Genomic DNA, 288358 nt, shown 5'->3' with positions numbered 1-288358 from the left:
TAAAAATAAAACTACTGAGTGAAAGGGTATGCAGATTTTATGATTTTGAATACATACTACTAAGTTTTCTTCCAGAAAAACTCTTCTCCTAATGAGCATGCCCTGCTTCCTTTTCTCTCCCTCCCTCCCTCCCTTTTGCTCTCTCCCCTACCTCCCTCCAGTGCTGTATATTTTCTTATTTGCCAACTGGATAAGTAAAATGGTATACCGTTCTCATTTGCATCTTGAATTACTAGTGAATTGGAATTTTCATATTTATTGGCTCTTTGTATCTTTACTTAAACTGCTGTATGGGATTTGCTTGTCCACAGGTTTTCCAGTCAGTCCAGGTGGTGCCGAGGTAACTCTGGTTTTGAGTGCCTGGACAGAGCTGGCGTTGCCTCGCGCCCGGCAGTAAACTGGGCCGACCGGGAGGTGGACGGAGGAGCAGCGGGGTCTGCGGACAGCCCAGCGGCCGCGCTCTCTGTTGGCATGTGTGTCCTGGCCCCCAGGATCCTCCCCTCGGCGCAGGCTGCTGCCAGCAGTGCCCTGGCGCTGCAGACGCCACGCCCGTGCATCTGGTGCGAGGAGACCGCTGCGGGTGGGTGGGGCGCAGCAGGCCTTTCTCCGGGTGGCGGGCCCGTGGGCCAGTTGGGAGCTGCCTGGACACGGTTTGACTCACCTGTGCGTTGGCCACACCCTTTGGGATTCCGGTTTTGTTCGATCTGTGCGTGACTGCGTTTAAACAGGTTTGGTGACTTGGTTTGGGAGTTGCATCTCGAGGAGACCCTTACCAGGGGCCTGAGGGGGTCTGCTCTGTCGACGCTGCTGGCTGCCGTGGGCTCTGTGGCCTGCGAGCCTGCCCAAGTGGCTCCCCCACTAGCCGAGGGTCCGGCTCCCCTTTTGGGAGCCATGGCATGCCTGGTATTGGCTATTTAGGGGCATTCGCTACTCGTATCTTTACAAATAGCCAACTCCCCTGGTGTAGGTCTTTGGCGGAAACTCACTCCTTCAAGATCCCAGAAGCTCTCACTTTTGACTCACATCTGGAACCAGAGAAAGAGGAAGAGGCATGCTGGCCCTTCGAGAGGCGAAAGGGGGCAGTGGCAGCAGGAGCTAGAGGGGCCTGGCCGGGAGGCTGCGCTCTGTCCAGCTGCCCACACTTGCCCAGCCCATGGAGGGCTAGCTCTGCCGTATTGTGAGCCTGGGGCATCATGGGAGGTGCTGTTCCCCTCTTTAGCCCCTCAGTTTCTCCCCACATCACTCCTCAGGGGACATGGTCCAGGAGGCTGCTGGGTAGGAGTGCATTAGTCTGGACTATTTCTTAAAGTTTACTTAAGTGCCTCCAAAACTACATCTGTACATATATGTGCTGGACACTGTTCTTAATACATTGCAGTTGCAAAGGATTGGGTTTTTTTGTGTTTTTTTTTAAAGATTTATTTATTTATTTTCTCTCCCCTTCCACCCCCCCCACCCCAGTTGTCTGTTCTCTGTGTCTCTTTGCTGCGTCTTCTTTGTCCCCTTCTGTTGTCGTCAGCGGCACGAGAATCCGTGTTTCTTTTTGTTGCGCCATCTTGTTGTGTCAACTCTCCGTGTGTGCGGCGCCATTCCTGGGCAGGCTGCACTTTCTTTCGCGCTGGGCGGCTCTCCTTACCGGGTGCACTCCTTGCGCGTGAGGCTCCCCTACGCGGGGACACCCCTGCAGGGCAGGGCGCTCCTTGCCCGCATCAGCACTGCGCATGGGCCAGCTCCACATGGGTCAAGGAGGCCCAGGGTTTGAACCACGGACCTCCCATGTGGTAGACGGACACCCTAACCACTGGGCCAAGTCCGCCGCCAAGGATTGTTTATCAATCCCTGACACCACCCTATAAGATGGGTCTATTGTAACTCCCACTATGCAAAAGTGGAAACTGAGTCACGGTGAGGTTAACTGGCCTGCCTAAGGCCACAACCCTGGTGCAGGGATTTGAAACCCAGCACTGTGGCTCCAGAGTCCCCATCTCTTCCTCTAATTTGCCTGTGGCTGTTGGTGGAGGAGGAGCCAGATGCAGGGGTTCCCACGCCGGCTGTGGGTGAGGGGCTCCAGCTGCATCCCCGCAGGAGGTCCTGCTGGTGGCTGGGGCCAGCTTACGCAGTGGCCCTTCTTAGGAGCCTGAATCCGCCCCCTCGTCCATGTGCTCATTCCCTTGTGCGTCCACTTTTAGCTATTCCTAGGGGCCAGGGTTGCCAGGGGCACCCCCACCGTAAGAGCTCACACGGGCCCAGTCAAACCAAGGGGACACTTTGCCGGGACAGGGGAGAGGAGACGTCCTTTGTCCCGAGATCAGAGCTCCCAGCAAGTCCACAGGTTCACCTCTGGAGCCAGTCGCATCCTGGAGGAGCAGTTCCACACCGTGATGTGTGGCGCGGAGGTGCCGCGGTGTCCCAGGGGACGGCTGGGCCTTCCTGGTCCCCGCTGGTGCAGAGAGCCTCTGTTGGAAGTGCTGAGGCAAGCCAGGGCCCCGTCCCTGCCTGCGAGGGCAGCCAGCACCCTGAGCTGCTGTTTGGGGAAGTCGGGGACGGGACGGGGAAGAGAAGGTGAGCCAGACAGAGTAGAGAAACTTTGAGAATCAAAGGGAATTTACTTAAAATCCACAAGCTGTTTCTGCTGTTGTCGTGCCCCTGAGCTCCAGGCTGAGCTCTGAGGGCCTTGGGCTGGCCCCCTCCTCCTGGGGCGCGGAACCCCCCGAGCCCAGGTTTCCCCCGTCCTGCAGGCGGGACCACCACTGTGCCCCCTCCCAAGGCTGCAGCCTGGCAGGACCCTCTCCTCCCTTCCCCGACTCAGGACCTTGGGGCTCTGGTTCCCACAGACCTTGCTGGCAGGGGCCCAGGGCCTGGGGCTTGCGTGCCACCCCCCTCCCCCAGCGCATGTCTGCCCAATACGGGGAGTAAGGGTAGCGTTTCTTTTGAAAATTAAAAAAAAAAAAAAGGTTTTTGCAGCTTCAAGAGCTTGAGAAACACCAAACTGCAGTAATGTTTTCAGCCTCACACTCGAGACCCTCTTGCATCCTCATTTGTGCTCCCCCACTCTTACCACCCCTGTGGTATTCGTCCCCAGTTCTTGTCTACGGAAATTCAGCCACACCTCAAGGCTCAAATAGCCTTTCCACGAAACTATCCCAGACCCCCTCAACCTGACGGGAGCCCCCCACCTGACATGCAGCGTGTGTGTTACACACCTGTACACACGTTAATGTTTGCAGTTTTTATAAAGTTTTCTTGAAGTATGCGACATGATTGAGGATGCCCGTCTTAAGTGTACAGCTTGATGGACATGTATCCTGTGCCTACCTGGTGGCCATTAGCAGGGTCAAGGGACAGGACACTCTAGCATCCAGTTCTCCTTCCTCCCACTAATTCCTCTCCCTGGTCCTGAGCTGGGCACGCGGTGCCGTCTGCCCCCACTCAGCCTTCTCTTGTCTACACGGCAGCTCTGGGATTTGTGTAGTTGAGCATATCTGCAGTTCTCATTTTCATTTTTACTGGCCTTGTTTCCACCACGTGGGAGGATCCATTCTCCCGGGATGACTCTTTGGGGCTCGGTGAACAACGTGGCCACGAAGGTTCCTGCACAGTCCTTTCCTTCTCTTTAGCGCATTATGTACTTGTAGTTCTGACCAGTCTACAGGAACCTGATGGTCCATGACGTTTAGCAATTTGTGATTCTGCTGTTCTATGAGTTTAAAGTACAACCAGAAAATGGAGGTCATCTTGGCAAGTTAATCTTACTTGCAGCTCAGCATTCTCAACTTAGTAGGTTTTGTTCTGTATTCATTGTAGAATGCACAGAAACCCTTGAGACGCGAGCTTGGCTGGATTTGGGGTGGGGGTTGCTGTTGTGGCGTTTGAGGATCTGGGAGTCTTGAAGGTCTTGAGCCGCAGCTTATTGAGTTTCTGTAGAAACATATACAACTCAGATTTCCTATTTTAAGCACTTTCAAGTGTACAATTCAGAAATTACATTCACAGTATTGTACTATCATCACCAACATCCATTAGCTCTGTACCCATTAGGCAATAGCTCCCCTGTCCCATGTCAGTGATTTTTTTTTTGAATACTGGGTCCAGGGGTTGAACCTGGACCTCTTTTGTGGGAAGCTGGTGCTCAACCACTGAGTCACATCAGCTCCCCAATGAGTCTTTATTCTTTGCAGAGTTTAAGGTTCCCCCTTACTGATGTTTCCAGGAAGGGACTTCATTTAATTCTGTGTTTCAAGTTGCTGCTTTGTGTGCATTTCTGGTACTGGCCATCTGGAGTGGCAGCTTGAGCACTGGGCACTGCTCAACCAGCCTCTGCTCTTCTCTGTGTGGAGTGTAAAGAGGGGGTAGAAAGCCTCCTCTCCAGGAAAGCACGAGCTCCGCTGGGGGACCCACACTGCACGTGTGCGGCTGCTTCACCCCCCTCCCCCCGCCACTGGAGGGGTCGGCCCAGCACGGTCTCTCCACGCACTTGAGGATGTCGACGAGGCCCCCCGACTGGAGGGGAGCCCCAAAAAGGCCTGCCTAGTGGCTGGGTGTGCTGGCTCGCTGTCTGCCCACACCAGTAGGTACGGCCAAAGTCGGGTTGTAAATGGCCGGTTCTGCGATGGCAAAATCCCCTTTGAGGCCTCAGCGTCGGAGACGGGGCCAATGGGCTAATTCTCAGGTCCAGAAGCTCCGGCCTCAGGAGGCCTGTTCTGGGGACGTGGCGGGAGCCTCAGAGGTCCCTGATCAAGTACAAGAAAGAGAAACACCAGTGCTGCCGCGCCGCCGTTTTGCACACCAAGCCGATCTGGGTGAGTTTGGAGCCCGAGCCCCTGACCTCACTTCTCCGGCTGGTCTGCAGTATGGGGGTGTTGCTGGACAGCGGACAGCCTCTCGGGTAGGGCAGGAGGCGGGAGGGCCCTCTGCCCCAGCCTGCCCTGCCGCCGCGAGCACAGGAATGTTCTGTGTTCAACCAGCTGGGAGCGTTCTGGCTGGATCCCTGCTCGCAGCGCCCCTTTTGCCTCTGTGCACACCCTGCGCCTGTCGCCCACGCTGAGCCCCCGCCCTGTTGACTTGGGCAGCATCAGGCGGTGCTCTAGTCTCTGGCCGGGCTGTCGGGATCGGGTCTCAGCTGGCGAGGGCCAGCCCTGGTGTGCAGAGAGGCTGCTCCTGGCTGCGCCTGTCCTGTTCCCACGGGAGTTGCTGGAGGCTGCAGTCTTTGGCCTGGGGAGAGGCCGGCCCTGTGGGAGAGAGCAGGCCGTGTGGCTCCTCGCCAGGTTCCGTGGAGCAAGGGACGACAGCTTCCTCCCGGGCGTCCACGGTGGCTCCTGGCGCGGAGGTGTCTGTGGGACCTCGTGACTCTGAGGCAGACGGCATGGCAGTAGGGGGCCCGGGCGCAGAGAGGGCGCGGCAGGTCTCAAGCTGCGCCTTCAGCCGCCTCTCCTCCAGACGCATCGTCCTGCGATTCCACCACCTTGGAAAATAAACATACTCCACCTGCTCTGGACGTCCTGTGTCGTCACCTTCCCATGGCACCTCTGCTCCTACCGTGGACACACATGCGGGGCGGGGACTTGGGCTGGGGTGCGGGGCGAGCAGGGCACCTTGGCCAGGGTGCTCCTGTGACCTCAGGGCTCCCGGCAGGTGGGAAGTGGCCCCTGCGGAGGTGCGTGGCACCTGAGAGGGTGGTGGGTGGGCTCTTGGGGCATCAGGAGGCCTGAGGGTGGACTGGCGTCGGCACCCGGTCCTGCAGCAGCACAACGTTTCTCCCCTGTAGTTACACAAAGCCTGTTTTGCTGTGGAAAACGGCCGCGGACGATGAAAGGGACTAAGATGGCAGTGCTCTGCCCCGAATGGAAGTGGGGTGGCCTGGATGGGGAGTCGCCGCAGCCCCTGCCGACTCTGCCCTTTACAGCCCCCACAAGGCTCTGCTTTTAGACGGGTGCACGGGGCACTCTCGCTGCACGCTAAAGGGCCGAGCTCCGGGGGAGGGCGGCCGGGGGTCTTCTCCTGCCACTGCCTGGTCAAGACGAACGTGGGGCCTCGCTCATCCAGTGGACCCTTTGCTGGGTTCAGCACGCATGTGTGTTCTTACTCACGTCTCACATAGGTCCAATGAGGAATACATTCTTATTCCTGTTTCACAAAGAATGAAATGGGCTTAGAGAAGTTGAATAAACTGTCCTGAGTTGGGCCAGCAGGCCTGTTGGACTGCAGAGCTTTTCTTCTAAAGTCTTGGCTCCTCTGCCTTATGATCCGAGGACAAACGCTCCTGTGGCCTCTCCTCATGGGCAGCGCTCGGATGCAGCTCCCAGCTCTGCACGCAGCTTCATGCGCCTCTGCACGTGGGGGGCTCTGGTGGGGAGTGTGAGCTCCTTCCCTCTGCAGGCCACGCCCCAGGCTTCCACCAAGGCCGGGGACAGGCCACAGCCCAGCGGTCAGCCCCAGCTCGCCGCCCAGGCCGCGCGCCCTTGGCCTCCAGTGCCCACTGAGCCTCCCTGCCTGTGCCACTCGCAGCACGCCGGCCCTCCTGTCCAGCTCTGTCAGCTGGAGCTGGGCCCCTTCCCTTCCGAGCCCCCGGGGCCCCCCACCCCCAGCGGAGCTCATCAGGCTCTGTCTAAATCCCCTTCACTTCCCGAGACCCAGCAGGTGGTTGCATCATCTGGGCTGCTGTCAGGGTGGAGAGCACGAAGCTACCTAGAGGACAGGGCCACAACAGAGCGCAGGGGCCACATGTACGGAGGGCAGGGGCCACATATATGGGGGGCAGAGGCCACGTGTATGGAGGGCAGAGGCCACGTGTATGGAGGGCAAGGGCCACGTGTATGGAGGGCAGGGGCCACATGACAGAGGGCAGAGGCCACGTGTATGGAGGGCAGGGGCCACATGCAGAGGGCAGGGGTCACATGACAGAGGGCAGGGGCCACATGGCAGAGGGCAGGGGTCACGTGTACAGAGGGCAGGGGCCATGTGTATGGAGGGCAGAGGCCACGTGTATGGAGGGCAGGGGCCACATGACAGAGGGCAGGGGTCACATGACAGGGCAGGGGCCACATGGCAGAGGGCAGGGGTCACATGACAGAGGGCAGGGGCCGCATGGCAGAGGGCAGGGGTCACGTGTACGGCGGGCAGGGGCCACATGTACAGAGGGCAGGGGCCAAATGACAGAGGGCAGGGGCCACGTTATGGACAGCAGGGGCCACGTGTATGGACCACTGTGTCCCGCCCCTCCCGAGCCCAGGCTGGTCCCTGCCCCCGTTGCCCAGCAGGTGCCGGCGATCTCGTGCAGGGCCGGGGGCTTGGCAGAGTGGCTTGGCAGGTGCACGGCTGGGACCGCAGCCCACCCCCTGCCTCACGAGGGCCCTGAGACATGGCCCGGAGGCCGCCACATGATGCAGCTGCAGAGCTGCCCCTCTTCCGATAACAGGAGAGGACGGAGGCTGGTTTCTCCTTAGCCCCGTGGCTGGTGGACGTGGCTGTGGTGTTCGCTCCTCGGCTCTGCCCACGGGTGCTCGTGCAGGTGCCTGTTCGCGCAGCTTCTTTGGTGGCATCTCGCCGGGTACGGCTGGTGGCCCAGCACCAACCCTCTTCCTGACAGACCCTGACCCCTGCTGTGGCTCTGAGGGTCTGGGGTCCCCGCTTCTTCCTCTCAATTCCGCCGAGGGCCAGGGACCACCAAGGGGCTGCCTCCTGGCGCATCCGTGTGCCTTCTTTCCTGACGGCGTCCTGGCCCTCGCAGACAGCAGGCCCCTGAGAGTGCAGGGGTGCACCGCTGCCCTCTGCACCCGCGCCCCTTCCCACTTCCTGTCCTGCACCCCTCACCGCTTGCAGCTGCGGTTTGCTCCATGACGACAGTTTAACATCGGCCCCCGGAGGCGGGGACCGAGTTCTGCTCACACCAGCCTGGGGCCGGACCCACAGGGCCTTTGCCAAATTCCGTTGACGGAGCGGCTCCTGAGCCTCGCCCACAGCTGCCACCCCGGCCCTTACGGGGTGCTGCCCGCAGCGTGTGCCTGCGCCTCTGGGTCTGGGTGGGCCGCTCTCCAGGCGCTGCGGGTGTGGCTGGACCTGGTACCAGCTGCGCCGGGCTCCTTCGCAGGCCGCTGGGGGCCAGTGTGGAACCCACAGCTCGCAGATGAGGTGCCAAGTTCAAGTTCACATCAGTACTTGGCGCCCCCTTCCCACCTGTGTTGTCAGGCTTCCTCGAGTCACTTTCCCCCTTGTTAAAACGTCACCTGGGCCATACGTGTATAATACTAATAAAGGGTGTTAATCAGGTGGTTTGGGGGACGAATACACCAAATGTAAGATATGTGCTATAGTCAATAGTAATTTTTTTTTCTCCCCTTCCACCCCCCAGTTGTCTGCTCTCTGTGTCCATTCTCTGTGTTCTTCTGTGACCGTTTCTATCCTTATCAGCGGCACTGGGAACCTGTGTCTCTTTTTGTTGCATCATCTTGTTGCGTCAGCTCTCCGTGTGTGCGGCACCATTCTTGGGCAGGCTGCACTTTCTTCCACACTGGGTGGCTCTCCTTACGGGTGCACTCCTTGCTCATGGGGCTCCCCTTTGCAGGGGACACCCCTACGTGGCATGGCACTCCTTGCGCGCATCAGCACTGCGTATAGGCCAGCTGCACACGGTCAAGGAGGCCCGGGGTTTGAACCATGGACCTCCCATGTGGTAGACAGACGCCCTGTCCACTGGGCCAGGTCCGCTTCCCAATAGTAATATTTTGATGATGCTATTTCATAGTTTGTAACAAATGCTTTACAACAATGGTAGGTGTTGGTGGTGGGGTGATGTATGGGAGCCCTGTAAGAAATGCATGTTTGTTTTCTAAGTTCACAACATTTGCAATGCACTTATTGCTTATGTATATTCATGTATGAAGGATATACTTCAATAAAATTTTATTTTAAAAAAGAAAACATCACCTGGGCAGGCTTCCTGCAGTTTGACCTGGGAACGTGTATTCACCTGTTGGACGTGCTTCTGTTCTGTCCTGTCTGTGAGGAACCCTGTCACTGTGATTCCTTGCCGTGCTCAGGGCATATGCAGTTGGACGGCCCCTGCATGAGCCCACCCAGGGCCCAGGCCGGCCTGCTGGGCAGGCACTGGCCAGTCCTCATCCACCTACCCAAGCAAATGGAATATGTTTTAGTTTTAAAACTTGCATGCGAAGTCATCTTTTCCTCCGTTGTAAGGGACCACTTCTTGTGTAAAGGACATGCTCCTGGAAGGCCCCTCAGGAGTATCTTTTATCCAAGATAAGCAGGTGCTGTTGTGAAATGGCCCAAGGGACCTGGTCTGGACAGGTAGCGCATCCGCTGGCGCAGCCCGTGGAGGGGCATCACGGGGGGCTAGCCGGAGCTCCTGTGCAGAACGTTCATGCTTCGAGACAGCAGCTCCAGGAGGACCCCGGGGACTTCCCAAGAGGACGCTGTTATGCCAGCGGTTACTAGATTACTCTGTTCTGGTGCGTGGCTTTACCTGCCTTGCCGGGTACCTGGAGCTCAGGGAGCTTGAGTAACGTGACCCACCCAGAGCGGGGAGCAGGCAGTGGGTCCTCACCAGGCGCCTCCCCTCTCTCGGCCCCTGCGCAGCGCCCTTCCCCTGCAGCGCCCGTCCCCTGCGGACGTGCGCCAGCAGTCAGGCCCCGGCCCGAGGCACTCCCAGGCCCGCCCAGGCCCGCCCGGCTCCGAGGCGCTGGACCAGAGCTGGGGCTGGCGCTCAGAGTGCAGTGGAAGGCGGCACCGCTTCGGGCCCACCTGCCGGGGCGGACCTTCCTGTCCCAGGCTGCTGTCCCCCTCGGCCTGCCCGGCTCAGACGCAGCCCGTGCCGTGCAGACAGTTTACCTCCTGCTTTAAGCAGGGACGGGTGAAAAGAGGAGCAAGCACTGCCCTGTCACTGGAATCAGTGTGAGCGAGACCCAGAGCCCTTGGCCGGAGCTGCAGGGGCTGGCGGCCGTGAGAGCGCTCGGCCGGGCCCTGGCTTGGGAGGCTGGTGGTGGAGGCAGGGGCACAACCCCGTGCCAGATCCCTGCAGAGTACGGCCTCCCAGCCGCCGCTTCCCAGCTTCCCAGCGTGAGCTCCAGCCCCTCTTCCAGCCCTTCCCACCTCCATTACTCCGTTCTCCTTTCGCCATCGCACTCACCCTCTTCTGACACATGTGTAACTTTCTTGTTTATTATTTTCCGTGTCTGTCTTCCCCACTGGAATGTACGCTTCGGGAAAACAGGCAGTTTCCTGTTTTGTTGAGTCACATTCTGCAGTGTTTAGAGAGAACCTGGTACAGACGCTCGTCAATGTCCATTGAACGGATGGAAGCAGGGCCCTGCCTGTGCATCCCCTCTTCCTTCGCTCCGTGCCTCAGTCATTGTCTTCTGAGTGTCTCCTGGATGACGGGCCCGTGGGGTTGGGTTGAGTCCACCTTCTATATTCTACCAAGTACAGAGCACAGCACAGAAAAATACCAGTTCAAGGACTGTGTTCCTTCTCAAATACGGAAAACGAGGTGTTGCCTCCGGCACGCTTGGCACAGGTGCCCTGGTGGGCGCGAAGGCCCTGGCGCCTGGACTGTGCGTGGGCCCGCTCCATGCTTCCCTTTCTGGGTCGTTCTGCTGGATGGCAGGTGGACGGCAGGGGGAAGCAGCCACTCACCTGCCCGGAGGTGAGAATGCCCTTGGCGGTGTGGGCCCCACGAGCGCTTCAAGGCACCCAAGGCCTGCGGCAGCTGCTGGCGGGCAGCAGAGGCCTGTCGGCTCGGCGTCTTTAAAACTGGCCCCTCACGTGGCTGCAGATGTGCTGCCAGTTTAAAGACGCCCCACGTGGAGTTGCTTCCGCACTCGTGCAGGTGTGTCTAGGAGCCCGCCCCTTCCTGCTGTCAGGGCGTCTTTGTCCACAAGCTCTCTGCAGGCTGGCGTGTGGCTCAGGCGGACGCAGGCAGAGTGGGTCGGGGCAAGCAAGGCCACTGGGCAGACCTTCCCGCAGGGAAACAGAACGTTTCACGGCTCGTCTTCCTTTCGGGTTCTGTTTCCTGTTTGTGATAATCGGTTGATGTCAACTTAATTAAAATTCTGTAGTTTTGTTTTAAATTGGGTTGCCATTGGTTTAATTCGTTAATTCAACTACCGAGTGCCTGCACTATGCTGTGCTGAACCGACTCGGCCCTGCCCTTGCGATCAGCTCTAGTCACTCTAGACAGACTGATCAAGAACAAGAGCTGCTTCACCTCCTTGAGTTTTAATTTCCTGGCTCTATAAAGGGATGACATGTCTCTCCCAAGTGGCTCTGAAAATTAAAAATAATCTATGTGTGGACTGTGGTTACCAGGACAAATATGAGAACGTTCTCTCATGAAGGATAACAAGTGTGTAATTCTGATACAAGTTGTTAATAATTGGGTGGCTTGGGGGGAAATACACAAAATGTAAGATATGGACTATAGTTAGTAGCAATATTTTGACTATGCTCTTTCATAGTTTGTAACAAAAGTTTCACAACAATGCAAAGTGTTGGAGGTGGGAGATGTATGGGAGTCTCGTAGGACGATAGGCATGTTTGTTTTACAAGTTCATAACTTTTGCTCTACACATGGTTTATGTATTTTCATGTATGAGTGATACACTTCAATAACATTTTATTAAAAACAAACAAATAAAAAGTAATCGATGTACATCTCCTGCCCCAAAGTCGCTATTAAAGCACAATGTGCACAATCCCTTCACCTTCACCACCTTTCTCTGAGGCAAGTCCCACTCCGCAGGGTCCCGAGGACCCTCCCAGCTAGAAATGCCAAGTGGAAGGAAACGGGTGGGGAGAGGCTGGCGCGTCCTCCCCGCCCCGCTGAGTCCTTCGCAAAGGATCCGCAGACCTGGGCCCCCAAGCCTCTTCCGCGCGGGGTGGGCTTGGGGTGGTGCGCTGTTCCTTGGGGCTGCTGAGCCGGGCTGCACCTTCATCAGCAGTTGTGCCATTGTGGAGACTGGAAGTAAATGGTAGCTGAAGATGAAACCTGGTACCATTTTTTAAGCTGTAAAACGAAAGAACTGCTCAGGTGGCTTACGGTGGAGGAGGTTTGGTGTTGCAGGAGAAGCTGTGGGCCAGGAGAGGGGCAGGGGGCCACTCCTGGCCTGTAAGTAAACAGCTCTGTGGTGGGGCCGGGTCGCCCCACCTCTGTGCACCTTAGCAGTGTGGGAGGGGCTGGAGGGACACTTCCCCTGGGAAGCCGCTGAGGTCACTGTGGCCCCACGGGCGGCACACCCCAAAGGCGTCCTGGGAGGAGAGAAGCCTCCCACCACGAGGAGATTTGCCCTGAACTTCCTGAATCAGGGTGCCATAGGCTGGCTAGAGGCATCTGGATTTCTGCCTCTTCTAGACAAAGGGCTTGGTACCTTCTAGAGCTATTCATGCTCTGAATTAAATATGTTTCTACACAGATGGACTTGTTTAAGTGTATGGGAATGTTTAGATAGACTCCCATAAGTATTGCTAAAAAGGTAATTTTTCATTTTAAATCTTTGATTAACCTGTAAAATAAGATATAATCTTAAAAAGGCTTAAGATGATGAATTGTCCTTGAGGTCGTATTTAGGGCATAGACAGTGAATGATGGAAATAGCTTTAGATTGCCAGAGCCCTGACTCCTGAAATATCGCTCATATTTTTAGTTTCTGAGTTGGAGGAGGGGAGCTGGGTGCTTCAGTGGCTGGAGCTCCTCGGCGTGGGGTCAGGCAGAGCAGGGCGTGTGAGGCGTGTGCAGGGCCTACCTGCTGCCGTCCGCACCAGCTCCAGCTGGAAGAGCTGGCCCTACCAGCCGGGTTGGTCTGAGCGCCGTATCCTGTGTCCCCTGCGAGGCCTGCAGTACTGGGCCAGGCCTCCCCCCAGCCTTGACCAATTCGTAAATTGACTGCCTGCTCCCAGCAGATGGCCAGAGGCCCCTGGTCCCTTGGTTTCCTGTTTGCCTGAAGCAAAAGCAGGGCCTCCGTTTAGCACCTGCCCAAGCCCATCTTCCATGGAATTCCAGGTTTCTGAACACAGCTTCCAATCAGCCTTCAACAAACTGTTTTGAAATACTTACTCTTTGAGGTGAACTCTGTTTTTTGTTTTTCAGCAATTGCCCTGGGGATTAGAATTAACGTCTTAATTTAAAACAATCTAGTTTAGATTAAAACCAGCTTAATTTCAGTAATATACAAAAACTTTGCCTCCATATAGCTCTGTTCCCATCCCTTCCTTTATGATATTATTGTCAAATTAATTTTTATGTATTTGTCAAAACATTTTTTTCTTTTAGGTACCTTGGGCTGGAGACTGAACCTGGGACCTTGTATGTGGGAAGCCGGTGCTTAACAACTGAGCCACGTTGGCTTCCTTGAGTTGTTTCTGTTTTTTGTTTTTTGTTTTCATTTATTTTGCTTGCTGTTCATTTTTGTTTTTTTCAGGAGGCACTGGGAACCAAACCTAGGACCTCCTGTGTGGGAGGCAGGAGCTCAACTGCTTGAGCTACATCTGCTTTATGTATTTGTCTTTTCAATCAAATAGAAGAAATGCATTACAAACAAAAATACATTTATATTGCCATTTATATTTACCTATGTAGTTATTTATCAGTGCATCTTATTTCTGTGCATGGATTCAAGTTAATGTGTCATGTCCTTTCATTTCAACCTTACTGACTCTCTTTAGTATCTCTTATAAGGCTGGTCTGCTAGTGGTGAATTCTCTCAATTTTTGTTTTTCTAGGAATGTCTTAATTTCTCCTCTATTTTTGAAGGTTAGTTTTGCTGAACATAATGTTTTTGGTTGACATTCTTTTTCCCTACCCATTCGAATATGTCATCCCATTGTCTTTTGCCCTCCATGGCTTCTGGTGGGAAGTCTGCTGTTACTTTTAGTAGGATCCCTTGTATGAGATAAATTTTTTCTCTTACTGCTTTCAAGATTTCCTTTGTCTTCGGGTTTTGAATGACGTAGGTATGTGTTTTAGTTTCCTAGTTGCTAAAACAAATACAATGCAATGGGTTGGTTTAACAACAGAAACTTACTGGTCACAGTTTTGAGGCGAGAAGTTCAAGTCAAGAGGTCAGCAATGTGATGCTTTCTCCATGAAGACTATAGGTAGGGATGGCTGATCGTGATTTTTGGTTCTTGGCTTTTGCGTCACGTGGCAATGCACACAGTGGCATCTTCTCCTTTCTCTTCTGGGTTCTGTTGCCTTCCAGCTTCTGACTGCTCCCCATGGCTTTCTTTCTCTCTGTCTGAATTTTATTTTGCTTATAATGGACTCCAGTAATATGGATTAAAGCCCAACTTGATTCAGTTGGGTTACATCTTAACCGAAGTAACATCTTGAAGATCATACATATAATGAGTCTACACCCACCAGAATGCAGACCAAGACAAAGAATATGTCCAAACTGGAGTACACAATTCACTCCATCACACTTTGGGTATATGAGTTTATTTTACTTGGATTTGTTGAGCTTTTTGGATATATAAGGTTTTTCATCAAATTTGGGAAGTTTTTTGCCGTTAGTTATTCAAATATTCTTTCTGCATCTTTCTCTGTCCTCTCCTTCTGGGACTTCCATTATGTGATAGAATGCTTGATGGTATCCTATGGGTCTCCAAGGCTTTGTTCATTTTTCTTTATTTTTTTTTTCTTTCTGTTCTTCAGATTGGATAATATCATTTGACCTATGTTCAAGTTCACTGATTCTTTTTTTAAAAGATTAATCAATTTATTTATTATCTTCCCTTCTTCTCCTCCCACCCTGCTGTTTTTGCTGTCTGTGTTGTCTTCGCTTCTCATTTTCTCTCCTCTAGGATTCACCAGGATTCAATCCTGGAGACCTCTGATGGGGAGAGAGGGTCCCTGTCAATTGTGCCACCTCAGTTCCTGGTTTCTGCTGTGCTTCACCTTGACTCTCCTCTTGTCTCTTTTGATGCATCATCATCTTGCTGTATAACTCACTTGCGCAGGGCACTAGCTTACCACGTGGGCACTCATTCAGGCACTGGCTCACCACATGGGCATGCTTTCTCTTCTTCTTCTTCACCAGGAGGGCCCAGGGATCAAACCCAGGTCCTCCCATATGGTAGGCAGAAGCTCTATCACTTGAGCCACATCCACATCCCTGATTCTTTCTTTTGCCACCCTGAAACTGCTGTTGAGCCCCCACTAGTGAAATTTTTATTACAGTTATTGTACTTTTCAACTCTAGAATTTCTACTTGGTTCACTTAAAATTATTTCTGTCTCTTTTTTTGATATTCTTTATTTGGTGAGACATTGTTCTCATACTTTCCTTTAGTTCTTTATCTTTTTTAAAAGATTTATTTATTTAATTTCCCCTTTCCCCTCCCCCTGCTCTGCTGTTCTTGCTGTCTGTGTCCATTTGCTGTGTGATCTTCCATATCTGTTTCTCTTTTTGTCTTCTCTTCTCATTTTTTCTCCTCTAGGATTCACCAGGATTCAATCTTGTTGACCCCTGATGTGGAGAGAAGTTCCCTGTCAGTTGCGCCACCTCAGTTCCCGGTTTCTGCTGCGCTTCACTTTGACTCCCTTTTGCCTCTCTTCTGTCACATCATCATCTTGCTGCATGACTCACTTGCGCAGGCACTGGCTCACTATGCGGGCACTCGGCTTGCTGCGCGGGCACTGGCTCACCATGTGGGCACTCAGAGGACACTGGTTCACCACATGGGCATGCTTTCTCCTCCTCTTTTTCACCAGAAGGCCCCAGGGATCAAACCTGGTCCTCCCATGTGGTTGGTGGAAGCCCTGTCACTTGAGCCACACCCACTTCCCAGTCCTTTAGTTCTTTAGACATAGTTTCTTCTAGTTCTTTGAACATATTTATAATGCTGATTATAGGTGCAATATCAGGGACAATTTCCATTGACTGTTTTATTTCCCTTTGCATGGATCATTCTTTTCTGTTTCTGGTGTATCTCATACTTCTGTTAAAAACTGGACACTTTAATTAATATAATGTGGCAACTCTGGAAATCATATCCTCCCTACTCCATATGTTTTGTTGCTGCTGCTGTTTGTTTAGTGACCTGCATGGACTAAGTCTGTAAAGTCTGCACTCTTTGTCATGTGTGGCCCCTGAAGTCTCTGGTTGGTCAACCAAGGATTGGACAGAGATTTCCTTAAATGCCTTGAACCAGGAAGTTTCCCAGCCTTTGCTGAGAGTTTCTGTATATTGGGACATGCCTTTAATAGTCCATCACTTTGCAACTCTACTTTAGTCTTCACTTCCTGATTGCAGAAAACCTCAAAGTCACTCAGATTTGAGTGATTAGAGCCTTTTCAGGTCTTTCCTGGTCATGGAAACAGCCCTACATATGTGTGTGGCCTTTGAGATCCCCAGAAACATATTGGAGCTTTTCAAAGCCTTCTCTAGATACCTCATTTCTCAGTATTTCTTTAATTTTCTGGCTAGTGTCTTATTTGCTCCAATTGGTAACACTACCTCAGGTACTTTTATAGAGATCCTTATACCCTAAGGCAGTGGTCTTCAAATGTAACACATCTCCTAAGGGAATTTTGAAAACTACCACTATAAAGGGCATAAAAATGTTTTAAGGTAGTATATAATTTTTCTTTTAATAAATATAGATAGTTGCAAAGGATATCATTTGCAGTGTGTTGTTAAAATTTCATTTAAAAATAAAATTTATATCATTATATCTTTAAACCTTAAACAGTGCTGCTGATTGTTCCTGACACAAACCCTGGGGAAGGTCTTTTCCCATTGAACAGCTCTGACTCAGGTCAAATAAGGTCAAATTAAGACAAGTCCCATGAATAGAGATTTTCAAGGGAGCTGTAGGACAGGTCTAATAATGAAAATTCTGGGAATGGGGCTTTTGGGGTACTCTAAACAGGTTCTGCCTTCTCGGGCTGTTAGATGGTTGGTTGTCAAGGCTACACAAAGCAGAGGGAGGGAGTTGGGAAGTTAAAACACCACAAAACTTTCTGTAACTACTGAGATTCAGCTGTTTTTCTGGAATAAACACTGGATTGTTACAAGCCTTTGATTAATTTCTAGAGTTACGGAAAAGTTGATTTTAACAGTTTTTGCTAGTGTTCTTTTGCTTTTATTGGGGGAGAATTTTCACAGATCTTTACTCCACCATCCCAGAAGTGCTTCAAGGTTAACTTTTAAAACAGCGACCCCCAGACGTGCTCCCCAAGCTGTTGGCTAGCTTGGGTTTCCACCACTCTTTTTCCTTGCTTCTAGATCAAGAACCTTGTAATACAGTTTACTCAGTGTTCACTACTTTTGTAGCAGCCGGGTTCTAGGCATTATTCACTCAACAAGCCCTTGTCAGAGCTTTCCCTTCTGCCTGAAGGGAAAGAGAATTGAAACTATGGCAAGAAATTGTTTTTAATTTTTTTAATTTTTTTAAAGATTTAATTTATTTCTCTCCCCCTTCCTCCCACCCCCCCCACCCCAGTTGTCTGTTTTCTGTGTCCATTTGCTGCATGTTCTTCTTTTTGTCCACTTCTGTTGTTGTCAGCGGCATGGGAATCTGTGTTTCTTTTTGTTGCGTCATCTTGCTACGTCACCTCTCCGTGTGTGCGGCACCATTCCCGGGCAGGCTGCACTTTCTTTTGCGCTGGGCGGCTCTCCTTACGAGGCACACTCCTTGCGCGTGGGGTTCCCCTACGCGGGGTTACCCCTGCGTGGCACGGCACTCCTTGCACGCATCAGCACTGCGCATGGGCCAGCTCCACATGGGTCAAGGAGGCCCGGGGTTTGAACCACGGACCTCCCATGTGGTAGATGGACGCCCTGTCCACTGGGCCAAGTCCACTGCCCCTAATTTTTTTTGAAAAGCTTACTTTGTTTTCTAAGGATCATGTTATTATTTATTTAGTATTTTTAAAGGGAATAAGATTAATTTTCATTTAGAGGCTGATAGACGATTTTCCTCATTGACCTCAGTCTTCTATATTTAAGATCATTTTCAAGAATTTTAAAAGGTGAACTCCATCCCACCTCCAATTTCTATTATCCAATTGTCAGAATAACAGGGTCAGCTATGAAATCAAATAAATATTCCTCTAAAAATAATAATGGAATGACAGTTCATTTAGCTGGAAGGTTTGGAACATAAGGAGTTGCTCATCTGTGAATATCTAGATAACAAATGATCTTTTTTAAAAAATGCTTGACTCTTTCCCTTTATTTGTCAGTTTTCAGTATAATACATTGGTTCCTTAGCATCCTCCAAAAGGTGATGAATATGTTTATTGTTGTCATTATAAGCAAATGTATTTATATGCACTGGGTGTGTTCCAATCCATAACCGTAAATATCCTTATTGATGGTCAAACACAAATGACTCCATCTTTGGCTAGTGGGAGAGCATTTGACCTTGCTCCTGAGTCTTTTTGATATGACTCAGTAGTGTTTGAAAACTTTGTTGTCAAAGGATGAGATACACAGGCTTATGTATATTTCTTGGCCCATACTTAGAATTAGCCATTTAGCCCAGGAGCCCTGGATCCTTTTCGGGGAAATGCTAGAAATCATAATCAGGGTGATGGGAGTGGGAAGGTAAACTTTAAAAATAAATATTTTTGGATGTTTTTCAAATTACAACACTAATACATGCTCATTATAAAAGGAGAAATAGCCTAGTACAAGGCTGTATAAGACAAAGCCAGTCATCTCTCTTTGCTCCTCCCTGTCCCCGTCAGAAAGCAGTGCCAACCACGTGATTCCCTTGTACCCTCTTCTTGTTCATGCATAACACTTCGGGGGAATATATTTACACGAGGGTGGGTGGAATGTTCGGATGGTTTTAAATGGAAGTCATAGTGCACACATTCTCTACAGTCCCATCTACTGCAAGAGCCTGCAACTTGCTCTTTTACACTTGACAGGATATTGAGATAACCATTTATGTCAGTATCCATAGATTTAAATATTATTCTTTTTTTATAGAGATGAGAGTCACACAATATAAAATTAATCATTTAAAAGTGAACAATTCAGTGGCAGTAAATACATTCATAATGTTGTGCAGCCACTAGCTCTATCTAGTTCCAAATGTTTTCATTACCCCAAACAGAAGTCCCATATCTATTAAGCAGTTGCTCCCCCTTTTCTCCATACCTCCAGCCCCTGGCAGCCTCCAATATGTGTCCTATTTCTATGGATTTACCTATTTATTTCTTCATATAAGTGTTTGGACTTTTGTGTCTGGCTTCTTTCACCAGCATGCTGTTTTCTTTTTTTTCTTTTTTGTTTTTTAACATTCCTTTTTTTTTAAAAGATTTATTTTTTTATTTATTTCTTACCCCTTTCCCTCCCCCCCCAACCCCCCCCCAGTTGTCTGCTCTCTGTGTCCATTTGCTGTGTGTTGTTCTGTGACCACTTCTGTCCTTATCTGTAGCACCAGGAATCTGTGATTCATTTTTTGTTGCATCATCTTGTTGCGTCAGCTCTCTGTGTGTGCAGCACCATTCCTGCACAGGCTGCACTTTCTTTCGTGCTGGGCAGCTCTCCTTACAGGGTGCACTCCTTGCACGTGGGGCTCCCCTACACAGGGGGACACCCCTGAGTGGCACCGCATTCCTTGCGCACATCAGCACTGTGTGTGGGCCAGCTCCACACGGGTCAAGGAGGCCCGGGGTTTGAACCGTGGACCTCCCATGTGGTAGGTGGACGCCCTATTCAATGGGCCAAGTCCGCTTCCCGAGCATGCTGTTTTCAAGGCTCTCCCATGCTGTCTCAGAACTTCATCCCTGTTCCATAATATTCCATAGCATGGAGAGACCATATTTTCTCTATCCCTCCATCTGTGGATGGGCATTTGGCCTGTTTCTACCTTCTAGCTGTTGTCAGTCGTGCTGCAGGGAACATTCATGTATGCGTATTTGTCTGAAGACCTGTTTTCAATTCTTTTGGGTATGTACCTAGGAGCAGAGTTGCTGAGTCAAATGGTAACTCTATGTGTAACTTTTTGAGGAACTATCAAACTGTCTTCCACAGCAGCTGCACATTTTACAATCTCATCAGCAGTGTATGAGGGTTCCGATTTCCCCGTATCATAGCCAGGCCGTATTATTTTCCATTTTTCTGGTAGCAGCCTTCCTAGCGGGTATGAAGCGGTACTTCATGGCTTTAGTCTGCATTTCCCTAATAACTAACAATGTTGAGCATCATTTCATGTGCTTGTTGGCATTTGCATATCTTCTTTGGATAAATTTCTATTCAAGTTATTTGTCCATTTTTAAGTTTGGTTGCCAGTCTTTTCGTTAAGTTCTAAGAATTATTTATATATTCTGCATACTAGACCCTTATCAGATATATGGTTTACAGATATCTTCTCCCATCCCATAGGTTTTTCCATTTTCTTGACAATGTCATTTGATGCACAAAAGCTTTTTGATACTGTTGTCTATTAACTTGTCTTTTTATGACTGAGGCTAGGCATAGCAGTGTAAGCTTTCCCTAATGCTTTTTTTAAGAAGTATTGAGTTTCACTTGAAATTAGTAACTGGTTTGGAGTAACAAGATGACCTCCCAGAAAAGGAAACTCCACCTGAGGCCTTTTCCCAGTTGAAGCTCAGATGTTGAAACAGTTACCCCTGCAGTAAGTCCTGCTACATGAAAAACATCCACAGAGGAGACAATGAAAACATTAGGGAGTGGAGGGTCTCTTTTGCTGATCTCCAATGTTGATCCAGGCACATTCATATTCTAATATTCCTATATTTTAATAAATGTACTTCCTAAATTTTTTTAAACTACCTCTATGAAGGACATAATGAATTTTTAAGGTGGCATCATTTTTTTTAATAATAAATATAGGTAGCTGCAAAAGATATATTTCCAGCCTGGTGTAAACATTTCATTTAAAAATAAAGCTTTTATCATATGATCTTTCAAAAATAGCCAATGAAATCTGAATTCCATGGTGATTTGATACTACCATCAGCCATTTAAAAATAGGATGGATGAGCTTTTTTTTAGTGAATGGAAATTTTACATGTTTCCTTTTCTCTTTAATCTTTTGTTCCCATTACACACTCCCAAGATAATTTTATTTTAGTATTTTATCATAATAACTTATGCTTGATTACCCTATCACTCTTCTCTGCAACAAAAAGATGAATATAAATTAAAGATAATTTTTTCTTTGTGGCCATAGGTTCTATTTGTTAAATTATTTCTAGATTGAGTCATTACAATGAATTTAATCAAAATTGATTAAAGTAGGGAAGCAGATGTGGCTCAACCAATTGGGTTCCCGTCTACCATATGGGAGGCCCTGGGTTCGCATCCCAGGGCCTCCTTGTAAAGGCAAGCTGGCCCACATCCATGGAGAGCTGACGACCCGCGCCCGCAGAGAGCAAACACAGCAAGATGACGCAACAAAGGGAGGCAAGCAGACACAGAAGAACATGCAGCGAATGGACACAGAGAGCAGACAGCAAGCAAGTGGTGGGGGGAGGGGGAGGATAAATAAATAAATCTTTTTTAAAAATTGATCAAAGTATAGTTATAAATTTTGATAATTAATAGCCATCCAAAGTAAACATTTTAAAAATCCTTCACTTTGTGAAAATTGAAGGTTAGCTTCAATTTTTTTGCTGTTTTCGTTGTTCTAGGTAACAATACTGGAAACTCTACAAAAACCAGCGGTTGGGGAGGGAAGGGCTCTCTGCCAACACAGGTCTGAGTGCTCTGACCTCTCATATCCATGAGACCTTCTAACACTGAAAAATCATTTTTAATAATCTACTAGCTGACTACTCAGGATGACTTTCAGGTTTGTTGAAAGCAAAGAACTGGAAACCTCTAGACTTAACCTAGCCCGTTGCCCAGTTGGTTTCCTTGGCTGCTCAAAGCAGATACCATTAAATGGGTTGGCTTAAACAACGGGAATTTATTGGCTTACAGTTTGAGGCCAAGAAAATGTCCAAATTCAGGCGTGATCAAGGCTGTGCTTTCTTCCCGAGGACCAGCTGCAGGAAATCTTTGGCCCCTCTGCCACATGGCAGGGCACCCGGTGGCGTCTGCTGGCCTCTCCATCTCCTGGGTTTCCTTGCGCTCAGCTTTTGCTTCCATGGGCCATATAACCGGTTGGCAAAGCCAGCCTCGTTATCACTCACAAATCAGACTTGTTTTCTGTCAGGAGAAGACTGAATTTGTTGTTCAGTTCAAATCAACATGGTAATACACATTCTGAGAAGCTGAGATGCATCGTAATTAGCTGCTAAACGTTAAGACTAGAGCAGTGTGGTGGGACTGTACCTAAGGCTGTTTAGCGATTGGTCGCACGGGGTGAGACCATGAGAAGGTTGGTCCTTAAATGAGTGTGACAGCCCGGAGCTTGGGTTCACTGTGGGGAATGCTGAAATAAGAATTATATATAAAATCAGAAATGCTCTTATCAGTTTTGTTGGACTTTGAGACTGAACTCGTATGGATTCGGTGAAAGGAAGGGCACGCACTGCCACAGATTAGTTTGGAAGTTGACGTGGATTAGGTAGGTGAGACAGGACGAGGTAAACAGTTCACGACTGGACTGGATAACGAATCAGACAGAAATCGCCGCTGTCTGTGTGGACCCCCCTGTGTGCTGAGGCGCGTGGTCAGAGGCAGCCCCGTGGTGGACCGTCGGCCTCGCCTGCCCCGCCGCACTGGCAAAGCCAAATGCAAATGTTGAGAAGAAGAATTGCTTCTCTTTAAATACGGCGCAGGGTGCCTTTTTAGGGTCTGATTTTAGCCTTTGCTCGCACAGGCGTCTCCCTCGAAGGGGAAGCCCCTCCGACAACGGCACAGGATGCGCTGGTGGTCCTCCCAGGGCCCCATTCTGGTCTGGGCTGCCTCGGGTGATTCTAGAGGGTGCCATCTGCTCGTCCCACGAGCCCCACTAGCTGCACGTCGGTGCCATCCAGGGGTCACTGGGCTGAGAGCAGCACCCACACTTGCCCTGGGTTGCGAGGTCTCCTTTTAATAGCTTCCTCCACTCTTTCCACTTGCTTGCAGTTGGGATCGTTTTGAGGGGCCACCATTCTATCCTTTTAAAATCCTTTTGAATTGCAGGACTTCTGCTGCCTAGGGGGAAATTTTTTCCCTGGCCTCTCTTCCTCTTCTGCCTTTTCTGGGGTTTTCGGGGCCTGGCCACCCGCTGGCTGGTGTGGGAGGCTGCCGCACACTGCAGCCGTGTCACGGCGCTCCCCATCTCTGCGGTTAACTGTGCAGTCTCTCTTCTCTGCAATCGGGCTGTCCTGACCTCAGGGTTCGCCCGATCTTCAGGACCTCTGCGCATACAGAGGCACAGGTCCCCTGCTGAGAGCTTCCGGTTTCCTCGTCCTGTGCACCCCACAGCACCGTCACCTCCTGGAGACCCTTTCTACCCCCTCCCCCCCCCACCACCACACACACACGTCAACACATCACCTTCCACTTCCTACAGCTCCTCCCTGCCTGGGAGTCCTCGGAGCCAAGGCTGCGCACGAGGCACAGCCTTCTCTGCTGTGCTACAGGCTCCCCTCAGCTTCCCAAGGCGCTGGCAGGAGCAGGCCTGCGGGAGCCTGTGCTGCCCTGTGCTGCCCTGTGGTGGCCTGTGGTGGCCTGTGGTGGCCTGTGGTGGCCTGTGCTGCCCTGTGGTGGCCTGTGGTGGCCTGTGCTGCCCTGTGCTGCCCTGTGGTGGCCTGTGGTGGCCTGTGGTGGCCTGTGCTACCCTGTGCTGGCCTGTGCTGCCCTGTGCTGCCCTGTCCTGTCCTGTCCTGTGGTGGCCTGTGCTGCCCTGTGCTGCCCTGTGTTGCCCTGTGTGCTGGAGCCTGTGCTGGCCTGTGCTGGCCTGTGGTGCCCTGTGCTGCCCTGTGTGCTGGAGCCTGTGCTGCCGTGCTGCCCTGTGGCGGCCGGCACACCCACCTCGGCAACCTCACATGGCGTCGGCCTGCTCCTGGCTCCTCTGGCTGTGCCCACGTTCCTTCTGCTCGTGTGGACTCCAGCTTTCATGGACGCAGGCCTGGCCCCAACTCAAACCCTCCTCAGGAGCCCCGTACAGAACGTGTGCCCACTCAGAGGACCAGGGCGAGGACCTGGACGCGCTGTCGGGACTGCTTCCCCCGCAGCACGCACGTGCTCCGCGGTAGCGGGAGGCAAGTGGGCCTCGCCCCGCGCGGGGTCCTTTCCTGCTGCTCAGTCGCCCTCGTCTCTTTCCTTGTAGTTTGGGGCCGAGTTCCGGAGGTTCTCCCTGGACCGCCACAAGCCGGGGAAGTTCGAGGACTTCTACAAGCTGGTGCTGCACACCCACCACATCTCCAGTGCTGAGGTGACCATTGGCTACGCCGACGTGCACGGCGACCTGCTGCCCATCAACAACGATGACAACTTCTCCAAGGCCGTGTCCAGCGCCAGCCCCCTGCTCCGCGTCTTCATCCAGAAGCGAGGTACCCAGCTGCCGCGCGCGGGTTGTCTCGCAGTCATTTGAAACATAAGTACAGTTTTAATTTTGTCTGTCGTTACAGAGCCATGCAATTCTGTGTGTTCGTTTGTGGTGGGAGGTTATTAAGAAATTAACATTTGTTTGGTTTGCATTAATTTATTAGGAAGGTCTGAAAATATTTAAACTGCATTTTCCACCTTAAACAGCCTTGACTTCTGCCTTTTACATACTGAGGAAAAAATAATATTGATACTTTCAGAATTTTAACTGGAAGCAAATAAACTCAATAATGAGAAAGCATCATTGTATAATCTAAGAATTGCTGTTTACGGTTATGGTTGTGTTTTCTACCATCTTTTTAGGATTGGAAAATTTGCTTTAATTTTTTTGGCTAATTTTTAGTTCTAAAGGCCTAGTTTCACTATGAATAATTATAATACCATTTATTTGAAAATAAGTTATTAACATTGGTTAATGGTTAAAGGGGAGAGGTGGTCCTGCTGTGACTCATTTCGGGACCCCCTATTCACGCTCAGAACTGCATTCTAGAATATTCTTCTCCTCATTAAACTGGAGAGTGCCTTAATACTCCAAAAGCCAAAGGTTGGCTCGATGTTTGGAAATGATGTTTTTGTAACTGACTTGACAGTGACGTCTCTTCCTTGGTGGAACTGCCTAGAGGGTTTGGAGCCGGGAACGCAGGCGCTCAGCGATGGTTGTGTGCGCGCCCCTGCGCGCCGGGGCGCGCGTGCAGGGATCGAGACACCGCTGCGCGCCTGCTCCTGGGGACTCGGTGCACAGCCCGGGAGGAGGGTCGGCTGTGTCCGGTGTGGCTGGGGCCGGCCACCAGGAGCAGCGGCCGTGCGTGCGCTGGCGGAAGGGCTGGGGCGGGGACCCTCGGCGGCCGGCGGGGCGCTGCTCGAGGGCAGGGCGCGGGGCTGGCTGCCGGGTCCGGGCGCGGAGGTGCCACGGGGGGCGCAGGAACGCAGCCGTCGGGCCGGCACGAGGAGGGAAGCAGCGCACTGCGGTCGCGCCCTGGAAATACTGGCTGTCCTTGTCGCTGGGGAGGCGGCCGCGCCGGGATGCATCGGCGGCCCTTCCTGCGGAGTAGGGGCCCCGCGCGCTGTGGCCCGGCCCTCTGGCTCCCTCCGCCTCCCCCGCGACCCCGCAGCTGTCCCGGTCAGTCCCGAGCTGCGGCCTCCTCCCGGCCCTTCGCGGGCGCTCCAGGGCCAGGCCTGGGCCTGCCCAAAACGCACCTCCTCGGCGGAGCGTCTGCTCCCGTGCCCTCCCCAGGCAGGCGGGGCTGCTTCCCGGGCCCCGGCCCCTTCCCCTTCCCCTTCCGCGCACCCCACCCTGGCCAGTCATCTGTCCCGGGCGAGATCCTGAGGCCCACGATGGTCGGCTCGGCCCCGCTGTCCCCAGGCGTGCGCCCTGCGCCGGGGTGAGGACCCGAGAGGAAGCCCCTCCCCGTGCCCTGTGGGGAAGCTGCTTCTCCCAACCTTGGGGCGAGGAGGCAGTGGGAAGGGGACGCCTGGGCCCCCAGCGGGCAGCCTGCGGGCCCTGGCTGCGCCGGCTCTCCTCCGCCACCTGCTGCCTCGGCCGCAGCACCGGCTCCCTGAGGCCGCTTGCCTTGAGCCTCGCTGAACCCGCGTGTCCTGGTCTGTAAAGTGGACGTAACCCACCTCTTGGGTGGCTGTGGGGTTAAACAGGAACGTGGGCCGTGGCCCTGCTGTCCTGGGTGCAGCGCCAGGGCCACAGAGTCCCCTCCCTGGGACGTCTGTCTTCTCACCGTCCACAAGGTGCTCCTGGCTGTGAAGGGCAGAGCGGGAGAGGGAGGGGAGAGGCTGGCGCTTCTGCGAACACTCGGGGACGCCGTCCCGGTGCGCCAGTGCCCGGGCTGGGGACAGGCAGGCTGGCCAGTCAGCGGGGGTGGACCAACCTGCACCCTGGGCTTCCTCTGGCCGGTGTCCGCAGGTGGTCAGGGCATGACCGAGGCTCCCAGGCAGGAGCTAGCGCCCAGCCCACGCCCTTCCCGCGACGCCAGGGTTTACAGGCCCCAGACGTTGTCGTGACCGTTTTCATGATGTGTAGTGCAACCCTCCCACTCTGTCGTTTTACGTAATAGCTTTCTATGAATTGACACGTCTTATTTAAATATATTTTAACAGGAAACTTTATTTGCTATCACAGATGAAGTCAGCATTCTAAATATGCTAAAATAAACCCACAACTATGCTAAAAAAATTTAATGTTTGCCACTTAAAGTGATCTCTTCCCCAAAACCAAACAAGGGCCTCACTATAAAACTAGAGATCTGTATCCCTTATGAATGCAGATGTAAAATCTCCCAACAAAACTTGTACATGGATGTTCATAGCAGCATTATTCACAACAGCCAAAAAATGGAAACAACCCGAGCAAACAAAATGTGGATAAACCAACCAATTTGTTAAAAATAAGATGTGGGGCATACATACATACAATGGCATATTATTCAGACATGGTAAAAATAGTTTACTATCCAGAGTTTATAAAGAACTCCTACAACTCAGCATCGGTTCTTCTGGGCCTGTGCTATCTCCAAACGCGGTGGGGCTTTCCTTGAGTGAGTGAAGCTGGCCTCAGGCTTCCCTTAGGCCGTGCCCACTTCGGTGCAAAGTCCAGTGGCGACCGCAGGACGAGTTGGGGGGGGGCGGGTTTGGAAGGCGAGTCAGGAGTGCCCGAGGGCTGGCGCCGCCCTCCCCGCACTGCCTCCCAGGGCTGTAGTGACATTTCGAAGCTGACCAGAGAGCAGGACCAGGAGCAGTCATGCAGAAAGATACCTGAGCATCTCTTTCTGTCCTAAACAGAGTAAACAGGAAGCAGGAACATAACCTCTCACCACCGGCCATCCACTGAACCCGCCCACCGCAGCCTGCGCCCTGCAGAGGCAGCCTCTGCCGGCCCGCCTTGCAGACCCTCTGCCCCTCATGGCCCAGCTCCTTCAGAAGACACTTCCCAGGGGTCTTCCCCCAGGGCATGAGGGAGGCTCGCTCAGAGGGAGTCATTCCAGCACAGTGACAGCCGTTTTTAAAATAAGTAAACATGAATATTGTTCCTTTGCATTATCTGTTAACCGTTCTCCACGATTCTGGCATTCCTTTGGACAAGGAGGACACATTTGTAGACTTTCTGGTCTGTCACAAGTTACAGCTTATTTCTGGACATTTTATTCAACTTGATGGAATTTGCTTCTGATTCCACTCAAGTGAATTGCTACAAAAAGTAACTAAAGGACATTCTCCAAAGTAGAGCATGTATAAGGGCTGGGAGTTTGGTTCTGGACACCGGTAGGCTTTTTCAGCGCCAGGCATGTAAACTGCTTCTCTTTGATCCCTAATGACGCCCCTGAGGTGTGTTTGTTGTTTAAACTGAGGGTGGTGGGAGAGCTGGAGCCGGCCCCTTCGCTGCGCGAGGTGTGTCCCCCGTGCTGACAGGCAGCCCCGTGGGTGCTTCCAGGCTGCGGTGCGTTTCTTCTCTGCTCCCTGTTTATAGTCTTGTGTCAGGCACTGCCTGGGTTTTGAGGTGGGGGTGTCTGGGGCAGGGGCAAGGTATGTTTTGCTGAGTTCGTCTCACATGCATCCCCTAGGCGGCTAGGGACAGACGTGAACTTGGGGTTAGTACCCTCATGAGACTCACTTGCTTCTTTACTTGCCACAGATTCCTGAAAGTTTTTACGTTTGAGGGAGTTCCTTTTTTTTTCTTCTTTTAATTAAAGAAAAGGCAAAACATCTCCCACTGCTCAAACGTGGGAACCAAAGCCTGCGTGTGGGAGGAGAGAATGCGCTGACGGAGCTCATTACAAAGATGGCAAAGCCAGCGCCTCCCACCAGCCGGAAGAGCCCAGGGTCTGTCCTCTGGGGGCGCCTGTGCAAGGGCGTGGCCGGGGCCGTCCTCCCGGTCCCCCTCCTGGGAAAGCCCAGAGCACCTGGGGATGGAGGGCAAACAGAGATGACGATCCTTTAAATTTTCTGGTAGTCCAACCAAACACCTTGTGTAGAAATGGTGGGAGATGACCTGGATTGACTTGATTATATTCTTAAGGTTTTTTATAGTCATATATACTTTTGCATATTAAAGTCCATAGTCTATTTATAATTGGGGTCTTGTTTTTTAAAAAACCAAACATCATAAATGTCCAATGAATCATTCAACTCTGTAAAAGTTTGCATTTGTAAAAAATCTTTTCTGTTTGTTTGTAAAAGAAAATTCAACCAGTATAGCAATAAATTTTTTAAAAATCACACTGTCCTGATATGACCACTATCAACACTTCAGTGAAAATCTTCCAGACCTCTTGGTATATATACAATTAGTTGGAAAAAGTTTTACATAAACATGCTATAGGGATTATTTTAACCTAGCACTATATTTTTGGTCTCTTTGTTATATATCTAGGTACATGTCAATCTTTTATAATGGATATATAAACTGTGTAAATGTAATAAAATTTAGCCAATCCCTCATCAGCTGATATTTAAGTTGTGCCAACATTTTGTTGTTATAGCCTGTGTTGTGCATTTTGCTGTGTTTGTCAGGCTCTCTTGTGTGAACTGGTAGCACTGTTCTTGATGGGTTAAAGGCTTATTTTGAATAAGGTACCTATTGCCAGACGGACTTCCCTCTAGCAGCAGCACTGCAGAGTAACATTTGAATCAGTTCTTTTTCACTTGGAAAAAAATCTTTGAAGACTGTCATTGTGTGGCTTGGAAAGCCATGAACTTCAGATGCACCCTGCGGGTGCAACAGTGCGGGTCCGAGGCGTCGCTGGTCCAGGAGGAGCCCGGCCCCAGGCAAGCGGGGCCTGCTCAGCCCCCGGTCACCTTGAATGGCGAACCCCAGGGCTGTGCTGGAGCTCACTCCTGGCTGGAGGTTTGTGTCCTGGGATCAGGGAGACGCAGCCCAAGGGGCCTCCTGGCAGTGGACTGCGGAATCCGGGCTCCTGCTGCAATGGAGTTGGGAAGTTTCTACCTTAGCGTGCTGCTGTACTCCCCCTCAGCCAGTGTTGTGTGGCTGAAAATTTATTTTATGGTTTCTTTTCTGTCATGCCAAAGTGACACCAGTTGCATGACGATTAACACATTTTTTAAGCCAGTTTTCAATGGGGACAGTCAGATCAGAGATTGTACAATTTGACGGGGAGATGAGGACAAGGCATGGGGCTACGGTTTGGCTTTTTCTTTTCTTGTTTAACTGATAATCCTAGGCCAAAGTGATGAGTTCTCAGGCTGCCTGGGCTAAAAGTATTTCCCTTAGCAGCACCATTTTTAAACAGCAGGAGAGCAGACTCTCTGGATGACGCAACGACTGCGTTTCTGCTTGGGGTGTGTGAGGGGTTGCCTGTGCTTGCCCGTAGGTGGAAGGTTTTCTGCCTTCCAGGGAACCTCAGTCGTCTGGAATGGCCTTGCTTGGCGGCCGCTGTGGGGGGGCTGGCAGGCTCCCCGTCTGGGAGCAGTGGGGTGCCCTGAGGCCTTGCGGGTGTGCGCAGCACCTGGCTCAGCTGTCCAGGTGTGCAGGCCAAGCCTTCATGCCTGTTCCCCAGACGGGCCCTGGGCCCTCCCCAAGCCTGCGTGCGGAAAGCCCCGGGACGGTCCTGCCCTCTCTGTGCTGGCTGCTCCCGAGGGAGCTTGCCGCGCAAATGAGAAAGAACAGTGCGATTCCAAGAGGCAGGAGGCTCTGGGGAAAACAGGATGACCAGGGGGTGCTCGAGGAGGCCCAGGGGAGACAAATGGGGTGAAATATGGGAGAAGAGCGGCCGCTGCAAGGAGAGGGCCGCTTCTGAGTAAGGAAGGAGGCCGGGGCGTCCAAGAAAGGGCCTGGGGTGCAGGAGGTGAAGGCCCGGGCGCCGCAGGTGACAGCCTGGGTGTCTGCGGGGGCATCTGAGGAGGGGGTCCCGGGGGTCTGTGGTGGTCGTTGGTGTTGTAGGGGAAGACCCGGGGGTGTCTGAGATGAAGGCCGTGGGGTGTCTGGGGGGAAGCCTGGGGTGTCTGGGGGAAGGCCTGGGGTGTCTGGGGAGAGGCCTGGGGTGTCTGGGGGGAGGCCTGGGGTGTCTGGGGGGAGGCCTGGGGTGTCTGGAGTGAAGGCTGTGGGGTGTCTGGGGGGAGGCCTGGGGTGTCTGGGGTGTCTGGGGGAAGGCCTGAGGTATCTGGGGTATCTGGGGGAGGCCTGGGGTGTCTGGAGTGAAGGCTGTGGGGTGTCTGGGGGGAAGCCTGGGGTGTCTGGGGGAAGGCCTGGGGTGTCTGGGGGGAGGCCTGGGGTGTCTGGGGGGAGGCCTGGGGTGTCTGGGGTGTCTAGGGGAAGGCCTGGGGAATCTGGGGTGTCTGGGGGAGGCCTGGGGTGTCTGGGGGAAGCCCTGGCTTGCCTGAGGCGACGTCCTGGGGTGACTGAGGTGAAGAACTTGGTGTTTGGTGCTGAAGGCCCTGGGGTGTCGGAAGTGAATGTATGAAAATTGCCGTGTTGAGACATTTTTCAGCATGTTTATGAGGTGCCAGCTGAAGCGGCGTTTGTGCAGGTGAGAAATAGTTCATGGGTGCTGATCTTGAGCATGTGCATTCGTGGTGTCTCTGCTAGCAGAAAGCCCCAGGGTGCTCAGAAGTCCAGTCCCTCACCCAGAGCAGCCCGTTCCATCTGCACCTAAACTGCGCCCTCAGCTCTGGGGACAGCTTGTGAGGCAGCTACAGTGCTGCCACTGGTAGTTTGATTCCACTTCAGTGCTGTCCTGTTGGAAGGACACCCGCCTGGGAGCCGGTGGGCCTGCCGGGTGGGTGGGTGTGGCTGGCCTGGAGGAGGCACCTGGCGTCCTCCTGCTGCTCTTCGGCTTCAGCACAGACGCACCTCAGGCTGTGTCCCACAGGCCTGGGTCCCCTGCCGGGAGGAGTGTGCACACACAGGACATGGGCATCAGCCTGGCCCGCCTGCTCGGCGAGGCCGAGAGTGGCCCTCGGGCGGGCAGCTTGCAGGCTTCTGCTGTGTGGTGTTCACTGTCTAACCAGCACTGTGCCTGCTGCCTCCCCGGGCCGGCCTTCCCTCCGGGGCTCTGGCAGCTCCCGCTCGCTGGCCTCATCCCCTCCTCCTCTCTGCCCTGGCCCAAGCACAGCCGAGAGGCTGGCCCAGCCCCCTGCGCAGGTTCTCGTCCGCTGGCCGCGCTTGCTCTGCCAGTCAATCAATGAGTCTCAGTCGAGTCTGTTTCCATCACTGCCTGGCTCGTTCACACCCTCCCCTTTCCTCCTCACTCCCACTACTTCTAAAAGTCCCCTGTTCCCGCCTCTCTGACAGGAATCCTTAGACGTCGTTCCTGGGGGCCTGGGGACCACCTGCACCAGGCGGACTTGCCCAGTGGAGCTCAGCCTGACCGCGGAACCAGCTCTCTGCGGTGACCCTGGGAGCACAGCCAGCGCCTCGCCAGTGTGGACGTGGGCCGGCGCCTGGGAGCATATGTTATACATTCCTTTCTACTCTCAAAAACAAATACAGCTACTATTCTAAATACAGCTTTCAAGCTGCTGGGAATGAATGTAAAGCGCCCACTGGCGAGGACCCCCTCTGCCCCTTTCAGAGGATGCAAAGGTGCAGCACCAAACAGCTCACGCTCCCTCTTTACTTACAGGAGCCCGGAGCAAAAGTGATCTTGTTACCTTAAGATCACATCATTGTTCTTAGAGTGCAGTAAACATTAGTAATCCATTACTGTAAAATAGTTCATTGTAGAAAGGATTTACCTGTATCAACTCAGAGTCCAGAGATTTAAAAATTTCCACCATGAACTTCTGCATTTTCCAGAAACGTAAGCAAGATATGGATTTCCTCTTGCATAGCAGTCACTTTTCCTGTTTTTACCCTGCTCACTTTAGTTTCCACCCTCTCCTGTTGGAAAATGATTCACGGGAGGTCATAAAACTCCACTGCACCATCTGTGGCGCATTCCATCTGCATCCTGGGGGTCCTTGTAAACCCCAGGCCATTCGTAGCACTTAAATGCAGATGAAAATAAGGGCTGAGAAGTACAGTTGAATTTGGAGTTATTTGCGACTAAGTCGTTTTTATGTTTTTTTGGTGAGTTGAAATAAAAATTCCCAAAAAAGTAGCTCTGTACCTACAGGTTCCTATACAATATCCACGGGCATGTTTATGACTGATATGCACATGGTCTTGTTAGAAATTTCACATCGAAGGGTAAGGAATTACAGTTTTCCAGAAAGCCTCCTCCCTCCTTCCTTGACCTGCCTCCTCCTCCCCTCCTTCAGGCTTCTCTTGGGTGGCCCAGTTGAGAAAGCAAAGAGTAAGGGACCTTTGCGGAGTTTAAAACGGGAATTCTAAGCACAGTGTGAGTGGGCCGTGTGCTGCCCGCCCCTGCCCCCCCACGTGTCACAATGACCAGGCCGGCTTCCTCCGGGGTGACGCCCCACCCCGGCCCTGAGAGCCTTCCTCCGGGGTGACGGCCCACCCCGGCCCTGAGAGCCTTCCTCCGGGGTGACGGCCCACCCCGGCCCTGAGAGCCTTCCTCTGGGGTGACGCCCACCCCAGCCCTGAGAGCCTTCCTCTGGGGTGACGCCCACCCCGGCCCTGAGAGCCCTCTCGGCGGCTTTGGGCCTTGGTGCTCTCTGCCCCTGCCTGGCACACGCTGGGCAGCGCTTCAGGGATTGGCTTGCTGTTTGCTTGGGGCCTCGCTTCGGGGCTCCCACACTGATTCACCCCAAATGGCAGCTAGAACGTAAGTCCCCTCCACCTTGAGGCTGAGGCCAGATGGGCGCCTCCCTCCTCGTGAAGGTCACGTTTGAAGGCCGAGGGGTGATTGCTGCTGCTCCTCTTCCAGGACACGGGGTCTGAGCCAAGGCGGACGTTCTAGTGGTGAGCCTTCCCTGAGAATCACGGAACCGGCCTTTGACCCTAGTTAATGCCTCTCCGTGACGTGTAGGCATTCCTTAACCGTCTAACAGAAACCATGTGCATGCGGACGCTGACCTTCTGGCCCACTGGAAACATCACGTGCACTTTCGATGTCCCCGGTGGAATTAGATACCGTTGACCAATTTTTAGAGTCTTGGGTTGAGGAAACTGGCTTTGTCGGCATTAGGAAACAAAATCCCAATCTTGGAGCAGTTTCTTACTTAAACCACTTCTTCCACCAGTGGTTCTTCTGGGTTGGCCTCATTATCAAGGGTATGTGTCTAAGCAAATTTGGTTAATATATATCGAGTCTCCTGCTATGTCAAAACCATACGAATTTGACATTGAAGTCATTTGGAAGGGCACCTGTTCAAGGAGACCAAGGGGGTCCCGGCCGACGTGCTGGTGGAGCTTCTCTGCGTGGTTTCTTGGACACTATTTTCCTGAGCTCAGCATTTTCATAAAGCGCTCCAGCAAGTTTGTGTTTGGATAAAAGAGCCCGGGGAGTCCCCGACCTGAACTGCCTGCAGCCTCTGTCCTGTGGTTCCTCTGAGTGCTGCGGAGAAGCCAAGGGCTCGGATCCGCTCCTGCTGCTGTTGGCACTCGGTGTGTTTTGAGAAACAGCTCCCTTCCCATCTCCCCACATCCCACATCCGCACGCGGCCTTGCTCTAGCCTGAGACCGAGGGGAGGAAAAACGAAAGGTGAAAGCTTGGACGAGTCCTTGACAGCACTTTGAAGTCCGCAGCAGATACAGATCCTGATGTTGGCTTGGGGGGCTCCTCCGGTCCTCAGAGGAGGGCGCCTCTCCCGGTTCTCAGGGGGTTCTGAGACAGGAACAGAGGGGAGTTTTGGAAAGGCGGCCCGGAGGACTCAGGGAAAGTGCTTTCAGTAGCACTGCTAGGCAAAGGGCCATTTTGCGGTCCAAGCTCATCAGTGTTCGTTAAGAGAAGTTTGGTGCCTGTGCTTGTCAAGAAGTGAACATGGCTGTGTTACAACTCTGCACATGTGTGGTGTGTGTGCTGCTTGTGAACATGCACGCATGCACCATGTATGATTGTGTGTTGTTGCACGTGATTGTGTGTGCTCATGTGTGCACCGTGTGTCACCATGTGTGCTCACGTGTGCACTGTGTGTCATGCGTGATTGCATGTGCTTCTGTGTGTGCGCTGTGTGGTTGTGTCACCATGTGTGATTGTCACTGTGTGTGATTACATGTGCTCATGTGTGCACTGTGTGTCACCATGTGTGATTGTCACTGTGTGACTGCATGTGCTTCTGCGTGTGCACTGTGTGGTTGTGTCACCATGTGTGATTGTCACTGTGTGTGATTACATGTGCTCACGTGTGCACTGTGTGTTACCATGTGTAATTGTCACTGTGTGATTGCATGTGCTTCTGTGTGGTTGTGTCACCATGTGTGATTGTCACTGTGTGTGATTACATGTGCTCATGTGTGCACTGTGTGTCACCATGTGTGATTGTCACTGTGTGATTGCATGTGCTTCTGTGTGTGCACTGTGTGGTTGTGTCACCATGTGTGATTGTCACTGTGTGTGATTACATGTGCTCACGTGTGCACTGTGTGTCACCATGTGTGATTGTCACTGTGTGATTGCATGTGCTTCTGTGTGTGCACTGTGTGGTTGTGTCACCATGTGTGATTGTCACTGTGTGTGATTACATGTGCTCATGTGTGCACTGTGTGTCACCATGTGTGATTGTCACTGTGTGATTGCATGTGCTTCTGCGTGTGCACTGTGTGGTTGTGTCACCATGTGTGATTGTCACTGTGTGATTGCATGTGCTTCTGTGTGTGCACTGTGTGGTTGTGTGTCACTATGTGTGATTGCATGTGCTCATGTGTGCACTGTTGCTGTGTGTAATTGTGTGTGCTCGTGTGTGTGTGCACCGTGTGATCGTGTGTCACCGTGAGTGATTGTGTATGTGTTGTGTGCTTGTGTGTCCTAGAGGGAGGTGAAAGGCGCTAGTTCTCCGCTCTCACTGGTGTTTGCAGTGAGACGACTCCGGAGGCTTCCCAGTTCCTGCTCCACCCGCCGCCTCACTGGCCACGTGACCCAGGAGCTCCTTGAGAACAGCAGAAAGGGGTCTCTGGGGGTCTTCAGGAATAGTGAGTGGAAGCCCCGGGGGGGTGTCCTCCAGGTTCGCGCTGGCTGCGTCAGCTCACGCAGGCCCCTGAAGGACCTGGGGCTGCGGCCTGGCACATGGGCAGGAGCGCGGTGAGCCGCCCCGCTCTGGGGTGAGCGTCCTGTTCTCACGCACTCTCGCCGGCTGCGCCTGCTCCGCGGCCAGGGGCCTCAAGGAGCCCTTCGCAGCGTGTCGTCTCCTCGGGGATGCCCAGGAGGGCGTGCTCTGGGCCCGGGGCGCCGGGGGCCAGCGGCAGGGCTGCCCAGGCCACGGTGCCGGAGTCCGGCTGGAGGAGTCGGGGCCCGGCTTGAGCCCCTCCTGTGTGCGGGCCGCGGTCTGCCGGACCGGACCCCACGTGCATGGGTTTTTTTCTTTTTTCTGTTTCTTTTACTTTTAAAAAAGATCAAATGAATAAAAGTGAAGCACAATTTAAGTTACCTTTAGAGAACCTTACAGTCAGCTTTACGGTACAGTGTTCACTTCCCGTTTCAACTCTGGCACGAGCCCACTTTGGGACGATGCTTCTCTGTCCTGGCGGGGCCCGTGAGGCCCCCGGAAGCTCCCACTCCAGGGCCCCCTTCCGGGTGTTCTAGGGTGGGCGCCTGGACCTGTGATGGCCAAAGTCGCTGCGAGACGCAGGCCGAGCCCTGAACCAAGACAGCCGTCCACACTTGGGGACCGTCGGAGCCTGGCCAAAGGGTCCCCTGGGCAAGGGGAAGTCGGGGCAGGGAGGGGCCGGGCGGGGGCACGTTCGGGACAGGCTCTGCCGTTTACAGGCCGGTGTCCTCAGTTCACCCGTGAGCCAAGATGGGCAGAGCGAGGCGCCCAAGGTTGCAGTGGTCGAGAACGAGGGGCCCTAGTGGGTTGTTGGGGTTGACACTGTGGCCGTGTTATCAGTGATTGGGCTGCAGACTGGGCAGTTTGGGCTGATGCCAGAGGGGGGAGGTTTTAGGGTGCCCCGGGGCTAGGGTGAGAGGCCAGTGCGGGGCTGAGCCTCATCCAAAGTGAACTTGACTTGGTCTGGCCCCTCCCAGGCCTGGCCCGGTTCACAGCCTGGGCACTGAGCTCAGGGAGTGGGGGGAGCCCTCTGGCTGGTCGGTTTTGGGGTTTGTGTCCTGTCACCACTCCCAAAGCAGGCGGCAAATGAGGAGGCTTTTGCCTCTCGGGGTTCTCAGGAAATGACTTGGCCGCAGACCCTGAGAGCTGGGGCTGTCGTGGACCGACGCCGGCACAGCAGCTTCTTCCCTCTTCCCTAGACCTTTTTCTCTAAAGTCTGTTTATTCTGCCTTAAAACCAAATCCAGCTTGAACCAGAACCACAGCATCTGGTTTTCCAGACGACTGCGGTAGTCTGGTCTTCTTTAGCCACACCAGAGCTCACACGGGACATCCACAGCAGCCTAGAGGAGGCCACCCGCATGTCCAGCTGCTGGCGAGGGTGCAGGGAAGGTGGTCTCCGCAGTGGACGCCGTTCAGCCATAAAAAGGAAACATGCGGGGACTGGGCGCAACGTGGACGAGTCTTGAAAGAGCCGCTTATCGTGGGGTCCCATTTACAGGACTGTCTGGAATAGACAGGAAGTGGACCCCTGGTTGCGGGGCCAGGGGCGGCGTGGAAAGGGGGGGCTGCTGATGGCACAGGGAGTGGAAATGCCCTAAAACAAGGGTGTGGTGAGGATCACCCCTGTGGTCCCCAAAACAGCCGCACTCTATGGTACGTAAGTTACGCCTCCACCAGCGGCTCAAAGGCTCTCCCATTCCATTTGGCTTCGTGCCTCTGTCCAGCCACAGGAAGCTGATGGGCCCATGCCCTCCCTGGAAGCAGAGGTCTGCTCTGGAGAGGTGGTCCCCAGGGCTGAGAGGGGCCGGGGGTTGACCACCGACCACGGGGCAGTCGGGGTTTAGGACGCAGTACGTGCGGCTGGTCGTGGCCTAGAGGCAACAAGGCAGCCTGGGGGACGGCGCAGCGGGCAGTCCTCTCCGTGTTGGAGAGCAGGCGAGCTGAAGGGGACGCTCGCTCGGCGCAGCAGACCGGAGGAGTGGTGAGTGGGCCTGGAGACCGGGGTGCACACTGTTGGGGCAGCGGGTGGGCTCTCCTGACTCCTTCTGGCCTCTTCAGGGGGCTTCTGCAAGCTCTTTGGCAAGAAAGAATTGGTGTTGGTTTGGCATGTTGGCAAGGCCTGGGCCGCTGAGTCGGCTGTGGGAGCTGCAGGGGGAGGTCTGCCCTAAATACGGGTTTTTCTGCCAACAGTTATTTTCGGTTGTTTCGATTGCAGTTGTCCGGTCTGGTAACTACTGCAATGTCACATAAATGCAGCTGAATCACAGCTCTGGGCAGCCGGAGCCGGCGGGGGCGCACACTGCGAGGGGGCCTGGACAGGCCTCCGCCACGCGGCCGGGCTTGGCGTGGGGAGCGCAGCGTGGATGGCCGGCAGTGGTCAGGCTCAGGGCACAGCCGGAGGGAGCCGGGCCCCCAGGCAACAGCTGTGTTCCCATCCACAGCTTCCTGTCATAAGGGGATTTGCGTGTGAGAAGGCCATGGGAGACCTGGAGGCGGCGAGGGGCCGAGAATGCCAGCGCCTCAGCCCTCGGGCCCCTGCGGCTGCCCTAGCACAGGCCGGGACTTCGGTCACTTACTCTCTCAGGTCTGGAGGCCAAAGTGCAAAAGCGAGGTGTGGGCAGGCCCAGGGAGGCTCCGTCCCCAGCCTGGCCTCCTACGGGTGGTCCTGTGCACCCCGTCCAGGTCTCCCTTCCTGTAGGGCCCCCAGGCCTATGGGTCAGGCCCGGCCGCTCATCCAGCCTCATCTGGACTGAAGCATCTCCCGAAGTCCTCATCAGGCGACACCACTCCACCCCCACCCTGGGCTTAGCCGGCCACCTCCCCAGACATGCTCACATGTGCACACACATGGCCGGGCACACATGCACACACACGGCAGACACACGTGCACACACAAGGCCGGTCACACATGCACACACACAGCCGTGTACACACACGGCAGGCATACATGCACACACACAGCCGGGCACATGTGCACACACACAGCAGGCACACATGCACACACATGGCGGGGTACATGTGCACACACACAGACGGGCACATGCGCACACACAAGGCCGTGTACACACATGGCAGGCATACATGTGCACACACAGCCGGCACACACGCAGACACACAGCCGGGCACATGTGCACACGGCAGACACACGTGCACACACGTGCACACACAAGGCCAGTCACACATGCACACACACAGCCGTGTACACAAACGGCAGGCATACATGCACACACACAGCCAGCACACGCGCAGACACACAGCCGGGCACATGTGCACACGCAAGGCAGGCACACATGCACACACATGGCCGGGCACATGTGCACACGCGCAGGCATGCTCTCACGCCCACCGCTGCGCTCGGTTCCATCCCCTTCGTCATGTGCCCAAGTGGAAGGGCCATGGCAGGAGCCTGGCTGGGGCGCCCGGCTGGCATCTTCCTGAAGACGGCGCAAGGTGAGCAGCTGCTGCTCGTGACGCATACTCAAGGGACTGAGGGTACCACAGACGTCACTTTTAAATAGCGGGAGGAGAACCAGCTAAGATAAGCCCTCGGCGCATTTTGCTGTGTGGCCAAGTTGCTGGCCCCACGCGCCAGCTCATCTCCCGCATGGCAGCACCTGTCCCCTGCGCTTGGAAACGGAGGGTATGACCCGACGCAGGGCAGAGGAAGGGTGTGCTGGCGAGGGCGGAAACTTTTCAGGTTTTAATTCATTATCGTTGATTTTAGTCTAATTTGGGGAAGGAGGGTAGATTAAACTAGGGAAGTCTCTTTCTTACAGGTAATTCTAAGATTGTAACAACTAGAAAAGCACAGTAAGGGGCTCCGTGAGGTCTAACGTTCCCTTTTTTCCTTGCAAAGCTGGAAGGAACCATCTTATTTCTTTTTTTGTAAACAGCTTAATTGAATGTAATTCACATGCCATATAATTTACCCTTTTAAAGTGTACTGTCTGTGGTTTTTCGTATATTTGCAGGGTTGTGCAACCATCACCACAATCCGTTTGAAAGATTTCATCATCCCAGAAAGAAAGCCCACACCCATGAGCAGTGGCTCCTTTGCCCCTCGCCCAGCACCTGGCATCACTTATCTGCCCTCTGTATCTTGACTTGTCTCTTCTGGATCATTCATATAAATGGAATCATACAATACGTGGAATGTTATGACCAGCTTATTTTACTCAGCATAAAGTTTTCAAAGTTCATCTATATTGTAGCTTGAATCAATATTATTCCTTTTTGTTGCTGCAAAGTATTCCATTGTGTGGATATACCACAATTTATTTATCTATACATCAGTTGGTGAACATTTGGGTTATTTCCACTTTTTGGCTATTATGAATAATGCTGCTATGAACATTTGTGTACAAATTTTGTATGGAATGTACTTTCATTTCTCTTAGGTACATTTCTAAGAGTAGAATTGCTATGTCTTATGGTAACTCTATGTATAAACTTTTGAATAATTACTAGAGTCTTCTCTGAAATGTTTGCCCTACTTTACATTCCCACCAGCAATGAATGGATCTCCAATTCTCCACATTTTCACCAACACTCATTATTACCATCTTTTTTATTACAGCCATCCTAGAGAGTATGGAATGGTATTTCCACATGGTTTTCATTTGGATTTCCTTAATGACTAATGATGTTGAGCATCTTTTCATGTGTTTAGAGGCTGTTTATATATCTTCTTTGGAGAAATGTCTATTTAAACCCTTTCTGATTTTTAAATTGGATTATTGTCTTTGTATTGAGTTGTAAGAGATCTTTATATATTCTAGATAGAAATTCTTATCAGATTAATTTTTTCCAAATCTTTTCTCCCTGTATATTATCCTCACTTTCTTGGTGCCTTTTTTTTTTTATGTTGTCCTTCTATGCACAAAAGTTTGTTGTTGTTTTAAGATTCATTTATTCATTTCTCCCCACCCCCCACCGTTTGTCTGCTCTCTCTGTCCATTTGCTGTGTTCTTCTGTGTCCGCTTGTCTTCTGTTTAGATAGCACCAGGAACCGATCCTGGGACCTTCCGGAGTGTAAGAGAGGTGCTCAATCTCTTGTGCTACTTCAGCTCCCTGGTCTGCTGTGTCTTATTGTCTCTCCTCTGTATCTCTTTTTGTTGCTTCATCTTACTGTGCTAGCTCTCTGCGGGGGCCAGCTTGCTGCGGGGCCAGCACTCCTGCGCGGGGCAGCACTCCTGAGTGGGGCACCTCGCCTTCACCAGGAGGCCCTGGGCATTGAACCCTAGACCTCCTATATGGCAATTACTTGAGCCACATCTGTTTCCTTATTTATTTGGTTTTTTTTTTTTAATTTTGATGATATGCAATTTATCGCTTTTTCCTTTGGTTTCGTGTGCTTTTTATGTCATATCTTAGAAATCATTGCCATTATAATCCAAGGTCATCATGAAGATTTACCTGTATGTTTTAATCTAAGAGCCTTATAATTTTAACTCATATTTTGGTGTATCCATTTTGAGTTAATTTTTATATGTGGTGTGAGGTAGAGGTCCAACCTCATTCAGTTCCATATGAATATCCAGTTGTTCCGGCATCATTTGTTGAAAAGATTATTCTTTCTCCCACTGAATTGTCAAAAATAAATTGACTGTAATGTGAAGACTCAATGCTATTACATTGGCTTTTATGTCTAGCCTTATGCCAGTTCCATATTGTCTTGATTACTGTAGCTTGGTAGTAATTTTTTTAAATCAGGAAGTGTGAGACCTCCAACGTTGTACATCCTTTCAAAATGGTTTTGGCTCTTCTTGTTCCTTTGCATTTCCATAGGAATTCAATGATAAGCTTGTCAATTCTGCAAAAAAGGCCAACTGAGATTTTTTAAAAATTTATTTATTTTAATTGTGAGAAAATATACATGACATAAAAACCATTCTTAAGCAGACGATTCTGTGACCTTAAGTACCTTGACAGTACTGTGTAACTTTAACCATTAAATATTTCCAGGTGCTAGTCATCATCCCAAATCAAACCTCACACTCATTTTGCAATAACTCATCACTTCCCCTCACCTCTGAAAAAAAAATATTCTGCTTATGTCTCTATGAATTTGCTTCTTCTAAGTATTTCATATAAGAGAAATCATACAGTATTTCTCCTTTTGTGTCTGGTTTATCTCATTCAAAATGATGTGTTCAAGGTTTATCAAGGTTGTAGCACTTCACTTCTTTTTATGGCAGAATAATATTACACAGTATATATACATACAACATTTTGTTTATCCATTCATTGGTTGAAGGACATTTGGGTCGCTTCCATCTTTTGACAGTTGTGAATAATGCTGCTATGAACATCAGTGTGTTCAAGTCCCTGCTTTCAATTCTTTTAGGTTATATACCTAGTAGTGGGCTTGCCAAGTCATATGTTAATTCTGTTCTTACCTTTCTGAGGAACCATCACTGTATCTTCCACAGTGGCTGCACCATTGTACATAGCCATCAGCAATGAATGAGTGTTTCTATTTCTCTGTACCCTCTCCAACACTTGTGATTTTCCATTTTTTTAACTACAGCCATTCTAATGGGTGTGAAATGCTATCTCATTGTGGTTTTGATTTGCATTTCCCCGATGGCTAATGATGTTGAGCATCTTTCACGTGCTTTCTGTCTGTTTGTATGCCTTCCTTGGAGAGATGTCTATTCAAGTCTTTGGCCCATCTTTTCATTGGATTGTTTGCCTGTTGTTGTTAAATTGAAAGATTTTTTTATATAGTCTAGGTATTAAACCTTTCCAGATATGTGCTTTCCAAATATTTTCTCCCTTTGTGTAGTTTGTCATTTCACTTTCATGATAAAGTCTTTTGAGGTTCAAGAATTTTAAATTTTGATGAGGTCCGGTATATCTATTTTTTCCTTTATTGCTTGTGCTTTGGGTGTGAAGTATAAGAAATCATTACCCAACACAAGATCTTGAAGATGCTTCCCTACATAATCTGCTAGGGTTTTATAGTATTGGCAAGATCTTATATTTAGGTCTTTGATCCATTTTAAGTTGATATTGTATAAGGTGTAAGATTTGGGTCCTCTTTTTTTCTTTTTTTGCAAATTGTGATCCATTTTTCCCAGCACCATTTGTTGAGTAGACTATTCTTTCCCAATTGAGTGGTCTTTGTCCCCTTGTGAAAAATCAATGGGCCGTAAATGTGAGAGTTGGTTTCTGAGCTCTCAGTTCTATCCCATTCATATAAATGTCTGTCCCTGTGCCACTACCATGCTCTTTGGATTACTGTAGCTTTGTAGTAAGATTTAAGATTGGGAAATGTGAATCTTCTGACTTCATTCTCCTTTTTCAAAATGGCCTTGGCTATTTGGGGCCCCTTACCCTTCCATATAAATTTGACGATTGGCTTTTCCATACCTGCCAAGAAGGTTGTTGGAATTTTGATTTGGAATCCAGTGAAGCTATAGATTGCTTTGGGTATGATTGACATCTTAACAATATTTATTCTTCCACTCCATGAAAACAGAATGTCCTTCCATTTATTTAGGTCCTCTTTGATTCCTTTTAGTAATGTTTTGTAGTTTTTGGTGTACAAGTCCTTTGCATCATTGGTTAGATATTTTCTTAGATATTTGATTCTTTTAGTTGCTATTATAAATGGAAATTTTTTCTTGATTTCTTCTTCCAATTGTTCATTGTTTGTATATAGAAACATTACTTATTTCTGTGTGTTTATATTGTACCCTGACACTTTGCTGAATTCATTAATTAGCTCTAGGAGTTTTGCTGTGAATTTTTCAGGATTTTCTGTATGTAGAATCCTGCCGTCTGCAAATAGGGCAAGTTTTACCTCTCACATTCCAATTTGGATGCCTTTTATTTCTTTATCTTGCCAAATTTTGCTGGCTAAGACTTCTAGTACAATGTTGAATAACAGTGGTAACAGTGGGCATTCTTGTCTTATTCCTGATCTTAGAGGAAAATCTTTCAGTCTTTCACCATTAGGTAGGATATTAGCTGTGGATTTTTTCATATATGCCCTTTATTATGTTGAGGAAGTTTCTTTCTAATCATAGTGTTCCAAGTGTTTTTATCAAGAAGGGCTGATGGATTTTGTCAAATGCCTTTTCTGCATCACTTGAGATGATCATGGGTTTTTTCCCCCTTCATTCTGCTAATGTGGTGTTTTACATTAATTGAATTTATTATGTTGAGCCACCCGTGCATACCAGGGATAAATCCCACTTGATCATAGTGTATAATTATTTTAATGTGCTGTTATATTCAGTTTGCTAGTATTTTGTCGATTTTTACTTCTATATTCATAAGACATATTGGTCTGTCAGTTTTCTTATGATATCTTTAGCTAGCTTTGGTATGAGGATGATAGCCTCGTAGAATGAATGAGGGAATGTTCCCTACTCTTCAACTTTTTGGAAGAGTTTGAGCAGAATTATAGTTACGTCTTCATGGAATGCTTGGTAGGATTCTCCTGTGAAGCCATCTGCTCTTGTGCTTTTTTTGGGGGGGGGCGAGGTCGGAGGTTTTAATTACTGATTCAGTTCTTTAGTAGTATTTAATTTGTTGAGATCTTCTATTTCTTCTTGATTCAGTGTAGGTAGTTTATGTATCACTAATAATTTGTCCATTTCATCCACGTTACCTAATTTATTGGCATACAGTTTTTCATAGTATCCTCTTATAGTCCTTTTTCTTTCAGTGATATTGGTAATAACGCCCTCCTTTTTATTTCTGATTTTCATTATTTGTATCCTCTCTTTTTTTGTCAGTCTAGCTAAAGGTTTGTCAATGTTATTGGTCTTTTTAAAGAACTTTCGGTTTTGTCGATTTTCTCTGTAGTTTTTGTTGTTGTTGTTCAAGATTTCATTTATCTCTGCTTTAATCTTTGTTTTTCCCTTCCTTCCTTCTTCTTGCTTTGGAATTAGTTTACTCTTCATTGTGTAGTCTTTACAGTTTTGATGTTTGTTCTCTGATTAGAAGTCTTTTTTCTTTTTTTAATGTAAGTATTTAGAGCTATAAATTAGACTCTCAGCACTGTTTTTGCTGCATCCCTTAAGTTTTGTTATGTTGTATTTTCATTTTCATTTGCCCCAAGATATTTCCTAATTTCCCTTGTCATTTCTTTAACCCATTGGTTGTTTAATAGTATATGGTTTAATTTCCATATACTTGTGAATTTTACATTTCTCCCTCTGTTACTTATTGCTGGCTTCATTCCATAGTCAAAGAAGACATGTATGATGTCAATATTTTTAAATTTATTCATACTTAATTCTTTACCTAGCATATGGTCTATTCTGGAGAATGATCCATGTGCACTGGAAAAGAATGTGTTTTCTGTTATTGTTGGGTGAAGTATTCTATACATGTCTCTTAGGTCTGGTTGGTTTAGAGTATTGTTCAAGTCTTATATTTCCTTATTGATCTTCTGATTAGGTGTTTTATCCATTATTGAAAGTGGCATATTAAAGCCTCCTACTTTAGGAGGACCGTCACTTTCATCCTTCAAATCTGTCAGTATTTGCTTCATATATTTGGGGTTCTGCTGTTAGATGCATATATATTTATAATTGTTATATCTCCTTATTGAATTGACCCCTTTCTCCTTTACAATGACTATTTTTGTCCCTCATCACTATTTTTGACTTGAAGTTTATTTTATCTGATATTAGTATAGCTACCTCCGGCTCTCTTTTGGTTACTAATTGGATGGTATATATTTTTTCCTTCCTTTCACTTTCGATCTACTTGTATCTTTGAATTTCAGGTGTGTGTTTTGCCAACAGCATATATTTGGGTCAAGCTTTTTTATCCTTTCTGCCAATCTCTGCCTTTTGACTGGAGAGTTTAATCCATTTACATTTGAAGTCACTACTGATAGTGCAGGTCTATGTTCTGCCATTTTGCTATTTACCTTTTGTAAGTCTTGTACCCTTTTGCCCCTCAATTCTTTTTTTAATAACTACTTCAATCTTTATTTAATATTTTTGTATTGTATCATATTGAGAGCCTTCTTTATTCTATCTGGATATATTTTTCATCCATTTTCCTTATAGTTACTATAGGGTTAAAATTTACTATAAAAATCATATTTGCTTCTATACCAACGTGACTTCAATAGCATGCACATATATTTTTCCCTTACCCTTCCATCTCCCACCTTTTGTGTACTTGTTAGTACTTATATCTTTGTACATTGATACACTGTATGTCCAAAACCATAGATTTATCATACCTTTTTATGCATTTGTACTTTAGTCTGGTAGGAAGTAAGAAGTGGAGTTACATACTCAATTAATGCAAAACAATAATACTGGAATTTATGTTTACCCAATGGTTACCTTTACCAAAGTTCTTTATTTCTTTATGCCACTTTGAATCACTGTCTAGTGTCCTTTCTTTTCAATTTGAAGAACTCCCTTAAGCATTGCTTAGAAGGCAGGTGTAGTGGTGATGAACTCCCTTAGCTTTTGTTTATCTGGGAATGTCTTCATCTCTTCCTCATTTTTTTGATAGAAATTTTTTCTGGATATAAAATGTTTGATTGGCAGTTATTTTCTTTCAACACTCTAAGTATTTCAACCCACTGCCGCCTTGCCTCCATGGTTTCTGATGAGAAATGGGCACTCAATCTAATTGGGACTCCCTTGGACATAACATATTGCTTTTTCTCTTACAACTTTAAGAATTCTCGTTTTGTCCTTTGCATTCACTAGTGAGATCAATATGTGACAAGTGTCTTTTTCTTCATGTTTATCCTGTGTGATGTTCTCTGGGCTTCTTGGATGTACATATTCACATCTTTTGCTAAGTTTGGGGAGTTCTCTTTCATTATTTCTTTGAATATTCCTTTTTCCCCTTTCTTTCATCTTCTTCTGGATCTCCCATATTGGTTTGCTTGATGCTGTCCCAGAGATGTCTTAAGCTATTTCTGCTTTTTTATAATTCTTTTTGTTACTCAGCCTGAACTCTTTGAGTTCACTTATTGTTTTTTCTGCCAGCTCTAATCTGAAGTTGAAACCCTCATGGGTTTCAGTTATTGTGGTCTTCAACTCTAATAGTTCTGTTTGGTTCCTTCTTAAAATTTCTCTTTACTAAGATTCTTATATTGCTCATTCGTATCCTTCAATTCTTCCTCTATATTTTCCTTCATCTCCCTGAGCACTTTTAAGATGATTTTTAAGGTCTTTGGTATGTCCACATTCTGGTCTTCTTCATTGGTATTTTCTTGAGTTTTATCCTCTTCCTTTGTATTGTCCATCATTTCCCGTTTCTTTGTCCTGTACTCTTTTGTTGCATACTGTACATTTTAACATTTTAAAATATTAACTCTGGGATTTATTCCCTGAAAATTCTGTTTCTTGATTTTGTAATGAGCTGGTGATAAGACAGAGATTTTTTTAAGCTTCAATCTCTTATCAGGAAGGTCTGCCCAAGGCAAATGCAGCATGCAGGCTTCTCCCTATCTTTTCTGGGTCTGTGTCTTGTCCTGGACTTGTGCTTGTTAGCTGCTTTGGAGTTTCCCTGTTTACAGGTGTTTGAATGCCCCCTCTGTTTCCCATGAGACAGACCTCCCTCTCCTGAGTGTTTAAAGCAGGCAAGCTTTTGCCCCAGATTGTCTGCCACTGTAGTTTCCTGCAGTTCTTTCTTTGTCTCAAGCAGCTTTCACCTGGAAGGCAAGTTCTGGGAGGGCGCATACTGGAGAGGAGTGTCCCTGGTCAGTCCTTCCCGGCCGAAACAGGGCCAGGGACCCATGAGGCAGGCACAGACAAGATCCAAAGTTCCCTGGGGAGGTGTCAGGAAAGGTGTCAAAAGCTCCTCTGGCTCCCCAAAGCTGGGTTTCCATGGCCTGCAGTTAATACAGCCCTTCAAGTAGCTATCCCCTGCATCCCTGAGAAAGTATAGTGTTTTTAAATCTCCTCTGTCACTGATTTTGTCCAAGGCTGTTAGGAATAATGGCCGCCTCAGAGCTGGGCTCCCAGTGATCTGAAGGTGCTAATCAGAAACCATGATCAACAATCAAGCATGCCCATCCCTGGTTTGGGGAAGAGAATTTTTATGTCCCTTTCTGTCACCAGTGACCTGGTCAGGAGATGGACCCTGGTAACAGCCATATGGAGAGCAAGTCACTGGTCTTTACCGTAGTTTACCAGCTTCATCTTCCCATGCCTCCCTGAATGCTGTACAGTGTTCTACTGGTCTCCAGTGTTTCAAAATAGTTGTTTCAGACAATTCGTGCCTCTTTAATAATTGTTCTGGTGGAAGGACTGAATCTTGGAGCTTCCTACTCTGCCATCTTCCCACAATCCTTCATTCTTCTCTTTTAATGTAGACTTTTAGAGCTACAAATTTCCCTCTGAGCACTGTCTTCAGTGCATTCCCATACATTTTGGTATGTTGTGTTTTCATTTTTGTTTGTCTCGAGATGTTTCCTAATTTCTCTTTATTTCTTCTTTGACCCATTGGTTGTTTAAGAACATATTTTACTTTTAATGTGTTTGTAAAATTTCCGGTTTTCCTTCTGTTATTGATTTCTAGCTTTGTTCTATTGTGGTCTGAGAAGATACTTTGCATTATTTCAATATTTTAAAATTTATTTATTTATGATTTGTGGCCTAACATATGATGTATTCTGGAAAATCTTCTATGTGCACATAAGAAGAATATGTTTTCTGCTATTGTTGGGTGGAGTGTTCTGTACATGTCTGTCTATTAGTTCTAACTGGTCAATAGTGTTGTTCAAGTCCTATTTCCTTACTGATCTTCTGTTTAGATGTTCTATCAATTATTGAAAATGACGTGTTGAAGTCTCAACTAATATTGTAGAACAATTATTTTTTGCTTCATATATTTTGTGACTCTTTTGTGAGTTGCATATATGTTTATAATCAAATCTTTTTGCTGGATCAAAACTTTTATCAATATATAGTATCCTTCCTTGTCTCTTATAATCTTTTTCCATTTTGTCTGACAATAACGTAGCCACTCCAGCTCTTTTTTTTTTCTAATATATACTTTTTATTAGAGAAGTGGTGAACCTGCAACACAATCATGTATCGTGTGTAGAATTCCTGTACATCACCCCTCCACCAACACCTTGCATTTTGTGGAACATTTTTTATAGATTATGAAAGAACATTATCAGACTATTACCTTTAACTATGTTCATAGCTTATATTTGGTGTGTTTTTTCCATGTACCCCCTATTATTAACACTTATATTACTATTGCATATTTTTTATAGTTCATGAGAGAACACTCTCATATTTGTACTGTTTGTTAACCACAGTCTATCTTCACCTAGGTATTCCACATAGTTCACTGGGTTAAACAGTCCCATGCCTTGTAGAATCTATCCCAAATGTACACTCAATGGCTCTCACTTTCATCACAGAGTTGTGCAGTCTTTGCCTCAGTAAATTTTTGAACATTTTCCTTCATCCAAAAGAAAAAAACCCATACTACTATTGACCTGTAGAGTTGATATAGTACCTTCTTTGACAATGATGCAAGAATATTACAATATTGCTGTTAACTACAGTCCATAAGTTACATTGATTGTATTTTTCCCATGCATCACCATATTCTTATCACTGTGTAATAGTAATGTACATTTGTTCTAGCTCATAGAAGTACATTTTTGTATTTGTACTATTAACCATAATCCTCATCAACCTCCAGGTTGTGTTATTCTAGCTTTCTTTCAATTGACATTTACATTCTTAAACTACCCATTTTCAGCCACAATCACATTTATAAAACAGTTGCATCTCTTTTCATTACTATTTACATGGAATATCTTTTACTATCCTTTTACTTTCAACCTCTTTGCTTATTTGTATCTAAAGTAAGTCTTTTGTGGGCAGCATATAGATGGATCATGGTTTTTCATTCTATCCACCAATCTCTGTCTTTTAGTAAGGAATTTAATCCATTGACATTTAAGGTAATAATTGAGAAGGAAGGATTTATTTGTGCCATTTAGCTTTATTTTTTCTGTATTCTTATATATTATTTGTTCTTCAATTACTCCATTGCTATCTATTTTTTTTTAATTTGGTTGCTTTTATGTTGTGTACCATTTTGATTCCTTTCTTTTTTCCCCTTTTTCTGTATTTTTCTAGTTATTTTCTTAATAATTGCCTTTGTAATTACAATTAACGTCTTAAACTAATAATCTAGATCAACTAGTACCAACCAGTTTTCATGTATATAAACTCTTTAGTCCTATATATATGTCCCTCCACCTTTATTTTGTTGTCTCAGATTACATCTTAATACATTGTATACCTAGTAACATAGATTTATAATGTTATTTTACACATTTTCTGTTAACTCTAATGGGGGAAAACATTTACAAACCAAAAGTAGAATAATCCAAGGTTTTATATTTACCTAAATAGTTACCTTTACCAATGTTCCTTATTTCTGCTTATGGCTTCATGTTACTGTCTTCTGTCCTTTTATTTCAGCATGAAGAACCCCCTTTAGAGAATCTTATAGGGCAGGTCTTCTGGCAATGAACTCTTTCAACTTTTGTTTATCTATAAATGTTTAATTTCTCTTCCATTTTGGAAAGATAATTTTGCCAGATATGGAGTTCTTGCCTGACAGGTTTTCTTTTCCTTTAAGGTTTTAAAATATGCTATCCCACTGTCTTCTGACCTTTATGGTTTCTGATGAGAAAACTACTATTAATTTTATTAGGAAATCTTTGTATGTCACAAGTCATTTCTTTTTGCCACTTTCAAAATCCTTTCTTTGATTTACGATTTTGACAATTTCACTATAATGTATATTGGTGTAGATATTTTAGAATCTATCTTGCTTTGCTCTGGATGTGTATATTCATGTCTTTTATATTTGGGAAGGTTTTGGCCATTATTTCTTCAGATATTTTTCTCTTCCTTTTGCTCGCTTGTCCTTTTGGGGCTCCAGTGATATGTTTAGGGTACTTGGTGGTGACCTACAGGCCCCTCAGGCTCTGTTTATTTTTCTGCCTTATTTTTTCTTTCTGCTCCTTCACTGGATAATTTCAGCTGTCTTGGTTTCAAGTTTGCTGAATTTTTCTTCTGTCCATGCTGCTGAATCTGTTTAATGAGATTGTCATTTGAGTTATTGTGATTTACAGCTCCAAAATTTGTTCGGTTCCTTTTTTTTATTTCCTTCTCTTTATTTTGTTCAGAAAATGTTTTGCTAATTTCCTTTAGTTCTTTGTATATGAATACCTTAGTTCATTGATTGACTAATAGTCCCAATGTATCAACTTCCTCAAGGACGTTTTCTGGCAAATTCTTCTTTTATTTTTAGGGATACCAGAGATTGAACCCAGGACCTCATATATGAGAAGCAGGCACTCAACCATTTGAGCTACATCTGCTCCCCTGGAAAATTCTTTTTTTTTTCCCTGTGAAAAGAACTGTACTTTACTGTTTCTTTGTGTTTTGTAATTTTTGTTAAGAAGTTGACATTCTGAGCATTGTGTTCTTATAACTCTAGAACTGTAGTTCTCCCACTCCTCTACATTGCTAGGTTTTTGTTGTTGTTTTTGTTGAGGGCTGGAATGGAAATAGAAGAGACAAAAAAAATTGGTCTCTTTAAGACTTCTCTGCTGCTTTTGCCTGAGGGGAGTTGGAACAATGGCCGCCTCCTGAGTCAGCCCCCAGCTGTCTGAAGTAATGAGTCAAAAGCAGTGATTGGAGATCAGACCACACCCACCTGGATTTTGGGGGACAGGTCCTTAAAGCCCGCCTGGTGATGTCAAGCCGGCCCAGGAGCCCAGGCTGCTGTCCCCCCTGCTGCCCGCCACAGGGCTTGGGGATAGGGGATGGAGGCCAGAGCTGGAGGCTGAAATTCACTGATGTTTACCCCGGTGTTTACCCGCTCTTCCCTGGACGTCCCTCAGACTCCAGAGTTTCAAAACTGTTGATTCAGACAGTTCCTGACAGTCCAGGAGCTCTTTGGGTGGAGGGACAGATTCCGGAGCTTCCTATTCCACCATCTTCCCACAGTCCTCCTCCCAGCTGATATTTTGATAAAAATGTTGTTGAATCTGTCGGCCAATTTGGCAAGTCTCGCCATCCTTACAATACTATGTTTTCCTATCCATGTACATGGAGTATCTTTCCATTTATTTAGATCTTTTATTTCTTTCAATGATATCTTTAGTTTTCACTTTACGAGTCTTATAATTCTTTCATTAAAATTTTTCCTAGGTACTTTATTTGATGCTTTTATAAATGAAATTGTTTTCTTAATTTCTTTTCATAATGTTCATTGCGTGTGTATAGGCATACATTTGATTTTTGCATATTGATCCTATGTCTTGCAACCTTGCTGAACTTGTGTATTAATTCTGATAATGTTTAGTGGATTCCTTAGGATATTTTATAAACAAGATCATGTCATCTTCAAATAGAGATATTTTTACTTCCTCCTTTCTAACCAGGATTATCTCTTTCTCTTTCCTGACTGCCTTGGCTTGGACCTCCAGTATAATGTGAGCACAACCGATGAGAGCTGGGTCCTTGTCTTATTTCTGATGTTAGAGGGAAGCTTTCACTCACTATTAAGTATAATGGGTTTTTGCAGGTATCCTTTACCAGGTCAATGACCAACTACTACTTTTTCATGTCAGGGGTAAATGCTTCTGGAGATGGGTTGTTAATTTCATACTGTTAGTGGAATAAAAATGACCAAGTTAAACAGAGCAATATTACCGTCAACATATTTAAGAAAGAAAGTCCACAAGAGTTAAAGCACTTTTAGCTGTGTCAGCATCCGTTGCACACATGCTACTGGAATTATAATTGCAGTTTGTGTCCGTGTGTGTGGTTTCATTGTGTGCCATGTGTTCCAAGCTCAGACCGGGACTTCTGACTTAGCGAATTTAAACTTTACACCACAGCTTTATTTAGAGTATTTTATTTTACTGTACTTTCCGTTCTTTTTATTTAAAGGTTTTATAAAATGCCATGCAGTCTCATTTTGATATAGAAAGATCACTGTGCCTGGTTTTGCTAAACTTATACCTTCATGGTCTGGAGAATGGTGAGTGTGGAAGCCAGAGGAATTTCTGTGGAAACAAATGATGGGTCTCTCAGCTTCCCTGGCGAGTACTTGTCATTCACAGCACATCAGTCAGGACAAAAGATGCAACAGTTCGTACCCAGATGGTATTTGGAGAAGAAAGTTTCCTTACGTTGCACTGCTGCTTCGGGTTTATGTGAATAGGCAGCAAGCACTTGCTTTACTCGAGTCGTGGGGCCGGTCACATTTCCTCTGCCACTGCACCCCGCGAGCACGGAGCTGTAGCTCACCCTCCATGTCCTTTTTCAGGATCGAAAGTTAGAAGCAAAAAATCTCTTTGCTGCCTTTTTTTAATCACAAACATAATCTCGTGCTCAGAAAGCCGGAGACGCCTTGTGGTCAGGGGGGGACCCCGTTTTGTTTACCTCCCGCAGGACTCAAGACTCCCCGGTTTTCATTCCAGTTGCTTTCCTGCCCCAGCCCCTCCAGCTCTGGCAGGACCTCCTTGCACTGCTCTCAGCGGCCCCTGTCCCCCTGGCGGATGAAGCTTGGGAGCTGGGGTCTGTTCCTGTCACCAGCAGCCCTCTTGCCTCTCCCCTGCCCCTCCCCGTGTCCTGTCAGCGCCTGTGTCCTCCTTGCCCTCCAGTCCTGCACATGCTGCTCCCTCGACCCCTGGACCCCACCACCACTCCTTACTCTCCTGCGCTGCCGGGTCAGGGGGGCTGGAGGTGGGACACAGCCCTCAGTCAAGGGCAGAGAGCACTGGGGGTGCTGGGAATTCTCTTCAGGGCTGGGGGCCAGGGGCAGGCTGGGGGCCAGGGGCAGGGGCAGAGGCAGGCTGGGGGCCAGGGGCAGGCTGGGGGCTAGGGGCAGGGCAGAGGCAGGCTGGGGGCCAGGGGCAGGGGCAGAGGCAGGCTGGGGGCCAGGGGCAGGCTGGGGGGCAGGGGCAGAGGCAGGCTGGGGGCCAGGGGCAGGCTGGGAGCAGGGGCAGGCTGGGGGCCAGGGGCAGGGGCAGAGGCAGGCTGGGGGCCAGGGGCAGGCTGGGGGGCAGGGGCAGGCTGGGGGCTAGGGGCAGGGGCAGAGGCAGGCTGGGGGCTAGGGGCAGGGGCAGAGGCAGGCTGGGGGCCAGGGGCAGGCTGGGGTCTAGGGGCAGGGGCAGAGGCAGGCTGGGGGCCAGGGGCAGGCTGGGAGCAGGGGCAGGCTGGGGGCCAGGGGCAGGGGCAGAGGCAGGCTGGGGGCCAGGGGCAGGCTGGGGGGCAGGGGCAGGCTGGGGGCTAGGGGCAGGGGCAGAGGCAGGCTGGGGGCTAGGGGCAGGGGCAGAGGCAGGCTGGGGGCCAGGGGCAGGCTGGGGGCCAGGGGCAGGGGCAGAGGCAGGCTGGGGGCCAGGGGCAGGCTGGGGGCTAGGGGCAGGGGCAGAGGCAGGCTGGGGGCCAGGGGCAGGGGCAGAGGCAGGCTGGGGGCCAGGGGCAGGCTGGGGGGCAGGGCAGAGGCAGGCTGGGGGGCAGGGGCAGGGGCAGGCTGGGGCCAGGGGCAGGCTGGGGGGCAGGGGCAGAGGCAGGCTGGGGGCAGGGGCAGGGGCAGAGGCAGGCTGGGGGCTAGGGGCAGGGGCAGAGGCAGGCTGGGAGCCAGGGGCAGGCTGGGGGCCAGGGGCAGGGGCAGAGGCAGGCTGGGGGCCAGGGGCAGGGGCAGAGGCAGGCTGGGGGCCAGGGGCAGGCTGGGGGGCAGGGGCAGAGGCAGGCTGGGGGGCAGGGGCAGGGGCAGGCTGGGGCCAGGGGCAGGCTGGGGGGCAGGGGCAGAGGCAGGCTGGGGGCAGGGGCAGGGGCAGAGGCAGGCTGGGGGCTAGGGGCAGGGGCAGAGGCAGGCTGGGGGCCAGGGGCAGGGGCAAAGGCAGGCTGGGGGCCAGGGGCAGGCTGGGGGGCAGGGGCAGAGGCAGGCTGGGGGGCAGGGGCAGGGGCAGGCTGGGGCCAGGGGCAGGCTGGGGGGCAGGGGCAGAGGCAGGCTGGGGGCAGGGGCAGAGGCAGGCTGGGGGCCAGGGGCAGGGGCAGAGGCAGGCTGGGGGCCAGGGGCAGGCTGGGGGGCAGGGGCAGAGGCAGGCTGGGGGCCAGGGGCAGGAGCAGGCTGGGGGTCAGGGGCAGCCTGGGGGGCAAGCTAGGGGCAGGCTGGGAGGCAGGCTAGGGGCAGGGGCAGGCTGGGGCCAGGGGCAGGCTGGGGGGCAGGGGCAGGCTGGGGGCTAGGGGCAGGGGCAGAGGCAGGCTGGGGGCTAGGGGCAGGGGCAGAGGCAGGCTGGGGGCCAGGGGCAGGCTGGGGGCTAGGGGCAGGGGCAGAGGCAGGCTGGGGGGCAGGGGCAGGGGCAGAGGCAGGCTGGGGGCCAGGGGCAGGCTGGGGGCTAGGGGCAGGGGCAGAGGCAGGCTGGGGGCCAGGGGCAGGCTGGGGGCTAGGGGCAGGGGCAGAGGCAGGCTGGGGGGCAGGGGCAGGGGCAGAGGCAGGCTGGGGGCCAGGGGCAGGGGCAGAGGCAGGCTGGGGGCCAGGGGCAGGCTGGGGGCTAGGGGCAGGGGCAGAGGCAGGCTGGGGGCCAGGGGCAGGCTGGGGGCTAGGGGCAGGGGCAGAGGCAGGCTGGGGGGCAGGGGCAGGGGCAGAGGCAGGCTGGGGGCCAGGGGCAGGCTGGGGGCTAGGGGCAGGGGCAGAGGCAGGCTGGGGGCCAGGGGCAGGGGCAGAGGCAGGCTGGGGGCCAGGGGCAGGGGCAGAGGCAGGCTGGGGGCCAGGGGCAGGCTGGGGGCTAGGGGCAGGGGCAGAGGCAGGCTGGGGGCCAGGGGCAGGCTGGGGGCCAGGGGCAGGCTGGGGGCTAGGGGCAGGGGCAGGGGCAGGCTGGGGGCTAGGGGCAGGGGCAGAGGCAGGCTGGGGGCCAGGGGCAGGCTGGGGGCTAGGGGCAGGGGCAGAGGCAGGCTGGGGGCCAGGGGCAGGGGCAGAGGCAGGCTGGGGGCTAGGGGCAGGGGCAGAGGCAGGCTGGGGGCCAGGGGCAGGCTGGGGGCTAGGGGCAGGGGCAGAGGCAGGCTGGGGGCCAGGGGCAGGCTGGGGGCTAGGGGCAGGGGCAGAGGCAGCTGGGGGCCAGGGGCAGGGGCAGAGGCAGGCTGGGGGCCAGGGGCATGCTGGGGGCTAGGGGCAGGTGCAGAGGCAGGCTGGGGGCCAGGGGCAGGCTGGGGGCCAGGGGCAGGCTGGGGGCTAGGGGCAGGGGCAGGGGCAGAGGCAGGCTGGGGGCCAGGGGCAGGCTGGGGGCTAGGGGCAGAGGCAGGCTGGGGGCCAGGGGCAGGGGCAGAGGCAGGCTGGGGGCCAGGGGCAGGGGCAGAGGCAGGCTGGGGGCCAGGGGCAGGCTGGGGGCCAGGGGCAGGGGCAGAGGCAGGCTGGGGGCCAGGGGCAGGGGCAGAGGCAGGCTGGGGGCCAGGGGCAGGGGCAGAGGCAGGCTGGGGGCCAGGGGCAGGGGCAGAGGCAGGCTGGGGGCCAGGGGCAGGAGCAGGCTGGGGGTAAGGGGCAGCCTGGGGGGCAAGCTAGGGGCAGGCTGGGAGGCAGGCTAGGGGCAGGGGCAGGCTGGGGCCAGGGGCAGGCTGGGGGGCAGGGGCAGAGGCAGGCTGGGGGCAGGGGCAGGGGCAGAGGCAGGCTGGGGGGCAGGGGCAGGCTGGGGAGCAGGGGCAGTCTGGGGGGCAGGGGCAGGAGCAGCCTGGGGGGCAAGCTAGGGGCAGTCTGGGGGGCAAGCTAGGGGCAGGCTGGGGGGCAGGGGCAGTCTGGGGGCAGGGGCAGGAGCAGCCTGGGGGGCAAGCTAGGGGCAGGCTGGGGGGCAGGGGCAGTCTGGGGACCAGGGGCAGGAGCAGCCTGGGGGGCAAGCTAGGGGCAGGCTGGGGGCAGGCTGGGGGGCAGGCTGTGTGGCCTCAGGGTCTGTGGAGGGGTCCCTGCCCCTTTTGGGGGACCAGTGGGGTAGCAGGAGGGTCCACTCTCAGGTTCCGGCGGTCCTCCCCACTGAACGTTGTCAGGCAGCACCCCTAGCCTCTGCCCACTGACCAGTGGAACCCCCCGTTGTGACCACAGAAGTGAGTCCAGACATTGTCCAGTGTCTCCTGGGGGCAGCTGGGACCCAGGAGGAAGTTCTGCTGTGACCTGCGATGTGGCAAGGACGGGGCTTACACAGAGGGCCGGGCTGGTCTCCCCTTCCTGCCCATTGCCGTGAGGCCCGGGAGCACCCAGACTCCATCCTCACAGGCAGGACGTGGCGTGGACGGCGTGACTGCGGCCGGAGAAGCGGGAGAGCGGCTTCAGCACCCGCCCATCCTTGCACACAAAGCTGGGGTTCACATACCGTCTCCGCTGCTGCTCTGAGCCCCTCGCTCTCATCTGTGATGTGATGGAGATGAGCTTAGAAGATACTGGTCCTGGACACACTGGGCATCAGTGACAGTCCCTGCCGGACAGCACACTGCTGGCCCCAGGAGCTTTAAAGGAGTGAAAGTGCTGGGCCCCGAGGCCACCCCGAGGCAGGGGCGGCCCCAGGGACACCAGTGGGCAGCTAGGCTGAGACCCGTGGCGTGGGGGTCCCAGCCCCAGCGTAGCTCGGAGCTGCTCTGAGGCCGTGGTCCCTCCACCCCCAGGATGAAAGGGCAGTGCCTCCAATCACACATATCCAGCGGCCGAGCCTCTCCCTGGTCACGTGCCCCCGTGTGCCCCACTTGCCCTGCGCCCAGCTGCCACCCCCGCCTCTGTGGTCCCCAGGCTGCTGCGATTAGGTCACCAGGAGGTGACCTCATCCTGGGCCACGGCTGCGGAAGGAAACCCCTGTGCCCCGTGTTGGGGTGGGACTCCACCCTTCCGCGGAGGATGGGCTTACCTTTCGGGGTGCTCCCAGAAAGGGCAGGGACAGCCCATTGGACAGCAACTCTGGGAGGCCAGGGAGGGCTCGGGGCAGCCCATGCCCCATGCAATCCTCGGAGCAGCTTTGGCAATAAAGGGTCCTCCGCCATCAGAGCTGCCCAGCTGCAGCCACATGCCAGCCACATGCACACAGCTCCCAGGTTCCTAAGGGCAGGTCCTCCCGCGTGCCCAGCCGCATACCAGCCGGTAGACATAGGCAGGTGGTCCTGCATGCGCAGCTGCATGCCCAGCCGCATACCAGCTGCACGCACACAGCTCCCGGGTTCCTAAGGGCAGGTCCTCCCGCGTGCCCAGCCGCATACCAGCCGGTACACATAGGCAGGTGGTCCTACATGCCCAGCTGCATGCCCAGCCGCATACCAGCTGCATGCACACAGCTCCCGGGTTCCTAAGGGCAGGTCCTCCCGCATGCCAGCTGCATGCCTGCCGCATGCACACAGGCAGGTCGTCCCGGGCAGCCGGCTGCACTCGCTCCTTGATGCCTCACGGCCCGTGGCCTTGGCCTTGCTCTGTGCGCTCAGCGGACAGGAGACCCTGCCCGGGAGCTGAGGTCCCTGCCCAGGCCACCGGCCACCGGGAAGGCAGGGCCTGGCAGAGTCCCTGCCCAGGCCACCCTGCTGGCATCCCTCCTCCTTCCACTGAGCTCGGGCAGGACGGACCGCTGGCTGGTCTCGCGCAGGCCCAGGGAGGGACCTGAAGCTCCTCTGTGGAGGCGCAGGAGAGAGGTCAGCAGGCCTGGCCTGGCAAGGGAAGGAAGGTCCTCCCGCAGCGAGCTGGTGGGGGCGAGCGGCGGTGGGTGCGCGGGGCGGTGCAGGCTGTGCCGTCCTTCCAGGCCTGCTCGGAGTCTGAGGCTGGTCTCCTGGGCACCTTGAGAGAGCCAGCTCCGTGAAAACGTTCCCCTCCAGCTAAATGTCACCACAGACAGCTCCCGGCCCCTCCTAAGCACCACGGGGCGGCGGCCTCATGGGTGGTGACCCCTTGGTGCTCCCTGGGCCAGCAGACCCTGGGGGTCGGCAGGAAGTCCCAAGGACCCATGGCGGAAACGGCTTTGAATAGGTGCTTCGTAGCCGACCCCATGCTGCTCAGTCGCGACCAGGCCCCGTCCTTGGGCTGTGACCAGCCCCGTCCTCCTCAGCTGTGACCAGGCCCGTCCTCCTCAGCTGTGACCAGCCCCATCCTCCTCAGCTGTGACCAGCTCTGTCCTCCTCAGCTGTGACCAGCCCCGTCCTCCTCAGGTTGTGACCAGGCCCCGTCCTGCTCAGCTGTGACCAGGCCCCGTCCTCCTCAGCTATGACCAGGCCCGTCCTCCTCAGCTGTGACCAGCTCTGTCCTCCTCAGGTTGTGACCAGGCCCCGTCCTCCTCAGCTGTGACCAGCCCCGTCCTCCTCAGCTGTGACCAGCCCCGTCCTCCTCAGGTTGTGACCAGGCCCCGTCCTCTTCAGCTGTGACCAGCCCCGTCCTTGGGCTGTGACCAGCCCCGTCCTCCTCAGCTGTGACCAGGCCCCGTCCTCCTCAGGTTGTGACCAGCCCCGTCCTCCTCAGGTTGTGACCAGCCCCGTCCTCCTCAGTTGTGACCAGGCCCCGTCCTCCTCAGCTGTGACCAGGCCCCGTCCTGCTCAGCTGTGACCAGCTCTGTCCTCCTCAGCTGTGGCCAGGCCCCGTCCTCCTCAGCCGCTGCAGGCTGCGTGGAGTGGGAGTGAGCACTGGGTTGTCTCAGGACGTGCCGTGTGGACTCTTCTCTGGCCAAGAGGAGCCCCTCCAGGTGGTCTCTCTCTCCCTGAGTTTCCTTCCCACATAAAGGAGCAAATGGCAGGAAACCTCAGTCCTTTGGGGCTGGCGTGATCGGACCCATGGGCCTGGGGAGGGGCGGGGGCCAGCCTCACCCTGGCAGGGTTGGTGGGAAGAGCCTCGAGGACGTCACGCGAGGCCTGGGATGGCCAGGGCGGCAGCTCTGGCTTCTGGTTTAAACCCACGTCCTTTTTGAGCAGTCCTGCAGCCTCCCGGCAGCCCTATGCCCAGGACACACCTGCCCCTCTGCCCTTCCACTACCGAGATTTCATTCACTTTTGCTTTCTGTCGCATGTATTGTGAACGTAAACGTTTCCGTTTTCCAAGAGTTGTCCTAGCAGTGCTGTGTTGCTGCGTCCTCAGGCTCTGCGAGTGGCCCCTGCCCCGTCCGGAGCGAGCCCCTGCCCGAGGCCAGCAGCAGGGGTGAGGAGGGCGGAGGGTCCGGCTGGAAGCCCCCGTGTGCCCACGGAAGGTGCTCGGGCGAGCTGGCCTGCTGCCCGTGGGCATTCTCCAGGACACGCCCTCCCCCTGGGGCCTTGACACTGGCTTATCTAAGGTTTCTCCCCAGAGGACAGAAGACTCCCGGAACTTCTCCTTCCTGAAAGGAGGGTGCTGTGGTGGTGCTGCCCGTGCTAGGCAGAGGGCAGGCGAGCGTGCGGCTGGGCAGGCGCCCCCAGGCCCTCTCTGCAGGACGCTCCCAGTAAAGGCCTGGCCGGAGCACTGTCGGCCTGGGGCCTGTGCGTGGCCCGGGGTCTCCTGCTGGACCCCTGGTCAGGGCTGCGGCCACCTGCTATCTTGTAGAGCCCCATGCGGTCGTGAGGTGGCAGAGCAGAGCCGCCCACCCGCCCTGGCTAGTCTCCTTGTGGCCCCGGCGGGTGCTGGGTGCTCACGGGGAGCCTTGGTGTGCTGATTCGCTGAGCGGGACTTCCTGCCTGTCCCTTCAGGTTGGTGAGGGGTTATTTACCTAAATGACTTCCTGTGCCCCGTGCCCCGCACCTGCCAGCCCTCGCCACTGTTTAATCGTCCCTCCTCTAGAGCCCAGGGTGTGGCTGGCGGCCAGGGGACTGCGCCGGGCAGGGTGGAAGGTGGCATTAACGCAAGTGCTGCTTCCCTTATAATTGTTCCTTCCCTTTTTCTTTAGTGAGTAGAATGAATTGGATTAATTTTTTTTTTTTTTGGATGGGGAGGAAATTATAATAGAAAACCAGAAATAAAACAAGGTGGTTCTTAAATGCATCCAGCGAAAATTTAAGTGTGCTCTCCCAACTCTTCCCTGTCCCTCCCCTGAGAGCCCTGTGTGAGCGAGAGGCAAGTGGCCACCTGCCGTCCACGGCAGAGGCTTGGCTTGCTTGTGCAGTGCTGCCCATCAGAGCAGCCACCGAGGGGTCAGCTCCCAGGGACACTGCACAGCGCCAGATGTCCCAGTTCCTGCCCCACAAGGCAGGGGCAGATTGGAGAACACGGGTGGGAGCTGGACGGCAGCGGCAGCAGCCCCTGCCCTGTGCTGCCCAGGAGCACCTGCCGTCCAGCCCCCAGGGCTTGGCCAACCACGTGCACCGGTCAGAAGGTGCCCGGAGCACATGTAATGGCCAGGGCAAGGCCTTCTGGGCTACACCTACTCTTTGGACAGCTCTATTGCCCGCAGTGAAGAAGCCAAAGGGGGCGGCAGGAGGGGGGCACCCAGGGCGCGTGTGGCCGCGGAGCGCTGAACTGTGCATCCTCACAGATGCACGCGCCCAGAGCCGACCCTGCCGTCCCAGGAGGGCCGTGGGGCCACCACAAAGTGGGGCCACCACCACTACTGCCCAAGTAGACCCCTGGGCAGCTCGGGGCCTGGCCCGGCCTGGGCACCCCCTCCCCAGAGAGTGTAGGGATGGGGCGGGCAGGTGGTCCTGGCCCAAACGCTGTGCCCTGGTCAGACAGAGCCTGATGCCCTTGGCGGAGCCCAGGGTTCCAGCCCCGGCAGGCACCGGCATCCGGTGGCCCTGGGCCGAGGGCGCCACCCTCCCTGCCCGTGACACTCTGGGCCAGGGTTGTCCTTTGGGGCAGGGTTTTCCATGAAGAAGGCAGTGAGTGGCGCGTGGCTTTTTGGGCGGTGCAGGCCTCTGGGGCACGACTGAGGGCCAGGTGCTCCAGGTGTGCCAGATGCTGCAGGTGCTGCAGGTGCTCCACTCCACAACCTCATCCTCCAGACTGGTCTGCTGCCCACCGCCTCACCCGAGGCTTCAGGCCCAGAGCCTGTCTCTGGCCTGAGGACTCGGCCCGTGCTCGCGGTTCTGCGCTGACGCCCCCGTGCCCCCTTCACCCACCAAGAGGTCATTTGTCCTTTGCCCAAACCACATCTGCACTTTTAAAAACCCTCCTTAGGACTCAGTCCGCTTTTCTACTCTGAGCACCTCCCGGCACAAGGCCGCCCCCCCACCCCGGCCAGGGCACGGTCTGCCTGCCCCGTCCCTTATGCAAGGGGCCGGTGAGGGGTTTTGTGTGTGTTGTTTTCAGTTTCTGTGTCTAGCGTGGATAACCTGGGACTTAGGGGAGCACGCCCCCCACATATCGCGGTGGGGGCTGACATGGGAGCCATACCCCTCCCTGAGTTGCAGGCACAGTGGGGGCTGCAGCCCCCAGGAGGGACGAGCATGCGGGCGCGGGGTGCTCTCACCCTTTCCTCCGGCCGCACCAGAGGCGCAGCGTCAGCCATGAGAACTTAAAGCAAGCCCAAAAGCCTCTACGCCGTGTGCTTGCCACGTTCTGAGTTTGGTGGAAAATATGTGTGTTTCAGAAAGACAAGCAATCAAGAAAAACACTTGGATAGTGCAGGGGTCTGTGAAGGACATTGTGTGGACGGGTCTACAGAGCAGCTAGAAGGGCCTGAGCCGGGGAAGGCTGCAAGTGTGTCCTCCGCACACCCCGGGGGGTGAGCCTGCCACGCCGTGCCCCCTCCCCCCGGCTCTCCGCATGTCCCTTCCTCTCCCCGTGTCCCCTCCTTTCCCTATGCCCCCTCCCCTCCATGTGCCCCCTCCTCTCTCTGTGCCCCCTCCTCTCTCTGTGCCCCCTCCTCTCCCCGTGCAGAGAGCACGGCTGATGCGCCTGCAGGCAGCAGAGAGCACGTCTGATGCCACAGGCAGTGGCCTGGCCGCGGAGAGCTCGGCTGATGCCACAGGCCATAGAGAGCACAGCTGACGCTACAGGCAGCGGAGAGCACAGGTGATGTACCCGCAGGCAGCGGAGAGCATGGCTGATGCACCCGCAGGCAGCGGAGAGCATGGCTGATGCACCCGCAGGCAGTGGAGAGCACAGCTGACGCTACAGGCAGTGGAGAGCACAGGTGATGTACCTGCAGGCAGCGGAGAGCACAGGTGATGCACCCGCAGGCAGTGGAGAGCACGGCTGACGCCAGAAGCAGGGGAGAGCACGGCTGACGCGCCCACAAGCAGTGGAGAGCATGGCTGATGCGCCTGCAGGCAGCAGAGAGCACGACCGATGCGCCCGTAGGCAGCAGAGAGCATGGCCGACACTGCAGGCAGCAGAGAGCAAAGCTGACGCTGTGGTCCAGGCTGTGGCTGCCCTGCCCCAGAGCTCTTGGCGTCTTTAGCTGTAACTCTGCGTTCCTGCAAGAGCTGTTCCTACCAGAAGAGCCTGATACCTGCAGTCCCATCCACCTCATTCTGCATTTTCTGCAGCGGTCATGCTGCAAAAATACCTGTTGCCATGGCCCTGCTGGGTGCCTGCCTCTTGACAGCGATGGCGCGGCAAGCGCCCAGGAGCACAGCGGAGAGGAGCAGCCCCAGCACAGGGACAAGCCGCGCTCCCCTGGAGAAGACGGCTTACATGAGCGGACGTGCAGTGGGGAAACAGACAATTTTGTCTTGTTACCATTTTGAGCACTCTATGGGGTTGGGGGAATTGAGAGAAAAATAGAAAATAGACTAAAAGACAGTCTGAGTCTTAAGATTTCAAGACAAATTTGGAGAAAAAGATAACAGCCGGTAGGTTTTTTGATTCGTTTTTAATTTGTGACACATTTTGTTTTTCAACTTATGTGGTAGACTTAAAAATGTTGCCATTTCTGGTATCTAACGATGAAGTCTTGTTCTAACCTGTTTTTTGACCAAGGGGTGTAGTTCTTCCTGAATGTTTTTCATATGTGTCCGCATGTTTGTTTAATTAGGAGGAGGGAAGCAATTTGGTCTCTATCTTGAATAGCTGAGACTGGAGGAGGCGTTTTAACATGGCTGTGTGGAATGTTTCATGTCATTTGGACTTCGTGGAAGGGAATAAAAGCTACTTCCGCCCTGCTCCCTCCTTGTGGTCGTTCCCGCCTTCCGCACCAAGGCCAGCAGCGCCCAGAGGCCCGTGCACACCCCTTCCGCGGGGTCTGCCCAGGGCCTTCCAGATGGCCAGGTCAATCACACGGCTCCGCTGGTGCCCCGGAAGTCAGCTAGTTGATCCCCATGATCTCAGGAGGGAAGAGCCTTCTCTCACTTCACACAGTGAAAAATTGAATCGGCAGCAGTAGAGAAACTGGTTTAAAAGCAAAGAATCCTGAGTCAGAGAGCGATGAGGCTGTTGGCGGGGAGGGGGCAGGGGGCAGGGGCAGGGCAGGGGTCTCCCGCACGAGGAAGCCCCGAGGAGCCTGGCGTGGCCCTGAGCACCGTGTTCCTCCATCTGTCCAGTCCTGCCCGAACTGGGCTGTCCTGAGACCTGAGGAGCCACTCGTTCAGGCCGCGGCTGCGCAGGTGAGGCGGTAGGTTCGGGACCCGGGCCTGCGTCCTCCGGGGACTGGCAGCGCTGGGGGCGTGGGGGCAGGGGCTGTGACCTGCGGTGGGGCCACTCACGTGGGGACCGAGGCGCCCGGCCTTGCTGGTCACTCACAGCCAGCGGGGTCCTGACATCCCTTTCCCCAAGCCCTGGCTTGACGATGCCTCCCCGGCTGGGCCGCCTCCAAGCCGGGCTTGCCTGCAGACACAAGGTCATTCTTTTAACTGCAAGTTAAATCAGTTTTCTCAAATCTGTATTTGTTTTTTTATTATAACGTGAAGAGTTGAATAAAAATGAGCAGAAGTAGGGCTGCCTACATCAATGATTTCACAACATTCACTGCAGGCCTGGGCCACGCTCGCCCTCTGACCTGGCACATGAAGGAATTTATCAGGTTGGTGCAAAAGGAATTACAATTTTGGACTGTGAATTTTAAATCATTATAACTAGGCTCAAACACATCTTTATTAATCAAATAAACCATTACAATCAACACATTTTTGCCAATGAGTAGTAAGTCTGCTTAATTCTTTAGCATAAGAATCAATGTTTCAGGATTTAATGAACTCTTGGAAAGCATTTTCTGCACCCTACTGGTTGTAGAAACGTTTTCCACACAAAAAGTTATTGAGATGCTTGAAGAATTGGTAGTCGGTTGGCGAGAGGTCCGGTGAATATAGTGGATGAGGCAAAGCTTCGTAGTCCGATTCGTTCAGCTTCTGAAGCGTTGGTTGTGCGACGTGTGGTCCGGCCTTGCGTGGAGAAGAAGCGGGCCCTTTCTGTTGACGGTTGCCGGCTGCAGGCGTTGCAGTTTTTGGTGCATCTATCAGTTTGCTGAGTGTACTTCTCAGGTGTAATGGTTTCGCCGGGATTCAGAAAGCCGTAGTGGAGCAGACCGGCCGCAGACCACCGCACAGGGACCACGACCTTCCTGGTACAAGTTTGCCTTTGGGAAGAGCTTTGGAGCGTCTTCTCAGTCCCGCCACTGGGCTGGTTATCGCTGGATGTTGTATAAAATCCACTTTTCGTGGCATGTAACAATCCAATCAAGAAATGGTTTGTTGTTGATGTGTAGAATAAGAGAAGATGACACTTCAAAAGAATGATTTTTTTTTTATTTTCAGTCAGCTCATGAGGTGAGCACTTACCGAGCTTTTTCAATTTTCCAATTTGCTTCAAATGCCGAATGACCATAGAATGGTCGATGTTGAGTTTTTCAGCAACTTCTCATGTAGTTTAAGAGAATCAGCTTCGATGATTCTCTCAGTTGGCCGTTGTCAACTTCCCATGGCCAGCCAGTACACTCCTCATCTTCAAGGCTCTCCTCTCCTTTGCAAAACTTCTAGAACCACCACTGCACTGTACATTTGTTAACACTTCCCAGCTAAATACACTGATGATGTTACAAGTTGTTTCCGCTGCTTTACAATAAGAAAATTGCTCACATTTGGTTTTCGTCTAACATCATTTCCATAGTCTAAAATAAATAGCAAGTATTAAGTCATTAGCAAAAATAAAGTGAGAAATGCACCTTAAAATGATGTATAACATAATCACATTTAAGAATGTGTGCCAATATCAAACAGCAAATTTCAACAACATGAAACAGCAATTACTTTTGCACCAATCTGGTACCTTAAGGACACAATCAGAGACATACCCAGGTTGTCGACACAGGGGCTGTGAAGCCATCATTATTCACAAGAGCAAAGGTGATACCAACCTGAATAGCCAAAATACCTGAAAGAAAGAATGAAGTTGGAGGACTTTCGCTTGCTGACTTTAAAGCACATTTCTTAGCTTGTTGTAAAAACAGCATGGTACTGGAATAAAGGTAGACATATAGAACAATGGAACTGAATTAAGAGTTCAGAAATAGACCTTTACATCTATGGTCAAGTGAGTTTTGACAGAGCTGTCAGGTCTGCACAGCGAGGTCAGAACAGTCTATTCAACAAATGGTCCTGGGATAACTGGCTACCTATATCTGAAAGAAAGAAGACTCCCCATCTCATACCTTATACAAAAATTATCTCAAAATGGATCAAGGACCTAAATATAAAAGCTAGATCCAAACAAATCTTAGAAGAAAATGTAGGGAAACATCTTCGAGATCTTGTCGTAGGTGGTGGTTTCTTAAACTTTACACTTAAAAGCACAAGCAATGAGAGAAAAAAATGGATAAATAGGGCCTCTTCAAAATTAAACATACTTGTGCTTCAAATGGCTGTCAAGAAGGTGAAAAGGGGAAGCAGATGTAGCTCAAGCTGTTGTGGGTGCCTGCCTACCACATGGGAGGTCCCAGGTTTGGTTCCTGGGGCCTCCTAAAGAAGATGAGCCAGACAGCAAGCTGACAACAAGATGGTGCAATGAAAAGAAACACAATGAGAAGCACAACAAGTGGGAGCAGAGGTGGCCCAAGCCGTTAGGCACCACCCTCCCACGTGGGAGGTCCCGGTTTGGCCCGGTACCTTCTAAAAAAAAAAGATGAGCACACAATGAACAAACACAGGGAGCAGGCTGTGAGCGCAAACAAGGGGAGGGAGAGAGAAATAAATTACATCTTAAAAAAAAAAAAAGAAACTGTAAAGGTAGCCCACTCAATGGGTGAACATATCTGGAACTACATATCAGAAAAGGGTTTTATTTCCATGTTATATAAAGTGGTCATAAAACTCAAAGTTAAGACAAACGAAAAATAAACATGAGCAGAAGACTTAGCATTTTTCTAAAGAGGAAATACAGATGGTCAAAAAGCACGTGAAAAGATATTCAACATCACTAGCTATTAGGGAAATGCAAATCAATACTACAGTAAGATATCTCACACCATATAGAATGGCTGTTATTAAAAAAAAAAAAACAGAACACAACAAGTGCTGGAGAGAATGTGGAGAAATAGAAACACTCCTTCACTGTTGGTGGGAATGTAGAATGGAGTGGCCTCTGTAGAAGACAGTTTGGTGGCTCCTCAGGAAGCTAAATATAGAACTGCTGTGGTCCAGCAGCCCTGCTACCAGGAATATACCCAGAAGAACTGAAAGCAGGCTGTGAGTTGACATTTGCACCCTAATGTTCACAGCAGCATTATTCACAGTAGCCCAAAGGTGGAAGCAACCCAAGTGTCCATCACCCAGTGAGTGCATAAACAAGACGTGGTGTATGCATATGCTGGAATACGATGCTGCTGTAGAGAAAGCTCAGCCAGCGGAGGAGAGCAAGAGGACACTGGTCACCTGAGGACGCCGCAGGTGTTTCCTATCCCCTGCCACTTTTTCCTGGGCTCAGATAGTATGTTTCATAAAAACAGTGGAATTGTGTCAAATGTCCCATTTTGTGCTGGCCCTTCCAGTAACTCCCGAGCATGCCAGGCATGACCCCAAGGCCCAGGGGACCCCTGCCCACCGTCGTGGGCACCGTGGGTCTCTGTACATGAAGTGAAGGCAGATGGCGTTGGGAGTGGTGGGCACAGCACCCTAAGCATCGCACACGCTGCGCCAGGTCAGCTGGTGAGGACCCTTCCTCTGCCCGGCGGGTTAGCACGGCGACCTGCACGGGCCACATTCGGCTCTGTGCCCGGGTGGCACCTCACGCCTTGTTCCCTGTTTTCATTCGTGCTCCCGATTCTCAGAAACACGGAGACAAACGTGCTGGTCAGGAGGCCCAGGAAGCGCTGCTTTCCCAGGATGGGCCCCGAGAGTGATGGATCCCCCTGCCTCCAGCTGCACCGGGGCAGAGGCGCAGCTCAGACTTGCCCCGGGGCCTTTCCCACTGGACTCCTGGTGGTGGGTGAGAGCTGGCGTCCGTGGTACCGGGGGCACTGAGGGACGAGGGCCTGTGTCCACGATGAGAAGGTTGGTCGGGCAGCTCACAGCCCACTCCAGAAGTGTCCTTTGAAGCAGAAATACCCTGTGGGGACAGCCTTCGGGCAGGGACGCAGCCAAAGGACGGTGGAGGAGGACAGGCATCTGTGACTCTGGGGCGAGTGGTCAGATCCTGGGCTTTCCCTCCGGCGCGTGCAGCCAGATCTGGGGACAGGGCAGTTTCCCGATGGCCTCAGCGCCAACCGTGTGTGCTCCGTCACCCAGTCAGGCCGAGGGCATCCCCTCGGTGCAGTTGTGCAATTGTTACTTCAAGTGTGACTTTCCCACTTAGCCTCAACCCCTTCCCCACCCTCCTCCTTCCTCAACCCCTGCTCTGAACATCTTTTCTTCCCCAAATCTACCATTGCTGTACCTGAGCTCCTAAACAGCACGAATGTGTCCCGGACTTCATATAGCTCGAGTGCACAGTCCACCAGTCCTGCTTCCATTGGCTGTTTTGCAAAAGACAAAATTTAGGTTCCCTTCCCTTTGACCCATTTCTGAAATTGGCTTTTTGAAGAGAAATACCCACTTATGCTGAGCAACGGAGATGTTGGAATTTCTTTTCTCTCTCCAGCTGCTCTTTCAAAAACATCCCCACTGGAATGAGATTATCTGATTTGCAAATAGTCGAGGAAATGGCTGGTCCCAGCATAAAAGAGACCAGAGGATTAAGAATAGAAGAGAAACTCTTTTGGATTTGAAATGATGTGTTGGCAAGCTGTTTTCCGGTTTCTTCTGGTTTGCCTCTGCAGGTGAAGTCAAGAGCACCCCAGAGCTGCTCCTGCTCCTGAGAGCACCAGGGCTTGTGTGTTTACAAGAGGAAATGGATGGAATTCTGAGTTCCCAGCAGATGCTGCTGGGAAACAGTGCTGCCTTTTCCTGTTGAAATAACCCGTCCCTGTTTGTGGTTCCCACATGCTGTGTTTATCTGGTTGATGTCTGATTTTCCTGCTTTGTGAATTGCTCAGTGTTTTAGTTTCCTGGGCTGCTCAAGCAAATACCATGAAATGGATTGGGTTAAACAATGGGAATTTATTTGCTTAACGTTTTGAGGCAAAAAGAAAGTCTAAATCAAAGTATCATCAAGGTATGCTTTCTCCCCAAAGACTGGCATTTGGGGCTGGGTGCTGGCGATTCTCGGTCCTTAGCTTGCACATGGCGACCTCTCCATTCTTCTCCAGCTCCATTGAATTTCAGTCCTTGTTTCTGTGGCTTTTTTCTCTGTGTGTCTGAATTTCATTCCACTTATAAAGGAGTCCAGTAATAGGATTGAGACCCATCCTGAATGAGGTGGGCCGTACCTTTACTGCAGTAGCCTCAACGAAAGGTCATGCTTGCAATGGGTTCACATCCATAGGAATGGATTAGATTTAAAAACATGTTTCTCTGGGGTCCACACAGCCCAAAACGTCCCACTCAGGATGGAATCCAGCAACAGTTCAAGGCTTTTCATGCTCACTTTGGTTTACTTTGCAGCTATGCTAATGGGAAAGAAGTCTTGGTTTCTACACATGTGAAGGTTCTGCAGATGGAGCTAGTCGGTGGAGGGAGCCAGGCTCTCCTGCTTTCCTCGCTGGCCTCACAGGGAAGGCTGCCTTCATGGGGCAGCCCTTGCTCCTGTGGTTCTGAGACAGGAGTTGGGCAGGAAAAAGCTTTAATACTGAACTTACTGGAGTTTGGAAACTTCAGCAGGCTTCCCACCTGAGAAGGGAAGGTTATAGTTGCAAAATTAAGAATCCTGGTAGATAATTTCTATCTTAAGGTGAGTACATAAAATTAAAAAGCATCTTATGGGAAGTGAATGTGGCCCAAGTGATAGAGCTTCCACCTACCATATGGGAGGACCTGGATTTTTTCCCTGGGGCATCCTGGTGAAAAAGAAAAGAAAGGATGTCTGCTGTGAGCCAGTACCTGCACGAGGGCCCACCTGGTGAGCTGGTGAGCGCAAGTGCCTGCATGGTGAGCCAGTGCCCACGCAAATGAGTCACACAGCAAGATGGTGACACAACAAAAGAGAGACAAGGGGAGAGTCAAGCTGAAGCACAGCAGAGGCCAGGAACTGAGGCGACGCAGTTGATAGGGAACCTCTCTCCATATCAGGAGTCTCCAGGATCGAATCCCAGTGAATCCTAGAGGAAAGAAAATGAGAAGGGAAGACAGGGAAAAAAAACAGCAGGGCAGGAGGAGAGGAAGGGGAAAAATAAATAAATAAATCTTTTTTAAAAAGCATCTTATAAATTTTTAAAATATGTTAAAAATCATAAAGCACATACACTGAAATAGGAATGATACAGATTAGCACAGCCCCTGCACAAGGATGGCACACAAACTCATAAAGCTTCCTATATTTTTGTGAATTTCAGCATTATACATTCCGAGTCAATATCACAAAATATCTATGAAGCATAAATTGCTAGTAGACCTCTGTAGCAGTTCATATTGTTTATGAGTTCCAAAAATAGCTATTGGATTCAGAGGTTTCACTTTTACTTGATTAAGTAATGACTAAATAAGGATGCCGAGTCCCTGCCCCTTGGTGGTCAGGCTCGCACAGAAGCCGCAGCACAGAGAGGGAAGGTGGGAGTTTTGGTCCTGGAGCCCGGGAAGTGAACACACAGGAGAAGAACACAGAGGACTAGAGACGGCTCCTTAGATGGCAGCAGAGGCCCCAGAAGGGAGCCGAGCCGTTCGCCTGACGGTCCACAGCTGGCAGAGCAGCTGAGCCCGGAGGGAAGCGAGCCCGGGAAGAGAGGAGCCCTGGCAGACGTCGGCAGCGCGCGGTGACAGACGGTGGTGACGGAGGCAACTTAGGCTTTAGGGCCTGGAAACCGAAGCTTCTACCCCAAATAAACACCCTTCATAGAAGCCAGCAGACTTCTGGTATCTGCACCAGCGCCCCCGGCTGACTCCCACAGCCTCTCTCCTGCTTTCTGGTGACTGGTCATCTGCTTAGAGAAAGTGACCTCAGGGCGGCGCTGGCTGGAGCAGGAAGGGTGGGCCCTGGTCCTGTCGCGCTCTTCGCTCATGGTTCTCAGGAAAGGGGCACCACCGACGCTGGCGCCTAGGTCTGAGCTGCTTGGACAGGACACCACCAGGGCCGGTGTAGATGCTGCTCCTCGCCGTGGGGTTCGGGCCCTTGCCTGGCCAAGCGATGCCAACACTGTTGCAAATCGTGTCCAGCCGCCCCTCCCTGCTGGGCCGTCTTTTCAGAAAGAGGTGGAACCATGAGGCCGTGCAAACTTCCAAATGAGGCTCCTGGTTGGCAGGATGGCTGCGATCACCCGGGGGGCCCCTGGGGAGCAGCTTCTAAGGCTGCTTTCCTGAAGCCTCTCGCCTGTGGAAGAAGATGTGTGTTCCTTTTCTAATGAAGCCTTGGAGTTGCTTTGGCACTAACCGCTGATCATTTTCTGCTGACGAGGACAGGGATAAAAGCGGCCGTGACTTTTCCAGCCACACATGATGCCTTCCCTGGCGGTTGAGGCCCCAGGGCCTCCGACGTATGGCTCCGTGGCATCCCCCGCCCTGGGCATGCAAGGGCTCGGGGCTCCAAGGTGAGAAGCTGTGCTGGGCTGTCTGGATCATCATCCAGCAGGAGAGCTCGTACACAACTGCAACCCAGAGGGAGAATTCCTGTCACCAGAGCCCTTTTCTGTGGGGAGTTGTTCCCAAAAGCCTGACAGGGAAGAGCCGCTTCCCGTGGACAATGGGACAGGGGAGGGAGGGGGCAGAGAGGCAGGACGCGCGGGCAGGGCCTGGAGCCGAGAGGTGAGGTGGCAGGGCCTGGAGAGCCAGCAGGACCTGGATGTAGCTCAAACTTTTTATTGTTTAGCTTTTTATTTTGAAATACTTTCAAACTTACAGTACAGTTACACAAATAGTATAAACCCAAGCCGAGAACCCCAGCATACCCCATGCCCCGGATAGCTAGATCATGAATTTTAATATTTTGCCACACTTGCTATATCATTCTATCATCCATCAATCATCTATGTCTCCATTTTCTGAATACCTAGTACTGCCATATATATTTCCTGAGAACAAGGATATTCACTTATGTAATCACCTTAAGTGCAGTTATCCGCTTCAGGAAGTTTAAGATTGATATAAAGCTTACAGTCTATATTCTAATTTTTTCATACATCCCAATAATTTCTCTTTGACCCTTTTCTCCTTCCTTGCTAGATCCCATCCAGGAGCAAGTATTGCATTTAATTGTCATTGTCTTTTTAGTCGCTCTTGTATGTGTAGGGGAGTATCTGTACATTAATACAACATAAACGTCCCATGTCAGCCATGCCCAAGCACCCCTCGGGGACTCATCCCCTCACAGCACTGTGCCCTCACCACCTTCCCTTTCTAAAACCTTCCCATCTGCCCAGACACCCTACGAAGGCAGGTGTAGTCTATACCCATTTCAGATTCCCTCCCCGTTTGCCCTGCCCCCTGCCCTGTATTCTAATTTCTGTCTCAGGGAGCTTTCATATTCTCCGATATTTTTTTTGTAGTTTTAAGCCATAGGGCTTAAATTTAACATCCTAAATCTATTACAATTTTCTTTGCTTTAATTTCAGCCTAACTTCAATAATACACATACAATGTGTTCCTATACCCTCCACACCCTCACCTTAATGAAGTTGTTGTCACAGGTTACATGGTTTTTTTTAATTACATATTTATACCTTTTGAGTCCTACACCAGTGCTTTATCGTTACATTTTGCATTTACCTTTTAGATCCTGTAGGAATTAAAAGTGTAGTTACAAACCAAAAATACAATAGTACTGGCATTTGTATTTATTTACCCATGTCATTACTCATTCCAGATATCTTTGTTTCGTCAGGCAGCTTCAATCTATCTATCATCCTTTTTCTTTAATCCTGGAGAACTGTCTTTAGCATCTCTTGTAGGATAGATTTAGTGGTGATGAGCTATCAGACTTTTCTTTTTTTTCTGGGAATGTCTTAATCACTCCCTAATTTTTAAAAATGTATGTTTAATTATGGCGAAATATGTGTAACATAAAAATCATTTCAACCATTTTAAGTGGAGAATTCTTTGACATTAAGTGCATTAATAATACTATGTAACTTTTACCGTTATATATTTTCAAGCTATTTATACCAATCTAAACCAAAAAGTCATACTCATTTAGCAATAACTTTGTAATCCTGCCTCCTGCCACTGCCTGGTAAGCACTATTCTACTTTCTGTCTCTATGATTTTGATTTTTCTAAGTATTTCATAGGAATCATACAACATTTATCCTTTCATATCTGGCTTATTTCACTCAACACAATGTTTTCAAGGTCCATCCATGTTGTGAGATGTGCCAGCACCTCACTTCTTTTTATAACTGAGTAGTATTCCATTATATGGAATACATTTTCTTTATCCATTCATTTATTTGGACACTTGAGTTGTTTCCACCTTTTGGCTATTGTGAATAATGCAGTGATGAACACAGTGTACAAATATCTGTCCAAGTCTCTGCTTTCAGTTCTTTTGGCTATATACCTAGGAGTGGAGTTGTGGGTTATATGGTAATTCTGCTTAATTTTATGAGGAATTGCCAAACTCTTTCCCACAGCAGCTGCACTGTTTTACATTCCCACAACATTGCATGAGGCTTCCTATTTCTCCAAATCCTTGCTGACACTTGTTTTCAGGTTTTTAAAAAATAGGAGCCATTCTAGTGGGTTTAAAGTGGTATCTCAGTAGTTTTAATGTGCATTTCTCTATTGGCTCATTTACTTATTGATCATTTGAATATAATCTTGGAGAACTGTCTATTCAAATCCTTGACTCATTTTTTAATTAACTTGTGCTTTTGTTGAGTTGTAGAGTTTCTTGATGTATCTTTTATTAGATAAATGGTTTCCAAATATTTTCTCCCATTCTATAGATTTTCTTTTCACTTTTTGGATAATCTTTGGGAAATAGTTCAGTCTTTCACCCATTGAGTATTATATTAGCTATGGGTTTTTCAGAAACACCCTTTATCATGTTGAGAAAGTTCCCTTTTCCAGTTTACTGAGTGTTTTTATCATGAAAAGTTATTGGATTTTGTGTGGCAGTTTGAGATTATTTTATGAATCTCAAAAAAAAAAGGATTATGTTTGTAAACTATTCCTCTGGATACGATACCCTTTGATTGCATTAAATTCAGTTAAAGTGGCTTTGATTGGATTACTTGATAAGATCAATTTGGAGCTTTTGATTGAACTATGTCAATGACATATGACTCAGGTTGAGTCTCTGCTCCTTTCTGGGTCTGATATAAATGGACCCAGAGAGAGACTCACTTGGACAGATACAGGAAAAGGAAGCCACCATGCTTGATCCTTCCAAGTAGGAGAGAGGACTACAGGATCACTTCAGCATGAAGCCCAAGACGCTGGGCCCACAGAGCAGCTCAAGAGGAGATGGTGAATCCAGAGGGAAGGCTGAAACATCGGCAGAGATCAGCCACCATCTTGCTTCACCACGTGGCAACAGGCTAGCATCAATAGTAGCTGACTTTGGTGAGAAAGCCTTTCTGATGGTGCTTCGGTTTGGACTTTTCACTGCTTTAAGCTTTTACTCCAAAGAAATCCCCTTTAAAAAAGTCATCCCATCTCTGGTACCTTGTATCAGCTCCCCTTTGGCAAACTAAAACAGTTTCCTTTTGTTCATCAATTGAGATAATCATGTGCTTTTTTCCCCCTTTGTTCAATAATGTGGTGTGTTACATGGATTCATTTTTTTTATGTTGAATCATCCTTGCATTCCTGGAATAAATCCCACTTGGTCATGGTGTATATTAATATATACTATTGGATTCAGTTTTCCAGTATTTTTTGACAATTTTTGCAGTTATATTTATATGATCTATTGGTCTGTAATTTTCTTTTCTTGTTCTATCTTTATCTGACTTTGGTTTCAGGGTAATGCCAACCTAGAATGAATAGATGTGGCTCAAGCAGTTGAGCACTTTCTTCCCATATGGGATGTCCCAGGTTCGGTCCCCAGTGCCTTCCAAAAAAAACAAGCAAACTAATGAAAAAAACAACTTAAGGTAGCCACGGTGGTTCAGTGTCCCAGTACCTAAAAAAAAAGAGTTAGGAAATAATCCCTCCTAATTTTGGGGAGATGATTGATGTTAAATCTTTATTTGGTAAAATTCAGCCATAAAAACATGTGGCCTTAGGCTTTTCTTTGTTGGGAGGTTTCTGCTTGCTCATTCGATCTCTTGTTATAGGTCTGTTAAGACTTTCCAAGTTGATAGTCAACAGTAACTGGAGGAGGAGAAGAACCCAGGGTAGGCTGCCATGTGTTTTGCCATGTAACAGAAAAGCCAAGGGCCAAGGACCAGCAGCAACCAGCCCCAGAACATCACAGTCTGCCAGGAAAAAAGCATCACCTTGATGTCTCCTTGATTTTGGACTTCTCCTTGCCTCAGAACCAAGAACCAATGAATTCCCACTGTTACAGCCAACTTATTGTATGGTAATTGCTTTAGTAGCCAGGAGACTAAAACAGTTTTGGGTACTGGAAAGTGGGGTGCTTCCACTACAAATATCTAAAATGTGGAAACAGCTTTGGAATTGAGTAATAGGTAGATGCTGAAAAAATCATGAGGTGCTTGGTAGAAAAAGCCTAGATTGTTTTGAAGAAACTGTTGGTAGAAATATGTGTCTAAAGTCCTGTCAGTGAGGCTGTCTTACTTTGCCAAAGGGCTGCCAATGCAAAGTATCAGAAATGGGTTGGCTGTTATAATGGGAAATTTATTTGGGGAAAAGTTTACAGTTCTAAGACCATGAAACGTCCAAATCAAGGCAACATCAGAGATGCTTTCTCACCAAACTCAGCTGCCACATGGTGAAGCAAGATGGCGGGTGGTCTCTGCTGCGGTCTCTGCCTTCGCCTCCAAGATCACCATCTCTCAGAGCCCAGCTCCTGGAGCTCAGCTGTGAGCAACCAGGCATAGGGCTTGTTTCCTTATGACCTCCTTTCCCAGTATTAGCTACTCTGCTTTCTTCGAGTTCAGCTGTGAGTGAGCAGGCATATGACAGGGCTCATCTCCTGAGCCTTGAGCTGCTCTCTGGGCCCAGCCCCTCAGGAGCTTCTTTCCATGCCTCCGGGCTCATCTGACTTAGAGTCTGGGACCTTTCTCGGCCCTCCAGGTTTCTCTGTTTATCTGCAGTTCTCTCTCACATGGCAGGATCAATATGGCAGCTTCCTTTCTCTGTGTGTCTTTCTCTCTGTATGTCTCCATTTATATCAGCCCCATTAAGAGCGTAGAGACTTAACCTGAGTCACACTTCACTGACACAGTCCGATCAAAAGGGTCTCACACCCTCAGGAATGGATTAGTTCAAAATCATAATCCTTCTCTTTTTGAGATTCATATAAGAACTTGAAACTGTCACAGAGGCCTTAGAAGGAAATGATGACTGTTATTGGAAGCTGGAGGAAATGTGGTCCTTGTTTTAAAGTAGCAGAGAACTTGGGAAATTGAGTTCTGATGTGAGATGGAAGACAGAACTTGAAAGTAATGAACTTGTATATTTAGCTGAGGAGATTTATAGGCTATATTTTGAAGGTACAGCCTGGTTTCTCCTTGTACCTAATAGTGAAAGGAGAGAGGAAAGGGAGATTCTGAGAACTGAACTCCTAAGCATAAAGAAACCAGAAATTGATGGTTTGGAATATTTTGAGCCTATCCAGATAGTGTGGTCTGAGACAAGGGCCAGACACAGCTCTATCAGGGACCTCCCTGAGATTCCAGAAAGCAAGTCCCCAGAGAACAGGGCTCCATGTACAGGTTTAACTGGTCATGGAACCAGCCAGCCATTTTGGTAGAAGTCAAGATTGGAATTTCACTTATGTAGGAAGGATCTGTGGAAAGTTCTATTGTCTAATGGTTTGGACCTCTGTGAACTGCATACATAGCCTACAAGGTTTTTGTGAAATTTTAATGAGCAGAACCACTGCCAGCCTAGACTGAAAGGGACAGAGAAGGGACACATTAAGAAAGAATGACTTCAAGGGCAAAACCGTGGAATCCAAGGTCTGAACCAAAGAGATCTCCTTGGGCCAAGAGAGTAGGCCCACCCATGTGTTTGGAAAGGGTAGGTTCATCCTTGCATTTCAATGAGCCAGGTCATATGCCCCTGCTCTTGGAGGGGGGCAGGCCTTGCACCTCCATATACAGGGAGAGTGCTACCACCTTAATGCTTGGAGATGGTGGGGTCTGTGCCCCGGCATTCACAGATTTGTTTGGGGCCCAAGACCCTTGTTTTCTGTCTAATTTCTCCTTTCTGGGATGGGAATATCTATCCTGTGCCTGTCCTTCCATTGTATATTAGAAGCATGTAACTTAAATCTCTAGGTTTCGCAGGTCCACAGACTGAGGGGAATTGTGCCCCAGGACAGAACACACCATAAGTGATTTTGGTGAGATGTTTTCTTTAGCATTTTTACTGAAATGACTTAAGGCTTTTGGGATGTTACAAAGGAATGGAAATATTTTGCATATGGAAAGAGCATGTCTTTTTGGTGTCCAGAGGGTTTGGAGCTATCTTTTGAGGAGGTTACTTCAGTTAAGGTGTGGCCCAACTGAAGAAGGATGGGTCTTAATCCAGTTACTGGAGTCCTTTATAAGCAGAATGAAATTCAGACACGTGGAGAAAAAGCCATGGAGTGAACAATCAGAAGCTGAAAGTCAGCAAAACCCAGAAAAAAGGGAGAAGTCAGGAACAGCCACAGTGTGCAGTGCCATGTAACAGAAAAGCCAAGAACCGAGCGTCGCCAGCATCCAGCCTCAGAACACCACAGTTCTTCTAGGAGAAATTATTACCTTGATGACATCTTGATTTTGGACTTCTCCTAGCCTCAAAACCATGAGCAAATTAATTCCTGTTATTTAAGCCCGCCCATTTGCTTTACCAACCAGGAAACTAAAGCAAACATACTTAAGATAGTTGATTTAAAGACTTCAATAAGTAAAATGTATGATGAACTTCCTCTGGGATGATTTCTGGAAAATTCTTTTTTTCCTGTGACTGGTCCATACCTTCCCATTTCTTTGTGTGATTTGCAATTTTTTTGTGAGAACTGGACATTCTGAATATTCTGTTGTAACTCTGAGATCTAGGTCTCCCACTTCTCTGGGTTATCAAGTTTTTGTGGTAGTGGTGGTGGTTGTTCACGATGATGGCTGGAACCATCAATTTGTGAATTTAAATTATTTTAGTTTCCAAATGGGGAATGCAAAGTATCAGTAGGAGAAAAAGAAATATGTACTGCCTCTTTAATTATCCTCTGCTACTTTTTCCCTATGTGTTGGGGGAGAGTGGAGCAACGGCTGCCCTCCCATCTCGTCCCCCAAGTGATCTGAAGTAGTAGATCCAAACAGTGATTATCAATCAGACCACATCCCCACCCCCCATATTTCAGAGGACTAAGTTCTTATATCCCACCCTGGCACCAGGAAGCTGTACCAGGAGCTTGGGCTGCAGTTCTCACTGCTGCCTGCCACATGGCCAGCAGATGGAAGATGTAGCTGCTTTAGGCAAGGGCGTGTGTGTGAAATTCACTTGTATTTATTGTGGTTTGCCAGTCTCCTTCTCCTGCTCTTCCCTATATGCTACACAGTGTTCCCCTAGACTCCAACTTCCAAACTGGTTGATTCAGACAGTTCCTGCCAGTGTAATAGCTGTTTTCATGGAAGGACTGACTCCTGTAGCTCTGCCATCTTCTCACAATCCTACCTGATCTCTCCTTCATTTTGAAAAACAGTTTTGCCAGATATGGAATTCTCGTTTGGAAATTTTTTTATTTCAGCACTTTAAATATGTCATGTCATTGCCTTCTTGCTTCCATCATTTCTGATGAGAAACCTGCACTTAATCTTAATTGAGGCTCCCTTGTATGTGACACATTTCTTCTGTCTTGTGGCTTTCAGAATTCTCTATCGTTGACATTCAACAGTTTGATTATAACATGATGTGATGTAAGTCTCTTTGGGCTTATCTGGTTTGGAGTTCATCGAGTACCTTGGATATGTATGTTCATGTCTTTCATCAAATTTGGGAAGTTGTTAGCCATGATTTCTTCATATAGTTTCCCTGCTCCTGTCTCTCTCTCTTCTTCTGGGACTCCCACAATGTGTATATAGGTACGCTTGATGGTGTCCCACGTTCCTCAGGCTCTGTTCACTTTTCTTCATTCTTTCTTCTTTCTCCTTCTCAAACTGGATGATTTCAATTGCCACTGATTCTTTCTTCTGCCAGTTCCAATCTGCTACTGAACCTCTCTAAGGATTTTTACATTTCTGCTACTAGGATCTTCAATTCTATTTGGTTCCTTTTTGTAATTTCCATCTCTGTATTGACAGTCTCTTTGTGTTTATGTTATTCTGATTTCCTTTTTTTTTTTTTTTAAGATTTATTGTCTATTTATTTCTCTCCCCTTCCCCCCCCCCCCCCCAGTTGTCTGCTTTCTGTGTCCACTTGCTGTGTGTTCTTCTGTGACCGCTTCTATCCTTATCAGCGGCACTGGGAATCTGTGTTTCTTTTTGTTGCGTCATCTTGTGTCAGCTCTCTGTGTGTGCAGCACCATTCCTGGGCAGGCTGCACTTTCTTTCACGCTGGGTGGCTCTCCCTATGGGGTTCGCTCCTTGCGCGTGGGGCTCCCCTACGCAAGGGACACCCCTGCGTGGCAGAGCACTCCTTGGGTGCATCAGCACTGCACAAGGACCGGCTGCACACGGGTCAAGGAGGCCCGGGGTTTGAACCGCGGACCTCACATGTGGTGGCAGACACCCTATCCATTGGGCCAAGTCCGCTTCTCCTGATTTCCTTTAGTTCTTTGTCCATGTTTTCCTTTTATTCTTTGAGCATATTTAGGACCACTTTTTAAAGTCTTGGTCTGGTATGTCCCAGGTCTGTTCCTCCTCATTGGTGGTTTCTAATGTTTTATTCTTCTCTTTACCCTAAGCCATTGTTTCTTGTTTCTTTGTATGCTTTGTGTTCTTTTGTTGAAGCCTGCATATTTTGATATTTTAATGCATTTTGGTGGGATTTAGATTTTGAGATATCTGTTTCTTAAGATTCTATCCAGTCCAGCTAGTGTTATGACAGAACTTTCCTTGAATGCCAGGAGGGAGGGAGGGAGGAAGGGAGGGAAAAAAGGGAGGGAAGGAAGGAAGGACCTTTCATAGTCTTTGCAGATTGCCCTGTGTGAGTGCACCCCACCAGGCCTTACCATGCAACGAGCCTGGAGAACAGCTCCTGCACAAAGCCTGGGGGCCTCCCGGGTTCTTTCTATGCATGCTTCATGTCTTGAGCATGTGCATGTGCCCCCAGGAAGTCCCCACTTTACACGGATAAGAGTGTTCCCTCTTCCCTAGGAAACGTTTGCTCATGGTCTCAGGTGCTGTGCTGTATACCCCACTGCCAGCAGACACTTACCCCAGAGAGCCGCTAGCCTGCTCTTCCACAGCGTCCGGTAAGAGAGCTCTGTGAGCCGTCTTCTACACACAGGGCAGCTGTGGGATGGCGAGTCCCCATGTCACCACCAGGGAGACTGGGCCAGACATAGACACTCCCAGCATGTGCAGGGGTTACTCTGCTCCCTCTGAGCCAGGAGCAGGGATCCCCACTGGGAGCGTGGGCCAACTCGGCTCCAAGCCGGTGCGGGAGGGCGGAGGGGCCAGGCAGAATCCCGCCACCTTTTTTCTTTTCAAAAAAAAAAATATTGAAGTATATCATTCACACATGAATATACATAAACAGTATTTAATAAAGGTTGTGAACTTACAAAAGAAACATGGATGTCATCATACGGGGTGATCACACAACACCCCACCACCAGCACCTTGCAGTGTTGTAAGACATTTGTCAAAACTATGAAAGAGCATCATCAAAATATTACTAACTATAGCCCATATCTTACATTTGGAGTATTTTTCTCCCAACACACCCAAATATTAACACCCTGAATTAATATTTTATACTTCTTACAGTCCATGAGAGAACATTCTCATATTTGTTCTGTTAAACACAGTCCATCTTTCAACGCAGGATTCCCTGTGTTATACAGTCCCATGCCTTGTACAACCATCCAAGGTGTTCACTCAGGGGCTCTCAATTTTATCTCAGAGTTGTGCTGTCATCAGCTCAGTCAATTTTAGAATGTTTCATTATTCCAAAAGGAAAATTCCCATATCCCATTATACCTTAGAATTCCTTAGTTGTTCCTTAGAATTGATATATCTCCTTTGCCATTGCTGCAAAAATAATACAATATTACTGTTAACTATATCCATAAGTTACATTAGTCATAATATTCCCATCTATCACCATACTCTTAACACTTTGAAAAAGAAAAACATTGCTATATTTATACTAATAACCACAATATTTATCTACCACTGAAATCACCATGTTATAGTCCCTAGATTATCTCATTTCCATTCAGTTGACATTTATGTCCACAGACTGCTCCTTTGAGCCACAATCACACTTACATATCAGCAGTGTTAGTTATATTCACTATAACATGTTACCATCAACTCAATTTCTACACTTTTACAATAAACCTTATTAAAAATTCTAGATAAAATAAGCATCAGTTCCCATTCTCAATCCAAATTCTATCTCCTAGCAACCTATATACCTCCCTGAATTTACTTGTCGTATTAGTTCCTATTAATGAGACCATGCAATATTTGTCCTTTTGTGTCTGGCTTATTTCACTCGACATAACGTCCTCAAGGTTCATCCATGTTGTCATCTGCATCCCAATTTCATTTCTTCTTACAGATGAAAAGTATTCCATTGTGTGTATATACCACATTGTGTTTATCCTTTCTTTTGTTGATGGACACTTGGGCTGGTTCCATATTTTAGCAGTTGTGAATAATGCCCCTATGAGCATCTGCATGAGAATGTCAGTTCCCGTCCTTGCTTTCGGTTCTGTATATACGGAATCCTACCACTTTTATGTTGACAGATCTTTGTTTCAGCATTTGCCCTGTTACTACAGTCTTTTAACTGTTTTCTGGAGCTTTGGGAAAGGTGTGTCTGCCAGTTCTTGTGGTTGTTCAACGCTTCTGTGGGGAGACTGAGCCCTGAAGCTTCCACCACCTTGATGGGGTAAGGCCTGGATGGTTCATGGAAGAGTTTTAAGTGGGGGGATGTCAGAGCCAGATGTGTGTTTAGAAAGAGCCCTACAGGGGAACGATCAAGGGAGAAGGAAGAAACGGAGGACAGAGGCCCCGGAGCCAGAAGTCCAGTGGCGGGCTTGGTTGGGCATTTACTGAGAAGAGTGGAGGGTGGCCTGGGCCAGAGGTGGTGTCCAGAGAGCCACACAGTGGGGGTCGGTGGGGGTTGAGAGAGTGCGGGCCATCCAAGGTGACTCCTCGATTCCTAAACCCACGGCTGAAGCAGTGTGCCAGTTTTGACTGCCCCTTCTTTGTGCTTTTCCCTTCCTGCACTTCAGAGGATTGGCCTGAGTTATTTAAAAGGTCATTGCCTGGATCAGAGCACTGGCTTTGGACCTCCGATGTCTTGACTCCACTGGGGCTGCTGGAGTGTTCTTCTCCAAGGGCGCCATCTTGTCCTCAGTGGCCGCACCCTCCCACGGTGCAGTCCTCTGCCTGGACGGTCAGGGCTGCTCCTCTGCTTCTCCTGCCCCTTCACTTGTTTTCTGTATCCTACACTAGACCAAGGCTCTGTGAAGCCAAGGAAAAAGACAAAGGGGCTTCATTCGTCTGGTCACTGCTGAAGTGAGAAGCAGTGAGCACTGGCTGGGGAGCCCAAGGCCGCTCAGCCTGGGCCCAGCCTTCGCTGTCCGGCAGGCCCGAAAGGGCTGAGAATGTGAGGTAGCCCACGTCCACCCCAGGGAGCCCAGGGCATGGGCAGAGGGTCCTGACCACACCTTCTGGGGCTGCAGTCAGTGCAGAGATGGCTCTCTGGCCTCTAAGCGCTAGTACCTGGTTTACTTGGAGAGAAAATGTTCAGTCATTCTGAGGGAATAGTTTGTGTACAGACCACATAATGATTTTTAGCCTTCTATGCTTTAAGTCAGGAGTTCTTACAAGGGCTCATGAGCTGGAATTGAAAATCCATAAAAACATTATTCTTGTTGGTATGGGTGTGATATATTTACTAAATAATACACAGTATAGTGTGGACAGTAAGGGGTCCATAGTTTTCACCCTGTTACCAGATTTTGTCTAGGTTCTTGACAACGCTGCAGAAATGAATTTCAAGAGCACATTGGATGAGTTAGGCCAGTAATTTATTCAGGTAGGAAGGGACGAGAAATGGGAAAAAATAACAGGTCATGCGTCCCAGGTAGAGAGGAAGGGGCTGAAAAGTGATAAAGTGGGCTGATTTACAGACTACTATTCTCCATTATAGATTGTAAATGCCCAAGTTGTACTTGCGTGCTGATCCATGGCGAAAGCAGAGTGCAGAGGGCAGGAACAGGGGTCCAAAGGCGAGAAAGAACATGTTCAGGACTCTCTTTCTTGGCTTTTTGAACATTAATTATTCCACCCCTTTGCTAGTGGCAGGGGAGGAGTTCCAGCTGTTTGCTGTTTTAATTGATTACCCCACCCATCAATCCCCCATGAGGGCCCAGTGATAAAGTCCTTGGGGAAAATCAGGGGCTTCTCCTGGCTTCTGGAGGAAATCTTGTTCTGGATGGCAGAATCTTGTGGGGAGGGGTCTTCCATCAGCCATCTTGGGTGTTACTGGTGTCCATGTGGACTTTGCCAGGTTCTAGATCCATCTATTGATTCCCTGTTTTACTAGCCGGCTTCATTCCCCCCTGAGAGAGTTTACACATTTATTCCTAAAGGGGTCCTGAAGGAAAATTATCATTTTTCTGTAGCTACTTCCTGCTGGGTAGGGGCAGTAGGCCCTACCTGACAAGGTGTAAAACCCTCCTGCTATTCTGTCTTGGTTGGTGGAAGACGGATCTGGCATCCTGGGCGAAGCTGGATGAAGCCCCCATATGGCTAACAAGATGTTGATTCTGGAAGAAACAGACTTGATTAGAATTTTGAAAATATATGGTCCCACTAAGAGGATACTAGACCACAAAAGTAGAAAAGGCCAGGAACTTATAAAGGCTGCATTTTCCTGAAATTGGTGGGGAACAGTATTTTTCCTTACTTTGTGCTGTTGGTTAACTCTAGGGAGAAACTGTAATAGGCAACAAAGTTAGGTATAAACTGCTGATTCTGGTTCCTATGGTAGAGGAGATGAATGAGAAGAGGCATTACCCTTTTTAGTTAAGTTAAAGGAGATGAAAACAGACAAGATTTTTAAAAGGGGTGTCTGTTTTGCCCTCCCCCTAGCAAGAGGCATTTGGGCTAGAGTTAGAGGGAACAGCTGACTTTGACACAGACGCTGCTTAGCTTTTTCTCTTGAAGAGGTATTTCGGGCCATCCAAGGACTGGCATTTGTACATCCCACCAGGTGCTTCTGGTGAGCTGGCACTAACTTGGGCAGCTGACTTCAATCAGGATTAGTGCACCAACCTAGAAATTCATTTAACTTTAATAGCTGTGGGAATGATCAGAACTACAGAGTAAAATTCCTTACATTTTGACTCTAATTGAGAATGAGGCTTTTTTTCTTGCCAAGTTTTGATTAAAACCTGGTTTCCGGGTCCTGGGTGAGGAAAGGCTTTCCATGGACTGTTTCCAGGGGGCTAAGCTGAAGTGGGCCTTAGTCACTTCATTCACTGCTTCCCTTCTAATGATGGGAAAATGCTTAGCCCTGGTAGGATGGCATGTGGGTTTGCAGTCCTCCCCAGAGTATGAGTGGGACAGGTTCTAGAATAAGGGCTAGGAGGGAGACCTGGGTTAGGCACATTCATTAACTACTTAGAAAATGAAATTTACCAGGACTTTTAACATGTTCAATGTTTCTCTGCATATAATCTAGAATAGAAAAGATATTACCATAATTATCAGGCATATATCTAGAATAGGCTATAGGTACAGTACTTTGTATTAATTAATGTTCTACCCAATGCATAAGTTTTTTTTTTTGAGCTGCAGCTAATAGATTTAAGTTCCAGGTTTGCAATACCATATATGTCATCTCTCCATGGGAGCAGGCATAATGTCAATTGTATTTAAGTTCTACTCACAGTACTCTGGTGATCATTGCTCCACTTGGTATGTCCTTCACACAGCCAGCAAGCTACAGCACCATTGACCCTAGAGAGAAGCTAGGAAGGTAAGTTCCAGTATCCCACCAGCCTGGTGCATAGCACCCTTCAGCACTATGAAATGGTGCCAGTCTAGAGGTGATATCCATTGTATATTTGGTTATATCACACCATCATTGGCTGCTGCAGGAGTTTGAAACTGCAACACAGTCTCCATCAACTTCAGGAGCACAACCAGAGATGTAGTAGATACCTTTATTGTTTTGGGGGTCAGTGACCAACCTAGCCAATAACTCAAATGGAGAGGCAACCTGCAGTGTATTGAAGGCCTGGTGTGAATGTACAAGATACCTTGACAGTGCTGAAGTCTATCTCTTGAACAACTTTGTGAAGTTTTTCTGCTTTTCTAGCAATTGCTTTTCTAGCAATTGAATTAATTCCACTTATGATTTGTACATTAAATCCACTAGCAAGACAGTATTGACATTTAAAGACTCATTTTTAGGTTACCTTTCACCATTATCCAATTTGTAACAGGTGAACCCCAAATCTGATCTAGACAAAAGCAAACTGACAAAGTGAAACAAAGATTAAAACAGAAGAGAGAGTTTTATACTCTTAGCATTTCTAGGAACTCTTTGATTTTAATTGATGGCACATGAGGTTTCTTATTTTCCAGGAGAGGTTTTATAACTGGTCTGGATTTTTATTTCTATTTGCACCTTTTACAATCACAACTGAGTTTAAACTAATGGAAGTTTGAGGTATATCTCCTCATTTCTTTAAGGAAATGCAACATGAGGTGTTTTGGGCTCAGATCTATCTGTCTTCTTTTTTTACACTGGTTTAACTGGAATTCAGGGTTTCATACAGAGGCTGCTCTTGGCTATACTATGGCTATGTAGACCAGCAGTAGGAAGAATTTTCTGATTCCTGAGAAGAGACTCCTATGGGAAGTTTGCTGGTGTGCTAGAGGCTGCGCCCGTTATTCTAGGAAGAATAAAGAAGCACTTTTTATTTGACTGATCTGGCATCCCAGAGTCCTAGTGTGAACATTCACCACTCCACATAATTTGGAGCTGATGCTCTGTTTCCAACATTCTGAGAATTTTAATTTTCAGAGCCTGCCTGGCTTACAGGCATCCCTGTGGGTGACCTAGGTCCCAGGGGATGTCTGGTTAAATTCTGGAGATTAGACCAATGCACCCAAACCAAGTTGGTGGGAGATGTTTTGAGCAGTTACCCCAAATCAAAGTGCCTAAGAAGTCTCAGGGGATAATTGGATGCCCTCTGGAAGGAAGGGTTCAAGGAATGGGAACCATTCAGAGTTTACCACTCTGGTTTTTAACACCCCTGACATTTCAGGGTTTGAGACTGACTGCATTGTGACCCAAACAGGAGTTCTTGAGTTAAATCTCAGGGAACGCTTGGCTGTTCTCTGATTCTTGCCACCCCAGGAATCACAGAGCCCCTGTCACTAGGCATTTCTAGGGCCAATCTGGTCTTGGGAGACAGGCTGACAAGCTCTCAGGGTTGAATAGATCTCAACTTGACGCTGCCAAGCTGAATATTGCTCCTCCTTGGAGAAGGGGCAAAAAGCTTCTTCCTGTTTTTATAGAGGTTTTTAAAGCTGTCCTAGTTTTATGATTTTACTTTTTGGTAGTTTTCCAGTTAGACCAGCCATCAAAAGACCACTAAGTGATTAGAGATCAGTTGTTCCAGCTAACAGGCCTTGGGGCCATGAGGCAATAACTTCCTTGCTAGCAAAGGCATTTTCAGTTTCACAGTTTTTAAGACATTCCAAAGCATTTAAACACAATCCCGTAATGAGAGATTCAGTACCAAGAAGTAGGAAGGTGAAAACGTGGGTAAAAGTTAATTATGCAAGGGTATCCTGGCCTGTGACCCCTGGGGAAGGGAACTCCCATGGCATCCATCCTACCACCTTCCTACCACTGGTGTGATGGGTAGAAAGGAGGCCTGCACAGGCATGGGCCCGGGAAGCCCCTGCTGTCGGGCTGTCACTGCTGTGCACCCCTGGGGGAGAGGGTGGGAGAAAGCAATGGCCACTGGTCCCAAGGGCAGAGCCAGTGGCTACTAAACTGTGCCCCAGCCCTTCCGACTGGGGTCAGACCTAACAAGCCTGGGCACGTGGTGTGGACACAGAGAGTCCAGTGCCCCAGCCTCTTCCCTCCCAGTATTACATGCTATGGGGGCTTGTAGCAAACCTGCTGAAAATGGAGAACCAAAGGAAGGCATTAAGCAGGCTGAAGGCCATAGTTTCACTCACCAATAAACTCCTGGCTGGCTCGCCAAATGTGTTACTGGATTTTGTCTAGGTTCTTGACTATTCTGCAGAAATGAATTTCAAGAGCACATTGGGTGAGTTGGGCCGGTAATTTATTCAGGTAGGGAGAAAATAACAGACCATGGTCCCAGGTAGAGAGGAAGGAGCTGGAAAGTGATAAAGTAGGATGATTTACAGACTAACCCCATTATAGATTGTAAATGCCCAAGTTGTACTTGCGTGCTGCTCCATGCAGGGGAAAATGGCGAGAGCAGGGTGCAGAGGGCAGGAACAGGGGTCCAAAGGCGAGAAAGAACATGTTCAGGCCTCTCTTTCTTGGCTTTTTGAACATTAATTATTCCACCCCTTTGCTAGTGGCAGGGGAGGAGTTCCAGCTGTTTGCTGTTTTAATTGATTACCCCACCCATCAATCCCCCATGAGGGCCCAGTGATAAAGTCCTTGGGGAAAATCAGGGGCTTCTCCTGGCTTCTGGAGGAAATCTTGTTCTGGATGGCAGAATCTTGTGGGGAGGGTCTTCCATCGGCCATCTTGGGTGTTACTGGTGTCCACGTGGACTCTCTGCCAGGTTCTAGATCCATCTATTGATTCCCTGTTTTACTAGCCGGCTTCAAACTGACTGGCAAAAGGGTCCATGGAACAAAAAAGGTTAAGACCCCTTGCTTTAAGGCATCTTTACCCATTTTCATAACTAGAAAATTTTGGGTTTAAGGACATGTGTTTTCTTGTGGGGTGTTTTTATTTATTTTACTAATTTATATGAACTGTGGAGTAAATTTGCAAGTGCTTTTTAAGCATTTTTACTTGTTCTCTGGCTTAAAATTGTTCATAAAAACTTTTAATGAATTTTAAAACTGTCTAAAAGTAATTTGCTTGAAAATGAATATTTCCATCTACAAGTTAACAAATTTGTAAGTCTTGGATACCCAGGATGATTTTGCATTTTCAAATTCTTTTAAAGCATTTTTCCGTTTCACAATGATATTTCTGCATGTTTTTAAATTTTAGAGTTGCTTGTTGAATTGTTTTTTACAGTTAAGTAACTAAGCTAAAGTCTTCTTCATGTGGGGAAGGGCTTACAAGGGAACGAAGACACGCTTTAACTTCCCTTGGCTGTTCCTGAAAAGAGCACGACGATTGTAAATGTCACTTAAGAATGCAAACACAGGAAATTGTCAGACCAGCACCAGGCTGTGCCCAGCCCTCGCTCTCACCAGCCCCCTGCAGCTCCTCAGAACTGACCCACTCGCCACCAGCCACGGGGGTTCACAGGGAACCCAGCAGGGGTTGGCCTCTGCCAGGTCGGGGCCACTTCTGGGCAGCAGCCATGTGGGAAGCTGGGCCTTGGGGAGGGGCGCCACGGGGAGGCCACGGGCCCCCCACTCCTGGGGTCCCTACCGGCACCCACCACAGGGCCCCGCGCTGCCCCCATCCCTGCCCAGCCCACCCCCACCTTCCTCCTGTTGGAATCCTTTCCATCTTCTCCGACCCCGAGCGCGGGTGGGTGACCCGAGGCGCGCCCCTGGACACCGTGCAGCTGGAGCAGCCTTCCTTCCAGCCCCGCGCCTGCTTGCCTGAGCACTGAGCACCTCAGGCCTGCCCATCCCGCCCCTGACAGTGGGGAGAGCGGGTGCCCCAGGTCCCAGGAGGAGGGCAGGCAGAGCAGTTCCTCCTCTGAGCAGTTCTTACTTTGGGCATAACATTCCACCAACAGCTTCCCGCAGAGAGAACAATAGTCTGCCTGTCTGCCGGTGTAATTAAAATACTCCCTTTAGGAATGGAAAGCGGGGACTCAGATACTGGCATATCACCGAGCATGACTCACAGCAGCCAAGGGTGGAGGCAGCCCACCTTGCTTCAGCAGGTGGTGGACAAAATGGGGTTTATGCACAGTGGAATGTTATTCAGCCTAAAAAGGAACGAAGTCCTGGCGTGCTGCAGCGTGGATGACATCACGCTGAGTGAAATAAGCCGGAAACGAAAGGATGGCCGGTGTACTATTCCACTTAAATGAAATACCCAGAATAAGCAGTTTCAGAGAGACAGAGGAGCTCAGATGTCACCAAGGGCTGCGGGCTGGGGGAGGGGCGTGGGGCCTGTGGGTGCAGAGCTTCTGCTTGGGTGAAGACAGTTTTGGTACTGGGCGATGGCAACGGTAACACAACCCTGCGACTATTTAATACCACTGAACTGTACACTTAAAAATGGTTTAAAAGGGAAATTTTGTGTTATATACATGCTACCACAATTTTTAACAATGTTTTCTTTAGGGCTCTTGGACAACTATAAAGTTTTTCAGCATCTTGGTAAAATTGTTTCCCAAAGAATAACCTTTACCCAACCAAACTGCTTTGACTTGCTCCCCTGCCAGCCGCAGCCCCCGTCGCCCACCCCCAGGTCTGCCTTCCCATGATGCTTTCCTGGCTTGTGTTGAGCGTTCAGCCCATCTGGCGTGGAGAGCTGCACAGCTGGGCCCCGCCCCATGGCCACGCCACCTGGCTGCCCGCGCACAGGTATTCATGGGGCATGTGTGCCGGGAGCCTCGCTTACCTGGGCTGTGCGGTGAGAGAAGCGTCTTCCGTTTTCAGGAATCATGCGGCAACATAAAGAGCCACAGAGTTCCCTTGCACGCCACCTTCCCAAGGAAAACCCCCAGCTCCCCTTAGGGCCAACCTCTGGAATTAGGGGTCCTGCGCTAAGTGCAGCCCTCTCTTGCTGGAGGGAGGACACAGCAGCCCTGGGGGCTCGCAGGAAAACTGGGTTGAGGTGTGGCATCTGAGCGAGATGCTCGGCGGTGATGACGGCCACGCTGCTCACCGCGGGCACTGGGCAGTTCCAGCCCTCCTGACAACACGCGCGTGGGGTTTCAGCACCGCTCGTTGGGGCAGCACTATGGGTAGGTAATCTCCAAACAGGAGCTCATTTTTCTCTCAAGTAAAATCCAAAACAGGCTTCTCCTTGGAGATGACTGATAGTCCCTTCTTCCAACGTGCTGCTCTGCCCTCTCCAACATTTGGAAGGTTCTAGAATGGGACTGCTGCAGAGCAGGGACTTGGGAAGGGGTCATGGGCCCAGAAACATGCACGTTGCTGTGCTCGTGCTCCGTGGGCTGGACCCCGGCGTGTGGCCCAGTGGGGCAGGAAGGGCCCGGCCAGGTGTGCGGGAGGACACTCCCTGAGCAGACAGGCTGCCCTTCCACGCCCAGCAGCCCAGGGGGCCCGGGGGGCTCCGCGCCACTCCTTCCCAGGCACCCTGAAGGCCTGTCCTTGTCCCAACAGGCCGGTGAGGACAGCACGGTCTGGATTTGCTCCGGTTTCTCCCTGTCTGACCCGGTGTGTGGGACACCAGGAAGGCCAGGTCCAAGGTCACCAAGGTGTTTCCACGGCCAGTGGGGCTTTCCAAGCTCGCGGCCAGAGGCAGCCGGGGCCTTGCTAAGAGGAAACACGGTCCCCAGCGGCTGGCGGGGGGACGTGCTGCCTGGGACTGAGACAGGGCTACTGGCCTGGCGCTACCTGGACTTCACAGTCTAGGCCTCCAGGAGTCTTCAGGAGAAGCCGGGGCCGCGGTCATGGCCAGTCGTCATGAACGGGGTCAGGAAAGCGGCCTGGACCTTCCACCGGGGCTGTGATTGCAGCAGGACTTGGAAACAAACCTGTGAACACTCTCTGATTCCATTGGGGAACGGCCACAGGAAGTGAGAAGGACATCCCGCCACGGCAGCCAGTGACCACCGGGCCTCCAAGCCCACACGCTTTCCTCTTCCTGGGGCTGGGGGCTCTGGGGGCCGCAGCCCCTTCCTCAGCAAACAGCAGTGAAGGGGCTGCCAAGGCTCCTCTCTCCCATCTTTATGTTTCTCTCCCTTTGCTCTTTGCTCGAGTCCAGGTAGACAGATTTCTGTCAAGAGGTCCAGAAAGACCCTGAAGGAGGGAGCTTTGCTGAGCCTCCCGTCCCTTCCTCACAGAGGCGGCCGACTTGCTCCGGGGCGGGGGGACGTACATGCTACTGTCCACAGACGGCCGGGGGTTACTTTGCAGGAAACATCTCTTAGAACAATCTTTAGTTTGAGAACATGTGAGTGCCCCAGGTTTATGGTCACCAGGCCAAGTATATCTTGAAATAGAAGTGGGAGAAGAAACTATCATCTAGTTTTAGTGAAAATTCTTAACAAGTTGTGTTGCATGGGTGTGTGGACATTTAACTAAAAAATATATGTAACTCCCTTGTTTACTTGGTGCAAAACAGATGGTTTAAAATATTACTTTATAAAGAAGCTATGGCAGTTTTTGCTATTATAAAAAGGTATTTTAAGAACCAAAGATGGAATCTTAGGAATTGGGCATTCTTCAGAACAAATTTTAAGATAGTTGGAAAATTTTGACTAATAAAGTCCCTATGCAATAATTTATATTTAGAGACAGAGCACTGGATTACTGTCTGGAATTTTGCATTATGACCTCAATGCTGTTGGTCTGAAGTCCAGTCGCCAGCTCGCATCCTGCCTTCAGGGAGCCAGCAGGCAGGTGGAGGCCAGGAGCAGCTCCTGGAGGCGCCCTCCTCACCTTTGCCACAGTTCATTGAGAAGGACCCTGGAGTAGGAAAAAGGATTCAGGGAGCAGCCGCTGGCCTGTTCTCAGGACCAGCCCCCTCCCCACCTCGTGTCTTTCCTTGGTGGGAGGAAGCCTCAGCCGCGGCCGCCCAGCGTGCCCGCTGAGCGCGGGGTGTTCCTACTCTGGAACCCTTTGAGGACCATAAAGGGAACTCACACCCAGTGCGGGGACCCCATCCCTCAACCTGCACGGCTCACTCGCCTGTGGCTGGCCAAGCCTTCAACAACCCCATCAGTCAAAAGTAGCCCCTAGACCCAAGCAGCGCTGGGCGGGCCTTGTGAGAAGCTCAGGTTCTCAGGTGCCCCCGGACCCACTGAATCAGAGTCTGATCGAGGTTGAGGGGCCCCTTCCTGAAACGGCCCCCCCCCCCCCCCCCCCCCGCTGTGCTGCCCTGGGGACACTTCCTGCCGCTCCGCCCCTGGGTGAAGGTCTGGACCCCAGGACAGGAGAGGAAGCTCCTCCCGCCGCAGAGGCCGCAGCCGGGGCGAGGGGGCAGTAAGGGGCCGGCGAAGGGGGCGGCGGGGGGGTGGAGGGGGGGGGATCGGCCAGCCGGGGACGGCCAGGGGCGCCTTGGCTCTCTGGAGGAGGGCCCTCCAGGCACCGGGACCACAGCCGCCCACCGCTCTCTGTGCCCCTGCGTCGCGGTGCCGCCCCAAGCCGGTTCGGGACGTGCTCAGGCTGCTGACAGTGCCCGGGCCCTGCCCACACCTGCCTCCTCCGCCGGGTGCCCGGACCCCTGCGTCTGCGCGGGGCCGAGGACCACGCGCCCCGCCTCCCTGCACAGCAGGCGCTTCGGCTTCGCGCGGGATGCACCGTGCCCTGAGCTCGAGCTGGAGGCCCGTGCGCACGTGCGCTCGTGGTGTGCGTGTCCACGAGGGTGCCAGTGTGTCCGTGTGGGCTGGCGTTGGCACGGGTCCGCCTTGCGCCCGTGTGCGCGCGCGTCACGATTTTCCGCGCAGGACGCGGGGCTCTGGGCCCAGAACCGTCGCCGCATCCTCTGCTTCGCGGAGCGCGGAGCCCTGCTCGGGCCTCAGCTTCCAGTTTAGCTGTTTTAATTGACTGGCTCTGGACCAGAAAGTAGTAAATAGCCCTGTGTGTTCTGTGGGCGCAGGCCCTGCAGCGGGCTCTTAGCCTGGCTTGTTCCACGGCCCCTCGCAAGGGCCACGCTTAGCACTGACCTGTGTTCTCAGTAAGTAGATCACGGGGCACCAACACGCCCCACGGGACTCGTGTGTTTTTTAATTTAACTCCTTGTTAACACCCCTGTCCTGAGGGAGGCGTGGCTTTTCAGCACTTAGAGTTTTAGAGCTCCTTGCGGCCAGCGCACCAAGGGTCGCTGGGAATCGCGGCTCAGGGCCAGGCAGCCAGGCAGAGTACTAGACTTTGTGAACAAATCCCTACAACTGCGTCTGCTCACCCAGAAGGTCCTGAGAAGATGAAGTGTGTTATGTGAAAGCGTTTCTACACTGTAAAGTGTTCATTCACGTTTCTTGCTGCTTGCCTGGTAATCTCTACTGAAGATACTTAGTGGAAAATTGAAAATACGACTTTGTTTTTTAAAAATAAGCTGCCATTGAGCAGTTGTGTATTTTCTCATCTGGTGACTCATTAGCCTTGGATGGAAGATTGGTTCCCAGGGGCGTGACACGAAGGGGGGTTGTAAATAATCGTTGAAGACTTTAGGCTCTAAAAGGGGGAGGTATTTGGGAGAGGCAATTAGTGGTAAGAAAACTTGAGAAAGCTAATTCCCAAGTTCTTCAAGAAATGTGTGTTTAGTTTAATAATTAATAACAAAACAATTTCAAATATTTATCTGGTACAGCTACAATATTATAATTTTAAAAGAGCAACAGTGTTAGCGTTGAAATATGCAGTCGTATAATAATAGCATGTTGTTCAAGGAAAAGTGTTGAGAGCAAAATTGTATCCAAAAACGTCAGGATGATTAAGGAAACTAGGAACTGCCATTTCTATGCTCACATGCTGTCAGGACAGAATTACTACTGTTTTGACAATTTGCAGCATATTATTTGAAAGTAAGAGCTGGGTTTTGTCATATTAACTTTCTGACGTATTTAAATGTGAGAAATAGTTAACATTTCTGTGCATGTGTCACATGTGCATTAACAGATGCGAAAATGTCCCGTTGCTCTGAAGTTAACTGTCTGTAGTGTGGACTTCTGTGTTGGGCCAGAACTAGGGGCCAGTGTGGCCAGTGGCCTGAGGCCAGTGCTTCAGTCATCTGGTGGTCCTGGAAACCATGCCCAGGGACCACGCTGAGGGGGCGGACTCTCGGGCCCTCCTGGCAGCACCCCACCTTTCGCTACAAAGCCAATTCCAGGACTTTCCACCAAGAAAAGGAGTCCTTTGGATGCCCCTGCAGCCCCCATGGGAAGGGGTGGGAGGGCCTGGCCAGCAGGCTGGCGGAGGCGACTCAGATGCCCACACACTGGGCTCCCTCCTCGGCAGGGCTCACCTGAGAAGGCTGCTCGTCCTGCGCCGGCTGTCGTATTTGGACATGGCAGAGAGTCAGTGAGCACAGTGGCGTGTTTGTGCGTGCACCGGCTGAGCAGATGGTGTCACTGAGCTGAGGTCTCTGTGGCATGGTGGGAAGTACTGCTGGCACACTGCCTCATTTCAGGAGTGAAGAGTCACAGTGTTTGTTTACAGGTCCAGATGGTGACAAAATGGTAGCTGTGTTAGGAAATAAGTGGAAACAATAAATTATAGTGATGTCTGGCAGCTTCCTGGAGGTTAAAAATTCAACGCCACAAAAAAAGCTTTTACTAAAATTTTAGAGACAAGGACCTGTCTTTGAAAGGCTTAGCTGGAAATTGGCCTGGATTGTGTTTTCTATTACACGCCCTCTCCTCATTCAGTAAGCTCTGAAAGTCAGCTTTGAGGCAAACGCGTTCCAGCAGACAGAGCTCCTGAGCCCGGCACTGCCCACCATTGCCCACGTCCGACAGAGCGAGGGCTCCCCTCTGGCCCACGGCCATGGTGTTGGACACTGACTGACCCTAGCTCCAAGGGGACAGGCCCTAATCAAAGGCCTTTCATCCCCTTGAGAAAGAGGTGTGGGGCTTATATTTTAGAATATATGTGTGAAGGATTTTTGGTTATTGTTTGTATTTTTATGTAAACTTGATTATTTTATTTTGAATTTAAAAATAAACAGCTTTGAATTGATGGGCTGTTAAACCAGTAGGCAAGGATCTCGCCCGCCCCATTCTCTCTCCATTCTTTTAAGGTCTGTGAAGGCTCTGGTCTCGCCAGCTTTATACTGTTACTCTGAGGACAACTTTTCGACATGAAACTAATGAAGAACAATATAGAACATACAAAAAAATAGCCACTCAAATGTGAAAGTTATTAAATATAAGCCCTTTAAATCAAAAAGAGAAAGTAACACATAAAATGGCTCTTGAACTCTGGGGTTTCAGGAAAGGGAGCATAAGCCTTCGCAGTAGTTTGAACTTAATGTTATTGGCATCCTAAGTGTAGGAAGAGTGAGGAGAAGAGGCTTTGTCTGGAAGAGAAGGGACAGGGAGAAGGCCCTGAAAGAGAGGAGGGAACCCACAAGAGAGCTGCAGTCCAGTTGGGGAAAAGACACAGTGAGGGGGGAGTGGGCGCAAGGGGGAGTGGGGCACCACGAGGAAGCACCATTAGAGTTGTATAACCAGTGGTTGGAAGATAATTGGTCTTCTCAAAGAGCCAACTCCGTTTCATTGATCTGCTCTGTTGTGTTTCTGTTTTCAGTTTCATTGAATGCCCTCATTTATTATTTCCTTTCTTCCACTTGTTTTGGGTTTCTTTTGCTCTTTTTCTCTGATGGGGGAACTTAGATTATTGACTTGAGACTTTTTGTTTTTTTTGAATTTATGTCTTTAGTGCTATAAATTTCCTTCTCAGCACTGTTTCAACTGTTCCACAAATTTTGATATGTTTTGTTTTCATTTTCATTTAGTTCAAATGTATCTTCTTATTCCCCTTGGGACTTAGTCTTTTTTATCATTTAAAAAAGTTACTGAACATGAACATACTTAAACAATAAGTGTATAGTAAAAGTGAACTTACAAAACAAACATGCATAGCATCATACCAGGCTCCCATATATCACTCTAGAGTTTCTCTTTGACCTATGTATTATTAATATTTAGAAATGTGCTGTTTAGTTTTCAAATGTTTGGAGATTTTCCTATCTTTCTGTTACTGATTTCTAGTTTGATTGCATGTGGTCAGAGAACATATTCTCTATGATTTCAATTCTTAAAAATTTGGTGATGTTGGTTTTATGACCCAGAATATGTCTATCTTGGTATGTGTTCCATAGCCACTTGAAAAGAATGTGTCCTCTGCTGTTGTTAGGTGAAGCATTCTATAAATGTCCACTAGATCCTGTTGATTGGTGGTGGTTTTGAGTTCCTTCTGTATTACTGATTTACTGTCTACTTGTTCTGTCAATTGTTGAGAGAGGAGGGTTGATGTCTCTAGCTCTACCTGTGGATTTGTCTATTTCTCCTTTCAGTTCTATCAGTTTTTTTGTTTGGTTTGTTTTTTGTTTTGTTTTGTTTTTAATTTTATCAGTTTTTGTTTCACATATTTTGCAGCTTTGATGTTGGTGCATACACATTTAGGATTGCTGTGTTGTTATAGGTGGCTTAAGTGTTTTATCATTATGTAATATCTCCCTTTGTCTCTGTAATTTTCTTTGCCCAAAGTCTACTTTGCCATTTATATAGCTTCTCATGTTTTCTTTAGTATTTGCATGGACTATCTTTTTCTATCCTTTTATTTTCAGCCTGCCCGTAGTGTTATACTTGAAGTGACTTTCCTGTACATAACTTAATTGGATTATGTATTTCTTTTTTAAAATCTACTCTGCCAATCTCCTCTTTTAATTAATATATTTAGGCCATTTAAATTTAATATAATTATTGATATATGGTGTCTTAAGTATACAATTTTATTTTTTGTTTGTTGTCTTTTCTTTCTTTTTCTTTTTTCTGACTTCCTGTGATTTACTTGAACACTTTTTAGAACTCCATTTTGATTTATCTGTAGCTTTTTGTTGTTGTTTGTTTGTTGAGATACCCAGGGTAGGGGATTGAACCTGGGACCTCATATGTGGGAAACCAGTGCTCAACCACTGAGCCACAGCATCTTCCCCTGAGTTGGTTTTCTCATTTGTTTTGCTTGTTGTGCATTTTTGTTTTTACAGGAGGCACCAGGAGCTGAAACCTGGACCTTCCATGTGTGAGACAGGAGCTCAACTGCTTGAGCCACATCTGCTCCCTGATGTGTTTTTTTGGTTTTTTTTTTTTTAAGGTGCATTTTTTATTTATTTCTCTCCACCACCACTCCCCCCCACCCCCAGTTTTCTGTCTATGTCCATTCACTGTGTGTGTTCTTCTGTGTCTGCTTGTATTCTTGTCAGCGGCACCAGGAATCTGTGTCTCTTTTTGTTGTGTCATCTTGCTGCATCAGCTTTCCATGTGTGTGGCACCACTCCTGGGCAGGCTGCACTTTTATTGCGCAGGGCGGCTCTCCTTACAGAAGGCAGTCCTTGTGGGTGGAGCTCCCCTGTGTGGCATGGCACTTCTTGCACACATAAGCACTCTGGTTGGGCCAGCTCATCACACTCGTCAGGAGGCCCTGGGTTTGAACCCTGGACCTCCCATGTGGTAGGCGGACACTCTTATCAGTTGAGCCAAATCCACTTCCCCCTGTAGTGTTTTTGAGTATCTCTTGGTACAACTTTTTGAGTGGTTGCTCTGGATAAATACATTATATATACATAGCTTTATCACACTCTATTGGTGTCATCATTTTATCATTCAAGTGAAGTATGGAAAATTCAGTTCTCATTACATCTCCTTACCCTCCCTTATTATAACATAATTGTCTTAAATATCTCTGCTACATACATTTAGAACATCAGACAGTGTTAAAATTTTTGCTTCAGCTGTCAAACATAATTTGGAAACCTGATACCCATAATTTTGCTTACTCTATTCTTTCTTCCTTCCTGATATTCCAGGTTTCCTTCTTTTATCATTTCCTTTCTGTTTAGAGAACTTCTTTTAGTCATTCTTTTAGGGTAGGTCTACTGGAAAACATTATCTTAGTTTTCATTGATCTGAGAATGTCTTGATTTCCCCTTCATTTCTAAAGGATATTTTTTCTGGGTATACGGTTTTGGTTTGACAGTTACCTCTTCCTTCTGGCTTCCATGGTTTCTGATGAGAAGTCTACTGTCATTAAAGTTGTTTTCCCCCTATAGGTTAGTAATCATTTTTCTCTGGCTGCTTTCAAGAATTTTTTTAATTTTCAGAAGTTTAATTATGATATGCTTTGGAGTGGCTTTCTTTGAGTTTATATTCTTGGGGGTCACTTAGCTTTTTAAAGTCCTTGGTTTATATTGCTTGCCATATTTGTAAATTTTCCAGGCATTATTTCATCAAGTACTTTCTTAGTACCACCCTCTTTCTCCTGTACTCCAGGACTCCAATGACAAGAATATTAAATCTTTTGTGTTATCCCCACCGGTTCTTGAGGGTTTTGTTTTTTTTTTTGGTAAAATATTTTCTCTCTGCTGCTCAGGTTAATTAATTTCTATTTTTCTGTCATCCTGTTCACTGATTCTTTCCTCTGACCTCTCTAAAGTGCCCATCCACTGAGCTTTATATTTTGACTACTATATTTTTTCAGTTCTAAAGTTTCCATTTGGCTCTTCTTTATATCTTCTCTTTGCTGAAACTCTCCATTACTTTACCGAGCCTTTCTATTTTCATTTGTTTCAAGCAAGTGCATAATTGTCCATTCAAGTATTTTTATCTCACCTGCTTTAAAATATTTGTTAAATGATTCTAACATCTGTGTCTTCTTAATATCAGTGTCTATTGATCATCTTTTCCATTTAGTTTGAGATCCAGTTTTTGGTATAATGAGTGATTTTCTATTGAAACCTGAACATTTGGGTATTATGCTATAAGATTATGGATCTTATTTAAACCCTGTTTTAGCAGGCCTCCTCAGACACTGCTATGGCAGGGACATGGGACACTGCCTCGTTATGGACAGATGGAGGCAGAAGTCCAGGTTCTCGACGGGGCCTCACTGATAACCAGGGTGGGAGGATGACCCCTCCACACTCCTGGACATGGTGCAAGTTCTGGCTCCCACTGACCTTTGCTGGCACGGGTGGGGGTGGGACATCAGTCCTTCCTGTGGCGTTTGCCCAAAGTGGTGATTATCCAAATGTCTTCTGTCTCTCCAGGCTGCCCCTTTCTGGCCCTTTCGCCAGGCTGTTTTGGAACTTCTGTCTGTTCTCCTTGGTGTTTCTTCAGCCCCAAGCCCTCGATGTCTGAGGAACACCCAGGAATTCCTGGCACACCAGTCGTCAGGCCCCCAGGGCCCCTGCTCTGTGCCTCTGCTCGCCCCCTTCCAGGGTCTTATGTGTGCTTTTGATATAACCTCCACGGTTTTTAGATGAACTTAGAGGAATGGGGAACAGTGTGTCTACTCCTTTTCCTGGCAGTGGATGTCCACAACCTGCTTTTGGTTGGTAGCTCTGACATCTACTTCCTGGTGTTCCAAAGTAACTTATTAGCCCTTCAGAGGGAGGACGCTCTTTTGTCCACAGCTCTGGGGAGGGTCCTTACTCCAGTGACGCACAGCAAGGCGGTCCACTCAGCAACACCAGCCCACCCCGGCCGCACGTGGCCCAGGGCGCGCAGGGCCCAGAGCACGGCACACTGGGGACTGCAGTTTGGAAGGGGACATCCTGGTCGGGCCACTGGAGCAGGATTCAGTCTGGGAGCCGAGAGCGGCCCCCAGGAGGGACTGGGTGGGTGAGGGTGAGGATGGGGAGAGCTGGTAGCAGGGGCGGGGGCTGGAGAAGTGAACAAGCCCACTGGGTGGGGGTGGAGGAGGCAGGCAGCCTTTAGGGTTTCCCCGAAGTCTGTAAGCCGGTGGGTGCAGAAAGAGGATGCTCCCCGCAGCAGCATCTGTCCGTCCTCACTCCAGACCCCTGCTTCTTCACCCACTTCCCTTGTGCACACAACAGGCGGCCCTGACTTGCTTAAATCCGTTGCACACAAATGACACAACAAAAAGAGACACAGATTCCTGGTGCCACGACAAGAATGTAAGTGAACACAGAAGAACACACAGTGAATGGACACAGAGAGCAGACAATGGGGGGGGGGAGAAGGGGAGAGAAATAAATAAAAAATAAAACCTTAAAAAAAAAGAGCAAGTCCTAGGAGAGGATGCTTTTGTTTTGTTTCTTCAGTCTGAGGAGACTCTGGTCTTTCACAGCCACAGAGCCTTCCTGTGTCTGAACCTAGGTCCTGTGGCCCCCCACTTGCACATGTGTGCACACACCACACTCACATGGACACACACAGACGTGCACACCCGCAAATATGCTCACATGCATGCACTCACGTGAACAATGCACACTCACATGAACATGCTCGCGGCACAAATGCACGCTCACATGTGGACATGCTTGCATACGCACGCTCACATGTGGACATGCTCACGCACGTGCACATGCCCTCACTGCATCCAGGGCTGGTCCTGGCTGCCCCTCGCTCTCTGTGGGGTCTTCTGTTGAGCTCTGCTGGTGAGCCCTTGGGCTCTTCTCACCACCCCTTCCCTGCCTATCCCCACTGACCCCCAAGGCCAGCCTGCCAGCTGCAGCAGCTGAGGCGTGGCCTCCTACAGGAGGCCTCCATGATGTCCGACATCTGTCCCCGTCATGCCAGCACACATGCTCGTGCCTGCCTTTCCACGCAGCTTCATTTAAAATCACGTTTGCATCTGTCTCCAGCAAAGGCCACACTTACTTGAGGGCAGGGGCTTAGGCTCATTTGTGGCTCCATCCCTCCTGTCAGAGGAAGCTGTGGGCATTCGCTGACGTTGCCATCGTCCTACGCTCCACGTGGATGCAGCGTGATCAGGAGGACGAGAGGGCAAGCAGCCAGATGCGGAGGTGGCGTGGGACAACGTCCAGTCCAATTGAAGGAGGGGACAAAGCAGTTATGGCACAGGGCACACACAAAGATCCCGTCTAGAGAAAGCACAGCAAGGTGCAACATATGTGCACACGTGGGACGGAGAGCAGAGTAGACGCCAGCGTCACAAGTGTGCCAGCCACCTCGTTTCCAAAGTCCCTCACGCCTCGCTGCACGGGGTGGAGAAGGTGCTAATGGCTCCGCTGATGCTGTGAGCCTCCTTGATCCGCCGCCGAGCAGGGATGTGCTGGGCGCTTGCTAAGAGCAGGCTCCGCTTCCAAGGAGGCGGACGTGTCCGCGCTCCGGGGGCTGGGGCCCTGGCCCGTCCTGGCTGCCGCGCTGAGGCACGATGCGTGCCCAGGAGCTCATGGGGAGCCCTGCCCCCTCGGCCATCGCGGGACCTGATGGTCAGCGCTGGCGTCCTCGGCCTCGTTTTTGAGCTGGCCGAGTGCCGCTCTCCAGGTGCAGCCAAGCTTGCCTTTGAGGCCCACTCCAGAGCCTCCCACCACCTTCTGCAGCTCCCAGAGGAAACCAGGAGGCAGCAGGGCCTGACCTGGGCCCTCGGCTCACTGCGCCCAGGCCAGCTTGCTTGCATAATCTCAGCTGGTGGAGAAGCAGCTGCCTGGCCGTGCACACAGCACCCCCCCGTGGGGCTAAGAGAAGATGAGGGTGCAGATGTGGCTCAAGTGGGTTCGGTTTTGATGCCCCCTGAAAATAAGAAGCAACAAACCAAACAAACGGGAAAAACCAACTCAGGACCGATGTGGCTCAGTGGCTGAGTGCTGGCTTCCCATGTACAAGGTCCTGGGCCGCCTAGTATCTAAAATAAAAAAGAGAGAAGATGAGGCTTCTTTGCAGGGAACTGAGCCTGGAGACAATTTCCTTTGAATTAGGTATTTAAAGGAATTCTCTTGCTACCTCCCATGATTATTTCTGAATCACTTTCCCACCTTTTTTCCTGTTTCCTTTTACCCAGCTTCCCCACCCACAGTTCCTACAAATTTTTGTTCTTAATTAATCAACCTTTTGTTTCCTATAGCAACATAAATGAGGAGCGGCCACTGCCGGCACCCGAGGCTGCCGACTCGGAGCACTTCTGCTCAGACTGCTGCCCTGTGAGCTCTGCTCCGGGCTTAGAGCAGGGCATGTGGCTGGGGCAGCGGAGCCCCAGAGCTTGTTTGCGCGGGGTGTCGGTGTGGGGCTGGCGGGGGCAGTGTCCTCTCCTGCCCTGGCCAACCCAGAAGTTACCATGTCCTTGTGTCAAAAACAAGAGGCCTGATATCAAAATAAAAGCCAGAAACAAGATGGCCCCCAGGCATGAGAGAAAAATGTTCTTGTCTTCAGGGTTTCCAAATGGTGCCAGTCATTGGAAACCTTCCTAATCTTCCTTCCTAAACCTTCATTTTAAAATTTTTCACTTAGACTGAGATCCTTACTTCCTCATTTGTTCATTGACCTGACAGGATCTTTGTCCTGTTTCGCCAGAGCCCCACGCAGGGGTCAGCATCTCCACCAGCGCGTCCTGCTGGGGGCGGGGGCGGTGCTGGGCACATGTCCCCCACCTCCTGCTCCCTCTCCCGGGCCTTCTTAATTCTCAAATCGGAGACCTGTGGTTCTGCTGGCTCAGAAGGAATAGCATTTTCCTGCTTTCTCAGCGTCTCTCTTCTACTTGCCTCCTTATCAGCTGCTAACCAGAAATATGTGGAAATGATTCTCATGAGTACTAAGAAACATCTTGCAGCTCCAGCAGACTACTTGGTTGTCAGACACTTTACAAGGAGCTCACAGATAGGAAGCCAAGAAACTAGGAGAAGACTTCTCTTTCTGTGATTAGCCTAGAAAAAGAACTGAGTCTCTTATACTTGAAAAAGAAGAGATGTATAAGAAAATCATTTTTAAGAAACTGGGTAAAATTTAAAGTCCTAGTCAGCCGACGGCCCGTGAAGCTCTTGGGTGGAGGCCCCTGCGGGGATTTAGGGCCGTGTCTTCATCGTCGCCCGGAACCGGGCTTTCTCCTGACTTCTCCTCGGCTGTCGCTTAGCCTTGAACTCCCGCGCCGTGGCTCCTCGAGGCGCGCTCTGGAGCTGCCTGGGGGCTCGTTTGGGGGAGGACGGGTCTTCTCCCCTCGGCCTAGGTGTTTCCCGAGCCCCCGGCCAGGGTCGTGCGTGCAGCCTCCGCTGTGCATTCAGTGGAGCCACTTAGGGAGTTAGTCCAGCGTGGCTGCGGGCCTGGGTGGAAGGCTATTTGAGACTTTCCCAGAAAGTGAAGCGTGATGAAAAGGAGCCGCTGCTTCCCTGCTGAGTGCTTGTGCGCACAGGCATTTCTCGGCGTCGCCGATGACGGCGCGGGCCTGGCGCGCGGCCTCCGCCCCGGGCTCGGCTCGCGCGGCCTAACTGTGCTCTCTTTGGGCTGTTTCAGAGGAGGCGGACCACTACGGCTTCGGCGCGGGCACGCTGCGGAAGAAGAAGGCGCTGGTGGCGCCGCGCGACGAGGGCCCGCGCCGCCGCGCCCAGCTGCGCATCGGCCTCCCGCGCGACTTCCGCCCGGTCTCGTCCATCATCGACGTGGACGTGCTGCCCGAGACGCACCGCCGCGTGCGGCTGTACCGGCACGGCTGCGAGAAGCCGCTGGGCTTCTACATCCGCGACGGCGCCAGCGTGCGCGTGACGCCGCAGGGGCTGGAGAAGGCGCCCGGCATCTTCATCTCGCGCATGGTGCCCGGCGGCCTGGCCGAGAGCACCGGGCTGCTGGCGGTCAACGACGAGGTGCTGGAGGTGAACGGCATCGAGGTGGCCGGCAAGACGCTGGACCAGGTCACGGACATGATGATCGCCAACAGCCACAACCTCATCATCACGGTCAAGCCCGCCAACCAGAGGAACAACGTGGTGCGCGCCGGCCGCGCGCCCGGCGGCCCCGGCCCCTCCTCGGACAGCGCGGCCAGCGCGCCCGGCCGGCCGCCCCCGCGCGTGCTGCAGAACTTCCACCCCGACGAGGCGGAGAGCGACGACGAGGCCGACATCGTGCTCGAGGGCGCCCTGGAGCCGCGCGCGCCCCGCGCGCAGCCCGCGCCCCCCGGCCCCTCGCGGCCCAACGGCGCGGGCCTGGCGCCCAGACTGCAGCGCGAGCTGGCCCTCGGCGGCCCGGGGCGCGGCAGCAGCGGCAGCATCCACAGACTGCTCAGCGCGCTGCGGCCCGACCCGCGCCACAGCCTGGTCCTGCCGCCGGGCGGGGTGGAGGAGCACGGCCCGGCCGTCACGCTCTAGGGCGCGCCCGCGGCGCCCGGGTCGGAGCAGGGGCCGCGGGCGCACCGCGCAGGGGCGATGTGTGAACCTTCATTGCGACTCTAAAGCAAGGAGAGTAACTGTATACCTCCAGTCCCTTCCTGCGCCGTCTTTTGTTTATCCCACCCCTTTCTCCCACATCCTAGTCTTTATTTCAACTCACTGGATAGAAAATAAAAATACTATTTTTATAGAATTTCTCCTCAGAATTTAAAATTCCCACACACGCTCACAAAATCCATATCAGGGCCATGTGCAGCGGCTAGTGCCTTTGTAAATTGGTAGACAAGACCTGACCACGTGTAGAAAATACTTCATTGGGATTTTTTAAGACGAAGCTTTAAAAGTATGTTCTTTAAATATGAAATTTTTTAACTTAATCTGTGCAAAAACATCCCATGGTGTCAGCACAGCATTTTCGCTGTACGTTTTGCCAACCTGCACCAGAGGTTAGGTTTTGCTGATGGGCCTTAATACTTGGGAAAAGACATGTGACAATGAGGCAGGGGGACCAATAGCACAGCATTTCCAGGCCTGTGTCCTGAGGGCACCAGAGAAAAAAGGCTCAGGGGGTCCCCACCCCTGCCTCATGGACCCCTGCCCCGGATTCTACCTCACTAGGTGGAACCAGAACATTTTCTTATTCATGGTAAAACTGGAGGTTTCACCCAGTACTCATTGCAAACGAAATAAAATAAATGTACCAAAACTTGGGAGTAGATGTGACCATGAAATGTGAATTGCAAATGATGACATAGTTTTATGGTCATATTTCATATAAGCAAATGGGTGCTGAACTACTCACCTGGGAGAGTTAAGCTCACAGTGAAACAGTTGCTGCCCCACTCAAAAACAGAATCCTCCTTGCAGACCATTGTTATGTGTCTTATCAGAAGTGGCTGTCTTCAGCCTTCGAGGTGGATTTCGTTCTGAGAAGCAACCAGCCCTGCTGGATTGGACCGTAACACCCAGTTACAGCGTTGTGATCAAAACCAATACTCACTGTGAGGTAATAAATCCAGCTTCCTGTGGAATGACGCGCTTTGAGCAGCGAGGCTGGGTAAGTTTGGTATTCCTTTCACAGGGCCTCTGGAAGTCCCACAGTCCTGTGCCCCGCAAGTCCTCCTCATTTTCAAAGCAGCCCTGCCTTTTGAAGTCACAATTAGCACACCCTAGTTTCCGTTTCGTTTCTAGAGTAGACAGGCTGGCAGGGGTCCTTTTGCTTTAACCATAACAAACCACATGAATTTAATGGCTTTTAACATGTTAAATTAATTGTCACTTCCCTTTGCTCTTACAGTAATATTTACATATTTAGTAATTTTAAAGGTTTATTCATGTTTGATCCAATTACATTTTATATTAAGTATATTTCCTGTTTGAATACAATGTCAGGGAGAAAAACGTTACACTTATACTTTGAGAACTAACCTCTGACTGAATAAAATGTTCCCGTAAATTCAAGTAAAAGTAGTTTCCAGGCGAGGAAGGTGCCAGCTGAGCATGTCGAGCTCGGTGCATGGCACAGCTCTCAGTGCTGGCTTGAGTTTTTTGGCTTTCATATCTAACAGGTTAACAGATGGAAAATGGTGTAGCTCAAATTTTTTCTTTTTCTGAATTCCTTAAGTGAAAGGCAAATTCTCCGTCGTTTGGATGCTATTTATTGAAGAGAAGTAGTCCTATGAGCAGTTGTGTTTCCTGTCCAGCTTCACCTGTGCAACAGGTCGCTGACCACTTGGTTCTAAGCCTGGGGAAGGCCAAAGATGCTTCAAGGCCGAGGTCAGGGTAAGGCGAGCGCCGCGGGGACAGCAGCGCAGCTAGTGTTTTTGCCAGGAAGAGGTATTATAGAACCCAAACCAGTATTACTTCCACCAAAGAAATGTGCTTTACTAAGGTATTACTGGTTTACTGAATATTCTGTTGAATAACTGGGTTTGCTACCAAGAAGAAAAGTTATATTTCACACGGTGTTCTAAGATGTTAAGCAAATGTGAGTAATTTTTTAAAGGAAAAGCTTCCTATGCAATCTGTGAGCTATTGTTCATAATGTCAGGAATTGTGAACTGCTTGGAAGAGCTGCTTTGATGTGTTTTTCTGGCCGGGTCTGTACTTTTGTCATTTTATTTTCTTCTTAAAAAGAAAAAACTTTATGTAGTATTATATATTATATTTTCTTGGTTTTATATATCAAAGAATAAAAACTTTTTGCTTTTGAATTAACATCATTAAGGATGTATTTCAGTGTGGAGTAAATGAAGGGTCGAATGAGTGCTAGCGAGAAATGACCTCTCCCAAAGGCGCTGCGCCTCGTTTCTCAGCCTCCCATGGTTCCTAGGAGGCACGTGCCGGTGTCCCCAGCCAGGGTCAGAGAGCAGAGCCCGCGCCCGCAGGCAGGAGTGGGGTGACGGGGGGGGGGGGGGGGGGGGGGGATGCGTCTCGGGTCCAGAATCTTCTCTTAAAGACCTTTGCAGAGGGAGAGAAAAGCCTCGGGAACAGCTGGAAGCCGGAAGTCAGTGGAGCGAGGAGACCCCGAGGCACGGTGCCCGGCACCGGCCTCCTGCCACCACCCTGGCCGGGGCTGCTGCCGACCCCGCCTCTGTCCCCTTCCTCGCCCTCGAGCCTTGTCTCCTGCGGTCACTCGTCCTTTCTGTGCCTCCAGGAGGTGAGTGCCCGTGCCGGCCCCACGGGTCCCCAGGAATCCGGGAGAGTGGACACTCGCGCAGGCTTGGCCCAGGGTCCCACCCTGAGGGCTCAGCCCCACGGGTCCCCAGGAATCCGGGAGAGTGGACACTCGCGCAGGCTTGGCCCAGGGTCCCACCCTGAGGGCTCGGCCCCACGGGTCCCCAGGAATCCGGGAGAGTGGACACTCGCGCAGGCTTGGCCCAGGGTCCCACCCTGAGGGCTCGGCCCTACGGGTCCCCAGGAATCCGGGAGAGTGGACACTCGCCCAGGCTTGGCCCAGGGTCCCACCCCAAGGGCTCCGCCGTGTGGCCACCGAGCTGAAGGCCCGAAGCAAGCCCGGGGCTCGCGGGCTGTCCAGGGACGCGGAGGCTCCGGCCACTCGCAGCTGTCTCTGGAGAAGAGGGCTGTGGCGGACTTGCCCTTGAACTCTTTATCTGAGGTTTTCATAAACACATGCCATCAAATTTTTAATCAGAAAAATAGATTCTTCCATTTTTTTTAAAGAGTAGCAAATGAGGGTAACAGAGATAGCGCCCTGCCTTTCCTCCTCTTCAAAGGTTTCTGGGAGACATTTTTTTCTGATTCTAAAGAAATAGGTGCTCATTTCGGAAAATTTGAAAAATATCAAGAAGAAAAGCATCCACAGAAATCCTACGAACAATCACTGTCAGTGTTTTGGTATTTGGTATTAGACGCCATCAGATAACTCGACAATACTAAATAATCGACACACTGCAGTGCTGCACATCTGACTTTTTCATGTCACCCGTTTGCTTTAGTTGGTAAAGGCTGCCAAAGGCAAACACCAGAAAAGGGTTGCTTTTAAAACAGGAATTTATTAGGGTAAAATCCTACAGTTCCAAGACGTGAACATGCCGGAAGCCAGGCACCAGCAGCGCTGCAGCCTCACCGAGCCAGCCGCTGGCCACCCGAGACCGGCCGGGAGGCTGAGGGAGCCCCACTCGGCCAGGAGCACTTCCCCGAGCTCGGCTGCGGGCAATTCGCGCCTCAACTCTCTTGGCTGCTCTGCCGCCCTCAGCTTCTGTAGCTGTGGGACCCTGGAGTCCCCACAGGGCAGAGTGAAAACGGCAGCTATCTCTCTGTGTCCCGTTTATACGATTCTGGTAAAAGAATTAGTCCCCACCCCGGGGCCACAGTCTAATCAGAGGCCCTTGACTAAAGCAATCTAATCAAAATATCCCACATAAAATAGATTTACATGTACAGGAATGGGTTAGCTTAAGAGCATAATTTTCTGGGGTCCACAAAACCCAAACTGAGACAACATCATAAATGTTTTCCCATGGCAATTAACTTTCTTCCAAAACAGTATTTTCATAGCTGCAAAATACGGGTATACCTAAATTGTTTACCGTTTTCCTACTGATAGATATTATGTTATTGCCAGTTTTCACAGTATAAAAAGTACGATAGTGGGAAGCTTTACACATAAATCTTTGTCTATATTCCCAATTATTTCTTTAGTTTAGACTCCTAGAAATGAAATCTACATCAAAGGTTCTGAACATTTCTGAAATTTTTTTTTTCTGAAATGATCTCACAGAGAAGTTCCATATAATATAGTAGAAAAAGCTTTTTTCCTGAACTGTTGGTGAGTACATTGCCAAACTAAGGCCCTTTGACCCTCATTTACTGTGTTTCCTACAAACGACATTCTCCTACATAACCACAGAACAATACCCAAACCAGAAATCCACATGAACACTTTACCAGCGTCCTTGACCCCATTCAGATTTCACCGTTGTCCCAAAAGCATCCAGCTCAGAAGCTCACGTTGCAATTAGTTGACCTTACTCCCCTTCAACCTGGGGTAATTCTTTAGTCTTTCCATGATTGTCATGACCTTGTTACTTTGGAGAATTTTTGTGAAGTCTTGTCTCTCAACTTGGCTTTGTCTGATAGTTGCTCTTGGTTAACTTTGGATCCTGTCCTGGGCAGGAATCGTCACCTACTGTCTCAGGTGGCACCCCAGTATAATTTGTGCCACTTGACATTCATTTCCCTTTGTAATTATTAGGTATTCTATAGAGAGGTATTTTGAGACTATGGACATAATCTCATTCCTTATCAAATTTTCAAATATTTCATTCATTTGTGTCAGTGTAAATATATGGATTCCTATTTTATTCGATAGGTAATAACCCATTACTCTCATTATTTGTTTTGTCAAAATGCCCCAGCTCTGGCTGGTGGGATGTGCATCTTTTCTACCTGCCCCCATCAGTCTTGAAGCACATTCTTGCTTCCTGGTCCATCAGGTGTTTCAGGCTCATGTTGTGCTTTCCTTGTCTCAGCCCTAAAACCAGCCTGCCCTTCCCAGAGCCATGGCTCCTGCCTCTGGATGGCATTTCGAAGCCAAGATCTGGGCTCTAGTTCTTGTCACATCCTGCTTTTTGTTAGTTCCTTGCACTCAGGTTTCAAAAGTAATTAATTAATTGGCCTAGAACTTTGCTGTTGGCAGAGACTGACTGCCAGGCAGATGCCTTTTGCTTTTCCACTTCTTGAACATCAAAGCTGTAAAACCTTTGCACTCTAATACACCTTATTTCAACACTGACAGCAACAGCTTTATATAGAATGACTTAAAGGGTCAATTGGATTTAATCACAGAACTTAAATAAATGCACTGAAGTTTTAGAAAAGTGTAAAATACAGAAAAACACAAGGAAGAAAACTGCTCCTTATTCACATCTCCCATGTGGCTGAGGACATGGTCGTGCCCATTCATTCGTGAGGCCAGCCTCTGGGTCCTCGCATGTTCAGAGGACTGTTCAAGAGGAGAACAAACTTCTGGTAGGAAGCGCTCAAAAATCTATTTTGGTCTCCTACCTGGTCTGTTCCTCTCTTTTTAGACTCCCTGCTGCTCTATGGTTTGAGAACTCCTTAAGATCAAGAGTCGGTGAAGGGGAGCAGATGGGGCTCAAGTGGTTGAGCACCTGCTTCCCACATGGAGGTTCTGGGTTTGATTTCTGATGCCTCCTAAAAAACAAACAACATGCAGAACAAATGAAAGCAAACAAACGAAAAAACCTCAGGGTTGCCAATATGGCTCAGCACCGGCTTCTTACATACAAGGTCCCGGGTTCAATTCCCAGTCCCAGTACCTTAAAAAAAAAAAAAAAATCAGAGGCGCAATAATCCACTTGGGGCCATCAGTGAATGGATCTAAAGGTCACGTTGTACTTTCTTTTTTCTTTTTAAAGATTTATTTATTTTATTTAATCCACCCCCCTCCCCCGGTTGTCTGTTCTCTGTGTCTCTTTGCTGTGTCTTGTTTCTTGTTTCTTTGTCCGCTTTTGTTGTCGTCAGCGGCACACGAAGTGTGGACGGCGCCATTCCTGGGCAGGCTGCACTTTCTTTCGCACTGGGCGGGTCTCCTTACGGGGCGCACTCCTTGCGCGTGGGGCTCCCTTACATGGGGGACACCCCTGCGTGGCAGGGCACTCCTTGCGCGCATCAGCACTGTGCATGGGCCAGCTCCACACGGGTCAAGGAGGCCCGGGGTTTGAACCATGGACCTCCCATGTGGTAGACCGAAGCCCTAACCACTGGGCCAAGTCTATTTCCCTCTTTTTTCTTTTGACCATACCCAGAAGACATTACTTTCTCGACAAATGGTATATCAGGCAGGTTCATAGTTGCAAACAAAATGACAAGCGGATTGCAGCATGTTGGGGAGTTTTCCAATGAGAAGACTGAGGGCAATGAGGTTTGGGTGACAAGCATTCACTGAAATGTGTTGTTTTTTAACTGGACACTAGAAAGTCCCAGACGTCAGTACAACAGCCCCTGCGGTAAACAGCCAGGACCTGCGCTGCACTTACGTTCTAAGAATTTACAGAACCAAGCTACGTTCTAAGAATTTTACGGAACCGAGCTGTTTACACTGCCCCTTGAAACAAGATGAGCAGGTCAGCAGCACTTCCTTAAGCACCAGTGCCCAGCTGCCCTGGCCAGCTGCCTCGTAGGTGAAACAGCCCAGCACTCAGGGCAGGGGCGGGCGGCCAGGGCAACCTCCCTCTACATCTGGGGCTGGAGAACATGGAAACCAAATGTAAGCCGAGTCCCTTTGCCTTGTTTCCTCCCTTGTCAAAATCATCCCCATTTAAAGCAGTGGGCCAGCTTGATCCTGTTCTCAGAATACTTTTAAGGTGTTTTGCCTTTTTCTTTTGAGACTTGGTAATTTTTGTCACCCTTGTCACAGACCCTCCTTCCAGCTACACAAATGCAAAATATTTACTCTTAGAAGCACCAAAAGAAACCCTTCTTCTCCTCTGCTGTCCCAGCTCAAGTCTTCAGGGTAACGGAGTAGCTGCTTGAAGCTCCACGGATGAGCTTTGGGCAACAGCTGTAACAGCTGCCATTTTCTTTCAACCGCACCTGCGCGTAGTGCCATACCACTGCACGCCATGAAGACTTTTCAAGCAAACACACTGTAAAACTGGATATACTTTGAAAAGCTCTAAGTCGTTTCATTCTTCCTGTCAAGCTTTACAAATAGTATTAATGGAAACAAGAGAAAAGTGGTTTATCAAACTGAAGTTAGGTTACTTCTATTAAGCAATTTTTCAACTTAAAAACTTTATTTCTACATGAAATAATTTCTCATTAAATTATCAATCTAATAATCAGTGCTTATTGTAGTTGGTTATAAACTTTTTAAAAACTTCTAAACATAAATTAAGTGCAGATTGGTTAATTCTAAAACTTTCCTTATTACGGATCGAAGCTTTAGATAGGATCTTGAAGAACTTCTTGATGAGCTGATGCGTCTGTATGCTTGTTAAACAGTTGATTGGCTTATAATGCAAATAATGCCATAATTTAAACACCAAAATATAGTCTTAGGTTTAAATTATCAAGATATCGATTTGCGACTAAGCTACTTAAATACTCAGGTGCCAAATGAATTTTGCAACAGGAAGAAAACTATTTTAGCAATTTACTATCTTTATAAAATATTTGGTTCATTTCAGGTTATGATTTTGTTCATTAGCACCTGGCAAGACATCAAATTTAAATCTCTAGGGCAGTTTATGCTTTCAGTCTAACAATGTAGCACCAATTCACACTTGGGATATAGTGAAAATAGGAAATAAGTGAGAAACTGGAAGCAATCTAAACACAGAACTAAGTTATACATTGTGTTTGCCTGCAGGGATGAAGGATTAACTCAGAACTCTTACAAAAAAATGTATGGAACTCTCTTATTGAGTCCAAGATGGACTGATTTTGACAAATTTTAGAACCCTAAATATATGTAATATAGTATTGATCACATTTTATCCCAAATTATGCAGAGTAACTTGTTAGGCATATTCTCAATTTTTAGATTTTATGCTGCTTTACTACTTACCTACCCAGGCCTTTGTAAAATAACTGGAAGTAATGTGGCTAGAATGAAGGAGCAGGTCACAAAGGCAGAAGCTTAACTGGGGACTTTCCCAATATATTTTTAAAATTCTTGGTACAATTAATATACCCTCCTTTAATGTTATCTTACAGATGTGTATATATATATATTTATTTGAAAGCACATATAAAATGGACAAGGTCACTTGTTTAAAAATACCCAAAAATCTCCCTTGCAAATGCATAATTTAAAAACTGATCTCTTGTGCATTTCCAGTAGTTTCCAGAAGTCGTCTTCCACAAGGCACCAGCAAAGCATGCGTGTGAATCTGTCCTTCCAGCTGAAAAGGCCCCGAGACTGCGTGGGTCTGCAGGAGAGTCCTCTAAGAGGACATGAGGGGTTCACGAGGTGCTTGCTTGGATTCATGTTAATTCCATAAGTGGTGGTGAAGTATGGACATTTTTGTGTATTTTCAGGATCTTTATTTCACGTGCAATGTGGTGACTTACCATATCTTCCAGTTCTAACCAGAAAGTTACTTGGTAGGGGATTGGGGAAGCTATCATGGATTGTAAATTGCAGGAAACTGTACGCAGTGATTTATTGCAGCCAATTCTGCATTTGTATTTTAAAGTCAGACCTCATGGTCTTAGTTCATCCATTGCAGACATGTCTATGTGGTTGCCAAAGTTTGTTTTATAATTTAAACATTATTAAAATTTCAGATTTTTATTGGAAAAGGACTGTGCATTTTTTGCTTTATTTAAAATAAAGTCATGTTGTTCATAGGATTTTGATGGAATAAAGTGGTTTTGCAGGCACCTCCTTTAGAAGGCTATGAAAAACTAAACTTACCTACAATTTAGAAGTATATATACTTTCCCCTCAATATGTGTAGCTAAAATCATTTGTGTGAACGACTGCTTTCGTACTTGTTCTTCTTTCACGAACATGGTGGCTTCGGAGATCCCTTCCCAATACAAGAGGCTTTGATTTTTTTTTCTATCAAGAATACTTTTATTATACATGATGACATTGTATACACAACAGAATTTTGGGGAGACCATTTACACCCATGGCATTGAGTAACAAGCCACCACTAACCCACACATACCATACCGCACAGTCATTTTGGGATTCAGCCTAACAGGAACAAGACAGTTATTGCTTTTCAACAAAGAGAGGGCTTCAATTAAATAAAAGCCTCCACATCAAGAATGGAACCAACATCCTCTTAAATCTTAATACCCTGTGTACCTGTGAATGAAACCCAGACGTTAGAGCTTACCCCATCACCTTCAAAAGTTAGTATTAAAGTCAAATCCCATTTCTCAAAAAGGTGTAGGAAGTTCACTAGTATTTATAGACTCCATGAAATTATGAATAAAATCTGTACACTCAAGATACTGTTCCTCAAAACACAGAGCCTCCGTGGGGACTTGGGGACAACAGGCTGCAACAAAAATCTTCATGCCTTCCCTTTTCAAGTTTACTCTAAAAACCAAGGTCTGAAATAAATGTGCAAATAAGGCTTCAGTACGGTAAAGAAATGTCATTTCAAAGTTTCCACTTGAAGAGCTGAACTTCTAAAAGTTAAAAACAAAACATAAAATCAGCAGGCTTTATTTCTACAAGTTTAAAACTAGAAAGCCCCATTTGAACAAGGAGTTAAGTGTGTTAAATGCCAGTTATGTGCTAGTTGTTAGACAGTTGACAATGCTTTGATTTTTAATCTATTTTATAAGGTGGCCCCTCCTAATAAGCATATCATGTAGGCTGTTGTGTGTCTTTAACAAAAGTCTTTGAGATTGATGGTATAAATTCTCATTCCGGTTAAATCACTGTGAAAAAACTAATGATATAATTTAGACCTTAACTTTCAACCACCTTCTCAGTCACACATGTATACTTTTTATTCAAATGATTCAATCATGGATCACAAATTAAGAAACTCCTAAATTTAAAATCTGAAAGAACAAGCTACAGTTACTATATGGCAACTACTGGATACTGCTGTAAGTAATTAGTATGTTTTTTATGGCACATTGACTGAATATGAAAATAGCTTTCTTACATAACAACTATATTATTAAAATATTTTAACTCGTGGTTAATATTAAAGACTAAGTTGTAATTAGGACAAATTATAAAAAATTTGAATGATTCTAAAGCTGAGATTTAATATATACATAATAGAAATCCTAAATCCCAGAAAGCGTGAGCAGGTGTGCTACAAAGAAAATTGTTTACTCTCATCACCATCACCTATGAGAAAGGAATTGGTTTGAGAAAATTTAAAGTATAATATCCAATAAGAGAACGAAATTTAGCTTAACAGTTTTTAAAGTTAAAGAAAAAAAAATTTTAAGGTGATGACAATCCAGAAGGAACTCTACTTAGTAACATGGGAGAGACAAATACTGAAATAGCTGATGTTTCCTTTATTGCTGCTCACCAAGCAATCCCTCCTTCCTTCATTAGTATGTGACATCACTCTCATTAAGTGACCTTACTATGAACACTATTTAGAACGGCACCCAGCAAGCAGCCCGTTGGCAATCTTGATCACAATGGCTGACGACGTCACCACCACCAGAAACAGGGTATCTCGCATGAGGCCCTATATATTTTTCCTTTTTAAAATTTTCTAATATTTTCTTGAGACAAACTGTGAGATCACAGAACATCCATGCATAAAATACAGGATTCCCATATACTACCCTTTTATTAGCACCTTGCACTGGTATGTACATTTGTTACACTGACAAAGGCACATTTTCTGAGCTCTGAACTCAGGCCATGGTTGCGCTTAGGGCTCACGTGTGTCTTTTTTTTTTTTTTTTTTAAAGATTTATTTATTTATTTAATTCCCCCCCCTCCCCCGGTTGTCTGTTCTTGGTGTCTATTTGCTGCGTCTTGTTTCTTTGTCCGCTTCTGTTGTCGTCAGCGGCACGGGAAGTGTGGGCGGTGCCATTCCTGGGCAGGCTGCACTTTCTTTTTGCACGCTGGGCGGCTTTCCTCACGGGCGCACTCCTTGTGCGTGGGGCTCCCCTACGCGGGGGACACCCCTGTGTAGCAGGGCACTCCTTGCGTGCATCAGCACTGTGCATGGCCAGCTCCACACGGGTCAAGGAGGCCCGGGGTTTGAACCGCGGACCTCCCATGTGGTAGACGGACGCCCTAACCACTGGGCCAAAGTCCGTTTCCCACGTGTGTCTCTTGATAACACAGTGCTACATACGGCATCACTGCTGACTGACATGATACCTTGTGCAAGTAAATCCATTAACCTTTGAGGGTGACCTGAGCTTTAACATGGGAAGTCCCAAAAAATCCCTCGTCTTGAGCAAACTTGACAGTAGTTGCCCTATCTCTAGCATCAGTTTCTTCATCTGTGTGACGGTATCATTTAAGAATCCCAAAAAGAGAAAGATTGTTTGTAAACTAATTTATTCCTCTGGGTGTGACCGCCTTTGATTGCATGAAATTCAGGGAGGGGCTCTGATTAAGTTTACTTGACAGAATCAGTTCACAAGAAGCAGATGTGGCTCAAGCTGTGGGTGCCCACCCCCCACATGGGAAGTCCTGGGTTTGGTTCCTGGTGGCTCCTAAAGAAGACGAGCAGATGCAATAAGCAGGGAGCAGATGTGGCTCAAGCAGTTGGGTACCTGCTTCCCACACAGGGTTCAGGTTCTGGTTTGTTCTAAAGGAGAAAGACAAACATGGCGAGCAGACAGGGGAGGGAGCCATCTTAGGGGGGAAATGTTTTTTTTTTTTTAATCAATTTAGGGCTTTTTGTTCAACCACATCAGTAAGGTTGAGTCCCTGCCCCCTTGGTGGTTCAATACAAACGGACATTAACTCCAGAAGACAAACAGGAAGAGGAGAGAATTTTGTCATTATTAAAATATGCAGCCAATTTCCTAACAGTAAACAGGTAATATTATTTACCAGGCAGACCTGAAAATTAACGTAAATACTAATTTACAGTTTGGGGGCTGTTTTTTGCCTTTCTTAATTTAGCAAGGGTAAAAAGAAAAGTCATTCACTGCTTTGTTTTGTCAACTCCAAGAAATACAGAACTGGCATGACAGTCTTCAGAGTAAAAGGCTGTTAAAAAGGGTCACATAATCCAGAAAAGCTAAAACAGCATGCTGTTTAAATTTGCTTTTAACTGGACAGACTTCAAATATGTCATTTTTTAAAAAGCTGTTTCTTTAGGTACAGAAAGAACAGAAAGATTTAAAATTTTAAGCATACAATATTCTGTAGTCAAAAGAAATTTCTCCTTCCTTTATGAATTCCTAATCATCACCTTTCATATGAGTTTAAAAAGCCTTCACCACAAACCAAGAGCTGTGCTAGAGCTGACGAACTACTGGGAACCAGCACACCTCACCCGGCGGGTCCTGCTGCGGGTGCTCACGTCAGGGCTGCGGGGCAGCTCCTGACACGAGTGGGTGGAGGCCAGCGATGCTCCACATCCTCCAAGGCAGCCTGGAGGGACAGGCCTACAGGGTCCCCGGTGCTCAGAAGCCCCAGTGCCATTACCAGGGAAGAAACAACGTGGAGGTAAACTGACGGTCAACTCCTCTGGAGAAGGCCGACTTGGCCTCCTTGGCCTCTCCATGTTATCGCCCTGAGAGCCACAGCTGAAGCCGTTCCTGACGGAGGAATCGACCTGCAAGGATATCCTCTTCAGTATCCTGGGGGCCATGAATGTAAGACACCTCAGGAATTTCTAAGCACATGAGTTTTGTGACTCTGGAAATTAACTTTTGGGAATACTTAATTTCAAGTCCAGTAAAGTTTTAATTATTCCAATGATATTCACAGTAACATTTTTAACTGCTAGAAGAATTAAACAGTTCTATTTGCAGTGGTATAACAAGTTTTAATTCAAAATAGACACTCTGAAAACAATAGGTAAAAAATAATAAAGGCCAACAAGCTCTCATTTTGAATTTACAACACTGACAATCACAGACCAGTTTCACAACTGTCTCAAAAATGCACACTATAGCCATGACATGCAAATATTGTATATTTTTTAAAATCCATACAGTAACAATGTATTTCCCAGAGGTTAAGTCACATCTTCCAAAAATAACTACTAACAACTTAATAGAAGGTTCCTCTGCTGTGTATTACCAGCAATATGACTAAATGGTCTCCAATTCTGATTCTGGTGCTTTAAGTAATTTTACATTTTGCGAGAGAAACAAGGTTTAACCATCCACAGGACAGTTACGTATGGAAATTCTTAAGCAATTTGCCATCCACTACCCCAGACAGCCTGGTACAGGAATCTCCCCAGCACTAACATGTTTACCTCTAGAAAACGTCATCCACGATTTAACATGCTGACCATGGCGAGTTTGCTTTTGGTCTATTCACTTCACTTTGTCCCCTGAAAACCTGGGTTTAAATTTTACTCAGGGGTAAAAATTTATTCCTGAGTAACATGGTCCTTCCCTTTCACTAGCTTATGAGCAGTTAGGTTTAAGAGAGTTTTTTGTATTTTTAAAATGTTTATACTAAAGGCACTAAAGATTCACTGTCTTACCTTTAAACGGAGAAATTACTTACCACCATATCAAAAAGAGGAAAAAAGTCTACACTGAAAAGTATTTCTGCACCTACAGAATTACTTTATTTGTAAAATAACTCTTTCAATATATAAGCTACATATCAGACTTCGTGTTCATTATATTAACAAATGAAAACATTTGGTTTTCTATGAGTTATAATAAAAAATAGCTGTTACAACAAATCTGAAAAAGGTAAAATCAAAATTATAATCTATTGCAAATATCTTACAAAGAAGAAATCAGTATACATTAATGCAGTGCAGCCTTAAGGAACTACACATCCCCGGCCTCTGTACCCACATCTCTAAACATTGTATTATTTGCTGCTATATGTGAAGCTAACTGAAGGAGAGCAACACCTTAATTTGCAGTTAATCAAGTACTGTATTCTGAAATAAGCTAAAATTTCCTTAAATGAAAAAACAAATAGCATTTCTGGATTTCAGTTTTCTTCATACGATACTGACCCCACTGAGAAAAGAAGACGTGCATGAAGTATCAAAAGATTTGATTTACATGACCGAAGAAAAACACTAAAAGTAATTGTACAAAAGCAAACTTCAGGAAACAATAAATTTGAAAGAACTATTTGCTTCCTTATATAGTAGTCTTTCTGAGCACCTGAAATAAATCTAGAAAGCAGTATCTGAAATCCTTTATAGTTCAACACGAGTGAAGAAAATAACATTTTAAATCTCAATTGAAAAAACTGCTAATTACCTAGTACTCTAGATTACTTTTTTTTTTACAAGTTGTGTGGTTCATACTCAAAGTTCAGTTTGTGTTTAACATTTTTAAGTTCAGACATGTCAAAGCCTAAAAGTACAGAAGGCTTGTGATTTTTTATTGCTTTCATGCAAATATATCTTCTTTTTCCAAAAAATGAAGCCACGTCAATTTTCCACACCCACAAGAGTGAGGATAACAGCTCTATTTCCTTTTTACTAGGATATGGTCTCTTATGGAAATAATCTCTAAGAAACTGCTTTTTTTCTTCATAAGAACGGTCTTCGTATTTTTTAGGGTTTAATGCTAAAATCTGAAGAGCATCATCATTAATAAGTACGCCCTCTGTCCTGCTATCGTTCTTTTGCCTCTTAACAGGCACAGCAGTCGCCACTTTGTCTGTTCCCGCAGCCACGTCGGCGTTTAGGATCAGAGGCTGCTCCGCGCCTTCCCTGTGGTCTCCTGCCCCAGAAGGGCTATCAGTCAGCTTCCTCTTCACAGAGAAGGTGGAGTCATGGATCACCTCCCCATTGACGAGGAGCAGCTCGCTGTTTTCAATGAAACCAGGCTGGGTGTGCAGGTCGGAGCTGCTGTCTTTAGGGGCGCTTCTGCAGCGCACCAAGTGTACAGCGATCGCGGCGAGTGTCATGTTTCCCGTGTAAACCCCACAGCAGTGGATGCACTTGAAAGCAGGAGACTTCAAAATTGTATGTACTGTTGGCATGACGTGATGCCTCTCCTTCAAGTGGATCTCATACGCCTCTGTGGTCACAAAGGTACCAAAGCAAAAGGGACAGGTCAGCGCTCGTGTGCTAGGGCTGCTGGGGCCACGCTCGGCCTGAGGCCTCACTTTAATGTACACAGGTACAAGTGACTTGGAGTGTATGCCAGCGAGGACTGCCAAATAGACTTCCCTCTCTCCAAGCTCTTCCTTTGGCAATATGGTAATGAAATCAATATGGGGAAACAGCAGGCTGCCGTTAGCATCGATGTCTAGCTGAAAGCCTCTGTTACTGTAATCCACAGGCAGCTTCTTCTTGCCCAGGTGCCTGGTCCTGCTGTGTTCCAGAAGACCTCTGATGTCGTGGAAAGTGCACGGGCAGAACAAGCACTCCAGGCCGTGCATCAGCAAGTGGTAGATGAGCTCTTCCTCTGACACCAGGCATTTACAGGACAGACACCGAACTGTCTTTTCTTTCATCCACTTCAGAAACGGTGCACAAGCTGCAAGTTTCTCAGGTTCTAGTCTGTCCCCAGATTTGGACTCACTGTGTTTATGAGCCACCTCCATATGGACCTGGTAGACATTGGAAGGAAAGAGCTCGTTGCAAACAGGACAGGTTTTCCATTGTTTGGCCTGTCTGAGAGCTTGATTCGCCTCTGACACAGAGGAAGAAGCCTGAACAAACATATTCTGAGTGGCATTTACTACCACTGGGGAAGAGGGCATGCCCGCCGTGGAGCTCACTATCTGTGCAGCTGCCCCTGGCTGCAGGAGCTGGATGGGCACCTGTGGGGGGGTGACGGTGGCAACACCTCCAGGTGGAACAGGCAAAGTGACAGACACTGGTGCAAGTGTGTATGTAGGGATCCCATTGACCTGTTTGCCTGTTGGTATCAGCTGTCTGAGAATAGAGCCAGAGGTTAGGAAAGTGGTATTCTGCGAAGCACCAGCTCTAACTGGCTGACTCACAGGCAGAAGGTTGGTATTAACAGCCTGATTCAGCTGCAGGACCCCAGGCCTCACCGACTGGCCCACTGGAAGAACTCCTGACACCACAGGCTGGCTGAGCTGAAGAACACCAGGACTGACATTCTGGTTCACAGGTAGAACACCTGATGTGACTGTCTGATTTGGAGCAAGAAGCCCTGATGGGACCACCTGGCCTGTCGGGAGAATCCCTGAGGTGGCCTTCTGACCTGCGGGGAGGACCCTCAATGGGACGGTCTGGCCAGAAGGCAGAGGCCGTGATGGCACTGTGAGTCCAGTGGGGAGAATGCCTGATGGGGCCGTCTGGCCAATGGGGAGCATCCCTGACTGGACCACCTGGCCAGCAGGAAGAATCCCAGAAGAAGCTGTCTGTCCTGAAGGGATAACCCCAGCAGGAGTCATCTGGCCTGCAGGAAGTACACCTGCCGACCCTGTCCGACTCGCAGAAATCACCCCTGGTGAGACTGCCTGGAGGACTCCAGGGGTAACAGAGTGATTCACAGGGAGGATGCCAGATCCCACAGACCTGCTGACGGAAAGAACTCCGGGACCAACAGGCGGGTGAAGGGGTAAAATCCCGGGACGGACGGTCTGATTGAGGGGGAGAACACTGGTTCCAACAGACTTATTTATAGGTCCAACAGGCTGACTCAAGGGTAAAACGGTAGGGTTCGCTGGCTGATTAAGTGGAACGCCATGAGAAACGAAGACAGGCTGAGGAGCAGACGGCTGCAGAGCAATGCTGTTCTGACCCACTGGCAGAGCACCAGGGACAAGAGCCACCTGGGGCTGGGCCATGGCAGGGGGAGAGTGGGTGAGGCTCCCAGAAGGGCCTGGGGCCACAGTCACTGGCTGAACTGTGCCCTGAATGGGTTGCACAATGGCTTGGCTTTGATTACTCTGTGGCAAGGCAAGATGAAAGCAAGAAGATGTGGCTGAAATGCCTGGAGCAGTGTTGCTGGGTGGTATAGCCACACTTGCAGTTGGTTTTGGAGCAATATGCATTTGCTTCAAAAGTCCAGTTTTCTTAATATGTTCTGAAATTACAGATCTAAGCTTATTCTCCAAATCCCTGTGTATATCTGATGTCAAAATATGATACATTAAAGCATCCTGGCTGCTGGCATTGGCATTACACTTTTTACAATAATACTTGTCAGATGGTGGGATCTTCTTGGCAGAAAGAATATCATTTGTTTTTAATTGTTCACCCACTTCCTCAGTCCGCATGCCAAAGTAGGAGTTAATTAAGTAGTGAAAATGGGCTACCAGCACGTGTTTCTTCATGCTGTAGTATAAAGTGTTTGAAAAGTTACATTTTAGACATGTAAAACTTATAACATCAGTTCTGGTTGATTTAGTTTCACTTAAAATATTTACTGTGTAGTTCTGGACTTTCCGAACAGGCGCATGAAACATTCTGAAGTGCTTTCCCACAACTTTGGGTTGGGATGCAAACACACAGTTTGGACAAGGGACCACCAGCTCTTGGTCGATCTCATCTTCGTGGTAACGATGCAAATGATTTCTGAACGAAGTAAGCACCTTTGTTGAGTATTTACAGAGGCTACAACAGTATGGCTTTGTTCGGTATCTCTGTGAAAAGAAAAGAAAATCTTAAATATACTCTAATAAAACTATCAGAGGCTACACATGCTATATTTAATAAACATATGGTTTCTTTTAATATGCTAGATGGATAATTTAACTGGCATTCCTCAAGGAACTTTTTTATGGTAAGCGAGGGATCAGCAAGCTTTTTCAGTAAGGCCCAGAGAGCAAATACTTTAGACTTTGTAAGCCATACCATACACTCTCTATTGCAACCACTCAACTCTGTCATTTTGGCAAGAAAACATCCATAGATGACACAAATTTATGAGCATGGCTGTGTTCCAATAAAATTAGGGACATTAAAATTTGAATTTACATAATCTTTACATATCTCAAAATCGTATTGACTTTTTTCAAACATTTAAAAATATATAAAAACCATTCTTAACTTGTGGGCAAAACAGGAGGCAGACTAGATTTACCCTGTAACTCTTATAGTTTGCTGACCCCTGTGTCATCCACTAAAACCACAAGTCTCATTACTTAGTCCTATATTTTGAATTAACTGCATCAGTTAAAACAAACTCAGTAATTCTTTGCAAGAGACCTTATATTCTTCCCTTCTCATCCCACCTCTTATTTCTTAACTATGAATACTAAAATATCTAGAATTTACTTACAAGTAACCTGATGGCTTTTTATACCCACCATTACTCTCATTTCCACACTCCAGGAGAAGGTGGGTGCCAAATCCAATACATCAGCAGAAGAGAAAGGGATGGAGCTTAAAGTACATGCCATGAATAATGATGTAAGTTTAAGACCACAAAATATAGCACTGACCATATGGAAATTCTCCTAAGGTCCTTAAGGCACCTTTCGGGGAAATTCAACAATTCTCAGGGCATAAAAACAGACATTTTGTAGAATAGCAAGCAAACTTAGGTGTGCAAACTGCTCTGAAGTCTGAAAGCGTGATGATTTGGGAGTAGTGAAGCCTTACAGCTGGTGAACTACGAGCTACCTGACCCTACCGTGAGTTTCACAGATGAGGGAGTGAAGACCTAGGCAGGTTAAATGCTTCCTCCAAGGACCTTAAATTAAAAAGTTAAAAATATGAAACTCCTAGAGAAAATATAAGAAAATATCTTCAAGATCTTGTGGTAGGTGGTTGTTTCTTAAACCTTACACCCAAAGCACAAGCAACAGAAGAAACAGATAAATGGGACCTCCTCAAAATTCAACTTTTGTTCTTCAAAAGACTTTGTCAAGAATGTAAAAAGGCAGCCTACTCAATGGGAGAAAATATTTGGAACATTTTCTCCTGAACAGTAAATATATAGTGCTAATATAGGATGTAAATAATTGGGTGGGCTGGGGGAAAAAAACACCAAAAGTAAGATATGGGCTATAGTTAGTCATAATATTTTGATGATGCTCTGTCATAATTTATAACCAATGTTTCACAACAATGCAAGGTGTTGGTGGGGAGATATATGGGAGCCTTGTATGATGATATGTATGTTTGTTTTGTAAATTCACTAATTTTATTATGCATTGATTGTTTATGTATGATCATGTATGAATGATATACTTCAATAAATGTTTATTTTTAAAAATTAATGCTCGGGATACGTCTATATTTTAGTGACAAGAATACAAACAACTCAATTTTCAAAATGGGCAAAAAGATTTGAAGATATCCAGATGCCAAATAACCAAATAAAGTATGGTCAACATCATTAGTCACAAGGGAAATGCAAATCAAAACCACATGAGATACCACTCCATACCTATTAGACTGGGAAGTAAAGAATACACACAATAAACCAACAACAAAGTGCTGATGAAGATGTGAAGCAATCAGAACTTTCACCAGGCTGGTGGGAAAGAAAAATATATGCTTCCCATACATCGCAGGAAACTCACTCCTAGGTATTTACCCAAGAGAAATGAAAACATATGTTCACACAAAAACCTGTATGTAGAAGTTACGAGATAGGGACCCACCAGAAGCAAATTTGACTGAGAGATATTTAACTCACTGGCAGCAAATGGAAAAGAAACCGCTAAAGAGAGAAGCAGAGAAGTGGAGTCCCAAGTCCTGGGCTGCCAGAACCAGCTTCGCTCTCTCCACGGAGCCCCAGGAGCCCACAGCAGGAAAGCCCCACCCCGAGACACCCGCAGCACCTCTGACCCGTAAACCAGGAAGAGTCGCACACCTCACTTCTTCCTGTGCTTTCTAAAGGACTTGACTGAAGTGTGAGCCACACAACCCAGGACGGCAACACAGTTCTGCTTGGTCTCCCTCAACTGCCTTTGCTCCACAGAAGATAAGTTAGGGGAAGAACTACGACGTCAATAAAGAGAAGATACTACATTACCAAGTCCAACAAGCTCCTACTGAGTGCCCATGTGCTCAAAACTGAAGGCAAAGAGAAGGCAAAACAAGGGTAAGACATGATATTTGCCCTTATGGAACTTATAATAAAATTATGGAAAACCAATTTGCTAACAAAAAACAAAAATTAGCAGACCACATAGTCCCTATAACTCCAGGTAAGAGGATATTCTTTTCTCTTTCTGAATACGGGGTCTGGCCAACACATGCCATCTCCACTATTTCATAATGCTATATATAACACTTTATGCCTGGACCCTCTTCACACCAACAACAACACAGGCTCCTTAAGAAAAAGAACCCTAACTTTTCCAAGAACTCTTTCAAGTAGGCACTCTCAACATTTACCTGATTTGAGTTAAAAAATATTTATTGAAGAAAAGTATATAACTTATACAGTATATTACATTAAAGGATCTTTTAAGAATTCAATGAGAAAAACCTATGAGGACTAAGAAAAGAGTCATGAAGTAAAGGTCTTGAAAGCCAGGCATATTTCAATAGCCATAAGCTGTTCTGAGCAGAACAACAAAATCTAAGTGGTAACCAGAAACTTAGTCTGAAAAAAGAAAGCGAGCTGTGGAATCAAGGAAGCTAAGAGACTGCACCCAGGGGCAAGAGGTTGGAGGCAGTGGACAGGCAGAAAGCCAGAGCAAGAAGGATGGGGTCGGCCCCCGTCAAGAAGCCTGAGCAACCAGCAAGAACTGACAGAAACACCTTTCTCTAAGCTCCACAACAGCTGTTACAACGAAAGATGCTGTTAATGAGGAAAACTGTGGGAGGGGAAGGGATAGAATTTAGGGAATCCTCTATATTTCCTATGTAACATTTATGTAATCTAAAGATGCTTTTTTTTTTAATCCCTCCCCCCATGGCTTTTTTTGCGTGCTGTCTGCTCTCTGTCCAATTGCTGCGTGGTATTCTGTGTTTTTGCTTGTCTCCCTTTTTTTGTTGCATCACCTTGCTGAGTTGGCTCTCCACAGCATGCAGGCGCGTCTGCCTTCACAAGGAGCCCCCGGGATGCAAACCCAGGGCCTCCCATATGGTAAACGGGAGCCCAACTGATTGAGCCATAGCCACTTCCCTCTAAAGCTTCTTTAAAAAAAAAAAAAAGTGGTAGGCTCTCAGTGGCCCCAGCAGGCCCCTCCCTCGCCCTCCCTGGTTCCACGCAGAGCCCTGGTCATGTTCCCAGGGAGCAGAGCGCCCGCGTGCACACACTGGGAGCAGGGACGTCCTCCCCATCTGCCTGGGGTGGCCTGAGGGACTTGCGTCCCAGAACCTGCCCTCAAGTAGAGGACGGCTGCTGTGGACGAGCAGTCCAGGGGCTGCTGGGGCAAGGGGCTGTCGGCAGTGGGGTGGACAGTGCATTGCTCACGACGGTGAGGAAAGTGTTTCCCAGGGAAGAGGGGACAGTCATATCCCTGATCAGGGGAGAATTCCTAGGGCCATGCACACATGCCCACAACAAGAGGCAGGTGCAGAAAGGCCAAGGGAGAACCCAACACTTCAGCCTGGAGCTACTCTCCAAACTCTCTGTATGGATGAAGCCTGCAGGAGAGCACTTGCACAGGCAACAAAAGATTACAAACCTATAAACAGGAAGCAGTGGCTCAGGAAAAGGAGAGGACTGAAGCATGGGAAGCCGTCAGTGTGGACGACTACACCCAGGATACATCAGACGAAGACTTAAAAAATATGGCCCTAAATATGTGCAAAGAGCTAAGGGAAACCATGGACAAAGAACTAAAGGAAATCAGAAAGTTGAAAATGATAAACACAAAAAGAAAGTCAAGAGAGAGATGGAAATTATGAAAAGGAACCAAATAGAGCTAAAGACCACAGTAACAGTAATTAAAAATTCCCCAGAGGGGTTCAACAGCAGATTGGAGCTGGCAGAAGAAGCAGTGAACCTGAAGATAAGACAATTGAAATCTCCAGTCTGAGGAGCAGAAAGAACAGTAAACAAAAGTGAAACCATCAAGTGTAAATCCCAGAAGAAGAGAGAAAGGGCCAGAGAGGATATTCAAAGAAATAATTGCTGAAAACTTGCCAAATTTAATGAAAGACATGAATATACACATCCAAGATGTTCAACAAACTCCAAACAGGATAAACCCAAATAATCCCACTTCAAAACCTATCATTATTTAAAAAATGATCAAATGTCAATGATAAAAAAAGAACTCTGAAAACTGCAAGAGAAAAGCAACATCCATGTAAGTATCATTTTCTCTTTAGAAACCATGGAGGAAAGATGGCAGCAGGATAACACATTAAAGTGCTGAAATGAAGAATGCCCAGCAAAACTGTCCTTTACAAATGAGGAGCGATCAAGACACTCCCAGATCAACAAAAGCTGAGGGAGCTGGTCACCACTGGACCACCTCCACAGGCTGAGCTGGTCACCACTGGACCACCTCCACAGGCTGAAGAGAGCTCTGCAGGCTGAGAGGAGACAGGACAACAGATTAAAGCCGCATGAAGAGAGAAAGATCTCTGGTGAAGGTAATGACACAGGTAAACATAAATGCCAGTACTAATGCGTTTTTGGTTTGTAACGCTACTTTTTAATTCCCACAGGATCTAAAAGGTGTGTGCATAAAACGTAATGATAAATCAGTGGTTTTGAATACAATGCATAAATGTATCATTTTGACAAGAACTACAGAAAGGTGGGGGTGGAGGGGTACAGGAACATAGCTGGTGCTGACTATTGAGGTGAAGTTGGTATCAAAGCAAACAAGATGGTTACAGATTTAGGATGTTAAATTTAAGCCCCATGGTAACTACAAAGAAAATATCAGAGAAGATGCACACTCATGAGCACATAGAAAGAAATTAGAAAAGAGAGTAAAGGTGGCCAGGGCAGGGCAAATGGGGAGTGAAGCATAACGGATGTAGGGCTTCTGCTTGGGGAGATGGGAAGGTTTCAGTAATGGAAGGTGGTGAGGGTACCACAATATAGTGGATGTGATTAATCCCCCTGCATGGGGTGCCTGGGAGGGATTGAGATGAGAAGTTTATGTTGTATATGTGTTCCCACAATTTAAAAAAGAGAGCAATTAAAGAGACAGTGACAATTAAATGCAATATGTGATCCTGGGTGGGATCTAACAAGGGAGGAGAGAAGGCTTAGAGGGACATTACCGGGGCAGATGAGAAAACTGGAATATAGACCGTAAGCTTTATATCAGTGTCAAATTTCTTGAACTTAATAACTGCACTTAAGGTGGTTACATATGTAAGTGAACAATGGTACTCTTAGGAAACATACAAGGCAGTATTATGTGTTTAAGGAGCATGAGGTAAACAACATACAAGTGTTCAGAAAATAGATTTGATAGGTAGATGCACAAAAAGAACGGTATGGCAAATATAGCAAAATGTTACAATTGGTGGATCTGAGTATCTGGAGTTCTCTGTATGGGATCTGTATTCTTTTTGTAACTAAGTTTGAAAGTATTCTAAGATAAAAGGTTAAAAAAAAAAGCATTGACAACAAAAATATTTTAACAAAATTTTTGACCAAACAATCATCAACTAGTTATAGGAATTTTTTTTTAAAGCTAAAATTCCAAAAGCTAGTTTGATTTAGAAAATGGTGGTACCATAACAGAAGCAGGAAAGCAGCTGATCTGAACTGAAGCAGATGTCGAGGGAAAGCCAGCTAACTCTCCTAGGGGGTCTGCTGAGGAGCAGGCTGAAGGTGCCACAGAAAGGGACAGTTTAATAAGGACGCAGCAGCATGCTGCATGGTTTAGCTTGGATTTGCTTAAGTTTAAGGTTCTGAATGATTACAATGTTTTCCTTGATTCAAAGTAGCACGTTCTAATTTTAGTGTCAAAATCAGATATGCCCTCTTCAATATGTGCATTTACTGCACTTAATGTCACGGCATTTCTTTTTACTCAGAATAGTTATTACATAAGGTCCTTCTAATATCAGTGGCACTTATAATTGAAACATCTAATAGTTTCACCGTATTGGTTTATCAACTTCATATGTAAAAACTCCCAATATAATCAATAATCCCACATTACAAAATACACTGTGGTTTTCTTCCTGCTCCCCTGAATGTTTACACTACTCCTCTTCTTCATTCACTCACCAGCAATCCCAATACATGTGATGTTCCTCACAAATGATTCTACACTTCAAGAAACATATAGATCAAATAAAAAAATACATACCACTTTCTTTCCAGAAGGTTCCCAGAGAGAAACATCTCCCCATGATGTGTTATAAAAGTACTTCTCTCCTGGATCAAAGCCTTTAAGGTCCTTTCAAAAAACAGAAAGAGATCAATGTGTGCATTCGGGAGAAAAATAAACATTTAATTAGAACCTGATGACATCACTTAGAGCCTAAGAAATCTACATGGGAAAAGTGAAATGAAAATTCAGCCCATCAGTGAGTTTTGACAGTGTACCCATTTAATATGAGAACTGAGGAAAGGGTTGAAATAATCCAGGTAAAATTATATTTTTGTAAGAAATAAACATATAAAAATTCTCAAAAAGGATTTTTAGCCCAACACAAAGAATTCATACTTTATATATGTAAGCTAAATCTAGATGTAAATACATAAAGATTCTAAAACCCATGTAGTTTCATAAGCACATAGAAAGAAAACAGTGTTTCAAAATAAAAGAATTTTTAAAACATTATTTTAATAGAAGTTTTTAACAGAAAAGTTACATAAAAAATATACAGGATTCCCACATACCCATCTGCTCTCCATCTCGCATTTTCCCCGATTAATAATATCTTACACGAGTGTGGTGCATTTGTTACAACTGATGAACACACACTGAAGCATTGCTACTAACCATGGTCTATAGTTTACATTATGGTTTACATGTTGCACTGCACAATTTTATAGGTTTTGACAAAATGTATAATGGCCTTTATCCATCATTTCAAAATCATGCAGAACAATTCCAATGCCCTAAAAATGCCCTGTGTTCCATCTATTTTTCCTCCCCCTCCCCTTAGGATGTCTGGAAACCACTAGCTTTATATCAAAGTTACAAGTTCTGTTAAGACAATAATACGTCTACTTCAGTCCATAGCTGCACTCCTCCCTTACGTTTGTAGAAGGGAATGGTGATGCCTGCTCTGCTTCAAACTAAGAGGGGACTTGGATCTTGCGAGGCAGATGGAAGGAGCCATTTTGCTTGTAGTTGTAGGTACTCTTTGCTAAGTAAAAGAATTTTTATCCTGCATATACTCTCTTTTAGAATTACACCTTGCCACTACTGTCAATTCATTTGTCTTAGAAAATGACAGGTAAGTACATCTTCATATTACTCTTTAACTAGGACTTCTCCAAGCAGCAGCATCCCAGAGTAACTGGAGTCCACGCATACTTCTGAAGGCATCACTGGTACGAGGAGAGGGAAGGCAGGAGAGTGTTGAAGGAATGCCTCCAACAGAGATGTGGGTAAGAATAATGTAAAACCCAATGATCATGACCTTTTGAGGAAAGGGGCAAAGAAATGACCTTAAGAACAGTGATCTACTTACTTTTTGTGGGTTTTTTTTTTGTTTTGTTTTGTTTTGCGTGTCCTTTTATAATCAACAACTAATTTAATCCTCAAATTTCACTGCTAAGTCTCTGGTGCACAAAATGAATAAAGAAGAGAGATACGATCCCAACCCTCATAGAGTATTTCAGTTGAAAAAGACAGATGGTTTAAAAATATAAAAAACAAGTACGCAAGTACTTTCTTACATTCATTAAAAGAGGTGCTAAAAAAAATTTTAGGATAGTGGAGGAATCCATCTAACCTTGTCTGCACATCCAGACCTGAAGGATGAAGGAGTCTGCTGTACGACAAGGTATTCACACCAGAACGTGAGTGAGATGGCAGAGACAAGGAGACAGGGACCAGAGAGGTCAAAGGAAAGGATCCTCATGAGAATGAAAAGCAGCTGTAATTTGAAAGAAGTTTAAAATGAAACTGTTTGACACCAAAATATGAAGAACTAAATTAGAAGGTGTGCTAAGCAATAGACAGAAAAGGAGAAGCAAAAAAGCTGGGGCACAATCTCCAGAGAATGAGTAGTGTGGGAAGTGGGGACCAGCAAAGCGGCACCAGGAGAGCCAGGAGGCGTTCTGTGGCTCTAGAGAGCCAAGCAGCTCACACTACGCCTAGTGCCCTCCAGGAAGTCACTCTTGCTTGTTTTCCTGTTCATCTCTATTCACACAATTTCATTCTCCTTAATTGACACGTGGTGATTAATTATGCTTTTCCTTACAGGATTTATTCAAGAGGATTATGAATACTATTTGTAATGTAAAACACTACTAGCAAGAGAAACATTTTGTACTTCTCTCTAAAAATAACATTTTAAAGTCTATATAACAGGCAAATATTTACCTTCTTTTGAACAGAAAGAAGTAAAAATCTACTCCAATTTTGCTCTCAGGCACTTTCCAAAGTGTGAGAACTTTACTTATACAAACTAGTTGATTCATTTAAAAATACATGCTGTACTAAGAAGTGGGCCAAGGAAGTGACCAGCCCCTAATTTTACAGTGTTTACAATTCTGTGAAAACTAAAAGTAGTAACACCAGCTTCAGAATTAGCGCTTGGCACCAACTTGAGAACTTGGAAAAGGTACAAATCAGACTATGGCTTAACGAATGGGTCCGTCGTTATAAAATTCTTTAAGCCAGGGATAATGACCGAAGTACACAGGAGCCTCTTAAAGGTTCAGTAGTTCTAGAGAGCTGAAACACAGTCCACCAATGGAAACCCATGAGTCCAAGTAGAGTTCAAAAAAGAAAAAGAAAGCAATTTAATAAATCATTTGAAAAGGCTATTAACTACTTACTTTGAAAAGCAATACTGCAAAAAATTAATAAATAATAATAATAAAACATTTATCTTACCTGGAATTCTTTATTTTAAAGAAACCAGATAGTCCCAGATGAAAAGTAAAAGAGGGTTTGAGAAGAATGTCTGCTAATAATGTATAAGAAATGAGAGAATCAGAAAAACCACATTCTGCAATGCCCTATAATTAAAATCATCAACTAAAATTAAATCAGGGTCATAGGGAAAAGGGAAAACCGTGCTTGGTCAGAGGAAACACCAGATGCAATGGGAAAGGGCCTAAAGTCTGTTTAAACAAACCAAATGCAAAAAAAATATTTGGGGGAAAATTAGAGAAATTTGTATATACACTGAGTATAGGATAAGATGAACGCTTATGAAAAGATGAAGGTAAGAAAAAAGTTATGAAAAAGCATGATTAATAAAATCTGTGCTAAAAATACATATATGCATACACAAAGAAAAGGAAGGCTAAACAGTAACACATTAATGGCGGTCTTCTGAATGGTAGGAATATGGGGTCTTCATTTTATTTCATAAAGAAGTTATCTGCATTTTCTAGATTTCAGAGTTTATATTACTGCCCAACAATAAAGGTTACATTTAACATTAAAAAAAAAAATTAGCTAAGTCAGAGACTGATAGTATAACAAATGCCTTAAAACCAACCATTGCTGAATAGTCAAAACCATCTTGAAAAAGAATAGAGTTGGAAGACTCATACTTCCCGATTTCAAACGTATGACAAACCTACAGAAATCAAAACACGTTTGTACAGGCATAAAAGCAGATATATAGACCAAAGGACTACAACTCAGGGTTCAGAAATAAACAAACACATCTATGGCCAACTGATTTTGAACAAGGTTATCAAGTCCACTCGGGGGGAAAGAATAATCTCTTCAACCAATGCTGCTGAGAAATTTGAATATTAACATGCAAAAGAATGATAACACACCCTCACACCATGTACAAAAATTATGTCAAAATGGATCAACAACTTAAATATACGCACTAAAACCATAAAACTCCTAGAAGAAAAAGTAGCAGCGAATCTTCAGAACCTTGTGTTAGGCAATGCATTCTTTTTTTTTTTTAAAGATTTATTTATTTACTTAATTTCCCCCCCTCCCCTGGTTGACTGTTCTTGGTGTCTATTTGCTGCGTCTTGTTTCTTTGTCCGCTTCTGTTGTCGTCAGCAGCACGGGAAGTGTGGGCGGCGCCATTCCTGGGCAGGCTGCACTTTCTTTTCACGCTGGGCGGCTTTCCTCACGGGCGCACTCCTTGCGCGTGGGGCTACCCCACGCGGGGGACACCCTTGCGTGGCACGGCACTCCTTGCGCGCATCAGCACTGCGCATGGCCAGTTCCACACGGGTCAAGGAGGCCCGGGGTTTGAACCGCGGACCTCCCATATGGTAGACGGACGCCCTAACCACTGGGCCAAAGTCCGTTTCCCAGGCAATGCATTCTTAAGGTAAGCCACCCAAAGCAAAAGCAACAAAAGAAACAACTGATAAATTTGGTGTCAACAAAATTAGAAACGTGTACATCAAAGGACAATATCAAGAAAGTGAAAAGACAACTACAGATTGTGGAAATGGATTTGGAAATAATATATCTGGTAAGGGTTTAATATCTAGAATAAAGAACTACTGCAACTCAACAACAAAGACAAACGTTAAAGGACTGGAATAGACATCTCTCCAAAGACGATACACAAATGTCAAAAAGCACATGAAAAAACTGTCGACATCATTAACCAAAAATAAAACACAATGACGTAGTAACACTTGACACATAGTAGGATGACTATTTTTTTTTAATGGAAAAGAAGTGTTGGTGAGGATGTGGAGAAATTAGGACCCTAGTGTATTCCTAGTGGAAAGTAAACCGGTACAATCACTGTAGAAAACAATCTGGCAATTCCTGAAAAACTTAAACATAGAATTACCATATGACCCAGCAATTCCATTCTTAATTGCCCAAAAGAACTGAAAGGAGGGACTCCTATTTGTACACCAATGTTCATATCAGCATTATTTACAATAGCCAAAATGTGAAAACAACCCAAGTGTCCATCAACAGATGAACAGATAAGCAAAATGTGGCATACACATACACAACAGAATACTGTTCAGCCATAAAAAGGAATGAAGTTCTGAAACATGCAACAACATGAATGAACCTTAAAAACAGTGTGTGTGAAAGAAGGCAAACAGAAAAGGTCACCTATTAATAAAATGGTTCTTTTTTTTTTTTTTGAGGATATGGGGACTGGGGAATAAACCCAGGACCTCTTATACGGGAAGCCGGAGCTCAACCACTGAGCCACATCAGCTACCCTGAGTTGGTTTTTACATTTGTTTTTGTTTGTTTCCAGTTTCCTATGGAGGCACTAGGAACCAAACCCGGGGACTCCCATATGGGAAAGCAGGCACTCAACTGCTTGAGCCACATCTGCTCCCAATAATATCATTCTTTTATATGAAATGTCCAGAATAAGCAAATCCTTAGAGAAGAAAGTAAATTAGAGTTACCAAAGGCTGGGGGAGGGTAATGGGGAGTTATTGCTTAATGACTAAACACTTTCTGTTTGAGTAACATAAAAAGCTTTAATAACAGGTGGTGATGGTACCAAACATTCTAAAAGTACTTAATGCCACTGAATTATACACTTAAAAATAACTAAAATGCCAGATATACAAGCACAATTTTATAAAAATTAAAAATGTAAGGCCTACAAAACACTCATAAGTAATTAACAAAAGGAGAAAATTATATATACACCTATATATAATTTACCAAGTCAATTCAGAGCCAAAGTGACAAGAAAAAATTATTATAAGGATTTAAATTAGAAGGAATTTTCAGAATTTTCTGAAGAGTTCACAGCATATACCTCCCTTATTCTGATTGTAACAAAGAGAAATAACCATAAATACAAGCAAACACACTTAAACTTTGAGTAATTCTTAAAAACAAAGCACAATAAAAAAAACTAAACCAAATTAAAATAGCATCAGAAATGAATAAGGAAGGCAGGAATGAAGAAAAGTCCCTACAATTAAAAAATCATTATCACCATCTGCTTCAAAGAAGATAAAATAGAAGACTTCTGGGAAAATGACAGACTAGAAAGACATGGGACTCTCTCCTCTCCCAGAAAAATACTTAGAGGACAGACAGAAAAGGTTTGGAAAAAAATGTTCTAGGATATGGGAAAGGTTGGACTTGGCCCAGAAGAGGGAGGGGCAAAGGAAAAAAAAGTCCATAGCAAAATTGTGAAGTAAAGTTGCACCTGCAGCTGCTGGCGCCAATCCCCTAACCAGCAAGCAGACACTTGAATTCTCAGGCCTTGGCCCAGCAGCTAAAGACAAGGGGGCTGACGGGATACACCTCCCCAAAAAACAGGAGTCAACCTAAGGCTGACTCAACTTTTGACCCACAGATTTGGTCTGCTGTGTCCCAGGAGCCCTCCCAGGCTGGGTGGGGCTGCACCATTGTTTGCCTTGGTAGCCAGCAAGGGACTAAAGATGTTCTCAGCCACCCTCTACTGAAGATGCAGAGGGGACTGGAATTATTTCCTTCCTGGGAAGAAAGAGACTGCCAGTAAGGGCTGGAGAACTGTCTCTGAGAAAGTTTGAAAATGAGGCTCCTAGCCTCCAGGCAGGAACTTCTATCACATTGATCCAGTCCATGCTGCAGCAAACACACTCCAACCAGACACTGAACTGAGAAGGCTGCCAAAGCATGCCATCTGCTGGCAGACCAAGGAAGTACACATGAGAAAACTAAATAAGAGGATTTTTCTGGCCTTTACAGCCTCTCCCCAAGGCACCTGGAAGTGGATTTGTAACATAACTTGGTCCATGGCCAAGATTTGAGCAACTAATAGAGATAAGACCCAGGTGAACCAAGAATCAAAGAACAGCTGTAACACACAGCCTCCTTCCACTAAATCCCTACAAAAGAGAGAAATTGAGCATCAGAGCAACTCACTTTCACAATCAAATGCCAAGACATCAGCAAAAAATTACAAGCCATATTAAGAAAATGGAAGACATCGCCCAAGCAAAAGAATATATCAAAGCCCCAGATGAAACACAGGATTTGAAACATCTAATCAACAAGATGCATACAAATTTCCAAAATTAAATTGAGTTGAAAGACAATATGGCTAAAGAGATAAGGACATCAAGAAGACAATGAGCACAAAGAATCTGAAAACCTGAATAGTAAAATAACAGAGCTCATGGGAATTAAAGACATGATAGGTGAGATCAAAAACACAAGGTATACAATGTCAGAGTCAAAAATGATAGAAAAAAGAGTAAGTGATACAGAAACATAACAGATGAAACTGGAGAGAAGAACTGAAAAAAACAGAGCAGCGGCACAGGAAGCTGAATGATAACATGAAGCTCAACAGCATACATGTCACGTGAGTTCTCGAAGAAGAAAAGAGGGAAAAAGGGCAGTAAAATATTGAGGAAATAATGGCTCATGAAAGAAATGAACTCACATGTCCAAGAAGCACAGAGAACCCCAATCAGAATAAATCCAAACAGACCTACTCCAAGACACATACTACTCAGAATGTAGAACATCAAAGATAAAGAGAAAATTCTGAGAGTAGCAAGGGAGAAGGAAAGCATCACATACAAGGGACACACAGTACAGATTTTTCATCAGAAATCATGGAGGTGAGAAGACAGTGGTATGATACAATTAGGATACTGAAAGAGAAAAATTACCAGCCGAGAATTCTTTATCTAGCAAAACTGTTCTTCAAATATGAAGGTGAGTTTAAAATATTCAAAAACAAACAGAAACTACGACAGTTGATAAAAAAAGAATCCACATTTGCAGGAAATATTAAAGGGAGCCTTACAGCCCAAAAGAAAGAGACAGGAGAGAGAGGCTTGAAGGAGAGTATAGAAGGCAAAAATAGCAGAAAAGAATAAAAAGACAGAAGAAAATAAGATATGGCATACAGAAGTAAAAAAATAGAATGTAAATAATGTATTTACTGTCATATCACTATTTTGAATGGATTAAACTCCCCAATCAAAAGATAGACAGGGTGACAGAATAGATTTTAAAAATCAGCTACTCATATGCTGTCTACAAGAGACATTAGACCCATGGATACAAACTGGTTATAATTAAAGGCTGGAAAAAGATACTCCATGCAAACAGTAACCAAAAAAGAGCAAGGATAGCTATAATAATATCAAACAAAATACACTTTAAACACAAAAATTTCATAAGAGATGCAGAAAGCCATTACATATTAATAAAAGGAACAATCTACCAGGAAGAAGTAAGAGTCATAAAGATCTATGCACCTAACTAACCAGTGTGCCCCAAAATACATGAGACAAATTCTGGCAAAACTGAAGGGAGAAACAGATATCTCTAAAATATAGCTGGAAACTTCAATACACCACTCATATCATTAGACAGAAGTAGATAGAAAATCAACAATGAAACAGACGGGAAGCGGATTTGGCTCAACTCATAGAGTGTCCGCCTACCACAGGGGTGGTCCGCGGTTCAAACCCCAGGCCTCCTTGACCCATGTGGAGCTAGCCCACGCACAGTGCTGACGATGTGGAGCTGGCCCACGCAAGGGTGTCCCCCGTGTAGGGGAGCCCCACGCACAAGGAGTGCACCCTACAAGGAGAGCCACCACACACGAAAAAAGCGCAGCCTGCCCACAAGTGGCACCGCACACACGGAGAGCTAACACAGCAAGATGACGCAACAAAAAAAAGAGACACAGATTCCCAGTGCCACTGACAAGAATGCAAGTAGACACAGAAGGACACAGCGAATGGACACAGAGAGCAGACAATGGGAAGGGAGGAGGGAAGAAGGGGAGGAAAAAAAAATAAAAAACAAATCTTCAAAAACAAAAAACAAAACAAAACAAAAACAAAATAATGAAACAGACAACTTGAATAACGTGATAAGCTAGACCTAACAGGCATATACAGAATGTTGCTTACCAGATAAGTGGGTTACACATTCTTCTCAAGTGCTCATGCATCTTACTCCAGGATAAACCACATGTTAGGTCACAAGGCAGGTCTCAATTAATATAAAAAGACTGAAATTATAGAAACCATCTTCTCAGATCATAATGGTATAAAACTGGAAATCAATAATAGATGGAAAAGGGGAAAATTCCCAAATGTTTGGAGACTGAACTATACACTCCTAAACAATCAGTAGGTCAAAGAAGAAATGGTAAGCAAAATTAGTAAGTATATTGAGATGAATGAAAAATGGTAACACAACTCATCAAAACTGACAGGATACAGCAAAGGCAGTGCTAAGAGAAATTTATAGCCTTAAACACCTATATTTAAAAAGAAAGAGCTAAAATCAAAGACCTAATTGAATACCTGGAAGAACTAGAAAAAGAACAGCAAACCATTCTCAAAGCTTCTGCAGAAGAAAAGAAGTAATATAGAGTAGAAATAAATGAAATTGAGAACAAAAAAACAATAGAGAAATTCATGAAAAAACATTCAACATCATTAGTGGTTAGGGAAATGCAAAGCAAAGCTACAATGAGAGATCATTTCACACCTATCTGAATGGCCACTATTAAAAAGACAGAAACTGCAAGTGTTGGAGAGGATGTGGAGAGTTAGGCTGGTGGAAATGGAGAATGGTACAGCCGCTGTGGGGGACTGTTTGGCAGTTCCTAGAGGAGATGAATATGGATTTGCCACCTGACCCCCAATAAGACTACTGGGCATATACCCAGAAGTACTGGGAGCGGGGATATGAACAGACATCTGCACACTGAAGTTCACAGCACCATTATTCACAGCTGCCAAAAGACGGAAACAACTCAGGTATTCATCAACCGATGAATGGATAAACAAACTGTGCTGTACACACACAATGTAATATTAAGGAGCTGTAAGAAGAACATGGATGAACCTGGAGGAAGTTATGTTGAGTGAAGCAAATCAACACAAAAGGACACATTTGTATGACTGTGCTGTTACAAACTAAATATATTGTGTACTCTCATGGAATTAATAACTTGAATATGAATCACAAGAAAATAGAATGAGGGTAACCAACGGAAAGCTGAGGGTAAAACTGTGTAGAACTGGTAAAATGGATGTGTGTTTATCTTTGGAAATGAATAGAAAAGGTGAAAGCACAACAAAATGTTTGTAATTAGCAGTGCTATTATATGTGTATGACAGTAGTTGAAAAGGAAAAATCTTAGGTCGTATATTACTAGAAGTAAAGCTAAGAAAAATATTACATGGTACTACATACCATAGTAAAACCTCATATGAAATATATGGGTATATTGCATATATGACTATTTTTCTTTAAAACTGAATGAATGTATGTTAATGTTACAAGATGTTAATATCAGACCAAAAAAATTATGTTAAGTGAAAGAAACCAGACACAAAATACTACATATTGTATGACTCCATTTATATAAAATGTAAATATAAATCAATTTATATAGATGAAATTAGATTAGTGGTTATGTAGGGCTGTGAAAGGCTAGAGGGATTGGGACGTGACTGCTAAGGGGTATGGGGTTTTTCTTTTTGGAGTAATGAAACTGTTCTAAAATTTGTGGTGATAAATGCACAACACTGCGATTATACTAAAAGCCATGGATTATACACTTTGGATAGACTGTATAGTATGTGATTATATCTGAATAAAACTGCTTAAAAAAAACCCTACCACAATGAGATAGCATTTCACACCCACTAAAATGGCTACTATTAAAAAAAGAAGAAAATTTCAAGTGTTGTAGAGGATGTGCAAAGAGAGGAACATTCACTCATTGCTGGTGGGAATGCAAAATAGTGCAGCCACTGTGGAAGACAGTTTTGCAGTTCCTTGGGAAGTTAAGTTAGATTTACTATATGACCTGGCAGTCCCATTTCTATATATGTACCCAAAAGAATTGAAAGCAGGTACTAGAACAGATATTTGCACACCAATGTTCATAGTAGCACTATTCACAATTGCCAAAAGATAGAAGCAACCCAACTGTCCATCATCCAACAAATGGCTACACAAAATGTTATATACACGTTATCAATCAGCCATAAAAAGGAATGTAGTTCTGATACATACAACACAGACTGACCTTGAAGACATTATGTTGAGTGAAATAAGCCATAACCAAAAGTACAAATAATGTATGATCTCACTGATATGAAATAATTAGAATAAGCAAACTATCATAGAGTCAGAATCCATAGAGTCAGGTTACCAAGAGACAGGGAGTGGGGATAGGGATGAGGAATAGGAAGTTAAGGTTTAAAATGTGGAATTTCTATATGGAATAATGGAAATGGAAATGGTGGTGATGGTAGCACAACATTGTAAATGTAACCAACAGCCCTGAATTATATATATGAATGTGGTTAAAAGGCAAAATGTTAGATTGTATATATGGTACTAAAATACAAATTTAAAAAAAAAGAAAGAAACTATTAAAAAGGGCATCTTACAATAATGACTTTGGGATAAATGTGTAATTATCAAGAAACAAGAAACCTATGGTTGCTATGGGGTTTTTTTGGTTTGTTTTTTTTTAAGACTATTTTATTTATTTATCCCCACCCCGTTGTTGTTTGCGCCTGCTGTGTGCTCTCTGTGTCTGCTTGCCCTCTCTTTAGGAGGTAACGAGAAATGAACCCAAGACCTTCCATGTGGGAGACAGACACCCAATCACTTCAGCCACCTCCACTCCCTGCCCTGCTGAGTCTCTCATTGTGTTTCCTCTTTGCCTCTCCTTGTTGCGTCATCTTGCTGTGTCAGTTCGCCATGCCAGCCCGTCGCACCAGCTCACTGTCCTGCTTGTCCCCCAGAAGGCACCAGGAACCAAACCCGGGACCTCCCATATGGTAGGCAGGAGCTCAATCAATTGAGTCACATCTGCCTCCCTGCTATGGTTTTTAAGTGCAGCAAATGTAGATAGTCAAAATGATATGACGTACAAACAGAATCCTAGCTAAACTGCTATAACAATAAACAATCCAAAGAGACTTCAGTTTCTGGCCATGATGAAATAAGAGAAAAAGATCTATCCTCCTGTCTCAAACAACTAAAACATCAAACAAAACAGTAAGACAAGAATTTTCAGACATGAGACAATAGGCACTGTGGGTACATGACCCCTGGGAGGAGAAATGATGAGGTAAGCACTACAAGAGCCCTAAAATACCTGCTCAGAAGGAGTTTTCAGGCTTCAGCACAGGAAGAAGGAAATCAAACCAAGTCCAGCAGTGTCAGTTTTAGGTTTCGGGAGGCCCAAGTACCTAGAATTTGGAGGTCAAACTACCAGAGGATGGAGCTGTAACAGAGAGAGCAAGCGCTCTGAGAGCTGCAGAGGGTTCCCTCAGCACTTTTCCTCATTATGACAATGTGCTGTGTATGTGATGTACTGATGATGTACTCTGTATGAGGAAACTAAGTGCAGAAAGTGCCACCAGTAGGGGGAAGGCAGAACATGGCCCAGAAGAGTCCACCAGCTAGTATGAAAAGGCCTCCTATTAAGAACAACAGCTAGACTAACATGAGTATTGAAGTGCTAGGGGATAAAAAGGGGGAAATGGGCAGAAAAAAATATTTGAAAAAAAATGATAGCTAGCTATTTTCCAAACCTGATGAAAACGAGAAACCCATGGATTCAAGAAGAAAATACCACCAAAGTACATTATAATCAAACTACTGAAAACCAAAGAAATGCACAGAGGAACAAAAATAAGAATGACAAGAAGACACACTGTTGGAAAAATGCAAGCCAGGAGACAGTGGTCTGAAATCTTTAAAGTACTGAAAGAAACCAAATAAATAAAACCAGCAAAAATATGTTCCAAAAATGAAGATAAAACTTCTTTTGAGACATACAAATGAAGAGAAAATTAATCACCCATAACAGCATTACAAAATATATTAAAGGAAGTCACTCAAGCAGAAGGATAATAATACAAGACAGAAATATACATCTGTGTAAAAGAATGAAGAGTACTGGAAATGGTAAAAATGTGGATAAATATAAAAGAAAATTTGCTCTTTTTAATTGTCTAAGGTAAAAATAATGTATTAATAGGGATTAAAACACATATAGAAGTAAAATATATAAAAAACAATGACACAAAGTGGAAATGAAAGCATTCTGTTGTAAGATTCTTATACTGTACATGAGGTGGTAAAATATTAAAAAGGCAGATGAAGTACTGCACGGAAGCAAATAATAGAGATAAAATAGAATCACAGAAAATATTAAATTCAAAAAAGGTAGAAAAAGTAAAAAAGGAACAAAGAAAAGATGATATAAGTAAAAAACAGAGAGAGGGGTATTTAAACCCAACCAAATCAGTAATTCGATCAAATAACAGGGACTGGCAAACTTTTTCTGGAAAGGCCAGATAGTAAACACTGTAGGTTTTGCTGGCCATATAGTCTCCGACACAACTACTCAACTCCACTGTTACAGCACAAAAAGAGTCACAGACAATATGTAAACTATTGAGCATGGCTGTGTTCCAATACAATATATTTACAAAAATATCTAGCAGGCTAAATATGGCCCACAAAGCAATTTGCCTACCCCTGGTTTAGACATAAACTAAAAGAATGTCAGATTAGTTAAAAAGGCAAAATCCAAGTACATGCTGTCTGCAAGGATCACACTTTAAATATAGACATAATACGTTAAAGGGGGATGAAAGGAAGGAAAAGATATCATGTCAATACTAATTGAAAGCTTAGAGAAGCCATATGAATATCAAAGTAGATTTCAGAAAAGACTACTTACAAGAATAGGGGGTCATTTCATAATGACACAGGAGTCACTTCATCAACAAGAACATAACAATCCTAAATGTATGTACTTTAAAAGGAACTTCAAAGTACATGAAGCAAAAACTGATAGGTCTAAAAAGAACAGCTGGAACGTCAGCACCATCTCTTTCTTAATAATTGATAGAACAAGTAGAAAAAAGGAAGGATACAAAGGACTTGAACAACTCTATCAACCAACCTAACCTAAGTAACTTTTTTTTCTTAAAGATTGTTCTATTTATTTATTTATTTATTTATTTATTTATTTATTTATTTATTTAATTCCCCCCCTCCCCAGTTGTCTGTTCTCTGTGTCTATTTGCTGCGTCTTGTTTCTTTGTCCGCTTCTGTTGTTGTCAGGCACACGAAGTGTGGGCGGCGCCACTCCTGGGCAGGCTGCACTTTCTTTCGTGCTGGGCGGCTCTCTTACGGGGTGCACTCTTTGTGCGTGGGGCTCCCCTAAGCGGGGGACACCCCTGCGTGGCAGGGCACTCCTTGCGCGCATCAGCACTGTGCATGGGCCAGCTCCACACGGGTCAAGGAGGCCCGGGGTTTGAACGGCGGACCTCCCATATGGTAGGCAGACACCCTAACCACTGGGCCAAGTCCGTTTCCCCTAAGTGATATTTATACACTATTTTACCCAAAAGCAAAATACACATTCTTCTCAAGCACACATTTAGCAAGACAGACCACATGCTAAGCCATAAAACAAGTCTCAATATATTTAAAATGACTGAAATAATTACAATGTTCTCTGACCAAAGCAAAATTAAATTAGAAATCTGTAAAAACAAAACAAAAAAACTGGTATCTGGAAAACTCCCAAATTTCTCAAAATTAAGCATACACTCCTAAATAATTCATTGATAGCCAGAACTATGGAAAACAGTCAAAAGTTCATGGGAACCAAGGCAATGCCAAATCAAGAAAAAGACGATTTAAAATGGTAAGAGAACTTTGTGGCATTTTTACTTGCTATTGCCACATATCCTGCCCAACAAAGAAAACTCCAAGCCTAAACAACTTCACTGGGAATTCTACTAAACATTTAAGAAAGAAACAGTATTGATTCTACATAAAACTCTTCCAGAAAATAACAGAACAATTCCCAATTCATTCCATGAATCCAGCATTATCCTGACATCAAAACTAGACAAAGGGAAGAGGAGGTGGCTCAACCAGTTGGGCACCTGCCTACCACATGGGAGGTCCCGGTACCTCCTAAAGACGATGAGTAGACGCCACACCCACCACAACAAGTGGACACCTAAACGAGCAGATGCCACAAGCCAGCAGACGCCCCAGGCTGCAGGAAGCGAAAGTGGCCTGGGCCATTAGGCATTCATTCGCCTCTTTTGTGGAAGGTCACAGGTTCATTTCCTAGTGCTTCCTGGAGAAGGTGGCGAGCAAACAATGAGCAGACAGATGACATGACTATTGGGGGGGTGGAGGGAAGGGGAGGATACATTTTAAAAAATAAACAGAAGTAAATAAATTTTTATAGGAAAAAAAACTAGACAAAAACATTACAGGAAGCAGATGTGGCTCAGGCAACTGAGCTCCCGCCTACCACACGGGAGGTCCATGATTCAGTTCCCAGTACCTCCTAAAAAAAAGCTGATACAAGATGATGCAGCAAGAGACACAAAAAGAAAAAACATGACAGACATAACAAAGCAGGAAACAGAGGTTCCCAGTACTTCCTAAAGAAAATGAGCAAGACAGCAAGCTGACATGAAGGGCAGGTGCAGCAAGGTGACATAACCAGACACAAGAAGAAAAAACTTAATGAGAGAAGCAACAAAGCAGAGAACAGAGGTGGCTCATGCAATTAGGTGCCTCTCTCCTACATCAGGTCCTGGGTTCAGTTCCCAGTGCCTCCAAGAGACACGGCACATAGTAAGTGCAAACAATGAGGGGGTGGGAAGAAATAAGTAAATAAATCTTTTTTAAAAATTACAAAATGAAAGGTACATTTTCTACATGGGACCATGACCAGGTTGCATCAGCAGGGCAACCAGTGAGAGAGGTAGGTCAGGAGGCCCTATTTTGCCACTGCCCCTAGTGGAGGCCTGGCACAGATACAAGGAGGGAGGGGTTGGGCATACACCCCATGACATCTCAGGGGGCAAGGTGGTGACCATGCTCTGGGCTGGCTAGCACCAAGGAGTGCATGACAGACAACTCAAGAGGGGCCTCTAGCCCACCCTGGCGTGGAGGCTGCCTTCTCTTTGGGGTCACCCATCTGCCATGGGTTGGGGCAGAGGATGAAGGGCACGGCCAGGATCCTGGATTTTCATTCTGTACCTCTGTAAATTCTGTACCCAGCCCATACACTGAAGCTTTATGCCCAGGGTACCACCACAGAGATTCTAATTTAATGCTCAAATGCTAAATTTTTAAAACTTGCCAAGAGAATCTAATGTGTAGTAGTGGGGTTTACGATCCACTTTGAGGAAAGGTTCCTGGAAGATTCTATCTTCCCTAATTAGGTTTCACTTCTCTCAGCTGGGTTTTTTAAAAATTTTATTTATTTACATACACTTCATATCCACCAAACATACACTCCACTTGGGTCCATGATCTCCAAGTATAATACAAAAGGTGCAACTTTGGTTCCCCTTATTTCCAATGATGTTTTTCAGTCTGCTTGGATTCCATAAGCCCCCAAAATCCTAACAATAAATTCCTTTTTACTTAAATTGTTCCAAGTTGGTTTCTGTAGCTTCCAACCAAAGAAATTCTTAATTACTAGAGAGCCTTAAGAATGCATTTGACATGGAAAACAGTGTTCGCTGAAAAGGAAAAAGAAAACCAGTACACCTTACCCAAAGTTTGATCATATTTTTGTAACAACAACAACAAAAAAAAGTGGGGAAGCGGATTTGGCTCAACAGATAGAGTGTCCACCTACCATACGGGAGGTCCAGGGTTCAAACCCAGGGCCTCCTGACCAGTGTGGTGAACTGGCCCACATGCAGTGCTGATGTGCGCAAGGAGTACCATGCCGTGCAGGAGTGTCTCCCGTGTAGGGATGCCCCACACACAAGGAGTGCACCCTGTAAGGAGAGCCACCCCACGCGAAAAAAGTGCAGCCTGCCCAGGAGTGGCACCGCACACACAGAGCTGACGCAGCAAGGTGACACAACAAAAAGAGACACAGATTCCTGGTGCCACTGACAAGAATACAAGCGGACACAGAAGAACACACAGTGAATGAACACAGAGAGTAGACAACTGGGGGGGAGGGGAGAGAAATAAATAAAGAATAAATAAATCTTTAAAAAAATGTGAATGTATACCTTTTTAAAAATCTAGAAAGATATATAACAATGTTAACAATAAATATTGAGGGTATTTAAAAGTGAGCCATAGTTTCTTTTTCATGTTTCTGTGTATACTTTCTAATTTTTCATATAATGAATTTTTATATATTTCTTAAGTTAAAAAATTTTGTTCATAAAATATTAGGCCCAACTACATATTAACAGGAATAAAAAATTTTCCCCAAAAGAATTAGTGACATTTAACCCAATAGTTAATCATACTACCTTTGTAGTGTTAACACATTCAAATCTCTTAATATTCCCTTATGAAGTATCTATGTACCTCTAAGTCAGTACAGTCTGGCAAAGAAAAAGTAATAGTTCTTTAAAAAGTTCAGATGCAGTGCAACATGATCGGCATCTTGACAGATAGGGTCTGCTGAACACCTTGAATGTGATATAGCTACTACATACTTCTATGGAACATAAATGTGTCCTTGCTGCTATAGGTATGTTTTCTGAATAAATAAATGTTTTCACAGTAGCTAAAATAAACAGCTCTGGAATATATAAGCCTTGCCTAATAAAAGAAAACAGGCTAATAAGCCAAACCCTCGATCTTAATGCTTGCACTTATGAACCTTATTCCTATAATAATGAAACTAAGACTAATTATAATTAATGCCTGAAGTTACCTGGTGAAATTCCCCTTGTTGCTCAAGTGTGGCCTCTCTTTAAGCTGAACTCTGCAAATAAAACTAAAAATAAATGTGGGACATGACTCCCAGGGATGACCCTCCCTGGCACTGAGGGATTATTAACACTTGATTACCAGCATTCATCAGCAATGCATTTGGAGAAAGACCTTGATCAAAAGGGGGAAATACTATATAAAACAGAATTTTTATGGATAAGAGTTTCAAAGTAAGTCAGGAAGTCGTTCTGGAGGTTTTGCTCACAGAGATCTCAGCCAGACTTCACAGACTGCCACAATAAACAGGGCCTCAACGAAAGTGCTCCTGAGAGTTCTAGGGATGTGCAGATACCAAGGCAAGCCACATGGCCTCATGAAATCAATACCCCCTCAGTGAGTCCTATCTGGAAATGTATGAAAAGCTACTTCACCATTATAACATAATTATACTCATTTATAAATCCTCTAACTGGAAATATTTCCTACCCAGGAAAAGGGAGGGGGCTACCAGCAAAGGCTGGAGTACTATCTCTGAAAAAGTTTGAATTACAAGGTTCCTAGCCTCCAGGCAGGGAGCTCAATCACATAGATCCTGTCTGTGATGCAAGAAATATACTCGGAACAGGCACTGAACTGAGAGCTGCCAAAGAGTGCCTTCTGCTGGAAAACCAAAGAAGACCACGTGAGAAAATTAAAAATAAGGGAGACTTTTTCCAGCCTTTATACCTTCCCTCTCCAAGGCCGTAGGAAGCAGGTCTGCAACCAATTGCTGGATCCAGAAGCCCAGCTTTAAGCAACTAGCAGGGACAATTCCAACAATCCAGGTCAAGCCAAGAGTCAAAGAGCAGTGGTAACACATAACCTCCTGCCACTAAATCCCTACAAAAAATAAAATGAGCATCTGAGTAAACTACATCCTAATCACATGACTAGACATTAGCAAAAAATTACGAGTCGTACTAAGAAAATGGACAACACAGCCCAAGAAAAGGAATATATCAAAGTCCCAGAAGAGACACAGGATTTGATAGAACTAATTAACATGATGTGCACAAATTTCCAAAATAAAATTAAAGAGGTAAAAGACAATATGGCTAAAGAGATAAATGACATCAAGAAGACACTGAATGAGTGCAAAGAAGACTCTGATCCTGAACAAAAAAGTAACAGAGCTCATGAGACTGAAAGACACAATAGATGAGATAAAAAATACATTAGAGGCATACAACAGCAGACTGGAAATGATAAAAGAAAGATAAGTGATAAAGAAGACAGAACAGCTGAAAGTGAAGAGAGAAAGTAATGGAAAAAATGGAGCAGGGGCTCAAGAGTTGAATGGCAACAAGAAACGCAGCAACATACATGTCATGGGTTCCACAAGGAGAAGGGAAAAGGGGCAGAAATAGTCTTTAAGGCGATAATAACTGACAATTTCTCACACTTCATGAAAGAAATGAACTTACATGTCCAAGAAGCGCACTATACCCCAATCAGAATAAATCCAAATAGGGAAGCAAACTTGGCCCAGTGGTTAGGGCGTCCATCTACCACATGGGAGGTCTGCAGTTCAAACCTAGGGCCTCCTTGACCCGTGTGGAGCTGGCCCACGCGCGGTGCTGATGTGCGCAAGGAGTGCCCTGCCACGCGGGGGTGTCCCACACAGGGGAGCCCCACGCGCAAGGAGTGCGCCCATAAGGAGAGCTGCCCAGCGCCAAAGAAAATGCAGCCTGCCCAGGAATGGTGCCACACACACAGAGAGCTGACACAACAAGATGATGCAACAAAGAGAGACACATATTCCCATGCCGCTGACAACAACAGAAGCGGACAAAGAACACACAGCAGATAGACAGAGAGAACAGAAAACTGGGGCAGAGGGGGGAAGAGGAGAGAAATAAAATAACTAACTAAATCTTTAAAAAACAAACAAACAATAAATCCAAATAGACCTACTCCAAGACACATACTCCCCAAAATATGAGATGTCAAAGATAAAGAGAAAATTCTGGGAGCAGTAAGGGCACAACCCATCAAATACAAGTGACACCCAGTAAGACTTAGCCTGGATTTCTCTTCAGAAACTATGGAAGGGAGAGAAGACAGTGGTAGGATACAACTAGGATACTGAAAGAGAAAAACTGCCAGCCAAGAATTCTTTATCCACCAAAACTGTCCTTCAAATATGAAGGTGAGTACAAAATATTCACCAAGAAACAGAAACTAAGACAGTTTGCAAAAAAGAACCCACCTTTGCAGGAATTAGAGCTTGAAATTAAAAGATAGGAGAGAGAGGCCTGAAAGAGAGTCTAGAAGGAAGAACAGCAGAAAGGATAACCAAAAAGAGTAGACAGACAGCTAGACAAAAATATGTCATATGAAAACCAAATAATAAAATGTTGGAAGTAAATAATGCATTTACAGTAATATCATTGAAAGTGAATGGATTAAACTCCCCAATCAAAAGACACAGGCTGACAGAACAGATTAAAAAACAAGAGCCGTCCATATGCTGCTTACAAGAAACTCATCTTAGACCCAGGGATACAAAACAGTGGAAAGTGAGGATTGGAAAAAGATACTCCATTCAAAGAGTAATCAAAGAAGAACAGGGGTAGTTAAACTAATATTGGGAAAAAAAAGACTTTAAATGCAAAAAAGCTGTAAGAGACAAGGAAGACCATTATATATTAATAAAAGCGACAATCCACAAGGAAGATATAACAGTCATAACTATCTATGCACCTAATCCGGGGGCGCCAAAATACATGAGACAAACTCTGGCAAAACTTGAAGGGAGAAACAGACATCTCTATAATAATTGTTGGAGATTTCTAACACCCCACTCACATCATTAGATAGAACTAGACAGAAGATCAACAAGGAAACAGAGAACTTGAACAATACGATAGGTTAGAACTAACAGAAATATACAGAACACTCCGTCCAAACTCATCAGGTTACAAGTGCCCATGGATCTTTCTCCAGGACAGACCACATGTTAGGGCATAATGCAGTTCTCAATAAGTATAAAAAGACTGACACGATACAAAGCACCATCTCAGATCATAATGGTATGAAAATGGAAATCACAGGAAAAAAGTAAACTCATAAATGTGTGGAGGCTGAACAACACACTACTAAATAATCAGAAGGTCAAAGAAGAAATTTCAAGTGAAATCAGTAAATATATTGAGACAAATGAAAACAAGAACACAACTTATCAAAATTTATGGGCTACAGCAAAGGTGGTCTTGAGATGGAAATTTATAGCCCTAAATGCCTATATAAAAAAAAAGAAAGCTAAACTCAAAGATTTAACTGAACTAGAGAAACTATTAAAGAACAGGAAACCATCTGAAAGCAAGCAGAAGGAAAGAAATAATAAATATTAGAGCAGAAATAAATGAAATTGAGAACAAAAAAAAAAAACAGAAAAAAATCAACAAAACCAGAAGTTGGTTCTTGGAAAAGATCAATAAAATTGACAAACCCTTAGCTAGACTAACAAAGGAAAAAAGAGAGAAGATGAAAATATAGTCAGAAATGAAAGAGGGGAAGTTACAAATGACTCCACAGAAATCAAAAGGATCATAAGAGACTATTATGAGAAACTGTATGCCAACGAAAAAACTAGACAACCTAGATGAAACAAATTCCTAGAAATGCACAAACAACCTAAAATGACGCTACAAGAAATATTAGAACTTAACACACCAATCAATTTAAAGAGACTGAATCCATCATCAAAAATCTCCCAGGAAAGAAAAACCCAGGACCAGATGGCTTCACAGGCAAATTCTACCAAGGATTTAAAAAAGAATGACCACCAATAATGTTTAAACTCTTCCAAAAATTTGAACAGGAGGGAAAATTACCCAAGATACTCTATGAAGCCAACATCACCCTAACACCAAAGCCAAATAAAGATACAAGAAAAGAAAATTACAGACCAGTCTCTCTAGTGAACATAGATGTAAAAATTCTCAACAAAACACTTGCAAATCAAATCCAAGAGCATATCAAAAGACTTATATATCATAACGACCAAATGGGATTTATTCCTGGTGTGCAAGGCTGATTCAACATAAGAAAATCAATCAACGTAACACACCACATTAACAAATTGAAGGAAAAAAATCACATGATCATCTCAATCGATGCAGAAAAGGCACTTGACAAAATTCAGCATCTTTTTTTTGAAAGAAAAAAAAAACCACTTCAAAAGATAGGAATAGAAGGAAAATTCCTCAATCTGATAAAAGGCATATATGAAAAACCCACAGCCACCACCGTACTCAATGGGGAAAGGTTGAAAGTTCCCTCTAAGATCAGGAACAAGACAAGGATGCCCACTGTCAACACTGTTCACCAATATTGTACTAGAAGTTCTAGCTAGGGCAATTAGACGAGAAAAAATAAAAGGCAACAAAATGGGAAGAGAGGAAGTAAAACTCTTACTAGTTGTGGATTACATGATCCTGTACTTAGAAAATTCTCAAGTATCCACAACAAAGCTACTTGAGCTAATAAATGAGTTCAGCAAAATGGCAGGATACAAGATCACCATGCAAAAATTTGTACACTAGTACTGAACAATCTGAGGAGGAAATTGGGGGAAATTACATTTACAATAGCAACAAAAAGATTCAAATACCTAGGAATCAATTTAACTAAAGAAGTACAGGAAGACCTATATACAGAAAACTACAGGACAAAGCTAAAAGAAATTTTAAAAAGACCTAAACAAATGGAAAGACATTCCAAGCTCACAGATTGGAAGAATAAATACTGTGAAGATGTGCATCTTACCCAAACTGATTTATAGAGTCAACACAATACCAATCAAAATTCCAACAGCCTACTTCACTGAATTAGAAAAGAAAATTACCAAATTCATTTAGAAGGGAAAGTGCACCCAAATAGCCAAATGCATTCTAAAAAAGAAGAGTGACATGGGAGGAATTTCACTGCCTGACCTGGACACATATTACAAAGCAACAGTGGTCAAAACAGCATGGTACTGGCTTAAAGACACATACTTTGATCAGTACAATAGAATTGAGAGTCCAAAAATAAACCCTCACCTATAAAGTCAACTGGTTTTTGACAAATCTACCAAGTCCATGTTAACAGGACAAAACAGTCTCTGCAACAAATGGACCTGGGAGAACTGGATATTTATAACCAAAAGAATAAAAAAGGACCCCTATCTCACTCCCTGTACAAGAATCAACTCAAAATGGATCAAAGACCTAAATATAAAAGCCGAGACAATAAAACTACTAGAAGAAAATGTAGGGAAACATCTTTAAGACCTTGTAGTAGGTGGTGATTTCTTGAACCTTACACCCAAAGCATGTACAATGGAAGAAAATTAAATAATTTTTTTACCTCACAGGACTTTGTCAAAAGGGTGAAAAGGCAGCCAACTCAAAGGAAGTTAATGTCCAATAAGGGTTTAATATCCAGGATAAAGAGATGTTACAATTGAACAATAAAAAGACAGACAACCCAATTTAAAAATGGGCAAAAGACTTGCATAGACATCTGTCCAAAGAAGAAATATAAATGGCAAAAAAACACATGAAAAAATGTTCAACATGACTAATGATTAGGGAAATACAAATCAAAACTAAAATAAGATATCACTTCACACCTATCAGAATGGCCACTATTAAAAAGAGAGAGGGGAGAGTGTGAACTACAGGGTAAACTATTATCCATGTGGTGCAGCAGTTCTCCAAAATATGTTCACTGAGTGCAATGAGTGTGCCACAATGATGGGCGAGGTTGTTGGTGTGGGAGGAATGGGGTGGGGAGGTGGGGGGTATACTGGAACCTCTTATGTTTTTTTAATGTAACATTTTTTGAGATATATATATCTTCAAAAAAATACAATTTACAAAAATGATGGGGGTAGGGGAGTGTGAATGGAGTATATGGGAACCTCTGTTTTTTAATGTAATTTTCTTTATGATCTATTACCTTTAATTTTAAAAAGTTAAAAAAAAAAAGGGTCACAGCAAAAAAAAAAAAAGAACTACAAGTGTTGGAGAGGATGTGGAGAGATAGGAACATTTATTCACTGTTGGTAGGAATGCAGAATAGTACAGCCACTGTGGAGGACTGTTTGGCATTTCCTAAAGAAGTTGAATATAGACTTGCCACGTGACTACAATATCCCTACTGGGTATATACCCAGAAGAACTGAGAACAGTGACACAAACAGACATCTGCACACCAATGTTCATAATGGTGTGATTCACAACTGCTGAAAGTTGGAAACAACCCAGGTGTCCATCAACTGTTGATCGGATAAACAAACTGGGTATAGTCACATGATGGAATATTATGCAGCCATAAGAAGATATGATGTGAAGCATATGACAATATGGATGAACCTGGAAGACATTATGCTGGGTGAAGCAAGCCAGACACAAAAGGACAAATATTGTATGACTGCGTTACTATGAATCAAATACATTTTGAAACATATTTTATGGTAAAAAAAAAAAAATTTATATCCAGTACATTTAATTGAAAAATGTATGTTTTTATTCAGGAAAAAAATCCCCTAATCATGATTCTTCTACTTCTTTTATTTGAACTTATAATTGTCAATTTACCTTTTAAATTTATTCCTCAGAGATTTAAAACCTTTGGATTATTCCCATCCTGGTTGAGCCCTAAAACCCAGTAGATATGCAGGTCAACTCCTACTCCTCAGTTCTTTGGGTCTACCCTGGACAACAAACAAAATGATGATAATGGACCAGACCTATCCCAAAAGCAAGGAGTATCAACTACAAGCAAAACAATTCCTTTTCTCTGCTCCATAATATCTATGTCCCTTCTCAGCCTGACATAGTCAGAGTGGACAAGGTCCCAAATCCCTCAAGATCGATGAATGAAAAAAAAATACTAAAGGGGGGGAGTGTGACCATGGACCAAAGCAGATTGTCAATGCAGTTATCTTGTGTTAACTGAGTAACTTGTAACAGCGATATAAAAATAATGAATTGTTTTTTTTTAATTCAGGTGTATAAACTTTCTTAGGGTAAGAAAGCAAAGCATCATAAGCAAGTTCTACTCAATGTCAAGGAAAAAAAAAAAGAGTAAAGGATGAAAAATTTTAGTTAACTTGTTACTGACATTTTACCAAAAAGTAAAACAAACCAATTTTTAAAAAAAAACATGAATTCACATGAAAGGTCTAAAGAGAGGTCTCACCACCCAAGATTCCAAAAGGAAAGAAGGCTAAGGGGAAAATGGCGGCCCTAGTCTCTGCTGTCATGAGGAAGCAGGAGGCTAAGAAGGTGGTAAATTCCATTTGAGAAGAGGCCCAAGAATTTTGGCACTGGACAGGACATCCAGCCCAAAAGGGATCTCACCCACTTTGTCAAACGGTCCTGCTACATCTAACTGCAGTGGCAAAAGGCCATCCTCTACAAGGAGCTGAAAGTGCTCCCCCCTACCCCTACCACCATCAACCAGTTCACCCGGCCTTGGACCACTAAAAAGCTACTCAACTGCTTAAGCTGGGCCACAAGTATAGACCAGAGACACAGCAAGAAAAGCAGAGGCTGTTGACTAGGGCTGAGAAGGAAACTGCTGGCAAAGGGGATGTTCCCACTAAGAGGCGCCTGTGATTTAAGCAGGGGTGAACCCTGTCACCACCTTCGTGGAAAACAAGAAGTCCCAGCTAGTGGTGATTGTACATGACATGGACCCCATCAAGCTGGCTGTCTTCCTGCCCACCTTGTGTTGTACAATAGGGGTCCCCTACTGCATCATCACGGGAAAGGCCAGACCAGAATGGCTTGTCCACAGAAAAACCTTCACACGTGTCAACTCGGAAGGCAAGGGAAAGGGAGGACTAGCTAAACTGGTGGAAGCTATTAGGACCATATGACAATGACAGATATGATGAGATTCACTGTCACTGGGGAGACAATGTCCTGGGTCCAAAATCTTTGCTGGAAAAGGCAAAGACTAAAGAATTTGGGTTAAATGTACATAGTTTACTTTTCTGTATATAAAAATAAACATTTTCCTTCAAGAAAAAAAAAAACTAACAAGAAATGACGACTAAATGTAATCCTTGATCCAACACTGGATTCATTAATGAAACTGAAAAAAAAAACGTGTAATGACATTACTGAGTCAACTGACAAAAGTGGAATGTGACCAGTAGATTAAATAAAAATATCGTATTTATCTTAAATTTACTTATATTGATAACCATATTGTTACACTGTGAGACACTATTCTTATCCTAAGAAAATACAAACTTAAGTATTTAGGTGTAAAGGGCCATTAGGTATGTAACTTACTTTTAAAACAGCTCAAGGGAAAAACATCACACACACAATGAGAAAGCTCATGTAGGGAAAGAGTGAGCAATTGATAAAGTATGGGATAAAACGTTTAACAACTAGTAAATCTGGGCAAAAATCATGAGTGTTCTTTGTATTACTCTTATTTTTATAAGCTTTCTATAAGTTTGAATCATTATTTCCAAATAGAACATTTTTTTTTTAATTGAATTCACTCATCTTAAAGGCTAAAAGTGATCTTTCTGCCTGTTTCACTATTAAAGTTCAGAGTTTGTCTTCCAGCTCTGACTGGACTGTAGTCTTTGCAATAGGGTTAAACATCCTGACTTAATGCTATATATTCCTTCATGGTAACGATAAGATTGAGACCTAAAGATTCCCTGATTTGCCAAAGAACACACCATGAACTAAAAGAATTAAAATATAAAAGGCTCCTGTTTTGCCCTCTAATGATCGAAGAATATACTCAGTCTGTCTATTTAAAGATACTACTATACCTTAGAGATTCATTTTTTGAGTATCTACCATATGGCAGGCACATTTCTAAGAGCTTCCAACTTCTTATCGTTTGAAATGTCCTAAGTCTATACACACACACGCTCATATTCTTAGGTATGCTTTTTAATATTCCCTGAAAATATTACTTAAATTCATATATTTCTCTATTATTAAGTCTGTGTTCTACTGTGCCTATCCTCAACCTAGTTAGTAAATTTTCTACTCTCATTCATTTCCAAATAATTATCCTGCCCACTTTCTCATGCATAAAACATGACTTATAGGCAGAGATAGAAAGAACTCTAAACGTTCTCTTATTTCAAGACTTTCTGAGCAACAAGGACTTCTTAATCTTCTACCTTCAGTATCTCTCATAGCCTTATTCCTCCAAATGTAGTTGTATCACAGTCTTTTAAAAAGTAAAGCGTTTCTCAATTTGGGTTTTGCTTTCATTCATTCATTCAAAAACTATTTATTAGGCATCTATTTGCCAAGCACTATTCTAATCACAGGGGATACAGTGGATAAACAACAAAGGCCTTGTCTTCTTACACACAAGTGGAGGAGATAGATAACAAACAAGTACAGGTGCTCAGAAGGAAACCTGGACAGGGTGAGAGAACAGCAAGTATAGTGGGAGAGAGCAGAGTTTTAGAGTGACAATTTATTTAAGTAAGTAATGTTTGAGCAGAGACCTATCTGGTGTTCTTCAAAAATTAATAAATAATATTTATCTATTTGAGAGCAAAGACTAGTTCTGACCATTAATAAACATTCTGCTACATCCTCCTCGAACATCAAAAACAAATATTTTTATAGCTAATAACTGTAAATCCCCTCCTAAAGGTAATTTCAAACCCATGAAGAACATAAATAGTTCACTTTAAGTCAGAAAGACATAGATAAGATCTAATGACACAAAGCATTAGCAATTTCCATCTGAAGGAATCTTATCCATTCTTCAAAACTCCCAGTTCAAATCTCACCTCCATGAGGTCTACCATATCCACTCCAATTACTACTATCTTCTCCATTTGTTACCAGTGTCCTCTTACCTTCAGTAACTCCTTACAGCTGTCGAGACCAATATCCACAAGAATGCCTTTCACCTTTTTTCGTACCTTCCTGATGTTATCGAGATTTTCCACAGGAATTTGAAACATTTTTGAAATTATCCTTAAAAAGAAAGAAAACCAAACTATAATAAGTATGTACATACAAAACTGTCTTTTTTACAGGGTTGGTAAACCACTAGGAGAATAATTTTCAACAAATAATGCTGGGACAACTGTATATCCACACGCAATAGAATGAATTTGGACTGACTCCTTCCTTACACCATATATAAAACTTAACTTCAAATAGATCATAGACGTAAATATAAAAGCAAAAGCTGTAAAACTCTTATAAAAAACACAGTAGTAAATATTTGTAACTTTGAGTTAGGCAATGCCTTCTTAGACGACAGCAGAAACACAAGAAACAAAGGAAAAAAAATAGTTAAATTGGACTTAAAAGCTTGTGTTCCAAAAGATACCATCAAGAAAGTGAAGACAACCCACAGAATGGGAGAAAATATTTGCAAATTTTATTTCCACTAAGGGACTTGCATCCAGAATACATAAAGAATTCTTATAACTCAATAAAGACAAATAACCCAATTAAAAAATGACCAAAAAGATCTGAACAAACCTTTCTCCAAAGAAGATATACAAATGGCTTAATTATCACATGAAAAGATGCTCAATATCATTAGCCATCAAGAAAATGCAAATCAAAACCACAGTGTGATATACATCACACCCACTGGCTATAATTTTTTAAATGGAAAATGTTAGTAAAGTGAAGAAATTGGAACTCTCATATATTGCTGGTGAGAATGTAAAATGTCATAGCTATAGATTGTTTAAAAAATGAAAGACATATACGTGCAGAAATGTGTTCATAGCAGCACTATTCATAATAGCCAAAAAGTGTAAATAACCCAAGTATCCATCAACTGACTGGATAAACAAAACATGTTATATCCACACAATGGAATATTATTTGGCAATAAAAAGGAAAGAAGTACTATTACATGGTATGTGAATGAATCTTGGAAACAGAAACTAAAGAAAGAAACCAGTCACTTAATATACATGTTGTATGACTCCACTTATACAAAATATCCAGATTAAGCAAATCTAGAGAGAGAAAGTAGATTAGTGAATGCCTACAGCAGCAGGGAAGTATAGGAGGACTGGAGGGTGCTGGCTAAGGGGCGCAAGGTTACGTTTTTGGAATAAAAACTACATTCTGAAACTGATTGTAGTTATGGATGCTCAACTCTGTGACTAAAAGCCACTGAATTGTACACTTTAAATGTGGTGAATTTTGTTATGTACATTATATCGCAATAAAATTATTTTAAAAGATATAGGGGGAAGCCAATGTGGCTCAAACGATCGGGCTCCCGTCTACAATATGGGATGCACCAGGTTTGATTCCCAGGGCTTCCTGGTGAAGGCAAGCTGGCCCGTGCCACAGAGAGCTGGCAGCCTATGCCATGGAGAGCTGGCACAGCAAGATTACGCAACAAGGGAGACAAGCAGACACAGAAAGCATGGCGAATGAACAGAGAGCAGACAGCGAGCGCAAGTAGCAAGGGGGACAGGATAAATAAATAAAATAAATCTTTTTAAAAAAAGATATAGGAAAAGGCATAAAATTAAAATAAACCCTGTGGTACTACCCTGGAAAGGGGGGTACTGGTGTGACCTCATTGTTTTCAATATCTAAGTAGGTACAGAAATACATAGCATTGTAAATGTGCATGTGTGTACATATATTCCATAGCTCCGTCCACTGAGAAAGCTTGGGAGGAGGAGAACCATTAAGTGAGCACCCTAGGGCCCAAGGTTCTAAATACCATTTCTATTCAAAGAAACCAGGGATCCTTGGAAAAATGGCTAATTTTAGGGCTGCAATATGGAAAAGGCAAGATGAACCTTAAACATTGTATGCCAAAAAGTAAGTTGCGGGAAGCGGACTTGGCCCAATGGACAGGGCATCCGCCTACCACATGGGAGGTCTGCGGTTCAAACCCTGGGTCTCCTTGACCCATGCGCAGTGCTGATGCGCGCAAGGAGTGCCATGCCATGCAGGGGTGCCCCCACGTAGGGGAGCCCCAGGCGCAAGGAGTGCGCCCTGTAAGGAGAGCCGCCCAGTGCGAAAGAAAGTGCAGCCTGCCCAGGAATGGCGCCGCACACATGGAGAGCTGACACAAGATGATGCAACAAAAAGAGACACAGATTCCCCATGCCACTGACAAGAATGCAAATAGACACAGAAGAACACACAGCAAATGGACACAGAGAGCAGACAACGGGGGGGGGGGGGGGGGGGGGGGGAATAAATAACAAATAAATCTTTAAAAAAAAAAAAGTAAGTAAATTGCTCAAAGAATGATGAGACACGTCAAAGGACACAAAAGAACCCTGGTTGAAGAGAACTCTACAGACCATAGACAACTTGAGCATTAAAACAAATAATGACAATAACCTATTATAACCTGTGGCAGAGTTTTCCAAAAATGTAAACAGTATCTCCCATTCCACATGCTCTCTCTTCTTACAAATGACCCTGATGCTCCGCTCCAAAGGTGGTGGCATCTGTATCCCCTCCCTTGAATAGGGGCAGAACTTTGTGGCAGTACAGGAGAATAGGCAAGGTCATAAAAATGTCACACACCTCTGTCTGCTGTCTGGGGACAATCACATTTGGAATCCAGACACCAAGCTGTGAGGAAGCCCAATTAGCCCACACGAAGAGACCACAGGTAGGTGTTTCACGTCAACCACCAGACATGGATGGCCCTGGAGGATTCCAGCTCTTAGCCATCAGGCCACTCCAGACATTGTGGCACAGGAACAAGCCATCTCCACTGCTCCCTCTCACCCCTGACCAAGAGAATTCATGAGCTTATTTAATGTTTGTTTTACTCCATTAGGTTTTGGGATAGTTAAGAATGCAGCAAGTTACTAGAATATAACCCACTAAAATGGAACATTAAGTCTATACTGATATAAATAAATCAGAAGTTTAACACATCCCTGCAAAATGCTTATTAATAACCAAGGTAAACAGAGTAACTTCGCAGACGCCTGGAAAAAAACCCCAAATGAGATCCACTGTACAAAATACCTAACCTACAACAATTAAAAGTGTAAACATCATAAAGGTATCATCATTCCTAATAGCCAAAATGTGGAAACATGGAAACAATCTAAATTTAGAACCAAATGTCCATCAACTGGTGAATGGTTCAACAAAATGTGGTATATCCATAAGATGGAATACTACTTGGCAGTAAAAAGGAACTAAGTATTGATGCATGCTACCACATGAATGCCCTCCCAAAAAGGTAGGTGTGGTGACCCTCCAAAATTTACCACAGTAACCAGTATATACATCTTGCATTGCACTCATCACATTACATTGCAACTATCATATAAAGTACTGAGATAATGATCTAACACCAAATCTAAATGAAATGTCCAAACTCCTGGAATATAAGGCTCTTTTTTATTTTAAGCACCTTAGAGAACACAAGACATATTATTTGGGCCACCCAGGAAAGCGAGAATCAGAAGGTCTGGGCTCAAACCACAAAGGTCCCTTCCCAGCCATGTAGCCACGAGCCACTTTTCAGTCTCCAAAGCAACGCAATCATAAATTTGCCAACAGCTTATCACAAACTTGGGTTCAGATTTAAAAGATGTCCCAAACATTCCAGGATCTCTTCAGTTAAAAATCTTGCCACAATAATATGTAGGTCCACTCATATCCCCCACAGCCAATCATAGATGCCATCAGACGCTAAATTCAACCCTGGAACTCTTACCATCTCTCAACTAGACAACTGTAATGACAGCCTTTTGTCTCCTCCCCATGCTTGTCCATCCTCCAAAGGAGCACCAGCTACCTTCCTAAATGCAGCTCCATGCTTAAAGACCATCGGCTCAATGCTGTCTTCAGAATAAAGTACCAACTCTAACTGAAATATGAAAACATTCATAATATGACAAACTCCACAGTAACATCTCTAAATAAGTGATACATACATTATTTAACCTCCAACCAAAGATGAACCGGCACTATGCACAACTCCTACCTTTTTACAAGTTGTCCTCTCCCGCAAATGCTCCCCACACCACCAACTCCTACCCAGAATTCGCCAAGTCCGTTATTTGATAAAACCTGTGTGTGCCTTCTAACAATCTTAATTGCTCAATTTTCAGATACCCACAGCACTTTATTAACATTTGTTATAACGCTTGCCAGTTTGCACTGTAACTTATCTCCTTTCCAGCTAGCTTCCTCCCCCCGCCCCGCCCTCCTTCCTCAAAGTCTATCAATTCCTCAAGGTCTGAGGGTCAGTGGCTACCCACTGACCAGAGCTTTAAGAGCACCCAGACAAGTCTCCTGTTCCAATTGTTGTAAACGCTTAATTACTTATTCTCCAACTGTGCAATATCTGAACTGACAGTTACTGCTTTTGGCGTTCCAAAGCCAACTGTGAGTAGAAATTCTGTAAACGGAGTCGATTTCAGCTCAACCAGGTGTGGCAGATACAAAGCTAACTGCAAGCCGACAAGTGCACATCAACTCTGACGGAAACCTCAAAGGTGCAGGGCTAGGAGAGTGCCGCCAGCCGTGCTCACTTGCAACTTTCCTTCCGCGGGCGCACGACGGGCGGGCTGCGGCGTGGCCCCCGCGCCCTCGCTGCAGGGCACTGCGGGGCTCCCTGGGGCTCCCCGCGGAACCCGGGGCGCGGCTCCGACCCGGCGCGGCCGGGGAGGTGTGTCCTGCGGGAGGCCGCCCGCGCCCCCCGCGGGGGAATCTCGGGGCGCCGACGCGCGGCCCCGCGACCCCGCCGGGAGCGGCGCGGCCACGGTCACGTGACGGCGGCGGGGTCCCGGGGCCGCCCGGGCCGCGAAACCCCGAGGCCGGAGGGCGTCTCCAGGATTCCCGCCGCGGGCGGAGCGAGCCGGGGCCGGGGAGGCGCGGGCGACGCCCGCACAAACTTTCCGGGCGAGGCCGGCGGCGCGGGGCCCGCGCAGATGCTCCGCGGCCGCGTACCTACCGCTGGGCGCCCGAGGAGCCGCCGCCGCCCGCGTCCCCGCCGCCGCCTCTCGGCGCACGCCGCCTCGCCCGGCGCCCGCCCTGCCCCGCCGGCCCGCCCCCGCCCCGCGGAGCCCTCGCGCGGGACCCCCGCCTCAGCGCGAGCCCATCCCTGCGGCGCCGACCCCTCCTCCCGCACAGTCAGAAAGAGAAAATGGCGCTCGATTTACCTCAGGAAGTGACGTGAGCCCTCATTTGCATGCCGGTACGGCCAGCCAATGGGAGGGGAGTGTGCCCTGGGCCACCTGGGCACTCCCACACAGACCCCTTGGGCCCCCGGCCAAAGCTGGATTACGGGCTGCCAGGTGGGAGTGGGGCACTCACCTGTTGGTGCCCCCAGCCCCTGGCCACCCTCCTGCCCAACGAACTCTGCCAGCTCCTTAGCAGCAGCTGCTCAAACTCTCGTGAGAGTTTGGTTGGTGATGACATCACTCAAGGGGTGGGGTCATCAACCATGTGACCAATCACGTGGACTCACCAGAGCGTTGACTTTATTTGCATGGAATGGGGGTGGAGCCAGTGGCAAGAGCAGGCATGGTGGCCCCGCCCACATCCCACAGCCAATAAGAAAAGAGCTATGGTGAGAATCCTGACTTGCCATTGGAGAACAGAACTTTTGATACTAGAACTTTGACAAGTGTGCCATAATTTACATATACTGGTGAACTGACTAGGTAGGGTCTCCTGACTTAAGAATTCTTTTTCTGAGGAAATCAATGTCGTACCTTTTCTTGAGAATTCGTCTTTAAGTAAGATCTATTCCATGTTTTGGAAGGAAAGGGTTAATTGTATACATTTGTATAAACTCTCTAGTAAAATTTTGCCCAGATTTTTAAAAAGTGAAGCAGTATTTATTTTATTTCTCAAAATGGGTGAAAACATGGAGTAGAAGCTTTCCATATGGCTTTGGCTTTTCGTCCATTGAGTCAACAAACATGGAAACCTCTTGTGTTTAGATGTGGTGAGGGACAGTGGCACACGGGAGGGAAGGAAGGGCAACCCTGCCTTCAGGAAGCTTACGGCATAGTAAGTGAGGTAAAGTATGCAGGCAAACACCTACTTTTAAAATGCTTTCCAGTCTTCTATCAGCTCCCCACCTTCCTTAACGACCATCCCATACCTTTCCCACTTGATTGAAGCTCTCTTGGCCACACCTGCCCCTCCCTGAGTTTTCGTTTTCACCAGAAGACCACGTCTCCTCTTTCATCCAGACTTGACCTCCCTCAATCTTCCCATCCCCTACCTACATTTCTACTTCAACATCCATCCTAGCTTTGTATCTAGTGTCAGAGGAAGAGGTGTGCGCCATGTTGAAAGCCAGTCCATCTAACTACCTGTGCCTTGGAGCTTGGCCTCTTATCCTCTTCAGAATCTTACTCTACCAGTCGTCCCTGCTTTTATAATGGCAGCTTCTCCCACTCTACGGTGTCTTCCACTCAGGTTAGCCCAGTAACTTTTTAAAATGCACTAAATATGTCTGAATTACTTAAATTACACTGTTCAATGATGGGCTGATGTTGCTTGACAAGTTTGCTTGTTTCCTATGGGAATATTAGGCCACTGAAGGAAAGTTTGCACTTTATCTTTGTCTATACTCATGATTATGAGTTACATGGTAAATGGGCATGAAAATCTTCTTTATCATCCTTTGGAAAATTATGGGTATGATGAAAAGTAAAGTTAAAGCCTTCCAGCCTCCCCTAAATAAATCTGCCTTGATCCATACTGAGGTCCTCTCCAATGCCTCATTCTGTTTTATCACATTTCTCAAAAAAACAATCACTGTGTCCACCTCTTCCACTCCCTTTTGCTCCTTACCTTTGTGCTCTCTCATCCCCACCCTCACCAATCCGCAGAAACTCCTCAGTCACCAGTGGCCTCCTACTTGTTGAACTCAAGCACGGATTTCAGGCCTTACCTTTCGGGACCCAGTCTTTCGTCGTAAATAAGGACTACTCCCTCTTTGTGAATCTCTTCACTCCCTTACAACCTCCCCCAAAATGCTCATTCATCTCCTTCAATCTCTCTGTCCCCTCTCCTTCCTCTTCCTCAGCTCATGCCTTCAATGTTGATGTTCTCCAAGATTCTGTCCACTCTCATTCATTTATTCAACAAATGTTTACCACCCACCTATGTACAAGGAACTGGAAACTCAATGCCTTTTATTTTATTGCTCTGTACACCCTCCATTATTAATCTCAGTCACAGATTCAAATCTCATTAGTTCAATAGTTGATGAATTCCAAATCAATTTTTTTCTCCTCTTTCCTAAGTTTATTTTTCTGGCTGCTGATTGCATGGCTCCACTTGAGTGTCCCACAACACTTAACATTCCCAATGTTGAGAATTCTGTTCATCGTCTACGTCCCTCAGCAACCTGTCTTCAATCTCCTTTTTCTTAGTTTCCCATCTCCAGTTCCCCAATTTTACATCCTAAGTAGTTACTGAATCTTTTCCCTCATCTTCAGGCTTACTGCCGCTGTCTGTGTTCAGGTCCTTGTCTCTTGCCCATAATGTTGCCACAGGCTCCTGACCCACCTCCCATCTTGAGACCCTCGACTTCTCTGGTCAGCCTCTTTAGTGACCTGTCTAAAAGCAAACATGACCATATTATTCCCTTTCTTAAGACCCATCAGCCATTTTAAATCTCCAAAAGGATCAAGCCTAGAGTGTCAGCCTGGCACACGAAGCACTCCAAGATGGCACAGTCCCCAGCCCCAGCCTTTGCTTCCCACAAGCATGAACCCATGTGTGTTCATGGAGCTCCCTTCCTCCCCACTCCCTGAACTAATTTCTATCCCATTGTCATTCCAGGCTGAGCTCGGCAGGTCCCTGTCCAGGAAGATCTCCCTGACTGCCTCTCCCTGACTCCATACACATATCCCTGATGCCTAGGGGTTTTTAATAGATACACATAAATATAATATAAATCAATATTTTAATAAATATAAATGATAGAATATAATTTTAATAAATATTCAATGGTCTAAGTTTTTTCCCTCACATCTTATTATGAAAAATGGCAAACATACAGAAAAGTTGAAATAATTGTACAGTGAACACCATTACTGTTTTCGTTTTCCTGGCCACTAAAGCAAGAACCATGCAACATGGGTTGGCTTAAACGATGGGAATATATTGGCTTAGGGTTTTGAAGCTAGGAGAAGTCCAAGTCAAGGTGTCATGAAAGCATTGCTTTCTCCTAGAAGGCTGTGGGATTCTGGAGTGGGGTGCCAGCAACCCTGGGTCCTTGGCTCTTCTGCCTCATGGTGATGTCCCTGGCAGTGCACACAGTGGCCTCTCCTGCCTTCTCCCTTCTCTTCCAGGCTGCTCCCTCTGTGGCTTTACTATCGGACTCACTCTGCTTAGCAAAGACTCCAGTAAACCAGATTAAAACCCAACCTGATGCATTTGGGCCATACCTTAACTTAGGGGTTCTTAACCAGGGGTCTGTGGAAAGATTTCAGGGTGTCCGTGAGCTTGAATTGAAAAAATCAACTTACTATCTTTATTTCCTCTGACTTCTGATGTTGAGTGTCATAGAACTATCTGCCACTACATTCTGAGAAGGGGTCCATGGAACAAAAAAAGTTAAGAACCCCTGCCTTCACTGAAAGAACATTTTGAAGAGATCTTATTTACAATGTCCTGTGTCCATACCCAAAGGAATGGATGAAGTTTAAGAACACGTTTTTCTGGGGTACATAACTCCAAGCCACTACAATCACTTAAATCTTAAAATTAACATCTTGCTTTATTTGCTTTGTCACACACCTAAGCAAACATCCATCTCTCAAACCATTGTGTTTTGTGTTTTTTTTTTGTTTTTTGTTTTTGTATATTCAAAGAAAACCCTTCATCCTCAACCCTGTGGCATGGATAGCTAGTGGATGACATTTAAAAGTCCAGCCAAAAGCTTTGCTATTGAAAGCACAGGCCCTCCCCATTGCAGGGAAAAGGAGCAGAATGTCCTAGTGGGCTTCTTCAAGATAATTTTTAAAGACTCAGTAAAGTGTAAGACAGGGATGTGATCAAATCAGTCACACAGAAGTTAGACCTAAAGGGCTCACCTCCCCTGCAGGTCACAGCCCAAGCAAGCTTGTTCTGCCTCCTCTCAGCCGCAGGCAGAGCGCCACCTGCTCAGGCAGTGCGGGTGAAGAGGCTTCCCGTTCGTTCTAGAAGTGAAGGCATCCCATGCTGACCATTCCCCACTCTCTCATCTGCTTCCCCCTATAATCAGCATTCCCATTTCTAAGCTAAAGTCCAAGAAAATTGCCAACGCCGGCTCAGAACCTGACGATGCTGGTCCACAGGCACCAGGTGCAAATTAGAAGGTGGGGCAGGGGAGGGGGGGCACGTGCAGCCCCGAAGCCCTGGCTTGCCAGAGAAAGCGCCTTTGCGTGTTTAAAACAGCGCTTCCCTTCCCCAGCAGCCTCACCCGGGACCAGGGTGCAGGGAGGGTGAGACGTGGACTGGGTTCTGACTCCACGCCCCACCTCAGCTCACCCCTCCCGTCTGTGCCTGCTGCTCGACTATGCTCGCAGCCCTGACTGACCCACACCCACACAGAAAACCACATTTGCTTGTCTCCAGTGAAATAAATCAATAAAATTAAATTTAGAACTATCCAAGAAAACCTGATAATGAAAGAAACTTTGCTTGGATAAAGTGGACATTTTATAAAGTAGAATCACCACCACTTACCCAATGGTGTTTTGTCTTATTCAGGTAAAATTTAAGTTTAAATAGCCTCCCTCCCCTACTCTGTTAATGCTGACTCGTGGGAGGAAAAACTGGCATATTCAATATACTCTTGCCTTCCCAAATTTCAGCTGCTAAATATCAGATCTGCTACACGAGTTGAAGAAATGGTTCTTAAAACCAACTTTCTTACAGGAGTTAATGGAATTTTATCTAAGCCAAATACCATCACATATTTATTTATTTGAAACCTCACCAACTTTCACTTTTAATAGCTCTAGTGTAATATTTTGTACAAGTTAACTTTGAAAAAGGGTCAAAACTATGGTTTTCCTGAAAAGATCCAATTTAAAGAAACAGTGGCTCTGTCATTTTCGGTCAGTTATGAAACATGACTTTGGGATTTAAGAGTTTTCAACTTTGAGTTTTATCATGTGTGTCGCATTGAGCTTGCTTTAAGAACAAAGCTTTGTTTTTCTTTGGTCCATGAACCCATTTCTATTTGTGTGAGTTCTCTTAGTGATGTTTGTTTCCTGCTTGGAAGCCCCTTATCTAAATTTGGAGCCTAAATCCATTTTCACAACCAAATTAACAAGAGGGTGAAGAGATGCTGCAGTTACTAATTTTTAGTAATGTTTTTAAATGTGGGGAGGAGGAATGAGGCCACAAACATAGGAACTCTTAAATAGGTAAAATAAGTACAAACACAGAATCCCAGCCTCCTTTTTTTGACTATGTTGCAAGTAATTGAAACCCAGTGAATTAGAATTGGTTCTGCAACACTAGTCTGCAACATGATAGCCATTTTCTTACTAGGTTGATAAAGGCTGATTAGTAGCTAGGATGGGTTGTGTTTGTAGCAATCACTGTTCTGTAGACCTATGATCTGAATAAAATGAGGACTTCATATGTTTCTTGTCACTCCTACTTGAACAAAAACAAACTTCTTTAAAAAAAAAAGTACAACTTAAAGTAACATCAATTTCCAGATAGTTCATTCATTCAACAGATATTTGACTCCTTAATAAAGAACCACTTCTCATATTTGTGATGTATGGTAGTAAAGAGAACAGAATAAGCCCTTCAAAGAGTCCTTGAGAATCTTTTTTTAAAAGTACATTCCCCTATTTTTCTCTTTGGTTTTCTTGTTAATCATAGCAGGGAATATATACTATTCTTCAAATTGGTTTTTTTCCTCTTATGTAATAATGGAAGCCAAAAAATTCACATTTCTTAAAACAGTCCTTAAATGTACTCTTGAACTTCTTACTGAAACAATGCTTGGTACTCTAATACATTATAGACTATATTTATGTAATGTTTAGAATGACATATTAATAATCTGTTAAAAATTAAATTTAGTCTAAATTTAGTCTATGAAATTTCTATAGAACACCATGTGCTCTTGTCTTTCTTTCCTCTACCCTACATATTTTTTGGCCTATCTACTAAGTGCCAGAAAAACAGTGATGAGTGGAAAGCAAAGACTTAATTCCTGCTTTCTTGGAGCTTAGAGTCTAGTGGGGGAGAAACTCATCAGTGAAATAATTACACAAATGAAAGTATAATTATAAATGGAAGTAAAGGCTACTATGAAAGATAACTCAATATGCACCTGTGACCCAGAAACTGAATTTAGACTAGCAGTCTTAAAGAAGAGTCCTGAAGACACTTAGCCTGGGGTCAAGAGGATAAATAGACACTAACAGACCAAAGTGAGAGGCGGCAGGGGTGGGGGTAGGACAGAGCAGATCTTTCCAAGAGAGGAAATAGCACCTGCCAAAGCCCTATGCCTGGAAGGAGTGTGACACAGTCAGATTGCTGAAGAAACCAGAATAACTGAAATGTAGACAAGAAGAAGAAAGGTAGGAGGAAGCAAGGGACCCAACCATGAAGCCATTTTGGTCTTTTAAAGACTAATGAGAAGCCATTGAACTGTTTTCAGTGGGTGGGCTGATAGGATCAGATATGCATTTGAAGGGACAGAATGGTCTGCAATGGAGAAGAAGGCTGTGAGTGAGATATCAAGGATGGTCAGAGGGAAACACTGGAAAGAGAGGAACACTTATGGTAGGAAATCCAAGGACTGGTCCTCATCATATTGAGTGTGGCTGTTGAGACCTCTGGGTGTTAATATTGGGCAGATAATTGGAAATACAGGTATATATATAAGAAGAGAACCTGGGATAGAAAAATAAATTTCACTGTGATAAAAATATCTTAGTTTGCTAGAGCTGCTATGACAAATACCACACAATGGATTGGTTTAAACAACAAGAATATATCGGCTCATGGTTTTGGAGGCCAAAGGTCTCATATCAGTACCTTGACAAGGCCATGCGTCCTCTCGGAGTTGGTAGCATTCTGGTGAGGGTAGTCCTCAGTCACATGGCGATGTCTTCGGCATCCTCCAGTGGCTTTCTCTGACTTGGCTTCTCTGACGGCATTTGAGTTTCCTGTTAGCAAAGCCTCCAGTCACACATTTCAGGCCCACCTTCACTCGGTTTGGCTGCACCTGAACTTCTTCAAAGATCCTATTCACAAATGAGTCTGAACCCTGACTCACCTAAACATAGTCAAAGATACTGTTCACAAGTGGTCCACATCTACAAGACACGGATTAAGGTCAAGAACACATCTTTTACAGGTTACATGATTCAATCCCCAACCATGGGTGATAATTAAAGCTGTGAATATGAATGAGAAGGCACACAGAGTGAGAGTAATTGTTGAACGGAAAATAAAGGAATGTACTAGATGGAGGCTGCTTCTTAAGGTCACTTCCACACTGTGATTCTATTACATTAATACAACAATAAAGTTAAAATACAAATCACTTTGTAGACAACCACCCTCCCACTCCATGCCCATACTAACAAGGTTATTATACCAAATAAAATAGTGGAGGCTTGCAAATTGTACAGTTTGTGTTATTATATAATTGACAAACCATTAAAATTCATAATAATAGAAAATAATTCTAGAAATAAGCTCTTCAGAAGAAAATTTTCACATTTGTTCATTAAAATTATCTAGATAGGTATTGCAAAACTACTAGAAGGATAAGGCGTGGCATGACATATGACCACAGTATAATTTAGCTTATAGTGGTGAACACAACCAAATAATCAGTGGAAAAACAATGTGCTATGAGAACAGTAGGAGGACTGATTAGCCTAGGCAGATAGTGTAAAGGGGCTTCCCATGGGAAATGTCTGTGCCAAAAGCAGTGGGATAGTGCAGACGTCTCTAAGCGAAGATAGTGAGAAGACTATTCCAGGCAGAAGAAATGGCTTCTTCCAAGGCCAGAAGGGAAAAGAGAGCATGGCATATTACAGAAACTAAGAGAACTTCAATGTGATTACCAGTACAAGGGAGAGGCTAGAAAACCAATCAGAGACCTATCATGCTCAGTTACAGAGGAAAAATTTATTCCAAGAGCAATGGGGATCCACTGAAGGGTTTAAAGCAAGGGGATGGTGTAAATAAGTATATGCTTTGGAAAGGTCACTCCAGCTTCATTTTTTAGAACTTGCAGACTAATTTCATAGATGTTTTCAGACAATTTCATAATCCACACAAATTCAATTTATCATGTAAAAATAAGTGAAATGAGAACAAACAGAGGCTATTCAGATCTTGCTATAGCAAGGGAGTCAGCTACCATCACTTGCATTTGGCAGAGACTTAAAAGTAGGGGAGTGGGAGGTTTATAGTGAAAAAAGGAAAGCCTTCACATATCGGGTACTGGACTGGTGATTGTTGGTCTGGGTAAGCTGAAGATAAGCTAAATAGAAACAAATCATCTTATGTTGAATTGTAGCTCCCAAAAAAACATGTTGAATCCTAACACCTAGTACCTTTGAATGTGCCATTATTGGGAAATAGGGACATTGCAGATGGAATTAAAATGAAGTCATACTGGCTTTTTCTCAATGGGTTTTTCATCAGTACACCTGTGTCATGAAAACCATCACTAAATCGTAAGCCAAAGTGGGAAAGGAAAAGACATATCATTAGACAAATGGATTCGGGCAAGTCCACTATTACTGGCCACCTGATCTGCACATGTGGTGGTTCGACAAAACCACTGAAAAATTTGAGAAGGAGGCTGCTGAGATGGGAAAAGTCTCCTTCAAGTATGCCTGGGGCTTGGAGAACTGAACATGAGCATGGTATCACCACTGATAGTTTCCAGGGAAAATTTGAGACCAGCAGGAAGTATGTGACCATCACTGATGTCCCAGGATTTTGAAAACCATTAAAACAAAGTTTAATGAGAAACCCATGTCTTCTTTTGAAAGGTAAACCCTGAATTACTTAGGCAAAAGACTTGGAGTTGCCCATACTCTATTTCTGGTGTTCCATCTGCTGACATTTGATAGTTCAGGAAGAACTATACATTAATAGTGATTGCTGCAGAGATTGTGGACCAGAAATTGTCATATATGTTCTGTCCATTGTATGTCTATATATTCAGTCTCTCAGCCCTCTCCAACCCCCCAATTTTGGTATCCTCTTGCTTGCAAGAGGTTGACCAATTCAGGGAAGGTTGGAGATCCAAATCTTCACAGATTGGGCATGTCCAATTAGCCCCATAGTCAAATGTATTGCATAATTCTCTTGACGTTTTTGCTGTTTTATCATAGTAGTGATTATCTGATGAGAGAGCAGCTGCACAGAAACATTTAAGACTGGATAGAAAGCAACAGACCAGCACCATGATTGCTATGACAAAAACAAGAACAATTAATAGATCTTGTAAGATGCTTCAGAACCAGGAACCCCAATTGCCCAATACTGGCCAAGAGAACAAATCCCATAGGCCATTAGCATCTATCTTAGAGAACCAAGTAATTTTCCCTTAAGTGATATAATGCCTGTTCTACCTTGCCTGTTTCATTGATTCAAATACAGCAAGAAGTATTAGAAGTGGCACAGATACTGCCATGACTAACCAACAAGAAGTCTAGGGCAATGCCATTGTCCATCATTACTCATGAGTTGACTCTGGTCTGTAGTCCATCTTGGGCAGAGGTGCTATCATTTGTAAATTCTGTTATTACTCTTAGAGTCATCATTTCTCCTACAGATTCCATTGCCAAAGCCACTTGATCTCCCAAAGCCTTGCCTTCAGGAGCAGCTTCATTCCAGGAAATCATTAGTGATAATTTAGATAACTGCTTGCACCTGCCTATGGAATGCAGGTTCTGTGCCTGTCAGCTGTTTCCCTGGAGAAATTTGGTGCCCAGAGTGGTTTTTGAGAAACAAAACCTTAAGGATGAGATTTCTGAGTTGGTTCTGGGGTTTTTGGAATTGTTTCTCTATTCTGATCAAATTCAAAGGCACTAAAACCTCTACTTCCAATTATCAAGAAGGCACTGATAGTCCATCGTATGAATTGGTAATAGAGATACACAAAATATTGCCATTGGCTACTGCTACTCAAATGCTTATAAGAAGCAAGGCTCTGAGTGAGAGTGAATGTGATACTTTAACAGAATTTTGTGGCATTAGAAATCATAATGACATTGGCTGGTTGTTCCTAAACATACCAGATACAGTTCTTAAAGAAATTCTTTAAATTCCCAGCTGAAGCACCACAGGAAGGACATGAAAGTTTCTATGTGTGCTTTGAAAGAAACTCTTATTTCGTGTAGCCACAGACTTGGAATTTCTGAAAACCAGACCTAAAGTCTGGTGTGAGTAATCGAATGAAAAATTGAATATTCCCAAACTTGCAGGTATCTTCTGTTAAAGCACTGATTGGTCAGAAATGGCATCCTGGAAATTGGAATGGGGACACATGGACAGATAATGATGATGGCAGGGACATTGAAACCCTAGATTCTTCTGAGTGCAAAGGTCTGCCCTGAGGAAACAGCTCTCCAGCCTCTAACTGAAGAGGTTAACCCTGATTAACCTGTAACCATCTCTCCTGAGGAAATAGCCTTCTCTCCTCTGTGGAGATTAACCCAGTTTCACCAGATAAAACTACAAAGGAAATGCCTTGAGGCAGCTGGTTTGTAAGACACTTCTAATTCTTTTGGCAACTCACCTCAACCCCTCTTTTCTTCCAGACCTATAACTAGACTGAAGTCCCAACAGGTCCCAAAAGGAGGGACGAAGAGAGACCCAGTAGAAGGTACACTACACTCTAAAAGAATTGCGTAATTTTTCCAATTTATATGGACAGAACTCAGGGAAATATGTGTAGAAATGGAGAATAAGGGTGTGGGGTAAGGATGGATGTAACATAAAGTTGGGTCAAGTTGAATTTATTGACATGGAACCCTAAGCAGATATTCTGGATTCAGTGTTATAGCTGGAGGGGTTAGCAAGGGCTCTAACAGTTTGTGTGGGTGGTTGGCTGAAGGATGGACCAAAAGGTGCCCAACTGAGACTGAAATGCCAGAACTGCCCTGGTGTATTGTAGATGAGGGGATCCAAAGGCTTAGAGAGACTGGAATCTAAAGTGGATCCATTGTGTAAGACCTGCTCACTCACCCCAGGAATGTCCAGAGGACACATTTTCACCAGGACTGTGAGGAATAAATTTGTGAAGAGCTCTGTGGTTGTTCTTCTTGAAGATCAGATAGAATTGTAGAAACTGCTGTCACTGATCTTAGATGCTTAAACAAAATGGGGATGATCAATTTCTGGGTTGGCAGAAGCCAAGTGTTAACACTTAGATCCCACAAACAAGCTGGGCTTGGCTACCAAAATGGACAGCAGACTCAAAGCAGCAATCGAAATACTCTGACTTGCAGAGACCTATGGTGTTGACTAGTAGATCATGGGGTACCTAGAAGTAAAGCAGAAGAGTTCTAAGTCAAGTGAAAAAAAAGTCTAACTTTAATCACAAAAACAGAGACACAGCCCTTCAATCAATTCCCAGATTTGAGAGTTTACAGACCCAGAGCCCCTTGATTGAAGGGACAGCTGGGTCCCCTTGGCAAAAGTCCCTGCTATGCTACCAAAAATTTATAGTGTTAATCTTCCTCCTAGCTTTCCCCAAAGGGACATATGGCCTTTTACCAGGGCAAGTGCACAGTAAAGAAAAGGAACTGATCAACCATTTCAGGGATTATTAGACACTGGCTTGGAAGTGACATTAATTCCAGGAGACCCAGATGTCACTGTGATTCACAAAGAGTAGGGGCTCATGGAGGTGAAGTGATCAATGGGGTTTTAGCTCAAGTTCATCTCATAGTGAGTTCCGTGTGTCCCTGGACCCATTCTGTGGTTATTTCCCCAGTTCCGGAACACATAATTGAAATAGACATACTCAGCAGCTGGTAGAATCCCCATATTGCTTGCCTGACTTGTTGAGTGAGGGTATTATGGTAGTGGAAGCTTCTACAGTTGCCCCCTACTTAGCAAAGTAGTAAATCAAAAGCAATACCAGATTCCTGGAGGAACTGCACAGATTAGCACCTCCATCAAGGAGGATGCAGGTGGGGTAATTTCTATCTCCGCCCCATTAGACTCTCCTATTTGGCCTGTGCAGAAAACAGATGGATCTTGGAGGATGACATGGATAAACTTAACCAGGTGGTGACTCCAATTGCATATGTATATCCTATCGGTTTCCCTGGAGAACCCAACTAATACACTTACAGACATCACTTTGGAGGGCATGCAGTCCTGCTGACACCTTCATTTTGAACTTCTGACCTTAGGACAGTAAGAGAATAAGTTTCCGTGTTTTAAGCCACCCACAGTGTGGTCCTTTGCACAGCCCTAGGATCAAGCTCATCACCCTTATCTCTGCAGGCCCAGCAGTGGTTAGGGCTTCTTGCTGTGGCTAGCCTTTGCCACTATCCTAAATCCACCCATGGGAAGCAGATGTGGCTTGAACAATTGAGCTCCCACCTACCACATGGGAGGTCCTGGGTTCAGTTCCCCATGCCTCCTAAGGAAGACAAGCAAGACAGTGAGCTGATGAACGGTCTGGTGAGGCAAACTGATGCAACAAGATGGTGCAACAAGAGACAGGGAGGAAAACATAATGAGAGACACAACAAAGCAGGCAGCAGAGGTGGCTCAAGCGGTTAGGTGCCTCACTCCCACACAGGAGGCCCTGGGTTTGGTTCCCAGTGCCTCTTAAAAGGAAGACAGCATATAACAAACAGACAGCAAGTGCAAACAAGGGGGTGGGGAGACAGAAAACAAATCTTAAAAAAAAACCACCCACACTTCTGCAAACAGCCTTTGACTATGCCAACTGTTTTCCAGCCAGGACAGTGACTGCTACAGACCTTGTTACAGATTTCAAATCTTCACTGGTCAGGTAACAAATCCCAGAGCACCATCTACGGTTACCAAATACTCTGTCAGTCAGGGTTCAGTCAGGAGAAGAGAAATCATTCTATTAATACAAAATGTAGAGGCTTACAAAACTTTGAAAGATCTGGGAAAGTAAAGACCAGGAAAAGTCACTGCTATCATTAAGGAAATTGGGATTACAGGAGTCAAAGGCAGCAGCCGGCAGGGACCTCAGCTACTTGCAGTGCCAAAGAAATGGTTCAGGAGACCCCCGGAAGCCTCTGGCAGAACTCAAGCCTCCTGTGAGCCAAAGACACACGCTTGCCTGTCACTGCCTTCCAACGGCCACGCCAGGGCTTTTCTCACTGTCACTGCCTTCCAACGGCCACGCCAGGGCTTTTCTCACTGTCACTGCCTTCCAACGGCCACGCCAGGGCTTTTCTCGCTGTCAGAACTGGAACCTGCTAGGAAAGCATCCTGGTAAGCACCGTTCCCAGGCTTCCAGCCCCTAAAATTTAGGTGGAAGCACAGAAGGGAGCGCCAATGAATGCGGATGGCCAAACCAAAGTAATATCCTGCATATTACTGTTCTTAGTCTATTATTCTTAAATCATTGGTCTGAGTTCTGAGAAAATGAATAAACAATAAATAAATATCAACAGGAAAACAAATCTATCATGTTTAGTACAACTTGCGTGCTTTATTCCCCATAAACTTGTTTCTTTTTTTACATTGCATTATATAGACATATTTTATTTAATAAAATCATCCTAATAGAATTAAATAACACCATATGTCATTGTTAAAGAATGACTATACTTACACATCTCAGTCACTTGAACATGCTTTTGAAACTTTAGATGAAGCATTTCTTGCCAAACCATTTTAGTAATATATCTTAGATTGATACCACCAAAAATAAATGAAATACTAACACAGAAGGAATTTCATATAACAAAGTTATTTCAGAGAGTTAAGAATTTATCTTACCAGGTGCAATGGATGTGTCATGATGATGGGAGAGAGTGTTGCTGTGGGGGGAGTGGGGGGCGGGGGCGGTGGGGTTGAATGGGACCTCATATTTTTCATAATGTAATTAAAATAAATAAATAAATAAATAATTTTTTTAAAAAAAGAATTTATTTTCTCTTTGAATGGACTGACCATTGTTCAGAAAACAAAGCAAAAAAGGAATATGAATTTTATGATTTAGTAAAGTAACTTGATATTTCAACAAAAGCATAAGTTGCCAACATTTAAACATATGGATAGAGTTTCCCTTAACTAAATTTCAGATTTAAAGTCACATTTACGGGAAACGGACTTGGCCCAGTGGTTAGGGCATCCGTCTACCACATGGGAGGTCCACGGTTCAAACCCCGGGCCTCCTTGACCTGTGTGGAGCTGGCCCATGCGCAGTGCTGATGCGCTCAAGGAGTGCTGCCCCACGCAGGGGTGTCCCCCGTGTAGGGGAGCCCCATGCAAAGGAGTGCACCCCATAAGGATGTTCCCTGGGTAGGGGAGCCCCATGCACAAGGAGTGTACCCCGTAAGGAGAGCCGCCCAGCGCGAAAGAACGTGCAGCCTGCCCAGGAATGGCGCTGCCCACACTTCCCGTGCCGCTGACGACAACAGAAGCGGACAAAGAAACAAGACGCAGCAAATAGACACAGAGAACAGACAACGGGGGGGGGGGGTTTAAATAAATAAATAAATCTTTTAAAAAATAAAGTCACATTTACTATGAGAAAAAAATTTTTTTATGTAAAAACCTTATAATATGTGGTAAGATTAGAGAGAATTGTGGGAAGATGCCAGAACAGGAAGTTCCAGGAAAAAGTCCCTGTAAAACTGGCAGGAACTGTCTGAATCAGCTATTTCCAAACTCTGGAGTCTAGTGGAACACTGTAGCATCTAGGGATGAATTCAAGGAAGAGGCTGGTCAACTGTAAATGGGAGTGAATTTCACCCTCTGAGCAGTGACACCATCCCCCACCTCCCAGACGCATGCCAGGCAAGAGTGGGGGGACTGCAGTTGGGGCTCCTGGTGCAGGGGGCCAGGACCGCGGTAAGGACCTAGTCCTCCAAAATCCAAGGCGCGTGTGTGCCCTGGTTATTGGTCACAGCTTTTGATCAACTACTTCAAATCACTGGGGGCCAGCTCTAAGGGCAGCTATTGTTCCAATCCCTCCCAGGCAAAAGGGGCAGAGGAGTCTTAAAGAGGCAGTTTTTCCCACTATTCTCTTTCTATTCCCCATTTGGGAGAAAAATACATTTGAAAATTACAGACTGATGGCTCAAGCCCTCAAAAGAACAATGACAACAACAACAAAACAATCTAGCAAGCCCAGAAGAGTAGGACCTAGATTTCCAGAATTATAACATGATAGAATGTCCAATTCTCAACAAAAATTACAAATCACACAAAGAAGCAGTAAAGTATGACCCATTTACAGGAAAAAAAGAATTTGCCAGAAACCATCCCTGAGGAAGGACATACATTGCAAATATTAGCCAAAGACTTTAAATGAATGGGCTTAAATATGTTCAATGAGCAAAAGGAATTCATATAAAAAGAACTAATAGACATTGGCAAAACATTGTCCGAACAAAATAATGGGATGGTGTTCTGAGTGTAGTGAGGAGCTGTGTGAAATGACAGCTTCCCGCTGAACTGAGCAAGATACATCAGTCCAGAGAAGGACTCAGACGAGTCCATCCTGATGAGTAAATAAGGATTTATTAGGAGGTTTACATGGGGTCCCTGTTGTCAGCAGTGGAAGGAGAGAAGACAGTTCCAGGCTCAATCATCTGTGCCTAGTGAGAAGCTGGTAGGTTTTTTATCATGAAATAAGCATAACTCCAAAAAAAAAATGCAGCACTTTGATCAAGATTAAAGGTACATATATTAAATGCTTATCAAGGCATGCAGGGGTGTATGACTTGGATATTCTATACTTACACTTCTCAGTCACTTGAACATGCTTTTGACTTCTAGAGAATGCTTCTTTGACTACAGTTCTTGGTTTACATGAGCAGGGAAAGATTGGATAGTTACAGTTTTACTGACTTTAAGACCTACTTATTCTCAGGCAATTGCTTCCTGAGGCATGTCTTAGGACCAGCTGAAACTAGCTTGCAGTTTAATTTAAGGAGAAGGTAGTAAGAATTGGGGGATGTTAAGTTACCTATGCCACAGAGAGAAATGAAAAAAGGAACCAAACAAAAATTTTGGAGTTGCAAAGTACAGTAACTGAAATGACAAACTCATTAGAAGGAGTCAACAGAAGATTTGAACAGATAGAAGAAGAATCTGCAAATTTGAAGACAAGAAAATTGAAATTATCCAATATGTGAGAAGCAGAAAGGGAACTTAAAAAAAATGAAGGAAAGTGAACAGAACCTGAGGAATGTGTGAGAAATCATCATGTATACCAACATATGCATCATTGGAGTCCCAGAAGGACAAAGGAGAGAGTAAGAAGCAGAAAAAGAGAAAGAGAGAGAAGTAACTTGTCACATACAAGGAATATCCAATATAATTGACAGCAGATTACTCATCAGAAAGCATGAAGGCCAGAAATTGGTGGGATGGCATATATAAAGTCCTTAGAGAAATAAACTGTCAATGATAAATTCTATATCTGACAAAATTATCTTTCAAAAAATGAAGGAGAATGCTTCTGGTCTAACAAGATGGTGACGTAAGATTCTGTTCCCAACAGGATTAAGAAATAGGAAAAACTGGCAGAGCCATCTTCCTCCAAACTATGGAAAAAGGTAAGGGGTTGCAGTACCTCGTCAAGGAACAAAACAAGAAAACTCACCTTTAAAAGCAGTAAGGAAAGCTTGTGGCAGTCTTGGTGGCTCTCCTAGTACCCCACGCCAAGCAGAGTGTGGAGCAAGCCTGCACTCCCATTGTGGGAACCTAGACCTTTTCCAGAGGGAGGAAAGTAACCCCTATGCGCAGACAGGGTGCCTGTATGTCCCTGCCAGTCTAGTGGTGACAGTCTGAAAGACTGAACCAGGAAACTCGTTTGAGGCTCACCCTCTCAGAACTTCCCTGCAGTCAGAAGCACCTTGCAGACAGCTAAAGCAAGGTAAGAAATAGTTAAGTTGAAATGACAACTTCAAAGGCAAAGGATTATCTTACCTTAAATCATAGAAGAGAGCACCCAGGTGGGAGAGAAAAAATATTTCATAGGGAGTAGAGGGGGCACTGAATTCCTGTAAATGGGAGAATTCCTATGGTCAAAAGGAAGCACAAGTCCAGGACAAGAATCAGGCTCAGAAAAGATGGAGAGCCCTGTACTTCACATTCATTCTAAGGGAAAACATTTCAATTTGAAATACTGTGAATGGTGTTTTTTTCCACTGGTTTATTTGTTTTTATTAGCTTCTGGCATTTAAGAAAATATCTGCCATATCACAAACTGTATACAAATGTAAGGAACAGTTCAGGGACTAAATCTCAGAGCTAACATTTTAAAATATTAAAATGCGTAGCATGCAATGAAAGATTACAAGACAAAGAAACTAGAAATGATGGCCCATCCAGTGGAACAAGATAAAAATCTAGACACCATCAATGAAGAAGACCAGGCTTTGGACAGATAAAAAACTATTTAGAAAATGAACTTCAATATGCTCAAGGAGATAAAAGAAAACATAGAGAATGAGCTAGAGGATATCAGGCAAATAATGAATGAAACAATATGAGAATCTCAATAAAGATACAAAAATTTTATAAAAGAACCAAAGAGATATAGTGGAATCAAAGACCAAAATAATTGAAATGAAAAATTTCTGTAAGATTTCAACAGCAGATTGGAGCTGGCAGAAGAAAGAATCAGTGAAGTTGAAGATATATATGACGGTTGAAATGATACAGCTAAAAAAAAGAATGTAGAAAAACTAAATGAGCCTCAGAGAAATATGGGACACCATCAAACATACCAATATACTCATTATGAGAATCCCAGAAAGAAAAGAAAGAAAGAACAGGGAGAAGGGCTATTCAAAGAAATAATGGCAGGAAAATTCCCAAGTCTAACAAAAGACATGAATATGCAAATTCAGGAAGACCAATGAACCCAAAAGGTGATAAACTCAAAGACAGCCATGCCTGACATACTAGTCAAATTGTCAAATGCCAAGGGCAAACAGAGAGTTCTAAAAGCTGCAAGAGATGCTGCATGCAAGGAGTGCCAGTCCATGCAGGGATGCTCCCACATAAGGGTGCCCCTCCCACAAGGATTGGTCCCTATACAAGGAGAGCCATCCCTCACAAAACTACAGCCTACCCAGGAGTGGTGCCACACACGGTGAGCTGACTCAGCATGATGATGCAACAGAAAGAGACACAGATCGCCAGTGCCACCTGATGAGAATACAAGCAGACACAAAAGAACACACAGCGAATGGACACAGAGAGCAGACAATGGGGGGGGGGGGAGAAATAAATAAATAAATCTTTTTTAAAAATTAAAAAATAAAAGTTGCAAGAGAAAAGCAATTTGTTTTGTACAAGGGAGTACCAGTATTAAATGCCAAATTCTCATAAGAAGTATGGGGGCAAGAAGGCAGTAAGGAATAGCTCCATGGGCAGCTACTACTACCACTGGGCTGGACTGAGCTGGAGCTCACCTGCACAGAGCATTTCCCAAGACAGGAGAAAAGCCATGATCCTCTGACCAAGCTATAGGGACAAAGAATACCTTTCCTATCTACTTTCTCAATAGTCAGATCTGCCAGTAGGCCTCAGACTTTGGGAATAGAAGAGGGTTTAGGACACCAGTGGAAGGCTACACACCATGCAGAAGAGAGAGGGGCAAAGGAAAGGAGTCTCAGCTGATGAAAAATATCTGAGTAGAGCTGCAGCAGCTGCCACTGGCGCCCATCCCCCCACCTTCAGAACAAACAACACTGGGTCCTCCAGCCCCTGGCCAGCAGCTACAGACTGAGGTGGTTTCAGGGGTCCTCTTCCCAAAGAAGGAGGAGAGAGAGGGACAGAGCCTGTGGCAAATTTAAATTTTGGTCAGTGAACTTGGTCTGCTCTTTCAGAGGGGTCTCATACTTCCAGGTCAGGTGGGGACACAACATTGTTTTCCCTGAGGGCCAGCAGAAAGCTAAAGATAATTTGCCTTTTCAAACACCCTCCCTACTATGCTGGGCTGGTTGATGAGGACTCAGAGGGCAGGGGAGTGCAGCCGCCAAGGAAGGAGAGCAGCTTCTGAGAAAGTTTAATTGTGAGGCTTGGCCCACTCTGAGGACATTGCCTCTACACCTCCCACCTGGGCAAGGTTATAGTGAATGCATTCCCCCCTAACATCTGGTGTCTGAGCTGAGAAGTCTGCCAAAGAGCTCCATTGGCTGGCAGACCAGGAAAGTGAAGAAAAAGAAGTTGAAAAATAATAAATAAATAAATAAGGCAATCAGGTGCATTTACTGTCCCCCTCCTGAAGGTCCTTGGAAACTTGCCTGCACCCCATTACTGGGTCCTTAGCTCTGGTTTGAGCAATTAAACAGGGGCAATCCTAAATATCTACAATAAGTCAAACCAGGCATCAAATAACACTGGTAGTATATAGCTATTTAAAAGTAAATATCTAGGCAAGAGAGAGAAAATGAAGATCACAGTAAACTCACCATAATATTCAGATGCTTAGATATCAGCAAAAATTACAAGCCATATTAAGAAAAAGGAAGATATAACTCAGACAAAGGAACAAATCAAAGCTCCAGATGAGACACACAACTTATAACAAATAAGCAATGATGTTCACACAAATCTCCTAAATCAAATGATGGAGTTGAAGGACAACACGGCTAAATAAATAAAAGACATTAAAAAGACACTGGGAAAGTTTAAAGAAAAATTTGAAACCTTGAACAGAAAAACAGAGCTTATGGGAATGAAAAACACAGTAAGATTAAAAATACAACAGAAGGGAAGCAGATGTGGCTCAACCACTCGGGCACCTGCCTACTACATGGGAGGTCCTGATTTCGGGTCCCAGTGCCTCCTAAAACAAGCCAAGCAGATGCTGCTTCCCACTGCAACAGAGCTAGACACCACCACAACAGAGCTAGATGCTGTCTCCCACCACAATGAGCTAGGTTCCACCCCCACTGCAATAAGCAGAGGGCACAAACCAGCAGAAGCAGCAGCCTACAGAGAGCGGATGTGGCTCAGTCCATTGGGCACTGGCGTTTCATATGGAAGATCACAGGTTCAGTTCCCAGTGCCTCCTGGAGAAGACAAGCAAACAATGAGCAGACAGACAAGTGAACCATCTGGGGTAAGGGGGGATAAAGAAAAATAAGGTAAATAAAAATAAAGTTTTAAAAATGCACAACAGAAATATACAAGGTTTGAAAACATGGAAGAAAGAATCAGCAGTGTAGAGGACAGAATGGCTGAAATTGAAAAGAGAACAGAGAGAGAAAAGAATAGAAAAAAAATTGAATAAGGGCTCAGGGAGCAAAATAATAGAATGAAATGCACCAACATTTGTGCTATGGGAGTTCCAGAGGGAGAAGAGAAGGGAAAAGGAGAAGAAAGAGTATATGAGTAAATAATGGCTGAAATTTTGCAAATTCTCCTTGTGGCAGTTTGAGATTATCTTATGAATCCCAAACAGAGAAAGATTATGTTTGTAAACTAATCTATTCTTCTGGGTAAGATACGCTTTGATTGCATTGAAATCAGTTGATAGGCTGATGATTATATTTCTTGATTAGATTACAGCTGGAGACTTCAACATGCCAATCACATCAATAGATAGAACAACTACTGGATAGAAGATTAACAAGGAAACAGAGAATTTGAACAATATGATAAACAAGTTAGACCTAACAGTATATACAGAACATTGCACCCAAACTCAGTGAGTTATACATTCTTCTCAAGTGCTCATGGATCTTTCTCCAGGATAAATCACATGTTGGGTCACAAAACAGCTCTCAATAAATTTAAAAAGACTGAAGTTCTACAAAGCACCTTCTCTGATAATGGAATGAAGCTGGAAATCAATAACAGTCAGGAAAGGTGAAAATTTGCAAGTATATGGAGGCTAATCTCCATATACACTCCTAAACAATCAGTAGGTCAAAGAAGAAATTGCAAGAGAAATTACTAGATCTCAAGACAAATGAAAATGAGAACACAACTTGCCAAAACGTAGGGTACAGGAAAGGCAGTGCTGAGAGGGAAATTAATATTCCTAAATGCTTATATTAAAAAAGAAAAAAAGAGCTAATAGCAAAGACCTAAGTGAACACCAGTAGGAAGTAGAAAGAGAACAGCAAATAAATCCCAAAGAAAACAGAAAGAACAAATATTAGAGCAGAAATAAAAGAAGTTGAGAAAAAAAAGAGAGGGGGGAGAGAGAGAAAAAAATCAACAAAACCAAAAGCTGGTTCTTTGAGAAAATCAATAAAATCAACCAACCCTTAGCTAGACTAACAAATAACAAATATTTATGCAAATAAATAGAATCAGGATTGAAAGGGAGGACAATTGCAACTGACCCCACAGAAATAAGAAGGATCATAAAGGATATTATGAGACTGTATGCCAATAAATTAAGCAACCTAGATGAAATGGACAAATTCCTAGAAATGCACAAACAACCTATATTGACTCTACAAGAAATAAAGAACTCAACAAGCCAATCGCAAATAAATTGAATGAGCCATCTTCCAGATGGCTTCACAAGGGAATTCCACCAAGCAATTTGAGAAGAATTAATACCAATCCAAAAAACTGAAGAGGAGGAAAAATCACCCAACAGGTTTTATGAAGCCAACATCACCATAATACCAAAGACAGATAAAGATATTATAAGGCAAGAAAATTACAGACCAAATATTCTAAAGAATGTAAATGCAAAAGTTCTCAACAAAATACTTGCAAATTGAATCAAATAGTATAAACAAATTATACATCATGATCAAGTGAATTTTATTCCTGGTGTGCAAAAGCGGTTCAATGTAAGAAAATCAATTAACATAAAGTGTCACATTAAAAAAATCAAAGAGGAAAAATCCACATGATCATCTCAATTGCTGCAGAAAAGGCATTCAACAAAATCCAGCATCCCTTCTATGTAAAAAACACTTCAAAAGATAGGTATAGAAGGACGGTTCCTCAACATGATAAAGGGCATAAATGAAAATCCCATAGCCAACATCATTTTCAATAGGGAGAGATTGAAAGCTTTCCCTCTAAGATTGGGAAAAAGACTAGGATGTCCACTGTAACCACTGTTATTCAACGCAGCGCTGATGCGTGCAAGGAGTGCCCTGCCACGCAGGGGTGTCCCCCGTGTAGGGGAGCCCCATGCTCAAGGAGTGCGCCACGTAAGGAGAGCTGCCCAGTGCAAAAGAAAGTGCAGCCTGCCTAAGAATGGTGCCGCCCATATGGAGAGCTGACACCACAAGATGACGCAACAAAAAGAAACACAGATTCCCATGCCGCTGACAACAGAAGCAGACAAAGAACACGCAGCAAATAGACACAGAGAACAGACAACTGGGGTGGGGAGGGGGGAGGGGGAGAGAAATAAATAAATAATTCTTTTAAAAAAAACATTGTGTTAGAAATTCTAACTAAAGCAATTAGGGATGAAAAAAAATTTTTTAAAGCATCCAAATTTGAAAAAAGTAAAATTCTCACTATTGGCAGAGGATATGACCCTATATTTAGAAAATCCCAAAATATCTACCACAAAGCTATTAGAACTAATAAATGAGTTCAGTAAAGTGAAAGGATACAAGATCAGCATGAAAAATTCAGTAGTGTTTCTATACACTAGTAATGAGCAAGCTGAGGAGGAAATCAAGAAAAATTCCACTTGTAGTAGTAACAAAAAGACTCAAAATATATAGGAATTAATTTAATGAGGAATATAAAGATCTATATTCAGAAAAATACAAAACACTCCTGAAAGAAATCAAAGAAGACCTAAAAAAATGGAAGGACATTCAATGTTCATGGATTCGAAGACTACATTATGAAAATGTCAATTCTACCCAAACTTACTTATAGATACAACACAATCACAGTCAAAATTCCAAGAGCCTACTTTACAGAAATAGAAGTCAATTACCAAATCTATTTGGAGGGGAAAGGGGTCCTGAAGAGTAAAAAGCATCCTAAAAAAAGAAGAGTGATGTCAGAGGACTCACCGTTCCTGAACTTGAAGTATATTATAAAGCTTCAGTGCTCAAAACAGCATGGTATTGATCAATGGAATAGAATTGAGAGCTCAGAAATAGACCCCCACCTCTATGGTCAACTGATTTTTTTTTTTTTTTAGTTACCAGGGGCTGGGTATTGAAATCGGAACCTCATATGTGGGAAGTCAGTGCTCAACCACTGAGCCACGTCAGCTCCCCTGGGTTGTTTTTTTCACTTGTTTTTGCTTATTGTTTGTTTTTGTTTTTTCTAGGAGGTACCAGGAACTGAACCCAGGACCTCCATGGGGGAAGTAGGTACTCAACTACTTGAGCTACATCTACTCCTCCTTTTTTTTTTTTTTTTTTTTTAGCTAGGCCAGTAATTTATTAAGGTAGGGAGGGAAGAGAAATGGGGGAAAACCCTAATTTTTTTTTTTTGCTGTACTAGAGAGATTTATTAGTCAAGGAAAGAAAATAAATTTTTAAAAGTAAATGCATGTTTTTAAACTTTCACTGTACTTGCTGTTCTTTATATTTCTGAAATCAAAGGTGTTAAAGGTGTGATTCTTCCCTAATTTTTGTAAGCCTACCAAGTCCACTTTTCTGGGACAGATGAGTCTCTTCAACAACTAGTGCTGGGAGAACTGGATATTTATAACCAAAAGAATAAAAGAGGACCCCTATCTCACTCCCTGTACAAGAATCAACTTAAAATTGTTCAAAGACCTAAACATAGAAGACAGAAACGACCATCAAACTCCTAGAAAATAAAATAGGGAAACATCTTCACAACCTTGTAGTAGGGGGTGTTCTCTTAAGCCTTACACCCAAAACACGAGCAACAACAACAACAAAATAATAGATAAATGGGACCTCCTCAAAATTAAACACTTACGCACCTCAAAGGACTTTATGAAGAAGGTAAAAAGGCAGCCAACTCAATGGGAGAATATATTTGGAAATCACATATTCAGTAAGGGTTTAATAAACATGATATATGAAGAGATGCTACAACTCAACAATGAAAGACAAATGACCCAATTTTTTAAAATGGGCAAAAGACCTGACTAGACATTTTTCTAAAGAAAGAATAAAAATGGTGAGAAAACACATGAAAAAATGTTCCACATCACTGGCTGTTAGAGAAAGCAAATCAAAGCTACAATGACCCATTTCACACTACTAACATGGCCACTATAAAAAAGACAGAAAACTACAAGTGTTGGAGAGGATGTGGGGAGATAGCAATGCTTATTCACTGTTGGTGGGTGTTTCAGTTTGCCATGGAATGTCCAAAATGAGGCACTTCAGACATGCTTTCTCACCAAAGTCAGCTACTGTTGAGCCTGGAGCTGTTGCCACGTGGTGAAGCAAGATGGCTGCCGACCTCGGCGGAGGCCCCTGCCTTCCCCTCCCAAGTCTTCAGTCTCTTGGCACTCAGCTGTGACAACCAGGCACAGGGCTTGTCTCTTTCTAGACTCCTACATCAGTCTGGACTCTTCACTCTTCCCAAGTTCAGCTGTGAGCGCCAAGGCACACAGCAGGGCTGGGCCCCTCCTGAGCTGCTCTCGGAGCCCAGCCTCTCCGAGCCTCTCGAGGGCTTCTGTTTTCCCGCAGCCCTCTCTCTCACATTGCAGAGCCAAATGTGCTGCTTCCTTTTTACTTATGTCAGTTTGAGTGTCTGTGTCTCCCTTTATATCAGACCCAACAAGAGGGCACAGACTAAACATGAGCCATGGCGCACTGACGTCACCCCATCAAATGGGTCTCATACCCCAGGAATGGATTAGTTTAAAACATAAGCTTTCTGTTTTTGGGATTCGTAAAATAATTTCAAACTGCCACCATGGGAATGTAGAATGGTATAGCCACTGTGGAGGGCTGTCTGTCAGTTCCTAAGGAAGTTGAATACAGATCTGCCATGTGACCCTGCAATTCCACTACAGGGTATATATGACATATGACAATGTGGATTAACCTGGGGGACATTGTGTTGCGTGAACAAGCCAGATACAAAAGAACAAATACTGTTCTTTTGCTATTACGAACTAAATATAATGAGCAAACTCATGGAGTTAATAGCTAAAATATAAGTCACCAAAGAAAAGAATGTGGTTAGAGAATGGAAAGCTGAGGTATTTGTTTGTTTTCTTCTTCCACTGCCCAGTAATATTTTGATGATCCTCTTTCATAATTTGTAACAAATGTTTCACAACAATACAAGGTATTGGGAGTGGGGTGATATATGGGACCCCTGTATGATGTTATACATGTTTGTTTAGTAAGTTCACAACTTGTACAATACACTTATTGTTTAAGTATGTTCAGTATGAATGATATATTTTGACCAAAAAATTTTAAATGAAAAAGGCAGTGGGATAAAATATTTAAAGTGCTTAAAGCAAATAATTACCAACCAAGAATTCTGTATCCAACAAGAGTGTCTTTCAAAAATGAGGGAAAGATTAAGACATTCCCAGATAAACAAAAACTGAGGAAGTTCACCACTCTTGCACCTACACTAAATGCTACAGGGAGTTCTTCAGACCAAAAGGAAAGGATACTAGACAGTGGATTGAAGCTCCCTGAACAAATAAAGACCTCTGATAAAGCTAATCATATGGGTATATGTAAATTCCAGTACTATTGTATTGTATTTTTTGGTATGTAATAACACTTTTTAATTCCTATAGTTTCTAAAATTCGTATGCATAAAAAATAATAAGTCTATGGTTTGGAACATAATATATATAAAGTTGTAATTTGTTACAAGTATAAGAAAAAAGTGGGGCAAAAGGGAATCAGAAACAGTATATGTATAAAATATTGAAGTTAAGTTGGTATCAAATGAAACATAATAGTTATAGATTTAGGATGTTATGTTTTAGTCCTATGGTAACAAAAAAAAAAAAAGAAAATATATGAAAAATATATACAGAAAGAAATGGGAAGGGACCTAAAATGGTAGAATACAAAATATCAGATAAATATGAAAGTAGGGGTCAACAAAAGTATTGAGAAACAAAAAAATGTATAACTTACAAAAAGCAAATAGCAAAATGGTAGAAGAAAGTCCATCATTATCAGTAATTAATTTAAATATAAATGGATTAAAATCTCCAGTCAATAGGTAGAGATTGACAGAATGGATAAAAAAAGCATGAGCCAGCTATGTGCTGACACCTTGAATTCAAAGAGACAAGTAGGTTGAAAGTGAAAGGATGGGGAAAATATACCATGCAAATAATAACCAAAGAAAGTTAGGGTAGCTATACTAATATGAGATCAAATAGATTTTATCAAACATTGTTATGAGGGATGGAAAAGGGCATGATCTACTGATAAAGGGGTCAGTACAACAAGAAGACATACCAATTATAAATATATATGCACCTAATGACAGACCCCCAAATTGTAAAGCAAATATTGGCAGATTTGAAGGGAGAAATAGGCAGATCTACACTGATAGTATGAAACTTCAGTATATTACTTTCAATAATGGATAGAATATCTAGACACAAGATCAGTAAAGAAATAGAAGACTTGAACAATACTATAAACCAACTAGACCACACAGACATATACAGTACACTTGACCCAACAGCAGCAGTACATCTTCCTCTCTAGTGCAAATAGATCATTCTCCTGATAGACCACACATCAGGTTGCAAAACATGCCTCAATAAATTAAAAATATTGAAACTATAAAATGTATCTTCTCAGACCACAATGGAAAGAAGCTAGTCATCACTAACAGAGAGAGAACTAGAAAATACACAAATACGTGGAAATGAAGCAATGTGCTCCTAAACAACCAATTGTTCAAAGAAGAAATCAAAAGGAAATTAGGAAATATATTGACACAAATGAAAATGGAAATAAAACATATCAAAATGTATGGGATGCAGCAAGGTCAGTACTGAAAGGGAAATGTATTACACTAAATGTTTACATTAAGTAAGAAGAAACATCTGAAGTCAGAGACTTCACCTCACAATTGGAGGATCAAGAAAAAGAAGAATGAATAAAACCAAAGCAAGAAGAACAAAGCTTAGAGTGGAAATGAATGAAGTAGAGAATTTAAGAAAACAAGAGGCCATCAATGAAACCAAAAGTTTATTTGCTCACTGTATTAGTCAACCAAAGGTGTGCTGATGCAAAATACAGAAATCTGTTGGCTTTTATAAAGGTAAGTATTTGGGATAAAACTACAGTTATCAGGTCCTAAAGAGTCCAACTCAAGGCTGTGTTCTCACCAGTCAGTTGCCACGTGTAGAAGCAAGATGGCGGGAGATCTTTGCTTGGTGTCTTGGGCCTTCTCAGCTGTTCAGCTGCTCTGGTTCCTTCGGCTCCAAACCATTAGGCAAATAGCTCATCTCTCTTTCCAGGACTTTAGCTGTTTAAGACCTCTTCCTTCTGTCACATGGCAAGACCAAAAAGACCAAGTTCTCTCCTTTTCCCATGTGTTTTCTTGAGTGAGTGTTCATTTATATCAGGTCACCAAGGGGGTGGGGACTCAACCCTAAGCCATGCCCTACTGACATGGTCAAATCAAAGTCCAAAATTGATTTTATTAAGTAAACTTAAAACATTTGAATTTAATACAATCAAAGGGTATCACACTCAGAGGAACAGAACAGTTTACAAAAAAATCTCTTTTTTGGGGATTCACAAAAATATACTTAAACTGCCATACTCACTAAAATCAACAAATCTTCAGTTAGACTACCAAAGAAAAAAGAGGACAGAAATAAATAAAATAAGAAATGAAAGGGAGATATTACTACATACCCCACAAAAGTAAAAAGGATTATAAGAGGATACTATGAACTGCATGCCAACAGATTAGAAAACCTAGATGAAATGAACAAATTCCTAGAAACATACAAACTACCTACACTCACTCAAAAAGAAACTGAAGATCTCAACAGACCAATAACAAGAGATTGAAACAGTAATTAAAAAAAAAAAAAACACAACCTCCCAAGAAACAATGGTCCAGGTCTAGAGGGCATCACTGGTGAATTTTATCAAATATTCAAGGAAGAATTACCACTAACCCTGTTCAAACTATGCAAAAAATTGAAAAGCAAGGAATTCTCCTCTAAGAGGCCAACATTACTCAAATGCAAAACCAGATAAAAATACCTCAAAAAAAGAAAATTACACATCAACATCCCTTATGAATATAGACGAAAAATCCTCAACAAAATATTAGCAAACCAAACGCAACAGCATATTAAAAGAATTATATACCATGACAATGTGGGATTTATCCTAGGTATGCAAGGCTGAGTCAACATAAGAAAATCAAATGATATAATGTACCATATTAATAACATGGAGTTGAAAGTACCAAATGATCATCTCAATTGGGGCAATAAAGGCTTTTGACAAAATCCAGCACATTTCTTGAAAAAACACTTAGAAAATTAGGAAGAGAAGGAAATTTCCTCTACATGATAAAGGACATGTGAAAAATCCACAACTTGCATCATGCTCAATGGTGAAGGCTGAAAGCTTTCCCTCTAAGATCTGGTATTGGACAAGGAAGCCCACTGTCACCACCGTTACTCAAATTTGTTGAAAATTTTTGTGACACTAACTAGACAAGAAAAAAAAAACGCATACAAATTGTTAAGGAAGAAGTTAAACTTTCCCTGTTTGTAGATTACCTGATCCTATATCATGAAAATCCTAAAATATCCACAATATAATTGCTAGAGCTAATGAATGAGTTCAACAAAGTGTCAGAATACAAGATTGACACCCCAAAATCAGTAGGTTTCTACAGACTAATAATGAACAATCTAAAGAGGTAATCAAGGAAAAATTTCTATTCACAATAGCAACTAAGAGAGTCAAATATCTAGCAATAAATTTGACCAAGGATATAAAGGATTTATACCCAGAAAACTACAGAACATTGCTAAAAGAAATAAAAGAAGATCTAAATAAATGCAAGGACATTTTGTATTCATGTTTTAAAAGACAAAATATTGTTGCATGTCATTCATTTTTCTTTCCTAAACAAATCAATTTTATTGGTGCATATTAATAAAGCATACAATTCATCCAAAGTGTACAATCAAAGGTGTTTGGTATAATCATACAATTGTGCATTCATTACTTCAATCATTAGAGCATATTCATTATTTCAATAATAATAACAAAGAGAAAAACAAATAAACAAGAAAATTATTCACCTCTCAATCGCTCTGTTTCCCCTGCTGTACAAGCTACTATTTCTGACTATTCTTACACAATTATTTATTTATTTATTCAGCAGTTATACTGAGATATAGTCATATGATCTATCAAAAGTGTGCAATAAGGGAAGCAGATTTGGCTCAATGGATAGAGCGTCTGCCTACCACATGGGAGGCCCACGGTTCAAACCCCGGGCCTCCTGACCCATGTGGTGAGCTGGCCCACACACAGTGCTGATGCGCAAAGAGTGCTGTGCCACGCAGAGGTGTTCCCTGCATAGGGGAGCCCCATGCGCAAGGAGTGCGCCCTGTAAGGAGAGCCGCCCCATGCAAAAAAAGTGCAGCCTGCCCAGGAGTGGCACCACACATCCGGAGAGCTGACACAGCAAGATGGTGCAACAAAAAAGAGACACAGGTTCCCAGTGCCACCGACAAGAATACAAACAGACACAGAAGAACACACAGTGAATGCGCACAGAGAGGAGTCAACTGGTGGGGGGGAGTGGGAAGAGGAGAGGAAAAAAAGTGTATAATCAATGGTTTTTAGTATAATCACAATGTTGTTCACTCATCACCACAAAAATTTTAGAATCATTTCATTACTCCAAAAAGAAAAACTCCACAGTCCTACATAACCACTTGTCTAATTTCATTTTTATAAGTTGATTGATATTTATATTATATGTAAGTGGAATCATACAATATGTTATACAATATATTTAGTTCATAGTAGTGCAAACATAGAGTATTTGTCCTTTCGTGTCTGACTTGCTTCACTCAGTATAATGCCCTCCAGGTTCATCCATGTTGTCAGATGATTTATGACTTCATTTCTTCTTAGACCTGCATAATATTCCATCATGTGAAAATACCACAGTTTCTTTATGCATTCAATGGTTGATAGACACCTAAGTTGTTTCCAAATTTTGGCAATCGTGGAATAATGTCACTATGAGCATTGGAATGCAAATATCTGTATCTGTCACTGCTCTCAGTTCTGGGTATATATTCAGTAGTGGTATGGCAGGATCACATAGTAAATTTATATTCAATATCTTTAGGAACTGCTAAGAGTCCTCCACAGTGGCTGTATCATTCTACATTTCCAACAACACTGAATAAGTGTTCCTATCTCTCCACATCCTCTCTAACACTTGTAATTCTCTGTCATATTAATAGTGGCCATTCTGATAGATGGGAAATGATATTTAATTGTAATTTAATGATGTTGGAACATTTTTTCATGTTTTTTGTTTGTTTGTTTGTTTGTTTTTTGGCACTTGTATTTCTTGGGAAATTTGCCCACTTTTAAATTGGGTCGTTTGTCTTTTCATTGTTGAGTTGTAACATCTCTTCATAAACCATGGATATTAACCCTTATTGGACATGTGATTTCCAAATATTTTCTCCCATTGAGTCAGCTGACTTTTCACCCTTTTGACAAAGTCCTGTGAGGCACAACAGTGTTTGATTTTGAGGGGGTCCCATTTATCTATTTTTTTCTTTTGTTATGCATGCTTTGAGTGTAAGGTCCAAGAAACCTACACTTACCACTAAAGCTTTAAGATGTTTCCCTACATTTTCTTCTAGTAGTTTTATGGTTTTGGCTTTTATATTTAGGTCTTTGATCCATTTTGAGTTGAGTCTTGTATACGGAGTGTGATGGGGATCCTTTTTCATTCTTTTGGTTATAGATATGAGTTCTCTCAGCACCATTTGTTGAAGATACTGTTTTGCCCCATTAGCACTGATCTGGTAGGTTTGTCAAAAACCATTTGGCTGTAGAAGTGAGAATTTATTTCTGGACTCTCAATTCTGTTCCACTGATCGATGTGTCTATCTTTATGTCAGTACCATGTTGCTTTGAGCACTGTAGCTTTATGTTTTTTTTAAAGATTTTTATTTATTTATTTATTTCTCTCCACCCCCTCACTGTTTGCATTTGCTGTGTTTGCTTGTTATGTGTTGGTCTTCTTCTTAGGAGACACCAGGAACCAAACCCAGGACCTCTCACATGGAAAGCAGGTACCTAATTGCTTGAACCTCTACTCCCTGCTTTGTTGTGCCTCTCATTATGTTTTCCTCCTTCTGTCATCTTGTTGTGTCACCTCGCTGTGCCAACCCATCACATCAGCTCACTGTCTTGCTCATCTTCTTTAGGAGGCACTGGGAACTGAACCCTCGACCTCCCATGTTAAAGGCAGGAGCTCAATAGCTTCAGCCACATCTGCTTCTCTGTAATGTGTTTCAAGGTCAGGCAATGAACTTTCTCTCATATCACTCTTCTTTTTGTACCATGCTTTTAACTATTCAGGTGCACTTTGGTAATTGCCTTTTCTGTTTCTATAAAGGAGGCTGTTGGAATTTTGATTGGTATTGCACTGAATCTATAAATCAGTTTGGGTAGGATTGACATCTTCACAATATTTAGTCTTCCAATCTATGAACATGGAATGTCTTTCTATTTGTTTAGGTCTTCATTGATTTCTTTTAGCATTGTTTTGTAGTTTTCTCACATACAGGTCCTGTACTTCTTTGGTTAAATTGATTCCTAGGTAGTTGAGTCTTTTTGTTGCTATTTTAAATAGAATTTCTTCCCTGGTTTCCTCCTTAGATTGTTCAATACTAGTGTACAAAAACATAACTGAGTTTTGCATGTTGATCTTGTTTCCTGACACTTTGCTGAACTCATTCATTAGGTAAGGTAGATTTGTAGACATTTCAGAATTTTCTAAATATAGACTCATGTCATCTGCAAATAGAGTTTTCCTTCCTCTTTTCCTATTTGGATGCCTTAATTTTTTTTCTCTAATTGGTCTAGCTATAACTTCTAGTACAATGTTGAATAACAATGGTGGCCATCCTTGTCTTGTTCCTAATTTTAGAGGGAAACCTTTCAAACATTCCTCTTGAGTACAATGTTAGCTGTGAATTTTTCATATATGCTTTTAATCACATTAAGGAATTTTCCTTCTATTCCTAAATTTCAAAGTGTTTGTATCAAGAAAGGGTGCTGGATTTGTTGAATGCCTTTTCTGCATCAGTTGAGAAGATCATGGGGTTTTTTTCCCTTCAATTTGTTAATGTGGTGTATTGAATGATTTTCTTATGGTGCACCAGCCTTGCATACCAGGAATAAATCCCACTTGGTCATGATATGTAAGTCTTTTTATGTGCTGTTGGATTCTGTTTGTATTTTGTTGAGAATTTTTGCATCTGTGTTCATTAGAGTGACTGCTCTGTAACTTACTTTTCTTGTAGTGTCTTTATCTATTAGAGTGATGTCGACTTCATAAAATGCATTGGATAATTTTCCCTCCTCTTCAATTTTCTGAAAGAGTTAAACAGGATTGGTGTTAACTCTTTTTGAAATGCTTGGTAGAATTCACCTGTAAAGCCATCTGGTCCTGGACTTTTCTTTGTGGGGAGATTTTTGATTATGGATTCAATCTCTTTAAATGTGATTGGCTTGTTAGGTTCTTCTATTTCTTGTAGCATCAGTGCAGGCTTTTTGTGCATTTCTAGGAATTTGTCCATTTCATCTGGGTTATTTATTTTTTTGGCATACAGTTTCTCATAATATCCTCTTATGGTCCTTTTTAATTCTGTGGGGTTCATCATAACTTTCCCTCTTTCATTTCTGATTGTATTTATTTGTACCTTCTCTCTTTTTTCCTTTGTTGGTCTAGCTAGGGGGTTGTCAATTTTATTGATCTTCTCAAAGAAAAAGCTTTTGGTTTTGTTGATTTTCTCTATTGTTTTCTTGTTCTCAATTTCATTAATTCTGCTCTAATCTTTATTATTTCTTTCCTTCTGCTTGCTTTGGCATTTGTTTGCTGTTCTTTGTCTAGTTTCTCCAGTTGTTCAGTTTGATCTTTGATTTTAACTCTTTATTCTTTTTAAACATAGGCGTTTAAGGCTATAAATTTCCCTCTAAAGACTGCTTTCATTGAATCCCATAAGTTTTGATAAGCTGTGTTCTCACTTTTCACTTGTTTCAATATAGTTACTGATTTCAATTGCAATTTCTTCTTTGACCCAGTGATTATTTAGGAGTGTGTTGTTAATCCTCCACACATTTGCAAATTTACCTCTTTCCTGTCTAATTGTTTTCATTCTTTTCTCTCTTCAATTTCAGCTGTTATGTCCTTGATATCACTTATTCTTTCTTCTTCCATTTCAAGTCTGCTGTTGTATGCCTCTGATGTGTTTTTTATCTCACCTATCATGTCTTTCATTCCCATGAGCTCTGTTACTTTTCTATTCAGTCTTTCAATTCTTCCTTGTGCTCCCTAATGTCTTCTTGATGTCATTTATCTCTTTAGCCATATTGTCTTTCAACTCATTAATTTAATTTTGGAAATTTGTATGCATCTTGTTAATTGTCTCAAATCCTGCATCACTTATCGGGCTTTGAAATATTCCTTTCCTTGGGCCATTTCTTCTATTTTCTTAGTATGGCTCACAAATTTTTGCTGTTGTCTAGGCATCTGATTAGGATGTTGTTTACTCAGATGCTCAGTTTCTCTCTTTTGTAGGAATTTAGGGGCAGGAAGCTGTGTGTTACTGCTGTTCTTAGATTTTTGGTTCAACCTTGTTCTTTAGGATTGTCCCTGTTATTTGCTCAAAACAGGGCTCTGGACCCAGTAAGTGGTTGAAGACCCACTTCCTAGGGCCTGGGGAGGGAGGCTATAAAGGCAGGAAAAAGCCTCTGTTACTTATTTACTTTTAATTCCTCACACGTACTTTTGTCTGACAGTAGGTGGAACTTCGGCAGGCCTCTCAGTTCAGTGCCTGATTGGAGCCTGATTGGATCCTGCCTGGAGGCTGAGAGGCTAGTAATTCAAACTTTCTCAGAGACAGTTCTCCAGCCTGTCTCCCTTACTGGCAGCCCCCTCCCTTTCCCCAGGTAGGAAATAATTCCACTTCCCACTGCATCCTCAACAATCAGTCCCAGTTAGTAGAGAGGGAGACTGAGAGGGTCAAATCTCTTTAGTCTTGAGCTGGCTCAAAGGCTAACAATGGTGCGGCCCCACCCAGCCTGGCAGGGCTCCTGGGACACAGCAGAGCAATTTTGTGGGTCAGAAGCTGAGTCAGCCTTAGGCTTGTCCCCCTCTCTCCCCTTTCCTGGGGCCCCTTTGTCTCTGCTGGCCCAAAGGCCTGAGTATTCAAAGGCAACTTTACTATGGAGGAGGGTTCCGACAGTACTAACTGCCGTTTTTAACTCACCATTTTGCCCTTGTGATTTTTTTCCTTTGTTTCTCTCTCTTCTAGACAGTATCCAGGCTTCCTTGGTGTCCTTCAAACCTAGAAGATTTTTTTTCCAGGTCATTTCAGCCTGTCCTCTAGCTGAAGAGGGAGAGAAGAGAGTCCTATGTCTTTCTAGTCTGCCATCTTCCCTAAAGTCAAAATGTCAATTCTAGGGAAGTAGATACAGCCAAGTGTGCCAAGTGTACTCAATGGGGAAAGAATAGTCTCTTCAAAAATTGGTGCTGGGAAAACAGGATATCCATATGCAAAAAATGAAGGTGGACCCCTACCACAAACTATATATAAAAAACTAATTCAAAATGCATTGAAGAACTAAATATAAGTACCAAAACTATAAAACGACTCAAAGAAAATATAGGGAAGCATCTTCAAAAAAATTGTTAGGCAAGGATTTCTTAAACTTTACACCAAAAGCACAAGCAATTTTAAAAAATGGATGTAGCAGTTTGCTATTATTGATGAATTCCAAAAGAAATATTGGATTATATTTGTAAACTGATCTTTTCCTCTGGGCATATTAGATAATATTGGATTCATAGTTTACTTGATTAAGTAATTATATAAATCTCTTGTGCCAGTAGAGCACTGAGTCGCCAAAAGGTGGGGACTCACAGATAAAAGGCATGACAAAGGACAGAGTTAGGGGCTTTTAATGTTGGATTTTTGATGTTGGAGTTTGATGCTGAAGCTGGAGGCAGGGAGAGAGAGAGCCCTTCACTTGATAGTCTACAGCTGACATTGTGGAGAAAACAGAGGAGCTGAGCCCAGAGGAACCCAGGAAGCCTGAACCCTTGAAGACGTTGGCAGCTATCTTGCTCCAACATGTGAAAATAGACTTTGTTGAGGGAAGTAAATCAACCAGTTTCTGGAATTTCCCATCAGCACCACTTTGACTGACTAATATAATGGATAAATGGGACTACTTCAAAATTTAAAACTTCCATGTATCAAATAACTTCATCATGAAAGTAAAAAGACAACATACAGACTAGGAAACAATATTTGGAAACCACATATCCAATAAGGGCTTAATATTCAGAACATAAAAAGAAACCCTATAACTCAAAAACAAAAGATAAAAAACAGAATTAAAAAGTGGCGAAAGACTTGAAAGGACATTTTTTCCAAAGAATTTATACAAATGACCAAAAAGCACACGAAAAGATGCTCAACACCATTATCTAGGAAGGAAATGCAAATAAAAACCATGATGAGTATCATTTCATACCCACTAGAAAGGCTACTATTTTAAAAATGGAAAATAAACATTGAAGAGGTTGGGGAGAAATAAGAACACTTGTTCATTATTGTGGGCACATAGAATGGTGCAGTTGCTATGAAAGACAGTTTTATGGCTCCTCAGAAAGTTAAGAACAGAATTGCCACATGACCCAGCAATCCATTTTCTAGGCATATACCCAAAAGAATTGAAAGCAGGGATTCAGATGTTTTCACACTGATGTTCATAGCAGCATTATTCACAATTGTCAAAGATGGAAGCAACCCAAATGGCCACCAACAATGAACAGATAAACAAAATGTGGTATATCCATACAATGGGATATCATTCAGCCATTAAACGGAATGATGTTCTGATACATGTGACAACATGATGAAGCTTAAAGATGTGTTCAGTGAAATAAACCAGACACACTAGGAAAAATATTGTATAATCCCACTGACATGAAATAAGCATATTCATAGATTAACAAACTAGAATATAGGATACCAATATCCAGGATGGGGGTAGGAAATGGAGAGTGTCTTAGTTTGCAGAAGGCTGCCGATGCAAAGTACCAGAAATGTGTTGGCTTTTATAAAGCGGATTTATTTGAGGTAAAAGCTTACAGACCTGAGCCCGTGAAATGCCCAAATCAAGGCATCAGTAAGCAAAGATGCTTTCTCAGGGTCCTTCTATGAGGCGAAGCAAGATGGTGGCCTTCTCTGCCGCAGTCCCTGCCTTCTGCTCCAGGGTCTACCATCTCCTGGGGCTCAGCTGTGGCCAGTTATTTTCCCCTGGGACTCAGCTTCTTGACCTCTTGGGCTTCTCTCCTTGAGCTCAGCTGTTGGCAAACCTAGAGTACTTTTCCTCACAAGGCTGAAGCAAATATGTCAACTTCCTTTCTCTGTCTCTGTATGTGCCCGTTTAGATCAGACCCAGCAAGAGAGTGGACACTTGACTTGAGTCATGTCTCCCCGACATAGTCCAATCAAGAGCAATCTAATCAAGTATCTAAAATCCATCAAAATGTGCCACACCCACAGGAAGAGATTAGTTTAAGAACATAATCTTTTTCTGGGATTCACAAAATTCAGACTCACAGGGAGTTAATGCTTAACTGGTACAGAATTTCTGTCTGAGGTGATGGAAAGTTTTGCTGTGCAATGGTGGTAGTGGAGGCACAACCCCGTGAATGTAATTAGTATCACTGAATGATATATTTGAATGTGGTAAAAAGGGGGAAATTTTACATTGTATATGCATTACTAGCATAAACTTTTTAAAAAATCCATAGAAGTGTACGACATAACCAGTGAACCCTAATGTATACTATGGGCTATAGTTAATAATATTCTTTCTTTAATTGTTGCAAAGGTAACACACTAATGGAAATTATTTATAATAATGGGGGAAGTATATGAGAACTATCTATTTTATGCATGGATTATCATAAAGCTGCCTCTCCAACTTAAAAATTATTTTTAAAAGTGAATGAGAAATTAAGAAATTAACAAATAAAGAAAAGTAGAAAGAGAGCAACACTGGAAGAACTGCCCTGTAAGAAATGTCAAAGGGAGTCCTTCTGGCTGAAATAAAAGGTCACTAGACAGTAACTTGAAGCCATAAGGAGAAATGAAGAACACAGGTAAAGATAATTATATAAGTAAATATAAAATCCTGTGTTATTGTACTTTTAATTTGTAATTGGCTTTTTGCCACCCTATATGACTTAAAAGGCAAAATGCATAAAATACTATTTCAATTCTATATTAATGGGCAATGTATGAAGATATAATCTGAGACAATACCAATACAAAGGAGGAGGAATGGAGATGTATAGTAGAGAGTCTGTAAACTCCTGAAATTAGGTTGGCACTAGCCTGATTAGGTTGTCATTATTTTAATATGTTAATTGGAATCACAAAGGTAACTCGTAAGAAAATAACAACTATATAGAGAAAAGGAAAGATGAATGGAATTAAAGTGATACACTAAGAAAAAGCAACTAAATCCAAAAAAGCAAGTTATGAAGTAATGAGGAACAAAAACATACAAGACATACAGAAAACAAATTACTAAATGGCAGAAGTAAATCCTTTCCTCTCAGTTAATGCTGATGGATTTTTTTTTCTGTCAAAGCTTGTTTTATTTTTATTTATTTTTATTTTGTATCTTTATTTATTTAATGTTACATTAAAAAAATATGAGATCCCCGTATACCCCTCACCCCCCTCACCCCACTCCTCCCATAACAACAACTTCCTCCATCATCATGGGACATTCATTGTGCTTGGTGAATACATCTCTGAGCACTGCTGCACCACATGGTCAATGGTCCATATTATAGTTTACACTGTCCCCCAGTCCACCCAGTGGGCCATGGGAGGACATACAATATCTGGTAACTGTCCCTGCAGCACCACCCAGGACAGCTCCAAGTCCTGAAAAATGCCCCCACATCATGTCTCTTCTTCCCACTCCCTACCCTCAGCAGCTACCATGGCCACTTTCTCCAAATCAATGCTACGTTTTCTTCGATTACTAATCATAGTAGTTCATGAATAGAATATCAGTAAGTCCCCTCTAATCCATACTCTATTCCTTCATCCTGTGGATCCTGGAATGGTTGTGTCCACTCCACATCTATATCAAGAGGGGGCTTAGATTCCACATGGATACTGGATGTAATCCTCCTGCTTTCAGTTGTAGGCACTCTTGGCTCTCTGGTGTGGTGGTTGACCTTCTTCACCTACATGTTAGTTGAGTGGGGTAAGTCCAATAAACCAGAGTGTAGGAGTTGCAAGTCTGTTGAGTCTCAGGGCCTGGTTATCACATGGACAGTCCAGAGATTCAGGTCTGGACTGGATATACATTAAACCCCAGCACCAACCACAGGTCCGGTAAAAGTAACAGGAGAGGCTTGTGAACAAAGATCACATCTGAGTCCAGCTCCATTACACAGAAACACAAACTCCAAAGTAGGGCCAACTGACATGGCACTGAACTCCATCTGCCATGACCATAGAACATGTGGGTCTCTGTAGCCCTCAGAAGAACCAATATCTGGGTTGTATCTACTTTATCGGTCTCTGGGTCTCTGCTCAGGTGTGCATAAGGGCGACCCCTCTGATAACCTCCCGGCTCTTTTTTGGAGACTCATAGCCATATAAACTCTTTTGTCCTTTCCATTTCCCCCTTTTATTCAGGTCAAAAAGCATTTTTAACTCCTGATATTATATGTACGCTGAGATATTCTGCTGGTCTGAGTTGACCCTTTTATTCAAGGTCATTTTCTAGTTATATCTATGCTGATGGATTAAAGTCCCCTATGAAAAGGCAGAGACTGGTAGATTGGATGAAAAAGCATGATCTAGTCATACACTGTCTACAAGAGATTCGCTTTAGGTACAAAGACAAAGAGGTTGAAAGTAAAAGAGTGGCAAAAGAGATCCCGTGCCAACAGTAGTCAACAAGAGCCAGAGTGGCTATATTATTGCCATACAAATTTTTTTTTAAGATTTATTTATTTATTTCTCTCGCCATCCCCCCCCCCCACCCCGGTTGTCTGTTCTCTGTGTCTTCTTGCTGCTTCGTCTTATTTGTCCACTTCTGTTATTGTCAGCGGCACGGGAATCTGTGTTTCTTTTTGTTGCGTCATCTTGTTGTGTCATCTTTCTGTGTGTGCAGCTCCATTCTTGGGCAGGCTGCACTGTCTTTCACGCTGGGCAGCTCTTCTTATGAGGTGCACTCCTTGCACGTGGGGCTCCCCTACACGGGGCCACCCCTGCGTGGGGCGGCACTCCTTGCACACATCAGCACTGCGCATGGGCCAGCTCCACACGGGTCAAGGAGGCCTGGGGTTTGAACCGTGGACCTCCCATGTGGTAGACGGATGCCCTAACCACTGAGCCAAGTTAGCTTTCCGATTGCCATACAAATTAGACTTTAAGGTACGAGCATTACAAGAGACAAGGAAGGATTTATATACCAATAAGAGTTTCAGTTCAGCAAGAAAGACATGATTATAAACACTATGCATACAACAGAACCCCAAAATATATGAAGAAAAAATTTAAGAATTAAAGGGAGAGAAACAGATTGTTCTACAGTGATAACTGGAGACTTCAATACATCACTTTCAATAATTGATAGAACATCTAAACAGGAGATGAATAAGGAAAAGAGAACTTGAGCAACACTATTAAGCAGTTAGATCTAATGGACATATATTGAACGCTCCACTCAACAATGGCAGAATACACATTCTTCTTAAGTGCACAAGGACTATTTTCCAGGACTGACCATATGTTAGGCTACAAAACAAGTCTTAATAAATTAAAAAATACATAAAATCATGCAAAATATTTTCTCCAACCCCAGTGGAATAAAGCTAGACATTAGTAACAGAAGGAAAACTGGAAAACTTACAAATATGTGGAAATTAAATGATATTATTAAACAACCAGTGTGTTAAAGAAGAAATCACAAAGAAAACCAGGAAATATCTTGAGATGAACAAAAACACAACATACCAAAACTTATGGGATGCAGTGAAGGCAGTGCTCAGGAGGAATTTATAGCTCTAAATGCCTACGTTAAAAAAGAAAAAAGATCACAAATCAATAACCTAATTTCACATCTAAAAAAACTAGGACAAGAAGAGCAAACTAAATTCAAAATTAATAGAAGGGGGAAACGGACTTTGGCCCAGTGGTTAGGGCGTCCGTCTACCACATGGGAGGTCCGCGGTTCAAACCCCGGACCTCCTTGACCCGTGTGGAGCTGGCCATGCGCAGTGCTGATGCGCGCAAGGAGTGCCGTGCCACGCAAGGGTGTCCCCCGCGTGGGGGAGCCCCACGCGCAAGGAGTGCGCCCGTGAGGAGAGCCGCCCAGCGTGAAAAGAAAGTGCAGCCTGCCCAGGAATGGCGCCGCCCACACTTCCCGTGCCGCTGACGACAACAGAAGCGGACAAAGAAACAAGACGCAGCAAATAGACACCAAGAACAGACAACCAGGGGAGGGGGGAAAATTAAATAAATAAATAAATCTTTAAAAAAAAAAAAAAAAAAAAATTAATAGAAGGAAGGAAATAGTGGAGATTACAGCAGAGATAAACAAAACAGAATAGAGAAAAACAGAGATTCAACAAATCCAAAAGTTGATTTTTTAAAAAGATCAATAAAGTCGACAAACCTTTAGTCAGACTGACAGAGAGAGAGAGGACGCACCTAAAGCCAGGAATGACAGTGCGGCATCACTACCCACCGTGCAGAAATCCTGGTAAGTTTCAATCGCATTTTTTCCCATTCCTTGAACATGTGTCTGTCAAATGTGAAAGCAGCCCCGCTAGGAGAAAGACCGCGCAGCCCCCACTTGTCAACCCGGCTCTGCGCGACCCCCAGCACGGCCCCTCGCGGAGCCCACGCGACCCCAAGCACGGCCCCTCCCGGAGCCCACGCGACCCCCCAGCACGGCCCCTCGCGGAGCCCACGCGACCCCCCCAGCACGGCCCCTCGCGGATCCCACGCGACCCCCCAGCACGGCCCCTCCCGGAGCCCACGCGACCCCCCAGCACGGTCCCTCCGCGGAGCCCACGCGACCCCCAGCACGGCCCCTCCGCGGAGCCCACGCGACCCCCAGCACGGCCCCTCGCGGAGTCCACGCGACCCCCAGCACGGCCCCTCGCGGAGCCCACGCGACCCCCCCAGCACGGCCACTCCGCGGAGCCCACGCGACCCCCCCAGCACGGCCCTCCGTGGAGCCCACGCGACCCCCAGCACGGCCCTCCGCGGAGCGCACGCGACCCCCAGCACGGCCCCTCCGCGGAGTGCACGCGACCCCCCAGCACGGCCCCTCCGCGGAGCCCACGCGACCCCCAGCACGGCCCTCCGTGGAGCCCACGCGACCCCCAGCACGGCCCCTCCGCGGAGCCCACGCGACCCCCAGCACGGCCCCTCCGCGGAGCGCACGCGACCCCCCAGCACGGCCCCTCCGCGGAGCCCACGGGACCCCCAGCACGGCCCCTCGCGGAGCCCACGGGTCTCACCGCAGAGCCCGGGCCGAGCGCTGGTCAGCGCAGCCCCTCACGCCTGTCCTCCGTCCGGCCGCAGTCTGGGAAGGCAGGACAGGCCGGGCTGCGAGGGTCTGCGCTGCTGCCCAAGCGGGGCCCCAGCCTCGCGGCCTTGCGCTTTGGCCACCCGGTGACCACGGCGGGCACGGCGTCCCCCACCCGGGGCTCCCGGGGCTCCCCGCTGCTCCTAGCCCTGCCCTCCCCCCTGGAGGCGCGCAGCCCCACCCCGCGGGGGCGGGGGCCACAGGGACACCGACCTGCCCCAGCCCAGCACCCTGGCTGACCCCCGCCCACCTGCCAGCTCCTGGCGGCCCACCTCCTCCTATGCTCCTTGCTCCACTTCCCCCTCGGGCCCCAGGGAAGGGCCCCTTCCACTTTGGGGTGCAGCGCCCCCTCTTCAGGCTCCCTCCCAGCGCTCTCCGACCCCTGCCCTCATCTCTGCAGAGAAGGCGGCTTTTCTGAGCCCCACTTTCCGGTCCTTCTTATTCCCCGTAATTGTCTCTGCCCCCACCCACCAAGAAGGCCCTCCCTGGAGGGGATCCGGGGTGCTCAGAGACGTCCTCCAGTGAAAATAACAGCTTTTGGCACTGTTCTGTCAGGTTTTGTTGGACTTGCAGCTTCCAAACGCCACAATAAAGGCCCGGCCCTCTAAGGAAGCAAGGTGGTAAAATGAGGAGGCCCCGTGGGAACAGGTTAGAAACGGAGGGGCACTAGGCTGGACTTCCCTCTCCTGAGAGGAAAGATGGTCATCCAGAGCCGAGAGCGAGGAGAACGGTCCCAGGATTGCAAAGAGGCAGGACAGCAAGGCTCAGACATGGCAAAGAGTGTGCATTTTTAAAAACTCTTATTATGTTAAGGGATCTGATGGATACAGCACAAGAACAGAGGGGTAATGTAAGCAGAGAGGTGAAAACTATTTAAGAATCAAAAAAGGGAAGGGGATGTGGCTCAACTGACAGAGCATCCGTCTACCATATGGAGGGTCCAGGGTTCGATCCCAGGGCTCCTGACCCGTGGTGAGCTGGCCCACGCACAGTGCTGCCGCACGCAAGGAGTGCTGTGCCACGCAGGGGTGCCCCCATGCACAAAGAGTGTGCCCCACGTGAAAAAAGCGCAGCCTGACCAGGAGTGGCGCTGCACACACGGAGAGCAGACACAGCAAGATGATGCAACAAAAAAGAGATGCACTTTCCCAGAGCCCCAGGTAATGCAAGTGGAAACAGAAGAACACACAGTGAATGGACACAGAGAGCAGGCAATGGGGGGAAGGAGAGAGAAATAAATAAAATAAATCTAAAAAAAAAAGAATCAAAAGAAAATGCTACAAATGAGAAAACACTGTGACAAAAATGGAAAAAAAAAGGCTTTGATGACTGTATTCATCAGCCAAAAGGGTATTGATGCAAAAGTACCAGAAATCAGTTGGTTTTTATAAAGGGTATTTATTTGGGGTAGAAGGGGTAGGAGCTTACAGATACCGGGCCATAAAGCCTAAGGTATTTCCCTCACCAAAGTCTATTTCCACATGTTGGAGCAAGATGGCTGCCGACATCTGCCAGGGTTCAGGCTTCCCGGGTTCCTCGCTTCCTGATTTCCTCTCTTCCTGGGGTTCATTTCTGTGTCTAAGGAGCCGTCTCTATTCCTCTGTGTACTTCTCCTGTGTGTTCACTTCCTGGGCTCCAGCTCAAGACTCCAGCATCAAAACTCAAATTCTGTCCTTTGCCATGTCTTTTATCTGTGAGTCCCTACACAGGACAGGGACTCAACACCCTACTGATGTGGCCCAATCAAAGCCCTAATTATAATTTAATCATGCCCAGATACAGACCTGTTTACAAACATAATGCAATATCTATTTTTGGAATTCATGAACCATATCAAACTGCTACAATGGCCTTATCAGTAGACCAGACACACCCATGTAAAGAATCAGTGACATCAGCTATATCAATAGAAACTTCTCAAACTGGAAGGCAAAGAGAAGAAACACCGAAAAGAAAGGAACAGAATATCCAAGAATGGTGGGACAATTAAAAAAGCATAACAGTGCATAATGGGGATACCAAAAGAAGAGACAAAAACAGAATAAACATTTGAAGCAATAATGGCTGAGGATTTTTAAAAATTATTGACAGACACCAAATCACAAATCCAGGAATCTCAAAGAACAGAAAGGAGGATCAAAACCAAAAAACTGATATCTAGGCATATCATATTCAAAATGCAGAAAATAAAAGAGAAAGAGATAATTGTGAAAGAACCCAGGGAGACACCATAACTATAGAGGAATAAGGTTAAAAATTACATTAGACTTCTACTCAGAAATCATCCAAGCAAGAAGAGAGTGGGTGAAATATTTAAATTGTTAAAAGAAAAAACCCACCAACCTAGAATTCTGTAGCCAGCGGAACAATACTTCAAAATTTAAGGAGTAAACCACTGCTTAGCACCAGGTTAGGGTTTTGCAGGGCACACAGATGAATGCAAACACAAGGAATGACTCCAACTCCACAGAGCCCTTGGTACCCGAGCCTTAGAGAGATCCCTACACAAGAACAGCACACCAAACCTCACCATTTCCTAAGTGACACTAACGTTTGTTTCCTTGACAGTAGGCCAGTATGACAGTTGAAGGGGATGTGGTGGGAATCACCATGCCTGTACCCTTCTTCCCCTGATGGTGTACTGATCTCTGCAGTCCCTCCAGGAATCCTCAGAATGGAGACGATTTCAAGGACCAAAAGAGCACCAGCATTTCTCATTGAATGAGGCACTGGTATGGTTTTTAAGTCATGTAGAATTGGGATTATCTGTTACAGCAGTTAGAATTATCCTAAGTAATAACCCCTTGATTATCTGAGTCCAAATGAGCATCTGAAACCATTTAACCATAGTAGATTGACAAGTTATATTATTATTTTTATTACATTTTAATTTGTTGTCAAATAATTTACCACAAATTAAAATACTCCAATACGTGTACAAACATTACATATATAAGACATTTATGATTTTTAGGATAAGTATAACATGCAAATGATCAATGATTTGTGGAGTAGCTATGTGACATTTGTGACACATATTTGTATCATGTTGGTTACAAAATACTTTGTCACTGTGAATTCCAGTGAATTCTGTCTAACAAGAATATAAATAAAGAAAATAATGTTGTTTACCAAGTTTTTTAGAAACTAAAAACCAATGGGCAGGTTCACTGCTGTGCTGTTTTCTATACATAAAAGTCAAGGTTGAGCATAAACTGTTCATTCTCTTTCTCTCTGAATAGTTTTGATTTGTGAGAACTATAATGTTGTTTATAGTGATAATAATTATAAGCACTAGGAATTAAAAGATAATTTTAAAAATGAAAAAAGTGGGGGAGTAAAAGACTTCTTAAACAATAAGTTAATAATTAAAAGAATTTGATACCAGTAGACCTACTGAACAAGAACTATTTAAGAAATTCTTCAGAAAGAAGGAAAATGATATATATCAGAAACTTGGGTCTACATAAAGAAAATAAAATGCCCAAGAAGGAATAAATGAAGGTAATCTTTTATTTTCCTTATTCTTAACTCATCTACCAGATAACAGTTTATTCAAAATAATATCAACAATATATTGGATATTACAGTTTACAGATATAAGTAAAATATAGGACAGCAATGTTATAAGGGGTGGGAAGGAGGAATTAGGAAAACTTTATTATGAGGTACCTGGCAATATTCTTGAAGTGTGCATTAATTTGCTAAAGACAACCAAGGGAAGATACCATAAATGTGTTGGCTTCTACAATGGGATTTATTAACTTATAAGCTTAAGTTACAAGGCTTAAGGCTTATAAGACTGAGAAAAAATGTTCAGATCAAGGCGTCAGGTGAAGCTCTGTCCTCAGAGCTTGGCTGCTGACAATCCTGGACTCCTGCCATGTGGCAAGGCACAAAGGCGGCTCTGCCAGTCTCTGCCTTCTCCCCCAGGCTGCGCTGGTTTCAGCTTCTTGCTCTCGTGGTATTCTCTGCTTAGTGGGTTCCTCTCTGTCTCTGTGTTTTTTTAGTCCTCCATTTATAAAGGACTCCAGTAAGAGGATTAAGATCCATCTTGGGTCCCACAATCTAATCAAAGGCCCTGAACTCAAGGAATCTAATCAAAAGGATGCTTGACTGTGTCTAATCAATAGGTCCCATCCACAATGGATTTACAGTTAAAGGAATGGGTTTGCTTTAAGAACAAGATTTTCTGGGGCCCACAAAAAAACTCAAACCAGCACAAATGGTATAGAGTTATTTGAAAATGAACTTAGATTAGTTGTAAATGTATTAGCTGCAAACTCTAAGGCAGCCACTAAAATATTTTAAAGAGAAGAATAAGTGATATACTAAGAGAGAAGAGAAAATGGAATATACAATGCTCAATTAAAACCAGAGAAGGCAAAAAAATAAAAAAGAGTGGAAGATCAAAAAGAAAAGAAAATGAGTAGAAAGCAGTTACAAATATGGTAGATATTAATCTAACTATATCAATTATCACTTTAAATGTGAACAGTCTTTACACACCAATTAAAAGACAGAGACTGTCAATGGAAACAAAAACAGGGCCTAACTATATGTTGTATACAAGATATCTACTTTAAACATAAAGACACAGAAAGATTAAAGTGGAGGGATGGATAAAGGTATACTATGCTAACACTAATCAAAAGAAAGTTGGGGGAGTGGATGTGGCTCAAGCAACTGGACGTCCAGCCTCCCACATGGGAGGTCCTGGGTTCAATTACTGGTGCCTCCTAAAGAAGATGCCACACTGAGCAGATGCCACAAACAGCAGAAGTCGCAACCAGCAGATGCCACAGATGCTGCAACAAGCAGACACCACAATCACTGCAACAAGCAGATGCCACAACGAGCAGATAATGCAAAAAACAGAGCTGCAGCAATCAGATGCAGCAACCAGCAGATGCTGCAACCAGCAGACACTGCAACCAACAGACGATGCAACCAGCAGGAAGCAGAAGTGGCTCAAGTAGTTGAGCACTCACCTCCCACATGGGAGGTCCCAGGTTCGGTTCCCAGTGCCTCTTAATGAAAACAAACAGACACTAAGCAGACAGAGAAGGGAGCCATCTTGGGGGCAGGAAGGGAATAAAAATAAATGAAATAATAAAATAAAATTAAATTAAATTAAAATAAGAAAGTTGGAATAACTATATTAATTTCAGACCAAGAAGATTTCAAAGCAATGAAATTATCAGGGATAAAGAGATGAATTACATGGGAGCAGATGTGGCTCAAGCAGTTGAGTGCCTGCCTCCCACACAGGAGGTCCCAGGTTTGGTTCCTGGTGTCTCCTGAAAAAATAAAAACTAATAAGAAGCAAAACTAACTCAGGGAAGCTGATGTGGCTCAGTGGTTACAAACACTGGCTTCCCACATATGAGGTCCCAGGTTCGATCCCTGGCCCCCAGTACATTAAAAGAGAGAGAGAAAGACGGACAGACAGACATTACATATAACAATCCTTAATGTGTATAGTGCCTAACAACAAGGCTTCAAATTACATGAGGCAAAAATTGCTAGAAATGCAAAGAGAGATACACAAATACACTGTTATGGTTGGAGATTTCAACACAAATATATCAGTAATTGCAGATCCAACAAGCAGATAACTAGTAAGGATAGAGTTGAACTTAACAGAACCATGAATCAAGTGAATCTATTAGACATTTATAAATCCTTCATCCAACAAGAGCAGAATACACATTCTTCTCAAGCTCACATGGAACATTCACCAAGATAGATCACATCATGAATCATAAAAGATTCCTTAACAAATTTAAAAGAATAGAAATCACTCAAAGTATGCTTTCAAGTCACAATGACATTAAACTAGAAACCAATAACAAAAGATAGCCAGAAAATTGCCAAAATATTTGGAGATTAGACAACACACTTCTAAATAAGACATGAATCAAAGATGTAGTCTCATAGAAATTTAAAAATATTTTGAACTAAATTAAAATGAAAAGACAACTTATTAAAATGTGTGAGATGCATCAAAAACTGTGCTAAGAAAGACATTAACAGTATTAAAGGCATATATTTAAAAAGAAGAAAGATCTAAAATCAATAATCTAAGCTTCTAATTTAGGAAATTCACAAAATAAGAGCAAGTTAGGGAGCAGGTGTGGCTCAGGCAGTTGGGTGCCTCTCTGCCTCATGGCAAGTCCCAGCTTCAGCTTCCAGTGCCTCCTAAGGAAAACGAACAGATACCACAACGAGCAGACGTTGCAAACAGCAGACAATGAAACCATTAGATGACACAACCAGCAGGGAGTGGAAGTGGCTCAAGCAGTTGGGCACTCGCCTCCCACATGGGAGGTCCCAGGTTCAGTTCCTCCTGTCTCCTGAAGAGGACAAGCAGAAGATGAGCAGACAGACAAGGGAGCCACCTCGGGGGGAGGGGGGGAAGGGGATAAAAAAATTTTAAAAAAGAACAAAAAAAAGAGAGCAAAGTAAATCCAAAGCAAGCAGAAGAAAAGAAATAAAAATTAGAGCAGAAATAGATGAAATTGAAAACAGGAAATGAGAAGAAAAATCAACAAAACCAAAATCTGGTTCTTTACTGAAAAGGTCAATAAAGTTGATAAATCTTTAGCCAAGCTAACCAAGAAAAAAGAGAGAACACAAATAATTAATATCAGTAATGAAAGAGGAACCAATCTAACAGATTCCATGGATATGAAAAGTATAACAAAGGAATATTACATACAATTCTATGTCTACAAATTTGATAACTTAGATGAAATAGAGCAATGCCTTGAAAAACTACCAAAACTCACAAAAGGAGAAGAGATTATCTGAATAGGCTTTATCTATTGAAGAAATTGAGTCAACAATTACAACACTTACAAAAGCACCAGACCCAGATGATTTCACTAGTGAATTCTACCAAACATTTAAGGAAGAAATGATACCAATTCTCTGCAATCTCTTCCAGATAATAGATGCACAGGGTATACTTCCTAACTCATTCTATGAGGCCACCATTACCCTAATATCAAAACCAGACAAAGATATTACTTGTAAGCAAAATTACAGGCCATTATCACTCATGAACATAGAGGCAAAAATTTCCAGTAAAATATTAGCAAATCAAATCCAACAGTGTATAGAAAGGGATCATATACCACAACCAAGTGGGATTTATTCATGGTATGGAAGACTAGTTCAACATTCAAAAAAATCAATTAATGCAATTCATCACATCAACAGGCTAAAGAAGAAAAATCATATGATCATATTAGTATATGCAGAAAAGCATTTGACAAAATTTAATATGTGTGGCAGTTTGAGATTATTTTATGAATCCCCAAAAGAGAAAGATTATGTTTGTAAACTAATCTCTTCCTCTGGGTGTGATACCCTTGGATTAGATTTCTTGATAAAATTGCTTTAGGGCTTTTGATTGGACTTTGTCAGTGAGGCATGACTCAGGTTGAATCTCTGCCCCCTTGCTGGGTTGTATATAAAGGGACTCTCATGGACAGACAGAGGAAAAAAGGGAGCTGGTATATTTGATTCTACAATGTGAAAGAAAGTATTGCTTAAGGGCAAACCCCCAGAGGCTGGGCCCACAGAGCACATCAAGAGGAGACAGACCCAGAGGGAAAGGAGAGACCTAGGCAGAGATCAGCTGCCATCTTGCTCACTAAGTGCAACACACCTTGATCGTCAGTAGCTGACTCAGGTGAGAAAGCATCTCTGGTGGTGCATTGGTTTGGACTTTTCATGGCCTTAGAACTGCAAGTTTTTACCCCACATAAGTACCCTCTATAAAAGCCATCCAATTTCTGGTATTTTGTATTGTTACACCTTTGGAAAACTAAAACAGCATTGATTCATGATAAAAACTCTTGACAAGCTAGGAATAGAGGGGAACCACCTCAACTTGATTAAGAACATCTACCAAACAAACAAACAAAGAAACCCAATAGCTAACATTATACTTAATGGCAAGAAAGTAGATTCTTCCCCCTAAGAATAGGAACAAGACAAGGATCTCCTCTCCCACCACTCCTACTCAATGTCATACTGGAAGTTCTAGCTAATGCAATAAGACAAGAAAAGGAAAACAAAAGGTTTACAGATTAGGAAGGAAGAAATAAAACTGCCTTTGTTTGAAGATGATATGACTGTCTATATAGAAAATCCCAGAGAACTGGCAAACAAACAAACAAACAAACAAAAAACCTCCCTGGAACTAATAAGTGATTATAACAAGGTTGTAGTATATAAGATTAATATACAAAATTTAAGTTTTTCCTATACACCTGAATGAATATTTGGAATTTGATATTTAAAACCCAACACTGTTTACATGAAGACCAAAAAAAAAAAAAAAAAAAACCACTTAGGTACAAATCTAACAAAATATGTATGAGATTTTTATGAGGAAAATTACAAAACTCTGATTAATGAAATCAAAGAAGACCTAAATAAATGGAGAGACATTCCACATTCATGGATAGGAAGACTTAAGATTTTGATTCTTCCCAACTTTATCTGTAGATTCAACTCATTCCCATTCCCAATGAAAATCCCAGCAAGATATTCCATGGATACTGACAAACTGATTTATAAAGTCTATAAAGGTAAAAGATCCAGAATAGCCCACACAATATGGAAGAATAACAAAGTCAGAGGAGTGACATCACCCAAATTCAAGACTTACTAAAAGTTATGGTGACCAAGATGGTATGGTATTGGTGAAAGAACAAACAAATAGAGCAAGGAAACAGAATAGAGAGCCCAGAAACAGACCTACATACATATAGTCAACTGATCTTTGACATAGGAAGATGAATTTAGACACAGATCTTACACCTTTCACAAAAAGTAAACCAAAATGGATCATAGACCTAAATGCATAAAACTATAAAACTTCTAGAAAATAAAAAAGGAAAAAATCTAGGTGACTTTTTAGATATGCCAAAAGCACGATCCCTGAAAGAAAAATTGGTAAGCTGGACTTCATTCAAATATAAAACTTCTGCTCTGTGAAAAACACTGTTATGAAAATGAAAACACAAACCACAGACTGGGAGAAAATATTTACAAAACACATGTCTGATAAGGATCTTGTATTCAATTATGTAAACAACTCATGAAATTTAACAATAACAAACAACCCAGTTACAAAATGAGCAAAAGACCTGAGCACCTAGGTACCTGATCAAAGAAGATATGAAGATGGCAAATAAGTACACAAAAAAGATGCTCATCAGTTGTCTTTAAAGAATTGCCACTTAAAACAAGATACAATGCATACCTAACAAAATAGCTAAAATCCAAAATACCAACACCACCAAATGCTGGAGATATGGGGCAACATAAACTCTCATCCACTGCTGGTGGGAATGCAAAAGGGTGCAGCCACTTTGGAAGACAGTGAAGGAGTTTCATACAAAACTAATCTTAGGCTTACTATATGGTTCAGCAATCACATGTCTAGGTGTTTACCCAAATGAGTTGAACATGACGTCTGCACAAAAGCCTGTGTGTGAATGTTTATAGCAGCTTTATTCGTAATTGCCAAAAATTAGAAGCAACCAAAATTCTTAAATGCATATTGCTAAGTAAAAGAAATCAGTCTGAAGAGTCACATACTGTATGATTCCAACTACATGACACTCTGGAAAAGGCAAAACTATAGAGACAGTGAAATGATCAGTGATTACCAGGAGTTTGGCAAGGGATGGGGTACAGAATGAATAGAGTACAGGGCATTTTGGGGGCAAAGAAACTATTTTGTATTATCCTATAATGATGGATACATAACATTATCCATTAGAAACACAGAGAATTGTACAACACAAAAGGGACTCTTAACGTAAACTATCGACTTTAGTCAATAATCATGCATCAATATTGGTTCATTAATCATCTATCAATATTGGTTCACATATGTCCACATATGTCCTAAACTCATGCAAGATATTTTTTTTTCTCTCCCCTTCTTCCCCTCACCCCAGTTGTCTGCTCTCTGTGTCCAATCGCTGCGTCTTCTTTGTCCGCTTCTGTTGTTGTCAGCAGCACGGGAATCTGTGTTTCCCTTTGTCATGTCATCTTGCCATGTCAGCTCTCCGTGTGTACGGCGCCATTCCCAGGCAGGCTGCACTTTCTTTCACGCTGGGCGGCTCTCCTTACAGGGCACACCCCCCGCGTGTGGGGCTCCCCTACGCGGGGGACACCCCTGCGTGGCACGGCACTCCCCGCACATCAGCACTGTGCATGGGCCAGCTGCACATGGGTCAAGGAGACCTGGGGCTTGAACCGTGGACCTCCCATGTGGCAGATGGACACCCTAACCACTGGGCCAAGTATGCCCCGCATGCAAGATATTAATAAGAGCAGAAACTATGTGGCAGGGTAGGGAGAGAGTGGGGAGGATCAGAGAGGAGATGGAACATATGAAAGATCTTTATACTTTATATGCAATCTTTCTGTAACTTAAATGACTTTAAAAAATAAATTTTAAAAAATCAATTATTAATTGCAAATTAAATTCAGATAAAAACCACAATGAAATACCATTTCATACCACTAGAATGGCTACTATTTAAAAAACAGAAAGTTACAAGTGTTGGAGAGGTCGGGGAGAAGAAAGAACACTTATTCACTGTTGGTGGAAATGTAAAATGCTGCCGCTGCTGTGGAAGACAGCTTGACAGTTCCTCAGAAAGCTAAGTATAGAACTACCATTTGACCTGGCAATCCCAATTCTACGTATAAACCCAAAATTTAAATTAAGGACTCAAACAGATATTTGACCCTGATGTTCATAGCAGCATTACTTGCAATTGCCAAATGAAGTGTCCACAACCAATGAAGGGATAAAAAAATGTGGCTTATACACACAGATTCAGCCATAGAAGGGAACGAACTCCTGATACATGAGAATACATGGATGAACCTTGAAGAAATCACGTTGAGTGAAAGAAGTCAAATACAAAAGGACAAATATTTATCATCTCACTGATACAAAATAATTAGAATAAGCAAACTCATAGAATATAGGTTACCAGGCAGAGGTGGGGGTAAAGAATGGGGAGTGGATGCCTAAACTGTGCAGTATCTATATGGGATGATGAAAAAGTTTTAGTAATGACGACAAGGCTAGCACAACATTGTGAACATAATTAAAAGCATTGAATTATATATTTGAATGTGGTTAAATGGGGATATTTCAGGTTGTATATGTGTTACTGAAAAAAAAGCATAGGGTTGTATCTGTACAACACAGTGAACCTTAATGTAAACCATGAAATATAGGCAATAGTACAGTTATTTTGTAAAAATTCTTTAATCAATTATAACAAATTTACCACTAAGGCAAGATGTTAATAAAAGAATAGTGTGTGGGAATTATGTATTTTATGCATGACTCTTCTGTAAACCTACAACTTCTCTAATAGAAAACATCCTTTATTAAAAACTATCAGGGGAGAAGTGGACTTGGCCCAGTGGATAGGGCGTCCATCTACCACATGGGAGGTCCGCGATTCAAAGGCCTCCTTGACCCGTGTGCAGCTGGCCCACATGCAGTGCTGGTGCGCTCAAGGAGTGCCATGCCACACTGGGGTGTCCCCCGTGTAGGGGAGCCCCACGCACAAGGAGTGCGTGCCGTAAGGAGAGTCGCCCAGCATGAAAGAAAAGTTCAATCAGCCCAGGAATGGCACTGTACATACGGAGAGCTGACACAACAAGATGACACAACAAAAAGAAACACAGAGTCCCATGCCGCTGACAACAACAGAAGCAGACAAAGAAAAACATGCAGCAAATAGACTCAGAGAACAGACAACTGGGGTGGGGGGGGAGGGGAGAGAAATAAATAAATAAATCTTAAAAAAAAAAAAACTACCAGGGGATGGGAAGTGGCTGTGGCTCAATCAGTTGGGCTCCCGTCTACCATATGGGAGGCCCTGGGTTCACATCCCAGGGCCTCCTGGTGAAGGCAGGCTCGCCCACATGCCACGGAATGTTGCCCAGCCCACAAGCGCTGCAGAGAGCCGACTCAGCAAGGTGATGTGACAAAAAGGGAGACAAGTAAAAACAAAGAAGAGTACACAGTGAATGGATAGAGATAGCAGACAAGCAAGCTGCAAGGGAAGGGGGGGTGGAATAAATAAAATAATAAACACAGACACACAGAAGAATGCACAGCAAATGGACACAGAGAGCAGATAGCAAGCAAGCCCAGGGGGTGGGGGAATTAAAAAAAAAAACTACCAGGGGAACTCTGTCACATACCCCAATGGAACAGCAACAATCCCCCGAGAGCAAGGGTAAAGACCAGTGAAGAAGAATGGTTCAATGATGGGCCCTTGATACTAATGACTATGCTTATGAGCCTGTGTGCTTAAAATTTCAACTAGGCCTAGAGCTGCAGGATGCCTAAGAGTTACCTCCTGAGAGCCTCCATGACGCTCAAATGTGGTCACTCTCTAAGCCAAACTCAGCATGTAAATGCATTACCTTCCCCCCGGCAGGGAACATGACTCCCAGGGATAAGCTACCCTGGTGCTAAGCGATTACAACCAATAACCAGCTGGTGATGCAACTAGAAAAAGAACTTGAATAAAAGGGGGAAATGGTAAATAAAGACAAATGAGTTTTTATGGCTAAGAGACTTCAAAATGAGTCAGGAGGTCGACAGAGGGGTCGTGCTTAGGCATGTCTCAGCAGGATCCCAGAGACAGCCAAAGCAGCTGCAACCCCAGGTACTGGTGCTCCTGAGGGTTATGGTGACACACAAGTTTGACAGTCATGGCAGATGGCTCTGGAGTTCAGTGCCTTGTCAGTGGGCCCAGCTTTGGAATTTGTGCTCCTGAGTGTGATGGAGTTGGATTCAGATGTGACCTCTCTACACATGCCTCTTCTGTCACTTTTGCTGAACCTGTGGTTGGTGCTGGCATTTATGTATGCTCAGGAGACTTGAATCTCTTGACTGTCCATTTGCCAGCTGGGCCCTGAGCCTCAGCAGAGTTGTACTACCTACCCTCTGTTCACTGGACTTACCCAGGCCAGCTAACAGGAAGGTGAGGATGGTCAACCACTACACCAGGAAACCGAGAGAGTCTACAACTGCAAGCAGGAGAATCACATCCATCAACCATGTGGAATCTAAGCCCCCTCTCAATTTAGAGGTGAAGTGGACATCATCATTCCAGGGTCCACAGAATGGAGGAGTAAAATATGGATTAGAGTGAACTTACTAGTATTCTACTATAGAACTATTGTGACTCTAGCAACAGAAGAAATGGTATCACTGATGTGGAGACAGTGGCCATGGGAGTTGCTGAGGTCAGGGAGAGGGAAGAATAGATGTGATATGGGGGCATTTTTGGGACTTGGAGTTGTCTTGAATGATATTGCGGGGACAGATACAGGACATTATATATCCTGCCATAACCCACTGAATGGACTCGGGGAGAGTGTAAACTACAATGTAAACTATAATCCATGTGGTATAGCAGTGCTCAAAAATGTATTCACCAAATGCAATGAATGTGCCACAATGATGAAAGAAGTTGTTGATGTGGGAGGAGCGGAGGGGTGGGGTGGGGTGTGGGGTATATGGGAACCTCTTATATTTTTTTAATGTAACATTTTTTGTGATCTATATATCTGTTGTGTGAACTGATGCAATGAACTTTATTTCTCCTAATTTAGTAGGGTGGCCTTTAACCTGCTCATTAGGCTGCAGGGAGACATCAGCCCAGTGGCTAGCAGGATGCACTTTGGCATCCTTCAGAGATGGGCACCGTGTCAAAATGTGCTGCCACTCTAAGCTCTGTACCCTCTTAATTCCTCAGGACAGACCTCTACTGCAGCCTCCCTTTGGCAGTTTTATTTAACCCATGGTGATGGGCGTGGTTGGAGAAGCGTGGTCCAAGCTCAGGCTGCCACAGCATTGCACCAGAAGACCCCATCTCTGGGAGCAGCTATTGCTCAAACACTGAGAATTGCTCACGAGCCAGCCAGAGTCATCAAAGGGAATCAGCGACATAAAGAAAAAACAATGTGATCTGCACCAAGTAGCCTCAAAGGAGGCAAGCACGTAATGCCCAAGGACCAAGATGTCAGGAAATCTTCATGGACAAGGAAAAAATCTGGGGCCATCAAGAAAAATCTCTGGAAATCTATAAAAAGCTAAATGTTCCCATTTTTTAAAAGAGACATGCTCCAAAAATATATTGGAATCTTTCAAATATATTGGTTTACAACTGAATCACATTTTTTACTTTCCAAAATTCCTTCCAAAAACAGAAGACAGATGCCCAAGTATTATCCATTTAGCCCTGGAACAATTTTTGTTGACATTCTTACAGAGCTTTCAGGTAACACTCATCGTGGGTCACGTGAACACCAGGTTGACAGGCTCTCGGTCCAAGCTGGAGGAGAAGGGGTCCCCTTCACGTGAGGATGTGATGCATCTGTCAGAAGAGGAGGAAGGCAAGTGGAGTCCCACGTCCACCCGCAGCTGGCGGCAGGACGCCTTCACATCTGTCCTACGACAAGGCTAGAAAGCCTTCACGTCCTTCCCCCGAGCTAGGACAGAACATCTTCAGGTCCATCTGAAACTGAGGACAGATCACCTTCAAGTCTGTCCCACGACAGACTGTCTTCATGTCCATCCCATGCTGAGGACAGATCGTCTTCACACAGAGGACAGATTGTCTTCATGCCCATCCCAGCAAGCGGGGGCATTTTCACGTCTGTCCCACAAGTGGGGGGGCGGCAGAAGTGTTCACTACATCAGAAAGCATCGGCAGGATGCAGACTGACTCTCAAGTTGATGGAAGAAAACAGTATATAATTTAGGACTACGCTTTCCCTCCCAAGAACTCTGATTTTAAAGAAGCCAAGCCACGCCAGGAGCAGATTAGATGCTCTTTAGGCTGACTGTGCACACGGCACCTCTAAGGCAGAAGCCTGATTCCAGGGATCCTTTCCCCCATTCGTGCGCAAAACCGCCAAGTCTGCTTAGTTCCAGCCTAACATTCAAGGAACACATTCCCATTCAGAAACAAGGTGTGGCAGTTGGAAGGTCTTTGATGAATCCCAAAAAGAGAAAGACCACGCTCTTGAACTCATCACTCCGGGGTGCGGGCCCTTTCAACTGGACTAGTCTGTGCGGCGAGACTCAAGGTGGCCTCCGCCCTCGTGCTGGAGCTTAAGTGGAGGCAGGAAGAGGCACACAGAGAAAGGAAGCTGCCGATTTTGACCCTGCTGTGTGAGAGGGGACTCGAGGACCACAGCAGCTGAAGCTTAAGCACGAAGCCCCCAAGAGGCTGGGCCTCGGAGCAGCTCAGGGCTAAAGAGACAGGCCACGTGCCCGGCCGGCCACAGCCGGGCTCGGGGAGGAAGTGAGCGGCCAAGACTGAGCGAGGCGGCCAGGGAGAGACAAGCCCTGGGCCTGGCCGCCCACAGCTGAGCTCTGGGAGACGGGAGATTCCGGAGGGGACGGCAGGGACCTGGGCAGAGGCCAGCCGCCATCGTAGCCACGTGGCAGGACCCAGGATCACCAGCAGTTGACTTTGGGTCTGAGAAAGCATCTCTGACGGTACCTTGATTTGCACGTTTCATGGCCTCAGCACTGTAAGCTTCTACCCTCAACAAAATCCCCACTGTAAAAGCCAACCCATCTCTGGTACTTCGCTTTGGCAGCCTGTGGCAGCTAAGCCACCGGTCCTTACATAGTTTCCTCTTGGGAATACCCGAAGCAACTCTCTAAATCTGGGAAATACGTCAAAATAAAGCCTACTGTTACATCCGAAATCTCCCATATTTCTGTGACAAGAGACACCCTCCTCCAATGCTGGTGAGGCATACAGCTACCAGTACCAGTTCAACTTTCAGCCCCTCTTAGAAGAGAGACCGTGGAGAGAAAAAGCTTAAAGTAGCAACACAATCACGGCCCTGTTTTTTCCCATTTTACTCCAATAAGCTGGGTGGCGCCGATGGGGACACAGTGGGGGAGCAGGGCCATGTCCGCAGCTCGCCAGGCCTGCTCTCCAGACGGCCTCACATTCTGCAGAAAAAGGGGGCTCTGAGCTGCTCGCTGAGACTGGACATCAAAGGCGGCTTCCACTCTGAAGACAATTCCCCACTGCTTCGCCCTCGCGGAGCTGTTCAACAGGACGCGCCTCACGGCTGTAACCCCCCGTGTCTGGTGGACCCAAATGGAGCTGCGCTGCTCCCAAGGAGCCTCTCGGCAGCCAGGGGTCCGCTTCCCCCAGAACCTCCTGATCTGTAGCGCAGACCTCACACTTATCTGCGGTGTGAGGCAGAGCGGCCCCCAGCCCCGTGCTCACCCCTGCTGGGTGGCGAGGGTCGTGCACAGCGCCAAGCCCACCCAACTCGTGTGGCCGTCTCAGTGCAAAGCGACCACCAGCTCGCAGAGGTGCCTTGCGGATCTCGGGGACCTGACCTGGGACCGCAAGGTCAAAGATGCACACCCTAGCCTCAGGGCTGCCGCTGCACGCCCTCACAGAGGCTTTCTTGCTTTTTCATGTAAACCTTAGAGTTTGCATTATAATACCTTGGAAATGCTAAATTTTAGACTTTTGCAATTTTATCATCTCCAGGACTGTCTTTTTAAAGTGTTTAAAGTTCCAGAAAACAGTTTACAAATTGAAGATTATTGCTGAGGGGCTGGAGCTACGGGATACTGAGAAATCTTCTGTTGGCAAAAAGCAATTTCCTATATTGTAGACTCTGACGTGGAAAATGACTTTGTGTCAGCTGACATCCCACTGGTATTCTGAGCAAAGCTACAAAAATAACTTGCTTAGAACTTACTGCCTCACCAACTAATTTTTGGCTGAACACAAAATGGAGCCCTTTGAAAATGCAGCCCTCTAAATAGAACATGTGATTTCAAGACTTGACATTTCTATGTCTTGGATTTTCTATGAATCCAAGATTAGGAAAAATTTATTCCAGGTTACCTAATGTACTATTTTTTGATACTCCTGATAAAAATAATACATCTTCTTAAGGTGACCATATCCGCAGCAGTATTTTGCTTGCTTCCAATTTTCAGAAACCCAAGAAAAGCAACCAGATGGTTCTCTCATTACATTTACATTTTTTCTTCTTTTAACTCTCCAGTGGATGGGACATTGACATGGAAAACCCACCTGGAAGGGTAAAGAACACTCTGGCCCCTCCCCGAGGCTATAATTCCATGCTGAATTTCATTGTTATTCAACATCCATTTTCCTTTATTTATCAAATCACTTCCAAGTAAAAACCAAAGAAAATTCCAATGTGCTCCTTATATTTTTTATGTCAAACAAAGCTGTTAAGAGGGTGAAAAACTAGTATACAAATAGTAGATGTATTCAATCAAAATTCTATGAAGCCACTCTAAAAATATCATTAATGCAAATCCATTTGTCATTTATATTCTTGAGAACAAACGACTGGTGAAATTCCATGGCTAGTTCTTCATCCACCTTTGAAGAAAAAGGAAACGGGATTTATGCACAGTGTTTAAAAGTGCTGCCCCAACCCCATCATTCTAAATAAAAGAGGCTCTACTAGCAGAATGCCGTGCAGTGTGAAGTACAGATTTTCCATTCCATCAACATTTTGCTTTGCAATTTGAAAATAGAGGGAGCTGCTCTTTATGAAAAACATGCCATTGGACAAAAGAAGCTCCTCCAGGAATCCCTGCGCTGAGTTTATCTAGCCCTTCGTGACTCACCCACCTCCATATTGGTCTCCACGGGACGTCAACCCGGCTGGTTTTTAGTTCTTATTAATATTACTGTTCTAAACTTGACCTAAAGTTACAAAGGGAGCACACTGATTTTGATAGGTTAGAATTTTGTAGAGGAGCTCAAAATCGCAATAACCATGACTTTTCACAACTCCCCTGCTGTGCTTCACCTTAGAGTTCTGCAGGATCGAACCCACAAGGGAGACGCAAAGGGCAAATGCATCTGTATTTTTAAGACACTGCCAAGCTGCTCTCCACAAGCCTGCACCCACCACCCACCAGCACGAAGGAGCCACCTCGCCCCCCAGTGGTTTTCAAACATTTTAATCCAACAGGACAAAGAATCGTTTCCTTTCGCTTCCGGGGGCTCTGGGTGCCTCCCGCCGGGCTCCTGACCGAGCATCCTCCAGGGCGGCTGCTCATGTTCTAGGAGGCGCACTACGCAAGGCGTGCGAGAGACACCCTGGCAGCCACCTGCGGGAGGGAGCGCGGGACGCGCTCCACAGAAGGCAGGGCGGAGGGGCTGCAGCCCCTGCGCCTCCTGTGGCCACGGGCATGCGGGCAGAACAGTGACCACACCAGGGAGCCACGCCAGAGTTACCAAGTGAGAGGAAAACAGGAATAAAAACTATACTTACCAAATGTGATTTTTATAGTGACTAAACAGTACAAATATTTAAAATCCTCACCTTCAGCTTACCCACAACCATACTAAGGATGCAATTATCGGGAGCTGGTTGATGATCTTGGGATGTAATAAAATGCTGGATTTTTTGGAATGGTATATTCTGATAAGAGGATGAAAACATTTAAAATATTTGAGTTTTAATTAAATGAGTATGTAGTTCATTTAATTATCATATACCTAAGGCTGAACACAATTGTCATGAACCACTTTTTATCCCCCAAATGGAACCTTTTTTACATTACAAAAGTGACACACTTATTGAAAGAACTCAGACTCTGTAAAGTATATAAGGTGGCTGTAAAAGCCCATCCATCCTCGTGAGCTCATCCTCCAGAAATGGCCTCGAGGATTTGCTGGGTCTCCGTGCAGACTCAGTGCTGGTCTAACAGGGACACCGACGCCCCGCCTGGGCCCCCAGTGCACCTGCTGCTTGACCTTCATAACAACCCGGCTCACGGAGGACGTGTGAACACACACCTGCTATGATCAGGCCCACTTCATCTGTGGCGCCACCGAAGGCAGCATGCCAACCCCGGCGTCTAGTACAGGGAATCGAGGCTTTTAATTCCCAGGTCCAAGAAGGCAAAAGAGTTCCAAAAATAATAGGAGGAAGTAATAAGGAGAGGAAGTATATCCCATCACAAGAGAAATACATAAAAAAAAAATTGGTCTTTAAAAATTGACTTTCAGAACTTTAGCCAGAGCAAACCTGGAACCCCACCATTGCTGAGCTTAAGAGCAGCACTGCCCGCCCCGGGTTCCCTGCCTCCAAAGGAGCTGTGGGCCCCCTCCTCCCACCAGAGCAGGGGGCACGGGCGGCCCGGCGGGGGGTGAGCCCTGACCCACCCCCTAGCTGCTTGTCCCCGAGGCCCACGGAAACGGGGATCACAGGAACAGGGGAAACAAGAGTCCAACCGGCCTCAGTGTCCCCGGCCTTCTCGCAGGTGGGGAGCCTGCAGATGCGCGCGACTCCCGGTCGCCCTGCGGGGCCCCTCCCGAGTGGAACACCAGCGCCCTTCCAAGCTTCTGAGCCCTTTCCTCCCCGGCTTCCTGTCCATGAGGTTTCAGCAATCGTGTCCTCTGTGTACGCTGCTCTCTGTATTTTGATCTTTGGCAGCTGCAGACATTTGTGGATTAACTCATCAGGGCTGTGGCTGGGAACAGCTTAGGAGACCGTCCTCACTCACGAGAGACTTAAAGGAGAAACGTCCCAGCCGCTGCGCGCTTTGCAGTCCTTGGGGGCAGAGGGGGCCTCAGGACCTGGGTGGGGAACCGGCCGCTCGCCCAGGATGCCGCGTCTTTCTTCTTTTTTTTCTGGTCTCCAGTGACTTTCTCCCGAAGGCGCCTGGACTGATGCTTCCCTGAAGACTGGGTAAAAGCATCGTCTGGCCGTCTTCTGGGACAAGCACCAGAGAGAGCCTCCTCGTTCCTGCGAGCACGTCCAGGGCGCTCCCAAAGAACCCGTGTCCCGAGACTTCGGGGCCGCTGCTCCTCCACGGGGCTGAGCTTACTGCTCGAGGCCTCAGACACGCGGGGCGGCGCTCGGCAGGGGCCGTCCAGCGGCCTGGCCGGTCTCCAGCGCGTGCCAAGAGGAGCCCACGGCCGATTCGGGTCCACCGCGCCCCACTGTCGCCGTCGGTAACAGACGCATCTTCCCTGATGAAAGCTTCCTGGTGCCGCCTGGTGGAGGGCCACGAACGGGGGCTGGAAAGAGCAGACCCTGTTCTCTCAGCCCCGGAGGCCAGGCCTCCTGGAGGTCTGGGGAGGACCCCCTCTGCCTGCTCCAGCTTCCGAGGGCCCTGGCGCCCCTTGGCTGGTGGCCGGTCACCCCCGCCTGGGCTCCTCTCCACGTGGCCGCTCCTCTTCTCTGCCCGCACGACCGCTCCTCTTCTGAGGACACCGAGGGCCCCCTCGGCACTGGACCACATCTGCCAAGACCCCGCTTCCAAACGAGAGGGCCCCGTCCAGCTCACACCACACCTCCCGAGCCACAAGTCCTGGTGTCCGTGGCCTCTGGACCTTTCTGCAGCCCATCAGGGAACCCCGGCTCCCCATCCTCTGACCCCATCCCCCAAAAGCGACGGCCTTGAGGCCTGCAGGCTGCACCCTGCTCTGCCGCCCCCCTTAGGAAAAGCCGGATCCTCATGATAGTCCGGTTCCTGTCCTCCTGCCAGTACTTCTGACCTCGTGTCCCCGGAGCCACAGGGGGATTCTAGACTTTTCCTGAGCCTGCCAGCACGGGCCACCTTGGGGCCTCCGTGGAGCCTGTTCTCTCCGCCCGGGACGGGTTCCGTCTGCCCGCTGACCTTCCCTCCTCCGCAGACACCGCGCGCCCAGATCCGCCCCAGCCCGCCCCAGCCTCAGCCCTGCGCTAACTCCCCCTCGGGGTGTCAGCTGGCGGGCAGGGTTCCCGCATTCCGAGCCCAGCCCGTGCCAAGCTCCAGGCTGGAGCGGCAGCTGCTCGGCAGGCGCAGGCGGGCGGTGGGCACTGCATGCCGGAAATCCACGGCCCGCCGGGCAGTCCTGTGTCCCCCACCCCACCTGCCCCGTGCCCTCGGGTTGTTATGAGGGTCAAGGGCGCCGCGCTAGGCGGGGCGCAGCTCAGCACCTGCGCACAGCCCTCTGAGCCGAGCCACGTACCGTCAGCTTCTCCACGATGGCCTCTCTCCCGAGGAACAGCTCCCCTTCCCAAGACAAACGGGACGCATCTGTCTGGAAGAGGAAAGGAGAGGAGAGGAGCTGAGTCGGTGCCGGGAAACCTGGGGGCAAGGGGAGGCGGGGCGGGAGGCAGGGGTCAGCCCTAGCTCCGGAGGGAGATGAGCCTTCCTCACAGCAAGGCCCTAGGAGGAGGGCCGTGGAAGGGGCCCTTCGTGGGTCAGCACCCCAAGGCCGCCCTTGCTGGCCCGAGCTTACCCGAGCCACTGCTCCCCTCCACGGACACCTTCCCCCTGGACCGGACTGCAGGGACCCTGGAGCTGCCACTGTGGGGCTGCGCTCCTGGAGAGCAGACCTCACCACACAGGGCTCTCGGGGGTGGACGCCAAGGCACGGCCGAGCCGATCGCAGCCAGTGCGTGGCGGGGAGCCCTGGGTCAGGAGGCTGCGCCTTCCTAGAGCCCCAGCTTCACACCCCTCTGCCTCCCCTATTTTCAGCTGAACCCCGCCCTGCTCTTGGCCCCTCCCCGGGATCCTGAGCCGAGGCGCGCACAGACCAGGCCACACTGCGAGGAGAGTGCGCCCCAGCCGCTCTTCCTAAGCCGCTCTTCCTAAGCCGGCTCAGACTCAGACACCAGCTCTGCTTTCTCTTACAGGAACACCGAAGTCCCCTCCCCAACAGGAGTTCCTGCAGGACCCCGCACTCCCCTCCTCCCGCGGCCCCCACCTGCCTCTCCAGCCCTCCCCTGGGCAGCCCTGCCAGGCCTGGGCCACCCGCATCCTCCTCCAGAGGCGAGGTCCCACCCCTCCCACCCCCCCGTAGAGTCTCCCCAGCCCCTCCACGCCCCACCTCCTCTGCCCTTCCCCTAGAGGCACCCTGGGTTCCGCGCTCGCAGGCCAGTTCCCGTCCCTCCCAGGGACCTCGCGCACTCCAGCTTCCTCTGGAGGCTGGTACCGCCCAGGCGCAGCTTTTGGCGCCGGTTTCCGTAGGAGCATGGCCGGGACGCACGGCTGCTGCCCCTGCGCTGTTTCAGCCGGTCACCCCACGAGCACCTTCTCTGACATCGTTTCCTCCCCTCAGACCACCCTCTGCCCAGCAAATTCAAACACCCTACAAAACTCAGCTTAATTTTAGCACACGGAAAGGTAGCAGTGGGGAACAGGTGAATTACTCAAGAAGCAGAGTTTAAACACCTTGAAAGCATGGGGGTAGCTCACAGTTTACACCAAAATAAACTACAGCTGATGAAACATTCAAATGAAGAAAGAAGCCGGCTCACTCTGACCAAGACGTTGGAATGAGACACACCAAGCAGCGCTGAACAACAAGAAGCACTGGCAGAAACACCTTTCTCAAAGCTCCAGAAAACAGCTAAAGGACTGCAGTCACAGGATGAGCACTAAACCAAGAGAAAGGCGCCTTAAAAGCGGTAGGATCTCAGGGAAGCAGATGTGGCTCAAGCAGTTGAGCTCCCACCTACCATATGGGAGGTCCTGGGTTCAGTTCCAGGTGCCTCCTAAAAGACAAGCAAGAAAGCAAGCTGATTTAGCAGCTTTAGCATGATTTAGCAGATTTAGCATGACAGGCTGGTGCAGCTAGCTGCCACAACAAGATGACACAACAAGGTGATGCAACAAGAGACAGAGTGAGGAAAACATAATGAAAGACACAACAAAGCAGGGAGCGGAGGTGGTTCAAGTGATTGGGAGGTTCACTCCCACATCAAAGGTCCCAGGTTTGGGAAACGGACTTTGGCCCAGTGGTTAGGGCATCCGTCTACCACATGGGAGGTCCGCGGTTCAAACCCCGGGCCTCCTTGACCCGTGTGGAGCTGGCCATGTGCAGTGCTGATGCGCGCAAGGAGTGCCGTGCCACGCAAGGGTGTCCCCCGCGTGGGGGAGCCCCACGCGCAAGGAGTGCGCCTGTGAGGAAAGCCGCCCAGCGTGAAAAGAAAGTGCAGCCTGCCCAGGAATGGCGCCGCCCACACTTCCTGTGCCGCTGATGACAACAGAAGCGGACAAAGAAACAAGATGCAGCAAATAGACACCAAGAACAGACAACCAGGGGAGGGGGGGAAATTAAATAAATAAATAAATCTTTAAAAAAAAAAAAAAAAAAAAAGGTCCCAGGTTTGGTTCTCGGTGCCTCCTAAAAAAAAAAAAAAAAAAAGACCAGCACACAACAAACAGACACAGCAAATGCAAACAATGAGGGGGTGGGGAGAAAAATAAAATCAATCTTAAAAAAAAAAAAAGTGGTAGGCTCTTGGTGGCCCCAGCAGGCCCCTCCCTCACCCTCCCTGGTTCCACGCAGAGCCCTGGTCACGTTCCCAGGGAGCAGAGCGCCCGCGTGCACACACTGGGAGCAGGGACGTCCTCCCCATCTGCCTGGGGTGGCTTGAGGGACTTGCGTCCCAGAACCTGCCCTCAAGTAGAGGACGGCTGCTGTGGACGAGCAGTCCAGGGGCTGCTGGGGCAAGGGGCTGCCAGCAGTGGGGTGGACAGTGCATTGCTCACGACGGTGAGGAAAGTGTTTCCCAGGGAAGAGGGGACAGTCATATCCTTGATAAGGGGAGAATTCCTAGGGCCACGCACACATGCCCATGACAAGAGGCAGGTGCAGAAAGGCCAAGGGAGAACCCTACACTTCAGCCTGGAGCTACTCTCCAAACTCTCTGTACGGATGAAGCCTGCAGGAGAGCACTTGCACAGGCCAACAAAAGATTACAAACCTATAAACAGGAAGCAGTGGCTCAGGAAAAGGAGAGGACTGAAGCTTGGGAAGCCGTCAGTGTGGACGACTACACCCAGGATACATCAGATGAAGACTTAAAAAATATGGCCCTAAATATGTGCAAAGAGCTAAGGGAAACCATGGGCAAAGGACTAAAGGAAATCAGAAAGTTGAAAATGATAAACACAAAAAGAAAGTCATGAGAGAGATGGAAATTATGAAAAGGAACCAAACAGAGCTAAAGATCACAGTAACAGCCCTTTTCACAATGATGGTGCCAAAAATGAAGAAGGGAGTGCCTGCCCCTCCCCAAACCGAAGCCAAAGCAAAGGTTTTGAATGCCAAAAAGGCAGTACTGAATGGCGTCCACAGCCACAAAAAGAAGATCTGCCGCTCCCTTCCAGCTTACAACTCTGCGTCTCAGGAGATGGCCCAGACACCCTGGGAAGAGCACCCCAGGAGACACAAGCTTGGCCACTGGGCCAGCCATGAAGTGGCTGAAGACAATAGCCCACTTGTGTTCTCTGTGGACATCAAGGCCAAGCAGCAGCAGATCAAACAGGCTGTGAAGAAGCTCTATGACCTTGACATGGCCAAGGTCAAAGTCCAAATGGGGCCTGATGGGGAGAAGAAGGCATTTGTCAACTGGCTCCTGACTATGATGTTTTGGATATTGCCAACAAAAGTGGGATCATCTAAACTGAGTCCAGCTGGCTAATACTAAATATAAGTTTTCTGACCATAAAAAAAAGAAAACAGTAGCAGAAATTTAAAAATCCCCAGGGGGGCTCAACAGCAGATTAGAGCTGGCAGAAGAAAGAATCAGTGAACTTGAAGATATGTTAATTGAAATCATCCAGTCTGAGGAGCAGAAAGAAGATGGAATGAAGAAAAGAGAACAGAGTCTGGGAAACCTGTGGGACACCATCAAGCATACCTATATATTGTGAAAGTCCCAGAAGAAGAGAGAATGGGACAGAAAGAATATTCAAAGAAATATTGGCTGAAGACTTCCCACATTTAACTAAAGACATGAATATATACCTCTAAGACACTCAAACTCCAAACATGATAAATCCAAATAGACACACACAGCAGCATATTAAAATCAAACTGTTGAATGCCAGAGAGAGAGAGAATTCTGAAAGCCTCAAGAGAGAAGCCATGTATTACTTACATGGGAGTGACAATAAGAATAGCGCTGACTTTGCATCAGAAACCATGGATGTGGCGGCGGACTTGGCCCAGTGGTTAGGGCGTCCGTCTACCACATGGGAGGTCCGCGGTTCAAACCCCAGGCCTCCTTGACCCATGTGGAGCTGGCCCATGCGCAATGCTGATGCGCCCAAGGAGCGCCATCCCACGCAGGGGTGTCCCCGCATAGGGGAGCCCCACGCACAACCGTAAGGAGAGCCACCCAGTGCAAAAGAAAGTGCAGCCTGCCCAGGAATGGTGCCGCACACATAGAGAGCTGACACAAGAAGATGACAATAACACTGACAACAACAGAAGCAGACAAAGAAGATGCAGCAAACAGACACAGAGAACAGACAACCGGGGTGGGGGTGGGGGTGGGGTGGGGGGAAAGGGAGAGAAATAAATAAATCTTTAAAAAAAAAAAAAAAAGAAACCATGGATTAAGAAGGCAGTAGGAAGACATTTAAAGAGCTGAAAGCAAAAATTCACTAACCAATAACTCAATACCTGGCAAAATCTGCCTTTGACAAATGAGGAGTGATCAAGACACTCCCAGATCAACAAAAGCTGAGGGAGCTGGTCACCACTGGACCACCTCCACAGGCTGAGCTGGTCACCACTGGACCACTTCCACAGGCTGAAGAGAGCTCTGCAGGCTGAGAGGAGACAGGACAACAGATTAAAGCCACATGAAGAGATAAAGATCTCTGGTGAAGGTAATGACACAGGTAAACATAAATGCCAGTACCAATGCGTTTTTGGTTTGTAACGCTACTTTTTAATTCCTACAGGATCTAAAAGGTGTGTGCATAAAACGTAATGATAAATCAGTGGTTTTGAATACAATGCATAAATGTATCATTTTGACAAGAACTACAGAAAGGTGGGGGTGGAGGGGTACAGGAACATAGCTGGTGCTGACTATTGAGGTTAAGTTGGTATCAAAGCAAACAAGGTGGTTACAGATTTAGGATGTTAAATTTAAGCCCCATGGTAACTACAAAGAAAACATCAGAGAAGATGCACACTCATGAGCACATAGAAAGAAATTAGAAAAGAGAGTAAAGGTGGCCAGGGCAGGGCAAATGGGGAGTGAAGCATAACGGATGTAGGGCTTCTGCTTGGGGAGATGGGAAGGTTTCAGTAATGGAAGGTGGTGAGGGTACCACAATATAGTGGATGTGATTAATCCCCCTGCATGGGGTGCCTGGGAGGGGTTGAGATGAGAAGTTTATGTTGTATATGTGTTCCCACAATTTAAAAAAGAGAGCAATTAAAGAGACAGTGACAATTAAATGCAATATGTGATCCTGGGTGGGATCTAACAAGGGAGGAGAGAAGGCTTAGAGGGACATTACCGGGGCAGATGAGAAAACTGGAATATAGACCGTAAGCTTTATATCAGTGTCAAATTTCTTTTTTTTTTTTTATAAACTATATTTTGTTTTTGTTTTTTTTGTTTTTTTTTTTTTATTTAATTCCCCTCCCCTCCCCCGGTTGTCTGTTTTCTGTGTCTTTTTGCTGCGTCTTGTTTCTTTGTCCGCTTCTGTTGTCGTCAGTGGCAGGGGAAGTGTGGGCGGCGCCATTCCTGGGCAGGCTGCACTTTCTTTCGCCCTGGGCAGCTCTCCTTATGGGGTGCACTCCTTGCGCGTGGGGCTCCTCTACGCGGGGGACACCCCTGCATGGCGCGGCACTCCTCGCGCGCATCAGCACTGCGCATGGGCCAGCTCCACACGGGTCAAGGAGGCCCCGGGCTTGAACCGCAGACCTCCCATGTGGTAGACGGACGCCCTAACCACTGGGCCAAAGTCCGTTTCCCAGTGTCAAATTTCTTGAACTTAATAACTGCACTTAAGGTGGTTACATACGTAAGTGAATATCCTTACTCTTAGGAAACGTACAAGGAGTGTTCAAGGAGCACAAGGTAAACAACATACAAGTGTTCAGAAAATGGACTGATAAACAGAGATAGCAATAAATAGACAAAAGTACAGATGATAGAATGATACAGCAAATGTAGCAAAATCTTAAAATTGGTAGATCTGAGTGTTGTGGAGGCAGAGGTAGGGGTATTTTGGAGTTCTCTATATGTGGTTTGTAACTATCCTGTAAGTTTGAAAGTATTTCAAAATAAGTTTTTTTGTTTGTTTGTTTCTTTTTTAATGACACCAGAAAATGACCAGAAGAAAACATGGGAGGATTTCTTTAAATAATAATGGAATGGGAGCCAGCCTTTCCACATGGGATATAAAACCCAGAAGCCATGAAAAATAAAACAGAACCCAGTGGGTGAAAGATTAAAAGAAATTTCTGAAAGGCCAAAGATGCCATAAACAAAGTGAAAAGATAAAAGGCAAATACAGAAAATACCTGCAACCCTTATAAATACAAGAACCTTCAACAACTAATTAATCGTAAAACAGATCATTCTTAGAAAAGGCAGGCTCTTCAACCTATGACAAGGCCGTCAGCCTTCATTATTAGAGAAATGGCAATTAAAGCTCCAGTGAAAAGCCATTTTTCACTATCAGGATAACCTATTGGAATGGCAAAGATAACTGGTTTCTAAAAATGGATAAAATAGTTGATAACATAACGTGTTGGCAAGAAGCTGGGGAAATCGGCCGTCTCTGGCATTCCTGACGGGGCTATTCAGTGATACAGCACTACAGGGGGACACTGGCCAATTTACCAAAGGGCTGATGCACGCTTGTCTCAACAACCCTGCTCTAGGAATTTACACCACTGATCACCTCTGTGTAAAACAGGACTGGGCAATCTATTTCTCCATCAGTCAAGGACAAAAGGATAGAACCAAGTCAGTGAACAACGGGGCCGTTCTCATGGTCTGATGAGGAAAGATCTGGAAGACACACTGTTAAGTGAAAAAAGCAAGCAGCAGAGGAGTGCAGTTGCAGAGAGGACTCTACAGATGCTTGTACCTGCGCAAGGGTCTTGGGAAGGTACATGAGAAACAGCACTGGGCGGCTGGAGGTGGGGAAGAGATTTAAAGTTCACCTTTTGAATTTGTTCCACATGCCTGCAATCTTTTAAAAAAAAGTTTAAACTAGGCCAACAAATAGAACAGCAAGCCTGAGTGGGTGCCCGGCGCCGCGCCCCCACACCACCTGGGCTCGCTGCTGTGGCTCCAAGCACGGTGCAGGGCGAGCTGTGGGGCTGCTGAGCACTCCCGTGCGGCATCTGCTGCTGCAGTATTCTTCTGAGGCTCCGAGAAGCATCTCTGGGCATCCTGAGCGCACCCCCTCCACCAAGCCATGTCCAGTTCTGAGCTGCATCCCCGCTCGGAAGGGCTCCCCGGTGCTTTCCACCCTACTGGCAGATTTCAGTTTTCCAGGGATGACAGGCCCAAGCGCATCTCCTCTTGGGCACAAGGGAGCAAAATCAGAAAGGCCAGGGGTCCAGGCTCCAGCCAGGCAGTGCCGCCAGCTGGACAAGCTCTCAGCCATCCCACTGCACACGCATCAAGACCACCTCAAAGCTAAGCCAGCAGAAAGAACAAACGGCTTCTCTCATCTAGGGTGGCACGAGAATAGACTTTTAAAGAGGGCGCGTTCGGCCTATCTGTAGCTTGCTGGGGACATGACCTCCATGTCACAGCTGCCGTAGAATTGGGATTGTTGTTCTTCAGGGGCTCGGCCGTGAGGTGTCGCACACCTGAGTCAGCTCACCTTGCTGTACGGTGACGGCACCTGCTGCTGTATTGACTTGCCAAACCTGCTATCCTGGAGGGCAGGCTAGGGGATGTGCTGGAGGTGGGCTAGGGGCACAGCAGCCCCACCTGACACACGAAGGGACCTCTGCTGCAGGGGCTCTTAACTGTTCTTGTTCCACGGACCCCTTCACGGTCAGGTGGAAACCATGGACCCCTCGCCAAGTCCACACTGTGCTACATATTATTTAATAAACACATCACACCTGAACTAATACGTCCCCACCAGAGTCCCGTGTTTTTGAATTTCCATTCAAGCTCACGGACCCCTTGCTGAGAACCCTGCTCTAAATCCAGGGGAGGCAATGGCTGCCAGGCTCCTTTGGTCTGTCACCTCTACCTGCCGCCCGTGAGGAGCAAGGCCAGGGAGTGATCACAGAAGTGATAGGTCCCAGAGCTGGGACTCTTAACCAGAAAAGCTTCGTTTGGGGGATGCGCAGAAAAACCTACTCAGAGGTGTCTCTGCAAAAATGATAGGTCGCAGCTAGGGACTCTGGGGAAGGAAGGTGGGGAAAGGGCAAGAAACGAGTGGGAGATCGTTGAGCTCTCGGTCCCAGAAGAGACTTGAGAGTCACCTGGAGGCTAGCCATGTGTGTGGGTGCCAAGAATTTGCAGGAAGGCTGCTGCAGCTGGAGACTTCCCTTAGAGAAAGGGTGGGGGGTGAGGGGTTTTGTTTTAATTTTTTTTTTTTTTTTTTTCAGAATAAAGCAATAGGAAACGGACTTTGGCCCCGTGCTTAGGGCATCCCTCTACCACACGGGAGGTCCGCAGTTCAAGCTCCGGGCCTCCTTGACCCATGTGGAGCTGGCCCATGCGCAGTGCTGATGCGCGCAAGGAGTGCCGTGCCACACAGAGGTGTCCCCCACGAAGGGGAGCCCCACGCACAAGGAGTGCACCCATAAGGAGAGCTGCCCAGCGCGAAGGAGGGAGCAGCCTGCCGAGGAATGGCGCCGCCCACACTTCCCGTGCCGCTGAGGACAACAGAAGCGGACAAAGAAACAAGACGCAGCAAAAAGACACAGAAAACGGACAACCGGGGAAGGGGAGGGGAATTAAATAAATAAAAATAAATCTTTAAATAAAAAAAAGAATAAAGCAATAAGATGAAGAACTAAAGGCAAACTCTTAACAGGGACTCAGATACCTGACTTGACTAGTTAAGGGAGTTTCTAAAGGGATGTAACTAGAATAAGCAAATTCTCCAAGTCAGAATCTAGACTACAGGCTACCAGGAGATGGGATGGGGGTAGGGAAAGGGAAGTTAAGGCTTAAAATGTACAGGGTTCCTGGTGGAACGGTGGAAATGGCTTTGGTAATTAATGTACGGTGATGCTGGGAGCACAACATTGTAAATCAAAATACATAGCACTGAAATATATATCTGAATGTGGTTAAAAGGGGAAATGTTAGGTTTGTATATATAGCAATAGAACCAAATTTTTTTTTTAAAAATCCACAGGTAGAAGCGGATGTGGCTCAAACAACTGGGCTCCTGTCTACAACATAGGAGGTCACTAGTTTGGATCCCAGTGCCTCCTAAAAAAGACAGCAAGCTGACACAACAAGAGACACAAGCAGAAAAAAACATAATGAGAGACACAGCAAAGCAGGGAGCAGAGGTTCTGAACGCCTCCTATAAAAGACAGCAACCTGACGTGATGGGCAGGAGCAGTGAACTAATGCAACAAGATGATGCAACAAGAAACGAAGGGAGAAAAAACACAATGCGAGACAAAACAAAGCAGGGAGCAGAAGTGGCTCAAGCAATTAGGTACCTGCCTTCCACATCAGAGGTCCCGGGTTTGGCTCCCGGTGCCTCCTAAAGAAACAAGGAAGGTAGACACAGCAAGTGCAAACGAGAAGGGGGTGGGGAGAAATAAATAATCTTTTTTTAAAAAAATCCATGGAACTGCACTACTCAGTAAACCTGAAGTTAAAGCACAATTATAAAAATGTGCTTTCATCAAACGTATGTACCATGCAATGCAAAGTGTTAATAATATGGTGGTATATGGGAATCCTGTATTTTATGCATGGATGTTCTGTGAACTCACTTCTCTAATTAAAAAAAAAAAAAAAAAAGAAACATTTGGAAAAAATAATTCAAGATGAGAATTACATCCCTTCCTGTGTTTTCATTTATCCAGGGGATAGTTTCATAAGAGTTAGGATTCAGAAAATAAACAGAAACTTACCAAAGTAATAGCGATCACAAAACTCTAGCTATTGCCACATCAGAGCTCTGGGATAGCTGAAGATCTTAAACTGAATGGAGTTGCTTTTTTTTCTGGGGAAGGGAGATGCAATTTTGCTTTTCTTATTTCCCTTTTTCAGTACACAATGAGTATTTAGTCAATGCACTCACTTCAGTTCCTATGATATGTAACAATGACATGTTAAAATATTAAAAATCAAGTTACGCAGGATTACCCTTTAAAGAAAAACAATACACATCTCTGCCATCGCACTTAATTTAATTAGATGTCTCCAATTCTGTGGTCACAGGACAGGACTGTTTAGCATAAATGGAATCCTATTCCCTCATGTCCTTAGAAAAATACAAAACTGAATCTCACAGACTACTAACACTTAAAACTTGTCCAAAATAAAAAGCAAAGGGTGGTATTTAGAAAGACTGGATTTACTCCATTTTATTAGTATCCTCCCGATGACATAGTCATGTGCCCTAAGCCATAGAAACCCAAATCAAATTTGTGATTTGTGCTGATCAACACGAGAAGAAAAACCATAATCACATTCAAATTGGTACCTACGTAGAAAGCGCCCAGCTGCACCCTGTCGGCATCAAAGTGGCGATAATAAAGAAGAACAAAGCTGGTCCCGACTTGCTCCCAAACTGGGCTTTCAGTCATTTTTCCGCTCAATGTCTGTCAAGAAAGCAAAGATTATTTTAAAGACTTTATGACACTGATATGCTAACACAGTAACCAAGACTTCTACAAATGCAGGCAAAGTTTAAAACAAAGAAGAGGGACAAGTCCTTCTCAGCAGCACACGGGGCAGCTGGGTAGTGGCTTTCCTGGGACTCAGTTATCCGCTCGCTCCCCCCTCCGTGAGGCCGCGGAGCCCAGCACTGCCCCAGCAGATGGGCCCCAAGCAGAGCCCACTCATGCCAGCAAAGGGCCTAAGGTGGGCAAGGGAGGGCCAGAAGAGCTGCCAGACTTCCTACCAACATGGACCACGGGGCAGCTAGACGAACCTGAACATGAGGATGAAGTGAAAATGCTGGAACAAGCTGACACCTAGCAGCTTGTCAAAGAGTCAGAAACAGAGACATGAATAAAACTCACACCAGGAGGCACTGTGCTAAAGCAACTCTGAAACTCAGGTGTGAAAAGATTTAGCGAGCACCTGCAGCTTACCTGTTTCAAGGAAAAGCCTTTGGGCGCCCACAACTCCAAATTGTGGAAGGCGCTGGGAACCCCGAGTTTTCACTCATTTGATGACCTGACCTGACCTGACCTGACGGGAAGCCATTTATCATCATTTATCCACTTGGGGAGCTTTTCTCATGCCTCGCTGCAGAGAGAGGAGCACGTTTGATCACGGGCTCTGCGGGCCCTTGGGCTACGTCCCGGGCGCGCACACGGCCCACCTCTGGAGCCCGGGGTGCGGGCGCTAAAGCATCTGGCTCCGGGGTCTTAGGCAAGCAAGTGGGTGGCCTCCCCGCACGACGAGCCCCTCCCGCGGAAGGCCAGTGGCTCAGCGCTCCTCTCCACCGCACTGATGGGACCCCAGGAAGCCCCGGGCCCGCCCTGTCCCCCCAGGAGCGCCCCCCCGCAGCGAAGCGGGGGGTGGGGGGCAGGCGTCATGGAAAAGACGAAGGGGTCTCTACAGGGGGCGTCCACCTCCCAAAGGCAAACCCTCCCTGCACCTTTTAAACCCCAAGGGGAGGGCCGTGACCCGGATTTAGGAGGTAAAAGAAGAGGCTCCGTTTACAGGGACCACCGGAGGGCGCGCGCCTCCGCGCTGACCAGAGCCCGCGGGCCAGCCCCCGACCCAGGCCCGAGCGCCTCCCCCCTCCCCACTCCTCCCCCTGCCCTCGCCCCCAGCATCTCCTCCCCTCGACCCCCTCCCCCACCCCGGGCCGGAGCGCCTTGACCACCCCCCACCCCAGCCCGCGCACCTCTCCCCCCCACCCCCAGGCTTGAGCACCTCTCCCCCTCCCCCACCCCAGCCCGCGCTCCTCTCCCCCCCACCCCAGCCCGCGCACCTCTCCCCCCCACCCCCAGGCTTGAGCACCTCTCCCCCTCCCCCACCCCAGCCCGCGCACCTCTCCCCGCTCCCCACCCAGTCCTGAGCTCTCGCCCCATCCCGCCCCCCCCCCCCACCCCGCTACACCTGCGCGGGAGCACCGCCACGAGGCCGAGCCGCCCTGGCCCGGGGGAGATGCTGACAGCCCAGCCCGCCAGCCCGCACCTGGGCTGGGGTCCAAGCGGCGGTGCTCCCTGAGCTCGCGGCGTTGGCGGGGCGCGCCCCGTGTTCTCCGGCCGGAGTCCGCACCCCTCCCACCCGCGGCCCCAGGGCGGCTCCCCGCGCCCGCACCGGGCAGGCTGGGCCAGGGCGACCCGAGCCGCGCTCTGGCAGCGTCGCGCCTTCAGGCGGCACCGCCGGCACCGAGGCCTCCCGAGGCCCGACCCCCGGGAAACAGCGCCCGGCCTGGCGCGCCGCGCCTCTGGCCGCTCCACTCCGGGCAGCCCCGGCGCCTGCACCAACCTCCGGCACCGCCGCGCACGTGCGTGTCCCCCGCGGGCCTCCCCTTCTGCTCCTGCGCCCACGCCGCGGCCCTTGCCCTCCCTAACGCCTTCCCTTTTCTCCTGCCCCACTCCCTTCCACCCCTCCTCTCCGCCGCCCCCAGCCCAGGTGCACGCGCCCGGGAGCGCCCCGGCGCCCCGCGTCCAGGTGGGCGGGAGGAGCGCCCCTCCCCTCCGTCCGCCCGGGCCCGGCCCCCGCGTGGGCCGTCCCCGCCCGGACGCCTTCTGGCAGCTCCCGGGACCCCGCGCCCGGGAGGGTGGTCTCCTCTCTCCCCGCCCCGGTCCCCGCCGTGCTTCCCGGGAGCTCCCCCCGCCCCCGCGCGCAAAGCCCGGGGCCGCCTCTGCAACTTTGGAACGGTTGGCCTAAAGCCTCGCCTTGGACCGGGGTCTGCGGACCATGACCCGACTCCCGCGCTCCCCAGCCCAGCCGGCGACCCCTTCTCGGGCTCCAGATCACCTGCGCGCGGGAGCAGGTGCGGGAGCAGGTGCGGGAGCAGGTGCGGGGCGCGGCAGGGGCAGCACCTCAGTGCGCCGCGCTCCCGGGCGCCCCGGTTAGAAGTAGGTTTGCCTGGGTGGGAGCAGCAGCGAGGAGGCGGGAGCCGGGCGGACTCCTGGGGTGACGGCTGCGGGGCGAAGATGAGCGTCCCCGCTTGATTTGTTTGCAAGTCCCTCGTGAGCCAGTCGGAGACCCGTTTCTCTTCAGCGCTGGGCGGCCGGGTCGGAACACAAGTCTGCTCAGACCTGGATGGAGAGCGAGGACCGCCCACTGGAACCGTCACCCCAAAATGGGCCAGGCCCGCGCTCCGGGGGCGGGGCCCGCAAGGGGTTATGTAACGTGGCGCGCTGCGGTGGGAGGCAGAGAGCAGAGGATTTGCATTAAAAGGCGTTCAGCCGGCCCTTGGTGCTGAGATCCGAGACCCGGGGGAGCGCCCAGCACCGCGCGCGCCCCCAGGGAGGGCGCAGGCACGCTTCCCCGTGGAAGCGCCGGGCGCTAAGCCCCCGACTCGCCGCTCGCCACTGCTTCCTTTGTGCTCCACAGCGGACAGCCTTCACCTGCAGGCGGGGCTGTGCGCAAGCGTGGGCGTCGCTCCGCTGCGGACCCCCACCCCACTCCCGGCCCCTTCTTGGAGGTTGTACTCCGTGGGCCTTTTAGCTTCGCCTTCGGTCCAGCACACCTGGGGGCCGCCGCCCCTCCTGGGAACACCTGCCTCGCCCGGGCCTGCCGCCCCCAGCGGGGCTGAGCTCCGGCCCAGGCGCCCCCTCCCTGCTCCAACAGGTGAGGCCCCCCGGAAAGCCGGGCTGCTGCCCACGTGGCGGGGTGCTCGCAACACTGTCAGGTCGGTGTGGAGAGGAGGGGTCTCCCCTGTGCCCTCCACCCACGCGGTCTTGGAGGTCAGGTGCTGGCAGCTTCTGCTCCATCTCCTTACAGGGCCGATGGGAACTGTGTAGCTCAGTGGCTTAGCGCCTGCTTCCCGTGTGCGAGGGCCAGGGTTCTGTCCTGCACCCCCTAAAAAAATAATAACGAGAGGCTGTGGAGGAAGGGAACCCTCATCCACTGCTGGTGGGAATGCAGAACGGTGCGGCCACTGAAGAGGACAGCTTGGCAGTTCCTGGGGAAAGAGGAAGCTCACTGTAAAGCTGCCATGTGATCCAGCAATCCCACTGCTGGCTGTATATCTAGAGGAATTGAAAGCAGAAACACAAACAGATACATGCCCAGCAATGTTCACAGCAGCATTATTCACTACTGCCAGAATTGGAAGCAACCCAAATGTCCACCAACAGATGGATAAGCAAATTGTGGTGTATACAAATTTACATATAATGGAAACTTACTCAGCTGTAAGAAGGAATGCAGCATTAACTCGTGGATGACGTGATGAGTCTTGAAGACCTTATATTGCGTGAAGTAAACCAGGCGCTGAAGGGCAGATGATGCATGACCTCACTGATATGAATTAAGCAAACTGAGCAGACGCACAGAGCTAGAGAGTCTGGAAGAAAGGTTTACGGGGATGGAAAGGGGGTAGAGAGTTGTGAGCCAGTGCCCTGTGGGCGAAGTCTACGACGGGGGGAAGGGTCGTTGTGCCGTGGATGGCCGTGGCGCTGGTGCGGCGATGCTATTGGGTTTGGCGGTGCTGGTCCGGGAAGGGCTCCGGTGGGGGTCGGGCTGGACTGCCCATGGAACTGGGAGGAGGGGCGGGGGCGGGAGCAGGTGCACGCTGGGAATCTGCTGGTCTGTGGTTAAAACTTCAACACTGGGAATGTCCTTTTGGCCAATACAGCAGGGGAGGGTTCCTGGTGTAGGGTGTCGGATGTGGGGGTACAGGGGACAGGGTGCACCTGGGCAGGCTTCTGTGGAATATGAGTGTTCCTCCTGTCACAGTGTGTTATACCAGTGGGTGGGGACCTACACAATAAACGAGAAAATACTAAACTCCTATCCTGGGGAGTCATGTTATGTTCTCAAATAGAGGGGCAAGAATCCCTCGAGAACATAGGCAGTGCCTAATAAAAGAAAACTGACCAATATGTCAAACCCTTAATATTAATGCAGTAACTATGAATCTTACTCTTCAAAAAGTGAAACTTAGTGGTTACCATAAGTTCCAAGGGGATGGGGAGGGAAGGATGGAACACAGGGCATTTTTAGGGCATTGGAATTGTTCTGCATGGTCTTGCAATAGTGGATACAGGCCATTTTAAATTTCATCAAAACCTATAAAAGTGTCTGGTGCAAAATGTCGACGACTGACCACGGTTAGCATCAGTGCTTCGATATTTGTACATCAATTGTGACAAATGTATCATCCGCATGTAAAATGTTAATAGGGAAGAGTGGAAAGGGAGGAGAGTGCTGGGTATATGAGGGAAAGAATAAAACTAATGCAAAAACAAAAACAAAAAAAATGTAAAGAGGCCTGACTGTCATAGCCCATTAGGAAGAAGCCCTTAAAGGGTGAGAAACATGCAGCATGCGTCATATTTACCCTGCAGAGGGCACTTTGCCCCGACCGTGACCCTCAGGCAGCCCTGCAGCCGGGACACATCACAGCAGCTCTGCTCTGGAAGGAGCCTCAAAATCTCCGCTCTCACAGGACACCGTCCACTGTGCCTGAGTGACCCCGGGCAGCTGCCCCTGCTGGGGGGAGGCTGCGCCTGAGGCCGCAGCGCCTCTGCCCACTGTTTCCACCTGGGAAGGGTCTCTCGCCTCGAGGTTCTCACATCAACTGTTAAACCTCAGGCCGGACCTGATCTCACGCGGGTTCAATGGGAGGTGACTCCTGCTTTGCGCCCGAAGGCGAGGGTCCTGTCGACACTGCAGGCCCCTGCCGTACCCCAGGAGGGTGGCCTTGGCCTCCAGCCAGGGAGGCGACAGGCAGCTCTGGGCTCTGTCCAGGCCAACAAGCCAGAGAGCCCGCACCCCCGTTTACCTGACCCCATCCCCTGTGCCCGGGCAGCTGTGTAGATCTACACACATGGGGCTGGGGGCCGCCACCAGTTCGGACCTGCAGACCCTAAATAGCCGGTGGGCTCCCCTTAAGGCAGAAGTCGCTGGCAGCCCCAGCTCGGAAGCTGAGGACACGCTCACCCTGCCTGGTCCCTTCAGCGTCGGAGTTCCCGCCAAGTAGCCGACTCCCATGTCAGAACTTGGAATTCAACCTCTGTCCTCAGGACCCTGTGGACATGATTTGGCTGTTGCATAAAATAGGAAAGAGGAGAGGGAAGTTGATATTGAGAATACCCTCAAGTAAACTGGGAGACCATCCAACAGACTTCCAGTGAGAATTTAAAATTAAAAAAAAAAACACTTTATTTTGAAGTATTATAGGCTCGCAATAAACCGTAAAAAGTAGTATAGAGAAGTCCCTTAACACATAACCCAGCCGCCCTGACAGTAGCACCCTGCGCTGTCGCACCCTGACGCTGACAGTGGCCCAACGATCTCCTGCAGAGGACTTTGTAGCGCAGCAGGCTCTGCAGGCGCCGTCTCCTGGACGTCTGTGTTGCGGCCCACACGCCTCACCTGTGAGATTCATGTGACGCCACCAGAGCCAAGACACTGAAGTGTGCCATTGCCGCGGGAACGCCCCATCGGCACAGGAGCACCCGCCAGGCCCCACGCGCTCCCTTTGGCCATGCTGACCTCCGTCTCTAGACTTGGTCGTCCTGGGAATGTTCTGCAAATGGAAACACAGTGACAGCCTTCTGAGCTCGGCCTTCTCCCTCGAGAAGGAAGCCCGAGAGCCACCCGCCTCACGAGTGTCAGGTGGTCCCTTCAGTTGCCGAGCACTGAGCACTGGCTGTGACGTGCCCGTGCGAGCCCTCGACCCACCAGGACACTGGGTTGTCTCCAGGGATGGGCTCTTAGGAGTAAAGCTGCTGTGGTCTAACAGCGGGGGGCGGGGGGTGCTGGCCAGGGAAGCCCCTTCCCCTCAAACACAGGGGACCTCTGCAGAGGTCCAGAGGAAATGGGAAAAGGTGGTAACCACGGAAACATTTCAGGACGCATGCCCATCCCCTCTCCTGACTTCCCTGCAGCCTACCTGAGCTGCAGTGGCCCAGAGGCAGCAGGTGTCCACTGGGCTGAGCCAGCAGCTCCTGACCACGGCTGCTCAGGCCAGCAGCGGACAGACCTGCTTCCACAGGCTCTCAAATACGGAGGTTAGGTTGATGGAAATGCACATCAGTCTCTTGTTCAAAAGAAACAACCGAGTCAACCGTTTGCTCCTGTCTTTTGTGACTATCAACAGTTAGAAAGGGGAGCAGGGTCTGGAGGGGGCCACAACCAACTGCCTAGAGTGTCATCATTAAAAAACCACAGCATAGAATCGTACAACACAAACAACGAGTCCTAATGTAAAACACGGACTATAGTCAATTATATTTTATCAGTCGTAACAAAGACACTACAGTAACGCGAAGGGTCAGTAATACAGAAAACCGTATGTGTGAGGGGGTTATATGGGAACTCTGTACTTTTACATGATTTTTCTGTACACCACAAACTCTCCAATAAATAAACTTTTAAAGAAAAAAAGTCTGTCATGTTTGACATCACCTGTCTTGGGTACTCTGCAGGGATTACTTAGGAACTGGGATGACTTTTTTTTTTTTTTAAAGATTTATTTTCCTCCCCTCCCCTCCCCTCCCCCTCCCCTCCCCTCCCCTCCCCTCCCCTCCCCTCCCCTCCCCTCCCCTCCCCTCCCCTCCCCTCCCCTCCCCTCCCCTCCCCTCCCCTCCCCTCCCCTCCCCTCCCCTCCCCCGGTTGTCTGTTTTCTGTGTCTTTTTGCTGCGTCTTGTTTCTTGTTTCTTTGTCCGCTTCTGTTGTCGTCAGCGGCACGGGAAGTGTGGGCGGCGCCATTCCTCGGCAGGCTGCTCCCTCCTTCGCGCTGGGCGGCTCTCCTTATGGGTGCACTCCTTGCGCATGGGGCTCCCCTACGCGGGGGACACCCTGCGTGGTGCGGCACTCCTTGCGCGCATCAGCACTGCGCATGGGCCAGCTCCACACGGGTCAAGGAGGCCCGGGCTTGAACCGCGGGCCTCCCATGTGGTAGACAGACGCCCTAACCACTGGGCCAAAGTCCGTTTCCCGAACTGGGATGACTTTTGAAAGGGAATTGTTCTCTTGCGTCTGGGCCCATGCTGGCAGCCCCCCCACACACACACACCCGGATCACCACACAAGTAAACCTGGGGATTTATGACCTATAATGTGGAATTGTAGCCTGTAAATCAGCCCTCTTTATCATTTTTCAGCCCCTTCCTCTCTACCTGGAACCCCTGATCTGTTATTTTCTCCCATTTCTCTTCCCTCCTACCTGAATAAATCACTGGCCTAACTAAAAATAAATAACAATAACTAATAAATACAAGGGAATTGTTGATGTACCAAGTGAAGAAGGAAGAGTCAAAGGAAACTTTCCTTTTCTGAACTGATGCTTCTAAATCCAGAGAAGAATAAAGTGCTCAGTTAAAACACTGGATGTGCTTACGGGAAGCGCTAAGGCAGGCCTCTTCCTGGCTGAGCGGGGCTCAGGCCCTCTTCTCCACCTTCCTGCTGCTCTCACCTGCTTCATGGGCTTTACCTTGAGCGGGGTCTGAAGTGAGGGCAGAAGATGAAATGGGCTGCTCCTTCCCACAATAATGAGGGAAGTGGAAAGTAAGTCAGAGCCCAAGACAACTTACAGTGTTCCTTAGTTCGTTGCATCTAGCGGTATTGTTATGCCTTGCTTTTCCATCGCAGTAGGAGACTCCTTAACCTGAAAGGCCAGGAAGGGTCGTTTTTGTTTCCTTCAGAATGAGCAGGGGAGAACCATTTGCGCTGAGAGGGCTCATGGAGGACTGTCAGACCAGAGTGCGCTGGGGCCGCCTGGAGAACCGCTCCGTCAAGGGCTCAGGGGAAGACTCCATGTGGTGGCGGTGGCCCCCGGCTGTGAGGAGGGCAAGGGTCCCAGGTACAGGGATGACGTGAGCAGTCCCGGGAGCTGGAAAGGCAGGTGGTGTTCAAGGAGCAGTGAGCAACTGGATTCTGAGGACGCCTGCGGCATGCCTTAGCTTCCCAGCTGCCGTTGTAAACAGCACAAAGTAGGCCCGCTTAATCGGTGGGGATACTGGCTCGTGCTTTGAGGTAGGAGAAGCCCAAAGTCGAGGTATCCATGAGACAGCCTGTCTTCCTGAAGTCTGGGGGAGTCTGGGGCTGGCTGTGGCCACCGTCCTTGGCTCTTCTTTCACGTGGGATGCGCATGGCAGCGTCTGCTCCGTGCCTGCGCCTTTCTCTTCTGGCTTCCATCCACGCCCAGCCTCTCCTCCTCCCTCAGTCTGAGCTTCTGCTTAGAAAGGATTCCGTAATTTGTATTAAAGGCCAAACTGATTCAGCTGGCCACACCTGCACTAAAAGGAACCCAACATTAGAAGGAATAACTAAACTTAAAAATAGAGAATACACAATCTGAAGAACAAGGACAAAAGGAATGAAGAAAAATGAACAAAGCCTCAGAGAAATATAGGACACTACTGTTACTGGATTATAGGTTCTTGACTAAACTGCAAGAAACGAATTTCGAGAGCATGCTGGGTTAGTTAGGCAGTAATTTATTCAGGTAGGGAGGGAAGAGAAATGGGAGAAAATAACAGATCATGGGTCCCGGGTAGAGAGGACGGTGCTAAAGAGTGATAAAGAGGGCTGATTCACAGACTACAGTTCCCCTTATAGATGATAAATCCCCAGGATTTCTTGTGCAGTGATCCAGGTGGGGTGAAGAAGGCATGGACAGGCACAGGGACAGGGACAGAGACAGGGACAGGGACAGGGACAGGTGCAGGGACAGGGACAGAGACAGGGACAGGCACAGGGGCAGGGACAGGGGCAGGGACAGGTGCAGGGACAGGGACAGGCACAGGGGCAGGGACAGACGCAGGGACAAGGACAGGCACAGGGACAGGCGCAGGGACAGGGACAGGGGCAGGGACAAGGACAGGCACAGGGACAAGGACAGGGACAGGGACAAGTGCAGGGACAGGTGAAGGGACAGGGACAGGTGCAGGGACAGGGACAGAGACAGGGACAGGCACAGGGACAGGCGCAGGGACAGGGACAGGGGCAGGGACAAGGACAGGCACAGGGACAAGGACAGGGACAGGGACAAGTGCAGGGACAGGTGAAGGGACAGGGACAGGTGCAGGGACAGGGACAGAGACAGGGACAGGCACAGGGACAGGCGCAGGGACAGGGACAGGGACAGGGACAGACGCAGGGACAGGTGCAGGGACAGGTGAAGGGACAGGCTCAGGGACAAGGACAGGGACAGGCGCAGGGACAGGCGCAGGGACAGGGCCCAGTCACTTCCCCACTTGCCTTTTAAACCGTTAGTTATTCCGCCCCTTGGCTAAGGACACAGAGGAGTCCCAGCTGTTTGCTGTTTTGCTTGATTACCTCACCCGTCAATCCCCCAGCAGGGCCCAATGGCAAAGCCCCTGGAGAATATCCCAGGCTTCTCCTGGCTTCCAGGGGAAACCTCGGTCAGAATGGGAGCTGTTCTCCTGAGAGCGCTGTGAAGATGAAGAAAGAATCAAGGCGGCGGACTTGGCCCAGTGGTTAGGGCGTCCGTCTACCACATGGGAGGTCCACGGTTCAAACCCCGGGCCTCCTTGACCCGTGTGGAGCTGGCCCATGCGCAGTGCTGATGTGCACAAGGAGTGCCGCGCCACGCAGGGGTGTCCCTCACGTAGGGGAGCCCCACGCACAAGGAGTGCGCCCCGTAAGGAGAGCCACCCAGCACGAAAGAAAGTGCAGCCTGCCCAGGAATGGTGCCGCACACACAGAGAGCTGACACAACAAGATGACACAACAAAGAGAAACACAGATTCCCGTGCCGCTGACGACAACAGAAGCGGACAAAGAAGACGCAGCAAATAGACACAGAAAACAGACAACCGGGGTGGGGAGTTGCGGGAAGGGAAGAGAAATAAATAAATAAATAAATCTTTAAAAAAAAAGAAAAGAAAATCAATTTGTGGGAGCGAATGCAGCAGTGCCCACCACCCAGATATGCCCGACATGCCCAGCCCCCCGTGCCCGACGTGCCCAGCCCCCCGTGCCTGATGTGCTCTGCCCGCCCCCCCGTGCCTGATCCCCCAGGGCCTGGCTCCAGAATCAATGAGCAACAACCTCTCCTGTACAGGAAAATTGCCAGAAAAGGGAGAGATGTGGCTCGAGCATTTGAGGGCTTTTTCTGCACATGGGAGGTCCCGGGTTCAGTTCCCCATTTCTCCTAAAAACCAAGCAAACAAAGAATCAAACCAGCTCGGGGGAGCCTCTTGGCTCAGTGGTTGAGCACCGGCGTCCCACATAAGAGGTTCTGGGTTGAATCCCCAGCCCCTGGTCCCTCGAAAACACAAAAATGCCAGAAAAGAGCCTGCCCCCACCCCACTGTCTTTGGGGACACACAAACGGGGTGCTGTTGCCCTGCCAAGTTCCGAGCAGTGCTGCCCAGAGGCCCACCCTGCCCCCAGGTGCACCTCTGAGCCGCGCTCTGACCAAAGCAGCCTTTCTCCGCCGGGCCCTGTGCCCACAGACAAGGCTGCAGTCGCATGGCGAGGAGCACGGGTGGGCACCCCGGCTCTGTGGCCCCACCCACAAAATGAAGCTGTTTGCCCTGGCTGCGCCTGGCACCAAGGCTGACGGGCTGTGTGGGTTCATCCTGGGCAGCCGCCTGCAGAAAGCAGGCCGGAGGCTCATGCCCTGACTCCAGGGCTGGGGTCCCCGGCTCGGCCCCTGCTCTGCCTCTTCATGCAGCAGGCCCAGAGCAGGGCAAAGAGGGTCTCCTCTTCTGGCCCTTGCACCTTACTGCCCAGGTGCCTGTTTCTCCACCTGGTGCCACCGACGCTGCGAGGAGGGCCCCACCTTCCACTGAGGAATGGGGTGCTGGCTGCTCCAGAGCGGACTTGTGCAGCCACATCTCCTGCAGACCCCCAGCTCAGCCAGGGACCATGTCCTCAGTAGCAGAACTTCCGCTACGGGCAGTCTCAGCCCGGCCGACGGCCAGCTGGGTGGACCTGGACAAGTGACAGGCCCTCTTGCACCTCCACAGCTTCGCCTGTGAACCAGGGCTGCCAGCACCACCTCCCACGTCGTTTGGGCAGGCACCGGTGTCAGCTGCTGTCGTTGGCATCACAACCTCCTCTTCTTGAAGGACCGTCCTTCAGTTAAGTGACTTCCTGAAGTGGAACTGCATAAACGTCCATGTTGGGTACATGTGGTGCCTGAGACCCTAGGATTTCAGGGAGACATATATGCAGAAGTATAGTAAGCATCAATGGGATTAAACATGTGTTAGTTCTTGAGGTCGCTGTAAGAGGGCTGGGATGCTTTTCAGGCATCACCGTTGCGGGAGTCTCCTCCCCGTGGCCACAGAGCCCAGCTCTGCGCTCCGGCCCAGCCAGCTGCTCCAACATCTTCACTTTCCTTTGAAGCTTAGTCCCAAAGCATTCAAAAACAGACAGTAGCAACAAAAGCCTCCCAAAGTTACAGAGGGGCAAGAGTAACCAAAACTTTCTACCAGCTGTCCCGTACAGTAGGATGAACTATTACCTTGCTAAAAATACACAGACGTTTGCTTAAATGGGTGCTTAGAGATGCGCTTCCTGCCTCGAGTCCCCCTTCCAGTGCCCACGCAGGCACGCCACACCCTCCGTCTCAGGACAAACGTCGCAGGAACCAGCGCCCCCATAAGAGGGGCACGGTGCGCCCCCCGGGCCACTCGGGTGGAGGGCTCAGGGCTCTGCGCTGTCCCCATCTGCATCAGTAGAACTTCCTTTGCCGTGGAAAAGGGCAAAGCCTGGAGCCTGCAGGCGGTTCCTGCAGAACCTAACAGCCTTGCAGCGAGAGGGGAGCCATCCCACCACCTCCACCTACTCACGGATGATGACAGAGCCAAGCCCACAGGTGGGGAAGCCTCGTGCCGCCGGCGGGGGTGCAGCCTCCGTGGCATCCAGCCTGCTCCCAGGCTGTGCTTCAAAGCCCTGCAGCCTAACAGCATGCACACACACATGCGCACACCTTTGCTTGACCACTGCACAAGCTCCGGCTTGTATAAGCCACATTCACGCAAGGATCTGCACCGAATCGTCTCTACTTCTCCTTATTCAGAACTAAAACACGCACACACAGACTTTGTTCTTGGCTTTGTGACTGAGAGTAATGTACTCTGGAAAACCTTGCTTTAAAAACCCAGCAGTTGGCCACGTAAGCTGGACAGGGGCCATGTGAGCCCTCGGAAGCCCCCTTGGTTGCCACAGGCATGCGCAGGCCACGGCCACAGCCACGGCGTGCAGCTTCTAAGGTGCGAGCCTGAGCAGGGACACACACCTCACCAGTTCAACTCTTCAAATGCTGCAGCGGCCTCAGAAACAGGCTCTGCGGCATGGACGCCTCACGGTGTGGCCCCTTGGACGTGCGCGCCACTCTGCGTCCCCCTCCCAGCAAGCACCGGCTCGCTCTGTGTCGGCCACTATCTGGTCCGAGCAGATCCCAAGAGGCCTGAGCTGCCTCTTCCTGACCTCGACCCACAGGGCTGGTTGTCAGGCGCCTCTGACTACAGTAGGATGGAAGCACAGAGAGAAACTTCATTTTTAATGCTGGAGCTTCACCGGACACTGCAAGAATTCCTCCTACACATAACTTCCCAGAACAGCACACTTCAAAAAGCTGTACCCCATAATCTCAAGCGCTATCTTGAGAGGCGCTCTGCCAAAGGGAATTTGAAAATACATGTAGAAAATAGGGGTGTTGCAAGGACACGCACTGCATGAAAATTAAACTAAATGAAATATGCTACAGTGTTTTCTGTTCTGACTTTAGTCACTGAAAAGTTATTTTAAAACTAGGTTGCTTCCATATTTATCAGGAGATTTGGATTCTGATGTCAAGCAGTCCCCTCTGGCAATGTGGCATAAAGAGAGGCCCTGCGTCCATCTCACCCCCAGCGCCTTAGACAGGCAGTCTAAGTGAGGTTTTGTAACACTCTTGTTAATCTTCTGTACCTCTTTATGGAGGGGCAGGATAAGACGACGAAAGGCTGCGTGTCGAAGAATCGAGAGCAAAGAACTTGTTTCCCATGTTATTGCTACCAAAATGCCAGGTTAGGCAGGACTTGCGTTTTTCAGGGAATGAGCTCCACTTACAAATTTGCTATTTCTAGAGGCAGAACCTGAAGCGCCCCGGGCGCCAGCAGAAGGGAGCAGTGGCTCTTAGTTGTTCCTGTGCTGTGTTGAGGCCGTCTCCTGGCAGATGGCGAGGAGAAATCCTGGAAGGGGGTGGGCCAGTTTGCATAAAGCGCCCATTCCCGTCCAGGAAGGAGAGGAAGTACGACCCCCCCAACCCTGTGTCACTGGGATGGAAGCAGAGGCTCAGGGACCTGCTGCTCTGGTGGGGGCGGGGTGCAGGGGTTGCAGAAGAAGGGGGGGGGAGACCCCCAGAAGCCTGCTGAGGGTGGGACCACGTGAACTTCTGAGCATCCACTCTGAAATCGAGTTGGAGTTTATCAGAAGTTTACTCGTAACAGAATCAGGCTATTCTAAGCTTCATTTTTCAGAGTGAAAACAACCTGCCGCTATTCAGTGTGCTAATACCGCTTTCCTCAAAGCAAACGAATAGCACGCCGCGCTATCTGCGCGGCTTCCTCCGAGGCCTGGGGCCCCTCCTTTATCACCAGATTTGGCTCTGGGTTCCGGAAGCTGTTTGGACGCACCAGGCTGGTAAACGCCTCCCCTGTCCCCTTCTCACGAGTGGGCCGCGCTGGGCGGTGGAAAGCCGGCAGCCCTGGCCACCCGCCCGAGGGGCGCTGCCCAGTCTGAAGCAGAACCACCCAGCCCTGCGCGCGTGCCCCGGAAGCGTATTTCACACACACACACACACACACCCCCCATCGAGGACCGCTGAAGGAGACCCCCCCTTTTGCTTTGATGGCCCCCGAGCCAAAGAGCCAGGGAGGTGGCGCGGGGGGCGGCGCCAGGCAGCGCGCTCGCTGGGGCTTCACGTGTCCATCACGCACCCCACAGCGCTGAACTGAGGCAGACGCCACCGTCACCCCACTTCGCAGAGGAGGAAACTGAGGCACAGAAAGGTTAAGTACCGTGCCGGGGGCACTCGCTAGTAAGTGCCAGGTGGGGCTGTGCAGCAGGGACTGCTTTCCGAGCCAGAACGCCGGGGACGCTGGGGAGCGGGAATGGCCTGCGGGACCCGCGCCCTGGCCGGGGAGGTGCGCCCACAGGCCGCAGGGCTCCCGCAGCCAGGACAGCTGCTTCCCCGGGCTTGGTTCTTCCCACGCCCCCGGGAGCCCTGCTTTCCGCCCGAGCCATCCCAACGGCTGACTCCTCCAGCCCGGCCCGCGGGAGCCGCGCGCCGCGCTCCGCCCCTCCTCCGGCCGGTCCCGGAGTCTGCGTTCAGCCGCGCGCCGCGCTCCGCCCCTGCTCCGACCCTTCCCGGGGTCTGCGTTCAGCCGCGCGCCGAGCCCGGGGCGGCCGCGCCCACGTCCCCTGCCCCCGTCAGCAGGGGTGTCTGCTCTTGTCCGCGGAGCAAACCCGCGCTGGCCCTGCCCGGCCCGGGAGCCAGAGGGCGCGAGCCCAGGACGCGCTGCCGCCCGGGGCAGATCCTCGCGGCCCAGGGGAAGGTCCTGCCTCTGCGGCCCTCGGGGAGCAGCTACTCAAGGGCTGCGGTCCCGGAAGGCTTCCCAGGGGAGGCGACCTCCAGGCTGAGGCTGGAAGGACGAGGAGGAAGGAACAGCGCGAGCGTGAAGTCGCAGCGTAAGGGGAGAGCAGCCGGCGCGGATGCTGCAGGAGGGAATTCGTGGGGGTCCCGCGGGGGTCCGGGTTAGGGCTGGAATGCCCGGGAGCGCCGCCAGCAGCGGAGCGCGGGCCCTGTCCAAGGGCTGCGGCAGCAGATGGCGTGCTCAGGGCCAGGCCCTGGTCGCAGGACGGCTGCGGAGGGGCGCGCACGCGGTGAATGTGGACGAGGAAGCGCCGACCCTCGCGCAAGATGCGGCTCAAGGCAGAGCGCGGCTCCCGCCCGGCTGCTGCTGAGGCCCGGCGCCGGGTCCGCCTCGGACAGCGCGGCGGGCCTGGGTCTGCCTCCCGCCGCGCCCGGCAGAAGCCTCTGCCCCTGGGGACGCGCCGCTCCTCTCGAGCTGCGCACGCAGGGGTCCGCAGTCTCCCCAGGCAGACTTCCTGTGGTCAACATCCTCCACAGCAACCTGGGACCCGAGGAGGGGGCTTACAGAGACTCGGGACCCTCTTCTCTCCCCCGGACAGCAAGAGGACAGGCAGGAAAAGTGTGTGTGTGGGGGGGGGTTGGGGTTCCAGGGTTTAGGACACCAGGAAAAGGCTGGACACCGCCCAGAAGAGAGGGACAAAAGGAAGGGAACGGTCAGTGAGGAGAAGCTGCAGGTGCACCCACCCAGCCCTTGCCTGCCCTCCAAGCATGCGGTTTTGAATTCTCCGGGGCTTGGGCCTCTGGGCCTCTGGCCAGCAGCTAGGGACAGAGGAGGCGGGACAGGGGCTCACCTCCCCAAGAAAGGGGAGAGCAGGGGAGGCAGCCTAAGGCTGACTCAGCTTCTGACCCACACATTTGGTCTGCTGTGTCCCAGGAGCCCTTTCAGGCCAGATGGGGCTGCACCTTTGACTGGAAGCAGGCAAGGGGCTAAAGAGACCCAGAACTAAAGAGATTCAGGACTAAAGAGATCCAGAATTAAAGAGACCTAAAGAAATCCAGGACTCAAGAGACTCAGGACTAAAGAGACCTAAAGAGATCCAGGGCTAAAGAGACCTAGGATTAAAGAGACCTTAAGAGATCCAGGACTAAAGAGATCCCAGACTAAAGAGACCCAGGACTAAAGAGACCTAAAGAGATCCAATACTAAAGAGACTCAGGACTAAAGAGACCCAGAACTAAAGAGATCCGGCCTTCTCAATCTCCCTCCCTACTGACAGAACCATTGCTGAGGATGCAGAAGGGGGTGGAATTATTTCCTACCAGAGAAAAGAGCGGGGGCTGCCAGCAGAGGCTGGAGAACTGTCTCTGAGAAAGTTTGATTTGTGAGGCTCTGCATAGCCTTGAACTGCTCTCACATTGTTCTGGTCGGAGTAGCAACAAACACACCCTGACCAGCTCTGAACTGACAGGGCTTCTGAAGAGCACGTCTGCTGGTGAACCACGGACGTGCATGCAAGGAAATTAAAAGAAAATAAGTGAGGGAAACGGACTTGGCCCAGTGGATAGGGCGTCCACCTACCCCATGGGAGGTCCATGGTTCAAACCCTGGGCCTCCTGACCCGTGTGGAGCTGGCCCATGTGCAGTGCTGATGCGTGCAGAGTACCGTGCCACACAGGGGTGTCCCCCGTGTAGGGGAGCCCCATGCACAAGGAGTGCACCCTGTAAGGAGAGCCGCCCAGCGCTAAAGAAAGTGCCACCTGCCCAGGAATGGCGCCGCACACACGGAGAGCTGACACAGCAAGATGACGCAATGAAAAGAAACACAGATTCCTGGTGCTGCTGATAAGTATCGAAGCGGTCACAGAAGAACACACGGCGAATGGACACAGAAAGCAGACAACAGGGAGAGGGAGAAGGGGAGAGAAATTTTTTTTAAATCTAAAAAAATAAAAGAAAGTAAGTGAGAGGTTGTTGGGGCCTTTACACACTCTCCCCTCCCCTAAGGCCCTTGGAGGCTGGTCTGCACAGGGCCTGGATTTGAGCAACTGAACAGTGATAATCCCAAAGAGCTAGAACAGGTTGAAACAAGGGTCAAAGAACAGCAGGAAGACACAGCCACCTTCTGCTAAATCCCTATGAAAGAGAGAAACAGCGAGCATCAGAGTAAACTCACCATCACAATCAGATTCCTAGACAGCCGCAAAAAGTTACAAGCTATGCTAAGAAAACAGAAGACATGGCCCAAGCAAAGGAATCTATCAAAGCCCCAGATGAGGCACAGAATTTGAGACAACCAATCAACAAGTCATATAAATTTCCAAAATTAAATTAATGAGTTGATAGATAATATGGCTAAAGAGATAAAGGACATCTTTGGCAAACACAAAGAAGAATTTGAAAGCCTGAATAGAAAAATAACAGAGCTTATGGGAATGAAAGACACAAGAGATGCAATTAAAAAATTTAAAAACCCCAACACATTAGAGGCATAAAACAACAGACTTGAAATGATAGAAGAAAGAATAAATGATACAGAAGACAAAAGAGCTGAAATTGAAGAGAAGAACAGTGAGAGGAAAGAATAGAAAATATTGAGCAGGGGCTCAGGAAGTTGAAAGATACACAAAATGCAACAACTTACATGTCATGGGAGTTCCAGAAGAAGAGAAGGGAAAGGGAACAGAAAGTTCCAGAAGAAGAGAAGGGAAAGGGGGCAGAAAGGGCACTTGAGGAAACAACAGCTGAAAACATCCCAACTCTCATGAAAGAAATGGACTCACATGTCTAAGACGCACAGGGTACTCCAGTCAGAATATATCCAAACAGACCTACTCCAAGACACATACTACTCAGAATGTCAAATGCCAGAGTTAAAGAGAAAATTCTGAGAGCAGCAAGGGAGAAGCAAAGCATCACATACAAGGGAGATTTAGTATGGCTTTCTCATCAGAAACTATGGAAGCAAGAAGACAGTGGTGTGCTATAATTAGGGATACTGAAAGAGAAAAATCACCAGCTGAGAATTCTTTATCCAGAAAAATTGTCCTTTGAAAATGGAAGTGAGTTTAAAATATTCAAAACCAAACAGAAACTAAGAAAGTTCATTAAAAAAGAATCCAGCTTTTCAGGAAGTATTAAAAGGAGCCTTACAGTCCAAAAGAAAAAGACAAGAGAGAGAGAGGTTTGGAGGAGAGTGTAGAAGGCAGAAAGAGCAGAAAGGATACCCATAAGAGTAAAAAGACAGATGAAAATAAGGTATGACATACAAACGTAAAAAAACAGAATGGTGGAAGTAAATAATGCATTTACAGGTACTTCTGGGAGGATGGAAAACTAGAAAGATACAGGACTCTCGTCTCCTGCAGAATAAAAGCTAGAGGACAGGCTGAAACAGCCTGTAAAAAGCCTGTAGAGGACACCAGGCGAAGGCTGGACACCACCCCAAGGAGAGAGGGACAAAGGAGGGGAATCGCAATGACAGAACTGAGTTGAAACCAGCAGCTGCTGCACCTTCCCCACACTAAAGCCACTTTAGAACTCTCATGACTCTGAACCAGCTACAGAAAAAGGGGGCTCCAGGGACCCAACGCCCCAGGAAAGGGGACAGAGGGGACAAGCCTAAGGCCGACTCAGCTTCTGACCCACAGCCTGCTCTCTGTGTCCAGGAGCCCTTCCACACTGGGTGGGGCTGCGCCATTGTCTGTCTTGGAGCCAGGGAGGGGCTAAAGATAGACCACCCTCAATCTCCCTCTACTGACTGGGACTGACTGTTGAGGATGCAGAGAGCTGACCACCCAGGAAAAGGGAGGGGGCTCCCAGAAAGGCTGGAGAACTGTTTCTGAGAACATTTGAATTACAAGACTCCTAGTCTGCAGGCAGGAAGCTCTATCACATTATCTGTCTGTGGTGCAACAAACACACTCCCACCACGCATTGAACTGAGAGCTGCCAAAGAGTGCCACCATCCGGCAGACCAAGGAAGCACGTGAGAAAATAAGAAAGTAAGAGGCCTTTTCCAGGCTCGATAGCCTCCCTCCCAGAGGTCTTAGGAAGAGGGTCTACAACCAATTACTGGGCCCAGAGCCCAGTTTTGAGCAACTAGCAGGGACAATCCTAACAATTCAGATTGAGCCAAGAATCAAAGAGCAGGGGTAACACACAGCCTACTTCCACTAAATTCCTACAAAAGAGAAAGAAATTGAGCATCTGAGTAAACTACATCCTATTCAGATGCCTAGACAACAACAAAAATTAAGAGCCGTACTAAGAAAATGGAAGACATGTCCCAAGAAAAGGAATATACCAAAACCCCAGAAGAGATGCAGGATTTGAGAGAAATAATTAGCAAGATGTGCACACACTTCTAAAGTCAAATTAAGAGTCAAAAAAACAATATGACTAAAGAGATAAAGGACATCAAGAAGACATTGAGCAAACAAAAAGAATAATTTGAAATCCTGAACAGAAAAGCAACAGAGCTCATGGGAATGAAAGATACAATAGGTGAGATAAAAACCACATTAGACCCCTCCCAATTATAGGTTGGAATGGACATCATCATCCCAGAATCCTCAGGATTGGGAATGAACAATGGGCTAAACAAGACTTACTGGTATTCTACTATAGACTTATTGTGCTTCCAGCAATGGAGGAAATTATATCATTGATGTGGAGGCAGTGGTCACTGAAGGATCTGAGGGCAGGGAGAGAGAAAAACAGGTGAAATATGGGGGCATTTCCAGGACTTGGGAATTGTCCTGAATGATGTTACAATGACAGATACAGGCCATTACACACTTTTTAAAAAAAGATTTATTTATTTATTTATTTATTTCTCTCACCTCCTCCACCCCACCCCAGTTGTCTGTTCTCTGTGTCTATTTGCTGCATCTTCTTTGTCTGCTTCTGTTGTTGTCAGCGGCATGGGAATCTGTGTTTCTTTTTGTTGTGTCATCTTGTTGTGTCAGTTCCTGTGTGTTAGGCACCATTCCTGGGCAGGCTGCACTTTCTTTCATGCTGAGCAGCTCTCCTTACGGGGCGCACTCTTTGCGCGTGGGGTGTGGCATGGCACTCCTTGTGCGCGTCAGCACTGCATATGCACACGGGTCAAGGAGGCCTGGGGTTTGAACCGCGGACCTCCCATGTGGTAGAAGGATGCCCTAACCACTGGGCCAAGTCTGCTGCCCCCATTACACTTCTTGATACAACTTACAAAATTGTGGAGGAGAGGGTGTAAACTACAGTGTAAATCATAACCCAAAATTAGTGACAATAATCCAAAATGTTTTCATCAATTGCAGTGAATGTATTACACTAATGAAAGATGTTGTTAATGTGGGAAAATGTGGGAGGTGTAGGGAGTGGGACATATGGAAATCCCCTACATATTTATGTAATATTTATATAATCTAATTATCTTTAAAATATGCATATATATATTTTAAAACTACAATGAGATTAAGAAAACACACATAAGAAGCATAGAACAAGCAGACTCCAAATGATAGAAGAAAGCATAAGTGATAGTGAAGACAGAACAATGTGAAATTAAGGAGAGAAAAGAAAGGGGAAAATTGAGCAGAGGCTCAGAGAGTTGAATGACAACACAAAATGTAACAATATACACATCATGGGAGTTCCAGAAGGATAAGAGAAGGGAAAAGGGACAGAAAGAGTTTTTGAGGAAATGTTAGCTAAAAATTTCCCAACTCTCAAGAAAGGAATGCATTTACATGTCCAAAAAAAAAGCACCATACCCAAGTCAGAATCCAAATAGACCTACTCCAAGACACATACTACCTGAATGTCAAATGTCAAAGATAAAGAAATTTTTCAGAGCATCAAGGGAGAAGCAAACCATCACATACAAGGGATGTCCAGTAAAACTTAGTACAGATTTCTTTCCAGAAACCATGGAGGTGAGAAGACAATGGTAGGACACAAAAGGACACTGAAAGAGAAAAACTGCCAGCCAAGAATTTTATCCAGCAAAATTGTCCTTCAAATGTGAAGGTGAGTATAAAATATTCACAAACAGACAGAAACCAAGAGAGTTTGCAAAAAAGAATCTGCCTTTGCAGGAAGTATTAACAGAAGCCTTAGACCTTGAAATAAAAAGACAGGAAAGAGAGAAGAAAGAATAGCAGAAAGGATTAAGCAAAAGACATGAAAATATGATATGATATATGAAACCAAAGAATAAAATTGTGGAAATAAATAATGCATTTTCAGTAATATCATTGAATGTGAATGGATTAAACTCCCCAATCAAAGAGGGATGATAGAAATGGATTTAAAAACATGAGCCATCCATATGCTGCTTACAAGAAACTCACCTAAGACCAAGAAATATAAACCAGCTGAAGGTGAAAGGTTGCAAAAAAGATACTTTATGCAAATAGTAACCAGAAAAGAACAGAGGTAGCTATGCTAATACTGAGGGGGAAAAAAGACTTTAAATGCAAAAAAGTTATAAGTGATACAGAAGACCATTATATATATATATATATATATAATATACACACAACAGTCATAAATATCTATGTAGCTAACCAGGGTGCCCCAAAATACATGAGACAAACTCTGAGAAAACTGAAGGGAGAAAAAGACATCTCTACTATAATTGCTGGAAACTTCAACATACCACTCACATCATTAGTTAGAACAACTAGAAAGAAGATAAACAAGGAAACAGAGAACTTGAACAATATGATAAACAAGTTAGACCTAACAGACATATATAAAATGCGGCTTCCAAACTCAGCAGGTTACACATTCTTCTCAAGTGTCCATGGATCTTTCTCCAGGATAGACCACATGTTAGGGCACAATACAGCTCTCAGTAAATATAAAAAGATTGAAATTATACAAAGCACCTTCTCAGATCATAATAAAATGAAACTGGAAATCAGTAATAGACAGGAAAGAGGTAAATTCACAAATGTATGGAGGCTGAACAACACACTCCTAAACAACTAGTAGATCAAAAGAGAAATTGCAAGTGAAATCAGTAAATATATTGAGACAAATGAAAATGAGAACACAATGTATCAAAACTTATGGGATACACTGAAGGCAGTCTTGAGAGGGAAATCTAAAGTCCTAAATGCCTATATTAAAAAAGAAGAGCTAAACTCAAAGATTTAACTGAACAGCTAGAGAAACTATTAAAGAACAGAAACCAATTCCAAAGAAAGCAGAAGGAAAGAAATAATAAAGATTAGAGCAAAAATAAATGAAAATGAGAATTTAAAAAAAAATTTTTTAATCCACAAAACAAAAGCTGGTTCTTTGAGAAAATCAGTATAATTGACAACCCCCTAGGTAGACTAACAAAGAAAAAAACAGAAAGGATGCAAATAAAAACCATCAGAAATGAAAGGTTACAACTGACCCCACAGAAATAAAAAGGATCGTAAGGATATTATGAGAAACTGTATGCCAACAAACTAGACCACCTACATGCAACAGACAAATTCCTAGAAATGCACAACCTACACCAATGCTACAAGAAATACAAGAACTTAACAAACCAATCACATTTAAAGAGATTTAATCCATCATCAAAAATCAGTCCAGGACCAGATGGCTTCACAGGTGAAGTCTACCAAGCATTTTGAAAAGAATTAACACAAATCCTGTTTAAACTCCATTACCCAACACATTTTATGAAGCCTACATCACCCTAATACCAAAGTCAAAGAAAAGAAAATTACAGACCAACCTATCTCATGAACATAGATGCAGAAATTCTCAATAAAATAATTGCAAATAGAATCTAACAGCATATCAAAAGACGTACCCATCATGAGATTTTTTTCCTGGTATGCAAGGCTGGTTCAATATTAAAAAATCAACCAATGTAGTACACCACATCAACAAATTGAAGGAAAAAAAATCACATGATCATCTCAATCGATGCAGAAAGGGCTTTCAATAAAATCCAGCATCCTTTTTTAATAAAAACACTTCAAAAGATAGGAATAGAAGGAAAATTCCTCAATCTAATAAAAGGCATATATGAAAAACCCACAGCCGACATCATCCTCAACGGGGAAAGACTGACTATTTCCCTCTGGGATCTGGAAGAAGACAGGGATGCCCACTGTCACTGGTTCTTCAACATTGTACTAGAAGTTCCAGCTAGGGCAATTAGAACAGAAGAAAAGTTAAAGGCATGCAAATAGGAAAAGAGGAAGTAAAATTCTCACTGTTTGCAGATGACACAATTCTGTATTTAGAAAATTCTGAAGTATCCATGACTAAAGCTACTTGAGCTAATAAATGAGTTCAGCAAAGTGGCAGGATACAAGATCAACATGCAAAAATCAGTATGATTTTGTACACTAGAACTGAACAATCTGAGGAGGAAATTGGGGGGAAATTCCATTCACAATAGCAACAAAAAGGACTCAAATACCTAGGAATTAATTTAAGCAAAGAAGTACAGGACCTGTATTACTCAGGGTTCTCTGAGGAAACAAATCAACAAGAGATATCTGTTGATACTAGGCGATTCTATAAGAGGCTTTCACGCAGCCGTGGGGATGCACAAGTCCAGGTTCCGCAGGCAGGCTGCAACCAGGGGCTGCAGTGAAAGTCCAATGAAGGTTCTTGACGAGTTCTGGGAGATGCTGGCTGTCCAAAGATGAGCTGGAAAATTCTCATTAAATGCTGGAATCACTTCCCCTTTAAGGCACTCAGCTGATTGGGTTAAGTATCACTCTTGCTGGTGGCAATTTCCCTGATAAATGTAATTGTAATCAGCTATCTATGATTTACCACTGCAATAAAGTCAATGGTGACTGAAGTCCATAAATGCCCTTGTATTACAGTTAGCCCAGTGCTTGCTTGACCAAACGACTGGGCACAATTACCTGGCTGAGTTGACACAATAACCTAACCATCACAGGACCTGTATGCAGAAAACTACACTAAAAATAATGCTAAAGGAGATTTAAAAAGACCCAAACAAATGGAAAGACATTCCATGATCATAAATTGGAAGAATAAACATTGTGAAGATGTCCATCTTACCCAAACTGATTTATAGATTCAATGCAACACCAATCAAAATTCCAACAGCTACTTTACAAAATTAGAAAAGGTGATTATCAAATTCATTTGGAAGAGAAAGTGCACCTAAATAGCCAAAAACATTCTAAAAAAGGAGAGCAAAGTGGGAGGAATTTCACTCCCTGATATTGAAACATACAAAGCTACAGTGGTCAAAACAGCAAGGTATTGGCATAAAGATAGACACATCGAACAGTGGAATAGAACTGAGAGTCCAGAAATAAACCCTCACCTATATGGGGTTTTTTGACAAACTTACCAAGTCCATGTTAACAGGAAATAACAGTCTCTTCAACAAATGGTGCTGAGAAAATTAGATATCCATAACCAAAAGAATGAAAGAGGACCTGTATCTCCCTCCCTATACAAGAATCAACTCAAAATGTATCAAAGACCTAAACATAAAAGCCAGGGCCATAAAGCTCCTAGAAGAAAATGTGGGGAAACATCTTCAAGACCTTGTGGTAGGTGGTGGTTTCTTGGAGCTTACACCCAAAGCACGAGCAACAAAAGGAAAAATAGATAAATGGGATTCCTCAAAATTAAACACTTTGTGCCTCACAGGTCTTTGTCAAATGGTAAAAAGGCAGCCAACTCAATGGGAGAAAATATTTGGAAATCACATGTTAGGTAAGTGTTTAATATCCAGGATATATAAAGAGATGTTACAACACAACAATAAAAAGACAAATGACTCAGTTTAAAAATGGCCACAAGAGTTGAAAAGACATTTGTCCAAAGAAGAAATACAAATAGAAAAAAAAAAAGAAGAAGAAGAAATGCTCACCATCACTAATGGTAAGGGAAATGCAAGTCAAAATTACAGTGAGATATCACTTCACACACGTTGGAATACCCACTATTAAAAAGACAGAGAGGGAAGCAGATGTGGCTCAAGCAACTGGGCTCCTGTCTGCCGTATGGGAGGTCCCAGGTTCATTTCCCAGGTTCACTTCTCCTGGTGAAGGTGAGCTGGCCCATGCAGCAAGCGGGCCCACACAGAGAGCTGACGCAACAAGATGATGCGGCAAAAAACAGACACAGAGGAAAGACAATAAGAGACAAAACGAACCAGGGATCTGAAGTGCCTTAGCAATTGAGTGCCTCTCTCCCATGTTGGAAGGTCCCGGGATTAGTTCCCAGTGGCTCCTATAGAGAAAGCAAGAAAAGACGACAAGGAGGCATAAAAGAACATGCAGTGAATGGACACAGCAGATGTGAGCACAAGTGTCAAGGGGGTGGGATAAATAAATAAAAATAAATAAGTCTTTTTAAAAAAGACAGAACTATAAGTGTTGGAGAGGAAGTGGAGAGATAGAAACAATTATTCGCTGTTGGTGGGAATGTAGAATGGTACAGCCACTGTGGAAGACTGTTCAGCAGTTCCTAAAGAAGTTGAATACAGAGTTGCCACATGACCCTGCAATACCACTACTGGGTATATACCCAGAAGAACTAAGAGCTGTGACATGAACAGACATCTGCACACTGATTTTCATAGCAGCATTATTCATGATTGACATTATTCATGTGGTGTATCCACATAATGGAATATTATGCAGCTGTGAGAAGGAATGAAGTCAATGAAGTGCAGATGACAACATGGGTGAAGCTGGAGGACATTATGTCGAGCAAAGCAAGCCAGACACAAAAGGACAAACACCCTATGACTGCATTACTATGAACCAAATATATTGTGTAATATATTGTATGATTTTTTAAAAAGTATATGTATATAGTACATTTAATTGAAAAATGTATGTTTTAATTCAACTGTTTCTTTTTTAAAGATTTATTTATTTTTTATTTCATCTCTCCTCCCCCCTGTGGCTTACTTGCTGTCTGCTCTCTGTGTCCATTTGCTGCGTGTTCTTCTGTGTCTGCTTGTCTCCCTTTGTTGCATCATCTTGCTACACCAGCTCTCTGCAGGTGCAGGCTGTCAGCTCTCCTCAGGCATGGGCCAGCCTGCCTTCACAAGGAGGCCCTGGGACGTGAATCCAGGGCTTCCCATAAGGTAGATGGGAGCCCAATGGATTGAGCCCAGCCTCTTCCTAACTGTGTTTTCTTTTTATTTTTAATAACTTTATATATTATATTTTCAATTATTAAATGTACAAAATAAAGTTTAAAAAAGTAGAATAAAAAAGAAATTTGAAACACCTAAAATATCAATAAAAGAATCTGTGTTTAATTTGCAAAAAAAAATGCAGTTACAGTAATATCATTGAAAGCGAATGGATTAAACTCCCCAGTCAAAAGATATATAGGGTGACAGCATAGATTAAAAAAACAGCAGCCATCTGTATGCTGCCTGTGAGAGACTCACCTCAGACCTGAGGATACAAACCGATAAAAGTGAAAGGTTACAAAAAGATACTCCACGCAAACAGTAACCAAAAAAGAGCGGAGTAGCTATATGAATATGGGACAAAACACATTTTAAATGCAAAAAATCATGACATACAAAAGGCCAATATATATTAATAAAAGGAACAATCCACCAGGAAGCTATAACAGTCATAAATATCTATGCACATAACAGGATACCCCCAAAATACATGAGACAAACACTTGCAAAACTGAAGGGAGAAATATAAATATCTACAATAATCATTGGAGACTTCAACACACCACTCACATCATTAGATAGAACTAGACTGAAGATCCACAAGAACAAATTAGACCGAACAGCTATATACAGAATGTTGCATCCAAACTCAGTGTATTACACATTCTTCTCAGTTGTCCATGGATCTTTCTCCAGGATAGACCACATGTTAGGGCACAATGCAGCTCTTGATAAATATAAAAAAGATTGAAATTATACAAAGCACCTTCTCAGATTATAATGGAATGAAACTGGAAATCAATTATAGATAAGAAAGAGGTAAATTTGCTAACGTGTGGAAGCCAAACAACATACTCCTAAATAATCAGTGGCTCAAAGAAGAAATTGCAAGTGAAATCAGTAAATATATTGAGACAAATGAAAATCAAACTTATCAAAACTTATGGGATACAGTGAAGGCAGTCTTGAGAGGGAAATTTATAGCCCTAAATGCCTATATTAAAAAAGAAGAAGAGCTAAACTCAAAGATTTAACTGAACAACTAGAGTAACTAGAAAAAGAACAGCAAACCAATCCCAAAGCAAGCAGAAGGAAAGAAATAATAAAGATTAGAGCAGAAATAAATGAAATTGAGAACCAAAAAAAAAAAAAACAACAGAGAAAATCAACAAAAGCTTGCTCTTTGAGAAGATCAATAAAATTGACAAACCTCTAGCTATATTTAACAAAAAAAAAAAGAGAGAAGATGCAAATAAATACAACTGAAAAAGAAAGAGGTGAATTTGAAATTGAACACCCAGAAATAAAAAGGTTTATAATCCTAAGAACAGCTAAAGTTTGAGCCTGTCCAAGTCAGAAAGAGACTGGTAGCCACCGTCTTGACTTCACACCTGGCACGAGGGGAGGCAGAGCAGACCAAAATCCCAGTGCTGGTGGGCACCGGCTGCTTTCCATCCAGATCATATTGCAGCTCTAGCCTAGGCCCCAGCCCCACCTTTGGAGGTGAAAGGTGGGGGCACCTGCACCAGCCTCTCCAGGAAATTACTGGCCAACCTGCAGAGGCTGGTGATCATCCTACTTTGGCAGCACAAGCTGCCCCAGGAGCTATTCTGTGGCTGGAATTAGAAGCTCCATTTCCCAAAAACAGGGAAGGAGGAGATGGTTGGCCACTGATTTCAGCTACTGATTAGTAGACTCGGCTGGCGTAGGAACAGCTAAGGTGTGAATCTGTCCAAGTGGGAAAGAGGCCAGTGGCTGCCATTTTAACTCCATCCCCAGCCTGAGGGGAAGCCAGGCTGACCAAAAATCACAGTGATGGTAGGAACCAGTTTCTTTCACCCAGATCGGCTGCAGCCCTAGCCTAGGCTTCAGTCCCACCTCTGGCAGGGAGGAGGCTGGCAGCATCTGCACCAGCCTATCCAGGTAACTGTGGGTACCATTGGCTGGCACAGACTGAATAATCAGAAGTCTACCAGGGCAACTGCGGTCATCTTGGACCCGCACTGCATAGATTGCTGCCCACACCTGCAGCTCCATCGCCATCCCAAGCAGGGGAGAAAGAGTTATGAAGCTTCATCAGTCTCTCTGGGCAACTACAGTCTAGGCCTGCATGACTTGGATTATTCCACACAGTTGTGACTCTGTCCCTACCCCTGGCAAAGGAGACACGTTGGGAGAAGCTTCATTGGTCCCTGGGGAAATGAGGGCAGCTTGAGCCTCCACAGCTTACAGCACCAACTACATCCTTGGCTCCTACTGCACAACCAGCAAGGGAAAAAGGGCAGGAAGCCCTAAACTAAGGAGAAAACCTGCACCCAGAATAAATACTCCAGTAAGCCAGATGCTAAGACACCAACAAAAAATTACAATCCACACCAAGAAACAGGAAGGTATGGCCCAGTTAAAGGAATAAGATAAGCCTCCAGATGACATAAAGGAATTGAGACAACTAATCATAGATGTTTGAACAAAACTCCTTAATAAATTCAATGAGATGGCTAAAGAGATTTAGGATATTAAGAGGACATTGGATGAGCACAAAGAAGAATTTGAAAGCATACATAGAAAAATAGCAGATCTTATGGGAATGAAAGGTGTAATAAATGAAATTTTTAAAACATTTGAATCATATAATAGCAGATTTGAGGAGGCAGAAGAAAGGATTTGTGAGCTTGAAGAAATGGCCTCCAAAAGTGAACATACGGGGAAACGGACTTGGCCCAGTGGTTAGGGCATCTGTCTACCACATGGGAGGTCCGCGGTTCAAACCCCGGGCCTCCTTGACCAGTGTGGAGCTGGCCCATGCACAGTGCTGATGTGTGCAAGGAGTGCCCTGCCACTCAGGGGTGTCCCCACGTAGGGGAGCCCCACACGCAAGGAGTGCACCCCATAAGGAGAGCCACCCAGCGCAAAAGAAAGTGCAGCCTGCCCAGGAATGGCGCCGCCCACACTTCCCGTGCCGCTGACAATAACAGAAGCAGACAAAGAAACAAGACGCAGCAAATAGACACAGAGAACAGACAACTGGGGGAGGGGAGGGGAATTAAATAAATAAATATATCTTTTTAAAAAAAAAGTGAACATACAAAAGAACAGATGAAGAAAAGAATGGAAAAAATTGAACAAGTTCTCAGGGAACTAAATGACAGCAAAAGGCATGCAAATATATGTGTCATGGGTGTCCCAGAAGGAGAAGAGAAGGAAAAAGGGACAGAAGAAATATTTGAAGAAATAATGGTAGAAAATTTCCAACCCTATTGAAGGACATAGATAACCATATCCAAGAAGCACAACGTAATTCCATCTGAAAAAAACCAAAAAGACCAACTCTGAGACAAATACTAATCAAAATGTCAAATGCCAAAGACAAAGAGAATTCTGAGATGAGCAAGAAAAAAGCAATGCATAACATATAAGGGATATCCAATAAGATTTAGTGCTGATTTCTCACCAGAAACCATGGAGGCAAGAAGACAGTGGTATGATATATTTAAGATACTACAAGAGAAAAACTTCCAGTCAAGAATCTTATATCCAGCAAGACTGTCTTTCAAAAATGAGGGTGAGATTAGAATATTCTCAGATAAACAGAAACTGAAAGACTTTCTAAGCAAGAGAACAGATTTTCAGGAAATACTAAAGGGTGTACTAGAGCCTGAAAAGAAAAGACAGGAAAGAAAGGCGTGGAAGAGTCTAGAAATGAAGATTATATCAATAAAAGTAACTAAAAGTGTCAAAAGAGTGGTGAAAATAAAATATGACAGAGAAAACTCAAATAGTCAGGAATAAACTTAACCAATGATTTAAAGCACTTGTATTCAGAAAACTGCAACTCAATGTTAAAAGAAATTTTAAAAGGCCTAAATAACTGGAAGAACATTCCACGCTCATGGATTAGAAGACTAAATATCATTAAGATGTCAATTCTACTCCAATTGATATACAGATTCAATGTAATCCCAATAAAAATTCCACCAGCATTAAAAAAATATTGAAAACACGGTTATAAAATTTATTTGGAAGGGTCTTGAATACCCAGAAACATCATAAAAAGGAAAAGTCAAACTTCATCTCCAGACTTCAAATCATATTACCTAGCTATATTGGTAAAAGCAGCATGGTACTGGCATAAAGACGGACCAATGGAGCCAAATTTATGGTTCAGAAACAGACCCTCACATGAGTGATGTGATGGTCAAGTGATTTTTAACTAGCCTGTCAAACCCACACACCTTGGGCAGAAGAGTCCATTCAACAAATGGTGCCGAAAGAATTGGATATCCATCGCCGAAAGAAGGAAAGAGGACCCCTATCTCATACATTATCTAAAAATTAACTCAAAATGGATCAAAAACCTAAAAATAAAAGCAAGAACCATAAAACTTCCAGAAGAAATTGTAGGAAAATATCTTCAAGACCTGGTGGTAAGTGATGGATTCTAAAGGAGATAAGAGGAGGACTGAGATGGACTACTGATGTTCAATGTATGTAGAAGTTTTAATTAGCTTTACTGTGAAAGTGTGGAAATGTAGAGTGGATGGTAACAAATGGTTACAGCTAGTTTATAAATGGGGATGAGGCTGAAAATGGTAACCTAAATACGTAAATGCCAATTGACAGAATACTAGAGAATAATCTAAGAACTGAATAGCACAAACCCAGAAGTGGATGAGAATTGTGGCTGATGGGTACAGATGCAAGAGTATCCTTGTTGAACTAGAGCAAATGTACATCACTACTGCAGGATGTTGGGAATGTGGAGAAGCATGGGAAAAATCCAGCTGGAGTGACCTATGGACTGTGGTGAGCAATAGTAATATAATATTCTTGCATCTATGGCAAAGATGTACTGTGTTGACAATAGGGCAGCATGGAAAATGTGTGCCAAATGTACACTATGGATGTGGTAACCATCAGATGATATTGTCTTATCTGTAACAAATGTTCCACCACAGTGTGATGTGTTGATGGAGGGGTGTTGTTTGGAAATTCTGCACATGTGCATGATTGTTTTATAAGTTCACAACTTCTGTCATAAAAATATATTTAAGTAATAATAATAGGATGGGAAAATACACCAAATGTAAGATACGGACTATAATTAGTAGTGATTTTTTTTTATTCTCCCCCCCAAAAGCTTTTTTTTTTTTCTGCTTATTGTCTGCTTTTCTGTGTCTGTATTTTATTTTTATTTACTCCCCCCCCCCCTTTGTGGCTTGCTTGCTGTCTGCTCTCTGTGTTCATTTGCCACACGTTCTTCTGCATTTTTTTTTTTTTGCTTGTCTCCCTTTTTGTTGCGTCACCTTCCTGAGCGGTGCTTGTGGGCTGGCGGCTCTCTGCAGCGTGTGGGCAAGCCTGCCTTCACAAGGAGTCCCTGGGACGTGAACCCATGGCCTCCTATATAGTAGACAGGAGCCCAGCTGATTGAGCCACAGCTGCCTCCCAGAAGTAAGATTTTGACAATATTCTTTCATAATCTGTGGCAGGTGTCTCATGACAATGCAAGGTGTTAGTGGAGGGTTGATGTAAGGGACCCCTGTTGTGCATGTTTGCTTTGTAAGTTCACAACTTTTACTATACACTTATTGTTCATGTATATTCATATATAAATGATATAAAGATAGTAGGGTGGGTTGGGTGAAAAATACTTTGGGTAGTAGTAATACTTTGACAATGCTCTTTAATCAATAGTTTAAAATGTTCTAACAACAATGCAAGGTGGTGGTGGTAGGGTGAGTTGTAAGAGCCCTGTATGATGTTATATATGTTTGTTTTGTAAGTTCACAACTATGACTATATACTCATTGTTTATGAATGTTTATGAATGAGTGATATACTTCAATAAATTTTTAAAAAGGATCTGATGCTTTTGACTACAACTGGCTCTGATAGCTATGCTGGAAATGAACTAGAAATTTCCGTCATTTCCTCTCTACTTTTTTTCTTTATTAAAGAAGTTGTGGGTTTGCCAAGCAATCTGTGTATAAAATTCAGGATTGACATGTACCACCCTATTAGTTACACCTGGCATTGGTGTGGAACATTTGTTACAATTGATGAATACCCACTTTTATAATTGTTTTATTAACTATAGTCCATGGTTTAACTTAGGGTTCGCTGTGTAGGGTAGTTCCATGGATTTTTACAATATATACATCCTAACATTTCCACTGTTAGTCACATTTAGATAGATATTTCAGAGTTGTAAATTATGTTCACAGTGTTGAGCTACTCTTACTGCCATCCATTACCAAAACATTTCCATCATTCCATGTAAGTTCTTTGTACATTTTAAGCCTTAACTTTCATTTCCCTGTCCCCACCCTGTCCCTTGGTAACCTATAATCTAGATTCTGACTCCCAGGTTTCTGAACTCCTTTTATGTACCAGGACCTGATCTATATTCTGGAACAAAAGAATGTAAGTGACACATTGCTCTTCTTTGAAAGAAAAATAGATGGATAAAAGAGAATCTTTAGGGGGAGGCAGACATGCAAACAATTATCTAAGTTGTAGGAGTCTCATAAATTTGTTGACTACAAGAATAAATTAGGGAAGCGGGCTTGGCCCAATGAATAGGGCACCCGCCTGCCACATGGGAGGTCCAGGGTTCAAACCCCGGGTCTCTTTGACCCGTGTGGAGCTGGCCCACGCGCAGTGCTGATGCGCGCAAGGAGTGCCCTGCCACGCAGGGGTGTCCCCCGTGTAGGGGAGCCCCACGCACAAGGAGTGCGCCCCGTAAGGAGAGCTGCCCGGCGCGAAAGAAAGTGCAACCTGTCCAAGAATGGCACCACTTGCATGAAGAGCTGACACAATAAGATGATGCAACAAAAAGAAACACAGGTTCCCAGTGCCGCTGGTAAGGATAGAAGTGGTCACAGAAGAACGCACAGCGAATGGACACAGAGAGCAGACAGCTGGGGGGTGGAGAAGGGGAGATAAATAAATAAATAAAGCTTTTTTAAAAAAAGAATAAATTAATAAACCAAAATTTTTTCACAATTCTAAATTTATATACCATAATTCAAAGCACACTCTATTTACAATATCTAAATAATTCCACATTTCATTTTGGTAAATGATGGGAATACTTTAATAAAATATGTAACACACCTTATATGTAGGCAGAATATTTTACTATTTATATTATCTTTCCTCAATTATCTTAAGGGAAGGGCAATATTTAAAGATTCTTTAATGTGCTATCCAGTGAAAAAGGTGATACCTAGAACATAATAAATTATCAAACACCTATTGAAATTAACAGATGCTTTCCCAGTGATATATTGAAAAGCGTTATTTAAATTATTTCACAATATGTTGGTATTAAAATGAAAAAAACAACAACAGGTGCGTGGCAAACTAGGCAGATGAAAAAACCAATCAGACTCAAATCATTGTTGTTTTGAAAATTGACATCTTTGGAAAAAATAGAGAGCATAGATAAGAATATTCACTAATTTGATATTTAAAACAGCTACATATAATTTACACAGGCAGGTTAATATTTACACTGTGATTTTTATGACTACATTTTTATTTATACTTTTATACAAACACAGGATTTTAAAAAGCAGCTCTTAAATTCTTTATTTCTGAAGAGTGGGTTGTTAGTATATATGGAGTTGGAATCACAAAATTGGATATGGATAGAGTTTTGTAGATTTCGGAATTATCTCTAGATATTTTGAGCATTACAGTTCTTCTAGATATCTATGGTAAAGGCATATAAAGTCATGCTTGTTTATCTTGATGACACTTGATATACCAATGCTAAGTTTTAAACCAATGCTATGGGATTAAGCAAATCATGTGATTCAGCGCTAGGTTAGCATCTCTGATAATAAAGTTCTGGCCATGAAAATGGCTGTGCAATAACACACTTTATTGCATTAATTATCACAAATACATGGTCCCAGGTGCTTATTCAAATTATTCTCTAAATTGGGACGTGGATGTAGCTTAACTGATAGAGCATCTGCCTACCATATGGAGGGTCCAGTGTTCAAACCCAGGGTCTCCTGACCCGTGTGATGAGCTGGCCCATGCGCAGTGCTGATGCGCACAAGGAGTGCCCTGCCATGCAGGGGTGTCCCCTGCGTAGGGGATCCCCACACGCAAGGAATGCGCCCCTCAAGGATAGCTGCCCCATGCAAAAAAATCACAGCCCTCCCAGGAATGGCACCGCACACACGGAGAGATGATGCAACAAAAAGAGATACAGATTCCTGGTGCCGCCAAGGACGCAAGCAGACACAGAAGAGCACACAGCGAATGGACACAGAGAGCAGACAACAGGGGTCGGGGAGAGGGGAAAGAAATAAATTTTAAAATTTTTAAATAAAAAATTATTTTCTAAGTGTCACAAACATACACCAGAGAAAAATCACTCTTTAGCCCTAAATCTTTATCTGGTCTCTGAACTCTGTGAATTAGACGAGGGTATTCCATTAGAAGGGAGGATTTCTTTTTTCTTTTTCTTTTTTTTTAAAGATTTATTTATTTTATTTAATTCCCCACCTTCCCCTGGTTGTCTGTTCTCTATGTCTATTTGCTGCGTCTTGTTTCTTTGTCTGCTTCTGTTGTTGTCAACGGCACGGGAAGTGTGTGCGGCGCCATTCCTGGGCAGGCTGCACTTTCTTTCATGCTGGGTGGCTCTCCTTACGGGGCGCACTCCTTGCGCGTGGGGCTCCCCTACACGGGGGACACCCCTGCGTGGCAGGGCACTCCTTGCGCGCATCAGCACTGCACGTGGGCCAGCTCCACACGGGTCAAGGAGGCCCGGGGTTTGAACCGCGGACCTCCCATGTGGTAGTCGGACGCCCTAACCACTGGGCCAAGTCCGTTTCCCTCTTTTTCTTAATCCATGAAAATTCTAGGAAACCTGCCCATATATACTTCATCCTGGAATCCTCCTAATGCTTGCTGGGTTTTTAAACTGAAGGGCTGACAACATGAAGAGGATCTTTTTGGGCTCTATCCTCTTTTAAAAGGAAAGAAAGAAGGGCATCATGCACCTATGTATGAATAAGACAACAATGCAAATCCCAATGTAAACACAATCGATAAAATATTTACTATCAATCTGGCACCGCATTGCATGCTTTATATGCTTTACATGCATTTCATAATTTTATGCTTCCAACTTCTTATGGGGTATTTTTTTATTATTACGTCACATTTAAATATGAATAAACCAAGGCTAAGCAAACTGAAGTAGACTCCAAACTCACTTAGTGACTGTGGAGTTTGAGTTTTATGCCCCAGATGGTCATGCCCCCAGGGCTAGTTAGTCCCCGTGGGTGGGACCCTGCTGTGGGTGGGGGCTTTTGGTTAGACTGCGCAGTAGGGCGTGACCCAGGCGGGCCTCACCCTCTTACTAGGGCCCTTTATAAAAGGGATGAATACGGAGAGAGATTCAGAGAGAAACCAGCAGAAATGCAGGGAGAAAACCACAGGAGCTGAGGGGACAGAGGAAGCCAGAATCTGAAAACAACGAAACCCAGAAGGGGAGGAGAGACCCGCAGGTGCCACCACGCGTCAGCCTTCGGGGGAAAGTGCCACCTGACGACGCCTGGGTTTGGACATGTTTTCATCCTCAAAACTGTAAACTTACAAGCTAATAAATCCCCACTGTAAAAGCTAACCTATTTCTGATTTGTTGCTTTCTACAGCTTCGGGCAAACTAAAATAGTGACAAAATGGGACTTGAATACTATATTGCTAATATCCAAAGTGCACCGACCTGAGGAAGACAGAACATGCTGTTCCATTCTGACAACCAAAGTACCTTTTATAATGGGTAAAGGCTATTTTGTTATATTTATTTTTACCCATTGTGTCCCTTAGAAATCTTTGCCCTGTTACTCTGGCTCAACTGGTCTTTATAGTATGTTCAGAATTTCTTAGATATAGTAAAATTGGGACTTGTATTTATTTTTACGCTTTAAGAATACTTTTTAAAGTTTAGAAAGAGGATCAAATACTACCTTGAGAAACAGATAAAATTTGTAAACACTTTGCCTTCCCCTAATTCAAATATTTCCACATACAGATAATATGAATATTTGGATATAAATCCAGGTGATTCATGAACTGCAGATTAAATCATAAGCATTAAAACTTTGTTGTTTCATTAAAACGATGGCATTCTTTCTACTTCTGCTTTTAGATCTTCTTTAGTCATATAAGTCTTACAATAAATCAGTAACAAGGAATAAATAAATATGTATATATAATAGGGTGGGTTGCGGGGAAAATACACCAAATGTAGGATGTGGACTACAGTTAGTAGTAATATTTAATGATGCTTTTGCATAGTTTGTAACAGATGTTTCACAACAATGGAAGGTGTTGGTGGAGGGGTGATGAGTGGGACCCCTGTATGATGTTATGCATGTTTCTTTTGTAGGTTCACAACTGTTACTATTCACTTATTGTTTGTGTATGTTCATGTATGAATGATATATTTCAGTAGAAATATCTTTTTAATGGGCAAAAAAGTTTTCTTAAAGCAATTTTATTGAGATATATTCACATATCATGCAATCTATCCAAAGTGTACAATCTGTGGCTTTTTGTATAATCTCAGTGCTGTGCATTCATCACCACAAAAAATTTTAGAACAATTTCATTACTCCAAAAAGAAAAACTCCATGCCCCTTAGCAGCTGCCTTTCAATCCCTCTATCCTTCCCAGCCTTACATAACCACTTACCTAATTCCATCTTTATAAATTGATTTTTATTTACATTTTATATAAATGGAATCATACAATATTTAGTACTTTGTGTCTGGTTTCTTTCACTTAGAATAATGGTATTTTTGGGGGTTTTGTGGGGTTTTTATTTGCCTGCTATTAACATCTTGTAACATTAACATACATACGTTCAGTTTCAAATAAAAAGTCTTATATATACAATATTACCTGTATTCATATTTCACATGTGGTTTCACTGTGCTATACAGTTCCACGTTACATTTTTCAGCTTTTCTTCAAGTAATATAAATATCCTTAGACTTGCCCTTTCAACCACTGTCATACCCATCTATTAGCGCTGCTAAAAACACTGTGGTGTGCTTCCACCATTTTTATTCATTGCCAACGCTTTACCAACAACCTTTTCAGCAGCTCCGCGCAGGTTGGCCCTGGGATCCGGATGTGCTGCGTGGGCAGGTGAAGGCCGTGCCTCTCGCACCGCCAGGCCCCTCCCTGAGCCCGAGGGGATTAATACAAATGAGGTCTGTTATTACATGACCCTCTGCCAACTAAGCCTCCCTACTCTACTTTTTATAATTAATATTTAAAATCCCAAACAGGAAATTACGTGTATCCCTGTTAAATTTCATTTGGTTGATTTTGGTTCTTCATTTCAACCTCTTAGAAGGCAATTTCGAATTTTCATTTTGTCATCTATTTATGCATTATTCTTCCCAATGCTACATTCTATATAATTCTGATCATCTTTAATTAAGCATCGAGCAAATTCTGACAGTGGGTATTTTCAGAAACAGATCGAGGCCGCAGGCTGGTGTTGAATACAAGGCAATAAGGAGGAGTGAAATAGGCTTTTCTCAATCCCATGACATTATATAATAGCAATTAGATTATCTTCCCTTTCACCCTAGAGTTTAGATATGCCATAAATTTGTCTGATTTTTATATATTCTTTAAATAAAATAAAGTTCTGGGTTAATTTAAGTATCTCTAGGGTGAACTAAAAGCAGTTCTTTGTATTATGGCAGTCCTGGGTTTAGTTTTTGATGGTTCTTTCCATATCAAAGATATAATTAATCCTTAAAAATATGCAGAGCACTGCATTCCAGCTGCAAATTTGGATAATATTAATGTCATTTTCCCACCCAAGCAAAACTGGCAAGGAGTAAATGAGGTAATACCTTCTTAACCACTTCTTTTTTGTTTTAAGATTTATTTCTTTCTCCCCACCCCTGTTTGCATTTGCTGTTCATTTTCTTTTCAGGAGGCACCAGGACCTGAACAAACCCAGGACCTCCGCTGTGGGAAGGAGGTGCCTAACTGCTAGAGCCACTTCCACTCCCTTTGTTTTACTCTCACTATGCTTTCCTCCTTGTGTCTCATGTCATCTTATGTCAGCTCACCATGGCTGCCCTTTGCATCAGCTTGCTGTCTGGCTTGTCTTCTTTAGGAGGCATGGGGAACTAACTCGGGACCTCCCATGTGGTAGGCGGGAGCTCATCTGCTTGCGCCATATCCACTTCCCCTAACACTTGTTTTAAAGCACTTGGCAAGAAAAGCAGAAATCAATCAAAGCGGTCAAACTCGCAGAATCAGCAGCTTTCCAGCCCTATCTGTGAGGCATGCTGTTTTAGTTTGCGGAAGGGCTGCGATGCAAAGTACCAGAAATGAGTTGGCTTTTACAAAGGGGATTTAACTGCGGTAAATTCACTAATTGGAAGAGCAGCTCCCAGGACGAGCACTGTCCGGCAGGGTGTCCGCAGAGGAGGGTGACCCCGGCGCCGCCAGGGGCAGCAGAGACGGCCTCCGAGGACCCGGAGCTCAGCGGCAGCCGCGCCTGGCGCTTCTCCTCCCGCCTCCGCCCTCTGACCCGGGGCTGCGCAGGACCACGTGCGCAGCTCGTCCGCCTGTCCGGCGCGCTGGCTCCCTTTATACGACCCGGCAGGAGGCGGAGCCTCCCGGGACCACGCCCACTGGCAAGAGGCGGCGCCTCCCTGGGGCCACGCCCACTGGCAAGAGGCGGCGCCTCCCGGGGCCACGCCCACTGGCAAGAGGCGGCGCCTCCCGGGGCCACGCCCACTGGCAAGAGGCGGAGCCTCCCGGGGCCACGCCCACTGACGCAGCCCAGCAGGCAGCTCCCGCCCCCAGGCAGGGATTGGTTACAACACAAGCTTTTGCTTTTTGGAATCCACAAATTCCGAACCGTCAGGCGTGCCATCAGGGGCTGCCTCGGGCTCCCTCTCTGGAACTGCTGTGCTGCTCCTACCACTGGTCCAGACACTTCCTCTGCCACAGCTGCCCACTGCTGTAGCGCGCAGGCAGGCACAGAGTATACACAAGCGAGTTTCCGGGGCTCTGCAGCCAGCCTCGCGCCCCGCGTTTCTCTCCCCTGCCCTGGATCCCTGAGAGGCCACGAGAAGCCGAGCTCCCCTGATAAGCTGTGTGGTCACGTGGCAAGAACAAGACATAAAACCTTGTTTTAAGTGAGTGAGATTTGGGGGATGTTTGTTACTGGAGCATCACCTCGTCTATACTGTCTGATAAAATAGTTACCAAATGCCCTCCAGCCCGCTTTTTTATTGGCTCCAGAAAACCTAGAGCTAATGATTTGACTCATGGTGTAATCTAGGCCTCTAGATGGGGCATGCACTCTTAGCCTAGCTCCTGGCCCCTTTTTCTCTCTCCTTTTAAGGTGTTGTGGTGTGTATCCATCCTTACAAATTGTCTTAGAGCCATCTTGGAATAATAAAGAGTATAAATAAATAAAATGTCCTGGGTCTAGGGAAAAAAAGGAACCTTGTTTCTGCTATTTGATGACTTATACAAAGCGTAGCCTGGAGCACAAATGAAAAGAAAAAGAAAAAAACCAAGTCGGCACCTTGCACCAGCAGCTCCCACAATCCCCATTTCCTGGCATGAGGGAGGCTGCTTGGCTGGGCTCTGCCTCTGTCCTGGCACCACCGCCAGGAGCCTCACCACCTTGACTCTGTGCTTCCAGCTGGGTCTGTGTATTTCTCGCCGAGTGTGAGCCCAGGGAATAATGATCAGTACTGCCTGCTCCTCAGTGCTGCACAGTCTGTCCTTCTCCTGCATACCCCAAGGATTGGCCCCTCCCAGGGTAGAGAAAGTGATGAAGGAAATAATGGCCCAAATGCCCAAATCTGTAAACTTACAGGAAGTTCCACGGGCTCCAAGTCTGATAGACATTAAGAGAATTACACCAAGACACATTATGGGAAGTAGATGTGGCTCAACAACTGAGCTCCTGCCTACCACACAGGAGGTCATGGGTTTGGTTCTCAGTGCCACCTGGAGAAGACAAGTAAGACAGTAAGCCAACATGATGGGCAGGCGCAAAGAGCTGATGCAACAAGATGATGCAACAAGGAGACACAAAGAATAAAGACAATGAGAGACACAACGAAGCAGGTTGCTGAGGTGGCTCAAGTGATTGAGCACAACTCTCCCACATGGGAGTCCCAGGTTTGGTTCCCAGTGTCTCCTAAGAGAAGATGAGCAGACACAGAGAGCAGACAGTAAGTGCAAGCAAAAAGGGAGGGAATAAATAAATAATAAATCTTAAAAAAAAAAAACTTATTATGGCAGGGCTTTTTAACCTTTTTTTTTTTGCTCCACAGAACCCTTTGCCAGTCAGATGAAAACCATGGACCCCTTCTCAGAATGCAATGGCAGACAGTTTATGACACTCAACATCAGAGGTCAGAAAACATAAAGATAATAATTTGATTTTTTTCAATTCAAGCTCATGGACCCCCTGAAATCTTTCCATGGACTGCTTGGAGGTCTGTGGACCCCTGGTTAAGAACCCCTGCATTATGGCAAAATTGACAAAATCCAAAGATGAGAGAGGGATTTTAAAGTAGCAAGAGAGAAGTGACTTGCCACATTCAAGGGAACCCCATTAAGATAACAGCAGAAGGAAATGGATGTAGCTCAAGCAATTGAGCTCCCACCTACCACATGGGAGGTCCCAGGTTCAGTTCCCAGTACCTCTAAAGAAGACAAGCAAGACGGCAAGCTGATGCAATGGGCTGGCGCAGCAAGTTGAAGCAACAAGATGATGCGGCAAGAGACAAAAGGAGGAAAACATAATGAGAGACACAGCAAAACAGGGAGTGGAGGTCCCAGGTTCAGTTCCTGGTGCCTCCTAAGAGGAAGATGAGCACACAATGAACAGACAGTGGGTGCAAAAAATGAGGGGGTGAGGAGAAATAAAAAAATAAATCTTAAAAATATATATATTAAAAGCAGACTTCCCATCAGAAACCCTGGAGGCCAGAAGACAGTAGATGGCATATTCAAAGTCCTTAAGGAAAAAACTGCCAACCCAAAGTTCTAAAGCTGGCAAACTTATCATAACAAAAATGAAGGAGAGACTTCTAAGAAGTTGGAGGATTAGAAACACAGGATTTTCCTTTCTCTCAGAAAAATAGCTAGAGAACAGGCAGAAATGGAATGAAAAAATTGGGGCATTAGGGCACCAGGGGAGGCTGGACACTACCCAGAAGTGAGAAGGGACAAAGGAAAAGAACCTCAACAGGTAACTGTGGGTAGAAGCTGAGGCTGGTGGCTTCCCGTCCCCACCCGGGGAGGAGACAGTTTTGAATTCTCCAGCCACTGGCCGGCGGCTTCGGACAGAGCGAGCCGCAGGGGCCACCTCCCCAGGAAGGGGGAGAGAGGGACGCAGCCCAAGGCCGACTCAGCGTTGGCCAAGAGATGTGCTCTGCTGTGTCCCAGGAGCCCCTCCGGCTGGGGGCTACGCCACTGTTGGCCTTGGAGCCAGCAGGGGCGAAAGCACCGGCCTTCTCCATCTCCCTCCCCATGACGGAACCGTTGCTGAGGATGCAGAAGGGGGTGGAGTTATTTCCCACCAGAGAAAAGGGCGGGGGGCTGCCAATAGAGGCTGGAGAACTGTCTCTGAGAAAGTTTGATTTGTGAGGCTCTGCATAGCCTTGAACTGCTCTCACATTGTTCTGGTCCGAGTAGCAACAAACACACCCTGACCAGCTCTGAACTGACAGGGCTTCTGAAGAGCGCGTCTGCTGGTGAACCACAGACATGCATGCGAGGAAATTAAAAGAAAATAAGTAAGAGGCTTTTGGGGCCTTTACACAACCCCCCCCCCCCCCAAGGCCCATGGAGGCTGGTTTGCAGCCCATTACTGGGTCCAGGGCCTGGATTGGAGCAACTGAACAGTGATAATCCCAAAGAGCTAGAACAGGTTGAACCAAGGGTCAAAGAACAGCAGTAAGACACAGCCACCTGCTGCTAAATCCCTATGAAAGAGAGAAACAGCGAGCATCAGAGTAAACTCGCCATCACAGTCAGATTCCTAGACAGGCGCAAAAAGTTACAAGCTATGCTAAGAAAACAGAAGACATGGCCCAAGCAAAGGAATCTATCAAAGCCCCAGATGAGACAAAGGATTCGACACAACTATTCAACAAGGTACCTACAAATCTCCTAAACCAAATCAACAGGTTGAAAACCAATAAGATCAAAGAGGTAAAGGACATCAAGAAGACACTGGGCAAGCACAAAGAAGAATTTGAAAACCTGAACAGAAAAATAACAGAGCTTATGGGAATGAAAATCACAATAGGTGAGATCAAAAACACATTAGAGGGGGAAATGGACTTGGCCCAGTGGTTAGGGCGTCCGTCTACCACATGAGAGGTCCACAGTTCAAACCCTGGGCCTCCATGACTCATGTGGAGCTGGCCCATGCTCAGTGCTGATGTGCGCAAGGAGTGCCCTGCCACGCAGGGGTGTCCCCCACGTAGGGGAGCCCCACATGCAAGGAGTGCACCCTATAAGGAGAGCCACCCAGCACGAAAGAAAGTGCAGCCTGCCCAGGAATGGCGCCACTCACACGGAGAGCTGACACAAGAAGATGATGCAACAAAAAGAAACACAGATTCCTGGTGCCGCTGATAAGGATAGAAGTGGTCACAGAACACACAGCAGATGGACACAGAGAGCAGACAACTGGGGGGAGAGGGGAGAGAAATAAATAAATAAATAGATAAATAGATAAATAAAAGCACATTAGAAGTGCTTATTGAGCTGTAGTTTGTCTGTTTTTTCTTTATTATTGGAACAATGAAAATGCTCTAACAATGATTGAAGTGATGAATGCAGATCTATGTGATTATAGCAAATACCATTGATTGTATACTTTGGATGAATCGTATGCTTTATTAATATGTATCAATAAAATTATTTGTTTAAAAAACACATTAGAGGCCTACAAGAGCAGACTTCAATGACAGAAGAAAAAATAAGAGATGAAGACAGAACAGCTGAAATTGAAGAGAAAGAAGAACAGAGAGAGGGAAGAATGGAAAAATTGGGCAGGTGCTCAGGAAGTTGAATGATAACATGAAGTGCAACAACATACGTCATGAGAATTCCAGCAGAAGAAAAGGGAAAAGGGACAGAAAGAGCATTTGAGGAAATAATGGCTGAAAATTTCCCCAACTCTCATGAAAGAAATGAATTTACATGTCCAAGAAGTGCAGGGTACTCCAATCAGAATAAATCTGAGTAGACCTGCTCCAAGACACATACTACTCAGAATGTCAAATGCCAAAGATAAAGAGAAAACTTTCAGAGCAGCAAGAGAGAAGCAAACCATCATGTATAAGGGACATCCAGTAAGACTCAGTAGATTTCTCTTCAGAAACCATGGAGGTGAGAGACAGTGGTATGATCCAAGTAGGATACTGAAAGAGAACAGTGCCAGCCAGGAATTCTGTATCTGGCAAAATTGTCCTTCAAACATGAAGGTGAGTTTAAAATATGTGAAAACACACAAAAACTAAGAGAGTTTGTAAAAAAAGAATCCACATCTGCAAGAACTATTAAAAAGAGTCTTACAGCCTGAAAGAAAAAGACAAGATAGAGGGGCTTGGAGGAGAAAGGAGAAGGCAAGAATAGCAGAAAGGATAGCCCAAAGAGTAAAAAGACAGATGAAAGTAAGGTACATGAAAACCAAAGAATAAAATAGTGGAAGTAATTAATGAATTCACAGTATATCATTGATTGTGAATAAATTAAACTCCTCAATTGGGAAGCAGACTTGGCCCAGTGGTTAGGGCGACCGTCTACCACATGGGAGGTCCGCGGTTCAAACCCCGGGCCTCCTTGATCCATGTGGAGCTGGCCCACATGCAGTGCTGATGCGCGCAAGGAGTGCCGTGCCATGCAGGGGTGTCCCCACGTAGGGGAGCCCACGCGCAAGGAGTGCGTCCCGTAAGGAGAGCCGCCTAGCACAAAAGAAAGTGCAGCCTGCCCAGGAATGGTGCTGCACACATGGAGAGCTGACACAGCAAAATGACGCAACAAAAAGAAACACAGATTCCCGTGCCACTGACAACAACAGAAGTGGACAAAGAAGAACACGCAGCAAACAGACACAGAGAGCAGACAACTGGGGGGGGGGGGAGAAAGGGGAGAGAAATAAAAATAAATAAATCTTGAAAAAAAAATTAACCGCCCCAATCAAAAGATATAAGCTGACAGATTAATAGGGAAAATGGGAGAGGGGGTGGGGTATATAAAAATCTCCTATATTTTCTATGTAACTTTCATGTAATGTAAAAAATTTTTTCTTACCAAAGCTTAATTTTAATAGTGTTATCGTCTCAGATACTTTAAATATATCTCACAAATACAAATTGATAAATCATCTTTGGTGTTCACAGAGCCTATAGCAGGAAGGGTTACAACCATACAAAGAAGTGTAGTTAAACTGGAGCTGGAAAGAGACCACATGTGAAGAAGCTGGTTCCTGCCTTAGCTTTTTCTAAGTGGACCATAAATAAGCCGTCTGCAACAGCTGCCCCTAATATAAATAACAGAAGACAATCACACATGATGAACTAGTTTCCAGATGAGTTCTTCTCTAGCAGGGACAGGAAACGGATGCAGCTCATTTCTTGAGAATGGATTCCTAGTAAATACCCAGAAAGAGGTATCAGCCAAAGCCATTATTTATTCTCATCACATTTGTATATCTTCAGAATTGGAAGAAGAGCCTGTGCTGTGGCTCATTCTTTTGCAGTACACACGTCATGCTCTGGCTCTCTCCATGTGGGCATACAATGGAGGAAACAAGAGGGATTTTCTTAGCCTGGAAATAATCATAGACCTTCTTTCCACAGACCAGGAGTACAGTTCCCCCCTCTGCTGTTTATTCTGCCCACCACCTTCTCATAGGGCTCATCCATAACACTTACCCATCCACTTCAGTGATGAACTGTCATCTCCCAGGTCGGCAGGGCTGCCCCTCTGCATCTCTTGGGCAAATAGACTGGCAGATTCAGAATCGCATTTAAGTGAAAGTCATAGCCATTCTCACCTTTAACCAGCATGCGGCGCTTGGGCTTCTGATTGCCTACTTCCTCTGTACTATCTGGACTTGAGACCTCAGAGAATCAGGAGTAGGAGCTAGAGCCTCCTTGACAGAACCACTGGGCAGTTCTTGACTTTGATAGTGGAGAGATGGAGAAAAATGAGCCAATCTACGCGTTGTCTGTCTATCACCGACGGTGAAGTCTGATCTCCACCCTCCCTGGTCATTTCTAGCCCAGTCATGATTAAGGCTTCCACAGCCTTGCCATTGACAGCAACTACCAGGCCGGTGCTCTTCGGGCCAGCCTGCTCTGCTGGGCTTCTGGAATCTACATCCTTGATGATTTGGCCTTTCTGGTCTGGGGCTGCCCTCAGGTAGAACCCACAGCCATTGCTTCCCTTCTTAAGCTCTACAACCTGGGGCTTTGAGGGTAGCAGCTTCAAACTGGCTGTTTCCCTCCTGAATTTTATCTTCTGCTCACTGTGGCACTTATCTGTTTCCTTATCCACCAGCAGAAATGTGGCGTGGCTTCCTGACTTCTTTGCCTTTTCAATCACTTCCTCATGGCTGGCATTTTCTACGTTCTCTCCATTCACACCAGTCAAGTGATCATCAGCCAGGAGACCAGCTTTCGGAGCCCACCGTGAGGCATTCTACCAGCCGTGTGCACTCCCTTTCTCACCATGGACAGTTTCCAGAGAAGCCCTTGCTATTCGCCTCCTTCACCAGGAGCACAGCTGAGGCTGGGGCCAAGTGTCCACTCCACCGGTCATCACTGGGAGCAATTCCTCATCACTCAAACCTGGCACCTTCTGACTCTGACCCAACTCCTTCAAGTCAACCTGTTTTTTTAAGGGCTTTCTCATAGGAATTCCCATCCAGAACTAGTTGTCCACAGACACCACTGATCCTGAGAACTCCCATCGCCGTCCTGGAGGCAGCCTTCTCTGCCAGGCTGCACTTTTCATCCCCCTAGACCAGGTGGCCAGCAGAGTCCTCGATTCACCAGAAGCCAGAACTCTGCCCTGCTTGTTTGGACAGCTCACATTCTTGGGGTCTGAAAGTGGAGACCATTTCTAGATCTGGAAGGGAGAGAAGCCCCTCTGTTCATGTGGGAATTCTCTCTCTGCTGGTGAGCACTAGTCTTGGAACTCACAGGACTTTAACAAAGATTTATTTAAAAGTTGCTGTATTTAACAGGGACGTGAGGTCTGAGTTCAGGTGACTTCCGTCCTGACCTGCCAGCTGACTGGGCCCTGAGCTGGGAGAGCCTGAAAGACCCTCAGCTAACAAGTGCGCAGCCCACCTGCCTCCTGGGGATGTGGCTCTCCTTGCCTGCCATTCCCAAGGAATTAAAACTTTTTAAAATAAAGAGAAAAAAAAGAACAAAAAAATTATATATATATATATATATATATGTATGTATGTGTATATGTATATATATATATATATAGGCAGACTGAATGGGTAAAAAACCCAGCAAAAAATCCATACGCTGTCTACAAGAGACTCACATTAGATCCAGGTATATAAATTGGCTGAAAGTGAAAGGATAGAAAAAGATATTCCATGCTGTATTAGTCAGCCAAAGGGTGCTGATGCAAAATACCAGAAATCGGTTGGTTTTTAACAAAAGGTATTTATTTGCGGTAGAAGCTTACAGTTACACGGTCTTAAAGAGTCCAACTCAAGGTACCATAGAGGTGGTTTCTCACCTAGAATCTGTCGCCATGTGTTGGTGCAGGATGGCGGGCGGTGTCTGTGAGGGTTCAGGCCTCCTCCTCCTCCCAAGGCTCCGTGGTCCCAGCTTCTTCCAGTGTCAGCCACAGGCTGGGACAAGTCTAGTCTATCTTCTGGGGCTGGTTTCTCTCCAGGCTCAGCTGCTCTGCTCTGTCCACAAGGCCAGCTGTGAACTGTCAGGCAAATGGCTTGTCTCTCTTCCCATGGCCTCTGCCATGTCTAATGGAGCCTTCTCATGTATCTGCTTCTCTGTGTGTTTACTTCTCAGGCCCAGGATCAAACTCTCACTCTCTCCTCTGCCACGTCATTTTCTCTGTGAGTCCTTGCCCACCGAGGGGGCGGGGTATCACCATCCTACTGATGTGGCCCAATCAAAGCCTTAATCATTATTTAATCAGGAAAAGTGAAACTTCTGAATCTAATATAATCTAATATGCCTGGAGGGACAGACCAGTTTACAAACATAATCACATGCAGACAGTAACTAAAAAAGAGCAGGGCAGCTATCCTAATATTGGACAGATTTTAATGCAAAAAAGTTACAAGAGATGGAGAAAGCCATTATATATTAATAAAAGGGACAATTCACCTGGAAGAATTAACAGTCATAAATGCCTATGCACCTAACAAGGGTGCCCCAAAATACATGAGGCAAACTCTATCAAAACTGAAAGAAGAAACAAGTATCTACATTGTAATAGTTACAGACTTCAATACACTCCTCACATAATTAGACAGAACAATTAAACAGAAGATCTCAAGTAAATATCTCGAGACGAATGAAAACGAGAACACAATTTATCAAACTTTATGGGATACAACAAAGGTGTAAGTACTGATAGAGAAATTTATAAACTTAAATGCCTATATTTAAAAAGAAAACTAAAATCAAAGACCTAATTGAACACCTGGAGGAACTAGAAAAAGAACAGCAAACCAATCCCAAATCAAGCAGAAGGAAATAAATAATAAAGATTAGGGCAGAAATAAGTGAAATTGAGAAAAACAACAGAAAACAATACAGAAAATCAACAAAACCAAAAGCTGGTTCTTTGAAAAGATCAAAAAAATTGACAAAACCTTGGCTAGATTAACAAAGAAAGAGAGAGAAGAGGCAAAAAAAAAAAAAAAAAAAATCAGAAATGAAAAGGGGGACATTACAACTGACCCCACAGAAATAAAAAGGATCATAAGTGGATATTATGAAAAACTGTATGCCAACAAATAGACAACTTAGGTGAAATGGGTAAATTCCAAGAAATGCATAAAGAACTTACACTGACTCTACAAAATATAGAGGGAAAAAAGTCCAGGACCAGGCTTCACAGGTAAATTCTAGTAAGCATTTCAAGAAGAATTAACACCAATCCTGTTTAAACTCTTCCAAAAAATTTAACAGGAGGGAAAGTCACCCAACACATTTTATGAAGCCAACGTCACCCATAACCAAAGCCAGATAAAGACACTATAAGCCAGAAAATTACAGACCAATCTCTCTAATGAACTTAGGTGTAAAATTTCTCAACAAAATACTTACAGATAGAATCCAACAGCATATTAAAAGAATCATACACCACGACCAAGTGGAATTTATTCCTGGAATGCAAGGGTTGTTCAACACAAGAGAATCAATTAACATAATACACCACACTAACAGACTAAAAGGGAAAAACCATATGATCATCTTTATCCATGCAGAAAAGGCATTCAACAAAATCCAGCATCCTTTGATAAAACCACTTGGAAAGATAGGAATAGAGGGCACATTCCTCAATATGATAAAGAGCATAGATGAAAATCCCACAGCCATCATCATACTCAATGTGGAAAAGTTGGAAGCTGTCCCTCTAAGATCAGGAGCAAGACAAAATGCCCACTGTCACCACTGTTATTCAACATTGTGTTAGAAGTTCTACCTCAAGCAATTAGACAAGGAAAAAAGAAAGGAACCAAAATAGAAGGAAGTAAAACTCTCACTATTCACAGATGACGTGATCCTTTATTTAGAAAATAAATGTCTATAACAAAGCTAATCAAGAAAATAAGTTCTGGAAAGTGTCACGATACAAGATGAACATGCAAAAATCAGTAATGTTTCTGTACACTATTATTGAATAATTCGAGGAGAAAATCAGGGAAAAAATTTCCATTTATAGTAACAACAAAAAGACCCAAATGCCTAGGAATCAATTTAACCAAAGAAGTACAGGACCTATATGCAGAAAACTACAACAAAACAATGTTAAAAGAAATTTAAAAAGATCCAAACAAATGGAAAGACATTCCATGTTCATGGATTGGAAGAGTATTGTGATGTGAATCTTATGCAAAGTGATTTATAGATTCAATGCAATACCAATCAAAATCCCAACAGCCTATTTTACAGAAATTCGAAAAGGCAACTATCAAATTCATTTGGAAGGAAAAGGGCACCCAAGTAGCCAAAACCATTCTAAAAAAGAAGAGTGATATGGGAGGAATTTCTGTCTGATCTTGAAACATATTACAAAGCTACAGTGTCAAAACAGCATGGTACTGGCATAGAGAGATACACCAATCAGTGCAATAGAATTGAGAACCCAGAAATAAACCCTCACCTATATGGTCAACTGTTTTTTGACAAACCTACCAAGTCCATGTTAATGGCACAAAACAGTCTCTTCAACAAATGGTGCTGGAGAACTGGATATCTATAACCAAAAAAATGAAAGAGGACTCCTACCTCACTCCCTGTCGCAGTTTGATATGGTTCAAATTCGAAACAGAAATATTGGATTATGTTTGTAAACTATCTGTACCTGGGTGTGATTAAATGATGATGAGGGCTTGGATTGGGCCACATCAACAGGGTGTTGAGTCCCTGCCCCTTGGTGGGTGGGGACTCAAAGATAAAAGACATGGCATTTAATAAGTATGAAATAATAAAAAAGAATCCTGAAAGATACACAAAATGGCAAAATTGTAATTGAAAAATCAAATGGAACCTCTATGTTGAAACCTGCAATGATGAAAATTAAAAATCTCCATGTAGTAGAACTGACAGAAAATGTGTTGCACTAGAATTCAAAGTCCCATCCTGAAACAGAATGTAAAAAATGAGACAAATTCACATCTGTGGACTTTCCCCCTATTTCTCCATGTCTCTGCAGATACTGCCAATAAAGCATTCCCTCCCAGTATATTTCCTTCTCACAGCAATTAGAAATTAGAAAAGGCAACTATCAAATTCTTCCAACAGAACTTCTCTGGCTCATTCAAGGGATTTTTTTCATTCCACTGGCTCCCTGTCTCCCTGGATATTGGATACATTTAAAAAGAAAATCTGCATTCCGTGAATTCAAGGAGATGAAACAAGTTGAGTAATCAAAGTTGGGATGATAAAACTAAGAGTTACGTGGGTGCTTCCAATTCTTCTGAGAAGAGTGATCTGGAAGTGAGCGGAAATGAGAGTGGTAACATTGGTGGAAGACCACAAGATGAAGTCTTAGACCTTCTCATCCAATACTCCTACTCTGTCATTTGCTACTCTTGGAAACTCAGCTCTTGGCAGTGGAGGAAGGAGTCATTGCTCCTATGTTTGACATATACTCACTTGGACACTGGCTACAGTATTATAGTTCATTATTTGAGGTAAAGACTCCGTTACTGCTTTCTCCTTTTAGTTTAAATGGTGTTGTCTGGACGAATGTTTTTTCCTCACTTCCTCCATTCTGGACAATTGATCTTACATTGAAAATGTTCAACTTTTCTAAAATTTTGTATGGAACCCAGTAAAAGAATACTTGAATTTACCCTATATAATACAATTGAACTCAGTATTTAGATGGTTTGATGGTCTCAGTCAATTCTCCATTTGCCCAGTAACCTCGTTGTTTGTCCCACACTCAATTCCCCCCTGTAAGTTCTAAGGCTGAAATCTGTATTTTAGTTATCCTCTTGACGTTTTCCCTTTTAACAAAACCCGAAATTGCACTGAAGTTTCACCAATACCAGACTATTTGATGCTACTTTATTGTAGCCATTTATAAATCTTTTTTAAGAAGATTTTTAATTTATTTCTCTCCCCTTCCCTACCCCCCTCCCCTCCCCATTGTCTGCTCTCTGTGTTCATTCGCTGTGTGTTCTTGTGTCCTTTTGTTGTTGTTGCATCATCTTGCTGCATCGGCTCTCCGTGTGTGCAGCACCACTCCTGGGCAGGCTGCACTTTTTTCGCACTGGGTGGCTCTCCTTATGGGGCGCACTTCTTGCACGTGGGGCTCCCCTATGCAGGGGACACCCCTGCATGGCACAGCACTCCTTGCACGCCTCAGCACTGCATGTGGGCCAGCTCACCACATGGCTCAGGAGGTCCTGGGTTTGAACCTTGGACCTCCTATGTGGTAGGCAGACGCTCTTATTAGTTGGGCCAAATCCGCTTCCCTATAGATCCTTTGAGAAAAACAGTTCATTTCCATGAAAACAGATCTATCCCCTCTGTTCTTAATCAATATTATTACCACATAGTTTAAGGACTCTGCAAAATAATAAAATCCTACTATAAGAGCAAGTGTAGTTCAGTGGTTGAGCACCTGCTTCTCATGTATGAGATCTCAGGTTCAATCCCTGGTACCACCTAAAGAAATCCAAAGATTTTTCATCTCAGTAAAAATACATGGTTCAGAAATGGCAAAATCAAACCAAGATCTGAGAACATATGGCAGAGTTCTAACAGTCTCCATCACTCACTCATGACATGTTCTACAAAACACCTTAAGAACCTTTGTGCTAGCTAGGTATATAAATGAAACAAGGAAAAGGCTTAGGGAAACTTAAAAGATATACTATCACCCTCTCCTAAATTATACCCAAAGTATGAGAAGTTTTGCTACTACCATTGAGGCTATGTGATACGCCGTGAAGTGGGTAGGGTGGCCTGGCACTTAGCAGTCACTCCTTCCTCCGATTTGTGTCCCCACGCTCCAAAGGGTGGTGAACTAGCAGGCACAGTGCATGTGTAACAAATATTTTTGGCAAAAGCTTCCTATAGCCTGGATTGACAAAATGCAGCATGTGTGTGGAGCCGACAATTTCTGTGGAATCTTTTTGATTATACAAGATGATAAAAGAAGAGTATCAATTTTCTTGGCTGGCCTGTTTTTCAGTGTTTTCTCCTTCCAACAACTTGAAAGACATACCCCCATTTCTTCAACAAGGTTGACTGTAGAGGCCTACTAAATTTCTTTTCAAAAATTTTAGAAGAGTTGTTTTTCAAAAATATTTCTCTGCTTTAAAGATAAGCCATTCAGGTAATTATCTGGTACAAGGATTACGAAAACAGTTCTTCCAGGTTAGGGATCTGGGAATTGATAATATCAATTTGTTTAGTGTGAGAACTACGATGGCTTTATTTCCATTGGATTATTTTATAGTACAAGTGTATGTATAATATTGGCAAATCTGATTCACAATGTATTGTTGGCAGTAACTCCTAAGGACATTGCCTAGACAAGATTTTGGCAAGCTCACTGATTAATGTGATAACTGATTTTGTTCAGAACCATAATTCAAAGAATCAGTTGTTGAGTCTTCTCATTGTATTGGATTAAAAAAAAAAAAAAAAGATGCTAGGATTTTTAGTTCTCAGATTAGGGCACAATCAGAAACCAGAAATTTTCCAGGACTATATGAATCAAATCTTTTCCCCAGAAAACTACTGCTATTTTGATGTGGGTGTTACTCAAAAAGTCTGATCCCATTGATTGAAAAATTATAATATAAGGTGAATTCACAGCTTTACCAATGAATGTGAAATGATTAGAAAGGACAAAAAATATAGGTTATTAGTGGACAGATTGGGGTTATAGAATGTAGACCTGAAGCTTAATTTGTATAGAATTTCTATTTAGGGTAATTGTAAAAGGCTTGGAAATGGATGGTGGTGAGGGTTGCCCATTATTGTGAGTATAATTTACAGCACTTAACGATGTCTGTGAAGTGATTGAAAAGGGGGTTTTGGGTCATGTATATTACTAGAATGAAAGTTAGAAAATAAAACATAAGGATGTATAATACAGTGAACCTTGCTGTGGATGATGGACCGGAGTTAACAGTACAAGAATGTTCTTTCATGAATTATAACAAACATACAATGCTAATACAATGTGTTAATAATAGGGTGGCAAACGGTGAAAATACAACTAATGTAAACTATGGGCTATACCTAATTGTATTGTTAATTTTCTTTGATCAGTTGTAACAAAGACACCACACTAATGCAACATGCCAACAATAGGGCGTAAACAGGAGTGCTGTTGTTGTTTTTTTTAAGGTTTATTTTATTTCTGTTTCCCCCACCGCACCCCATTCTCCCCATTGTCTGCTCTCTGTGTCCATTCGCTGTGTGTTCTGTGCCTGCTGGTATTCTCATTAGGCGGCTCCAGGAACTGACCCTGGGACCCTCTGGAGTGGGGGAGAGGCGCTCACTCTTGCACCACCTCACCTCCCTGTTCTGCTGTGTCTTCTTACTTCCTCTCCTCTGTGTCTCTTGTTGCGCCATCTCGCTGCACCAGCTCTCGGCATTGGCTGGCACTCCTGCGCATGGTGGCTTTCCCATGCTGGGCGGCATTCCCGTGCAGGGGGGCACTCCTGTATGGAGGCATTCCAGCGTGGGCCAGCCTCTGCGTGCGCCAGCCTGCCCTCACCAGGAGGCCCTGGGCATCAAACCCTGGATTCCTATATG

General features: G+C 46.0%; 3 protein-coding genes, 1 long non-coding RNA gene, 1 other non-coding gene and 2 pseudogenes across 9 annotated transcripts in view; 4 read left to right on the top strand and 3 right to left on the bottom strand.

Moving 5' to 3' along the window:
- The window catches only part of PARD6G (par-6 family cell polarity regulator gamma), a 110922-nt gene extending 4433 nt beyond the window's left edge, over positions 1 to 106489 (top strand). Inside the window, exons 2-3 of the mRNA XM_058277943.1 lie at positions 24195 to 24417; positions 103404 to 106489. Coding sequence (XP_058133926.1) covers positions 24195 to 24417; positions 103404 to 104251 — 1071 coding nt within the window. The 3' untranslated portion in view covers positions 104252 to 106489. The remainder of the gene's footprint in view (positions 1 to 24194; positions 24418 to 103403) is intronic.
- Positions 70126 to 70229, top strand: LOC111766033 (U6 spliceosomal RNA). Its single transcript, XR_002798198.1, has one exon. It is a non-coding gene; the product is annotated as a U6 spliceosomal RNA (small nuclear RNA).
- Positions 106490 to 109818: 3329 nt separating the features above from the next.
- Positions 109819 to 113065, top strand: LOC139436631 (uncharacterized). Its single transcript, XR_011645912.1, has 2 exons — positions 109819 to 111026; positions 112602 to 113065. It is a non-coding gene; the product is annotated as an uncharacterized lncRNA (long non-coding RNA).
- Positions 113066 to 117117: 4052 nt separating this feature from the next.
- ADNP2 (ADNP homeobox 2) lies at positions 117118 to 168123 on the bottom strand. 5 transcript variants are annotated; one of them, XM_071208605.1, is made up of 4 exons: positions 167993 to 168123; positions 155860 to 155980; positions 128499 to 128588; positions 117118 to 121949 (listed from the first exon to the last, which is right to left on the bottom strand). In XM_071208605.1, the coding sequence occupies exons 1-4, from the start codon at positions 168028 to 168030 to the stop codon at positions 118662 to 118664; spliced, it is 3537 nt and encodes a 1178-aa protein (XP_071064706.1). In that variant the 5' UTR covers positions 168031 to 168123; the 3' UTR covers positions 117118 to 118661. The 5 variants fall into 5 exon arrangements, with proteins under 5 accessions (XP_071064706.1, XP_071064705.1, XP_071064704.1 ...); XM_071208604.1 differs by lacking the exon at positions 167993 to 168123 and adding an exon at positions 161291 to 161404; XM_071208603.1 differs by lacking the exon at positions 167993 to 168123 and adding an exon at positions 161137 to 161387.
- Positions 144002 to 154053, top strand: LOC105746875 (large ribosomal subunit protein eL8 pseudogene; annotated as a pseudogene).
- Positions 167993 to 237409, bottom strand: LOC131273727 (nuclear transport factor 2-like). The gene is made up of 4 exons (XM_071208606.1): positions 236911 to 237409; positions 234453 to 234566; positions 224004 to 224075; positions 167993 to 168123 (listed from the first exon to the last, which is right to left on the bottom strand). The coding sequence occupies exons 2-4, from the start codon at positions 234549 to 234551 to the stop codon at positions 168052 to 168054; spliced, it is 243 nt and encodes an 80-aa protein (XP_071064707.1). The 5' UTR covers positions 234552 to 234566; positions 236911 to 237409; the 3' UTR covers positions 167993 to 168051.
- Positions 237410 to 278660: 41251 nt separating this feature from the next.
- On the bottom strand, positions 278661 to 281052 carry LOC101440361 (Na(+)/H(+) exchange regulatory cofactor NHE-RF3 pseudogene; annotated as a pseudogene).
- Positions 281053 to 288358: the final 7306 nt, after the last annotated feature.

This window comes from Dasypus novemcinctus, chromosome 16 (genome assembly GCF_030445035.2).
Source record: "Dasypus novemcinctus isolate mDasNov1 chromosome 16, mDasNov1.1.hap2, whole genome shotgun sequence".
Taxonomy (NCBI): Eukaryota; Metazoa; Chordata; class Mammalia; order Cingulata; family Dasypodidae; genus Dasypus; species Dasypus novemcinctus.
The sequence above is the reverse complement of the archived record's forward strand: the minus strand, read 5'-3'. Positions and strand labels throughout refer to the sequence as shown.

What these genes read in the sequence shown, in the direction of transcription:
- ADNP2 (XM_071208601.1), bottom strand. Translation starts at nt 159,745, where the DNA reads ATGGACAAGCATGGGGAGGAGACAAAAGGCTGTCATTACAGTTGTCTA. An exon ending in AGTTGTCTAGTTGAGAGATG is followed by an intron (nt 155,981 to 159,686) that starts GTAAGAGTTCCA and finishes TTTCTTTTTAAG; the next exon opens with GATAATTTCAAAAATGTTTC. An exon ending in AACCTTCTGGAAAGAAAGTG is followed by an intron (nt 121,950 to 128,498) that starts GTATGTATTTTT and finishes TTCTTTTCACAG; the next exon opens with AGATACCGAACAAAGCCATA.
- LOC131273727 (XM_071208606.1), bottom strand. Translation starts at nt 234,551, where the DNA reads ATGACTGAAAGCCCAGTTTGGGAGCAAGTCGGGACCAGCTTTGTTCTT. An exon ending in TGCAGCTGGGCGCTTTCTAC is followed by an intron (nt 224,076 to 234,452) that starts GTAGGTACCAAT and finishes TTCCTCTTCCAG; the next exon opens with ACAGATGCGTCCCGTTTGTC. An exon ending in CCATCGTGGAGAAGCTGACG is followed by an intron (nt 168,124 to 224,003) that starts GTACGTGGCTCG and finishes CTTTGCTAACAG; the next exon opens with GAAACTCAAATGCCGTCAGA.